General features: G+C 45.0%; 1 protein-coding gene across 1 annotated transcript; it reads left to right on the forward strand.

The window, feature by feature from the left end:
- Nucleotides 1-10,027: 10,027 nt before the first annotated feature.
- Nucleotides 10,028-242,628, forward strand: LOC114647645 (L-gulonolactone oxidase-like). The gene is made up of 12 exons (XM_051925415.1): nt 10,028-10,112; nt 21,649-21,750; nt 38,123-38,248; nt 38,390-38,484; nt 65,063-65,153; nt 68,516-68,701; nt 167,723-167,830; nt 169,478-169,554; nt 230,313-230,462; nt 233,194-233,358; nt 239,499-239,589; nt 242,312-242,628. Exons 1-12 carry the CDS (start codon nt 10,110-10,112, stop codon nt 242,438-242,440), a joined length of 1,323 nt encoding a protein of 440 aa, XP_051781375.1. The 5' UTR covers nt 10,028-10,109; the 3' UTR covers nt 242,441-242,628.
- The last annotated feature ends 12,833 nt before the right edge of the window (nt 242,629-255,461 follow it).

The following is a 255,461-nucleotide window of genomic DNA, read 5'->3' on the forward strand; positions in this document are numbered from 1 at the left end:
ACGACACCTGGATAGGGCGCCAGTCCATCACAGAGTACACACACACACACACACACATTACAGTGTATGTTTATAGCAAGAGGTTTCTTTCTTGATTTCTTCCTTTCATAGTGCCTTACACTGACATTCCAAATAAATACGCGTCATTCCTTCACTTATACTGCCTTTCATCATACTAAACACATACATTTTGCAGGCTTTCTTTCTTTCTTTCTTTCTTTCTTTCTTTCTTTCTTTCTTTCTTTCTTTCTTTCTCTCTCTATAACACTTTTCACTTTAGACACACAATGGCTCTTTCTTTCTTTCTTTCTTTCTTTCTTTCTTTCTTTCTTTCTTTCTTTCTTTCTTTCTTTTTTAATATAACTTCACTTTAGACACAATGGTTATTCTTTCTTTCTTTCTTTCTTTCTTTCTTTCTTTCTTTCTTTCTTTCTTTCTTTTTCTCTCTCTCTCTTTTAATATAACACTTCACTTTAGACACACAATGGCTCTTTCTTTCTTTCTTTTAATATAACGCTTTTCACTTTAGACACACTGGCTTCTTTCTTTCTTTCTTTCTTTCTTTCTTTCTTTCTTTCTTTCTTTCTTTCTTTCTTTCTTTCTTTCTCTATAACACTTTTCACTTTAGACACACAATGGCTCTTTCTTTCTTTCTTTCTTTCTTTCTTTCTTTCTTTCTTTCTTTCTTTTTCTCTCTCTCTTTTAATATAACACTTCACTTTAGACACATAATGGCTCTTTCTTTCTTTCTTTCTTTTTTTCTTTCTTTCTTTCTTTCTTTCTTTCTTTCTTTCTTTCTTTCTTTCTTTCTTTCTTTCTTTCTTTCTTTCTTTCTGTCTCTTTTAATATAACGCTTTTCACTTTGACACTTACACAATGGCTATTCTTTCTTTTTGTTCTTTTCTTTCTTCCTGTTTCATATAACACCTTTCATACTGGACACTATTGCAAACACTTGATGATATTTAATGATCCGTACACTATTATTCAGTCATCCCTTCATTGTATTATTTGAAAACGTTTCTAATTGTTCTACTTATATATTTTTTTTTAGGTATGAGTGCCCCAGCCGAGTCTATAAAATACCAAGAGAGAGGGCACCATCCCAGAACACAATGGCATCACCTACAGGAATGATTGGCGTTTCCTGTGGTTTCCAGCCAGAAGCCTTGGACCCTCGCGCCACGAGACAGACTCCAAGAGGTGAGCAGCGTCTCCTACCGGAACTTTAGTGTTACTCTTTTGGCCTCATTTTAAATTCTCGTACCAAGGCTGAGGTGAGCCAGTTTGTCAGAGGCTCAGTCCAAGTAAGATGATTTGACGCCTTTGGATTTCCCCATCCATCCATCCTCTTCCACTTATCCGAGGTCGTGTCGCGGGGGCAGCAGCTTGAGCAGAGATGCCCATACTTCCCTCTCCCCGGCCACTTCTTCTAGCTCTTCCGGGAGAATCCCAAGGCGTTCCCAGGCCAGCCGGGAGACATAGTCCCTCCAGCGTGTCCTGGGTCTTCCCCGGGGCCTCCTCCCGGTTAGACGTGCCCGGAACACCTCACCAGGGAGGCGTCCAAGAGGCATCCTGATCAGATGCCCGAGCCACCTCATCTGACACCTCTCGATGCGGAGGAGCAGCAGCTCTACTCTGAGCCCCTCCCGGATGACTGAGCTTCTCACCCTATCTTTAAGGGAGAGCCCAGACACCCTGCGGAGGAAACTCATTTCAGCCGCTTGTATTCGCAATCTCGTTCTTTCGGTCACTACCCATAGCTCATGACCATAGGTGAGGGTAGGAACATAGATCGACTGGTAAATTGAGAGCTTTGCCTTGCGGCTCAGCTCCTTCTTCACCACGACAGACCGATGCAAAGCCCACATCACTGTGGACACCGCACCAATCCGCCTGTCGATCTCACGCTCCATTCTTCCCTCACTCGTGAACAAGACCCCGAGATACTTGAACTCCTCCACTTGGGGCAGGATCTCGCTCCCAACCCTGAGAGGGCACTCCACCCTTTTCCGGCTGAGGACCACGGTCTCGGATTTGGAGGTGCTGATTCTCATCCCAGCCGCTTCACACTCAGCTGCGAACCGATCCAGAGAGAGCTGAAGATCACGGCCTGATGAAGCAAACAGGACAACATCATCTGCAAAAAGCAGTGACCCAATCCTGAGTCCACCAAACCGGACCCCCTCAACGCCCTGGCTGCGCCTAGAAATTCTGTCCATAAAAGTTATGAACAGAATCGGTGACAAAGGGCAGCCCTGGCGGAGTCCAACTCTCACTGGAAACGGGTTCGACTTACTGCCAGCAATGCGGACCAAGCTCTGGCACGATCGTACAGGGACCGAACAGCCCTTATCAGGGGGTCCGGTACCCCATACTCCCGGAGTCTGGTTGGGCGAACTCCCATGCACCCTCCAGGACCCTGCTAAGGGTATAGAGGTGGTCCACTGTTCCGCGACCAGGACGAAAACCACACTGAATCCGAGGCTCGACTATCCGACGGACCCTCCTCTCCAGAACCCCCGAATAGACTTTTCCAGGGAGGCTGAGGAGTGTGATCCCTCTGTAGTTGGAACACACCCTCCGATCCCCCTTTCTTAAAGAGGGGGACCACCACCCCGGTCTGCCAATCCAGAGGCACTGTCCCTGATGTCCATGCGATGTTGCAGAGACGTGTCAACCAAGACAGCCCTACAACATCCAGAGCCTTGAGGAACTCCGGGCGTATCTCATCCACTCCCGGGGCCCTGCCACCAAGGAGTTTTTTGACCACCTCGGTGACCTCAGTCCCAGAGATGGGGGAGCCCACCTCTGAGTCCCCAGGCTCTGCTTCCTCATTGGAAGGCATGTTAATGAAATTGAGGAGGTCTTCGAAGTACTCCCCCCACCGACCCACAACGTCCCGAGTCGAGGTCAGCAGCGCACCATCCCCACCATATTCAGTGTTGACACTGCACTGCTTCCCCCTCCTGAGACGCTGGACGGTGGACCAGAATCTCCTCAAAGCCGTCTGAAAGTCATTCTCCATGGCCTCCTCAAACTCCTCCCATGCCCGAGTTTTTGCCTCAGCAACCACCAAAGCCGCATTCTGCTTGGCCTGCCGGTACTTATCAGCTGCCTCCAGGGTCCCACAGGACAAAAGGGTCCTGTAGGACTCCTTCTTCAGCTTGATGGCATCCTTCACTGCCGGTGTCCACCAACGGGTTCGGGGATTGCCGCCACGACAGACACCGACCACCTTACGGCCACAGCTCCGGTCAGCTGCCTCAACAATAGAGGCACGGAACATGGCCCATTCGGACTCAATGTCCCCCACCTCCCTCGGGATGTGGTCGAAGTTCTGCCGGAGGTGGGAGTTGAAGCTACTTCTGACAGGGGGCTCTGCCAGACGTTCCCAGCAGACCCTCACAACACGTTTGGGCCTACCACGCCTGACCGGCATCCTCCCCCACCATCGAAGCCAACTCACCACCAGGTGGTGATCCGTTGACAGCTCCGCCCCTCTCTTCACCCGAGTGTCCAAGACATGTGGCCGCAAGTCCAACGACACGACCACAAAGTCGATCATCGAACTGAGGCCTAGGGTGTCCTGGTGCCAAGTGCACATATGAACACCCCTATGCTTGAACATGGTGTTCGTTATGGACAATCCGTGACGAGCACAGAAGTCCAATAACAAAACACCACTCTGGTTCAGATCGGGGGGGCCATTCCTCCCAATCACGCCCTTCCAGGTCTCACTGTCATTGCCCATGTGAGCATTGAAGTCTCCCAGCAGAACGAGGGAGTCCCCAGAAGGTATGCCCTCTAGCACCCCCTCCAGGGACTCCAAAAAGGGTGGGTACTCCGAACTGCTGTTCAGTGCATACGCACAAACAACAGTTAGGGCCCGTCCCCCCACCCGAAGGCGGAGGGAGGCTACCCTCTCGTCTACTGGGGTAAACCCCAATGTACAGGCTCCAAGTCGGGGGGCAATAAGTATACCCAAACCCACTCGGCGCCTCTCACCAGGGGCAACTCCAGAGTGGTACAGAGTCCAGCCCCTCTCAAGGAGATTGGTTCCAGAGTCCAGGCTGTGCGTCGAGGTGAGCCCGACTATATCTAGCCGGAACCTCTCAACTTCACACACTAGCTCAGGCTCCTTCCCCTTCAGAGAGGTGACATTCCACGTCCCAAGAGCCAGCTTCTGTAGCCGAGGATCGGACCGCCAAGGTCACCACCCAACTCACACTGCGCCCGACCTCCTTGGCCCCTCCCATAGGTGGTGAGCCCATGGGAAGGGGGACCCACGTTGCCTCTTCGGGCTGTGCCCGGCCGAGCCCCATGGGTGCAGGCCCGGCCACCAGGCGCTCGCCATCGAGCCCCACCTCCAGGCCTGGCTCCAGAGGGGGGCCCCAGTGACCCGCGTCTGGGCAAGGGAAAACGCCGTCCAAAGTTTTCTTTCATCATAGGAGGTTTGAACCGCTCTTTGTCTCATCCCTCACCTAGGACCAGTTTGCCTTGGGTGACCCTACCAGGGGCATAAAGCCCCGGACAACAGAGCTCCTAGGATCACTGGGACACGCAAACCCCTCCACCACGATAAGGTGACGGTTAAAGGAGGGGTTGGATTTCCCCCCAGAGTTTAAAACCCAGATCTGTGTGGCTGGCGCAGTAAAGAGGGAATCGGAGGGTCAGACTTGGCCGGCTGCCATCTCCACCGAGTGGGCCGCTCTGCTTCTGTCTGCTCCACTTTCCTAATTGCGTGTAATGATCATTAATCAGGCTGTTCAGTTCCATTAACATTCCTCTCATGGCCGCTTGTAATTATCACTTGAAATCAGTGACCTATTCTGCTGAGCTAACTGATGGCAGAGCTTTACAGGTCACTGAAACGCCATCCTTAGCTGGCCAAGGATCAGGATCAACTTCCAAATGGGAGACGCTGGTCGATGATTAGACAGGAGGCAAACACAGCAGATCAGGTGAGAGATCAGGGAGAGAAAAACAATGGCGCAGAAAGACAACCGCTGGAGAAAGAGTGGCTGTAATCAGGAGCAAAGTCGGCAGCATGGTGGGCGGTAGGGGGTACTGGCCTGACTGAACATGTGACTCAGACACACATTATGCATGTCATGTTATTAAAATATGTCTTTATAGTTTTATGTGTGTGAAGGGGGTTTGTGGAGTATGGAGTCCGTATGTGGGACAGGCGGCCAGCCCTTTCTCCCCCATTTAAAGATGGCTCTAGGAATACTGAGCTCAGTCTAGTCATATTATTAAGGATATACTGTAAATTATATTTGACACAGGAAGGGAGTACACAGTGATCAGCCCCCCCATTAACACTACCTGCCTAATACTGTGCAAGCCCCCTTGTGTTGGCACAACAGCTCCTACCCATCAAGGCCTCTGAAGGTGTCTAAGACATTAGCAGCAGGTTTGTCAGTCAGATTGAGGTTTGGGCAACTTGGAGGCCAAGTCAACTCCTTGAACTCTTTGTCATGTTCCTCAAACCATTCTTGAAGGATTTGGGTAGTGTGGCAGGGTGTGTTATCTTGCAGAAAGAGGGCACTGCCAATGGAACACCATTGCCATGAATGGGTATATCGTCTTTAGGTCGGTGGTACGTCTCAAGGTAACATCCACATGAAAATGAGGACCTTAGCTTCACGCTGGCTTTCCTTCTTCCCATAGTGCACCCTGCTGCCATCTCTTCCCAGGTAAATGATGCGCACACACAACTAGCCATCCACATGATCTAAAAGAAGATGTGATCCATCAGGCCAGACCACCTTCTTTCACTGCTGCATGGTCCAGTTTTGACACTCATGTGCCCATTGTTGGCACTTTTGGTGGTGGACAGGGGTCAGCATGGGCACTCTGTGGCTATGCAGCATGCTGGGATGCACTGTGTGTCCTGACTCCTTTCTCTCGTGGCCAGCATTAAGTGGACTCCATTAGTGCTTCTGTGGGATCAGATGAGATGGGCTTGACTTTACTCCCCATGCACATCAGCCCGTGGCCCTGCTGTCACTTAGTGGTTGTCCTTCCTTGGACTACGCTTGGTGGATACTAACCACTATATACCAGAACCAACAAAGAAGATCTCCCATTTTTGAGATGCACTGACCCAGTCATCCAGACATCGCTTCTCAAAGCCTCGCAGATTCCAACACATCATCTTTAAGAACGGACCGCTCACTTGCTGTCTGATTTCTCCCACCACTTGACAGGTGCCATTGCAGTGAGGTAATGGATGGTATTCACGTCACCTCTCAGTGGTTTAAATATTGTGGCTGATCCGTGTAGATTCTTAACATTCTGTTTGCAGTGTAATTAATGTGTTCTGAAAATGGAGGAAGACAGAAGTTTTCAGGTAAGGCTGTCGTACTCACTTATCATGGCACCAGAGAGTAGAGCTTCAATGAAGTAGCAGTATGAGCCAAATGACTTTAAAGAAATTACTAGAATATTCCCAAGAATTCTAACCAGAGACAAAGAAAGCAGGGGTGGGGTGAAGAATCTGCCAAGTCATTAGCACCCAGGAGAGAGCACAGCACCGCTAGAGTGGCTGTCAGCACCCCAGTGGGCCGACTGGCATGGCGTACTGTTGATAAGCACCATGGCCAGGGCTGCATGTTGAGCCTCATTGACTCTCTGTCTTTAATATTTAAGCAAGTCACTTCCCTCGGCATTACTAGCACTCAAGTTATGAGGTAATTGTATTAAAACGGCGGAGTGGTGGCACTGAGGCTAGGGATCTGCACTGGTAGTCTGAAGGTTGCCGGTCCAAATCCTGTAAATGCCAGTAGGGACTCTGCTCTGTTGGGCCCTTGAGCAAGGAAGGCCCTTAACCTGCAATTGCTGAGCGCTTTGAGTAGTGAGAAAAGTGCTATATAAATGCAAAAATTATTATTATTGTTAAAGTTATTATAACACTATGAGGTGTCTTAGAGTGGCACTCAGTATGAAAGGAGCTTTATAGAAATACAGGGTTAAAGGTTGGTCCGCAGCCCCACTGACCCCCTGTGTAATACCTATGGGGGTCACTTGGCATTATTCACACTTTAATGTCAATCAAACAATTTGTACTGAAAATACAAAGTGCCTTAGAATGATGTTCACCGTGAAAGGCGCTATATAAACTGCAGGGGAAACTCAAACTGACTCCCCGTATAATTTGGAACAAGTCACTTCACTTGTCAACGCTAACACAGAAATTGTGAGATGATTGCACTAAATCTATGAGGTGCCTTAGAATGGTGCTTACAGTAAAAGGCGCTATATAAAATGAGAGTTATAGGAGTCAACAGCTACTAGCACCGCGCATCTTTTGGTGAGATCCTGAACTATTATTCATGTGAAAATTTCATTTCTTAATTAACATGGATTAATTGATCAATTAGTGGAACTGATTCATGTATTGTCATCGGAAGTGAGGAAGTGTGCAAAATCTCAAGTCATGTGGACAATAGGAAGTGGGTTACAAGATTTGAACAGGTGAAGTTAATATAAAGCGTGGAAATAATAATAATAATAAAAAGTCATTGTTTTGCATTTTTAAATTTTTCCCTTTTAAGCTGAAAATCAAATAAGTGTCTCTTTTTCTTTTATAAGTGATATTTTCTGAAACAAAATTTAAAATACCAAAAAGTACACGGACCGGGTCTGTGTTTTCATTTTTAATTTTTATTTGCACTGTGGACCCCGAGCTTCGCAATTTTGTCTATCTGTATACTTGTATGGCGGCACGGTGGCGCAGTGGGTAGCGCTGCTGCCTCGCAGTTAGGAGACCCGGGTTCGCTTCCCGGGTCCTCCCTGCGTGGAGTTTGCATGTTCTCCCCGTGTCTGCGTGGGTTTCCTCCGGGCGCTCCGGTTTCCTCCCACAGTCCAAAGACATGCAGGTTAGGTGGATTGGTGATTCTAAATTGGCCCTAGTGTGTGCTTGGTGTGTGGGTGTGTTTGTGTGTGTCCTGTGGTGGGTTGGCACACTGCCCGGGATTGGTTCCCTGCCTTGTGCCCTGTGCTGGCTGGGATTGGCTCCAGCAGACCCCCGTGACCCTGTATTCGGATTCAGCGGGTTGGATAATGGATGGATGGATGGATGTATACTTGTATATGGTTGAGATGACAATAACTTAAATAATTGACTTTGCAATTTTAGGGATTGCACTGAACATATGATGTGCCTTGGGGTGGTCCTCTCAATTAAAGGCGCTACACAAGCTCCAGGCCCGGCCTCATTGACTCCCTGTATAATATTTAAGCAAGTCACTTCGCTTGCCAGTAATAATACTGCAATTATGAAACAGTTGTATGGAGTCTATGAGGTGCTTCAGAATGGTGGTTGCTATCAAAGGCGCTATATAAAATTACAGGATAATAGGTTCAGCCTGAGCTCTGTTGACTCTCTGTGAACTCTCAAAGGGGTCAATTCACTTGTCACGACTCACAATGTAACACTAAAAATATGAAATACCTTAGAATGGTGTTCATTAGAAAAGGCGCTATATTAAAGAGTGGGTCAGCCCCATTGACTCCCTGTGTAAAATGTAAGCAGGTCACTAACAGAGGCATTAGAGACAATTGTACTGAATTTTCAAGGTGTCTCAGAGTGGTGTTCACTATGAAAGACGCTATATAAACTTAACTCTTTGAGGGCTGAATATTTATATTTATTAATCTTTGTGTGGCTTGGACAAAGTTGCGGCGCATTGCAATCTGGTTTCTACCACTTATCATTGTTAAGTGGCAGTCCTCCCTGGCGAACGTTGTCAGTACAACGATTAGCTGGGGACCAATCAGCTGAAGCTGGAACCTCACAGTCGTTTTCAATCACTTGTATCAGAATCTGAGTCTGACAAGTCATAGTCCAGTTCAGAGATAATAGACCAAAACATAGTCCACGGAGTATTTTGCTTTACACATTCACTTTGATCTGTCGCCAAACGTCAGTGCCATTTTTGCCGTTGTTTGTGCCTTGCTACTCACATGAGTGCAGTTAATCTCGGTCAAACCAATGAATCCAACTTTCCTTCTAGCAACAAGAGTCCAACTAAAACATAACGGTTGGTTTTGTCACAGTTTACAGTCGATTTACCATCGTCAACTCCTCCTTTTGACAAAAGTCAACATCGGCCCTGAAAGAGTTAGTAGAAGCACAAGTTGAACTTCAGCTCCACTGACTCTCTTTAAAATATCAAAGGGGGTCACTTAACTTGTCATTACTAACAAGAGACTTTTTGAGATAACTCTGCTTAATCTTCACAGTGTCGTTGAATGGCGTTAACTATGAAAGGCGCCATATAATTGTACAGGTTCACAGTTTTGACTTCAGCTCCATTGAGTCTCTGTATAATACTAAAGGCGGTCACTTTACGTCTCATTGCTCAGACTCCAATTTTAAGGAAGCAATTGAACTGAACCTATGAAGTGCCTTGGAGTGGCTCTCACCATTAAAGGCGCTATATTAAATTACGAGGTGTGCCCTATTGACTGCTTGTATGATGTTTTAAGGGGATAACTCATCCCTTGTCATAACTCGTGCTGTAATTATGAGGTGAAAGTTTCGCCTAAAGTCTGAAGCGCCTTAGGGCGGTGCTCATATTTAAAGGCGCTATATAAGAATCGCAAAGCCACAGGTTTAATTCTCGCTATGAATACCTAAAACAACCCTAAGTGAGTCAGTCCACTCCAGCCTAACAGTGCAAAAAATATTTAAATCAATTCCTATGAGGAGTCTTGTGATATTTTTTAGTATTCAAGGCGCTATATAGTTTGTTTTTCATCCTTTTCCATTCTCCTGGTGTCCCACAGAGATCACCTGGCAGTGTTTTTGCAGTCCTCATTGGTCACAGCTGTCCTTATAGCCTTGAGGATCCTGTTGGGGTCCTTTTTTTTTTTATTTATTAGACCCTCGGCCCCTGCACGTCGTCACTCCGTGCGCCACGCTTCATTAGTGCCTGCTGCTTTATACATCATCCTTTCATTAATAGCTAAACGCTCGGGCAGGGCTGACTCATCGACTTTCACCCCTTGAAGTTACGGGCCTGCTGGTCAGACACTTCATTCCCCTGAACGGCATCTCGGACTGAAGACCTGCGCACGACACAACGAGAACTCCGACAATGGTGAGTAAACACACTGAGGGGCCTGAAAGTCCACTGGTGGTCATCTGGGTAGAGCATCACTGAGCATGAGTGCCATCCACCTTGCGGCACTTGTGGTTTGGTCTGGAAGTAGAATCTCATGTTGTGCTTTAGTAAAGTGTTTTTTTATAGCGCCTTTCTTCAAATGAACTGTAGAGCTAGCTGATGGCAGCTTTTATCGAGTCTCTTGTAATGTGAGGACACTTTCTTCTGAGGAGTCCAGGGTTAGGTTGTCTTGGCACTCTGGGCAGAATGATGAACACCCCCATTTATAGTGCCTACACTTTTCTCTCCACAGTTACAAGCAAGCTGGCTCTCGTGCCATTTGGCCTCAGTGTTAGACGTTGGTGAAGGTGGGCCTTGCAGCACAGACCCCCCAATAAAGACTTTTGCGAGTGCAGAGTGCAAACCCCTAGATATGTGGTATGTTCAAATACTGGGGTCCAACCCCAATGGGTGACATTGAGAAGAGATTTTTTTATAGCCCAGTGCCCTTTCTGATGCCAGCCTCTTTTTATGACACGCTGGAGGACCCTCATGTTGCAGGTGTACTGGGGTGCACATCAAAATGAGTGCAGGCCCCCTCAGTCCGATCCAGGGGTTCACCCTCACAAAACTCTTAGTTTAACAGCCAAGGGAAGGGGAGAAGTAGAGCAGATCCCTATGGTGCCCCCAACCTTAGTGCAGACCACCTTGTGCACATTCCTGCTTACTGCAAACTAAGATATTGTGCAGACGCCTTATTGTCCCCTTTGTACAAACATTGAGAGTGCAGAATCAAGACCCCTAATTCATAATGAGCACAATCCCCCTCAACAAGAAACCGGGGTCTACAACCTCTTAGTTTAATAACCATTTTTTTTACAGCAGAGCGTACAGCGCAGAACCCCACTGGTCTCTGCTGACTGCAAATGAAGTTACTGTACAGGTCTCCTCATCGAGCCCCCCTTAGTACAGACTTCAAGAGTGCAGATTCCAGACCCTCAGATACATAATGAGTAAAGATACTGGGGTCCACGGGGCATTTTAAGTGCTTAATGCCACCCTCCTTTTATGGCACATGGGAGGACCCTCATGTCGCAGGGGTCCTCGTGTCACACTCCTGTTGACTATAAATGAAGATACTGTGCAGAACCCCTTATTGTCCCCTTAATACAAACTTTGTGAGGGTAAAGTCAAGACCCTCCAATACCAGGGTTCACCCCCCAACCTCCTCCTTTAACAGCCATGGGTAGGTGTAGAACAGACTCTGCAGGGCAGATCCTCATTGGTTCCCACCCCGAAGGGAGACCACTTTGGTGTACTATCCTGGTGACTGCAAATGAAGATACTGTGTAGAACCCTTTTATAGTCCCCTTTGTACTAACTTTTGAGAGTACGGACTCCAGACCCTCGGGTGCATTGCGAGTACACATACTGGGGTCCACAGACATTTTTACAGCCTGATTCCAGCCTCCTTTTGTGGCCTTCTGAGTGACCCTCGTATTACAGGGGTACCTGGGTGCAAACTCCAAATGCAGACGGTAGAATTTAGACACCCAAGTGCAGATAATGGAGACCCCACTCTGCACAAATCACAGGAGGCAGACCCTCCAGAGACAGAGGTGGTCTGCCACACAACCTACTTCAGAGTGCAGGCAGATACTGGGGTGCTACAGTGCAGATCTCCTGAAGTGGGCACCCCCTTAGTGCCGACCACCTTGCTTAACTGCAAATGGAGGTACTGTGCAGACCCCATCCCATCCTTGTACTATTCTCTCATTGACAACTCTTGAACCTGGGTGTCTAACTTGAGACCTATGGGTGGGATTCAGTCCCTGGACCCTTTTAAAGCACCCTTTATCCATATTCCAAATTGGTAGCTTTTCCATAGATCCCCCAACTTTAACGGGCATTTCAGGCATTGATTGCATCCACATGGCATCCACATGGAATTTAGCAGATTACGTTTACTGTGGCATTAAAATACGACTCCAGTGCCCACTCCCATTTCCTTCAGACTGACCACTGGCACAGGGCTAACCTGTGTAGGCCGAAGCCCGCCTGTGGAGTTTGTGGGCATGCTACCTGGAGTGAGGCCTATTCTGGGCAGGCTAGGGAAGGCCATGACCTGCCTTAGGGGGTCTTTCAGAGGCTACACGCTGCTTTGCTATGTCTAGTGTGCTCAAATCCTAACATTTATTAATGTGACTTTGGATGATGGGGCATGACAGTGGCGCAGTGGTAACGCTGCTGCCTCCCACGAAGGAGACCGGGGTTCAGGTGTCTGGTGCTGCCTGTGTGGAGTTGGGAAGATGGATGAATAGGTGGACTGTTGTGACCCCTTCTTATCTGGGACCTTCCCATCTGGGCGCTTTCTGTTAACCTGGGGTTCCATCTACAGACCCGTTCTCTTTTCCTACTGCTGGGTCAAGTCACACAGCAGTTTCATTGTTTTGGTTTACAGATTTTGGTGCCCCGTTCTGACCTAAGGGGGGTCTGTTGACTTTCCAAAATGCAGATGTGAGTTTGTGTGTGGGTCTTAACATATTATGGCTGCTGATTTGGAGTTTTGTGTGTGGATTCTGGTGACCTGTGCAGATCTGAAGTCCCCTCCTTCCATAAATGACAACAATAACACACGGCATTCCTGCTTGTGTTGTCTGCGCCCACTTCTCAATTACAGACTTAAACCAACATGATAGGCTTTGCTGCCCCGTGCTGACCTGGGGAAACCTCTTCATTACAGATGTGTTTTTGTGTCTGGCTAATGACAACCCCTGTTGACTTGGGCCGTCTGTCTGTCTGTCCATCCATCAATGTCTTTTTTGAACCCACTTTACTACTGCAAAGTCAAGTCACAAAATACTCTGCAAGTTGAGGCACTACAAACATTTCTTTATCGAAGTTGTCATTTTTTTGTGTGGCATATGGTACTCTTTTTTGATGTGGGACTTTGGTACACACACACCCTTCCATCATTGTATCATCTGAGCCCACTTTTAAATCATAAAGACAAACCCCATTACAGATTTTAGCGCCCCCTGTTGGCCTGGGCAAATTTCCTTGTCACAGAGAAGTGTAGTTTGTTGTGTTTTCAGACTGTAGTGTTTGTGTGTAGTTATTTACAGTTTGGGACCCCCTCTCAGCCTGCATAATAATTGACTTTCAACAAAAAGATAACAGTGGTCTGTCTTTCATTACCTAGGAACATCTGCGTACTGCGGTGTTTTCCAAACAAAGATTTTTAGTGACGAAGTATTTAGTTGTATGAAATTAAATCAAATGTGAAAAACTGGCTGTGCACAAATATGGGTCCCCTTGTCATTTTACTGATTTGAATGCCTGTCACTGCTCAATGCTGATTGGTTGGATGAGCTCGTTAAGCCTTGAACTTCATAGACAGGTGTGTCCAATCATGAGATATAAAGGGATTTAAGGTGGTCAATCGCAAGTTGTGCTTCCCTTTGACTCTCCTCTGAAGAGTGACAGCATGGGATCCTCAAAGCAACTCTCCAAAGATCTGAAAACAAAGATTGTTGAGTCTCCTGGATTAGGACAGCGTTTCTCAACCTTTAAGTATTTGTGACCCGAGTTTCCATAACAGTTTTAATCGCGCCCCCCTAACGTTTTTTTGAAACCCCTAATAAAATTTATTCCTATATTTTTTGCTGCTGATACACCGCTACAAGTTTAAAATTTCCCTACGAAAAGCGAAATTACACCACATATGGCAACATTCGCACCCCCTTTTTTGTTACAGTTTGAGAACCGCTGGTTTAGGGGAAGGCTACAAAAAGCCATCTCAGAGGTCTAAACTGTCAGTTTCAACTGTAAGGAATGGAATCAGGAAATGGAAGGCCACAGGCACAGTTGCTGTTAAACCCAGCAGGTCTGGCAGGCCAAGAAAAATACAGGAGCGGCATATGAGCAGGATTGTGAGAATGGTGACAGACAACCCACAGATCACCTCCAAAGACCTGCAAGAACATCTGGCTGCAGATGGTGTATCTGTACATCGTTCTACAATTCAGCGCATCTGTATGGCAGGGTGATAAGAAAGAAGCCCTTTCTGCACTCACGCCACAAACAGGGTCGCTTGTTGTATGCCAATGCTCATTTAGACAAGCCAGGTTCATTCTGGAACAAAACACTTTGGACTGATGAGACAAAAATGGAGTTATTTAGTCATAACAAAAAGCGCTTTGCATGGCGGAAGAAGAACACCACATTCCAAGAAAAAAACCTGCTACCTAATGTCAAATTTGGTGGAGGTTCCATCATGCTGTGGGGTGGGCTGTGTGGCTAGTTCAGGGACTGGGGCCCTTGTTAAAGTCGAGGGTCGTTTGAATTCAACACAATATCAACAAATTCTTCAGGATAATGTTCAAGCATCAGTCACAAAGTTAAAGTTATGCAGGGGTTGGATATTCCAACAAGACAATGACCCAAAACACAGTTGGAAATCTACAAAGGCATTCATGCAGAGGCAGAAGTAGAATGTTCTGGAATGGCCGTCACAGTCCCCTGACTTGAATATCATCGACAATCTATGGGATGATTTGAAGCAGGCTGTCCATCAAATTGAACTGAACTGGAGAGATTTGGTATGAAGAATGGTCAGAAATACCTCCATCCAGAATCAGACGCTCATCAAAGGCTATAGGAGGACAGTGTCTAGAGGATAAAAGGAGGCTCAACTAAGTATTGATGTCATATCTCTGTTGGGGTACCCACATTTATGCACCTGTCTAATTTGGTTATGATGCATATTGCATATTTTCTGTTAATCCAATAAACTTAATGTCACTGCTGAAACCCTACTGTGTCCATAAGGCATGTCAGATATTCAAAGGAAGTTCAGCCAATGAGAAACAAAAATCCAAAGAATTAAGAGGGGTTCCAAACTTTTTCATATGACTTTATTTAATAAACTTCTGCAAAACACAAATTTCTGTCTATTTATCTGTCTGTCTATTGTGCCATTCCTGTCTGCCTTATCTATTACGCTATTGTCTCTTTCCTGTCTCTATGCAGTTGTGCTCATAAGTTTACATACCCTGGCAGAGTCTGTGCCATGTTGGCCATTGGTTTGAAAATCTCAGTAATCCTGCAGAAAGCTTTCCTTTTAATTAGGGAGTGTGCTCAGGCGCAGTGTTGTGTGTGAACGAGTTCACAAGAGCGCCTTCATTGAACAAGCTCATTTTTCTATGAACGGTAAACTTAACGTAACGTGAAGAACTTGAGTGTGAGGGAGTTCTGTGTTAGGTGACATTCTGGATCTGCTTTAGGTCCACATCAAACATTCTGTCTTACCCTGTAATGTAGGGGTGGAGCCGAATACGCCATTCCGATAAGCACAACTAGTGGATTTTTACGAATGTTTATTTCGTATGAATTTTTTCCAAGTAATTGTATTTGGGAAAAATAACGTCAAATCAAATTGGTGCTGTCGGTTGTCTACCTGCTTGTGCTTAAGCTACACCCCTGCTGACACGAGGATGTGGTGAAGCTCCGCTTTCATTTTTAGGAAAACGTCAGACTTCGCGAGGCCAGTTTATATTTTTCCCTGATGGACATGCAATATGTGACGTGATTTTTTACTGGCAGCGTAATCGATTAGTTCAGCTATACGCTGGCTCCACAATCACCATTTGTGTCACACGGTTTGTGGTCATTTAGATGTCTGCTTGCGTCTATTTAATTTTGTTTTTGACCAGGAGGATATTAGCATATATGGTTCTACGTGTTTGTTGCAGGGTAGAACTCAATAAAGTGTATTTAAATAAAAAAGCTTTCATAATTATTGTATTTTATTCAAGAACACTGTAATAGCGTAATCATTAGGTATGCAAAATACCGGTGCTTCGCAGAGGAGAAGTAGGTAGGGTGTTAAAGAAGTTATGAAAAAGAAAAGGAAACATTTGAAAAATAACGTCACATGATTGTCAATATAATAGTCGTAGGCTCATTTTAGTATTGAGAGTGAATTTGATGATTGTAAAGAGTTTAATTTATGATTGTAAATGTCGTGTATGAGAAAAGCCCATTTTTAGGATGTAAGGATTCCTTTTGTAAACGATGTTTGCAGATCTGCCCTCAGGATGTAAAATGACCAAGATGCTGGTCTGCTGAGCTCAGTCTCGAGTATGCAATGTACAGCTAGCCATGTGAGAAGCCATCTTGTGTCAAGTCAATGGCGACCTTTTTTAGAGTCTGGCCCTGTGACTTATTTATTGTCATAGCAAAGCAGACCCTTACCGGAAATTGGAGGCATTTGAATTGGAATTGGAGCTCAAAGGGTATGAGAGGGATGCGTGGAATAAATCCAGTCTCACATGAGCCAGTGCCAGTGAAGACAGTGGCCTCAATGAGGTTCTTGTGCAGAGATTTGCTCTGAAGCCTGGTGCTGTTCAGTTTTGATGGCTGTAAGTTTCGTAGTAACATCATTGGTACGCCGACCTTCAAAAGTAGAGAATGTGGAGGCTGCCCGGAGGATTAAGAGTGTGAAGAAACTAAACGAAAAGGCAGGAAGACGTGAAGCAAGGCCAAAAATAACAGGCTTGAAACGGTGGAGTAAAGAAGAAGAAGGGAGCGGTGAGCACGATGAACAGCTGAGGAAAGTAAGGAACCGAGTGAGGAGGCACAAGAGCACGGGATGCCGTTAATGTATACAGGCAGGGAGCCAAGCACGTGGTAGGTGGGCGGACAGGAAGGCAGCCCTTGTGCTCTTCAGTGAAGGTGCTGGAGTGGCCATCGGTGTCATTGAGCCACTTCACTGGGGAAAACTCAAACGTGCAGTTGACGCAAGGCAACCCAAGAATATACGGGACATGGAGGCTTTATGCCAGGAAGAATTGGCAGCTCTACCACCTGAGAAAACCAAGGGCCTCATCCACAACTCTCATAAAAGACTGATATTAAAGGGGGCAATACAGAGTACTAACACTTTAGAACAGGGACCTTCTTCTTATTTCCATTATTACTGTGTTTTGTTTAATGGTTGTGCTGTTCTGTGATGCCTTAAAGTTTCATTTTGGATTCCATTAAAATTCAATGAAATGTGTTTTGCCCAATCAGTCATCTTTTCTTTAAAGTGTCGTACACAGCTTACAGATTCTGCCAACGTATGTAAACTTACTAGCATCTTTAATAAAGTGTTGTAGCGCTGCCACATAAAGATAATATGCTTTCTGCTGTCGATTGGGTGTTGTGGGGAACATTCCTACAGCCAGAGACTGACAGCGGTGCCCCAGAGGTGGAACTTGCGGTTTTACGATTTTTTCGGGGAGTGATTTGCATAAAGTGCGCCGTTTTAAAGAGAGAAGGAAAGGAGGAGGAAAAAGTAAAAAAAGAGCATCGGATAATTAAAAAAACAGATCAGCTACTGCACTGGCCATGTAAGAAGTCCAGGAGCTCCTACAGTCCTCTCTGAAGGTGGAAGGTCTTCTTTTGATCGGGGAATCGAACGTTCCGCTAATTCCTACGGACTCGGGTGAGCTATTTCAAAGGACTTACTATATTGTATCATGGCGCAAGACTGACTGTATGTCTTTTATGACGAAGACGTGATTGTGCTTGTAGTCCGCAATTTTCAGGACTCCTCGTTTGCCTGCCGGCAGTTGCGGGGCAGAACAGTGGACAACTGTGGATCTATTTATCATCTCTGGAAGGGGAACTGGGGGAATGAATATTGTTATTGTGTATATATGTGTATATATGTGTGGCGCTGCAATATAAGGGTTATTTTAGGGTGGCGGGGTGCATGTGTAAGGGATTGTATTTTTTTTTGTTTATTTGATGTAATGTGAGGATAGATATTGACTATGGTTTTTGTGGGCTATAAATGCATTGGTATTAAGGGACTGTTTTGTGTAGAATAAAGGATATACGGGAAATTTATTGGGGTGTGATATTGGCCTATCCTTTTATCATCTGGCGTCACCTAGGACAGATTAGTGGTAGCAATCGTCTCATGTTAGCGCTCGAGACGAATCGTTACAGTGTTATATATATTTCTATATATTTAATATACAGTGGAACCTCGGTTTGCGAGTACAGTGATCCCTCGCTATATCACGCTTCATCTTTCGCGGCTTCACTCCATCACGGATTTTAAATGTAAGCATATGTGAATATATATCGCGGATTTTTCACTGCTTCGCGGATGTCTGCGGACTACGGTACGTGTGCTTCCTCAGTTAATTTGCCCATTTGAATTCAAACAAGGGGCACTATTGGCGGATGGCTGAGAAGCTACCCAATCAGAGCACGCGGTTAAGCTCCTGGGTGCTGTGCTAACTCTCGAGCGTCTCGCGACCATTCTACGAATGGCAAAAGATCTCCAGACATCAGTTGAAGAATGGGACCCGCAAATGATTCGTTCTTTGCAATTTAAAAATACTCTTGACGGCGCCACGGAAGTGTAAAGGAACCTCTTTACACAAATGAAAAAGCAGCGCCAGCAACTGCCCATCACGATGTTCCTTACATGCAAAACACTACCTAGTACGCCTTCAGTGGAAGAAGACGACGGCGGTGCTACACAGTCGCCTGAAGAGGCTCCTTTAGAACAGCTGTGACAGTGCAGTAAATGTCATCGTTATCGGACAAGTTGGTGAGTACCCAAAACTATTTTTCTACGTACTTAGTACATTTATGTACGTTTATTGTAACTGTGCACACATTTTATACAATTTTTTCCTTGCATTGTTGGTATTTATTGCTGGTGGCCTGTCTATCGTAATGGCTGTAACAAATGTGATATCGGAGATGCTGTACAGTATCTTTAAAATAACATTTTGGTTTTATGTACAGCATTTACATGTTATAGATTTTTCACATATTTTAATATTACCTACTCAATTACAATATGTTTAAAACTGTATTACGTATTAAATAAAACTCCTCAATGATATACGATACGTATGTTTGTGAATAGTATATAAACTGTGTTTACATACATAATTTCAACGAATCTTACCTAATAACTGAGAGAATATAAAGGGTTTATGCTGTATAACTGTACGGGGAATATTTATAAACCATGTGGGAGAGTGTATAAGGACTTAAAATATATAAAAATAACCATATAAACATATGGTTTCTACTTCGCGGATTTTCTTATTTCGCGGGTGGCTCTGGAACGCAACCCCTGCGATGGAGGAGGGATTACTGTAACTTGGTTTGCGAGTGTTTTGCAAGACAAGCTAAAATTTTTAATAAATTTTGACTTGATAAACGAGCGAGGTCTTGCAATACAAGTAGTATGTACTGTATACGCTTTGTCTGCTGAGTGTCATGTGATCACAACTGAGCTGATGGTTCTTCTCTCTCTCTCTCTCGCTACGGGATTGTGGGCAATCGTCTCCTATTCTCCATCTGAGTTGGCGTGCCTCACTCATATAGTCAACATCCATACGAGCGTATACTATTTACTACAGCATTGTGACTGTGTGTGTGCGCGCGCGTACGCGTGTGTGTGCTGTGACGTGCGAGTCCCCGTCTTGCACCCCAAAACACGAAGCTGAGTCTCAGTACTTTAGCAACACCAGCTTTATTCAGCTTGAAACAGCAACAGCGTGGTTATTTATTGTAGCGGGATCTGCCACTCTCCTATACACAGACACAGCAGTCAGGCAGGGTCGTGGCCAAGTAGTACTGTGCCCTGCGCATTTATAATGTTCCTTGTTCCTTGTATCACTCATTGACGGCAGGCGCTTATAGCATGTCTGCGATCTTTTCGGATTCTCTTTTACGGCGAACTGCTACAGCGCTGGGAGACTGCGATTGCTGTGTGATGCTCTTCTGCATGTTGTTCCGTTGGGTGGAATCCCACAAGAGTTTAGAAACTCATTTGCACCAGCCATGATTCTTTTCAAAGGTAAAGTGCAGGTTAATTTGTTTTATGTATTTTTACTTTATATTTTGTATTAATCATTTTTATATGAATAGTTTTGGGTTGTGGAACAAATCATCTGAGTTTCCATTATTTCTTACGGGGAAATTCACTTTGATATACGAGTGCTTTGGACTGCGAGGTTCCACTGTAGTGTTAATCGTATTTATTGAAGTCTTAATTATTTAGTGCCATTCACATCTATCTGTATAATGCCATTTTCTTCCATTTAGCAATAGTGTCTATAATATAGTGTTATTCATATGCAGTGAGGTTTCAATTAGATGAATAAAAAGGCACTTTACTGTACTGTATATCTAGCGATCTGGCTTTTTATTTTCTAGCCCCTGGAGTTTTTTTTTTTTTGTTTGTTTTTTCTGTCCTCCCGGCCATCAGACGTTACTTTATTCTTTATTTAGTATTGCCTGATCTTATTTTTATACTTCTATTTTCTATAAACTTTTCTTCCTTTATCTTGTAAAGCACTTTGAGTTACATCATTTGAATGAAAATCCATCCATTCATCTATTTTCCAACCCGCTGAATCCAAACACAGGGTCACGGGGGTCTGCTGGTCCCAATCCCAACCAACACAGGGCACAAGGCAGGAACCTATCCCGGGCAAGGCACCAACCCACTGCAGGACACACACACACACACACACACACACACTCTGGACAATTTAGGATCGCCAATCCACCTAACCTGCCTGTCCTTGGACTGTGGGGGAAAACCGGAGCACCCGGAGGAAACCCACGCAGACACGGGGAGAACATGCAAACTCCACGCAGGGAGGACCCGGGAAGTGAACCCAGGTCTCCTAACTGTGAGGCAGCAGCGCTACCCAGTGTGCCACCCTTGAATGAAAATGTGCTACATAAATCCTGTCTGTCTGTCTGTCTGTCTGTCTGTCTGTCTGTCTGTCTGTCTATCTGTCTATCTATCTATCTATCTCTCTATCTATCTATCTATCTATCTATCTATCTATCTATCTATCTATCTATCTATCTATCTATCTATCTATCTATCTATCTATCTATCTATCTATCTATCTATCTATCTATCTATCTATCGTTCCCTAGGTGGCACTTGGTTCAGATCATCTCACGTTGTTGCCATTCGTTTAGCCCTGCCATGATGTCTGATCATCCTTTCCAGCGTGGTGTGTTGCTGCTGTCTTTTCCATGTTGCTGTTATTTGATTCTCTCCCTCACAAACCTTTGCCTGCGTTTTTGTGGTAGGCAGCGACCCATGAGACTTTGTGCCAGGTCTCTGCCGATCAGACCTCTGGCCTTGCCCACCTTCAGCGTAACTGGCCCAGCACAACTCAGGTTTAATTGAATATGTTGATATTAAAAGTGTGTGACTGCAGTGCAGAGGCATGCAGGTTTGAAATACAATAAATGCTTGTTTGTTTTGGAATTGGTGCCCAAGCTCTGCTGCCGTGCTGGCCCTACTAAGTTGGCACTCCACCAGTGGCCTTGATTCACTTGTGCCTTACTGCTTAGCCATTCCCTTGGGCGCTCTGGAGGCTGACAGGCAGATCGGATTTAATCAGGACCATCTGTGATAGAAATGACCGTAACAAAAGAGCTGGTCTCGGTTTAATTCGTTTCTTCTTCTTCTTCTTTTTGATTTCAGATGCAAGGAATTGCAGGTTACCAGTTCAACAACTGGGCCCAGACGTACAGCTCCAGCCCTGAACTCTTCTTTCAGCCAGCCAATGCTGAGGAGGTCAAACAGGTAGGAAGGCAATGGGGACGGCCGAGACCCTCGGTTACACACTTTACATTTATTTACATTACATTACATCTTGCCTGAAGAAGGGTCCCGAGTTGCCTTGAAAGCTTGCATATTGTAATCTTTTAAGGTGTCATTTTGCTTGATTTTTCACTACATTTATTTACATTAAATTTAATTTCCAGGTCCCTCTGTATTGACTGAATTAATTGTAGATTATCTTGGATTGCACCTAATTTAGTATTCTCTATAAACGTGACTTTTGTATTTTCTTGTCCAGGTCATTTATATAGATTATAGAGAGCAGCAGCACTTACCCCTGATGGATGCCACTTCTAATATTACTTAATTCCATAACCTTTAGCTTCCAGTGTTTAAGGGAATTTTCCACCCATCTCCATGCTACAACATGGACTCCCACTTGTTGAAAATGTCACAAATGTAACAAATAGTATTTAAAGCCTCCTTAAAGTCTGGAAGAAGCAGGCCAAGACCTTCACTTGTCAGCTCAGATATGGCATTAACCTCGGGCAGCCTGCCCCCAACTACTACCTGCAGACGTCGGCCTAAGCAAGCCCAAAATAGGCAACTTGCTTTTAAAATCCATCATACGAGGAAAGTCACAAAATATACCAAAATGTCTTAAAAGGGAGAGGGGAAACTGCAAACCTCTGTTTGTTGACACAGGCCAAACAATGTATGTTTATTAACAAAAATTAGGAAAGAGCAAAAATAAATTTCCATACAAGGGGCAAAATGGATTTACGTGAAAGGCGATCTAAGGTGAATACATCCCAATACACAGTCCCAAGAACAAGTAGAAAAATCCAATAAACCAGAAATAATAACAAAAGTAACAGTCATCAAGGACTCCCAACAGCATTCAATGGAGTTGTTAAGTGAACTGAAACAAGATGGCTGATTTCTGGGTTATGAGTTCACGAAGCAGGGCAGGGTGGGTCCAAGGGGACAGACACAGAAGTGAAGTGATGTCAAAGATGGAGTGGCTGTCAATCTTGTGTTCTACAGAGGGAGGAGAAGAGAGAAGGTATTAGTTCACAGCACCCACCCCTGGTCTGGAGGGTGATTACCATCACCAAAGCCCTTAAGCTGTCTCCCATACGTATGCATGTGATGCCATAAGACCAGGTGCTCTTGCATGACCGTTATAAAATCACCTTTCCATTAAAACCGCACAGTAATTGGGCTTCTCTTTCTCATCTAGTCCAGTGCATCTTCCACTCGATCTCCTCAGTGCGGGTCTTGCAGCCCAAGGACCTCCATGTCTCAAACCGACTGCTCCGACTCTGAACCATCGGTCTTCCCCACACCCTTTTGGTGTTTACTGGATCTCTAGGGTGTCTCCTGTTTAGTCACCTAGTCCTTCTTGTACTCCATAGGTAATGGTGCACCCCTGGCACCTCGAACGCTCACTTCTCCTACACGGGGGCCACCGACCACCTGCTTCAGACTCCCTTATTCTGCCACCTTTTTCTCTTCTTTCATGTATTTACTTTTTTCTTTCATTCTTCTCAGGCCCTTCCCTTAAACATCTGTGGGTACGATGCCCTAAAAGCAATCCATGGAGTGCTGCTGTGGGGGCAGCTGACCTCACTAGATTAGATTAGATTAAATAAACTTTATTAATTCCCTGGGTGTAGTGAGAAGTTAAGCAAAATGACCCCTTTAATTGGCTAACTGAAAAGATTATAATATGTGAGCTTTTGATGGCAACTCAGGCCCCTTCTTCAGGCAAGAAGTAATACGGAGACTGGAATTCCCTGTGCTTATATAGATAGCGGGACAAATAACAACAACATTGGAAAACCTTTAAGTGAGACATCTTAGATGTAAAAAAACTAATAGACCTCTCCAGGCTAAGAGGAGAACAATGTACTGTCTAGTTAAGATCTTCTGATGAGGTGACTGTCCAACAAAGTCTTTGGAAGTTTCTGATGAATTTTTCAACACAATGTGGATCTGTAGACAGGCTGTCTGTTGGAGAGATGCAAACAATCCTCATATATCTGAGTAAAAGTACCTATTGGTAAACATTAACATTATACAAAGGTACTGTCTGTTATACCTGCATTGTTATCACTCTTTAATTTAATATTGTTTTTATCAGTATGCTGCTGCTGGAGTATGGGAATTTCCCCTTGGGATTAGTAAAGTATCTATCTATCTATCTATCTATCTATCTATCTATCTATCTATCTATCTATCTATCTATCTATCTATCTATCTATCTATCTATCTATCTATCTATCTATCTATCTATCTATCTATCTATCTATCTATCTATCTATCTATCTATCTATTTTTCTATCTATCTATCTATCTATCTATCTATCTATCTATCTATCTATCTATCTATCTATCTATCTATCTATCTATCTATCTATCTATCTATCTATCTATCTATCTATCTATCTATCTATCTATCTATCTATCTATCTATCTATCTATCTATCTATCTATCTATCTATCTATCTATCTATCTATTATTTTTGCAGTGTTAGATGTTGTCGCCATTGTAGCTGAAGACCCATTTAGGTCTGGTTTTAAAACACAAGGCTCCGGCCATTGTAATTTTATGAGTGTTCACATTAGAAATGGATGCAAATACGTTTTGAATGAAGTCTCTGCAATCCTTATTTGGTGTGTATTTATCAGGATCACAAATTGTCCATCAATATCACATATTGCCCTTCAGAATCAGATTCTACATCTAGTTCAGGGGTCTTCAGATCCGGTCCTGGAGGGCCACCGTGGCTGCAGGTTTTCATTCTAACCCTTTTCTTAATCAGTGACATGTTTTTGCTGATAATTAACTTCTTTTGAATTCATTTTAATTGACTTGTTTTTTTTAAGATTTGTTTCCCTGAATTTCTTCATTGTTCCTCAGAATTGCTTCATTTCTTTCCTTAAATCACGGGTGTCGAACTCCAGTCCTGGAGGGCCGCAGTGGCTGCAGGTTTTCATTCTAACCCTTTTCTTAATTAGTGGCCAGTTTTTGCTGCTAATGAACTTCTTTGGCCTTAATTTTAATTCACTTGACTCGGGCCCCGTTGTTGTTTCTTTTTCCCTAATTAGCAGCCAAACAATAATGAGACGCCAAACAAACCGCCACGTGACCAGCTCACCTGTGCCCATCACACAATATCTGAAAATAAAGAAAGGTGAAGGTCTCGGTAAGGCTGATCTGTCAGGTCACCAACACACTGACGGTGTTATTAGAAAAATCTGAAAATCAACAGTTTTGGAAATGTCTGCTGTGGCAGAATGAGAGCAGCAACAAGCCACGGAATTAAATAACGAGTTTAATTAACAGCAAGAATTGGTTTCTCATTAAGAAAGTGAAGTGAAACTGGTTGGAGTTTGAAGCCCCAATTTAGGTGGTTATTTGTTGGCTTGTTTCACGTTTCATTTCTGTTTGGTTGTCATTTAATGAAGAAAAGAATCAATCCAGAGCACGAATCCTTAAAAACAGGGCTATTACAATGATGGGAAAAATAATTTAATTAGCAGTGAAAACTGGTCACTAATTAGGAAAAGGATGAGAATGAAAACCTGCAGGCCCAGAGTTTGACACCTCTGCCCTGCTTGAAGTGTGAAGTGAGTGAGCCAACAGGAGACCAGTGAAGTCAGGACTCTCAAACTCCAACCCAGTTTCACTCCAACCAGTTGCTTCATCAGGCGCCGAGTCTTGTTGTTAATTAAACTCGTTCTTTAATCCCACTGCTTGATGCTGCTCTCGTTGTGCAATAGCAGACATTTCCAAAATTGACGATTTTCTAAGAGATCTGGTAAAACGTTGTGTGGACCTGAGCAGATCAGCATTCCTGAGACCTTCATCTTTCTTTCTTTATTTTCCGACTAGACAAAGAACCCGTTTTGACAATGTAAGATGAAATGGGCACGAGTGGAATAGTAATAAGTATAAGCACCACAAACCTGATAGAGGTGTATTGAATCAGAATGCATAATTAGGCCTGGAGCTGTAGTCGAAATCGCCTTTCAGGCCTCTAGAGCTTTAATCAAAGTCGCCTTTCTCTTTGAATTTTCGCGGCAGTAAATCCGCCACCTGACATGATGTCGGTCTCGTAAGATTTTTCGGGCAGCTGTGCAGAAGGCGACTGCTCATTCAGCTTCAGACAGACGTGAGTGAGTGTGTGAGTGAGTGAGTAGGCTGGCGAATTATATATAAGATATTGTATGATGGACGCAGTTTGCTGGTCCTGTTTTGCCTCATTTTGTATCTCATTATTGTTTGGCAGCTAATTAAGGAAAAAGAAACAATGAAGGGGTCTGAGTCTTCAAGAGCAAGTCAATGAAAATGAATTCAAAAGAAATTAATTAGCAGCAAATCAGGTCACTAATCAAGAAAAGGGTGAGAATGAAAACCTGCAGCCATTGTGGCCCTCCAGGACCGGAGTTGGGGACCCCTGTCCTCATTCATAGCACTTACTGCTAGTTGGGGTTTGATAGTGATACCCCCCTCTATACAATACAATTTATTTTTGTATAGCCCAAAATCACACAAGGAGTGCTACAATGGCCCTGCCTCTTGACAGCCCCCCAGCTTTGACTATCTAAGAAGACAAGAAAAACTCACAAAAACACCCTTGTATGGGAATAAAATGGAAGACACCTCAGGAAAGGCAGTTCAAAGAGAGACCCCTTTCCAGGTAGGTTGGGTGTGCAGTGGATGTCAAAAAGAAGGGGGCAATAAAATATAATAGACAGAAGAGAGCACAAGTCATCCTCAATAAATATGACAAGTAGAGAGGAGAATTCAACAGGAGATGATCTGTTCAGTGTCCCCGGGACCTTTGGCCATCAAGCTGCCTCCCCCTATTGGCCATTCCACAGCTGAGTCAGTGCTGGGCCAGCCAGTCTGATGAGAGGACCCCTCTACCCCACGATTCCTGTGATCCTACATCAGAGATGACTTTACTTGAGGCAGGCAAAACAACTTGGCAGGTGGGCAGTGGCACCAAGTACCACCTTTGAGTACTGAGAAGAGAAACAGAATAGGTGAGGGTCAGTATCAAATTAGAACTGTCATGTTTACTGATTGGGCGGCACGGTGGCGCAGTGGTAGCGCTGCTGCCTCACAGTTAGGAGACCTGGGTTCACTTCCCGGGTCCTCCCTGCGTGGAGTTTGCATGTTCTCCCCGTGTCTGCTTGGGTTTCCTCCCACAGTCCAAAGACATGCAGGTTAGGTGGATTGGTGATTCTAAATTGGCCCTAGTGTGTGCTTGGTGTGTTTGTGTGTCCTGCGGTGGGTTGGCACCCTGCCGCTTGATTGGTTCCTGCCTTGTGCCCTGTGTTGGCTGGGATTGGCTCCAGCAGACCCCCGTGACCCTGTGTTCGGATTCAGCGGGTTGCAAAATGGATGGATGTTTACTGATTGCCTCGCTGTTAGGAGACCCGGGTTTGCTTCCCAGGTCCTCCCTGCGTGGAGTTTGCATGTTCTCCCCGTGTCTGCGTGGGTTTCCTCCCACAGTCCAAAGACATGCAGGTTAAGTGCATTGGAGATTCTAAATTGTCCCTAGTGTGTGATTGGTGTGTGTGTGCGTGCCCTGCGGTGGGCTGGCACCCTGCCCAGGGTTTGTTTCCTGCCCTGTGTTGGCTGGGAATGGCTCCAGCAGACTTTTATTAGGATAGAGCGGGTTAGATGATGGATGGATGGATGGATGTTACTGATGTTTTAGCGCTAATGACTAACACCAGAGATGGAGTCTGCAGAATTAATCAGCAGCTCTAGTCAGGGTGTGCTAAACTGAAGTTGTGAGTCTTCAGCCTGAGAGTGACGGGGCATCTCTTATAGTAGCAGGCAGACCAGTCCACAGTTTAGGGGCCCTGTAACTAAAAGCTCGACCTCCCACTGTTATTTTATTAATCCTTGAAATCATAAGCAGACCGGCATCTTGAGATCTTAATGTGCGCTGAGGTTTGTAAGTCATGTTAAGTTCAGATAAGTAAGCCGGACCTCAACCATTGAATGCTTTATATGTTAAAAGGAGGATTTTGAAATCTGCCCTAAACTTACCTGGGTGCCAGTGTAAGGAAGTGAAAGTGTTTTTGGAACTTATTAGGATTTATGTGTTTTGGGACTCCTAGTTGACGACACAGCTTCAAAGTGTCTTGTCAGCATGCAAATACAAAATCCCAAAGCTTTCGAAGGTAGAGGATTCCTCCCTGATGGTGCTGCTTAGAGGTGTGCAAGAAACGAGCTACTTAAGAAAGAAAAATGGACTGAACACAATGGTGTCGGTCCGTAAACTCCATTCCGTCCATTCTGAAATGCATCTAATCCAGTTCAGGGTTGTGGAGGAGTAGACACGAAGCTGGACACAGTCAATGTTTGGAGATGCAGAACCCTCAGCAAGTCTTCATACCCCTTCAGGCCTTGTGCTTAAGTCGTTTAAACTCATTTTGTCCCTCATCAAGGATCACTCAATACACCAGAATGACAAAGCAAACACAAGATATTAGTGATATTGGGGGAAACTGAGCCAAAGCTAAAAACTGAACTATTCCATTGACAGAAGTCTTCCTTTTGCTCAGGTGTGCCATCGTGATGTTTCTAGACCTTGTTTGAAGCCCACCTGTGGGCTGGTAAAGAAAGGCACACTCACAGCTGTCTATAGAGGGTCCTACAGGTGACCAAGGATCAAACCACCTGGTCAAAGGAATTGCACTGTCAGTGCACGGATCTGGAGAAGGTTGAAGTATTGATGGTGGTGAAAAATGCAGTGAACTCCATAATTCTTAAATGGAAGAAGTTTGAAACAACTACAACTGTTCCAAAAGCTGGCCCAAATGAGTAATGGTGGGAGAAGAATCTGGGGGTCACTGTGGTTGATTTTCAGAGTTGTAGAGATGAGAGAAACTTCCAGAATGACAGCCAGCAGAGTCGCCAGACAGTCAGAGACACATGGAAGCTCACATGGAGTCTGCAGAAACTCTCGAACTGTGAGAAACAAGATTTTCTGGTCTTGTGAAACTAAGATTGGCGTCACATCTGGAGGAAAGAAGTCCTCACTCATCCCCTGTGCAGTGCCATTCCAATGATGAAGCATGGTGGTGGCGGCATGAAGGACAGGGCTGAGAGAAAGCTCAGTGGAGTAAAGTGCAGAGACATCCGATATATGAGATCACACTCTGGGCTGATGGTTCACCTTCCAGCACAAGACCATCACCTGCTCATGATCACGTTGAGGGGGCGCTGGGAGACTAGTCAGGGTTAAGATAAAAACTGAGTGGAGAAAAGTAGGCAGATGTGCTTAGTGATAATCGGCTCAGAGAGCTGTGCACCTCACACGGAGCTGACGGGTCACAAAGACAACACAGGAGTGACTTAAGGACAACTCTCATCACTGTCAATGTTCTTGAGTGGCCCAGTGGAAGCCTGGACTTGAACCAATCGAGTATCTCTGGATAGACCTGTCAGTAGCTGCTGCCCACCGATGGTCTCCATCCAACCAGACTGAACTTGAGAGGATCTGAAGAGGACAGAAAGTCCCGGTTTGCAAACCCAAGAAGACTCCATGGCTGACAAAGTGGCTTGAACTACGTACTGAGTAAATAAAGGGGCTACACACCTGTGTCCATGGGATATTTCCATTTTTTACTTAGAATAAATTAGCTGTGCCCTGCGGTGGGCTGGCGCCCTGCCCGGGTTTTGTTTCCTGCCTTGGGCCCTGTGTTGGCTGGGATTGGCTCCAGCAGACCCCCGTGACCCTGTAGTTAAGGATATAGCGGGTTGGAAAATGGATGGATGGATGGATAAATTAGCTGTCCCCCCAGTGGCTTCGCCCATGTAGTAGAGAAACGGGACAAACTTTAAGAATCAATAAAAAAAATTAAAACAATGTAATTCTGGCCAAGTGGAAGGTGGGTACGCTCCAATGTCGAGCGCTGGCACTGTGTCTGATCGTGTTCAGCTTGGACGGGAGAGTGTCCCCCGCCTGGGGAGAAGAGCAGCTGGCCGTGATATCTCTGCCAATCAGCAGCTACCCTCTAAAACACGTAGCTCTGATCTCTCTCTCAAAAACGTCAAACGTTACTCCTTAACAATCTCAAGCTGAACAAACAGGTGTTGCTAGCTAAGCAGAGGAAAGGTGCGCTCCAACAAGTGGTGCGAGGCAGAGCGACTCGAACAGAGGCTGGCACGTGAATGAGGAGGGCTATGCCCACGTCCCCCACCCCTCATCCCGCTGCGTGTTTCTCTCAGATTCGCGCAAATAAATCAGTACTGCAAGCGAACTCTGATGCTTAGCGTGATGAGAGAAATTGCAAACTGGAATGTTCAAGCAAATTCTAGAAAACACCTGATCGAAATCGTGAAAAGCGGACAGACAAACATTGGATTTTATATATTTATATAGCAGATTTTTCACACACTTCTAAAAGTTTGTCATTCTGGAGTATTGAGTGTTGCTTGATGATTGACACAATGAACATAAGGATCTTAGCAGAAGGCTGCAAGATAAGGACAAGTGTAAGAAGAGACGATTGCTTACTGAAGGCGCTGTATGTGCCAGTGTCAGATGGCATTCGAGACCCGAGTTCAATCCCACACTGGCTTTTTATTAGTTTTTTATATCATAAAAGATGTGGAGTCCAGTTCCGTAAAAGAGCAAATTGTAGGTGCACACAGGATTGTGTCCTGTGATGGACTGGCATCTCTTCCATGTGCCCACTGCTGATGGTCTAAGCTCTGCCTACTTGAATGAGCTTGAAATGAAAATTTAAATGCAGTGTCAGAAATTGGTGCCAATGTGCAGGGACCTTCTTTTCAGCTCCAGCTCGGTCACTTTGTGTGTCCTCTTCACGTACTCTTCCTGCAACCGTGTGTACTTTGTCTGGATTTTTCCATTTTTCCCTTTTCCAATCCAAAGGTCGCTGTGATTCTTTCATTGGTGACACAAAGCTGGCCCAATGGCTGTGTCTGTGTGTGCCCTAAGAAGGACTGACATCTCATCCAGACTTGGCTCCTTCCTGCCTTTCACATGGCACTGCTGGCATATCCTGGACCCTCCACTTGGTCCTGACATGGAAAAAAATAATTATGTCTGGATGTTATCACAAACCGTGGTGGTGTTCTCATTACATAAACGTGTCTGACTTGAAAGTTAAATAGTCTCATTAAGAGACATGGCCGTCCAGGAGAAGGCTGGCATGAGAAAATGAAAGCTGCTGCTAAATGAGGCATTTCTTGGGAGATCCATCTAGTCATTGGTTTTCAATCCTGCCTGACCGTGGAGTTTCAGGAATGAAGATTCTGATGAGGTCATGGGGGGGCCTGTGGGAGCGAGCAAGAGAGAGAGAGACTGAAGAAGGGGTGGAGTCTGAAGGAGAGTGGGGTTGTCAGAAAGGGAGGAGCCTGAAAGAAAGAGACAGAGAGACACAGTCCAAAGAGGTGGGAGTATGGAAGAGGGGGAGAGAGACACTGAAGAAGGAGTTGTGCCTTGGAGAAGGGGGGGATAAGAAGGAGTGAAGCTTAATAAATGAAATAAATCGTCACAGGTGGCGCAGTGGTAGTGCTGCTGCTTTGTAGTAAGGAGACTGTGGAAGATTGTGGGTTCGCTTCCTGGTTCCTCCCTGTGTGGATAGCGCTTTGAGTACTGAGAAAAGCGCTATATAAATGGAATGAATTATTATTAATAGAGTGAGATGGTGCAAAAAGTGAGGAACCTGGGAGAGAGAGGAAGATGCTGTCACAAGGGGTGGATTCTGAGAGAGATATTGTTAAAAAGGGTGGAGCCTTACAGAAGGGCGGGGTAAGAAGTGGTGAAGCTTAGTAGAGTGAAATGGTGCAAAAACAGAGGAGCCTGGGAGAGAGAGGGAGATGCTGTCAGAAGGGGTGGAGCTTTAAAGATGAGGCAGAAGTGTGGAGCCTGAGAGAGATGAAGAGATATTGTCAGAAGAAGTGGGGCCTTGGGATAAAGGGATTCTGTCAGAAGGGGATGAGAAAGAGAGAGAGAGAGAGACTGAAGGGGTGGAGCCTGAGAGAGAAAGAGAGGGGGTGGTTAGAAGGGGTAAAGCTTATTAGAGTGAGATGGGAGGAGCCTGGGAGAGAGTTTGAGAGAGAGAGAGATGGTGCAGAAAAAGGAGGAGTCAGATAGAGAAAGAGAGACGAAGGGGTGGGGCCTGTGAGAAAGCAATGCTTTCAGAAGGGACAAAGCATTGCAAGCAACCTGGAGTGCCAGACACAAAGATTATTACCTACTCCAAAAACAAATTCTAGATAAGAAACTGCATTAAAAATATCATGGATAAAAAATTGAAAAAAAAGGTTATAATTGCTAATTTCAGATTGCTATAAATAACAATACGTTAAGTTACTGCACGTCTACTGAGGCTGGTCTAGTCCTGTGTTTAAATGCTGCCGAACAGCGCCATCTGCTGGTAATGAGTAGAAGTGACTCACTCTCCCTACATGCGGAGAGGCCACTGCTGCTAATCAAGCTCATTGCTTGGGACATAAAGATAATGGCAACATAAATCAAAAAGTCCTTCACAGGGAACTGCGTCCAACTGCCTGGAAATATTCTTTTCTTGGCACTTTCATGTAACGCCTTTTATTTTGTGTCCAGTTTTATTGAAAATTTTACTTTATAACATGAAACGTTCATACTTTATATACAATCCCTTTATTTCCTTCTTTATTTTGTATATAAGACTTTTCGTTTTAGTCACAGAAGCAAAGGCTTGTTTTTTATCTTTAAACAAGTTACATGTTTCTTTCTTTCTTTCTTTCTTTCTTTCTTTCTTTCTTTCTTTCTTTCTTTCTTTAATATGGTGCTTTTCATGTATATGTGTCTATAAATGATAGATTTTTATACAGTGCCTTTCATGTCTATCTATATATTATTATATAGTGCCTATCATCATTTCTATCTTCTACATATAGCACCTTTTATTGTAATCACACATGCTTATAACTATTGTAATAAATGATTGTAACAATGCATTCCTTTCCTTCTTTATATCATATGTAGCTTATTTTACTGTGATAATACATACAAATAATGTAATTGTAACCCTTTCTTTCTTTCTTTCTTTCTTTCTTTCTTTCTTTCTTTCTTTCTTTCTTTCTCTCAAGCTGAACTGACACTGTCCCTAAAACTGATTTGCGCCGCTGTCCAGATGCCACCTGTCTAACCCCACTTGTCAAACTCAAGGAGCCGGTCCTTTCTATTGACATGTTTGTCTTTATTTCTTCTGGCGCCTTCCCCTCTGGTTGCCCACTGGCACCGTCTGTCGTTCTTACCCATGGTAGCTAACGCTCGCTGTGTCTTTCCGGTCATTCCAGAGATGCCCACTTGAGCCGCCTGTCCGCTGACGTGAAGGCAGACATGACCGTGGCTGTCGTTTTGATGGCCGGGATGTGTCCTGTCCCACGGTGGAGGCCGGGCTGTCCACTGGAGAGCGGCTTTATGGAGGGGTCTTATCTTTGGTTTCTAATCCCCCCCCCTACTCTGACCTTGTCCGTCTATAAATCTGACATGACACGGAGAGCCATTCGCTGACAGGGATGATGAATCCCGGAGGAGCTCCAGCGCTCCCTCTCGTCTGTCCCTCCTGCCGTGATGGATGCTTCGCTTATTCCCGCGGCTCATCTGCTTCAGTGCAGCTGTGTTTTGTGATCTGTCATCTTGAACAGGCTGGCATGGCTCCAGTATTTAATTGTGTTTCAGTGCCTTTCTTATAACGAATGTCTTCCTCTGTCTATGTGACTGCTGACATGCAGGAGCGCAGACGACAACTGTTTGTCATGGAAAGCGACAGAGGCAATGAAAGTCGGGGCGGAATCCCTTCAGCCGACTCGTTTCACTCTTTCACGGTTCCATTTCAAATTCTCCTTTGGCTCGTTCATTCGCTGCTTGATTTGAAGGGTGCTGCGCGGTGGTGGCTGCCTCTCCACCTCATGCCACAGCCTTGTGCTTTGTGCTCATGCACAGTATAGCGCCTTTACATCTGCACAGTGAATGCAGGGGTCACCCCTGATATGTAACCTTTGTAAGGTCGCCTTTCATAGTGCGTACTTTATGACATCATGTTTGCAGTCGGGGGCCGGCTGGCACAGTGCTTAGCGCCACTGCCTCATGGATTTTCTGGCCCGTCGTTGTCTGTGTGGAGTCAGCACCACCTCTTTGCCTCATTGTGGACTTTTCTTTGGTCGGTCCTGGATGGGAAGGTTAAGTTAAATTAATAGTAGATAGTGCTTGGACCGCCCAACGAAAACTCCACAAAGATGCAAGTAGCATATAGAAACTACTTTGGCTTAAATTCCAACTTCAAGACAGGTCTCTACAAGCTTTGCACACCAGGATTTGACCAGTTGATCCCATTCTTCCTGGCAGATCCTCCCAAACTTTATTAGCTTGGATGGGAAGCCTCTGTAAGCGACCATCTTCAGGTCTCTTCACACATCATGTACTACGGGGTTGAAGTCTGAGTCACACTAGGACAGTCGGACACTTGTCCTGACGCCACTCCGGGGTTGTCTTGGCCGTGTGCTTCGTGTCATTGAACTGTCGCCCCAGTCTGAGGTGGAGCAGGTTTTCCTCAAGGACAATACAATACATGTTTGTAGAGCCCAAAATCACACAAGAAGGGCCGCAATGGGCTTTAACAGGCCCACCTGACTTGACTCTCTAAGAAGACAATTGAAAAGCTCCCAAAAAAGAAAATAATCCCTAGTAGGGAAAAAATGGAAGACACTTCAAGAAAGGCACTTCAAAGAGAGACCCCTTTCCAGGTAGGCTGGGTGTGCAGTGGGCGTCAAAAAGAAAAGGCGGTCAATACAATACAATAGAGAGAACAGAACACAAGTCATCCTCAATACAATAGAAATATTACAAGTGCATAGCAGAATTCAACAGGAGATGATATCCCATAATAAGATTTGGATTTGTTTAGAGTCCTGGAGACCTCGGCCATCAAGCTGCCTCCCCCATTGGCCGTCCCACAGCTGAGTCAGTACTGGGCCAGCTAATCCGATGAAAGGACCCCTCTACTCCACGATTCCTGCGATCCTCCATCAGGGATGACTTTACTTTAGGCAGGCAAAACAATTTGGCAGGTGGGCCGTGTCACCAAGTGCCACCTTAGAGTACAGGGAAGAGAAACAGAATACGTGAGGGTTAGTAAAAATTATAACTATAATTGTTACTTATGCCCTGCGGTGGGCTGGCGCCCTGCCTGGGGTTTGTTTCCTGCCTCGCGCCCTGTGTTGGCTGGGATTAGCTCCAGCAGACCCCCCCGAGACCCTGTAGTTAGGATATAGCGGGTTGGATAATGGATGGAGTGTTACTTATGTTTCAGTGCTAATGACAGTCTGTACAGTTAATCAGCAGCTCTAGTCAGGGTGTCGTGAGTCTTCAGCCTGAGACCGAAGGGACATCTCTTATACTAGCAGGCAGACCACCCCACAGGTTAGGACCTCTCTGAATTTGGCTGCATTCATCCTTCCCTCGGTTGTGACCACTGGCATACTTCATCACGGGGATGTTATTAGGAAGGTGATGAGCAGTTCCTGGTCTTCATGTGATGCACATAATAATAATTCTTTACATTTATTTAGTGCTCTTCTCACGACTCAAAGCTCTCGCCACGCAATGAGGACCTGGGAAGCAAACCCACAATCTCCTTAGTGCTTGGAGTTTGTCTCCTCAGATCAGAGAATCTTCACTCGTAGTCCCAGAGTTCTTTAAACTGCCGGATGCCTTTTACTCAGGAATGGCGTCCATCTGGCTCCTCTCTACTGTAAATGGAGTGCTGCTTAGATGTTTCTCCTTCCCTCTCAGCAGAGGACTCTCGATGCTCTACTAGAGGGGCCGTTGGGGTCTCGGTCACCTCCCTGATCACAGGCCATCTTACCTGGTTATTCAGTTAGGCCAGATGACCAACTCTAGTCAGACTGTTCCCAGTCATTGGATTTTCAGACTCAGTAATTACCAACAAATCCTTCACACGATTCTCGTTCATCTTATTCTCAAACAGAAACTTTACCCGAAAATGAGTCGGACTGTTCCCATTCATTGGATTCTTAACCTGATTCATTACCAACAACTCAGTCAAACAGTTTTTGATCCTTGTATTTGTCAATCTGAATCATTACCCGCAAACACGTCACATTATTCCCATTCTTGTGTTTCTTGAACTGAATCATTGCCTGCAAACAAAGTCGCCCGATTCTCATTCATTTGACTCGCAAACTGAATCATTCCCAACAAGGGAGTCGCACTGTTCCCATTCAGAATCTAATCTCCTGGGCCCTTGAGGAAGGCCGTTACCCTGAAATTGCTCCGGGGGCTCTGACCCCAAGGGGTGTGAGAAAAATAACAAATTCCTAATACAAGAAATGTTCCCATTTATTGAATTCTCACACTGAATTATTGCCTGTAAACAAGTCTCCCGATTTGACTCTCATTCTGAATCATTTCCCAACAAGGGAGTCGCACTGTTCCCATTCATTGCATTTTCAAACCGAATCGTTACCCCCCAAATTGGTCACATGACTCTTATTCGTCGAGTTCTCAGATTGAGTCATTACTGCACATGAGTGTTACTGCTCCCATTGATTTGATTCTCGACCTTAATCATTTCCTGCAAGCGAGCCAAGACTTTACCCATTCGTTGGATTTTCAAAATTGAACCAACGAGTCGCACTCTTCTTGTTCATACGATCCTCAGGCTGAATCCTTACCAAACAAGTTACTCCCATGATTCTCGTTTATTTGAATTGCTACCCGTGAATGATCATGAAAGACACTATATGATAGACAGTCAGTCCTTCAGATAAATGTGTGCCAGACTGTTTGTGCCGTCCCTCCACACGTGGCCCCGCCCCCTGCCTGTTTTCTTTCAGGTCTGAGTTGCTCCAGTTTGTTATGATGAGGCTGTTGAAGCCTCTTAAGGTGGGTGTGTGTAGGAGAAAGTCAAAGATACAAAGTGACTACTATGTTTGTGAGCAGAGGTTATTAATAACATAGGCCTGCGTTTCTCAACCGTTAAGTATTTGCAACCCGAGTTCTCATAACAGTTTTAATCGCGCCCCCCTAACATTTTTTTGAAAGGAGCCCACTAATACCAATTTGTTCGTTTTTAATTAATGCATATTTTATTATACCTATTTAACCTTTATGGACATTTATGTAACTCTATATTTATTTTTCTAGTGTCAGAATGTAGTTTAAGTTAATTAGTTTTGGTTTCAATAGATGTATTTTTCATATTTTTCGATTCTTGTTTTCTTTTTTTCACATCTTCGCACCCCCCTAGGGGGGCCCACCCCACATGTTGAAACTGACATAGAATTTTTAATTAATTAAATAAAACTCTGGTGTGAAAGTATGCCAGCAGGAACTGGACTAACTTCGGGTTTTGGCCGTAACACATATATAAAGTAGTGGTGTGTGTGTGTGTGTGTGTGCGTGTAGAGCCTTTGACGTGTATCTATAAACACCATAGTTTGTTTCATTCAGGGTCTGCTGTTTCTACTGCGTTATATAAATGTGTGGTGCACCACCTGTTAGAATGACAAATACAATGCGTTTGTATCCTTTATATTCCATTTGGTATTGGAATATTAAAAGCAGTGTTAATGTTTGTGATGTGCCATCTGTTGGAATGAAAAATGCAACACGTTTTATCTCTACAAATGTTTGTAATGTGCCACAACGCACACCTCTATGTGGAGGCCTGCTGTTTCTGGTCACTTGTCCTGGTGGCGTGTTGCATGTTGTTTTGCACAGACAAGTCCGTTTTCTTGAGCTCCTTCCATAGGACTCGATAAGCCCGGAATTTTCTCTTTGCAAAGAGCAGTGAGCTCTTTACATGTGAGATGCAAGAGCCAGCGAGTGTTCAAACGGCAGTGCGATTCATAGAACGTGTTTGAACATTTAAAAGCCTGCACAGCAGCTGTCTGTGTCATCTACTCTTTGTATTTTATTTCCGTGGTTAAATCTCTCTGCACAAAGTCTCATCTTGCGGGACGTGAGTTCTTGATATTTTTTAGTTTATAATTTAAAAACGGAATGAGAATCTGAAGATATAACAACATCACATTTAAGTTCGATAAATTCTGAAAAGAATGATACTAAACGTGTATATGCACGTTTTAAAATAAGCCTGATTTAAAGTGTGAAAAAAACGTGACATAAAATCGGTGCACTTTCAGGCTTAGGATTTTATATACAGAGAGTAGATCAAAGTAAATTTCCACTTGCTCTGCCCCCTTCTGAATTTCAGATGCCCCCCACCCCACCCTGTTGCCAGTCCTATGAGAGGCCAAGAAGGTCCACACATCCAATGGACATTCACTCTCTTGTTTTTCTCATCCATTTTCTCTCAGATTCTTGACTTGGCCCGCCAGAGGGGGAAGAGGGTGAAGGTCATTGGGGGAGGCCACTCGCCCTCAGACATCGCATGTACCGGAGACTTCATGATTCAACTGGACAAGATGAACAGGATTTTAGAGGTAAAGCACCCGCCCGTGTTCACCTGCCCCCCGGACAACAGTCTGCAGCCCACTCTTGAGACAGACATTGTAGATGGGGCTCGGGCTCTCCTTCCATGGACAGTAATTAGGAGGACAATTCTTTCTTTTTTTTTGTGGCAGGTTGATGCAGAGAAGCGGCAGGTGACGGTGGAGGCTGGCATCTTTTTGGGTGATCTAAATGAAGAACTAGCCCAGCATGGCCTGGCCCTATCCAAGTAAGAGTTTTTCTGCTCTCCTCTTAAAGAGCCCCTCTTAGAGCTTTAAGGTGGTGAATGGGGTGGCAAGTTCAGATATGATGTATGCCATTGAGTTCGGGTTCAACTAAACCAAAGACAGACAGCCTGCTGTGTCATCGGGGTGGTCTCACATGTCATATGCTTGGTGAATAAGGTGCTGCATGATGGAGGCCTGGTGGGATGGCCATTCAGCCTTCAGCATTGACCAACCACTGGCCCCTCAGTCAGTCTTTTCAGCTGAAAGTTTTCTTATTAAAAACAAACCAAAGTAGCGGCCAGCAATCTCTCTGCTCAATTTTATGTAAGCATGCTGATAACAAAGAGAAAGGCCAAAGGTCAACACTCGTGGATGTGACCAGCAAGAAGCACACGGTGGCCGACTGGTCCGCTAGCTAAGGGTGGGCAAACCAAGAAAGTGAACAACAGAGAAGCAAGTGGGACTTGAACCTTAAACTCATCCTTTGGCCTCACATTTGAAAAGCTGTAAATATACGGCAGAAAGAACAGCGTGTGCCTGTGTGTGTGCAGGGCGCTATACCGTAGATATGAACAGCCATGAATCCTACATATAAGATACAAATCCCATCTTGGACTGATGACTGCTTCTCAGGGCCCAATGCGGACAGTGACTGAGCATTTAAAGCATTTTAGGATGGTGATGGCACTGCAGAAAGGCGCTACATGGAATGACATTTGAGATCATTAAGGAGCATCCAGGGCAGGACAGAAGGTATGTTGTGCCACAGAGGCCATGGCTTGATAAACAGAGCAATAGATTAGAAAGGCATTATATATATATATATTCTCTCCCCTCTTTCACTCCATTTATCTTTATTAATTTATTATTTTATCTGTTCATTTGTCTTTACTAGCATAAAGTCTTACTCTGCTGGCCCAGCTCTCTTTCTCAGGGGTGGGGTTGATTTGTTTCGAAACTCGAGTTATGTGTATGGAGTGTTATTTGATTTTATAAAATTCAAAAAATTAAAATATATTAAAAAAAGAAAGGCATTATATAAAAAAATAGAATATGAATATGAAAAGCAGTATATACAAGAAACAGAAAGGAAAGGCACCATATAGTAGGCAGATAGATATGACAGGTACAGTATGGGAGAGAGAGAGACAGAACATTTCATAAGTTCTAACAGTAAATAGATAGCAAGGTAGAAAGAACAATACATGTGAAAGGTGCTATATAACAGAAAAAACAAAGGCACTATATAAAATAGAAATCTATAGAAATGAAAAGTGCTGCGTACAATAGATAGATTAAAATGAAAGGCACCATATAAACAGATACATCTATAGATATGAAAAGTGTAAAATAGATACTGGAGATTTAGAAGCTGAGAGAAGTTAATACATGTGTCACATGTTGTCATATAAAACATAAATCAAACCTCCATGTCAAGTGTGGAGTAGATAGGAAAGGCGCTATATAAGACAGTTAATTAGACAAAGAGATGTGAAAGGCACTTTATAATAAAAAACAAAGGCAGCATATGACAGATGGATAGGGATGCCACTGCATAATAGACTAATCTAACTATCTGTTATATAGCGCCTTTCACATCTCTGTCTAATTAACTGTCTTATATAGTGCCTTTTCTATCTACTACTATTATCTATTGCCCTTCCTATCTTTCTGTCTATTACTATAATGTGCTGCCTTTCCTATTTATCTGTTACTAGCAAAATACCCGCGCTTCGCAGCGGAGAAGTAGTGTGTTAAAGAGGTTATGAAAAAAAAGGAAACATTTTAAAAATAACGTAACATGATTGTCAATGTAATTGTGTTGTCATTGTTATAACTGTTGCTGTCTTTTATATATATATATATATATATATATATATATACACACACACATAAACATTTATATACATATACATATATATACATATCTACATATACACATCTACATATATATACACACATACATAAACACACACATAAGACTTACTGAGTGAAACGGGCTTTCATTGACAATCATGTTACGTTATTTTTAAAATGTTTCCTTTTTTTTTCATAACCTCTTTAACACACTACTTCTCCGCTGCGCAGCGCGGGTATTTTGCTAGTATATATATATATATATATATATATATATATATATATATATATATATATACATATACACACATACATGCAGTTTTAATAACACAGAAATCAATATAAACATTAACATCATTATCATATGAGAATATGAAGTAATATATAAGAAGCACATTTCATATAAATATAAATTATTAAACAGTAAAATCTTCTTCTGTAATTTGCTACAGTGGCAATTTGTGTGTCTGTCCAGGATTTTAAATGACCTGTAGCTCGCAAACCGTTTCACCTATACACTTGAAATGTGGTACACATATAGTACGTCACGTCTACTATCCGCTTTATGGGTGATGATTGTTTTAGTCTTTTTATCTTTATTTTATTTTATTGTAGAATCAACTCCTATCTGCGCACAGCAGGGCAGCCGTGGGCGGATGCGTATGGTGTATTCACTCCATGTTATCATGCATTGCGCTGTCAGTGGTATTTTGATAAAAGAATTTGAACAACATATAAGAAGCGTATAAATTATTAAACAGTAAAACATTAACATTTAAGAAGTAAAGTTACATTAAGTACTACTGCAGTGCCTTCGGGTATACCTCATTTTTTGTTTGCCCATTACATGCTTAAATGTATACATTTTTTGGTGCACCTACCCGAGAACACGCGACATACAGTGGTGTGAAAAACTATTTGCCCCCTTCCTGATTTCTTATTCTTTTGCATGTTTGTCACACAAAATGTTTCTGATCATCAAACACATTTAACCATTAGTCAAATATAACACAAGTAAACACAAAATGCAGTTTTTAAATGATGGTTTTTATTATTTAGGGAGAAAAAAAATCCAAACCTACATGGCCCTGTGTGAAAAAGTAATTGCCCCCTTGTTAAAAAATAACCTAACTGTGGTGTATCACACCTGAGTTCAATTTCCGTAGCCACCCCCAGGCCTGATTACTGCCACACCTGTTTCAATCAAGAAATCACTTAAATAGGAGCTGCCTGACACAGAGAAGTAGACCAAAAGCACCTCAAAAGCTAGACATCATGCCAAGATCCAAAGAAATTCAGGAACAAATGAGAACAGAAGTAATTGAGATCTATCAGTCTGGTAAAGGTTATAAAGCCATTTCTAAAGCTTTGGGACTCCAGCGAACCACAGTGAGAGCCATTATCCACAAATGGCAAAAACATGGAACAGTGGTGAACCTTCCCAGGAGTGGCCGGCCGACCAAAATTACCCCAAGAGCGCAGAGACGACTCATCCGAGAGGTCACAAAAGACCCCAGGACAACGTCTAAAGAACTGCAGGCCTCACTTGCCTCAATTAAGGTCAGTGTTCACGACTCCACCATAAGAAAGAGACTGGGCAAAAACGGCCTGCATGGCAGATTTCCAAGACGCAAACCACTGTTAAGCAAAAAGAACATTAGGGCTCGTCTCAATTTTGCTAAGAAACATCTCAATGATTGCCAAGACTTTTGGGAAAATACCTTGTGGACTGATGAGTCAAAAGTTGAACTTTTTGGAAGGCAAATGTCCCGTTACATCTGGCGTAAAAGGAACACAGCATTTCAGAAAAAGAACATCATACCAACAGTAAAATATGGTGGTGGTAGTGTGATGGTCTGGGGTTGTTTTGCTGCTTCAGGACCTGGAAGGCTTGCTGTGATAGATGGAACCATGAATTCTACTGTCTACCAAAAAATCCTGAAGGAGAATGTCCGGCCATCTGTTCGTCAACTCAAGCTGAAGCGATCTTGGGTGCTGCAACAGGACAATGACCCAAAACACACCAGCAAATCCACCTCTGAATGGCTGAAGAAAAACAAAATGAAGACTTTGGAGTGGCCTAGTCAAAGTCCTGACCTGAATCCAATTGAGATGCTATGGCATGACCTTAAAAAGGCGGTTCATGCTAGAAAACCCTCAAATAAAGCTGAATTACAACAATTTTGCAAAGATGAGTGGGCCAAAATTCCTTCAGAGCGCTGTAAAAGACTCATTGCAAGTTATCGCAAACGCTTGATTGCAGTTACTGCTACTAAGGGTGGCCCAACCAGTTATTAGGTTCAGGGGGCAATTACTTTTTCACACAGGGCCATGTAGGTTTGGATTTTTTTTTCTCCCTAAATAATAAAACCCACCATTTACAAACTGCATTTTGTGTTTACTTGTGTTATATTTGACTAATGGTTAAATGTGTTTGATGATCAGAAACATTTTGTGTGACAAACATGCAAAAGAATAAGAAATCAGGAAGGGGGCAAATAGTTTTTCACACCACTGTATAACCGAGCGTGGGAGAAGCATGGATTTTAAACACGCGTTGAGTTGATCTGCTGGTCTCCCTCATGGAATAACTGGTAATGTTTGACTAAAATCTACAGCGAGTAAAACGACATTACCTCCTATTTTTTTTTTTACGATCTCTGAGATCTTGCTTTTTTCGGTTCAAGGCTTCATAAGCTCTTTTATGTTGTATGGTGTACTTATCCCAAACCATCATCTTTGAATGTTGCAAGACTTTCGCCTTGTATGTAGATCGGGGTAATTACATTCATTGCATTCCTAGTCTGAATCACAATGTGATTGTATGGGTGGTTACCTGGCACTGTAGGGTTGCCACCCGTCCTTTAAAATACGGAATCGTGCCGCGTTTCAGAATGAAATTGCGCGTCCCGTTTTGAATCAATACTGGACGGGATTTATCCCGTATTTTTTTTATCATTTTTTTTTTAAAGCAGCGTCTCATGCAAATCATCCCACACGCATTTTATGAAGATGCCTCCTTTCCTACTTTTGATTGGGTAATACTTGATGTCATCGTTAGTTTGATTGGTGTTTTTAAGTATCCAGTGAGGAGGGCGTGTCTTTGAAGTACAGTCTGCAAAGTGTTGGCACTGAGATGTGGCGTCAGCGCCATACTTGAAGCCCCTAACGTCGCGGTCAGCAAGTCGGCTAACATCCGCCATGTGCCGTCTTTCAGTTGCGAGAAGCAGATCATAGAATGGTTGAAACTGTTGCCCCTAACGTTGCGCCACGGCGTGTGGTTCATTTATACCTCGTGTGTTCTCATTAAACTTTTATCTGGCGAATATGTTATTGCAATCCGCAGCGGGAGCGTTTCTATAAACTTAATTTAAACTTACGTTTTACACCGTGCTTTCTTTCCCTTATGAACATGCTTGTATGCTTAACTCGCTCCGTTCTCAATTGTTTAATTAATTTTTTGCTCTTAGCTGTTCGCGTCTCTTCCTCCATTTCCCCCTACTTCGTTCTTTTATCTTGCGAATATGTTATTGCAATCCTTAATGGGAGCGTTTCAATAAACTGATTGAAAATAGTTTTGCATTTACCTTTTTAGTAAAAGGCGAGCTTTTAAGCCTGAGAAATCACCCCGTAAATGCACACGTTTAATTGCACATGTGTTAATATGTATGCTTACACAGTATTAAAAGACAGTCAAAAATTAACGTCATTTACCTTCGTTCCCGCGTGTGACTCGTGCTGTAAATCTCTTCCTTGTTTTTAGTTCACGTGATTACGTAGGAGGCGTGATGACGCGATACATGACTCCGCCTCCTCCATTACAGTGTATGGACAAAAAATATGTTCCAGTTATGACCATTACGCTTTGAATTTCGAAATGAAACCTGCCTAACTTTTGTAAGTAAGCTGTAAGGAATGAGCCTGCCAAATTTCAGCCTTCCACCTACACGGGAAGTTGGAGAATTAGTGATGAGTGAGTCAGTGAGTCAGTCAGTCAGTCAGTGAGGGCTTTGCCTTTTATTATTATAGATACAGTGCCTTATATCTATCTATTACTATTATGTATTTCCTTTCATATCTATTGATTATATAATGCCTTTCCTATCTATCTGTCTCAGTACTATACTATAGAAAAATGCCCCCTATATCTATCTAATATGTAGACACAGTACTCTAGATGTGAATTAACAGAACAATATCAAAATAATTTGTAACAGAAATACAATTTTATATCAAGTGCCTTTCAAAAGGCACTATTAAACATGTATGAAGTGCACTTTAGATTAGATAATAGACAGATGTATAAATTACTGTTTAAAACTGGTAGACATGAAAGCATAATAAAGATATTTTATAACACAGATTAAAATGAAAGGTTTTCTATAAACAATAAATTGATAGATATTAAAGGTGCTAAAGAGCTAATTCTGAAATTCTGCAGCAGGCTGTGATTTATATAGTGCCTTTTACATTAGCTGATTAGACAGTCAGAATTACTGTCCAGACAAGATAGATAGATAGATAGATAGATAGATAGATAGATAGATAGATAGATATAGATAAACTTTATTAATCCCAAGGGGAAATTCACATACTCCAGCAGCAGCAGCATACTGATAAAAACAATATTAATTAAAGAGTGATAAAAATGAAGTGCAAGTTAAAAAATGCAAGGTGGAGAGTGCGAGGCAGGTATAACAGACAATAACTTTTTTATAATGTTAACGTTTACCCCCCCAGGTGGAATTGAAGAGTCGCATAGTGTTGGGGAGGAACGATCTCCTCAGTCAGTCAGTGGAGCAGGACGGTGACAGCAGTCTGTCGCTGAAGCTGCTCCTCTGTCTGGAGATGATCCTGTTCAGTGGATGCAGGGGATTCTCCATGATTGACAGGAGTCTGCTCAGCGCTCGTCGCTCTGCCACGGATGTCAAACTGTTCAGCTCCGTGCCTACAATAGAGCCTGCCTTCCTCACTAGTTTGTCCAGGCGTAAGGCGTCCCTCTTATTTATGCTGCCTCCCCAGCACACCACCGCGTAGAACAGGGCGCTCTCCACAACCGTCTGATAGAACATCTGCAGCATCTTATTATTAACTAGGCAACTTGAGGCACACACATCCCACAAAGCACTTCCAAAAATGCCCACTCGAGAAGGAAAACCCACCAAACCCTGGCTAGTAGTAAAGTGTTATGAACCAGGAGGAGTCTCAAGGTATGGAAATCCCACAAAGCACTTTCATAAAAGCAGACTAGAAGGGGAATACCACGAAACCCTGGTAAATCTTTTCTTTTTACAAATGCTCTGTCACACAGTGAAGCTCCCTGGAGCCCAATAAACAAAGGAATTGCCATAAAACGCCGAGGTAATTTTATGCAAACAAAGTCCCACAACACAATCCAACAGCCAAGGTCAAAAACAGAGCAAAGGTTCAAAAATCTAGAAAATAGCAAGAGAAGCTCAAGGCCCAGCAAAATGCAATAAGTCGCCAAATCCAGAGCGCATTTGAAATGAAGCATCAGGAACTGTGGGAGACCCTGCAGATTTATTGCCAGCACACCAACCACGTAGAAGAGGGCACTCGCCACTGTGCTGACAGTAGAATAAAGTGAACACTGTGCTGTCTCACTGCCCTGAGACTCGGCTTCACAGTCTTTGACAGATATCACAGGGCCGCTTCCACCATTTTGGTGAACTGGGGAGTTTGCCTAGTTGGCGGGGTGGGCAAAGTTTGGGGGTCATTTTTGTAAACAGTGCAGACTCTGACTTGCAGACACTCGGACTCAATGCAGCTGTTTGATTCCTTTGTTTTAAATTATGATCTTTAGTCTTAATGTCTGACAGCTTCGATGAGCCGGCACTATTACAGGTCATCTGGACATCCTGGGGGTAAGGGTGGGGAGTCTAAAAATCAGAATACAACACAGATTGTAATAAATAATGCACTATATAAATACAGTGTATTATTATTATTATAATCCTCAAACTGGTATAGCGCAGGACACACAGCTACGGCAAACTACAATTACACGGCCAGAACGGCGGCTCTTGACTGCATTGCTGAAGGCTCATTTCATTCCAACTCTAATCCTCTCCCAAATGGGCTTACATGAACACTGGGGTGCAAATCTCGCTCTCAGTTGTTCCCCACCATCTATGAGATTTGCCCTTGGCACCCTAAATCGGTCCTCTGTTGTTAGTCCGTCTCCCTGGGGGGAAAAAACCTCTTTGGAGGCGTGCACTGATTGGATAGTTACATTGAATTATTTGCATATGTGAGCGAAGGCGGGGTAAATAAGAATCATGGGTAAATGTTTAGAGAGAATGACTTCTGCCCTCATACAGGATGAGCCAAGATGAAGTACCACATTTCTCAAGGTCATCGCATTAGGTAGAGGCAGCTGAGTGAGTTGCGCTTTGATAGGCGACCCCTTGTAGCTTTCAGTCGGCCACACGCCTTGGTCTGGTGCACACCGTTGCTTTCGCTCTCAAAGCATTCGTCAAAAACAAAGGATCCATCATCACTACGTAACGCGCCTTCCAAACACACTTCAGCATTCCTCCTAACGGTCCATCCATTCATCCATCTATCCAACCCGCTATATCCTAACTACAGGGTCATGGGGGTCTGCTGGAGCCAATCCCAGTCAGCACAGGGCGCAAGGCAGGAGTCAAACCCCGGGCAGGGCGCCAGCCCACTGCAGGGCAACACACACACACACACACACACACAATAGGAACAATTTAGAATTTCCAATGCACCTAACCTGCATGTCTTTGGACTTTGGGAGGAAACCCACGCAGATGCGGGGAGAACATGCAAACTCCACGCAGGGAGGACCTAGGTTTCCTAATTGCGAGGCAGCAGCACTACCCACTGCGCCACCGTGCCGCCCTCCTCCTAACTGTGGCGTCCCAAATTGGAAAAGAATTCTCAATTTAGGCAGACAGATATGCAACATGGAACAGAAAATCTCCAGGCTCTCCTCGGACTATACGAATGCCTGAAAACATCTAAGCTGTAAGGGTGTCCATTTTGCAGTCTGCTAGACGTTCAGCATGCTTCTGCCTTCGGCATTTCCAACACGTCTTTGATTTTGCATTTCCATCCATACACAATGATGGCACTGCAGGAAGTCACCGAGAGAGACTAGGAGAGCTGTAGAGAGTTGGGCGCTGACATTCTGCATTCCATTCATCGAGATGTCATTGTCATGTGACGTCAGCAACAAGGCACATTTCCATTTGAATGGTTAAGTAAATAAGCAAAACTTCTGCTATTGGGCTGAAACCAACCCTGGTGAACTTCATCAAACACCTCCGCACAGTGAGCACACGTGCTACAGTTTGGTGCGCCATTGCAAAATTTGGCATTGTAGGCCCTTAGGGAGCAACAACCTTCACCGTCACTTCAGAATGTCACATTGAAATGCTAGAGAAGTGGAAGAAATGGATGAGGTGGATGCCTGGAGCAACAGCGCATACTGCCGGCGCACAGATCCATGTAACTTTTGTGGGAGATGTTTCTGGGGGAGCTGATCTCCCAGCGCGGCGATGTCGGGTGGCCTTCACGTTCACCTGATCTCGCTCTGTGTGATTTCTTCTCAAGTCGAAGGTCTACACACACCGACCTGAAAACCTATTGGGTTGAAACCAACCCTGGTGAACTTCATCAGAGATCTCCTCACAGTGAGCACACGTGCTACAGTTTGGTGCGCCATTGAAAAATTTGGCATTGTAGGCCCTTAGGGAGCAACAACGTTCACCGTCACTTCAGAATGTCACATTGAAATGCTAGAGAAGTGGAAGAAATGGATGAGGTGCGCCATTGCAGAATTTGGCATTGTAGGCCCTTACTTTTTTGAGGAGCAACGGTCACCGTCATTTCAGAATGTCACTAGTTTTCGTTAACTATAATAACCTTGATCATCAGTGCCATCCAGGTAAAGACGTGGAAGTGGAGCGGACAACAGCAACAACAACACGTATTTCTGTTGCACGTTTTCATACAAATGATGGAGCTTAAAGTGCTTTACAAGATGAACAACAACATTTATTTCTATAGCACATTTTCATACAAAAAGTAGCTCAAAGTGCTTTACATAATGAAGAAAAGAAAAATAAAAGACAAAATACAAAATTAAAATAAGATAACATTAGTTAACATAGAAAAGGAGTAAGGTCCGATGGTCAGGGTGGACAGAAAAAACAAAAAAAAACTCCAGATGGATGGAGAAAAAAATAAAATCTGCAGGGGTTCCAGGCCACGAGACCACCCAGTCCCCTCTGGGCATTCTACCTAACATAAATGAAATAGTCCTCGTTGTAGTTAGGGTTCTCACGGAGTCACTTGATGCTGATGGTCATACAGACTTCTGGCTTTTAATCCATCCATCATTGTTGGAACATCATGGAGTTTTGGGTAGATGCGCCACCACCAAAAGGACACCGGAAAAGGAAACAGAAGAGAGAGTAGGGGTTAGTACAGATTTTGAATGAATAGTTATTATAATGAATTGGATATACAGAGTATCAGGATTAAATTACATGTGAAGTTATGAGAAGGCCATGTTAAAATAATGTGTTTTCAGTAGTTTTTTAAAGTGCTCCACTGTATTAGCCTGGCGAATTCCTACTGGCAGGCTATTCCAGATTTTAGGTGCATAACAGCAGAAGGCCGCCCGCCTCACCACTTCTTTTAAATTTTGCTCTTGGAATTCTAAGGAGAAACTCAGTTGAGGATCTGAGGTTATGATTTGGAATATAAGACGTCAGACATTCCGATATATAAGACGGGGCGAGATTATTTAAGGCTTTATAGACCATGAGCAGAATTTTAAAGTCAATTCTGAATGACACAGGTAACCAGTGTAGTGACATCAAAACTGGAGAAATGTGTTCGGATTTTCTTTTCCTGGTAAGGATTCTAGCAGCTGCATTCTGCACTAGTTGCAAATGATTGATGTCTTTTTTGGGTAGTCCTGAGAGGAGTGCATTACAGTAATCTAGCCGACTGAAAACAAACGCGTGAACTAATTTCTCTGCATCTTTCGATGATATAAGAGGTCTAACTTTTGCTATGTTTCTTAAGTGAAAAAATGCTGTCCTAGTGATCTGATTAATATGTGATTTAAAATTCAGATTACAGTCAATGGTTACCCCTAAGCTTTTTACCTCCGTTTTGACTTTTAATCCTAATGCAACCAGTTTATTTCTAATAGCCTCATTGTATCCATTATTGCCAATCACTAAGATTTCGGTTTTCTCTTTATTTAATTTGAGAAAGTTACTATTCATTCATTCTGAGATACAGGTTAGACATTGTGTTAGCAAATCAAGAGATATGGGGTCATCAGGTGCTATTGATAAATACAGCTGTGTGTCATCAGCATAGCTGTGGTAACTCACGTTGTGCCCTGAGATAATCTGACCTAATGGAAGCATGTAGATTGAGAAGAGCAGCGGACCCAGGATAGAGCCTTGTGGAACACCATATAGAATATCATGTGTCTTTGAGTTATAATTACCACAACTAGCAAAGAATTTTCTCCCTGCCAGGTAGGATTCAAACCAATTTAAGACACTGCCAGAGAGGCCCACCCATTGACTAAGGCGATTCTTAAGAATATTATGATCAATGGTGTCAAATGCGGCACTCAGATCTAAGAGGATGAGAACAGATCAATGGCCTCTGTCTGCATTTACCCGCAAGTCATTTACTACTTTAACGAGTGCAGTTTCTGTGCTGTGATTTGTTCTAAAACCTGACTGAAATTTATCAAGAATAGCAAGTTTATTGAGGTGCTCATTTAACTGCATAATGACTGCCTTCTCTAGAATTTTACTTAAGAAAGGCAGGTTAGAGATGGGTCTATAATTTTCAAGAGCAGAGGGGTCGAGATTATTTTTCTTAAGTAGGGGTTTAACTACCGCAGTCTTAAGACAGTCTGGGAAGACCCCCGTATCTAATGACGAATTTACTATGTCAAGAACATTATCAATAAGCACGCCCGATACTTCTTTGAAAAAATTTGTTGGTATTGGGTCAAGGGCACAGGTAGAGGGTTTAATTTGAGAAACTATTTTATGTAAATCAGGTAAATCTATCCTAGTGAAAGACTTTAATTTGTTTATTACGGAATACTGGGGTTTAGGAGGATCCTTAGTGTTGGGGAGATATACTGTGTTATTTCTAATATCATTAATTTTTTGATTGAAAAATACATCGATAGCCTCGCAGGTTTTACTGGAAGTACTTAGGAGGCATTCCTTTGAGTTACCTGGGTTTAACAGATGATCAATCGTTGAAAATAAGACTCTGGGATTACTAGCATTGTTATTTATAATCTTAGAGAAATAGCAGCGCCTCTCAAGACGGACTGTGTTATTGTATTCTGTTATTTTAACTTTTAATATTTAATAGTCAATAGTTAGTTTAGTCTTCCTCCATTTACGCTCAGCTCTACGGCATGTTCTCTTTAAATCAGACACTCTTTGGGTCTTCCATGGTATAACAATGCTAGAAAATTTTTTGACTGTCTTTTCAGGTGCAACTAAGTCAACAGCAGCCCTCACTTTAGTATTAAATCTTTCCACCTTACTATTTACATTCTCCTCGCTATTATAGTTGGCACTATAAACGGACTGATTGCTTAGAATGTTTGTAAGTTTTAAAGATGAGTCAAAGAAGCGTTTTTTAACAATATGCTTCTCATGAGTGTTTTCTATCATCATTTCTATATTAAAAAGTAGAAGAAAATGGTCTGATAGACCCGTATCAATGACCTGCTTTATATCAACTTTTAGTCCTTTAGTAATTACTAAGTCTAACGTATGACCTGCTTTATGTGTAGGCTGATTAACGAGCTGTCTCAAATCAAAAGAGTCCAGGAGGAGACAAGAGAGAAGAGAAGACAACTATAAAAATTAAAAGAAGTGACACTAATTAACAAGGAATAAAGTGAGGTCTAATGGCCAGAAGGACAGAAAAAAAAGAAACTCCAGAGGGTTTAAGTAAAAAACAAAATCTGCAGGGGGTCCACGAGACACCCTACCAGGACAAACATTCCACAGCGTGCTTTGGCCTGTCACACCCCTCCCCCCAACCCCAGGGAAAAGGGGGGACAAACAGGGGGGGACCAGCCCTGACATAAAGAAGAACCCTACAGTCAAAACACGAGACCCTCCTGGGAAGAGGCGAAGCAGAAACAGTGAAGACCCTCCGCTCTGACCAGACAGGACAGCAAAACTCTAGAGCCATTGTTGCTGATACGCCTGACCGTCTTGTGCCTGGGGCGCCACATACTAATGGGCATTGGGAAATGAAAGTACAATGAGGTGGCACTCCCCATGAAATTCTCATTTCCTTTATGAAATAACAGCAGGCATTGTTAGCAGAGACCCCCGGCCCCTCACGTGAGGCTGAGCTTTCCTTTCCTTTTTCAGCTGCATGGCTTTTTAACGTTCTGGTCCAGAGGTTGTTGCTCTCTGAGTCTGATGCTTGCCAGGTTAGGCTCCGGGTGCCCTGTGACCCTGCCCTGGATAAGTGGGTTTACATGATGGATGGACGGCTTCTATTTATTCTGCCTCAATTGCAGTCCCCTGCCCTTATGACGTCACGTGTGACACGCCCACAACGTCACTGGCGACCCATCCTAACACTACATCCGCCGTAGCGATGCCGTCCTTTATGTAATTGAGGTCAGTGTCCTCACTTTGTCTCGTCGATCATTGAGTTCACCGAGTTTACATTACAATCACGAGTGACGTCCATCTCGGTCTCGAGACTGCAGTCATTGGCTGCCATTTGACTCTTTTGCTGCTGACCATTCCCTGATTTCAGCGCAGTCCCCCCCAATTCCAGCCCTTCACCCCCTCATGCCAGCCAATCCCAAACTCCCAAAAATAAATGCCCTCCTTTTGTAAGATGCAGCCCTGAACACTCGGGTCATCAGTTAGTCTTCTGGATTGGCCGAGTGATTTTAGTTGGAAGGCAGTGTTAGAATCAAAGCCTCACAAAATCAATTTTTATTCCCACTGCCGCTCTGCGCGGAGAAGTGCGGGATTACGTTTCGCATTTGATTAACGAGGAGAATTAGAGCCTGCTGGGTTTTGAGTTATGTCAGCGTCAGACCCGAGCTGATGAATTTTATTTATCATAAAATTATGAACAGGGCCGGACGAGCCTGGCAGAGAAGCCCAAGGACGCTGGCCACCCCCCTCGCCAGTGACTGACTCACCACTGAGTGGTTTATCTCTTAGAACTCTATTTGCAAGTTGTGCCCCCACAGTTGCTGGGTAACCCTTTGACAAATGTGCCACCACCGTAAACCCGGGACCTCGATGTGGCCCAACTGACATGTTCAGGGTGGCTGGGGTGCTTTGATTGTTTTTGACGATGACGATGAACGTCACCTCCTGCTCTCTTGTGCATCGACTGCACTTCAGGGATCAAATATTGACTGTCGGCTGGGGCTGGCCATCATGTTCAGGCAACTTGGGACATCTGACAAGTGAATCTCACAGTTGACGTGACCCTCGCAAGACAAGCTGATTAAGATTAGAAATGGGTAATGGGAAGGTGGAAAGGACGGATGGCCAACCTCCTGATAGGAAGGTATGAAAGGCACTATATAACACAGAGACTTAGATATCAAGTCAAGTCAAGTTGGGGAGTATGCATTGGTACAGCATGCTGCCGTACCCACCACACGACAAAACAGCTTGGGATCCCGGTTGGCAACCCCCCCAACCCCAGGCAAGTCCCACCCTCTAGAAAAGACCCTCTGCCTGCTGTAGCCAGGTGTTACGTGGGTCCAGCAACTCGGGTCCTCAACAATGAGGATCACCCTCGGGTAATCGCGCCACATGGCCGTAGTGCCGTAACTGACGCCCCTTCACAATGAGGGTCCAAGGATTCTCTGGAGAGACACACGTGAAGGAGTCCAGTCTTCGTCTCAGGCCACTGGATAGCGTCCATGAGTAGATATGAAAGGTGCTATAAAGCATGGATACTGTCAGAAAGTCCTTTGCCAGGTCAAATGGTGACCTCTAATGGCAGAATATTAGAAAACACTTGTAGAACTTTTTCTTACACACTTCCAGGTGAAAGTTCAGGCTTTGTTGCTTTATCCGTTCCTTTGTTTACTTGCTGCACACTGTAAGATCAGTTTGTCCTTTTCCCATATGACTTGAGCCATTAGTGCTGGGCATCCTTATGGAAAAGTAAGTTTATTCTAGATAATTTGATCTAAAGAGGTTCAAATGTTTGTTAAACTTACACGTTGTAGCAGTAGAGCGTATTAGTGCTCCCTTGAACCTTCAGGTACCACTCCAAACACCAGGTAAAAATACGATTATTATTTATTATATAACAATAACGTGCACTAAGCACCCTCCACTCCACACTCCACACTACTCATATAATCAATACACACTTTTCTCTACAATCACAATACCAATCCTCCTCTCCCAGACACTTTGCCACCCTTCCTCCCAGCTCAGCTCACTGTCTGGGCTCTCCCATAGTCCTTTTATACTCCCCGACCCGGAAGTGGCTCCAGCCCAGCAGTCCATGAGTCCTTATCACTTCCGGGTCAGATTAAAAGTCCTTTTCTTCAACCCGGAAACACGTCGTTCCTTCTGGTCATATGATCATGACGTGCTTCCGGGTTATAGGGCCGGCATAAGTCCTTGAGCCTCCCTGCAGCGTCCTCTGGTGGGCCCCACGGTGTCCAGCAGGGTTGGGAATAAAAACTCCACTGTCCATAATTCCCTGCTGGTCTTTGGGGCACTCCCATGCTACAGGGAGGGCTCCATCTAGCGGCCTGGGGGTGCTGGCCGGGATAAACAGCCGGCCGTCTCCCACAACGTGCAGAGTAGTTAAAATGTGTACTTGCATGTAACGTTGTGACTTAGCGTATGTATTTAATTTGGTTGACAGACACTGCAACAGGAATTAAAGTCCTTTCTAAGTTCAGACTGCGTGTAAAGTGAATCCTTACATCGATATCCTCTGGAAAGTGGGGGCTTTACAACAACAAACTGTGGAGTTAATAGCAGACATCTCATCGTGTCCCTTGCCGTCTGGACTTCATCTCACCAGCCTGCCGTACTGAGGCCAGCCCTCATTGTCAGATACATAGTGAAGGTATTACAGTACATAACACAGATACATACATACAGCCAGATATGTAGTAGAGACATATGAAAACACTGCTAGACATGAAAGGTGCCACACAACAAATGGACAGACAGCAAGATAAAGGCTTTAAGTAAGAAAGAAAGAAAGAAAGAAAGAAAGAAAGAAAGAAAGAAAGAAAGAAAGAAAAGGCGCTATATGGGAGATATGAGAGGTATTTGGTAATTAATAACTATATACAGCAAAGACCCTGTGTAACAGGTACATACAGTAGATAGCTATATAGTTAGATATAGAAGGCACTATATAATCAACAGATAGACAGGAAAGCACTATATTAGACAAATATGAAGGGAACTATGCAATAGATGTGAAAGGCACTATATTACATAGACAAGTAAATAAAGTAATTGAAAGGCACTATATCATAGATAGATAGATAGATAGATAGATAGATAGATAGATAAGGCACTATATGATAGATAGATAGATGTGAGAGGCACTATATAATAGATAGATAGATAGATAGATAGATACTTTATTAATCCCAAGTGATAAAAATGCAGATATATTGATATGAATTCATAATAGATGGCTATATAAAGGCACTATATTACTGATATATAGACATGAAAGGTCCTATTTAATGGATAGATTGATGATATTAAAGGCATTATATAGAATAAATAGAAATTAAATTCTGCAGCAAACAGTGTTTTATATAGCACCTTATAAAACTGGATAGACAAAGGCACTATATAATAGATAGATAGATAGACATTAAAGGCACTATATGATAGATAGATAGATATGAAAGGCACTATATGATAGATAGATAGATAGATAGATAGATAGATAGATAGATAGATAGATAGATAGATAGATAGTGAAGGTTCTATATTACCACTCTATATGAAGGTCCTACACAATACTCAGTTCAGGAGTTCCCGGTGTGCCCACTCCATGTCTCCCATGCCAGCCATCCTCGTTTCTTAGCCGCAGTTGACTTTGTGTTGCTGTCCACTCTCACAAGAGCCTGACCTGCTGGGTCCTCGCCTCCTATTGTGTTCCACTTTGAGACAAAGGTGTGCTGTGTGTGGACATCTTGTTAGGGGCACCTCTGCTCATCAACGTGGTTGCCACTGATCCAGCTGATGGTTGGAGTGCTAAACATGACACTTTTGCCAGTGTGTGTTTGTGTATGTGTGTGTGCAGGTCTGTGTCATGCCAGGTCATCCTGTCTGGCAGAAGAGCAGATTTGTAGTCCAGTCTACCTGGTAATCTTCGCGTTATCCCTCGGAGAGGGGCTCTGCACATCATTCAGTGGAGCCATCAAGCCAGGAAAGGCCTTGTAGCTTCGGCAGCAGGTTTTTGTTTGAAAAGTCAGATTTTAAAAAGCAGGAGTCAAACTTGAAAAGGCCTTTTCATGTGTCTTTGTTTCTCAGCCCCTGGCACATTCACACATTTGGGCTCAGATCCAGACGGGCGCCTTGCTTGCCTCACACCTGGCCTTTACGCTCTTCTTTCTTGCTCACAGTCATTCAGCTAATTTTGTTTCCTTGTTCTCTGTTTTCTGTTTGGCTTCCTTGCATTCAAATCCCTGGATGTTTGGGATTACTGAGCGCTCAGAAGTGAATGAGGTGGCACACAAAACAAACACTGAATAAATAAAGGCAAACAGAGGCAGCACAGCAGCCATACTGGTTACAGCCGCTGCTTGACGTCTCTGGGGACCCGAGTTCAACTCTTGTCCTGATCGGTGTGTGCAGTGTACATATTCTAGTGGGCTAGCATATGGGACACTTACCACAAAAGTGGGGTACAAACCAGCGGTAATTGCCCACTAGTCCATGAAAGATATGTACTTGCCTCCTACTTCGCAGCCAGTGCCAGTTCTGTATGGCAGAAACCATTGCAGTTTGACTGTCCCGGGCCCACGACATAACCCAGATACTTGCTATTTGATAGCCTAAATAAGTATTTTTTCATCTCTTTTTGGAGTCTTGTTGATAGATGATCCACAGTACATTCAAGAAGTGCTGCATGTGTTCCCACCAGGCACTGGAACTGATGACTGCATTATTTGGGCTCTAGGCATTGTGAGGCCATGGCAGTTTGTCCACTAGATGCTGGAATGTCGCCAGAACCTCATGTAGCCCAAAGGGATGAACGCATTACTGGTAGAATCCACTAGGGGGTCTTCTCCTTAGCCGAAGGAATTAATCTGCCCAAATCCTTGGGTCATCTCGAGGGTGGTCCGGTATCGAGACTTACCCAAGTGCTCAAGTAATTCATCTACTCCAGGTGTCCTCAGTCACGGACCTGGAGGGCTACTGTGGCTGCAGGTTTTTGCTCCAACCCAATTGGCCTAATAAGAAGCCCTTATTGCTCAAATGACACTTCTGCTTCACTTTAGTGGTCTCGCTCGTTAAGATTTTGAACCCTTATTTCTTATTTGAGTCTTAAGCAGCTGTATTCTCTGTTTTCAATGGATCCTTATTAGCAATAAGATACAAATGACAAAAGAGACCAGCATTTCTCCATTTAGCTTGTTACCATTGACACCCCCGTGTGTATTTATCATGCACTATTGGGTTTAATGAAATACTTGGAAGGAAAGTAAAGAGAGAAAAGTGAAGGACTGAGAATTACTCCTCCATTTTAGCCTTCAAATCCTTTGGATGATATCCTTAGAAAGGGGAAGAAAGTCCAGAATATGAGAATGACCTGACATGGCAGAGTTAAAGCACTAACAAGCCATGAAATTAAATTATTAGCAAGAATTGCTTTCTAATTAAGCAACCGGTTTAGAACAAAATCCTGAAGCCCACTGTGGCCCTCCCAGACTGGGATTGAGGAACCCTGTTCTACTCAAAGCATGGGGTATACGTGAAAATCACCACAATCTGTCTGGTTTTGGGACCAACACAATAGGACTTGACCAAGGGCTGTCACGGTCTTCAGTCATGCCAAAGTTGATCATTTTCTCGATTTTGAGTCCCATCTACATAGAGTGTCCTCCATAATGTTTGGGACAAAGACACATTTCTCCTTGATGTCCCCTTCTGCTCTACTGTTACACCTAAGACATTGTAATTAAAGTGCACATTGCAGACTATCCCTTAAGAGGATTTTGCAGAAATTTCGGTCTTATGACAATTTCTCTGCATGGTTTCCTCTCATAATGTTTGGGACAGTTGGTGTCACAGGTGTTTGTGATCACTCAGGTGAGTTTCATGGCTTCACAGGATACCTCGGGTTGCTTCTACCCTTTGTAGTCTGTGGCTGCCAATGAAAATCAAAGAGGCCATTATGAGGCTGAAAAATCAGAACAAAACCATTGGAGACATCAGTAGAACCTTAGGATGACCTCAATGAACTGTCTGGAATATCGAGAAGAAGAAAGAAGACACTGGTGGGCTCAGGAATCGCAAAGGGACTGGTAGGCCAAGGAAGACCTCCATTGCTGATGACTGAAGAATCCTCATTATGGTAGAGAAAAAGCCCCAAACGCCTGTCTGACAGACCAGAAACAGTCTTCAGGGGGCCGATGTGTGTGTGTCAGAGACGACTATCTGCAGAAGACTTCATGAACAGAAGTGCAGAGACCACACTGCAAGATGCAGACCACTAGTTAGCCTCAAAAACAGGATGGCCAGATTACAATTGGTGAAAAAAGACATGGAAGAGCCTGCAGAATTCTGGGAAAAAGGTCTTGTGGGCAGACGAGACCACCTCATCTGTCAAACATGGAGACGCTGGAGGTGTTATGGCTTGGTCATGTATGGCTGCCACAGGTCCTGGCACACTCCTCTTCATTGATGATGGAACTGCTGATGGCAGACAACGAATTCTGAGGTGTGTAGAAACATCTGATCTGCTCAAGTTCCAGTAAATTCCTCAAACTCACTGGACGGCACTTCATCCTACAACAAGATAATGAGCCAAACAGACTGCTGAGGAGTATCTCAAATATGGAAAATTCTTGAATGGCCAAGCCAGTCACCCGATTCCAATCCAACTGAGCATGCCTTCAATATGCTGATGAGAAAACTTGAGGGGACAAGCCCCCCTGAAACAAGCAGGACCTGAAGATGGCTGCATGTGAGGCTTGGCAGAGAAGTTCCTCCGCACCTGCTGACATCTGTGAACAGCAAACTTCAAGCAGTTGTTGCATGTCAGGAATATACGACATAGAGCTAAATATGACAACGGCTTTAATAGACCTGCCACTGCTGTGTGCCAAACATGATGGTGCCCTGAAATGAACAAGTGCTCTGTGACCGAAATGTCTGCAAATCCCCTTAAATGAAAGCCTGCCACATGAACTTTACAGTCTGAAGTGTTTGTGGAGCAGAGTAAGAAATCAAGGAAAACATGTGTGTTTGTCCCAGACATCATGGCGGGCAGTACATATACGATACAATACAATTTATATGTGTGTAGCCCAAAATCACAGAAGAAGTGCCACAAAGGGCTTTAACAGGCCCTGCCTCTTGACAGCCCCCCAGCCTTGACTCTCTAAGAAGACAAGGAAAGACCCTTGTAGGGAAAAAAAATGGAAGACACCTTGGAAAAGGCAGTTCAAAGAGAGACCCCTTTCCAGGTAGGCTGGGCGTGCAGTGGGTGTCAATACAATACAATACAATACAATACACAGAACAGAACACAAGTCATCCTCAATACAGTATAAAAATATTACAAGTATGGAGCAGGATTGAACAGGAGATGATATCCCATAATAGGATTTGGATTTGTTTAGAGTCCTGGAGACCTCGGCCATCAAGCTGCCTCCCCCCATTTCGCCATTCCACAGCTGAGTCAGCGCTGGGCCAGCCAATCCGATGAAAGGACCCCTCTACCTGACGATTCCTGCGATCCTCCATCAGGGATGACTTTACCTTAGGCAGGCAAAACAACTTGGCAGGTGGGCAGTGGGCACCAAGTGCCGCATTTGAGTGCCGAGAAAAGAAAGGGTTAGTAACAAATTATAACTATCATGTTACTTATGTTTTAGTGCTAATGACTGACAACAGAGATGCAGTCTGTACAGTTAATCAGCAGCTCTAGTCAGGGTGTGCTAAACTGAAGTCGTGAGTCTTCAGCCTGAGAGTGAAGGGGCATCTCATATAGTAGCAGGCAGACCAGTCCACAGTTTAGGGGGGCCCTGTAACTAAAAGCTCAACCTCCCACCGTTATTTTAGTAATCATTGGAATCAAAAGCAGGCCGGCATCTTGAGATCTTAATGTGCGCTCAGGTTTGTAAGTCATGATAAGTTCAGACAAGTAAGCTGGACCTCGGCCATTTAATGTTTTATATGTTAAAAGGAGGATTTTGAAATATGCCCTAAACTTAACCGGGTGCCAGTGTAACGACTCTAGACCTGGTGTTATGTGTTCGTATTTTCTTGTTCTTGTAATAGGTAAATTACATAATTACATAATTAAATAGGGGGGTAAACGTTAAAATTATACAAAGTTATTGTCTGTCTGTATACCTGCATTGTTATCGGCATTGTTATCACTCTTTAATTTAATATTGTTCTTTATCAGTATGCTGCTGCTGGAGTATGTGAATTTCCCCTTCGGAATAATAAAGTATCTATCTATCTATCTATCTATCTATCTATCTATCTATCTATCTATCTATCTATCTATCTATCTATCTATCTATCTATCTATCTAATAATTCTTGCAGCAACATTTTGGATTAACATGAGGCTGTATAAAGAGCAGTTTGAACATCCAGTGAGCACCGCATTGCAGTAGTCAATCCTACTAGAAATAAATACCTGAATGAATTTCTCAGAATCCTGTTTATTTAGAAAACGCCTTAATTTCCCAACATTTCTAAGATGGAAGAAACCTGATTTGGGGCGGCACAGTGGTGCAGTGGTTAGGAGACTTGGGTTCGCTCCCCGTGTCCTCCCTGCGTGGAGTTTGCATGTTCTCCCGTGTCTGCGTGGGTTTCCTCCCACAGTCCAAAGACATGCCGGTTAGGTGCATTGGTGATCCTAAACTGTCTCTAGTGTGTGCTTAGTGTGTGTGTCCTGCTGTGGGCTGGCGCCCTGCCCGGAGTTTGTTTCCTGCCTTGTGCCCTGTGTTGGCTGGGATTGGCTCCAGCAGACCCCCGTGACCCTGTAGTTAGGATATAGCGGGTTGGATAATGGATGGATGGATGGATGGAAACCTGATTTGGACAGCTTTGTAATGTGTGCTTTAAATGACCTGCTAGAGTCAAAGAGAACTCTGAGATTGCGAGCTGATTCAGTAAAATTAATGGTTACTCCAACAGAATATTGTTGTGATCAGTGTCCAGGTATGCAGCATATGCAGGTACACACACCATATAAAAACTTTATGTACACACACACACACACTGTTCATGTTCCATGCTATGTATACCTTGTGCGTGAAAGTGTTTTTTCTTGATATTGTATTATTGTCAACTGTTTCATGGTACTGATGACACCTGCACATAGACTCCAGTAGTTACACCACTACTTGCACTTTGCCCAGCACACCAGCCATGCCAGCGCACCCATGAAGGTTAACAGTCAGCTATCTGCCCTTATCTGGAGCCCTCATTTAAGTGCCCCACAGCCCAAAGACCTCCCGGAATGAGATGAGGCACTAAGAATACACATCTTCATAGTCCGCTGTTCATCCACGCCATCTCAGCGAGCCATGCAGATCAGCTGTTGTTTTTAAATCCTTGAAGTCTGGGAACGAGTTGGCCGCCTGCTGATTGACACCCAGACACCGACGGCTGCTTCTGATTTACAAGTCGAGCGTCTCCAGTCACATCTCCATATTCATGATCCCACAGATGTCCTCTTGGGTCACGCCAGGCCTGTCGGTAAGTGAGACATGAATATTTACATGAGTCGGATCCGATATTGTCAGGCAAACAAGCTCATGCGGTGTGCTGTCCATCCTGATGCGTTCGGGAGAATCTCAAAGGCCAAGCAGGCCACCCGTCTGCCACTTGGTTTACGACGCTCACTTCCAACCTGGCGGCCTGTGACCCGCATGTCAGCTTCCTGTCATTTGTCTTCATCAGACTCCGCTACACTCATGCGTGACGTGTGTGCCATTCCCCTGTGTGTGTCCGTCATCGCCGCTCCCCGTTCTCAACTTCATTTTAACTCCCTAGCCACCATTCAGGACTCCTCACATGAAAGGGGTGGGGGTGGCAGCAGAGGAAGCTACTTGAGCTGATCCTCTCGTGAAGATGGGACTGTGATGCTCCATGCCTGCAGCTAATGGGCACCGACCTCTTTTGGAAAATCTAGATGGGCTTGGGCAAGGGAGAAGACGACACGTTTTCAGTGCAGAAAGTGCATGTTGACTTAAATAAAAATGTCATTGTGCAGTCAAGTCTCTATAATACCCTTGCTGTGGGGTAGCTAATAAAACGATAAAACACAAGTTCACCTTCTAACCAGCGTTTCTCACGACTCCCCAGCCGAAACGAGACGCCACTGCTCTCGGTTTGCTCAGCTGCCACCTCCGTCGGTACCCGCTGGGGGTCCTCTGGAGCCCTCCATCTCCCCTGATTCAAACTGCTACTCAACAAGTGGGTGGTAGTAATGACCGTTGCCCTTTGGGTGACCTAAAACCTTTAGGAGAAAACAGGCAGAAGGAAGTTTAAATTGTAGTTTAAATTGAAGTTTAAATTGTAAACTGCTTATTCTCGTCATAGAGGGAGCGCACCTATTACAGGATGCTGTAGCAAGATGGACCCAGCATTCTGCTAGATGAGCTCTTGTTATAATAACATTTACCCTCAAGTTCTTAAGGAGGCCAGCAAGTGCAGATAGAAACCCTTGACACATATTGTTTGGAAGTCACTGCGCACCGGAGAGATCCTGAAGGACTGGAAAATGGCAAATATCATCCCATTATATAAAAAGGGTGACCAGACAGATCAGAGCAACTACAGGCCAGTAAGCTTAACGGGCATCACAGGAAAATTAATGGAAGAAATTATTAAGGATAAGATTGAGCAACACCTGGCAAGGACAGGAGTCATTAGGAACAGTCAGCGTGGGGTCAGAAGACGGAGGTCGTGTTTTACTAACAGGCTGGAATTCCATAAGGAGGCAACAAAAGGATACGATCAAAGTGGAGCAGATGATGATATTGATGTGGACTTTCAGAAAGCATTTGATAAGGTGCCACATGAGAGGGTGGGCATCAAATTAAAAGAAATGGCAGTTCAGGGTGAGATTTTTAGATGGGTGCAGAATTGGCTCAGACACAGGAAGCAGAGGGTAATGGTGTGAGGAACCTCATCAGAACTGGCCGATGTTAAGAGTGGTGACCAGCAGGGGGCAGTGCTGAGGTTGAATGGAGTTATAGTCTGCGTGGTCTTGATGAGCCACATGAATAATATACACGTCCGCAGACCACCCCAAGTGAAAAGTGGGTGGGAACAATTAAGACGCTCACTGAGTGTCACATTTCTCAACCAATCTGACGCCTCAGGGCAGTGACTTAGAAATGCAAGGAGTGCTACTGCTCTCGTTAACCTGATCCAACAGAGAACGAGCTGGTTATGATAAACCTTCTAGAGCCAAAAAGTCTACCAAAAAGAGCCCTAATAAACATACATACAGATGAGAGGGTGGGCATCAAACTCAAAGAAGTGGCAGTTCAGGGTGATGTTTTTAGATTGGTGCAGAATTGGCTCAGACACAGGAAGCAGAAGGTGATGGTGTGAGGAACCTCATCAGAACTGGCTGATGTTAAGAGTGGTGACCAGCAGGGGGCAGTGCAGGGGGCTGATCCTATGTTTAATATCTATAAATGATTTAGATAGGAATATAAGGAACAAGCTGGTTAAGTTTGCAGATGATACCAAGATAGGTGGATTAGCAGATAATTTGGAGTCCGTTATATCATCACAGAAGGACTTGGGCAGATTTGTGGAGGATGACATTTAATGTCAGTAAATGTAAAGAATTACACATAGGAAGTAAAAATGTGAGGCTTGAATACACAATGGGGGTCTGAAAATCGAGAGTCCACCTTATGAGAAGGATTCAAGAGTCGGGAGCATTGGGTATAACGAGGATGTACAGGATTAGAAATGAGGACATTAGAGGGTCAGCTCAAGTTGGGCAGTTGAGAGACAAAGTCAGAGAAGTGAGATTGCATTGGTTTGGACACGTGCAGAGGAGAGATGCTGGGTATATTGGGAGAAGGATGCTAAGGATAGAGATGCCAGGTAAGAGAAAAATAGAAAGGCCTAAGAGAAGTTTATGGATGTGGTGAGAGAGGACATGCAGGTGATGGGTGTAACAGAACAAGATAACGAGGACAGAAAGATATGGAAGAAGATGATCCAGGAGCAGCCAAAAGAAAAAGAAGAAGAGTGGACTCTAAGCTATCGACTTGCAGACATTACGGCAACTAATGCAATGTCAGGTTATATAGCTCCTTGATGTGTGGAGTACAAGTCACAGGAGGTTCTGCTCAAGCTTCATAACACACTGGTGAGGCCTTATGTGGAGTCCTGGGTGCAGTTTGGATCTCCAGGCTACAAAAAAGACATAGCAGCACAAGAGAAGGTCCAGAGAAGAGCCACTTGGCTGATTATGGGGGGCTACAGGGGATGAGTTAGGAGGAAAGATTAAATTTTGCACAAACATTATGAAGTTTTTCTTAAAGAACGACAGACACTTGTAATAAGCGACTAAGTCGTGTGGTGGACAGTAGGACTTTAGGGACTTTCAAAACTCGACTTGATGTTAATAAGTGGACAGGACTGGCGAGCTTTGTTGGGCTGAATGGCCTGTCATCGTCTAGAGTGCTCTAATTTTCTATACATAAGTAAAGGTACAAAATTCGATTATGTACATCATACAACATTTTTTCATCATCATTGGGTGCTTCCAGTTGCTACCCGGACACGAGGCAAAAGAAACCATATGCTATTCTAAGTAAGCACGTGGTCCGCAAACACGCACACAGTTGTCCTGTGGACAGATCATTCATTTCCGGCTCGTTTCTTTGTCCGCACAGAAGCTGAAGGCAGCTTCTTTGCTCATACAGTACATAAAACATATTGTCACAGACGGCCGGGATCAAGATTCACTAAAATGTTCCATTACAGTCAAAGTTCGATCTCGTGATACACTTGACGGTCGATTCAGGAGTGGGAGGATCACCTGTAAGTTTTCACAAAAAGGTTGCAGTTTGGTGAAACGTCCTTTTTCATGGTGCGGTGACAACCAATCAAAGACTGAACCCTTGAGCACAGAGAAACGTCAGCATTTGATCCAGGAGCATGGGGTAAGGGGGTCCCCAGTGAAGATTAATGAAAAGGTGCCGCTGGTACGGTGAACCTTCGATCACTGTGACACAGAAACAGTCGACTGAAGGGTGAGGATGGTGAGATCCCCCTTTGAAGCTTTGTGACCCTGGATACTTCAACACTCGATCAAAGAGTCGAGATTCACAGAAAGGTGCCAGTGCTCTGTGTGGCAGTACTGCGTATCGACCAGATGGTACAACATTTTGGGGGAGAATTGGCTTAAAAAAGTTTGGGTTCTACTGACCTAACTCCCTTTTTTTTTCCAGCCTGGGAGCTGTGGGTGAAGTGTCGGCTGCTGGGATTCTTGGGACTGGCACTCACAACACTGGCATAGAACATGGCATCCTGCCAACCCAGGTAAGAGTGTCTATGAGGTTTCATTTTTAAGGTTATTCTAATTATGGTGGTCAGACTGGTGAAGTATTACATGTCAATTAATACACGTGTGTGAGACCCATCACTGACCCTCCACCAAAAGCGGTCACACTGAACGATGTTACAGGCAGCAGAACGTTCTCCACGGCTTCTCCAGACCCTTTCACGTCTGTCACCTGTGCACAGGGTCAACCTGCTCTCATTTGTGTAAAGCACAGGGCGCCCTCCAGTGGTGGACCTGCCAATTCTGGTATTCTATGGCAAATGCCAATCAAGCTCCACGGTGCCCACTAGAGGATGTCGGGCTCTCAGGGCCTGCTCATGAAGTCTGTTTCTGATTGTTTGCTCAGAGACATTCACACCAGTGACCTGCCTGCCTGCCTGCCTCCCTGCTGGAGGTCATTTTGTAGGCTCTGCCAGTGCTCATCCTGCTCCTCCTTGCCCAAAGTCCTGCTGATGGGTTAAGGACCTTCTACGAGGGGCCCAGTCCAGCTTTCCTAGAGGAACTAACTGCCTGTCTGTCTCCTGGAATCTGCTCCATGCCCTTGAGAGACAAAGCAAACCTTCTGGCAATGCCACGTATTGATGTGCCTGCCATCCTGGAGAAGTTGGACTACCTGTGCCAGCTCTGTATGGTCCAGGTATGGCCTCATACTACCAGTAGTGACACTGGCCGTAGCCAAATGTAAAACGAGTGACAAAACAGATGAGGAGGGAAAAATGTCCGTGGCCTCCACCACCTGTTAACCCATTCATTCCTGTTTTGGGGGTTGCCACATTGTTGCCCCCCCCCCTCTAGTGCACCAAAGCAGCTGAAACTGATGAACAAGCCCCTCTGCTACTTCATTGAGCAGATCAATAGCCCAGAAGGCTCATTGACTTGATGCTGTACTCTCATTTAAAAGGGATCCTTTCATTTTTTCCTGGTAAGTTGGACAGAAGTTTCAGGTCCGATTCGCTTATCATGGCGTCTCGAGACTGGCACTGGTGACATTTTGCATGCTGACCGGCAGTGTTTTCTATGCGTGGGACAGTATGGACCCTGTAACCTATAAAATGAGATATTTTAAGAATCCTCGTGATAATCGTATTGTAATCAAATCAAGTCCTCAGGTGTCCGGTGATTCGTCCTCAGCCCTTTGAATGCCAGCCAGTTTATACGTTTTGGCCTTAATTTTCCCTGCGCCCCGAGCTCTGGATGTCTGTTTCCAGCCCTGCACCTCAGGCTCCCCCATGTGTGCCTGAAGGCGTCTTTTTAAGTTGACAAATGAAGAACGCCGCTCCTTCATTGTGTATGCGCCTCAGCAAAGTGACGAGTGGATGAAACAGGCGCGGCCGTCACTTGGAACACGGAGTCTAATTTCCCATTTCTGTCGACATTGAACTGAAGGTGACAGACGAATGGCACCTCTGCCCTCTGCGCAGACGGTGATTTCTACCAGCCCTGGCATTTCATTGTCACTTCTCCAAATGCAATAAACCAGTGGACTACAAATTGTCTGGATGGCTCGCCTTCAACTTCCTCTGTTTGAACTCGATTTTATTTGCCGTGGTCAGCGTTATTCCTGCTCAGACTTCAGTTTCAGTCAGCTTCTCAATTAGAGCAGCAGCACACGTTCAGACAGGGCATGGGGACAATTAAACGACTTTGAGATGTGACAGTAACGCCACTGGAAACACACAAAGCAGGGAGCCAGGGAGGTGTGAGGCACTGAGCCGCTGGGCTGTCTTCATAAGGAGCTTTCATTTTATATAGTGCCTTTCCACAGTAAATGACATTACAGTTGTTCACCGAAAGAAGCTTCCGGAAACTAACAGTGACTTTGCCTCACGGTTACCATTTCACTTTCAATGCGTTTTGTTGTTTTGTTCTCCAAAATTAATAAAATATAACTTGGGTGCACAGGAGGGCGGAGCCTACGCTGACAGGAGCCAATCATTCACACCGGACCTAACTGGCACGTCTTGTCAATGGCTAAAAAACAGAAATATTGTTTTGATCTTTTACTGTATATAAACTTTATTACTCATTAATAATCATTACAAAATCACAATTGTACAGCGACAAGTGTTTATTGTGAATGCTTTCATTCTGGTATGTGTGCTACTGCTTCACACAAGGCGCTATATAAGCCTCTGGGTTCTTTGTTAACGGCTGGATTAGAAGTTCCTTAGCTGGTTCACTTTCTGTTTGCTTCACAACCCTGCAATTCTCACTCCTGGGGACACCCACGCTTTTTTGGCCACAGCTTGTCTTCTGCCATTTTGTCTTTGGCACTGTGAGGGCCCTTTGTGAGCTGAGCAGACCAGGAGTGGGTGAGGAACGTCACGTGACCTCCACCCTTCAGTGACTGCTGATGCCAGTGACCACCAGCTTGTTTTCAGTGGGGTGCCATGAATCTAGAAAGTGTTCAGACCCCTTCACATTCTGCATGCTTCATTGTGCTGCATGTTTCATTTCAATTTTTGCTCCTCAGGCGAGACTCAATGACCCGTATTGCCAAAGTGAAAACGTCTTCAGAAAGGGTTACAAATGTTTGAAAAGTCAAAACGTGAAAGGTGGCAGCCACCCTGGATGGCAGAGATGCCTTTGATACAGTCCTGTTGGGATCCCCGGAGCGCAGAACTTCCAGAAGTTCATCACTGAGCACCGGGAGCATTTCTGGGTGCCTTATATAAGGGGTGTAAGAAGTGGACGCTAGGGGTCGCTGTTTGTCCCCCTTTAACCCCGACAGACAGACACAGGAGCCCCATAGAAGTTACTTTTTATTGTTCTTTCTTCGTGTTCAGTGCCCCACAAATACACAATTCTAATCACTTCCCAGCAAGCTCTGTCCTACTCCTCCCGACTCCGGCTCGCCTGCCGGGTCTTCAGCAGTCCTTTAGAAAGTCTTTGACCCGGAAGGGCTTCTCCTCTCCTGTTCGTGTGACTTGCCAGTTCTTTGATCAGCCCGGAAGTACTTCAGATGCCTTCCCCCATCCTTCCATTTCAGGGGCGTCCCGGCCGGGTTGAGCTGCTTGGCCGAGCAGACACTACTCGGAGAGCCAGAGTCAGGAGGAGGAGTGGAGATGAAGAAAACCAAGAGAATTGTGGGACTGTGTGGTGGCTTGTGGGGAACGGGGAAGAAAAAACAAAATAAAATCAGGTGTGCTTTGAACTCGTGTCGGGCTGAGGTGGCCGCTACACCCCCTAGTCACGTTCCTACATAACAGGGTCTGGCCCCTCTGTGACGTCAGTCAAGTGAATTACACCTGTAGCCAGCCATTCAATGTCCCTACAGACCTTCCACCATTGCTGGCTTTGCTGGCCTCTCTTCTCACTTCCACTTGTTGCATTTTTACAGGTGGTGGCCTTGACTCTGATGACCGCCAGCGGTGAGATTTTGCTCTGCTCCCACTCCGTGAATGAGGAGATCTTTCAGGCGGCCAGACTTCATCTGGGGTGTCTGGGTGTCATCCTGACTGTCACCTTCCAGTGCCAGGCGGCCTTTCGGCTTCTCGAGCAGCAGTTTCCATCCACGCTGTCCGAGGTGAGTTCACCCAGAGGGGCGATGTGGCTGGGCTTGCTCCATTCTCTTCTTAAATGAAATGACGATGACTCCCTGCTCAGATGTGGCTGGAGGTTCCAGAGAAACGTTTGTTTGACATGACTTTTATTAAGCAGTCCTTGTTACTTACCCCACGTGTTTTCTTAGAGAAAGGACATAAGAGAGATTGACGTAAATGAGATCAATAGGTGACCAACGATGGGCAGTGGAAAACGCTGTGGAGAAACATCCTTGGAAAAATGAAAAAAGAAAAAACAACTAGGGGTGGCACGGTGGCGCAGTGGGTAGCGCTGCTGCCTCGCAGTCAGGAGACTCGTCTGGGTTCGCTTTCCGGGTCCTGCTTGCGTGGAGTTTGCATGTTCTCCCCGTGCCCTCCCACAGTCCAAAGACATACAGGTTAATTGCATTGGCGATCCTAAACTGTCCCTAGTGGGTGTGTGTGCCCTGCGGTGGGCTGGCACCCTGCCCGGGACTGGTTCCTGCCTTGCGCCCTGTGTTGGATGGGATTGGCTCCAGCAGACCCCCGTGACCCTGTAATTTGGAATATAGCGGGTTGGATAATGGATGGATGGGACTAGGGCTAGGGTTAGGGTTTAAGTTGGATTTTTCGCTTTACTCGTCTCGCATAATCCTCAAGCCTTTTATACAATTGCTAGCTCAAAACATGCAAAACAAAATGGTGTTAAATACAGTAGAGGTAATGTGGACTGATACTACTTGTAACTTCCATCCATCCATTATCCAACCCGCTATACCCTAACTACAGGGTCACGGGGGTCTGCTGGAGCCAATCCCAGCCAGCACAGGGCGCAAGGCAGGAAACAAACTCTGGGCAGGGTGCCAGCCCACCGCAACAAGGGCACACACACCCACCCACTAGGGACAATTTAGGATCGCCAATGCACCTAACCTGCATGTCTTTGGACTGTGGAAGGACACGGGGAGAACATGCAAACTCCACACAGGGTGGACCCGGGAAGCGAACCCAGACGGGTCTCCTTACTGCGAGGCAGCAGCGCTACACACTACGCCACCGTGCCACCTTACTTGTAACTTGTACTTGTAAAATTTTTATTTTTATACTGTATCGAGGATTTGTTCTCTTCTGTGTATTGTATCGTATTGTATTGTATCGACACCTTTTGTATTGACGCCTATTGTGTTGTATTGGCACCCCCTTCTCTTTGACACCCACTGCACACCCAACCTACCTGGCAGGGGGTCTCTCTTTGAGTTGCCTTTCCTGAGGTTTCTTCCATTTTTTCCCTACAAGGTTTTTTTGGGAGTTTTTCTTTATCTTCTTAGAGAGTCAAGGGGCTGGGGGGCTGTCAAGAGGCCGGACCTGTTAAAGCCCATTGTGGCACTTCTTGTGTGATTGTGGGCTACACAAAAATAAATTGTATTGTATTGTATTACCCTCAGACAGCTGAAAACACCGATAAAACGGATGGTCACAGTCATTTCGGATTAAAAATTCATTTGTAAGGACATCATAACGTACGTGAAAACTTCATGAGCTACGGCTGTGGTTCTTACATCTTTGTCTTCTCGTGACTCAGTTTTGTCTTTTTTGTGACTTCATGACCCACAGTCTCCTCACAGGTGGCATTGCAGTGGCAGTGCTGCTGCTGCTTTGCAATAAGGAGATTGTGGGTTCGCTTCCCTGGTCCTCCCTGTGTGGAGAGCGCTTTGAGTAGTGAGAAAAGCTCTATAGAAATGTAAAGAATTATTACAGTCGCCATGGAGCTTCATCCTGGGGTGATTTTCACTTGAAGAATATCCGTCGATTGTCTTCCCCTTGGAGAACATCTGCAGAGCGTCATCCTGGGCTCATAGCGTGTGTAGCAGATAAGGCTTTGATCCACCTCTTGAACCCTCAGGTACCACTCCAAACACCGCAAAAAAGTGTAATTATTACTTATTAAATAATAATACTGTGCACCAAGCACTCTACACTCCTCACTACACATACAAATCACTAATCAATAAACACCACAATAATCACAATTCCTCCTCGCCCAGACACTTCGCCACCCTACCTCCCAGCTCAGCTCAGTGTCTGGGCTTTCCCCGGAGTCCTTTATACCCCCTGACCTGGAAGTGGTTCCTGTTCAAACCCCACAAGTCCTTATTCCTTCCGGGTCAGGGTAATCAGTCCTTTTCTTCACCCCGGGAGCACGTCGTTTCTTCCCGTCATGTGACCATGACGTACTCCCGGGTTATAGGGCACATACGAGCCTCCGAGTCCCTCTATAACGACTCCTGGTGGCCCCCAAGGTATCCAGCAGGGCTGCGTATAAAAACTACATAGTACTTGAGGCCCTGCTGGAACTCGGGGCACGTTCACGCTGTTGGGAGAGCTCCTCCTGGCGGCCTGGGGGTGAGGGCCGGAATATGTAGCCGGCCATTCATCACACGTGACAATGGCATTTGTCACAAGGCTTACTGCCACCTTATCCCATTCAGGACTCTGCACAACCCAAATTCAGACTACAGGGGTCACGACCCGTAGATAAAGAACCCATTTACTAGAGAACTGTATGAACACCAAATTAGGCTGGATTAGGACCTTCACAGATTCCCTGGTGAGTAATAGAAGAGAGCTCCTCAACAGAGAGGTGGTCTTACGTTTAAGGGTTTATTTCAGCGTGTGGCCGTGTGGTCATTTTATCGAGTGAGCCTGACATGGAGGACGTAGTGGAGGGGGCAGTAGTTGGGGTTGCTCACGATTGCCTGGTATACCTTGGTCCCACAGATCATTCCATCAGTCTTTGGGGGTGTGGAGTGTGGTGGACAAACACGATGATTTTAACGAACATAAGCTTCTCAGTCACAATAACGCTGCAACAAGAACACCCTAATGGTAGATCTGCCGATGTCCTAAGCAGAGCAGGTGTACACAGTGACAATAGCCGAGGGGTGCAGTTGGGGATGGCGGACATTCCCACAGTCACCAGCTCCTCGACTGCTCGCTCGGTACGGTTGAGTTCAATGGCTTAGTGTTGACACACTTGGCACGGTGTTCACGACAGAGCAGTTATGAATTACAGCAATTACAAGAAAAGTTCTGCAGTGGGCTGGCGCCCTGCCTGGGGTTTGATTCCTGCCTTGTGCCCTGTGCTGGCTGGGAGTGGCTCCAGCAGACCCCCATGACCCTGTAGCTAGGATATAGTGGGTTGGATAATGGATGGATGGATAGTCAAGAAAAGTTGTGTATTTCCATGTTTCTGTTACACCAGTGGTTCTCAACCTGTGGGGCGCAAAGTAACAAAAAGGGGGCGCGAAAATGTGAAAAAAAAACCAAATGAACTTAAACTACATTCTGATACTAGAAAAATAAATATAGAGTTAGATAAATATCGATAAAAGTTAAGTAGGTATAATAAAATATGCATCTATGATATATCATTAATTAAAAAAGAACAAATTGGTATTAGTGGGCTCCTTTCAAAAAAACATTAGGGGAGCACAATTAAAACTGTTATGAAAACTCGGGTTGCAAATACTTAAAGGCTGAGAAACGCTGTGTTACATGTTATAACAAGTTTTCTTGTCAAAAAACGTTTTTGACTCATTTTTCAGTGGTAAACATAATGCTACGGAGGCTGCTGAGTTTTCTTTTGTTTTAATTATTATTATTATTATTATAATTTTTTGAATTTCTGTTTAGTCTGCCCCTTGTCTTGTGTTCTTGTCCCCTGTATGTTGAGCCCAGGAGGGCGGGGCCCCCGACACTTCAGCTCATATTAGACAGGAGTTTCCTCAGCGCCATTGCTGATGCAGTAGTTTCACACTTGTGTTGTTCCCCAGTTTTTGTCATTATTATTATTATTATTATTATTATTATTTTTTTTTTTTTGTGCATTTTTGTTTACATTTTTGCTTTTGTTTTAATAATACGGACAAGTTCTGTTTCGGTTTGTGTTACTCTCTAATCAGCGTTTCATTACTGGCTCAAGAGTCTTTGCCTTCCTTTTGTTTTCTTTTCATTGTTTCTTTTCTTTGTTTTATGCTTCCGTTATGTTTGTGCTTCATTCCTTTCTTTTGTAAACTGTTTTTAAAGAGAAAAGGAGGAACAACCAGAAAAGCCGACCCCAGTCTTTATTAGTTCTTAATGAATGTGGTTTTGGCTTATTACTTCATTGTATTTCTATCGTATTGGTCCTTCTAGGTATTTATTAGTCCTTTGTTCTGTCTGTTGGTCCTTTTTGTGATTTTTTTTTTTTTTTGTATTTTGAACTCAATTCCTGTTTCTGATTTTTTTTAAATGCTTTTCCCGTCTTTCAACTTGGGGTTCAAATCCTTGGTTTATGTTCTTTTTGTTCATTTTTGAGGTCAGTTATTTCTGTCAACATTTCTTTTGCTCATTATCTGCATTGTGTACTAGGCCATGGTTTTATGTTCCATGTGTTTTGTGGGTGGTCCCACCCCCCCCAAACCCCCCCCCTCCCCCCAATCACCACCAGGGAGCTCCCTGTAAATCTGGAGAGTCTCCCATAGTTTCTGTCGGTTCATTTCAGATGCACATGGGAGGTTTCTTTTTGGCAAGTTTCTGTATTTTTGCTACGCTTTGGACTTTTTTGTGAATTGTTAACATTTTTGACATTTAAAATGTTTGTTTGACTGCACCTTAGGATTTTGTTTTCACGTACTTTGCCTCTCAGTCATTTCCATTTTGCCTTTGTGCTCCACAGAGCTTAATAGTGAGGGGAATACCTCATTGTGAAGAAGAAATCTTTTTATTTCATAAAAACTTGCCAGGGTTTGAGGGTGATATCCCCCTCTAGTTGGCATTTTTAGAACTGATTTGTATTTATCTGTTTTTGGACTCCCAAGCTGATGACAGGTAGCCATGTCTGTCCATCTGCCTGTCTGCATGAAGCCCAGTGGACCGACGGTGTGGACATTTTGCACGCCCACTCTTTGAAGACACTTCAGTTTGCTTTGAGGTTTTTATTCAGGTATCTCCAATAGCGTATGCCTCACAAAGGTTTGACATTTCTGAAACACCCATCGAAAGCATTGGCGAATTTGAACACTCGTCAGCTTTAAAACAGAGAAACATCCCGCATGCCATGAATTATGGATTAGTTTACTGTTTCAAATTTGCCTCGAGCTTTGGCATCTTCAGCGTGTGCATTTTGTAGATTTTCCCCATCTGATGGCCGCTCAGGACCCTCATTACAAGTCCATCAAAGCTCCGGGGAAGGCGAGCAGGCAGACGCCACTCACACAGCAGTTTACGGCTCCCGACATTTCGATTCATTTTACTGATGTGATGCTTTTGAACTATTCGTTTAAAGTGAATCGACTCTTTTGATTAATTTAGAGGTTGGTGTTTGTGGAAAGTCCAGGAATCCCTTTGGTGTTTCCCATCTGATCACATCCCAGATAGAATATAATTGAATAATTCATACTGTGAACCACCAGGGGGCGTACAACTCCCCAGCCCCTACACAGACAGACGCAGAGCACAGGCCTATCACACAGCACGCCTTTATTTAACTGGGGAAGCGCTTTACTTTTGTTCCCCCAACACAATATAACACAGTCCTCCTCTCTTCACCTCCACTCTTCACCTCCACTCTTCCTCACAAACTTTGTCCTCCACCTCCCAACTCTGGCTCCTCGACTGGGGTGAGGCGGCCCCTTCTATCTATCTATCTATCTATCTATCTATCTATCTATCTATCTATCTATCTATCTATCTATCTATCTATCTATCTATGATTATATAGTGCTTTTCTATCTATCTATCTATCTATTATATGATGCTTTCTGTATTATATAGTACCTCTCACGTCAATCTAACTAGATAGATGCCTTATCAATAGATACAGTGCATCCAGAAAGTATTCCCAGCGCTTCATCACTTTTTCCACATTTTGTTATGTTACAGCATTATTCCAAAATGGATTAAATTCATTTTTTTCCTCAGAATTCTACACACAACACCCCATAATGACAACGTGAAAAAAGTATACTTGAGATTTTTGCAAATTTATTAAAAATAAAAAAACTGAGAAATCCCATGTCCATAAGTATTCACAGCCTTTGCTCAATACTTTGTCGATGCTCCTTTGGCAGCAATTCCAGCCTCAAGTCTTGTTGAATATGATGCCACAAGCTTGGCACACCTATCCTTGGCCAGTTTGGCCCATTCCTCTTTGCAGCACCTCTCAAGCTCCATCAGGTTGGATGGGAAGCGTCGGTGCACAGCCATTTTAAGATCTCTCCAGAGATGTTCAATCACATTCAAGTCTGGGCTCTGGCTGGGCCACTCAAGGACATTCACAGAGTTGTCCTGAAGCCACTCCTTTGATATCTTGGCTGTGTGCTTAGGGTCGTTGTCCTGCTGAAAGATGAACGGTCGCCCCAGTCTGAGGTCAAGAGCGCTCTGGAGCAGGTTTTCATCCAGGATGTCTCTGTACATTGCTGCAGTCATCTTTCCCTTTATCCTGACTAGTCTCCCAGTCCCTGCCGCTGTAAAACATCCCCACAGCATGATGCTGCCACCGCCATGCTTCACTGTAGGGATGGTATTGGCCTGGTGATGAGCGGTGCCTGGTTTCCTCCAAACGTAACACCTGGCATTCACACCAAAGAGTTCAATCTTTGTCTCCTCAGACCAGAGAATTTTCTTTCTCATGGTCTGAGAGTCCTTCAGGTGCCTTTTGGCAAACTCCAGGCGGGCTGCCATGTGCCTTTTACTAAGGAGTGGCTTCCGTCTGGCCACTCTACCATACAGGCCTGATTGGTGGATTGCTGCAGAGATGGTTGTCCTTCTGGAATGTTCTCCTCTCTCCACAGAGGACCTCTGGAGCTCTGACAGAGTGACCATCGGGTTCTTGGTCACCTCCCTGACTAAGGCCCTTCTCTCTCGATCACTCAGTTTAGATGGCCGGCCAGCTCTAGGAAGAGTCCTGGTGGTTTCGAACTTCTTCCACTTACGGATGATGGAGGCCACTGTGCTCATTGGGACCTTCAAAGCAGCAGAAATTTTTCTGTAACCTTCCCCAGATTTGTGCCTCGAGACAATCCTGTCTCGGAGGTCTACAGACAATTCCATTGACTTCATGCTTGGTTTGTGCTCTGACATGAACTGTCAACTGTGGGACCTTCTATAGACAGGTGTGTGCCTTTCCAAATCATGTCCAGTCAACTGAATTTACCACAGGTGGACTCCAGTGAAGCTTCAGAAACATCTCAAGGATGATCAGGGGAAACTAGATAGATAGATAGATAGATAGATAGATAGATAGATAGATAGATTGTATAATTGATCAGATTTTTTATTAATCCAAGGGGAAATGCACCTGAGCTCTGTTTCGAGCTTCATGGCAAAGGCTGTGAATACTTATGTACATGTGCTTTCTCAATTTTTTTTATTTTTAATAAAGTCTCGTCCCAGGATTTCCTTTTATAATAGAGAGATATTGTTGGAGTTTGAGGTTCGTTTATATATTAAGACGATGGTTAGATCGTTAATTATTTCGTTCTAATGGAGTTTTGCCACTTTAAGAAGGGAGGCTGGGTAGTGGGAGTTATGGGAGCTGTAAGTTTGTGTGTGGATTAATTGGGCTTCGGGCACATACAGTTTTCTTACTGTGTCTGTCTTGACTTTCATTTTGGCTGTGGACATATGTAACAATATAAGCCTTGTTTTTTCGAAACAACGGAGTGGATTCATGTGAAACGCCAAGCACTGGACACGCAGACCTTCCTGCTGTAGCCCACATTGTGTTTTTGCACCTTCAGCTCGGTGTTTTGTGTTTTTTAAGGAGACTTTTCGACTGTTCGTCGTAATCTGAAGCTTGCTGTGTGTCGCACTTCTGATCTTTGTTGTCTGATGTCGCTGCCCCGCCCCTTACTTTGAGCTCCGCCTTCACGAGCCATTGGATTGGTTTAGAAATGCGATGCTCTGTGAGCCGTCTGCTTGTTCCCACCTCCATTTTAGCACAGTTCACTTGTGGTGGTCTCCAGACCCGCTCAGGCTTCACTGAGTCTACCCTGCCACATCCTGTGGTCCAGTATGTCTGGCGCTTTGCGTATTTAGGACCAAAGGCCAAATCGGAGACACACGTCTGCGGTCGTGTGGAGTGAGGAGCCTCGATGCCTCATTTGAGTTCAGAGAGGCCAGCAGCTCATAGCAGTTCGCCCCTCTCAGGTCACCATTTTGTTAATTTTGTACTTCACTTTTTGTTTTTTTTATATTTTATTAACCGTTATTTTGCTGATCCTCGGCCTGCCTGCCTGCTCTCCCACCGTGCTGTGACCCTTCATCAGGTTTGGCCCCTGTGCTCAAAGGCAGAAAGCTTTAGCTGGGATTTGTGTTTCCAGGCAGTGTGACACGGTGGCCCACATGACGTCTTACCCCGGCTTTCCTTCATTTTAGTTTCCCTCTTTTGCAGACGCACAACTTTTTCTCTGATATCTCAACCTTCCAAATCCACAGCGGGGCTGACTTGTGTATTAGAGCTTGTTCTTTTGTGATGCCTGCGGATTTCTGGGAAATCCCTGAATGGTTTAAATGTGCTGAAGAAATCAAATTCCAGCCTCATCCTCGCCTCCCTCAGCCGGCTTTCACTAAGTAGGACTTAGCTGTGCAAGCAGTGAAGGCGTTAGAAAGACGGCCGGCTGAGGACAAGCCGCTCTGCATATGGAACAGCAGCAGGGGAGCAAAATGTTGGCACCAGCAAATGGAAGGAAAATGTCACCATGTCTTTGGCGCCCTAACTGAGAGACAAAGCTCATCGCCTCTTCTCAAGTCCCACTAATGCGATTTCCATAATCAGTAACGCGGTGCTGCCTCGCCACTCCAAACTCTGAGGACGGTCGGGACGGAGCGAGTGTGTGTCAGACATCTGGGTTAGGCTGGCATGATGAAGGTGAGTGTGTGCCCGGCAATGGACTGACATCCCAGCTAGGATTGATATGCAGGCATGGGAGCTTGAAATGGAAAAAGCGGGTTCACAGAATAAATGAAAGGCACTATATAAACTCCTATACAGTACATATATACTGTGATCAGGCCGATGGATCAGCAGAATTACTTTCAGGTTTTGGGGCAGAATCTGAGTGACCCCATTTAATAAAAAAACAAATAGATGACAAAAGGGAGAAAATGGCTGAAGTAGCCCAACAAATGAACTTTCTCAGACTCGGGAAGGATCAGGAATCACGCAGAAGCTAACAGGAAGGAATCTGGGAACAGACTGAGATGTCGGCATTAGAAAAGAGACCTGACTGGGTGGGCGGGGCCAGCTCTGGGCACCATGGGTGGGGCCAATTTACCTTATTTGGTGTCTTCTTGGTGCTGCTGAGCGCCCCCACTTGACTCACCTCAGCAGTGCCAGGACGGTGAACCCCAGGGGTGCAATATATGGCGGCTAAGGCTTGGGACTTCAAACCCTGAGGTTGTGGGCTTGAATCCCACCACTGGCACTGTGTGAACCTGAGCGAGTCACTTCACCTGCCTGCCTGCGCAATCCAATTGGAAAAAACAAAAAGAAATGGAACCAGTCGTCTCTCAGATGTTGTAAGTGGCTTTGGATAAAAGCGTTGGCCAAATAAATAAATAAATATATACAGTGGGTATAGAAGAGAATCCATCCATCCATTATCCAACCCGCTATATCCTAACTACAGGGTCACGGGGGTCTGCTGGAGCCAATCCCAGCCAACACAGGGCACAAGGCAGGAACCAATCCCGGGCAGGGTGCCAACCCACCGCAGGACACACACAAACACACCCACACACCAAGCACACACTAAAGCTAATTTTGAATTGTCAATCCACCTAACCTGCATGTCTTTGGACTGTGGGAGGAAACCCACACAGACACGGGGAGAACATGCAAACTCCACGCAGGGAGGACCCGGGAAGCGAACCCGGGTCTCTTAACTGCAAGGCGGCAGCATTACAACTGTGCCACCGTGCCACCCTCCATCCATTATCCAACCCACTATATCCTAACTACAGGGTCACGGGGTCTGCGGGAGCCAATCCCAGCCAACACAGGGCACAAGGCAGGAACCAATCTCAGGCAGGGTGCCAACCCACCGCAGGGACACACACAAACACACCCACACACCAAGCACACACTAAAGCCAATTTTGAATTGTCAATCCACCTAACCTGCATGTCTTTGGACTGTGGGAGGAAACCCACACAGACACGGGGAGAACATGCTAACTCCACGCAGGGAGGACCCGGGAAGCGAACCCGGGTCTCTTAACTGCAAGGCAGCAGCATTACAACTGTGCCACCGTGCCACCCTCCATCCATTATCCAACCCACTATATCCTAACTACAGGGTCACGGGGTCTGCGGGAGCCAATCCCAGCCAACACAGGGCACAAGGCAGGAACCAATCTCAGGCAGGGTGCCAACCCACCGCAGGACACACACAAACACACCCACACACCAAGCACACACTAAAGCCAATTTTGAATTGTCAATCCACCTAACCTGCATGTCTTTGGACTGTGGGAGGAAACCCACACAGACACGGGGAGAACATGCTAACTCCACGCAGGGAGGACCCGGGAAGCGAACCCGGGTCTCTTAACTGCAAGGCAGCAGCATTACAACTGTGCCACCGTGCCACCCACCATCCATTATCCAACCCACTATATCCTAACTACAGGGTCACGGGGTCTGCGGGAGCCAATCCCAGCCAACACAGGGCACAAGGCAGGAACCAATCCCAGGCAGGGTGCCAACCCACCGCAGGACACACACAAACACACCCACACACCAAGCACACACTAGGGCCAATTTAGAATTGCCAATCCACCTAACCTGCATGTCTTTGGACTGTGAGAGGAATCCAGAGTACCTGGAGGAAACCCACGCAGACACGGGGAGAACATGCAAACTCCACACAGGGAGGACCCAGGAAGCGAAACCGGGTCTCTTAACTGCAAGGCAGCAGCATTACCACTGTGCCACCGTGCCACCCTCCATCCATTATCCAACCCACTATATCCTAACTACAGGGTCATGTGGGTCTGCTGGAGCCAATCCCAGCCAACACAGGGCACAAGGCAGGAACCAATCCCAGGCAGGGCGCCAGCCCACCGCAGGGCATAGAAGAGAACCCCCCCCCCCTTCAAAATATTCCCTTTTTTTTTTTTGCATTCCAGCCTTAAATATAAACACACACACTAATATTTCTTCCCAGCTTTACTTACTCAGTGCCACCTCTAACATCCAAGTGAAAGATAATTAAGAAAATGATAAACAAAATCAAAAACAAGACCTACTGAGATTAGTAAAGGACCACCCCCCCCATGTCAATGTCATTTTGTTGACCCCCCTTTTTCCTTTAATGACAGCCATGAGTCTGTTGATTCTTCTCTATCAGCTTTGCACACCTAGATTGAGTAATGTCTGCCCGCTCTTCTTTACAGTTTACCTGTTCAGGTTCGGTCACATTAGATGGCGAGTGTTGGTGGTCTGCTATCTTGAGATCTTTCCCCAGATCTTCACTGTGATTTAGGTCTGGGCTCTGACTGGCCACACCAGGACATTCCCTTTGTTCTCCTTCAGCCACTGGGTGGTCAGTTTTGCTGTGTGCTTCGGGTCGTCTTCGTGTTGACAGGTGAACATTCTGCCCATCTTCAACTTTCTGGCATTGAGTAGCAGGTTTTCCTCAAGTATTTTGCCCCATCCATTTATCCTTCTACCCTAACGAGAGCCCCAGGCCCCCCACGACAGGATGCTGCCCCCTCCATGCTTTATTGTAAGTGTGGTGTGTTGTGGATGGTGAGCTGCATTGGTGGACCGTTTGATGTTGAGGCCAAATAGTTTGGGTTTGGTCTCCTCTGACCAGAAGACCTTTTTCCACTTGACATCAGAATCTTCAAGGTGCATTCTGGGAAAGCTCAAACGAGCCTTCATGTGGCCTTTCTTGAGAAGTGTGAAACCTTCTGAACAAGCCACCATTGTGGAGAAGCGCTTGTGAAATTGTTGTCACAGGCACACCATTAATGACCGCTCTGTGCCATCAAATCCTGTGACTCCTTCAGAGTGGCCATTGGCCTCTTGGTAGCCTCTCTTACCAGTTTCCTCCTTACTCTTCTGTACAGTTTGGAGGGTCCATGGAGGGTCCTAGTCGTACCAAACACTTCTTTATGATGGACTTCACTGTACTCCTTGGGACTGATAAAGCCTTTGAGATCTCCTGCCTTATGTCCATCACAACTCTGTCCCTGAGATCTTTTGAAAGTGGCCTGCCACTCGTAGTCAGTTGTTTGCGGTCAGTGGCACTGCCAAGGAAGGGAATGAATGGACCAGGAACAGCTTCACTAATCACACTCATTACAACTGATCACAGGGGGAAGGAAACCAGTAACCGCAATGGAAATGGGGGGCACTGACACCTGAGTGAGTTTAGAAGGGGGGGGGGGGGGGGGGGTCCTTTATTCATCTCAGAAGGTCTTGTTTTTGATTTTTAAAAATTTTTCTGAACTGTAGCTGTGATATCTTTCACTTGGATGTCATAGATTGCATTGAGGAAGTAAAGCTAGGAAGAAATATTAATTTGTGTGTTTTCATTTAAGTCTGTAAAGCAAAAAAATTGGGAATATTTCGAAGGGGGGGATTCTTCTCTATACCCAGTGTGTATATAGTATGCATGCCTCACAGGTGGCGCAGTGGTAGTGCTGCTGCTTTGCAGTAAGGAGACTGTGGAAGATTGTGGGTTCGCTTCCCGGTTCCTCCCTGTGTGGAGAGCGCTTTGAGTACTGAGAAAAACGCTATATAAATGTAATGAATTATTATGTATGTATAAGTATGTGTATATATATATATATATATACAGTATGTATACACACTAGACTTGTAAGCCCGTGAAGTAAAAAGTCCAGGCTCCTAAAAACTATTGAAATCGTCAGAAAAACATTGACCTGCAGAGTGGGCCGTGTTGTTTTGCCGACCTGCTCGCCCCCCTTGTCTGTCATCAGCTATACGAGTTTCTCTCTCCCACTGAGGTTTTGATTTGCCGATGTGCTCGCCCTCCTTGTGTATCAGCGGCTAAGCGAGTTTGTCTTTCCTCGGCGGTTTTACTTTGGCGACAGAGTTGCTTTCTTTCAGCTTCATTCCATACCCTCGCACTTCTTTCTTCTTCCCGACTCGTTGGCTTGTGCCGCCTTGCCGGCTCTTTGAGCTTCACGCTGTAGCCTCGCACATCCAGGCTGGACAGAGAGACAGACAGACACACTTCCACGCATTGACGTTTATATATTGTGGAGCATGGCCCGGACACAGATGGGCGGACACTGACAGTTCACCCAACACGCGTTTATTATACATAATACTAGACAAAGAGCCCGTTTCCGACAACATAAGATGAAACGGGCACGAGTTTGTGTCAGCAGTGTATGAAGAACAAATGATAAGTAACGAAGAAGTTGTTTTGTAATGATTGTAGTCCGCTTTACTTATTACTGTACAGGCTTGTACTGTTAGTTGATGAATTTTCCAGGCCTATAGTGTAATATTGAATGATGAATGTTTCAGTACAATATGGAATAGTAATACGTATAAGCACCACAAACCTGATATAGGTGTATTGAATGAATGCGTAATTGAATCAGAATGTGTAAGTAGGCCTCAAGATGTAGTCGAAATTGCCTTTCAGGCCTCTAGAGCTTTAATCGAAGTCGCCTTTCTCTTTGAATTTTTGCGGCCGTAAATCCACTGCCTGCCGCGATGTTGGGGTTGGATGTCGGTCTCGTAAGGTTTTTCAGGCAGCTGCACAGAAGGCGACTGCGCATTTGGCTTCGGACGGACGTGAGTGAGTGAGTGAGTGAGTGAGGAGGCAGGTGAATTATGTATTAAGATTTACAATTTGTGCTCACACACAACCCCAGTACTTCCCCAAAGTCCAGGCCTTCCTTCACTTTGCCTTGCTCAGGTCCACCTCCATTCCTCCCCACCAAGACCTTGTCCTCTCCACTCCCAACTCCAGCCATCGAATGGAGGGAGGCAGCCACTATTATATCCACCCGGATGTGCTCCAGTAGCCTCCCAATGAGTGACTGCCAGCATTTCCCGGTGTGGCGGGAGTTCCAGCTGTGTACCCAGAAGCTCTCCGGGTGTCCCTGGTCTTCTTTCCCCCAGCACTTCTGGGTGTGGCGGAAGTGCTGAGGGCCAGGGCTCCACAGGCATCGGGGCGCCCCCTGGCTGTGACCACGAGCCCTTATAGGGTTGAGCGTCTAAGCTCTGTTCCCATGGTCCCCAAAGCCACCAGGGCGGTCGCCCCCTCATGGTCTTGGGCATCCCGGCTGGGTAACTACCCCCAGCCACAATAAATATATATATTTATATTAGTGACTCAGCTATGATTACCACGTATGCAACAGTGCAGTGCTGAGGTAGGGTATAAAGGTGACAGTGCAAACTGGCTTAAGAAATGAGGACCACCAGCAACAACAACATTTATTTATTTAGCACATTTTTATACAAATGATGAGCTCAAAGTGCTTTACATGATGAAGAAAGAAAAAAAAGACAAAATAAATAAGAATTAAAATAATGGAACACTAATTAACATAGAATAAAAGTAAGGTCCGATTGCCAGGGAGGACAGAAAAAACAATAAAAACTCCAGACGGCTAGAGAAAAAAAAAATCTGCAGGGGGGTCTGAGGCCGCGAGACCACCCAGCCCCCTCTAGGCATTCTACCTAACATAAATGAGCAGGAGGGATGAGTGCAAGCTATGAAATGAAAGTAATGAATGTAGACCTCAGCATGAACATATGCAGTGCACCATATATGAGAGTGTGTTTTGTAATACGTTTAGTAATAAAATGCATTGCATGTGTCATTCCAACCGATGGTGCATCAAAACACCTGTCGTAATAAAATGCATTATCATGACATGTTATCTGTTGGAATGACAAATGCAATTCATTGTATTACTACAAATATGTCATGATTTGGTTTTATGTAGTATTTATCTACCACTTGAGTTGGGCATTTTGGAGTTCAAGGATTCTGCTTCTGTCATTTTTCACTCAGAGTTCTTTATGGTTTAAGTGTATTGCATTTATAATTTCAACAGATGGCGCATCACAAATATTTGTAGTTATTAAACATTATTGCATTTGTCATTCTAACAGATGGTGCACCACCAACAATCATAATAATAAAATGCATTGCTACAAATATTTGTGATGTGTTGAAATGACAAATATGATTTTATTTATTATTATATTTATTATTGTTTATTATTTATTATTTTATTTTATTTCTTATTGTATTATCTAGCACTGCTTTTTTTTATAGTTCAAGGATTCTGTTTCTGTCATTTTTCACTCCGAATTCTTTATGGTTTAAGTGCTTTTTTTTATTGTTCAATATCTTGGATGCCATTTTAGGGCCTTATTTCCGCCATTTTGAGTTCCCATCGTTAGGCCCACTTCCCCACATTTCTAGGGGCCAAATCGTATTACGAGATATCATCTCCTGTTGAATTCTGCTCCGTACTTGTAGTATTGTATTGTATTGAGGATGACTTGTGTTCTGTTCTGTGTGTTGTAATAATAATAATGATATATTTTATTTATTTGTAGGCGACACCGAACAATAGATTAAACACAGATTATAAGCAAACCTAAAATACAAAAATTAAAATCAGACAGAGCAATTATAATTAAAGAGATAAAGCCGTCTTAAACAAATGAGTTTTAAGTTTAGATGTGAAAAGTGAGAATGATTCAATGTTTCTAAGCTCAGATGGTAGTGAGTTCCAGAGCTGGTGGTAAGACGGGCGAAGGGGACAATGAAGTGGATGGAGGAAGAGGAGGGTGCAGGAGGGAATGGCAACATGGAGGAGGTCAGACAGAAATGGAGGGCGAGGGTGTGGAGAGCCTTAAAAGGTAACAGAAGAATTTTGAATTGAATGAGGAACTGAACTGGAAGCCAATGAAGCTGCGGCAAGACGGGAGTGATATGGTGAACAGAGGGGGTCTAGTAATGATGTGGGTGGGCAGCTGAATTCTGGACCAGTTGAAGCTTATAAAGAGATTTGTGAGAAAGACCAAAGAAAAGGGAATTGCAATAATTGAGACGAGAAGTGACAAGGCTATGAACGAGGAGAGCAGTGGTGTGGGGCGAATACGATTAAGGTACACGCAAGTGGAAATATGGGGACCAGGAGATGTTACTGATGTGGGACTGAAAAGGATAAAGTCCTGTCAAGGAGGACACCTGTGGGGAAGGGGAGACAGAGGAATTATCAATGACAAATGACAAAGGATCAGATTTGGATAATATTGATTTTGTACCAATGAGGAGAACCTCTGTTGTGTCACTTTATTTCTTTTAAGAAAATTTGAAGAAAACCAGGATTTGATTTCTGCTATGCAATCAGTAAGTGAGGAGGGTGGAAAGGAAGCAGTAGGTTTGCTGGTGAGATAGAGCTGGGGGTCATCAGCATGACAGTGGAAGATAATGTTAAATTTATGGAAGGGGAAGGAGGTCAATAATGAAAAAGGGGGGGTCCCAGGACAGAGCCCACCTGAAGTAACAGCGGGGGGTTGGGATGTGAAAGTTTTAAGCTGAGCAAGCTGAGTGCGGCCTGAGAGGTGGGATCTGAACCAGTCTAGTGGAGTGGAGTGTGGGTAATGCCAATGGAGATCATCTATTGAGAAGAGTCGTGTGACAAATAGTGTCAAAGGGCACACTCTAATGACAATAGGAATTAAACCAGAATCAGCGGCCATAAGGAGGTCGTTAGTCATTTCGATAAGTGCCGTTTCTGTACTGTACTGTTGTGTTGTATTGACCCCCTTACCCCCACTGCACGCCCAACCTACCTGGAAAGGGGGTCTCTCTTTGAACTGCCATTCCGGAAGGTTTCTTCCCCACAAGTGTTTTATGTCTTGTCCTCTTAGAGAGTGAAGGCTGGGGGGCTGTCAAAGAAGCAGGGCCTGTTAAAGCCCACTGCGGCACTTCTTGTGTGATTTTGGGCTCTTCAAAAATAAATTGTATTCTATTGTTTCGTTTTGGCATGGCATCTGGAGCCGTGACCAGTTTGTAACTGAAGTAACAGATTAAAAGGACGGCTGGGGCTTTGTTTCCTTATCCGATCTGCAGATACCTCAGCCCTGTCAAAAAGCCTCGCTCGAATTATTCTCCATTATTCCGTTTGGACCTCGTGCTCGTCCTTTTGAGTTTGACGTCATGGCTTTGTGTCCTAGTTGTGGTTTTCCCTTTTTTTGTTTTCTTATGTGCATCTCTTGGTGCTACTCAAAAAGTTTACTTGTCAGGACCAAATACAGTCATATGAAAAAGTTTGGGAGCCCCTCTTCATTCTTTGGATTTTTGTTTCTCATTAGCTGAGCTTTCAAAGCAGCAACTTCCTTTTAATATCTGACATGCCTTATGGACACAGTAGGATTTCAGCAGTGACATTAAGGATTAGCAGAAAATATGCAACATGCATCATAACAAAATTAGACAGGTGCTTACATGTGGGCACCCCAACAGAGATATGACATCAATACTTAGTTGAGCCTCCTTTTGTCCTCTAGACGCTGTCCTCCTATAGCCTCTGATGAGTGTCTGATTCTGGATGGACGTATTGTTTTTTTTTTTTTTATTTTATATTTTATTAATTTTTATTGTAATCATTCCATACAAATAGATCAATTTATAACCCAACAAAACTGAAGACAAATCAATTGTGAATTTCCCCCTGGGATTAATAAAGTATCTATCTATCTATCTATCTATCTATCTATCTATCTATCTATCTATCTATCTATCTATCTATCTATCTGTCTGTCTGTCTGTCTATCTGTCTATCTATCTGTCTATCTATCTGTCTATCGATCTATCTATCTATCTATCTATCTATCAATCTATCTATCTATCCACCTATCTATCTATCTATCTATCTATCTATCTATCTATCTATCTATCTATCTATCTATCTATCTATCTATCAAACCCCACCCCTGAGAAGGAGAGCTTAGCCAAAGGAGAGTTGATGAGGGCTTTTTAATAAGGCAACATTAAACAAAAGAAAGGGAGAAATAAATATATATGTAAATAAGAGATGGAGAAGGGAATTAAACGCGGTAATAGTTATTTCTCTTATTCTAAAATAATATTGATTAAATCCTGCCAGGTTTTGAAAAAATTTTGTACAGATCCTCTTAACTGGATGGAGGTCTTGTTGACCATTCTTCATACCAAATCTCTCCAGTTCAGTTCAATGTGATGGACAGCCTGCTTCAAATCATCCCATAGATTTTCTAGTCGGTGGAGGGTCGGGCGGTGGGTTGGCACCCTGCCCGGGATTGGTTCCTGCCTTGCGCCCTGTGTTGGCTGGGATTGGCTCCTGCAGACCCCCGTGACCCTGTGTTCAGATTCAGCGAGTTGGAAAATGGATGGATATAAATAACAAGCTGGTGAAGTTTGCAGATGATGCCAAGAGAGGTGGATTAGCAGATAATTTGGAATCCGTTATATCATCACAGAAGGACTTGGACAGCAGACAGGCTTGGGCAGATTTGTGGACGATGAAATTTAATGTCTGTAAATGTAAAGAATTACACATAGGAAGTAAAAATGTGAGGTTTGAATACACAGTGGGGGGGTCTGAAAATCGAGAGTCCACCTTATGAGAAGGAGTTAGGAGTCACAGTGAACTCTAAGCTATCAACTTCCCGACAGTGTTCAGAAGCCATTAAGAAGGCTAACAGAATGTCAGGTCATATAGCGCCTTGATGTGTGGAGTACAAGTCACAGGAGGTTCTGCTCAGGCTTTATAACACACTGGTGAGGCCTCATCTGGAGTCCTGTGTGCAGTTTGGGTCTCCTTAAGGACATAGCAGCACTAGAAAAGGTCCAGAGAAGAGCGATTGGGCTGATTCAGGGCTACAGGGGATGAGTGATGAGGAAAGATTAAAAGAGCTGAGCCTTTACAGTTTAAGCAAAAGAAGATGAAGAGGAGACCTGACTGAAGTGTTTAAAATGATGAAGGGAATTAGTCCAGTGGATCGAGACTGTGAGTTTAAAATGAGTTCATCAAGAACATGGGGACACAGTTGGAAACTTGTGAAGGGAAAATTTCACACAAACATTAGGACGTTTTTCTTTACAGAAAGAACGACAGACACTTGGAATAAGCGACCAAGTAGTGTGGTAGACAGTAAGACTTTAGGAACTTTGAAAACGTGACTTGATGTTAATAAGTGGACAGGACTGGTAGACTTTGTTGGATTGAATGGCCTGTTCTCGTCTAGAATGTTCTAATGTGCTAATTGCATTTGAAATTCAGCCAAAAGCCTGTCTCAGAGGTGCCTAATTGTAATAAATAATTTCTTTAAACCCAGGACTTGTATTTGTGACGTTGTGTCTGGGGTTTGGGGTGCTGTTATGCCCCCTAGTGGTCCCACCATCTCACGCCCTCATTCTCATTCATCATGGAGGCGACAGAGTGACGAGGATATCTGCGTGTTGGCCGGACTGTACTGTGTTCACGTGGCAATGCAACTCCTCCTCCTCTCCTTTAGGGGGCGCAAGAGTTTGGATAAATAAGATGTGGGAGGAAAACTAAAGATGAGCTCACACTGACAGAAAGTGGCAGGAGGCAGGATTTGAACCCGGGACTCCAGGCCTCTAACACAATGCCAGTTCTACTCAGATGTGTACGACGACGATGACAGTAAGTGAGCGATGTCAAGCTGACCCTTCAGTCTTCATCATCCGGCCACTCTTAACACTTGACTCCTAATTGTTTTTTTTTTAATCCACTTGGTTTGAGCCCATTTAAGTGCGTTTGATGTTACGGGGTCTCCATCAAAGTGAATTTTTTGACGCCCTTTACGCGGGCCATGATTTATTTAGCGACCAGTGAGGAGGCAGCCATGACTTCAGTGGACTCGAGAATGCGAGGCGATTGTGAAGAGCCCACCTTACTACCTGACAGCCCTTAATATTTTATGTCCATTTTGTATTCCGTGCCCACGTCACATGGCAGCCTGCGGTCAGATCTCCCAGAGGTCTTCACATCACGGCTTTGATCGCCTTATGACAGAGAAATGTTATCTAAGGAGAGAGGATGTGACGCTTTGCAAACCGAAGCTCCTGTTCAGTCTTCCTGTTCAGATATTGGGGGCTTCCAGCATGGAGGTCAGACGAGCCACACATTTATTTCATTAGATGGTTTTGTTTTGTGAGGAGGAATCAACCCTGAATGGGAGAACACGGTCCATAAAGCCCCCAATTTGATATGTGTGGGGACTAACCCTGGACAGGACACCCCAAAGACTAAAAGGCAAAAGGGGGCTGCATCTCCAAGCTCAGACCCAATCTCGAAGCCTACAGGGCCTGAGGAAAGCCTGGAATATGAGGGTCCTCAAACTCCATTGTCCAGTCTCAAGCCCACAAGGGCCAGCTTGAGACTGAGAGCCACACGAGCCCCTAACTCTGAGGTCTTTCCCACAATCCTCAGTAAGATATCATCTCTCCAAATAGCAGTACAATACAAGCAGGGAAACGGAGGGGGGCTGGCGTTGTCTGAAGGACCATGCCAGCCACCTCCCTCTGGGTCCCCTGTGCATTCCGGAGAACCTTTATGTCCGGGGTCTCCCTAACCTTCGAGATATGGCAGGAATCAGCCTTGAATTGGACTCCAGTCTTTAAAGCTGAAACTATGGGACGCCAATTAGACAGCATATAGCGCCTTTCAGACCATTCTCAGACCCTTTACTTGTTTTGTTATGGTGCCCTCTTCTGCTGAAGTCATTGCCATTCATTTTAGGCGGAGCTCAGTACCCCAGAATGACAACGCAAAAATAGAATCTTAGGAATTGTTCCAAATTTAGTACCAAATTAGGTGTGATGCCCGTTGTGATGGACGGCGGGCATGGGGTGGCATCCCGACCAGAATGGTGCATTTGTTCTTACTTGGCTGTGAAGCTGCAGTGGTAAATCGCCAGGTTGCTTCTTGCCTTAACCAGAAGGTTGGCTGAAGGTGCCAGCTTGGGCGTGAATATGCTGGTGGTCCGTTAGGGATGAACCAAAGACCCTTACCCAGCTGAGAGGTCAATGTAATGGAGATACAGGGGCTAACAACTTGTTCAGACTGCTTGCCTAACGTCCACTAGGTGGAGCTACCCCTGGGCTATGATACAAATATGGAAACCTGTCGGGCATTCTGGGAACTGTAGTCCCATGGGGCAGTCCTGCTGGGTTCAGGGAGTGCTGCAGGGAGTAGCAGCCCCTACTCTGTGGGACTTCTGCCTGAGCCATAAGGCCTTAGTATGGATGACATCTTAGCGCTGGAGGAATTCCGGGGTTAAATCTAAAGGTACACACAGGTAAGTTGAGTGGAAAAGGAAAGAACTTACCTGCGGGGAGAGGTGGAGAGCAAGTTGAGAAGAGAATTGTGTTTGATGTTGGACTGAGATAGAAGCTTTTGTGAAGATATTTTGGTAAATAAAATACTTAATTTGAACCCCAGAACTTGTATCTTCAAGGTTATTTCTGGAATTTGAGACTATGTAGTGCCCCCTAGAAGTAACACCATCTAAGATGGATTGAAATCTAAATAATTTATACAGACATAGTTAGCGTTTGCAGTGTATTATCTATTGGAATGTTCTTCTTAATGTATTTAATGATGCAATGCATTGCATGTGTCATTCCAACAGATGGCGCATCACAAACATTTGTTGTAATAAAATGCATTACTGCAAAGGTTTGTGATGTACCATCTACTGGAATTACAAATGCAATGCATATGTGTGCTAATTTGGTTGGCTTGAAGTTCGTAAGAGCGGTGTTAATGTTTGTGATGCGCCATCTGTAGGAATGAAAAATGCAATGCATTTTGTTACTACAAATGTTTATGATGCATCATCAAGTTGTCGTTCTGCAAGGTTAGTAAATCGTGGGGTACACTTACTCTTTCACAGCCGACTTCTGCCCGTTGGCTTTAATTTGTTTTATTAAGTGATGACAAAAGTGTGTCTTGTCATGTTGTCACCTTAGATTAGAACTAGAGGATTGTCAGTTATGTTATCAAGTTGGGTGCACTTACTTTTTCATGATACTAATGAAACATTCTTTCTTCGCTGCTTTACAAACTTCCATTTGCTCTCAGTTGAAATAAATGGGAGGAAAAAACACAATCCTGTTCAGCAAGAGCGGCTGGAAGTTTGCTGTGCCCGCTTGTGCCCGGCCGGCTGTAAGTGGGCCAACACAGTCATAGAAGGTGTGCCGAGGCCACGGGAGCTGCAGGCTGTGAATAAATCAATTCACGTTCATTTGGATGGCGTTTGTAAAGCTCAAAAGGTTGTAAGAATGAATATTTTATAAGTCTTATATTAATTCATAATTTGAAATACACCTTAAATACTTAATGCCAGCTTAATCAATGAAACCAGAAGTGTAAAATCTTCAAGGTTGTTAACTTTATTAATAAATAAAGACCCCCTCCATGATGATTTTCTGGCCTGAAAATGTGTACAGTGTGTAGAAACCTTAATACTCGTATTGACTCAACTCCACATAAGCACTGAGTGGTCTGGGAATTTGAACCCAGGACTCCAAACCAGTCGGGCAGAGCACCGCTGACCCCTGCAGGACGGCGACAGCCTCGCTGGTGTGAAGCTCATTTGTATCCTGCGGTGGCTCCTGCCTTGCTGTTGCCTTCACATTCCTGAACTAAATACAGGTTTGGTGATGGATGGATGGACAGACAGATAGATGACTGGACTATAAATGAACATGTCGAATTGTTACAGAACATATGATAGACAGAATGACATTCATTGGCACAGCGCGAGTACATAAATGGACATTAACATATGATGGATGGGTGGATATTAAAATTTGAATGAGGGATAGATGAGTGGGTGGACAATTATTACCATATGATAGATGGATGAATGAACGATAAATGGAAATATGTGGGTACAACACGGATAGGGGAGTAGACATTTATTACAATATGATAGGCAGACTGACATTAACATATCATTAATGTATGGAAGGACGAGTGGATTGACCTTCATTAAAATATGAAGAATGAATTAGAAATGGTTAGTTGTGGATGGATGGATGGCGGGATGGACATCAATTATGACAGATAGGATAGACTGATGAATGGATAATAAAAGAACATTTATGGTCAGAGAATAGCTACATAAACTATCCATCCATCCATCCATTTTCCAATCCGTTGAATCCGAACACAGGGTCACGGGGGTCTGCTTGAGCCAATCCCAGCCAACACAGGGCACAAGGCAGGAACCAATCCCGGGCAGGTTGCCAACCCACCGCAGTACATAAACTAACATATTCTAATTAATATACTGTATGATAGACAGAAGGGCATTCATTAACATATGACGACTATATAGATATTAGACATTAATATGTGATCAGTAGATGGATGGATGGACATTTTTAGCATATGATGAAGAAGTAGGGCTGAAATAATTGATGGATAAATGGACGTGTATTAACATACAATAGGTGGATCAACATGATGAATCAGTGGATAGACATTTATTAGATAGATAGATAGATAGATAGATAGATACTTTATTAATCCCAGGGGGAAATTCACATACATACGATGGAGGAATTGATGGATGAGTATGTATTCATAAATGATGGATGAATGGACGACAAATGAACATTTGTGGGTGCAGAGTGGACCGATAAATAAGCATATGATAGATTGACTGTCATTCACTAATATATGATGGGTACATTGATGGACATTAACATATTATGATTGCTGGAAGAACAAGTGGATAGGCATTTATTAAAATGTGATGCATGGATAGATATTTGATATTTACTAGCTGTCCCCTGCAGCTCCACCCGCGTAGTTCTGAAACAGGACGAAGTATAAAAATCAATAAACAAACCGGTATCTCTAGCTAAGCAGAGGCGAGGTGCGCTCCAACATGTGGTGACAGGTAGAGCGACTGTGTGAGTAAGGAGGCCCCACCCCACCCAGCTCCCCCCTCCTGACGTCCCGTTTCCCCCTCCCCTCGGCCCGCAGCCTCTCTCTCAGATTCGTGCAAATAAATCGCTCCTGCAAGAGAACTCGGATGCTTAGCACGATGAGAGAAGTCGCAAAATCAACCGGAATGTTCAAGCAAATTCTAGAACAAAACTCGATCTGAATCCATGAAGTAGTCCTCTCGTTCGCAAGCTAAGTGGAGGTCAGGTTACGAACCCGAGGCAGATGCGTGAGTGAGAGGGGGGGCCCCGGATCCTCCCCCCCCCCCCCATCCCACTTCGTTTCTCTCGGATTCACGCAAATTCAGCGGTACTGCAAGCGAACTATGATGCATAGTGTGATGAGAGAAGTCGCAAAATCAACCAGAATGTTCAAGCAAATTCTAGAACAAAACCCGATGGGATTAATAAAGTATCTATCTATCTATCTATCTATCTATCTATCTATCTATCTATCTATCTATCTATCTATCTATCTATCTATCTATCTATCTATCTATCAGTTAGTCCTCTCGTGAAAAGTGGACAGACAGACAGATTTTATATATATATATATATATATAGAGATGTGTGGATGGACAGGTGGACGGACATTAATTACCATGTGATAGACATAAATACAGTATATGACAGGTAAATAGATGGACGTTAACATACGATGGATGGGTGGACAGACATTTACTAAAATATGATGAATGGATTAGAAATGGTTATCTGTGGATGGATGGATAGCTGGGTGGACATTAATTACCATGTGATATACTGGGGAATGGACAACAAATGAACATTTGTGAATGGAGAGCGGATGGTTAAATAGATAGATAATCTTCGATTGGCATTACCCACACTAAACTTGATTGGTTCAGATCCCACTTCTCAGCCCGCACTTAGTTCATTCAGGTTAAAACCTTCACATCCCATCTCACCGCTGTTACTTCAGGTGGGCCCTGTCCTGGGGCCTCTTCTTTTTATTATTTACCTTCTTCCCCTTGGCAATATTTTTCGTAAATATAACATTAATATCGGGAGGCACAGTGTCGCAGTGGTAGCGCTACTGCCTCGCAGTTAGGAGACCCATCTGGGTTCGCTTCCCGGGTCCTCCCTGCGTGGAGTTTGCATGTTCTCCCCGTGTCTGCGTGGGTTTCCTCCAACAGTCCAAAGACATGCAGGTTAGGTGAATTAGCGATCCTAAATTGTCCCGGGTGGGTGGGTGTGTGTGCCCTGCGGTGGGCTGGCACCCTGCCCTGGGGTTTGTTTCCTGCCTTGTGCCCTGGGATTGGCTCCGGCAGACCCCCATGACCCTGTACTTAGGATATAGTGGGTTGGGTAATGGATGGATGGATAACATTAGTTTTCACTGTTATGCTGATGACCCCCAGCTCTACCTTGCTAGTAAACCCACTTCTTCCTTTCCATCATCTTTGCTTGTTGACTGCACTGCTGAAATTAAATCCTGGTTTTCTTTGAATTTTCTTAAATTAATTGGTGACGGCAAAACTGAGGTTCTCCTCATTGGCTGAAAATCATCATTATCCAAAGCCAATAATCTTTCTCTTGCTATTGATAACTCCTTTGTTTCCTCTTCACCTCAGGTCAAGAGTCTGGGTGTCATCCAATCTGACATTAACAACATCACCCGGTCTGCTTACTTCCACCTACGTAATATTGAATCGCATTCGCCCCTCCCTCACTCCCCATACCACTGCCATTCTTGTTCACAGTCTTGTTACTTCTCGTCTGGACTCCTCTCTAATAAATCTCTCCATAAACTTCAGCTCGTCCAGAATTCTGCAGCTCGCATCATCACTCGAACCTCATCTGTTCATCATATTACTCCGGTCTGGCAGCAGCTTCATTGGCTCCCGATTAAGTTTCAAATTGATTTTAAAATTCTGCTATTAATGTCTGTGGTGGGTTGGCACCCTGCCCGGGGTTTGTTCCCTGCCTTGCGCCATGTGTCGGGTGGGATTGGCTCCAGCAGACCCCCGTGACCCTGTCGTTAGGATATAGCGGGTTGGGTAATGGATGGATGGATGCTATTAACATTTAAGGCCATTCATAACCTCGCCCCTCCATATCTGTCCAATCTTCTTCATGTTGCCATTCCCTCCCGTAACCTTAGATCCTCTTCCTCCATCCATCTGACCGTCTAACCACCATGGGGAGCGAAGCATTCAGCCGTTCTGCTCCCAAGCTCTGGAATTCATGACCTACTGAGCTTAGAAATATCAAATCATTTTCATCCTTCAAATGTAAACTTAAAACGCATCTGTTTAAAATGGCTTTTTCTTTATGATTGCTTTGTTTGGTTTTCCATCCATCCATCCATCCTCTTCTGCTTATCCGAGGTCGGGTCGTGGGGGCAGCAGCTTGAGCAGAGATGCCCAGACTTCCCTCTCCCCGGCCACTTCTTCTAGCTCTTCCGGGAGAATCCCAAGGCGTTCCCAGGCCAGTCGAGAGACATAGTCCCTCCAGCGTGTCCTGGGTCTTCCCCAGGGCCTCCTCCCAGTTGGACGTGCCCGGAACACCTCACCAGGGAGGCGTCCAGGAGGCATCCTGATCAGATGCCCGAGCCACCTCATCTGACTCCTCTCGATGCGGAGGAGCAGCGGCTCTACTCTGAGCCCCTCCCAGATGACTGAGCTTCTCACCCTATCTTTAAGGGAGAGCCCTGACACCCTGCAGAGAAAACTCATTTCGGCCGCTTGTATTCGCGATCTCGTTCTTTCGGTCACTACCCATAGCTCATGACCATAGGTGAGGGTAGGAACATAGATCGACTGGTAAATTGAGATCTTTGCCTTACAGCTCAGCTCCTTTTTCACCACGACAGACCGATGCAGAGCCGTCATCACTGCGGATGCCGCACCGATCCGCCTGTCGATCTCACGCTCCATTCTTCCCTCACTCGTGAACAAGACCCCGAGATACTTGAACTCCTCCACTTGAGGCAGGATCTCGCTACTAACACTGAGAGGGCACTCCACCGTTTTACGGCTGAGGACCATGGTCTCGGATTTGGAGGTGCTGATTCCCATCCCAGCCACTTCACACTCGGCTGCGAACCGATCCAGAGAGAGCTGAAGATCACAGCCTGATGAAGCAAACAGGACAACATCATCTGCAAAAAGCAGTGACCCAATCCTGAGCCCACCAAACCGGACCCCCTCAACACCCTGGCTGTGCCTAGAAATTCTGTCCATAAAAGTTATGAACAGAATCGGTGACAAAGGGCAGCCCTGGCGGAGTCCAACTCTCACTGGAAACGGGTTCGACTTACTGCCGGCAATGCGGACCAAGCTCTGACACCGATCGTACAGGGACCGAACAGCCCTTATCAGGGGGTCCGGTACCCCATACTCCCGGAGTACCCCCCACAGGATTCCCCGAGGGACACGGTCGAATGCCTTTTCCAAGTCCACAAAACACATGTAGACTGGTTGGGCGAACTCCCATGCACCCTCTAGGACCCTGCTAAGGGTGTAGAGCTGGTCCACTGTTCTGCGACCAGGACCAAAACCACACTGTTCCTCCTGAATCCGAGGTTCGACTATCCGACGGACCCTCCTCTCCAGGACCCCCGAATAGACTTTTCCAGGGATGCTGAGGAGTGTGATCCCTCTGTAGTTGGAACACACCCTCCGGTCCCCTTTCTTAAAGAGGGGGACCACCACCCCAGTCTGCCAATCCAGAGGCACTGTCCCTGATGTCCATGCGATGTTGCAGAGGCGTGTCAGCCAAGACAGTCCTACAACATCCAGAGCCTTGAGGAAATCCGGGCGTATCTCATCCACCCCCGGGGCCCTGCCACCAAGGAGTTTTTTGACCACCTCGGTGACCTCAGTCCCAGAGATGGGGGAGCCCACCTCCGAGTCCCCAGGCTCTGCTTCCTCATTGGAAGGCATGTTACTGGGATTGAGGAGGTCTTCGAGGTACTCCCCCCACCGACCCACAACGTCCCAAGTCGAGGTCAGCAGCGCACCATCCCCACCATATACAGTGTTGACACTGCACTGCTTCCCCTTCCTGAGACGCCGGACGGTGGACCAGAATCTCCTCGAAGCCGTCCGAAAGTCGTTCTCCATGGCCTCCCCAAACTCCTCCCACGCCCGAGTTTTTGCTTCAGCAACCACCAAAGCCGCATTCCGCTTGGCCTGCCGGTACCTATCAGCTGCCTCCAGGGTCCCACAGGACAAAAGGGGCCGGTAGGACTCCTTCTTCAGCTTGACGGCATCCTTCACCGCCGGTGTCCACCAATGGGTTTGGTTTTAATTTTTGTATTTTCTGATGTTTTCAGTTGTTTATAATGTGTCTTTTATTTAATTTATTTATCCATTCATCTATTTTCCAACCCGCTGAATCCGAACACAGGGTCACGGGGGTCTGCTGGAGCCAATCCCAGCCAACACAGTGCACAAGGCAGGAACCAGTCCCGGGCAGGGTGCCAACCCACCGAAGGACACACACAAACACACCCACACACCCAGCACACACTAGGGCCAATTTAGAATTTATTTATTTATTTATTTATTGTTTGTTCGGTGTCCTTGAGTTCTCAGAAAGGCGCCTTGTATAAATAAAATGTATTATTAAATAGACATTTGAAGGGTTTATGCATGAACATTTGTGGCTGGAGAATGGCAGAGAAATGGATATTTATGACCATGTGGTACATTGACTGACCTTCATTATCATGGGATGAATAGATGGCTGGACATTTTATTAGCATGTCATGGAGGGATAGATGGATGAACAGAAGGAAGTACATGTAGAGATGAATAAGGGGATGGATAAGCTGACATTTATTGACATATGATAGATGGATCGACATTTTTAGCATATTATGGATGGATGATATATTGATATGTGATATAACCCCGTGGACTATGATGTTTGCTGATGACATTGTGATCTGTAGAGAGAGTAGGGAGCAGGTTGAGGAGACTCTGGAGAGGTGGAGATATGAGAGGGGAGGAGAGGAATGAAGGTCAGTAGGACCACCAAGACAGAATACATGTGTGTGAATGAGAGGGAGGTCAGTGGAATGGTGAGGATGAGGGGAGTAGAGTTGGTGAAGGTGGATGAGTTTAAATACTTGGGATCAACAGTGCAGAGTAACGGGGAATGAGGTGAACAAGAGAGTGCAGGCAGGGTGGAGAAGAGTGTCAGGAGTGATTTGTGACAGACGAGTATCAGCAAGAGTGAAAGGGAAGGTCTACAGGACGGCACTGAGAGCAGCTATGTTATATGGGTTGGAGACGGTGGCACAGGAGACACAGCTGGAGGTGGCAGAGTTAAAGATGCTAAGATTTGCATTGGGTGTGATGAGGATGGACAGGATTAGAAATGAGGACATTAGAGGGTCAGCTCAGGTGGGACGGTTGAGAGACAAAGTCAGAGAGGTGAGATTGCGTTGGTTTGGACATGTGCAGAGGAGAGATCCATCCATCCATTTTCCAACCCGCTGAATCCGAACACAGGGTCACGGTGGTCTGCTGGAGCCAATCCCAGCCAACACAGGGCGCAAGGCAGGGAACCAATCCCGGGCAGGGCGCCAACCCACCGCAGGCAGAGGAGAGATGCTGAGTATAATGAGAGAAGGGTGCTAAGGATAGAGCTGCCATGCAAGAGGAGAAGAGGAAGGCCTAAGAGAAGGTTTATGGATGTGGTGAGAGAGGACATGCAGGTGATGGGATGACGAGGACAGGAAGATATGGAAGAAGATGATCCACTGTGGCGACCCCTAACGGGAGCAGCCAAAAGAAGAAGAAGGATGGATGATATATTAACTTTTGTGGATGTAGTATGGATAGATAAATCAATATTTATTAAAATTGATAGATAGATTGATGTTCATTAGCATATCATGGGTGATTACCTTATGACTGGAAGGACAAATGGATAGACATTTATTAAACTATGATGGATAGATTAAAATTGGCATTTGGGGAGGGATGATGGGATGGAAGGATGGATGGAGAGATCAGTGGATGGATGGACATTTATTATCACATGCACTGACTGAGCAAATTCTTAGCAGCGCCACCCTAGCACTGAGCAGAGCCTCCTTTGGCTCTCAGTTCTTCTTCATGGCACAGATTCCTTAAAATGCTAGCAGCGTATCATTCCTTTACCATTCCGGTCCAAGTTGAGGTGATGACCTTCTCCAGATTTTTCAGCTGTACTTTTCATCTCCTGTTGTTTGACATCCCTAAAGTGCTCTGAGGACTGGGAAGGCCACTGAAGAGCACTGAGCTTCTTGTCATCTCATGAAAGCAGTCGGCTTGGTGACTTGGTGCTTAATCGTACTTGGGGTAGCCATTAGAAGATGGGGACATTGTGGCCATGAAAGGGATGCACGTGGTCAACAACAACAGCAACACTCAGATAGGCCATGGCATTCAAGTGATAAAAAGTGTGCCAGGGAAACATACCCACAACATTACACCAGCACCATCCTGGCACGTCGAATGCATGGATTCCTGTGGTTGGTGCCTGCTGTCTGTGTGCCTCAGCAGACTCATCTGACCAGGTTACGTTTCTCCAGTCTTCAGCTGTCCAGTTTTGGTGGGCCTGCGCCCACTGCAGCCTCAGCGTTCTGTTCTTGGCTGACAGGAGAGGAAACCTGACATGGTCTTCTGCTTGTCGTAGCCCGTCTGCCTCACCGTCTGACGCTTTTCTGCTCTTCACAGTTGCACAGAGTGCTCATCTGAGGTACCTTAGCCATTCTAATTGAGACTGAGACTTTAAAATGAGTTCATCGAGAACACGGGGACACAGTTGGAAACTTGTGAAGGGGAAATGTCACACAAACATGAGGACGTTTTTCTTTACACAAAGAACGATAGACACATGGAATAAGTGACCAAGTAGTGTGGTGGACAGTAAGACTTGATGTTAATAAGTGGACAGGACTGGTGGGCTTTGTTGGTGCTGAATGGCCTGTTCTCATCTAGAGTGTTCTAATGGCAGTCCTGTGGTGCCCACCGTTGTCTAGCCTGTAGAGGTCTGTGTGTCCCTCCATGGATGTGCCTTCCTGGACTGACCATCACTGACCCACCACCAAACCGGTGACACGATGTCACAAGCAGCAGAATGTTCTCCACGGCTTCTCCAGACCCTTTTACGTCTGTCACATGCACTTTCATCTGTGAAAGCACAGGGCACCTGCCAGTGGTGGACCTGCCAATTCTGGTATTCTATGGCAAATGCCAGTCAAGCTCAACTGTGCCCACTACAGGACATTGTCGGGCCCTAAGGTCACCCACATAGATAGATAGATACTTTATTAATCCCAAGGGGAAATTCACATACTCCGGCAGCAGCATACTGATAAAGAACAATATTAAATTAAAGAGTAATAAAAATGTAGGTATACAGACAGACAGTAACTTTGTATAATGTTAACGTTTACCCCCCAGGTGGAATTGAAGAGTCGCATAGTGTGGTGGAGGAATGATCTCCTCAGTCTATCAGCGGAGCAGGACGGTGACAGCAGTCTGTCGCTGAAGCTGCTCCTCTGTCTGGAGATGATACTGTTTAGTGGATGCAGTGGATTCTCCATGATTGACAGGAGTCTGCTCAGCGCCCGTCACTCTGCCACAGATGTCAAACTGTCCAGCTCCGTGCCTACAATAGAGCTTGCCAGGCGTGAGGCGTCCCTCTTCTTTATACTGCCTCCCCAGCACACCACTGCGTAGAAGAGGGCGCTCGCCACAACCGTCTAGTAGAACATCTGCAGCATCTTATTGCAGATGTTGAAGGACGCCAGCCTTCTAATGAAGTATAGTCAGCTCTGTCCTTTCTTACACAGAGCATCAGTATTGGCAGGCCAGTCTAATTTATCATCCAGCTGCACTCCCAGGTATTTATAGGTCTGTACCCTCTGCACACAGTCACCTCTGATGATCACAGGGTCCATGAGGGTCCTGGTCCTCCTAAAATCCACCACCAGCTCTTTGGTTTTGCTGGTGTTCAGTTGTAGGTGGTTTGAGTCGCACCATTTAACAAAGTCCTTGATGAGGTCCCTATACTCCTCCTCCTGCCCACTCCTGATGCAGCCCACCATAGCAGTGTCGTCAGCGAACTTTTGCACGTGGCAGGACTCCGAGTTGTATTGGAAGTCTGATGTATGTTGGCTGAACAGGACCAGAGAAAGTACAGTCCCCTGTGGTGCTCCTGTGTTGCTGACCACAATGACAGTGAAGTCTGTTTCTGATTGTTTGGTCAGAGACATTCATACCAGTGGCCTGCCTGCCTGCTGGAGGTCATTTTGTAGGCTCTGCCAGTTCTCATCCGGTTTCTCCTTGCCCAAAGTCCTGCTGATGGGTTAAGGACCTTCTGTGATGGGCCCTGTCCAGCTCTCCTAGAGTAACTGCCTGTCTCTTGGGATCTCCTCCATGCCCTTGAGACTGTGCTGGGAGACACAGCAAACCTTCTGGCAATGCCATGTATTGATGTGCCTGCCATCCTGGAGAAGTTGGACTACCTGTGCCACCAGACTCTGTAGAGTCCAGGTTTGTTTGTTTGTTTGTTTGTTTTCTTGTATTAGGAATTTGTTAGTTTTTGCACACCCCTAGGGGTCAGAGCGCAGGGTCAGCCATTGTACAGCGCCCCTGGAGCAGTTACAGATTAAAGGTCTTGCTCAAGGGCCCAGCAGAGTAGGATCTGTTTTGACAGTGATTGGGTTTCAAACTGGCAACCTTCTGGGTACCAGCACAGATCCTTAGGCTCAGAGGTATGGCTAGTAGTGACATTGACTGTAGCCAAATGCAAAACTAGTGAAAACAGATGAGGAGGGAAAAATGTCCGTGGCCTCCCTCGACGTGTTAACCCATTCATTCCTGTTTTGGGGGTCGCCTCATTGTTGCCCCCCCTCTAGTGCACCAAAGCCGCTGAAAGTGATGACTAAGCCCCTCTGCTACTTCACTGAGCAGATCAACAGCCCACAAGGCTCATTGACTTGATGTTATATTCTCATTCAAAAGGTTGCCTTTCATTTTGATTCAATACTAGCTATTAAATGAAAAGCCAATACACAACAACCACAATCAGACAAATGACGATAACAATGAACCACAACAATAAAAGCGCACCACAACATTCTTATACAGTCCAATACAGCAAAAGCGGATGAAATGGTTCGGTTTGAATCCCAAGAATGGCTCCCCGTAGTAAATGAGTGAGGCAGTCCTAGCAGTAGTCCTGAGCGGCGAGGGGTGAGATTTGCAGGAGCGCTCCTTTTGAAGACGCACGACGATGAATCCACCACTATAACAGACGACAGGCAGGCACGAGATGGTCCATTCATCCTGACAGGAAACGATCCGGGGGCACAAGTGACTTTTCAGGATACACAAAAACACCGATCTCTCGTCACTCTGCTAGGTCCCCCCTTTTCAACTTTCCCACTGGCCTCCTTTGTCCCCAGCAGCCCCTGCTTCCGTTTCAGTTATCCTATGCAGGTAATTCCCCCTTAGGCTGCTGGGAAATGGAGTTCTTCCCACGGTAGCACTGCTATAACACCGTTGTGCATCAAAAATCCCAGGAGCTCAAAAATACTCCAGACAGCCCATCTGGCACCGACAATTCACGCCTAAATCACGGACATCACAATTTTTCCCTCCCATTCTGCTGTTTGATGTGTCCATTAACTGAAGCCCCTGACCTCGTTTTATGCTTTGCACTGTCGCACACATGATTGATGGCTGACTACATTATCATTGCATGGATAAGCAGGTGGTCCCTAAGAAGTTGCTCAGTGAGTGTAGGGTCTTATTTGAAGTGCCCCCCCCCCCATCACATTTGCCTGTATGTTTGTTATTTTCTGTCTCCCATGTTTCCTAAATCCCGCCCCCCAGATAGTAAAGGGTATGTCTGCATTTGAACCCGGACTCCAAAATGCACATTAATGAACCCACAGAGCTCCTGACATGGAAGGTGGCATCGAGTGAATAAAGTCCTGAATGACGTTAGGGCAGAGAAATGTCTGAAAATTGAAATCCTAAAAATGATTTGACTTTACTTAGCTGCGGTGGGTTGGCACCCTGCCTAGGATTGGTTCCTGCCTTGTGCCCTGTGTTGGCTGGGATTGGCTCCAGCAGACCCCTGTGACCCTGTGTTCGGATTCAGCGGGTTGGAAAATGGATGGATGGCTGGACTTTACTTAGCTGATGATTTTAATCTATTCAATCTACAAAATACAAAGCAGTGTGTGTGCAACGTCAGAGAGAAGGCAAAGTTAACAAAAGGAGAGCACGCCACCAATGGCCTGCCAGCGGCGCTATAAACAGCAGGAGACCACCTCGAGTGAGGGTCCACCCCAGGACAGCCGCACACACTTTGTTGTTCTTCTCGGCGCAGCCCCCCCGACGTGATGTTCACGAGGAGACGTCCGAGCCACCTGGCGCACCCGCGTCCCTTTGTCATGCTTATCGACTCGTCCGGCTCTCCCCGCTTCTGCCGTCTTTGTAACAGAGACTTCGCTCTCGGCGACTTCTTTTTTCTTTTTCAGCAGTAATTGGAGGAGACTCGGCGAGAAGATGAGTTTACCGTTTTCAATACGCACCCTGAACAAAAGGCGCATTCAGCCCCGTTGTCACCCTGTTGATTCATTTCGATAACGTCACAAGGCGGGCGGCCGTCCTGATGTGCCAAGTGAAGCGCCGCTGTCAACTAATTAGGTGGCCACGATGAGATTCTTCTCCTTATTATTACGGGCTCGATGCCAGTTGAATTTAACAGCCTGTCTTCATTACAATACAATTTTCGCTGAAGAGGCTGTGACATCTAGGGTCTTCAAAAAAAAAAAAAACATCAACAACTTTAAAATGCGCACAAATTAAAAAATAAAATGAAAGCCATCGATCTTCAGAACCCGTGACAGCAATAGGCTGTGCCATCACGGGGTACACATTCTCAGAGGTGCCACCCAATCCACCGAATCTGCTCATCCCAGCACATCTGGCATAAGGGAAGGACCCACCATGGACGGGACGCCTAGCCCTCCCAAGGTTATGTGGTCAATAAGCATGAAGGTGCCACTGCCATCTGTTCTTCAGTTTAGTGAACCTGCTGATAAGTTACAGGGGCATGGAGTGCTGGGCAGGACGCTAGTCCGTCAGTGGGCACACTCATTCAAACTGATGTCTTTTAGAGGTGCCATCCATCTGTCCATCCTTTACTAAATTATAAGATCACAGAGGGCAAAGCATAGGACACCAGTCAGGTACCAATCACAGGGCACACATTCACTCACTGGGACACAATTTAGGGGTGCCAACCATAGGATAACCGAGAACTAAGCAAACAGAACAAGACATATGCCACAGTGAATAGGATACTAGTCCAAAACGGGGCACACATTCACTCACTGGGACAAAATGTAGGGGTGCCATCCATCACAGGCAAACCCTGTACAGTTAGGATGAAAAATAAATGGTGTTGAGAAAACGACGTCTTTTCAGACTCTAGTCTAAATCTTGACGGCCCAAGATGGTGGATCTTTCGTCTCTAAGGAGTTCTGGCAGGAAGAAGCGGATTCAGGTGGACAGACACCGGACGTGACGTCACTGGTGTTAAAGCCATCAGAGGGAGGAAGAGATAAGGATGCAGGACACAGTGCCAACCTGTAGAGCGGAGTCGAATGCCCATTTCCAGAGCCCTTAAGCTGTCCCCTATGCACACACGCGTGACGCCATCTGTCATTAAATTATAGGATCATCCATCCATCCATTATCCAACCTGCTGTATCCTAACTACAGGGTCACGGGGGTATGCCGGAGCCAATCCCAGCCAACACAGGGCACAAGGCAGGAGGCAAACCCCTGGCAGGGTGCCAACCCACCGCAATTATAGGATCACCGAGAGCTTAACAAAAGGAACAAGACATGCGCCAATATGAACAGGGTGCTAGGCCATCTTAGGGCCCACACGCACACATTGTGACACAACATATAGGTGGCACCCATACACTGAGTGTGCTCAGCTCAGTTACTGAGCATCAGGCATAAGGGAAGGACTCGCCATAGACTGGACGCCTGTCCTCCTTAGGGTATCTTATTAACATGTGGATAATGTTGATACCATCCCTTCATCAATTTAGGGAGCCTTCTTATTCAAGTTGTGAGTGTGTGAGAGACTGATCTGGAACTAAAACTGGACAGGATGCCAGTCCATCATGTAGAGGTGCCATCCATCCATCAGTCCATCACAGGGTACACATTCACTCACCCGTGACCCAATGGAGAGGTGACATCTTTTCATCCAGCCATTTACTCAATTTGAATATTCCAGCTATGGTGTTATAGTATACTGTCGGGCACAAACTGGCCATGGATGGTGCGCCAGCTTATCTTAGGATATTTTGTTAACATGGGGACAATTTACAGATAATATTCATTTATTAAGTTACTGAAGATGCCAATTCCAGTTATAAAGTAGAAGTGTGCGGTGCAGAAAGTATGAATAGGGGACCATCTTCATCAAATTATAAGACTACAGTGAACTAATCATTAGGCACACGGTAGGCACCAACCCAGGATGGGGTACCAGTCCATGCCAGGGCACACTCATTCACGCTGACCCATCTTAAAGGTTTCATTTTCCATCCATTAACCAGTCTATCTATCTATCATATAGTGCCTTTCACATCTATCTATCTGATTTATCCTGCCTACTACACTAAATTAACATCTATTACTTATATAGTATCTATTTATCTGTGATATAGTCCCTTTCACATCTATCTATCTATCTATCTATCTGTCTGTCTATCTATCTATCTATCTATCTATCTATCTATCTATCTATCTATCTATCTATCATATAGTGCCTTTCACATCTATCTATCTATTAATTATATAGTATCTATTATATAGTGCCTTTCACATCTATCTATCTATTAATAATATGGTATCTATCTATCTATCTATCTATCTATCTATCTATTATATAGTGCCTTTCACATCTATCGAATTATATAGTATATCTATCTATCTATCTATCTATCTATCTATTAATTATATAGTATCTATCTATCTATCTATTATATAATGCCTTTCACATCTATCTATCTATCTTATCTATTAGTTATATGGTATCTATCTATTAATTATATAGTATATCTATCTATCTATCTATTATATAGTGCCATTCACATCTATCTATCTATCTATCTATCTATCTATCTATCTATCTATCTATCTATCTATCTATCTATCTATCTATTAATTATATAGTATCTATCTATCTATTATATAGTGCCTTTCACATCTATCGAATTATATAGTATATTTATCTATCTCTATCTATCTATCATATAGTGCCTTTCACATCTATCTATCTATCTATCTATCTATTATATAGTGCCTTTCACATCTATCGAATTATATAGTATATCTATCTATCTCTATCTATCTATCATATAGTGCCTTTCACATCTATCTATCTATCTATCTATCTATTATATAATGCCTTTCACATCTATCTATCTATCTATCTATTAATTATATAGTATATCTATCTATCTATTAATTATATAGTATATCTATCTATCTATCTATTATATAGTGCCTTTCACATCTATCTATCTATCTATCTATTATATAATGCCTTTCACATCTATCTATCTATCTTTCATCTATCTATCTATCTATTATATAGTATATCTATCTATCTAATTAATTATATAGTGCCTTTCCTTATCTATCTATCTATCCTATCTATCTATCTATTTATCTATCCTTCTATCTACTATCTATCTATCTATCTATCTATCTATCTATCTATCTATCTATCTTTTAATGGTGGTCCCCATTATGGTCAGGCACTATATGACTTAACAAGGTCACTCTTTGCACTTTAGCTCATAATGAGCCCCTGAGTTCTTTTTGCTTTTTAGGATCCTCAGTGCCCCGTGTAATTCTTACTCGCCTGTGTTCATCAACATGTAGCCACTGACAACTAAAGCAGACACCAGAACACTTAACATGGTGTAACCACAACCTCATTTGTCACACCAAGCTAAGTTAGTGCCATGCAGAATGGTGCCCACAATGGAGTGACATAACTGGGGTGAAGGACAAGTACACGTGGCACGGGACAGGACTTCCAGCATTGGTTATTAGTATATGTGCTGCCCCCTACTGGCGGTCAGGTGACAATTCAAGATGAGGGGGTTTTCAGTTCTCAGGCTGTATCCCCCCCCCCCCCCCACCTGACGTTGTTCCATGAGAATAATCAGGAACACAAAACTCATCTTCCTAAGACAGCGAAATCATAAAGGGGCTGCTGAATTAAAGGGAAACATGAATGTGATGGTGCAGTCGCAGACCACCAGTGCGAGTGAGACGGTGAGCGCCGGCCGTGTGGAATGTGTGAGAGAGCAATTAAAACAAGAACAGCAACTGCACGCACGCCCGCTTGCTCCTAATTGTCTTAATTATCGTGAAAGCTTTCTTCATTTTTCGTCGCCTCCTGTCTCCGTGATTGCGAGTGATAAATGATGAAGGGAGGCGCCGCTCGCTCAATCATGCCTTTTGGATTGGAGGGCTGTCAGTACCACTGAGTGTTATGCAGAGCTTTATGAACACTGGAGTCCTTAGCCCGGGGAAGGTGTGGGTGGGGGTGTGCACGGTGAAAATGCCCACAAGGCCCAACTGGATGGTTTTGCAAAACTTGGGTTTCAATTTGAAGCCGCATTTACACTACCAGTCTCACACATTAGCCAACTCCGATAACGGGTACCTGCATTTACATTACAGTTATACCCAGAGACGTCTGGGCCAATTAAGGTTTTTGTGCGCTAAAATCAAGTGTTTTACACGGCTTTGAAAATCGAGCAACTCTTCGATGTACATCTCATTGAGCTTTGTTCTCTCCTGTCCTCCCGAGTGCTTCTGTTAAATCCAAATCACTTCACATAACAATGCATTTTTCATTTCAACAGATGGTGCATCACTAACATTAAAACTGCTTTTATGAATTCCGTGCTAGATGGTGTATAATGGAGACATATGCAATGTATTTTTCATTTCCAGAAATGGTGCATCACAAACATTTGTAATCATACAATGCATTAAATTTTACATTCCAACAGGTGGTGCATCACAAACATTAAGATTGCTTTTACGAATCCAGTACCCAGTGGCATATAACAGAGATATATGCAATGCATTTGTCATTTCAAAAGATTGCACATCCTAAAAGTCTGTACTAACACATTTTATTATTACAAATGTTTGTGATGCGCCATCTGTTGGAATGAAAAATGCAATGGATTTTATTACTACATGCATTACAAAATATGTTCCAATGGATGATGCACTGCAAACGTTCATGTTGAGGTCTGCGTTGATTACTTAGATTTCAGCGAATCATTGACAAGTAGCACAGATATTTTAAACAGGTTATTGCAGTGACTTTAGGTACCGGGACAATGGTGAACATTTTGAAGCATGCAGTAACAACCAACAAAGAGCGGGAGTAGTCGAAAATGCACATTCTCCGAGAGCACGACCAGGAACGTCGTCAGATCCAACAGCACTTTGAGTGTTCCCTTGCATCAAAGACGCGCGTAGATCGTGAACAGAGATCGGAGGGTAACGCTACCCCAAAGATGAGACTACTTGGACGTGTGCGCCGCCAGGCTAATAATAGAAGTGATGTGCATGGCTGCCTGACAGCTGTCTGAAGTGCAGTAAAACGGAGAGAGAAAGAAAGAACGAGAGGAGCACAGGGAGTCAATCCTCAAAGCATACTTGGAAATGAGCCAATGATCTGCGAGCCTGCTGCAGGCACCCATGGGAGCTCGCTTGGGGGGTCAGCGGCTGAAGACGTGAAGGCAGGGATGACAGCCACAATCTCAATCAAAGGGGGGCGGTGGTGGTAAACAACAGCAATGAGGTGCCCATCTTAGTTGGCATGAAATGGCTCCCACTTGACTGGGACACTTACTGCCAGATGAGGGTACTTTCATCAAGGTGCCCGCTGCTCTTCTCTAACTTCACTTGTCTGAGTGGCCTACAGAATGGTGGCAGTGCAGGTGTGAAGCTGGTGTGCCGTCGATTTGTGCTGCCTTATCAAGTCATACTACCGTAGCACAAGTCAGTAATTATGTCCGAGTGTTAAACCCTGAGTTAGTTTATTATGTTTTATTTTAGTGAACATTCTCAAAACTATTGTTTTTTTAATACTGATTTTTTTTTTGTTTTGTATATTGTGATTTTTGTTTAATATGAATGCAATCAGTGTATCTTTTGTATAATAGTTCCTGTTTGCCTGTTGTAGCAGGGGGGGCTTTAATTAATGAAACACTCATAGGACGCACATGTAGCGTAACAGCCATAGACATAGAATACTACAACAACAACATTTATTTATATAGCGCATTTTCATACAAAAGGGGCGGCACGGTGGCGCAGTGGGTAGCGCTGCTGCCTCGCAGTTGGGAGACCTGGGGACCTGGGTTCGATTCCCGGGTCCTCCCTGCGTGGAGTTTGCATGTTCTCCCCGTGTCTGCGTGGGTTTCCTCCGGGCGCTCCGGTTTCCTCCCCACAGTCCAAAGACATGCAGGTTAGGTGGATTGGCAATTCTAAATTGGCCCTAGTGTGTGCTTGGTGTGTGGGTGTGTTTGTGTGTGTCCTGCGGTGGGTTGGCACCCTGCCCAGGATTGGTTCCTGCCTTGTGCCCTGTGTTGGCTGGGATTGGCTCCAGCAGACCCCCGTGACCCTGTTTGGATTCAGCGGGTTGGAAAATGGATGGATGGATTTTCATACAAAAAGTAGCTCAAAGTGCTTTACATAATGAAGAAAAGAAAAATAAAAGACAAAGTAAGAAATTACAATAAGACGACATTAGTTAACATAGAAAAGGAGTAACATCCGATGGCCAGGGTGGATAGAAAAAACAAAAAAAAACTCTAGAAGGCTGGAGAAAAAAATAAAATCTGTAGGAGTTCCAGGCCACGAGACCACCCAGTCCCCTCTGGGCATTCTACCTAACATAAATGAAATAGTCCTCTTTGTAGTTAGGGAGTCACTTGATGCTGATGGTCATACAGACTTCTGGCTTTTAAAATGCCGCATGACCAGCAGCATTGTACGTCAACGTCGCCGCCATATTGCGAGTGGTACCGCTGTGGCGTGAAGTAATAGATAAAGACGCCTCATGTACTGTATGTGCTGCCTGGGCTTGTACAAACCGCTGTACGCTCCAAACCAGATCACAGGGATTACATTTCATAAATAAAGATGAACAATTGTTTTGGTTATATTTGGCCATTAGAAAATCCCGTTTTATAATCTTAACTTTAGCTACGCCAGGCTAAGCTAGCAAAGCTACACATTTATGTGCTCAAGTGAGCCTCCAAACAATGTTTTTGGCTAAACGTATTTTAGTCATTAACTATGTAGATTGTTGTTAGCTGTTAACATTTCTCAAACTTTGAAGGTTTCACAAAGAAATCCACCTCAGGAAGCAGTGGGAGGTCAGGTAGCCCTTAGACGGGATCTGGAGAAAGCTGTCCTGTGACGTCTGCCGTGCCAGTTTGGTAACAGATGCTGTAACGGCATCATATGATCAAAGCTACCACTCGCTCACATTAAAAAACAAAGGAGGTCTGATGATTCCTTCTGAGGGTCCAGTCAAGGTGGTCAAGGTAGCTGAGCGTGTTATCTGACAGTGGACATGAGGGCAAGCTGTCAGTGTATCTTTGACCAGTCAGTTTGTTTGGGCTGAGATTGGTTCAGATGAAGGAGCTAATCGAGGAAACACAGTTTGAAATTGACGACCATCATTTCATGCTCATGTCTTTAGGTGTGTCTGTCTTCCACAAACTAAGGCTGCCCCATATTGCCAGACTGAATACTCTCAAATTACAGAGTGGCAACACATGGAAAAAGCTATGGAAGACAGTTCTGTGTCATGGATTTGAGATCCTATCCTGTAAATATTTAAGTAACCACATTGTGTGTGTGTGTGAGAGAGAAAGAGAGAGACTGAGAGAGGAAGCAGTGAAATGTTTTCAGAAATTATTAAGCCAATATGTATACAATACAATTGTTTCTTTTTGTCATTGAGTGGATCATTTCACTGTTAAAAGAAAGACCAGACTGCCAGTTGCAGTCTTACTATTTTGACTTTCAGACATTGGTGAAGTTTTCATCTCAATAATTAATAATAATAATACATCTAGGGCGGCACGGTGGCGCAGTGGGTAGCGCTGCTGCCTCGCAGTTGGGACACCTGGGGACCTGGGTTCAATTCCCGGGTCCTCCCTGCGTAGAGTTTGCATGTTCTCCCCGTGTCTGCGTGGGTTTCCTGCGGGCGCTCCGGTTTCCTCCCACAGTCCAAAGACATGCAGGTTAGGTGGATTGGCGATTCTAAATTGGCCCTAGTATGTGTGGGTGTGTTTGTGTGTGTCCTGCGGTGGGTTGGCACCCTGCCCGGGATTGGTTCCTGCCTTGCGCCATGTGTCAGGTGGGATTGGCTCCAGCAGACCCCCGTGACCCTGTCGTTAGGATATAGCGGGTTGGGTAATGGATGGATGGATAATACATCTATATATATAATTCACTAAGTCCAAGGCAAGCAAGATGCACACAAGACAGCCATGCCCGCCAACTCACAGAGCCCCGCCCACCAACAATTCACTAAGCAGCCAACCATGGCACACGCACGTCAGAGCCCTGCCCACCAACAATTCGCGCGAGAGCGAAAGCATTTGCCAAGAATGTTTTCATTAATCTTCATTAATCAAGAACACAAGTCGGAGGTTCAAAGACGATCACATACCGTCGTAGTTCCGGCGGCATTATTCCCATGATCCGCTGGGCAACCAAAGTCTTTGGGTTCTGGGGGGAGTATGGTTGCAAAGCTGAAACTTAAAGGAATTGACGGAAGGGCACCACCAGGTGTGGAACCTTTGGCTTAATTAGACTCAACATGGGAAACCTCACCCGGCCTGGACAAACAGAACAATGAAAAGTCAATGTGGCTCAGAGGTGCATGTGGACTGTAGCAGATGCGAAAGCAATTCAGGTGAGGAGTTGGAGGCTGGGCACATGAGCAGGCAGTGCGTACTGAACGATGACTAAGAGATGACTGTTCACCCATCAATACATCGTCCTCTCTGGGCGTCCTTCCCCTCACATCCCGTTCCGCCCTCCACGTAACCCCGCCGTCCAGCCCCGTCCCTCGCTCTGAGAGGTGGGGGCGCGGCGGCGGTCCTCCAGTTTTCAGTCACGGACAATTGTATGTTTCTTTCTCCAGAGTTCCCTTACAGTCGTATCCTCAAACCCACCCCATAAGAACAAGCATGTTTGTCGCAGATGTGAATCGCTGTATGCGGCGTGTAGAACAGTTTGCGAGGGGTATCCCATGGTCTTACAGTTGGTGGGCGGGACTCTGTTAGTTGCTCTTGGGAGCGGGCACATGACCAGGCAGTGTGTATGCTGGAGAGCGAGGGTGGACGCGACAGCACCATCTAAGAAGAATCATATTTTTCACGGATGTGAATCGCTGTATGCAGCGTGTAAAATGCTGTATTGTATGTTGCCCTCTCCAGAGTTCCATCTTTTCATTCACCTACAGTCGTATCCTCAAAACCAAACCCATTTGGACAACTGTGTCTTTCAGGGAGTGTTCACCCATCAATACATAATTATGTGGCGTATGCTATGCCATGGGTTGGCTAGTTTTATTTAATAGGTGTCTTTCTTAGCACTCAAGGACACCTTACAATAAAATTAAACAGTAAAATTAAAACAAGAGAATGATAAATCAAAAAGCAATAATTAGCAAACAAACAAAGATAACTGGCAGTAACAGTGCAAAATTCACAATTGGTATGCCAGTTTGAAAAGATAAGTTTTGAGGGCAGTTTTAAAATGTGTTATTGAGTTGAGCTGACGGATATGAGAGGGAAGAGAATTCCCGAGTTGAGGAGCACAATGAGAGACACTGGAGCTCACATAGCACTGAGTCTGATGTGCGGTACAGAAAGTCGAACTGAGGATGAGGATCTGAGTGAGTGAGAGGAGTGTAAGTCTGGAGGAGATCAGCAAGGTTGTGGAGAGCATTAAATGTTAAGAGCGGTATTTAGTATTGTAATCGGTAGTTAACAGGGAGCCAGTGAAGTCGAGAGAGAATCGGTGTGATATGTTCAGTGGATTTAGAACAGCAGGTTATGATCCTGGCAGCAGAATTATGAAGACGTTGTAAGCGATGGATACGTTTTTGTGGGATGCCAGATAGAATACCATTACAATAATCTATACGTGAGGTGACTCACGCATCCTCTTTAATAAAATCCCTGTGTGCGTCCATGTGTCCGTGTGTGTGTGTCTTCTGGTGAAGTGCGCATGCGCGGGGCACGGTGCGATGCTTCAAAGGCCGCCTGACGCGTCACACAAGACAGAGAGGGTGGGACCTGTAAAATATCACGCGGCCGATCCAATCGGATTTCGGTAAATGAGGTAAGACCTAAAACATAACGCACGAAAAATCCAATCAGGTACTGAGACACGGAGACCAGCTTCCCCAAAGAGGTAAGATTAGTGTTTGTTGTTCACTCTGAGGATGTCAGATTTGCGATTAACAAACTTGGCCCGGTAAAGTGTTTTCCTAAATATACAAATTTTCATGATATTACAATAGGATGACTTTTAAAAGTAGATTTATTTTTGCGCTCATAAAATCCGTTGCTGGGGAGACACCATAAATACAATAATCAGCTGCACGCCAGCACAGATTAAAATACTTGCTGGAGAGACATATTACTGTGAGAGAAAATTAAAGGCACACAATACAGTGACGCATATTACAGCCACATACAAGTCAGTATTATTGTAACAGAAAATAGACGGTCCTTTGCCATTTAATATAGACTGTTCCTACTAATGTTTACGCACTACTATTCTAGCACCTGTTATTGTAACGGGCTTAATGTCTAGTTAACCAATACTTCAGTACTGTGTTGTGTAAGAACAGGACAAAGTCTAGAAATGTTTTAGAGATGGAAGAAGGCAGTCCGAGAAATGTTACTTATATGGGAAGAATTATTTAATAATAATAATTATTATTATTTAATAATTGTCATTATTAGTGTATAAATGGATATAATTTCATTTAAACGATTTGCCAAAATCTGTTGTATGTAAACGATACTGTTTTAAACGTTGTTTTTTCAGCAGAAAACCCGGTTTCCACGTCTACCTGTATTAGTTTAAACTAGACAGAGAGCCCGTTTCGACAACGTAAGATGAAACGGGCACGAGTGGAATAGTAATAAGTGTAAGCACCACAAACCTGATATAGGTGTATTGAATGAATGCGTAATTAGGCCTGGAGCTGTAGTCGAAATCGCCTTTCAGGCCTCTAGAAATCGAAGTCGCCTTTTTCTTTGAATTTTCGCGGCCGTAAATCCGCCGCCTGCCGCAATGTCAGTCTCGTAAGGTTTTTCGGGCAGCTGCGCAGAAGGCGACTGCGCATTCGGCTTCGGACGTGCGCAGAAGGCGACTGCGCATCACGGGACGGAAGGACAATCCCGACCGCTTTTATATAGTGAAATGGCACTTTTGCCACTCGCAAAATGGCGGATGCGCTGACAAAACAGAGGGCAACACAGTGAATGTGGCGTCTTAGCTATACAGGGTGGTCCAGATCTAATTATGCAATTATTGCATTGCATTAAAAGTTGCATAGTTAGATCTGGGCCACCCTATATATGTCTATGGTAACAGCAGACTCCTGGCAAAAGCGGGATGACGCTGCTGCAGGTAAGGCGCTTCTCAATACTCTCCGTCTCACGTGTAAGCGGACAAGTTTTGAAATAGTGTGTTCTGTCTGAAACTGCATAGAAACATCGCGTCATGTGGTTATTGATGTGTCTTGAGGTTCTGTTGTCACTTTTGGTCGGCAGAAATGGATTTTAAAAGTATCTACATTACTAATCCGCAGTTTTAATTTATGCACGGAGGCACCGACATGCATGCACACTGCGCCACGGCGCCCCAGAGTCAAACGCAGCGGCTTCCCAGAGTCAGTAGGTGGCGCCCAAACACCACAACCCACAGTCAAACGCCGCGGCCTCCCAGAGTCAGTAGTATGTATGTGCCAGCGGTCTGTGTAGCATGTTTGAATCACATAACGGACTTTACCATGCCTATGACCTGTGAACTAAACCTGAGGTAAAGCGTGCACGCCAGGTTCTACAGCCGCCCGGACCCGACCGCCCACACCACCTCATGCGCACTGCGGCCTTGGCGCCCGCCCCAGAGTCCAGAGTCAAACGCAGCGGCTTCCCAGAGTCAGTAGGTGTTTCCCAAATAACACAACGTGCTGGGCCGTGTCGCCCGCCTCAGAGTCAAATGCAGCGGCTTCCAAGAGTCAGTAAGTGGCACCCAGACAACACAACCTGTACAGTCATGGATACAAACAATGAACGAAGGTGCCCACACAAAGAAACAGCTTTAGTTCAAATAGGGTTAGTGAATTAAATGGAAACTTTACCATGCGTACGACCTGTGAACTACACCTGAGGTAAAGCGTGCACGCCACGTTGTACAGCCGCCCGGACACGATCTGCCTACACCACCGCATATACCCTCCATGATATTTCAACACGCAGAAACTGATTGCCATTCTTGGATTTCCGATTCGCTGGCGAATCGCGGGCTTACTTGTTTAATTTAACGGAGATCCAGCCTCATTAGCATATCGTTTAGCTTGCTGCAGGAGACTGAGAGAGCGAGCGCCTGTCGCTGCGTCTGTTGACTGTGCCCCTTACTGCTCGTCTTTTAGTTGGATGACATTGTTGCAGAATAAATGGCAGAATCCAGATGTTGGTGTGAACTATTTTAAAGCCGCTACACCCGCCCTAAAACATCATGGCGCTGCGGCTCTGCAAACAGATCACTTTTGGCGATAGCACCAGCAGCACAGACGTGGAGGCATCAAGGAGCGACGACAGCTCGGCCACAAAGTGGTCAACCATGCAAACTGACAGAGCAGAACTGTCGAGTGGTGAAACACGTAAGAATCGCCCGTCGTCGGTGGCATCGCTCACAACAGAAGCAGCGTGAGCTCAAGACCTGTGCGTCAAGAGCCTCATGAAGTGGGTTTCCATGGCCAGGCCTGAGATCGCTGTGCACAATGCCAGGCGTTGGCACAAACAGGCCGCCCGTCATTGGACTCACTCGTGGAGTGATGGATTGTACTTCACTGTCTGCCTGATGGTCAAATCCGGGTTTGGCAGATGCCAGGAGGGCACTAACTTCTGGACTGCATAGTGCCTACTGGAAGGTTGACTGAAGTGTTTACATTGCCCCGTGATAAACTGGCACCTTCTTTCAGGTGTGGGTGCTGCCCGGACAAAGAGGTTTCTCTGTGGGTTTTCTATTCCAACTCTCCAGTTTCTCCTCACATTATAAACACATGAAGATTGTCATCTGGTGACTCTGAATTGGCCTGGTGTGCTCTGTGATGTGCCAGCTTGTGCCCAGGGGTGCTGGGGTCTGCCTGCCGGTTCCTTATGTTCATGTCAGTTTTTTTCTAGACCCTCATATCCCAAACACAAGAATATTGACTGCTGGATCTACATTTGCCTGCTGTGCCCTCAGACAAACTGGCACTTCCTTCCAGTTTTAGGTCTTGCCAGATGTCCAGTAGTTCTGGGCTCCAACTCTATGCCCACATCTTCCTGGTGTCCTTGTGGGTTTTTCTTTTCATATCCCAAACAACATGGAGGTTGACAGATGACTTTAAATTAGGCTGGTGTGGGTTGTGGTAAACTGGCATCCTGTCCAGAATGAGGCTCTGCCTTTGTGCCCAGGGCTGCTGGTTTCTGACTGCCTTCCCGCATTGTCTTTGTGTCCATGTGGGTTTTTTTTCCAAACCTTCCAGCCCAATTACATCCCAGGCGCAGTATGTGAAGGTTGACCGTTTGCTCTCAATCGTCCTGATGTGCCCTCCGATAAAGCCATGCCCCATCCAAGGTTTGGGTCCCACCTTCTGCCCAGCGCTGCTGGCCTCTGAATGCCTGTCTGTGTGGATTTTTTGCCAACTGTCCAGCTTCTCCTCACATTAGAAACACATGAAGGTTATCATCTGGTGACTCTTAAACTGACCGGGAGGGCTCTGTGATGTGCCATCATGTGCCCAGGGCTTCCAGTCCACATTTTCCTTATGTCCATGTGAGTTTTTCTCCAGACTCTCATATCTCAAAACACAAGAACGTTGACTGGTAGATATACATTTGCCTGCTGTGCCCTCTGACAAACTGGCACCTCCTTCCAGTTTTAGGTCTTGCCTGATGTCATGAAGGTTGACGGGTCACTCTAAATTGGGCTGGTGTGGCTTGTGACAAACTGGCATCCTGTCCAGAATGAGGCTTTGCCTTGTGCCCAGGGTTGCTGGGTTCTTATGGCCTGTCTACTTTTTCCTTATGTCCGTATGAGTTTTTCTTCAGACTCCCGAGTCCTGAACATTCAGAATATCGACTGGTGGATCCACATTTGCCTGGTGTGCCTTCTGACAAACTGGCACTGCCTTCCAGGTTTAGCTCTTCCCTGGTGTCCGGTACTCCTTGTCCGTGTTTTCCAGGTGTTCACTTTCTCCTCGTATCCCAAACACATGAAGATGGTCTGGCGAGTCTAAATTGGCCTGCTGTGCTCTTTGATGAGCTGGTATCCCATCCAGCATCTGGCACTGCCTTGTGCCCAGGGTTTCTGGATTCTGTCTGTCTGTCTCTCTCTTGGGTTTCAATCCAAACCATCCAGTCCTCTGTTATATCCCCAAATTGTGGCCTGGTGTGCCTTCTGATAAACCCGTGCCGTGCCCCGTCCAGAGTTGGGCCCTCTGTTGTGCCCAGTACTGCTGGGCCGTGGCAGCCTGCCTGTCTCCATTCTCCATACTTTCCCAGTAGGTCCTTCTTCAGACAATTTGGTTTCCTCTCATTTTGAAGGTTGACTGGTGACCCCGATAAACTGGCACCTTGTCCAAGTGTGGGCACTGCTTTGTGCCCGGTGCTGCTGGGGACTGATAGCCTCTCTATGTAGATATTTTCCCCATGTGGTTCTTCCTCCAAACTGCCCAGTTTCTCCTCATATCCCAAACATGAGTTTGGCTGCTTCACCCTTCCAGACTCATGCCCTGCCTTGTGCCCACTGCCCGTCCACATTTTTCTTGTGTTCCTGAGGTTGTTTTTCTTCCAACACCATCCTGCTTCATCTCATATCTCAAACACATGAAGGTTAACTGATGACTGGTCTGGTGTGCCCTCTGCTAAACTGGCATTCCTTCCAGGTTTGGGTGCTACCCCTTTTAAATGGACTTAGTGGGTTCGCATTTAATGTTAGCATGGCATCAACTTGGCTTTAATATCCATCATTTTCATTCCTACCAGATGTTTCAACTTCATCACCTGTCCATCGTTCTTGACATGCCATCCTCAGGGCAGTGTGACCTTTGACTGTGTGTGCCAGTCCCATCAGTGAATAAGTTGGCCACACTGTGTTTTTTTTTTTTTTTTGTTTATCCATCCCCACAAGATGTAAATGCCCCCCTCCAAAGAGTTCCAGTGCCCACGGGAAGATTAGTGGTGGCCATTAGACAGCTGTGACACGAGGGAAGGCTCCTTGGCACAGGCAATAAATCACAGCAGTCACAACGTGCAAATATTAAAAGCTGCGGCGCTGGCACCTGGCTTTGTCCCGGCACCGCAGCTCGGCAGGCTCTGCCATCCAGCTGCCTGTCACATTTAATTGCATTCCATTTTTGAACTCCAATCCCTCGCCTGTTTTTATTTCTCCTTCGTATTTGTTCTGACAAATGGGCTTTTCAGACGCCTGGCTGGTTGTTTGCCATCACTTATGAAAAGGCCATTCTGAAAAACGCTGTTAGCCATTTGTGCTGTGGAGGCCGAGGTTTGTAAAGCAGCTGCTGTGTGCGTGATGGTGCCAACACACCACACCTAAAGACAAGTAAAGACCCCGCATTGTGGGGGGGGGGGGGCGGCTTAGTGATATTCCTACCTAACCTGCCAGCCTAATTACCTTTCACCTCATGTGTGTTTCTATGTTTATGATGCCAATGCTCATACCCAGCTGGCATTGGTTTACATTTTTGGCACAGGCCTGCGTATGAGTCGCTCCTCCTGACTTGATTAGTTGCGGTGGCTTTTTGTTTTCCAGGTTTTGGTGTGACGGACCTCGCTGATGCCCTGATAGGTCAGCCTTTGCCCTGTTTGCTTGTCCTTCACTGTTGAGGAGTGCCACCTTGGCGTAGGTGTGCTGTTGTCTGCCGCTTTTCTGATGTATGCTGCCTTCCTCCAGATCTGAGTACATGTCACATGTGAATTACGGGATTTTGTACCCCAAAATTAATGATTTTTATATTCAGAATACTTGTGTGTTTAATTTTGATCACATCTTATTGCAATGCCAGTGTCGTGTGTGTGTGAGTGTGTGTGTGGTAGAGCCTCACCCATTGCCATGTGATGCAGCGCCCAGTCTACAGTGTGTGATGTCATTCACTGTGCCAACACATAGGCCGCTGTTTTCTACTTCTCAGTAGCTCAGTTAGGTGCTTAGCATTTCAAACTTGATGACTGGTCAGCTGTCATTTGTGGTTTCGACTCTTCCCTGTTTTCTCAACCGCATCTCCTCTCCTAACAGCTGTGTTACCCGTCTGTTGATGCGTTGAAATCCAAATAGTCAACGTAGACCTCAGTGTTCATGTTTGCAGTGCGTCATCTGTTGGAGTGTATTTTGTAATGCATGTAAGTAATAAAATGCATTGCATTTGTCATTCCAACCGATGGCACATCACAAACATTTGTACTAATGGAACGCATTACTACAAATGTTTATGATGCACTGTCCATTAGAATGACAAATGCAATGCCGTGTCTCTTTTATCTGCCATTTGGTATGGGACTTGTAAAAGCAGGGATAATATTTGTGATGTGCCATTTTTTCGAATGACAAATGTGCTACGTATGTCTCGGTTTTATGCGATTTGGTATGGGATTTGTAAAAGCAGTGAAAATGTTTGTAATGTGCCATCTATTGGAATGAAAAAGGTAATGCATTTTATTATTACAAATATTTGTGATGCACCATCTGTTGGAATGACAAATGTGTATGCGTTTGTCTGTTATCTGCCAATTGGAAAGAATTCATAAAAGTAGTGTTATTGTTAGTGATGTATTATGGGTTAGAATTACTACCGTTGATGTGCCATTTGTTGGAATGACACATATAGTGCATACTGTATGTCTCTGTTATTTTCCATTTGGTATGGGACGTTTAAAAGCAGTGTTAATGCTTGTGCTGCACCTTTTCTTTTTTGGAATGACAAATGCAATGCATTTTTTTACTACAGATGCTTGTGATGTGCCATCTGTTGGAATTACTACAATTATCTGCAATGCGCCATCTTTTGGAATGTCAAATGCAATGCATATGCCATTTGATATGGGATTTTTAAAAGCAGTGTTAATGCTTGTGGTACACTCTTTGTTGGAATGACAAATGCAATGTATTTTATTACTACAAATGTTTGTGATGTGCCATCTGTTGGAATTACTATAAATACAGTATATGTAATGCACCATCTGTTGGAATGACAAATGCAATGCATATGTCTCTGTTATATGCCATTTGGTATGGGACTTGTAAAGTTAGTGTTAATGTTTGTGATGCACCATCTGTTGGAATGACAAATCCATCCATCCATTTTCCAACCCGCTGAATCTGAACACAGGGTCACGGGGGTCTGCTGGAGCCAATCCCAGCCAACACAGGGCACAAGGCAGGAAACAATCCTGGGCAGGGTGCCAACCCACCGCATGACACACACAAACACACCCACACACCAAGCACACACTAGGGCCAATTTAGAGTCGCCAATCCACCTAGCCAGCATGTCTTTGGACTGTGGGAGGAAACCGGAGCGCCCGGAGGAAACCCACGCAGACACGGGGAGAACATGCAAACTCCACGCAGGGAGGACCCGGGAAGCGAACCCGGGTCCCCAGGTCACCCAACTGCGAGGCAGCAGCGCTACCCACTGCGCCACCGTGCCGCCCGGAATGACAAATGCAAAGCATTTTATTACTACAAATGTTTGTGATGTGCCATCTGTTGGAATTACTATAAATACAGTATATGTAATGCACCATCTGTTGGAATGACAAATGCAATGCATATGTCTCTGTTATATGCCATTTGGTATGGGACTCGTAAAGGCAGTGTTAATGTTTGTGATGCACCATCTGTTGGAATGACAAATGCAAAGCATTTTATTACTACAAATGTTTGTGATGTGCCATCTGTTGGAATGACAAATGCTATGCATATGTCTCTGTTATATGCCAGTTGGCATGGGATTCATAAAAGTAGATGTAATGTTTGTGATGTGCCATCTGTTGGTATTACTACAAATATATGTAATGCACCATCTGTTCGAATGACAAATGCAATGCATACAGTATGTCTCTGTTATATGCCATTTGGTATGGTACTCGTAAAGGCAGTGTTAATGTTTGTTATGCACCATCTCTTCGAATGAAAAATACAATACATTTTATTACTACAAATGTTTGTGATGCGCCACCTGTTGGAATGACAAATTTAATGCATATGTCTCTGTTATATGCCATTTGGTATGGGACTCGTAAAGGCATTGTTAATGTTTGTGATGCGTCATATTTTGGAATGAAAAATGCAATACATTTTATTACTACAAATGTTTGTGATGCACTATGTGTTGGAATAACAAATACAGTTTGTCTTGTTACTACAAATGTTTGTGATGTGCCATCTGTTGGAATGACAAATTTAATGCATATGCCTCTGTTATATGCCATTTGGTATGGGACTCGTAAAGGCATTGTTAATGTTTGTGATGCACCATGTGTTGGAATGACAAATGCAGTTCGTCTTGTTACAACAAATGTTTGTGATGCGCCATCTGTTGAAATGACAAATTTAATGCATATGCCTCTGTTATATGCCATTTGGTATGGGACTCGTAAAGGCATTGTTAATGTTTGTGATGTGTCATCTTTTGGAATGAAAACTGTAATACATTTTATTACTACCAATGTTTGTGATGCACTATGTGTTGGAATAACAAATGCAGTTTGTCTTGTTACTATAAATGTTTGTGAGTTGCCATCTGTTGGAAACAGAAACATAGCAATCAGACAGACATACAGACACAGAGACACTTGTCCCATTATGATTATATGGTAGCAGCCTGCTGACTGTCACGAAGACTAAATGCTGGGTTCACTGTGATCTGTCAGTTACATGAAGTGCTGAATTTCACAAATCTTGGAGATGTTTGTGTTTCATTCTCTGAGACTGGAAAGATTCAAGAATGCAGGCTGAGACTTTCAGAGTGGAGAATAAAAAGCCTCATGCAGAAGATGACCAGCATCTGACGATCATTTCTTAATCCCGTGCTTAGAGAATATTAGCAACCTTAACAAACACTGTGTGACGGACACATCCCAGTTTATGTATTGAATCGGGGCAGCCCGGCGGTGCAGTGCTCGTGCTGGTTCACATCTCGGGGTTCACTCCCTGCATGGAGTCTGTGGCCACATGAGTTTCTTCCCACAGTCCAAAGACCAGCAGGTGAGATGGTAGACTGGTGAAGATAATGGGCCCCTCTGATGTGTGTGTGTGTGTGTGTGTGTGTGTGTGTGTGTATGTTCACCTTGAGATGGGCTGCAGCCCTGTCCAGGGATTGTTCCTCTCTGTGCTTGCTGGGATAAACATCAGCTGCCCTACGGCCCTGCTCAGGGTAAAGTGAGTTTAGAACCTGGATGGAGTGTGTGGCTTCTTTTCATAGTAAGTCCTCTCCATCCTAAGATCAGATAGAACTGAAGTAAAGTAAAAATGTTTGTGAGTTGCCATCTGTTGGAATGACAGAAACATAGCAATTGGACAGACATACAGACAGATGTGAAGTGATTCAGTCTATGCTCTTGATGGGAGGCTTTGGTGCAGACCTAATCTTGGGATTGTATATAGTGCCTTTCATAGTCTGCCAAATCGTTGGGTGCATTAGAGATACTGTTGAATTGTACCCGCATTTCTAAAACTGGATTGCTGGGCCAAGAACCCCCAATGAGTCCCTGTGGGACACAGAAGAAGTCTGAAATGCAGATCAGATCTAACCTTGTGGTTTATATAGTGCCTTTCATAGTGCTATCCTAAGACGCACAATAGACAGAACTGAAGTTATTCACTCAGAGCCATTGAGTGAGTCTTTGGAGCAAAGCTAGTGTTCAGATTTTATATAGTGCCTTTCATAGTGCACGCTATCCTAGGGCGCATTACAGAATTGTAATTGTAATTGTAATTGAATTGTGGCCAGAGACCCCCAGAGACTCACTCAGGAACACAGCGCCTTTCATTATGATCAATACCCTGAGGTGCATTACAGATAGAGGGGCGTTGTACCCAAACGTCTAAAGCTGGAGTGCTGGCATGTGAAGTGAGCGAGTCAGGGGCACAGAGGGAGTCTGAGGTGCAGATGTAACCCTGAGCGTTTATATAGCGCCTTTCTGTAAAAAACAGCGGTCCATGATTGTTCAATTTCCCCAGCTGGCTCAGCTTTGCTCAGAAGACCCCAAGCAGCAATGACTGCCTTTTCCAAATGACTTCTGTTGGGAGAAAAGCTGCAGCTGGCAGCGCAGAGCAGAAACATGGCATGTAGTCAGTACTGGCTGGCAAACCCTGCGCTTGGCCCGGTGTCAGTTTTCAGATGTTCTCTATGTGGTAAATGGGTTGTGAAAACAGAACTCACAGTGTCCTGCTTCAGTGCTGTGTGCCCGAGTTGAACAGGAGGAGGTGCCATCTTGACATTGGCACTTGAGTTCAAAACTTTATTGTGCCCACCGATGAAGTGATGCATGATGGGAAGCAGGGCCAATGAATATTTGACCTCCTTTTGGGCTTTGAGCTCCAAGCTACAGTGAAGACCTCAATGTGTGGTCGGGCACCTCTGACACTGCAGGGACACTTTGACCGCAGCGCTCATTGGCACCCTGTTGGACTCAACCCGCCCAGCGATGAGGTGATATCCTTGTTGTAAGTTTATTGTTTCATAGGAACATAAGGACTTTGAAAAGTGAGAGGAGGTCATTCGGTCCACTTGTCACTCGTTTCTTTATCTTATTAGCGAGGCTGTCCCAACCTCTCATCCTGATCCTCCTTCAAGGTCCTCCAGGTTTCTGCTTGAACTCCTGTGTCTCGGCAGTTTGTCCAGATTCCCACCATTCTTTGTTTAAGGAGTTCTTCCTGGCTTCAGGAGAAGAACAGGCACCCGGGGCGGGGAAGGAAAAGCGTGTCCTACCTAGATGGGAGGCCAAAACAGAAGGACAGACAGATTGGCCAGCTGGTGGAAGAATTAACTTGGTGCCCGGCTGGACTAGTATGTGGCCTGTAGCAGCAGAAGCCAGGAGTTGGGAGTAATTTCATCCCCTTGTATGGCAGCCCAGTTGGGACACCTGCAGGGGTGTATGGGAGTTGGAGTCCACAAATACAACCCTGCCAGGTGCCAGTGGGGGGCGCTGTAGGCAGAGGGCCTCTTTAATTTCTGTATGTCCTGGAAGTCTTTACAGGAAGACACGGTGTGTCCCCAGAAGCAGTCCTGGGTCTGGCTTATAAAGAAGCCCACCACCTCACATTGGGGGGGTCAGAGGGCAACACTCAAAGGAGAGAGAGAGACGCCAGCTTGACTGACTGGTTGGTCGCTGTTGCTTATTGGGTGACTTGTTCATAATAAATGAGTTTATTTTCACCTGGGAGTGTGTAGAGAGCTGATGTGTCCGGGACTTGGGGCTCAGAGGCGCGCCAGTGTGCTTGAGGGTCCCATTTAATTGCCAGTGTTGTCCTCGAGAGTGTGATCTGCTGGATTTCCTTTATCAGTGCATTCTGAGGACTTTGAAGACCTACCTGAGGTCCTCATGTGACCATCTTGGCTCAGTTACCTAATGGGTCACATTAGGACATGTCCTTGTGTCCTGGGATGGTGTGTCCAGCAGGGGACGTTAGTGGTGTGTCACATAACCCGAAAACTCTATAGATCTGCTCTCTCTATGTATAAAATCCTAAGCCTAAAAGTGCCATGAGTGTATGTGACGTTTTTATGTCACGCTTATTTTATAACCTACATGTTTGGTATCATTCTTTTCAGAATTTATCAAACTTTACTGTGATGTTGTTAGATGTTCAGATTCTTATTCCATTTCTAAATGATAAACTAAAATATCAAGAAAGTCGTGGGGTGGCCTGCTAGGCCACAACTGGAGGTTGAGTGCCAAAGGTGCCAGGGGGGTTTGTACCAAATCTTTAATTACAATCGGTTCCTCTGCGGAAAAGATGGGGGCCCAGTGCCCACCCCCGGTATTGGTGAGCGAAGCGAGCAGTGGGCGGAGCCTCCTAGTACGATATTAAAAGGTGATGCCCCTCCCTTAGTGGTACGGCGGTAAGAAACCACATAGGAGAATTAACATGGCTATCTTTAATGACGGCTTACACTGCATAACAGGCAAAGGAAGCCGATGACAAGGACCCAGTTTGGGACTGGGGGCCCGATGTGTAGAGTCTGCCATTTTCACCGCTGCGTTGGAAGGATTTTCAGGATCGGATGACGTGATCTCCCATCTGCCCGTCGGCTTCAAAGGTGTGCCAGGCAATGTGCCAAGGCTTTATAATCTTTCTTCACACACAGGACCCCCACTTAGGTGACTTAGGCCGTTCCAGACAAGGCAAAGAGAGGATAGAGTTTCATGCTGACTTTAACACACAGCAATAGTACAATGGCCCTCAGTCTGACTGCCTGTTTCCAGTTGTGTCTCTAAGTGTCTTGTCTTCTAATGCTTGTCTAGCAGTTCTTACAGTCATATGAAAAAGTTTGGGACCCCCTCTCAGCCTGCACTGACTTAACTGACTCTCCTGTCAACAATAAAGATATCAGTGGTCTGTCTGTCATTTCCTAGGAACATCTGAGCACTGCGGTGTTTTCTGAACGAAGATTTTTGGTGACGCAGTATTTAGTTGTATGAAATGAAATCAAATGTGAAAAACTGGCTGTGCACAAATGTGGGTCCCCTTGTCATTGTGCTGATTTGAATGCCTGTCACTGCTCAATGCTGATTGGTTGGATGAGCTCGTTATGCCTTGAACTTCATAGACAAGTGTGTCCAATCAGGAGATATAAAGGGATTTAAGGTGGTCAATCGCAAGTTGTGCTTCCTTCCCTTTGACTCTCCTCTGAAGAGTGACAGCATGGGATCCTCAAAGCAACTCTCCAAAGATCTGAAAACAAAGATTGTTGAGTCTCCTGGTTTAGGGGAAGGCTACAAAAAGCCATCTCAGAGGTTTAAACTGTCAGTTTCAACACAGTTGCTGTTAAACCAGCAGGTCTGGCAGGCCAAGAAAAATCCAGGAGCGGCATATGAGCAGGATTGTGAGAATGGTGACAGACAACCACAGATCACCTCCAAAGACCTGTAAGAACATCTGGCTGCAGATGGTGTATCTGTACATCGTTCTACAATTCAGCGCAATCTGCACAAAGAACATCTGTATGGCAGGGTGATGAGAGAGAAGCCCTTTCTGCACTCACACCACAAACAGAGTCGCTTGTTGTATGCCAATGCTCATTTAGACAAGCCAGATTCATTTATGAACAAAGTGCTTTGGACTGATGAAACACAAATGGAGTTATTTGGTCAGAACAAAAAGTGCTTTGCATGGTGGAAGAAGAACACCGCATTCCAAGAAAAACACCTGCTACCTACTGTCAAATTTGGTGGAGGTTCCATCATGCCGTGGGGCTGTGTGGCTAGTTCAAGGACTGGGGCCCTTGTTAAAGTTGAGGATCGGATGAATTCAACCCAATATCAACAAATTCTTCAGGATAATGTTCAAACATCAGTCACAAAGTTGAAGTTACTTACGCAGGGGTTGGATATTCCAACAAGACAATGACCCAAAACATAGTTGGACATCTACAAAGGCATTCATGCAGAGGGAGAAGTACAATGTTCTGGAATGGCCGTCACAGTCCCCTGACTTGAATATCATCAAAAATCTATGGGATGATCTGAAGCAGGCTGTCCATCAAATTGAACTGAACTGGAGAGATTTGTATGAAGAATGGTGAACAAGACCTCCATCCAGAATCAGACACTCATCAGAGGCTATAGGAGGACAGCGTCGAGAGGACAAAAGGAGGCTCAACTAAGTATTGATGTCATATCTCTGTTTGGGGGCCCACATTTATGCACCTGTCTAATTTTGTTATGATGCACATTACATATTTTCTGTTAATCCACTAAACTTAATGTCACTGCTCAAATCCTACTGTGTCCATAAGGCATGTCAGATATTAAAAGGAAGTTCAGCTAATGAGAAACAAAAATCCAAAGAATTAAGAGGGGGGTCCCAAACTTTTTCATATGACTGTACAGTTAGGTCCATAAATATTTGGACAGAGACAACTTTTTTCTCATTTTGGTTCTGTACATTACCACAATGAATTTGAAATGAAACAACTCCGATGCAGTTGAAGTGCAGACTTTCACCTTTAATTCAGTGGGTGAACAAAACGATTGCATAAAAATGTGAGGCAACTAAAGCATTTTTTGAACACAATCCCTTAAAGAACTGGAAATCAAATGTTCATTTCTAATAGTTGGTTGAAAACCCGTTGCTGGCAATGACAGCCTGAAGTCTTGAACTCCTGGACGTCACCAGATGTTGGGTTTCCTCCTTTTTAATGCTCTGCCAGGCCTTTACTTTCAGTTGCTGTTTGTTTGTGGGCCTTTCTGCCTGAAGTTTAGTCTTCAACAAGTGAAATGCCTGCTCAGTTGGGTTAAGATCAGGTGACTGACTTGGCCATTCAAGAATTTTCCACTTCTTTGCTTTAATAAACTCCTGGGTTGCTTTGGCTGTATGTTTTGGCTCATTGTCCATCTGTATCATGAATCAATTTGTCTGCTGTATTTAGCTGGATTTGAGCAGACAGTATGTCTCTGAACACCTCAGAATTCTGTCCTGTGTCACATCATCAATAAACACGAGTGTCCCAGTGCCACTGGCAGCCATGCACGCCCAAGCCATCACACTGCCTCCATCCACCGTGTTTTACAGATGACGTGCTATGCTTTGGATAATGAGCTGTTCCACGCCTTCTCCCTACTTTTTTCTTACCATCATTCTGGTTGAGGTTGATCTTGGTTTCATCTGTCCAAAGAATGTTTTTCCAGAACTGTGCTGGCTTTTTTAGATGTTCTTTAGCAAAGTCCAATCTAGCCTTTCTATTCTTGAGGCTTATGAGTGGCTTGCACCTTGCAGTGCACCCTCTGGATTTACTGTCATGCAGTCTTCTCTTTATGGTAGACTTGGATATCAATACGCCTGCCCCCTGGAGAGTGTTGTTCACTTGGTTGGCTGTTGTGAAGGGGTTTCTCTTCACCATGGAAATGATTCTGCGATCGTCCACCACTGTTGTCTTCCGTGTACGTCCAGGTCTTTTTGCGTTGCTGAGTTCACCAGTACTTGCTTTCTTTCTCAGGATGTACCAAACTGTAGATTTTGCCACTCGTAATATTGGAGCAATTTCTCCGATGGGTTTTTTTCTGATGGCTTCTTTGACCTGCATGGAGAGCTCCTTTGACCGCATGTTGTCTGTTCACAGCAAAATCACCCACATGTAAGCATCACACCTCAAATCAACTCCAGGCCTTTTATCTGCTTAATTGATAAGGACATAACGACGGACTTGACCACACCTGCCCATGAAATAGACAAAGAGTCAATTGTCCAATTACTTTTGAGCCCCTGAAATGAAGGGATTGTGTTCAAAAAATGCTTTAGTTGCCTCACATTTTTATGCAATCATTTTGTTCACCTCGCTGAATTAAAGCTGAAAGTCTGCACTTCAACTGCATCTGAGTTGTTTCATTTAAAATTCATTGTGGTAATGTACAGAAACAAAATGAGAAAAAAGTTGTCTCTGTCCAAATATTTATGGACCTAACTGTAGATGGTGAACTCCTGTGTGCAAAATGTGGCTCTGTGTCAACTGTGCATGTGTGGAGGAATAGGCCGATTTATAAAATTCAGTACATTTACGCAGAGCTCAGTGACATATTAAACTTATACTCTTATTACAGATGGTCCTGGTTGCTCTCGTCTGCACAGCTTCAAGTGCTGCCCTGTCTTTCTTGTAATATTTAGGGGGCCTGGGGTTTCTTTTATAAAACATGAATCCAAGTCCGAAAATATGTGTAGGCCAAAAAACAGGAAAATGTTTACATCAAAAAAAATCAGATTTATAAACCACATTTACCCAATTTGTTCTTTCTAAATTACAATTCCCCTCGCAGTTGTGCGTATGTGAATACACCTCAAGCACCGCCCTCAAACATCCATATATGGAGCATGCTAATCAACCTCATACATATGCATAGCGTACTGACGTACTGAGACCCCGCCTCCTGCACTCAGGAGTTCAGGCTGTGCTGAGAGCACAAGGGCATGTGCGGCATTAGAGCGCCTCCCCTCTGCACTCTGTGGGCTGGCAAAGACGTAAGGTGCCAGCCTCTGAGCAGGTAGCCACTATTGCCTGGCACAAGTAATGGGTGATTGCTGTTTCAATGACTCAGAGAATTTCAAAAACGGGGTTTACCTCACATGCATTTATTGGTTACTTTGCAAAAATCAACGATTAACTGCTGATGATGTCGATCATTTTGTCTGTGCTGAAATTCCAAACAGAGAAACTTATCCTGAATTAGGGTACAAAGTCATTAAACACACGTCACATGGAGCTCATTTAAAAGATTCAGCACGTTGGGACTCGAAAGATTCCAAATATTGTTTTTACAGAAGTTCTGAAATAAAAGTGAAAGTAATGAAATAGCAACAATTCAAAGAAAAAAAAATCTTAAAAGTGTGTATCTGGAAAACCAAACACGGGGGCTGGCGAGCGAAGCCCCCTATATATATATATATATATATATATATAATAAAAAGTAGCAAGCAGTTCTATGGGAATAATGTATTTTTTTTCTTTTTAACAATATTTTCATCTTGATTTCCATTGTACTTTTCTAGGTGTTCTAATTGTTTTATTAATCCATTATTTGCTAATTAGTGGGTCTGACGCTAAAGTAGTTGCAGCCTTTGATTATTCCGTGTGCTGTTAGCCAGCGTGTCCGCTCTGCTCGTGTTTGTCAATAAGATAAAACGAAGGGGGAACACTGCAGAGAGAGAAAAGGCAAGAGAATGAAATCGACAAAAGAGAGTTCAGCATTTACTGTAAATCTCTAGCAAAAGCAGAAATACTTCTAAATGTGTTATAAATGTAACAATCACGCTGCTGTGCTTTTCTGAATGTCGAATAAAAGAAAAATAATCCCAGCTAATTAAATGAGATGAGTGTTATCAGGTGTTGTCACTGATTAGGAATCTGGGGGCCACAGGACCGAGTTTGGGAAACTCCGAGGTAAATCCTAAATCCTTTTCAGAGGTCGATTCTAGTAGGACGGTTTTAACAGGTGAGGTTGAACTAAATACTGAGTGACACACGCAATGACAACAAGCAAAGAAGACAGGCAGATGTTTACAGGAACAAGTCATGAAATGACACCCCGGCCCACCACTTATAGTTCACAGCTGAATTGAGAATCCTTTGGAGAATCTTGAGCTCAACTCAGATTAGAACATTAGAACAATCTAAGAAGAGGACAGGTCATCCAGCCCAATAAAGCTCACCAGTCCTGTTCAAATAACATCAAGTTTTGAAAGTCCCTAAATTCCTCCTGTCCACCACACTACTTGATCTCTTATTCCAAGTGTCTATCGTTCTTTGAGTAAAGGAAAACTTCCTCATGTTTGTGTGTAATTTCCCCTTCATAAGTTTCCAGCTGTGTCCCCGTGTTCTTGATGAACTCATTTTAAAATAACAGCCTCGATCCATTGGACTCATTTCCTTCATAATTTTAAACACTTCAATCATGTCACCTCTTAATCTTCTATTGTTTTAACTGTAAAGGCTCAGCTGTTTCATTTTTTCCTCATAACTTATCAGTTGTAGCCCTGAATCAGCCCAGTGGACCTTCTTTTGTGCTGTTATGTCTTTATGGAGACCCAAACTGCATACAGGACTCCAGATGAGGCCTCACCAATGTGTTATAAAGCTTGAGCAGAACCTTCTGTGACTTGTACTCCACACGTCAAGGCGCTATATAACCTGACATTCTGTTTTGAGATGATTTGAGCTTTGTGACGTGGCCCCTTATCCTGCTGGAAGGAACCATTAGAGGATTGGAGGTCATAAAGGGACGGACATTGGCGGCAGCAATACTCAGTTGGTACTAAGGGGCCCAAAGTGTGACAAGAAAATATCCTCCACACCATTACACCCTCACCAGCAGCACCATGAACTGTTGATACAAAGCAGGATGGATCCACAGGAATGGCACCCAGTGGGGTCTCCTGATGCTGTAGCCCCCCCACCTGCTTCAAGGTTGAACATGTTGTGTGTTCAGAGCTGCTCTTTTACTTACCTCAGTTGTAACAAGTGCTTATTTGAGTTCCTGCCGCCTTTCTGTCAGCTCAGACCAGTCTGGCCATTCACCTCTGACCTGTGGTATCAACGAGGGCTTTTTGCCCAGAGAACTGCCACTCACTGATATTTTCCTTTTTTCAGACCATTCTCTGTAAACCTTAGAGATGGTTGTGCGTGAAAATCCCAGTAGATGAGCAGTTTCTGAAATACTCAGAGCAGCTCTTCTGGCACCAACAACCACGCCATCACATTCAAAGTCACTTCAGTCACCTCTCTGAACCTGAGCATGTCGTCATGACAACATCTACAGGCACAAATGCACTGAAGTGCTGCCACATGATTGGCTGATTAGGTGTTTGTGTTAACGAGCAGGTGAACAGGTGGACCTAATAAAGTGGCCACTGAGTGTATATACTATATTCCCAGCGCATCACTTTTTCCACATTTTCTTATGTTACAGCCTTATTCCAAAATGGATTCAATTCATTTTTTTTCCTCAGAATTCTACACACAACACCCCATAATGACAACGTGAAAAAAGTTTACTTGAGGTTTTTGCAAATTTATTAAAAATAAAAAAATTGAGAAATCCCATGTCCATAATTATTCACAGCCTTTGCCGTGAAGCTCCAAATTGAGCTCAGGTGCATCCTGTTTCCCCTGATCATCCTTGAGATGTTTCTGCAGCTTCATTGGAGTCCACCTGTGGTCAATTCAGTTGACTGGACATGATTTAGAAAGGCACACACCTGTCTATAGAAGGTCCCACAGTTGACAGTTCATGTCAGAGCACAAACCAAGCATGAAGTCAAAGGAATTGTCTGTAGACCTCCGAGACAGGATTGTCTCGAGGCACACATCTGGGGAAGGTTACAGAAAAAGTTCTGCTGCTTTGAAGGTCCCAATGAGCACAGTGGCCTCCATCATCTGTAAGTGGAAGAAGTTCGAAACCACCAGGACTCTTCCTAGAGCTGGCCGGCCATCTAAACTGAGAGATTGGGGGAGAAGGGCCTTAGTCAGGGAGGTGACCAAGAACCCAATGGTCACTCAGTCAGAGCTCCAGAGGTCCTCTGTAGAGAGAGGAGAACCTTCCAGAAGGACAACCATCTCTGCAGCAATCCACCAATCAGGCCTGTATGGTAGAGTGGCCAGACGGAAGCCACTCCTTAGTAAAAAGCACATGGCAGCCCGCCTGGACTTTGCCAAAAGGCACCTGAAGGACTCTCAGACCATGAGAAAGAAAATTCTCTGGTCTGATGAGACAAAGATTGAACTCTTTGGTGTGAATGCCAGGCGTCACGTTTGGAGGAAACCAGGCACCGCTCATCACCAGGCCAATACCATCCCTACAGTGAAGCATGGTGGTGGCAGCATCATGCTGTGGGGACTTGGAGACTAGTCAGGATAAAGGGAAAGATGACTGCAGCAATGTACAGAGACATCCTGGATGAAAACCTGCTCCAGAGCGCTCTTGACCTCAGACTGGGGCGACGGTTCATCTTTCAGCAGGACAACGACCCTAAGCACACAGCCAAGATATCAAAGGAGTGGCTTCAGGACAACTCTGTGAATGTCCTTGAGTGGCCCAGCCAGAGCCCAGACTTGAATCCGATTGAACATCTCTGGAGAGATCTTAAAATGGCTGTGCACCGACGCTTCCCATCCAACCTGATGGAGCTTGAGAGGTGCTGCAAAGAGGAATGGGCCAAACTGGCCAAGGATAGGTGTGCCAAGCTTGTGGCATCATATTCAAAAAGACTTGAGGCTGGAATTGCTGCCAAAGGGGCATCGACAAAGTATTGAGCAAAGGCTGTGAATACTTATGGACATGGGATTTCTCAGTTTTTTTTTATTTTTAATAAATTTGCAAAAATCTCAAGTAAACTTTTTTCACGTTGTCATTATAGGATGTTGTGTGTAGAATTCTGAGGAAAAAAATGAATTTAATCCATTTTGGAATAAGGCTGTGACATAACAAAATGCGGAAAAAGTGATGCGCTGTGAATACTTTCCGGATGCACTGTAGATAGATATATATATAGATATGTAGATATATATATATAAATATATATATATATATTAGCAGCTGGAGATCCACAAAGGGAGAAAAAAATTAATCACATATCATAAAGTAGTTTTATTCCTGAGCTTTCAGCCCCTACCAGGAGCCTTCATCAGAGGATAATGCTTAGACTTACAAGAATCAAAGGTAATATATAGCACAATTCGTTTTACAGGGGCTTACAGGTCGTAACGTTTTATTTATTATGAACATGTTCTACTTAACTTTGCATATGCTGTGTTTATGTCCAAATGTCTGTTAATGGCATTTTTGTCTTGGACATAAACACAGCATATGCAAACTTGGCAGGCCACTTTTAAAAGATCTCAGGGACAGAGTTGTGACAGACATAAGGCAGGAGATCTCAAAGGCTTTATCAATCCCAAGGAGCACAGTAAAGTCCATCATAAAGAAGTGTTTGGTATGACTAGGACCCTCCCTGGATCCTCCAAACTGGATGGAAGAGTTAAGGAGGAAACTGGTAAGAGAGGCTACCAAGAGGCCAATGGCCACTCTGAAGGAGTCACAGGATTTGATGGCACAGAGTGTTCATTACTGGTGTGCCTGTGACAACAATTTGACAAGTGCTCCACCATTGTGGCTTGTTCAGGATGGTCACACCTCTCAAGAAAGGCCACATGAAGGCTCATTTGAGCTTTCCCAGAATGCACCTTGTAGAATCTGATGCCAAGTGGAAAAACGTCTTCTGGTCAGATGAGCCCAAAATCAAACTATTTGGCCACAACACCAAACGGTCCACCAATGCAGCTCACCATCCATGACACACCACACCTACAGTAAAGCATGGAGGGGCAGCATCCTGTTGTGGGGGGCCTGGGGCTCTCGTTACGGTAGAAGGAAAAATGGATGGGGCAAAATACTTGAGGAAAACCTGCTACCCTCTGCCAGAAAGTTGAAGATGGGCAGAATGTTCACCTTTCAACACGACAACGACCCGAAGCACACAGCAAAACTGACCAGCCAGTGGCTGAAGGAGAACAAAGGGAATGTCCTGGTGTGGCCAGTCAGAGCCCAAACCTAAATCTCAGTGAAGATCTGGGGAAAGATCTGAAGATGGCAGACCACCAACACTCACCATCTAATGTGACCGAACTTGAACAGTTAAACTGTAAAGAAGAGTGGGGGGCAAATATTGAGTGGGCTCAATCTAGGAGTGCAAAGCTGATAGAGAAGAATCAACAGACTGAGGGCTGTCATTAAATACAATACAGTCCAATTTATTTTTGTGTAGCCCATAATCACACAAGAAGTGCCGCAATGGGCTTTAACAGATCCTGCCTCTTGACAGCCCCCCAGCCTTGACTCTCTAGGAAGACAAGGAAAAACTCCCAAAAAAAACCTTGTAGGGAAAAAATGGAAGAAACCTTGGGAAAGGCAGTTCAAAGAGAGACCCCTTTCCAGGTATGTTGGGCGTGCAGTGGGGGGTCAATACAATACAATACACAGAAGAGAACACAAGTCATCCTCAATACAATATAATATTACAAGTACAGAGCAGAAATCAACAGGGGATAACATCACATAATAGAATTTGGATTTGTTTAAAGTCCTGGAGACCTCGGCCATCAAGCTGCCTCCCCCTATTGGCCACTCCACAGATGAGTCAGCCAATCCGATGAAGGGACCCTTCTACCTGACAATTCCTGCAATCCTCCATCAGGGATGACTTTACCTTAGGCAGGGAAAACAACTTGGCAGGTGGGCCGTGTCACCAAGTGCCACATTTGAGTACCAAGAAGAGAAACAGAATAGGTGAGGGTTAGTAATAAATTCTAACTATCATGTTCCTTATGTTTTAGTGCTAATGACTAACAACAGAGATGCAGCCTGTACAGTTAATCAGCAGCTCTAGTCAGGGTGTGCTAAACTGAAGTAGTGAGCCTTCAGCCTGAGAGTGAAGGGGCATCTCATATACTGTAGTAGCAGGCAGACCAGTCCACAGTTTAGGGGTCCTGTAACTAAAAGCTTGACCTCCCACCGTTATTTTATTAATCCTTGGAATCATAAGCTGACCAGCATCTTGAGATCTTAATGTGCGCTCAGGTTTGTAAGTCATGATAAGTTCAGACAAGTAAGCCGGACCTCGGCCATTTAATGCTTTATATGTTAAAAGGAGGATTTTGAAATCTGCCCTAAACCTAACCGGGAGCCAGTGTAACGACTCTAGAACTGGAGTTATATGTTCGTATTTTCTTGTTCTTATAATAATTCTCACAGCAGGATTTTTGGATTAACTGGAGACTGAGAACAATTTGAACATCCAGTGAACACCGCATTGCAGTAGTCAATCATACTAGAAATAAATGCAGGAATTAATTTCTCAGAATCCTGTTTATTTAGAAAATATTTTTGTGTGTAAAGCAAACAAATTTAGGAATATTTCTAAGTTGGGGATCCTTTTCTATACCTAATGTGTCACAAGAACAAGCCAAAGACACCAAGAAGGTTTGGGGCAGCCACCCATATAATATTCCCTGGTAGTTCTTATGAGTTGTTTACAGGTCTGAGTCCAACGCAGAACTGAGGCAGGTTGTCAAAGATGGCTGAGACAGGAAGTGACATCATCGGGCCCAGAATCGGAAGTGACGTCATCAGAGGTGCCGGAACCCTGTGGGATTTCCCGTGGATGATCTGCAAGAGATTGAGATAGAAAGTCCGTTCTCCTTGCCGCCCCCTGGTCTGGCGTGAAATCACTATCAGTCAGGCCCTGTCGCCCGTATGTTGAATATGTATAAACGGTGCACTTACATTGCAATTATATTAACAAACTCTTGCCAACTTCTGTAAAAATGATGTTCAGATCCTTGTAAGGAGACTTGTCATTCTACAGACACTCTAAGTGTCACAATGGCTTCAGGGAGCAGAGAAACGTGAAGGTGACGAGACTCCAACAGCACAAGGAGGGTCAGCTGTAATTCCCACGTGGGCCAAGATGGCCACTGAGCTTGGAGTTCACGGGAGTAGGAAGATGCGGCCCAGCCATTACCATTTATGTGGGGCAGCACCAACCTGTCGGTCGAGTCTCAAAGGGACAAACTGGGGTGCCATGTCACGGCAGCGTGTCTTTTTGTCACATCTCCTCCACATTTATTTCTCCTGTGATGGCCTCATTTTGAAGTCCCGGCAGTGCTGCTCAGGTTGTTGGCCTGTTCTTCTGAATGTTACTTCCACTTTTTAATTACCGTTTTTCTTCTTCACTCTTCTCTGGCTCTGACCCCTCAATGCATAAAGAATCTGAGTTCAGAGCCGTTAATTACGCCTGCACCTCAATGCTGCAGCGCCCGCCATCCACAGAGATGCATCACAAAGCAATTTTCCTGCCTCTGACCTTTACTGCCTGCTTCGCCATTAAAAGCCCATTAATTCCCGGCATTTCTATGTTTTTGACCAGCCTACAGATTTCTGAGCATGGCGATACATAATTGAGAGCCTCACATCGTTCCCGTGGAGCACGCGGCGCCTGCATTGGAAGGACTGACTGTTAGTGCTGGACGTTGGCTTTTAAGCCGTTAACGACTTCTCAAATTATTCCGCAGGCGGATCATTATTTATTGTGCGAGACACGGCGTGGGCGGCTCTGTGGGGTGTGTTGTGATGGATTTGTGGTCCAATGTTATTATTAAACGTGGGTTACAGTAATGAGCTGGACCCTCGTATTTCACATCTTCACCCAAAGTCACCACAAATTTATTCTGAGGGTCAATCACTGGAAGACCTTCCGGACCTTGACCCTCGTTCTAACATCCTGCCTTGAGTCTCTCATCCTTCTGCTAAGTTTGCTTCTCTTACATTGTTTTTTGACCTCAGCCTTTGAGTTCCTCATTGAATTTCTTGTCTCTCCCCCTCTGTATGCTGTGATTTACTTGACACAAAATGGCAGAAAAAAGGAGGTTCAGGCTTCAGAAAATCCTAAACTAGAGCAGCACTCCCCTGGTGTGGAACCCACAAAAGCAGACTTCTCCCCAGGCAGCCTGACCCCTAACCTCCCAGGCAGGCTTTAATAAGCCCTGTGCAGGCCTCAATGGGTGGGGGGGGGGGGGTTCAGACTTTTAAAGTTATGTAAATTTTGGGTTGGTGGACAATTCGTTGCCAGGCCTTGATCCCATGGTGGAAGTTTAGCATGCATGAAGGTGCACCATGACTGGGATGTCTTTTAAGGACAGTGGGTGGGCTCTAGGACACATGCTATCCACCTCAATTCATCCTCCCAGTGCGTGAGGTGGCAGTGTTCTCCTGGAGTGGTTCTAGCTTGGACTCCCATGGGGTTGCCTGGGATTTGCAGTATGGAATGGGGTGACGCTGGGGAGTGACCCTCTCAGGTTTGTGACACCCTCATGTGGCCCAGAAGTGTAACACTATGGCACCCGAAGTACTTGTAGATCCCAAATAAAAGGAGCCGCTCTGCATCCTCCAGGGTGGTCAGAGTTGGGTGGCAGCAGACCACACTCAGCTGGGTGGCGATGAAGAGGAGTCATCAGGTGACACTGTGGGGTTACCTCTCAGACCTTATTTGTGTAATTCGTATCTTGATCTTTACCCAGAACTGTGCTCTGTGAAGTTCGGGACTGAGTGGTGCCACATGGTGGTATATATACTGTATGTGTGTGTGTTGTAACACTAGAGGGCACTGTTGCTCCTCTAACCCGACACACAGACACTGACAACACGAGTTTTCATTTCTTCTTTCCGTCCAGGGCTCCTCAACCACCACCCCTACCAATCAACAGGCAAAGCGTAATCACAATTACATCACAGTTCTCCTCCACACCTCCCAGCAAGCTCTGTCCACTACCTCCCGACTCCGGCTCGCTTGCTGGGTCTCCAGCAGTCCATTATATTGTTCCTGACCCGGAAGTGCTTCTCTCCTTCCTCCCATGTGACTTGCCGGCACTTCCGGATCAGCTGGAGAATTCAGCTTCTTTAGTCAGGCTGCAAGTACTTTGGGGCTTCCGTCCTCGTGGCTGTAATGGAAGCAGGAGTCCCCAGATCCTTTGACAAGTCCCCCTGGTGGCACCCAACAGGGCTGAGAATCCGAACTCCAAGTCCCAGAATGCCCTGCAGGAGTACGGGGTGCCACCTATACTACAGGAAAGCTGCCATCTAGTGTCTTGGGGGGAGGCAGTGTCCATCCTTCCATTTTCTGGGCATCCCGGCTGTGTCTTCCACAGTATGTGTGTGTGTGTGTGTGTGTTGTGGAGATCAGCCCGGACCCAGATAGACACTGAGACACACAAGTCTCAAAAACACACGTTTAGTACAGCACCGGGCACAACAATTACAGCTCAGTCCTTTTCCATCTTTGTTCTTCTCTTTGTCTTTTCTTCTTCTTCTTCTGTGCCGCCCTCATTCCTTCACTCACAAGCTCTGTCCCCTGCCTCTCGGAGTGAGGTGGCCCCTCTTATGATGTGCTCCAGGTGCTCCTTGATGATCTTCTTGGTGTGGCGGAAGTGCTGTAGTCCAGGGTGTAAGAGACGGCCGTGACGCCCCTGCGATGGCAGGATGGGGGAAGACCGATTTTCCTCCCCCAAAATGCTAGATGGCAGCTCCCCTAGGAGTGTAACGGTGCCTGCAGGGCATCTTGGGACTTGGTGTTCGGTTGCTGAGCCCTGTTGGGTACCGTGGGTGCCGCCAGGAGGAGCTGTGACAGGACCGGAGGAGCCATGCCTCATCCATAGCCCGGAAGTACTGCATGTGGATGGGAGCCCTGAAGTCCCTGCGGACTGATTGAAGAACTGGAATTCTCCGTCTGACCCGGAAGTGCTGGCACATCACATGGACAGAAGAACAGAAGCACTTCCGGGTCAGGAGCTATATAAAGGACTGCTGAAGACCCAGCAAGCGAGCCGGAGTTGGGTGGTGTAGGACAGAGCTTGCTGGGAGGTGTGGAGGAGAAAGAGAATTGTGGTGATTTGTGTTGTATAGTATTATTATTATTATTATTATTATTTATTAATAGTATTATTGAATTGCCCGTCCATTGTGGCTGTGGTGCTTCAGGCACTATTAAGGAGAAGAAAAGCATTCAAATCCTTCTCATTGCTTTTACCCTGTGTCCTGGGCATCTGTCTGTTGGGTTGAAAGGGGCAACAGGGACCCCCTAACGTGCACGAGGGTTTAGCAAATGTCCAGGTGCCCCCTGGTGGTGGGCACGGGTCCCCAATAAAGGTTCAGCTTCCAAGCTGTGTTCCCGTGGCTCCGACATCCACCAGGGCGGCTGCCCACTCGTGTTCAGGGCTAGGCAAGGGTCCCAGCTGACTGTTAACTTAAATGTCCCAAATCTACAAAGATGCTATTCAAGAGAGAGGAAAGGCAGAATGGCAGAAAGGATTTGCCTCCAAATTGTGGAAGAAAATCTGAAACATCAGACACCCCAAACTGGACTGGCCCAATTGTAAGCAGTAAAACACAGGCAGGAGAAAATGTCAATCGTTATTCTTTACCTAAATTTCGCCAGAGGCAACAACTTGTCATATTAGGAAAATGTTTCCATATAGCGCCTTTTGCAGTAAGCCTGTACTAAATGTATTGCCTGGTTGCTGGAGCGTTGGTATTTGTCATTCAAATCTCATCAAGCTCCCTCCTCAGTGAGCACAGATTCCATCAGTGGTCTCTTCCCATTTCTCAGTAATGTTTCCATACTGTATAGCGCCTTTCCCAGTGAGCATGGATTACCTGTGTTTCCTCGATGACAGACCATTGGCATTTGCCATTCATGCCTCTTTTCTCAGTGAGCACAGATTCAAAGTGTGGCCCAGTTTCTCTCCTTCCATTTGTCACTTTGGATTTCATATAGTGCCTTTTGCAGTAAGCTTCATTAAATGTGATTATTAGCCGAGAGAGCGTTTGCATTTGTCTTTCATAATTCCATAAACTCCTTTCTCGGTGAAGCCACATTCAGTGTGCGGCCAGACACCAACACTGTTCCTTTTTTCTCTTTATCAGTCTGGATTTTATATAGCGCCTTTCCCAGTAAGCATTATTACAGTATTTGTCATTTGAATCTCATCGAATTCCTTTCTCAGTGAGTAACGATTCCATGAGTGGTCTAATACTCTGAGCTCAGTCTGGATTCTATATAGCGCCTTTCCCAGTCAGCATGGATTAAATATGTTGCCCGGCAAATCTGCAGTCATCATTTGAACTTCACGTCGCTCCTGTCCCAGTGAATGTGTCATTAAGGTCCAGTGTGGCCTTATCCGTGCAGCATTTCCATATTAGCTCCTTTCCCAGTGAGGGTCTGCGGCCCGGGTGGTCTTTAAGGAGCGGGGCTGCTGGTGTTGTGCAGTTCGAGAAGACTCCGCTGTCTCTGATGCCTCTGGACTCTCTATAGTGCCTTTCTTAACAAGTTTATCAGGTGGTCAGGCCCAAGGTAGCCATCCCCAAGTGGAGAAGTTTTTGCTCTGCAACATGCTGGACTTCAGGTGTCACCCATCCGTTTTCTACACCTGCTTTTCCAGGGCAGGGTCACCAGGGATGCCAACAAGCACTGGGCACAAGGCGTTGACAATCCCTGGAGTCCAAGTTAGCTTTGCTGTGTGTCGCAGGGGACACGGGGAGAACATGCAAACTCCACGCTGGGGGAATGTGAGCTCCTTGTAGTGAGGCAGCAGCTCTGCCACTGCGTCAGTGTGCCACCACTTCAAACTTCAGTCATGTCTTTATTTTATAAAGTGCCTTTTATTGAGTAAACCGTCACCTTACACCTTTACAAAGTAGTTTTTAGTACAAATATCAGCATTCCAAGATGAAGTGAACTGCCAGCAGGTCCATTGGTGCCACCTAGTCGGGGTGCCATCTGAGACAGAATGTGCTTGGGGTCGATTGAGTTCAGACAGGGAAGCTCAGGACCCCCTCTTCTCTGCCACTTCTCCACAACACCCCCAGGTGCCCACCGCCAGGGTACTCCTCTGTGTCAAAGCAGGCGCCAATCATATTCCTAATCCCTCGAGCTTCAGTTTTTACTAAAGCTTATAATTGATGATAATTATGCTTCTTCTTCTTCTTCTTCAGCGCGCCAACTAATGAATCTTCAGGCCTCTGATTAAGTGACTCGTCTTAATTTGTGCAGATGCACATTGCGGGTGGTGGAAATTAAAAATGAAAAATAAAAAAACGAGAAATGGCGTCGTCTGAATTGGTGCCCTCTTAGTGACTGCATTAATTCTTTAACATCAGACTTGGCTGTTACTGCCATATTGAAGCAATGAAGATGGACTTTTATAGAACTTCCTTTATTGAATTCTTTTCTAATGAACGCCGTTGTTCCTGCTGCACTTGTGCTGACCTCCCTGTTCCATCAGTTGAGTCCGATTGTCAAATGACTCCCAACAGCAAACTCGGCTTTAGGTAATTCTGTTATATGATGAGAATTCATTGCTGTATGCTAACCCTGCTGTGCAATCGACTGATCTGTACAGTCAGCTCTGTAGCGCCCCCTACCTGCGGGTCTCTCTCTATTCAGTCTTTAGTAATGGACTCGACTGTTAATACCAAGAGGAGAAATGGCACCAAAATAGATAACATTTTAGGACGTGAATTGGAGTTTAGGAGACCAAGAAAAGGATTCCAAATAATGACAAGATAAAAGAACTATAAAAACAAAAAGAAAAAGAAGAAGAAGAGGTCACCAGCCAAAAAGAAAAAGAATACCAGCGAGTACAGTGAGCAAAATCTCAAACTCAAACTTGGAGTCTTAACTGAAACAAAACAGATAACCTTAAATCATCATCATTCATTTTATTATGCACCAGCTGTACCCCACAGCTTCACCCGTGTAGTACTGAAACTTTAAAAATCAATAAACAAACAGGCATTGCTAGCTAAGCGGAGGCGAGGTGCGCTCCAACATGTGGCGCGAGGTAGAACAGAGGTTGGCGTGTGAATGAAGAGGGCCCACCCAGCTGCCCGCTCCTGAGGTCCCGCCTCCCCTCGGCCCACAGCCTCTGTCTCTCTCAGATTAATGCGAATACATCACTCCTGATTCTTAGCGTGATGAGAGAAGTCGCAAAATCAACCGGAATGTTCAAGCAAATTCTAGAAAAAAAACCCAGTCTAAGTCCGTGAAGTAGTCCTCTCGTTTGCTAGCTAAGCGGAGGTCAGGTTACACCCCAAGGCTGGCGCATGAGTGAGGAGGGTCTTTCCTGCCCCCCACTCCTCTCGGGCCTGCCTGCGTCTCTCTCGGATTCACGCAAATAAATCGATACCGCAAGTGAATTGTGATACATAGCGTGATGAGAGAAGTCGCAAAATCAACCAGAATGTTCAAGCAAATTCTAGAAAAAAAAACCCGATCTAAATCCGTGAAGTAGTGAAAGCGGACAGAGAGGCCTTGGATTTTATATATACAGAGATGTTCCTATTGCCCACAGGTGGCACTTTTTCTCCATTAAACTCCATTTTGCAGCTGTTTGCCCAGGTCTGAAGCTTTTCCAGGTGTAGCTGCCTCCTCCGTGTCTGCCGTCCATCCACTTGTAGTATCAACCTGAAAATATCCATCCATCCATTCATTATCCAGCCCGCTATACCCTAACTACAGGGTCACAGGGGTCTGCTGGAGCCAATCCCAGCCAACACAGGGCACAAGGCAGGAAACAAACCCCGGGCAGGGCGCCAGCCCACCGCAGCCTGAAAATATCTCTCTATTATAATAAAATAATCCTGCGACGAGACGAGACTTTTTGGAAGATTTTTTTCAAGTCCTGCTAGTTGAGACTTTGGCCATGAGATGTTTTCAAGTCCCGCCCTCCTCTCAAACCACGCCCTCTCACGGTCCTCTCACCTCTCATTGGTGTGAATTCTTTTGACAGACACACTTCCTAATGCATTTTATTTATAGGGCACTTCACATTAGCAGTAAATCTCGAAGTGCAACATAAAAAGATTAAACAAAGGCAAGGCAAGATAAAAACAGAGATAAAACAACAGTAACTTCCTGCTCTCACAGCTCTTATACATTTTAACGTTTTCCTCACTTTAAGTTCCCAATTAAAGAAGACGTATTATGTCCAAATCTTATTGAAGAATTTCATCCCGAAGGATTATCAACAGAAAAAATGAGTACACGGGCAAACCTAGCAGCGAGAAACGAGGAAGTCAAACGAATTAACGTGAAAAATGACAATCGGTTACACAGCAAATTGGTTAAACGCGTATTATCAGAGTCTGCTGAGACAGTTGGTGGTGATGGTGTGGAAAATGGAAACATCAACTTAAAATATCATGAAGAATATCTACAACCATTAACACCATCGGGTCTTCCAGCACACAAATTACTGTAGAAAGAAGGATGAATCCAAGAAAAGTCATGTAGTCCATCTTCACTAATGACATTAGACACCAAAGGAGATCTTCATATGCCATTCGTATTAAAACGTTTACCGTTTCCCATTAGAATAGCTTTAGCAAAGACAATTAACAATTCACAGGGACAAACATTTGAAAAAGTCGTTTAATTTATTAGAGAGAAAGAAATGAAATTCACTAACGGGCAGTTATGTGGCGTTGTCATGGAATCAAAATTCAATGTGATATTGACGAAAAGTTAATTCAAAAAATAGTTTTAACTGAAGTGTTACAGTAAAAGTGTAAGTTTAAAAAGTATTTGTGTGTTAATTTCAAAGCCAAACAGAACAAAATCGTATTACGCAACGAATACGTCTCACGCCACATGGAACATCATTTTCTTTAAGTTTTACTATTTTATAATATGGTTAATTTCTCGCTGTAATGTTAAATAGTTAGCTCTATTATGCATATGTAACAATTCCCATGAAAACAAAAATCTGTTTAAATTTTACAACCGCATCCTCATACGCGAGCAGCAGAACCATAAATAGGCTAGCGTGTAGTGCCCGCCCGGGGGTTGGCAAGCCCCCTGGTGTCGTTAATAAAAATGAGAAGAGGTAACAGTCCAAGGATGGACCCCTGAGGGACTCCAGTGAGGACCCCCACTCTATTCTCCTCGTGTCTGCCCCCTTTTTCTCCTGCCGGTTGACCAACTAGAGATCCAGTTTTGTCATTTCCCTCTGATGCCAGCTGCGTGTGTGGGGACGGCTGAGTCAAAGGCCAATTTAATTGAATTTTCTTGTATGCTTGACTTTTGTCATTTGTTGTAGTTGCCTGTTCAAAAAACAAATCTAAAAGTTTGGTTTATCGCCGTCTTCTTCTCACAAACCCGTGCTGGCTCTCATTTAGTATATTTTTGTTTAGGTGCTTTTCTAATTTGTTTCTTACGGCTGTACCCCTGCGGCTCTGCCCACGTAGTACTGAAACAGGACAAACTTTAAAAATCAATCAAAAATGTCATTCTGGCCAAGTGGAAGCTAGGTGCACCCCAACGTCAAACATCTGCACTGTGTCTGATCTGATCTGACAGGGAGAAGAGCGCGTGGCCGTGATATCTCTGCCAATCAGCAGATACCCTCTAAGACACATAGAGCTCTGATCTCCCTCTCAAAAACGTCAAACGTTACTCCTTAACAATCTCTAAATGGTAATGTGTGCTGAACAAACGGGTATCACTAGCTAAATAGAGGGAATCTGCGCTCCAACACGTGGCGCGAGGGAGAGCGACTCAAACAGAGGCTGGCATGTGAGTGAGGAGGGGTCTGACTGGCTCCCCACTCATGAGGTCCTGCCTCCCCTTCCCCTTGGCCCACAGCCTGTCTCTTGGATTCACACAAATAAATCGGTGCCAGAACCAAACCATCAGAGAAGATGAGAGAAGTCACAAAATCAACCGGAATGTTCAAGCAAATTCTAGAAAAAAATCCGATCTAAATCCGTTAAGTAGTCCTCTCGTGAAAAACAGACAGACAGACAGACGTTGGATTTTCTATATAGAGAGATACTTACAAGTCAACTTCCTAATCTTCCAACAGATGGCGCTTCACTAAACGTCCCGCGCGTCAGCTGGATGATCACAAACATCCAAAACCGCAAAATTGTTACAGTTGGCTTTATATATGAGATGTACACTCAGCGGCCACTTCAACTGCTTGTTAACACAAATACCTGATCAGCCAATCACGTGGCAGCACCTCAGTGCATTTCAGCCTGTAGACGTTGTCATGACAACCTGCTGAGGTTCAAACCGGGCATCAGAGAGGTGACTGAAGTGACTTTGATTGTGATGGTGTGGTTGTTGGTGCCAGAAGAGCTGCTCTGAGTATTTCACAAACTGCTCATCTACTGAGGTTTTCACACACCGCCATCTCTAGGGTTTACAGAGAATGGTCTGAAAAAGGGAAAATATAAGTGAGTGGCAGTGCCATGTTGATGCCAGAGGTCAGAGGAGAATACCCAGACTGGTTTGAGCAGATAGAAAGGTGACAGGAACTGAAATAAGCTCTCATGACAACCGAGGTAAGCAGAAGAGTAGCTCTGAACGCACAACACGTCATAGCGTACAGCAGGTGGGCTACAGCAGCAGGAGACCATGGCGGGTGACACTCCTGTCAGCTGACCACAGGCAACTGAGGCTGCAGTTCACACCTGGGGCTCACCCTAATTGGACAATAGAAGACTGGAAGAACGTCACCTGGTCTCTGATGAGTCTCGATTTCTGCTGTGACATTTGGATGGTGGGGTCCAAGTCTGGCGTCAACAACATGAAAGCAGAGGTCCATCCTTCTGTGTATCAACAGTCCAGTCTGGTGGTGGAGGTCTAATGGTGTGGGGGATATATTCTTGGCACACCTTTGGCCCCTTAGTACCAACTGAGCATCATTTAAGTGAGTATCACTGCTGCCCATGTCCATCCCTTTATGACCTCCCATCTTTTGATGGCTCCTTCCAGCAGGATAATGCGCCACGTCACAGCGCCCCCAAATCATCTCAAACATGACAAGGAGTTCACCTCACTGGACTCAAATGGCCTCCACAATCCATCCATCCATCCTCTTCTGCTTATCCGAGGTCGGGTCGCGGGGGCAGCAGCTTGAGCAGAGATGCCCAGACTTCCCTCTCCCCGGCCACTTCTTCTAGCTCTTTCAGGAGAATCCCAAGGCGTTCCCAGGCCAGTCGAGAGACATAGTCCCTCCAGCGTGTCCTGGGTCTTCCCCGGGGCCTCCTCCCGGTTAGACGTGCCTGGAACACCTCACCAGGGAGGCGTCCAGGAGGCATCCTGATCAGATGCCCGAGCCACCTCATCTGACTCCTCTCGATGCGGAGGAGCAGCGGCTCTACTCTGAGCCCCTCCCGGATGACTGACCTTCTCACCCTATCTTTAAGGGAGAGCCCAGACACCCTGCGGAGGAAACTCATTTCAGCCGCTTGTATTCGTGATCTCGTTCTTTCGGTCACTACCCATAGCTCATGACTATAGGTGAGGGTAGGAACATAGATCGACTGGTAAATTGAGAGCTTCGCCTTGCGGCTCAGCTCCTTTTTCACCACGACAGACCGATGCAGAGCCTGCATCACTGATGACGCCGCACCGATCCGCCTGTCGATCTCACGCTCCATTCTTCCCTCACTCGTGAACAAGACCCCGAGATACTTGAACTCCTCCACTTGAGACAGGATCTCGCTCCCAACCCTGAGAGGGCACTCCACCCTTTTCCGGCTGAGGACCATGGTCTCAGATTTGGAGGTGCTGATTCCCATCCCAGCCGCTTCACACTCAGCTGCGAACCGATCCAGAGAGAGCTGAAGATCACGGCCTGATGAAGCAAACAGGACAACATCATCTGCAAAAAGCAGTGACTCAATCGTGAGCCCACCAAACCGGACCCCCTCAACGCCCTGGCTGCGCCTAGAAATTCCGTCCATAAAAGTTATGAACAGAATCGATGACAAAGGGCAGCCCTGGTGGAGTCCAACTCTCACTGGAAACGGGTTCGACTTACTGCCGGCAATGCGGACCAAGCTCTGGCACCGATCGTACAGGGACCGAACAGCCCTTATCAGGGGGTCCGGTACCCCATACTCCCGGAGTACCCCCCACAGGATTCCCCGAGGGACACTGTCGAATGCCTTTTTCAAGTCCACAAAACACATGTAGACTGGTTGTGCACCTTCCAGGACCCTGCTAAGGGTGTAGAGCTGGTCCACTGTTCCGCGACCAGGACGAAAACCACACTGTTCCTCCTGAATCCGAGGTTCGAATATCCGACGGACCCTCCTCTCCAGGACCCCTGAATAGACTTTTCCAGGGAGGCTGAGGAGTGTGATCCCTCTGTAGTTGGAACACACCCTCCGGTGTGAACATTGCCTCCACAATCACCAGATCTCAATCCAGTAGACCACCTTTGGGATGTGCTGGAATGAGAGATTCACATCATGGGAGTGCAGTAACGGCATGAGGCTATCATGCCCAGGGCCGTGGAAAGATCTTGGGGCGGGGGGGGGGGGCAGCAGGCTAACCTCCTTAAACCGTGGATGATGATGTCCCATCAATCCCCGTGCTTGATTTAATTCTCTTCTGATGCCACCCTTGAGCCAAGCCCACCTTATTATTTAGTCATTTGTTCTGTTATTGGACCTCTGATGCCCCCTAGCTGCTTCCTCTTTCAACATGGATTGTTTAGCCCCTGCCATCTTGACGGAATGTTCCGTTTTTCCGAGCGTGTTCAGGTCCAGTGACCACTGGCTATGTCGGCAGACTCCCTTCATTCAGGTTTACTGAATCACATAACGGGGGGCAACACAAAGGAGCAGGACCCCAGAGTAGTAAACGTGAGGCAGGCAGGCAGAGAGTAATTAGAGCAGGAGCGAGACGCCATGTTGATAAATGGGTCACCAGTGCTGTTTACACAGAAGAGTAAATACAAAGGCTGAACCAGCTGCTCGGCGGATCAGAACATCTGTCACGGGAGGCGAGTTTATTGGGCACTTTACGCGTTATGAGATTTCAGTCTATCACTCGTCAACAATCCAATGGCGGATTCCAGCAAATATTAGCTGAAAGCCTGGCAGAAGCGGCGCTGCCAACACGCCACTCTTTAGCGTGACTTTAATCTGACAAAATACACAGCTGTCAAAAAGATTCCAAAGAGATATCCGTCTACCCGGGTCACTTGGCTTTATGTATTTCTTCTTATCTAAATTCAACTTGGCATTTTTTTTTTGGGCATGTGAGAGGACCCAGTTCTGGAGCGGGCAACTGCGGGGGGCACACTTGCCAGTCTTTGGAATGCAGAATGAAATTAACATTAATGACAGCTGGAAGTTCATTGAAATAAGGTGGAGTGAGCAGACTTGGGGGCGCGTGGTGGGCAGATATTCCCAGGGGGGTGTTTTGGGGGTCCGGCTCCCTGAATGGAGTGAGGCGGCCCCTTGTACAAGTATACTGCACCCAGAAGTGCTCCAGGTGATCTCTGATTGGCTTCTGGCAGCGCTCCCGGTTGTGGTGGAAGTGTGGCATGGGCACCCGGAAGTACTCCCGGTGCCCCCGGACCTTATTCTGGCAGCATTTCCGAGTGTGGCAGAAGTGCCATCGTCCAGGCGCTCCCTGGCGGTGACCACGGTCCCTTCCAAGCTCCAAGCCCGTGGTCCCAATGAATTCCGGGGGGGATCACCCTCTCATGTTTCGGGGAGGGGGTATTGTCCCCAATATGTCCTTTTTAACCGGTCCTTCCGACATATTGGTGGGTGTCCTAGTTGGGAACCTTCCCCTGTCATCTACCACAGCGTTTATGGCAAATAAATTGTGAGATTATTCAGGCGAGGAAGACGTCAGGATTAACACACACAAGTAAGACTTCCACTGGACTCTCGTAGCGGCTGATGGACCCTCGTGATGTGTTTGTTTCATTTTGGGGACTCCAGGAGCACACAGAGCCTCGATTAGCGGCTCACACACTCACACCTGGTAACACGTAATGAAGTGATAATCAGCGACCTATTATTATGACCAACAACCACAGCATCCCACCTCATTAGTATATTTGCCCCCCACCCATCCACCTCCCCTCCTTATCTATATATATATAAAATCCAATGTCTGTCTGTCTGTCTGTCCGCTTTTCACAAGAGAACTAAGTGGATTTAGATCGGGTTTTTTTTCTAGAATTTGCTTGAACATTCCGGTTGATTTTGCGACTTCTCTCATCACGCTAAGAATCAGAGTTCGCTTGTAGAAGCGACACATTCACGCTAATCCAAGAGGGAGGCTGCAGGCCGAGGGGAGGGGGAAGCGTGACGTCAGGAGTGGGGAGCCCAGTGGGGGTCCTCCTTACTGTCCTGTTTCGCTACTACGCGGGCGAAGCCGTGGGGATTGCCCAGTTTGCCGTATATTGCCTTGGATTCCTGCCTGTCTAATTGTTTTCCTCCGATGATGACTCCTGTTAGGAGTTGAAGGCTTAAGAATAAAAAAAACATTTTAAGGTACGTCGATTCATTTTCTCTCCCTTGTGGATTACCGGGTACTAATCTGCAAAACTTAAATGATCACAAGAAATGAAACAAAAGGAAAGGAACTCTTCTAAAAGACAAAGCACTCCTGCAAAATTAACCATCACTGTCTTTATTTCTAAATAATATCGATGAATTGAATTGTAGACCAAGCTAACATTAGCATCAGAGCAGGGCCTTTGGTATCAAATGCTGATGAGAAGCACCAGGGACCTTCTCAATTCAAACACCAGCTAACAGGGAGGGAGAGTCGTTAGAGGAACGCTTCCACTAATCTCCACTAGAGGGGGAAATCCCATCAAAAACCCCAGCTAGATACAAAAAGGGGCCCCATAGAATCTTTATAAAAAATATATATATATATATATATATATATATATATATATATAAATATTGTGACAGATTGAGGTTGCTGTTGTCCTCTTGAACCCTCGGACAATACGCCAAACACCAGGTAAAAGTCCAAATACTATTTTTATTTGAACAATAACGTGCACAAAGCACCCTCCACTCCACAATACTCATAAATCAATACACAGTACACTAATCAATCCTCCACACTCCCAGACACTTTGCCACCCTTCCTCCCTGCTCAGCTCAGTGTACTGGTTTCCCAGAGTCCTTTATATAGTCCATGACCCGGAAGCGTTTCTCTCTTCTGTCCATGTGATCATGAACACTTCCGGGTTATAGGGCACGTAAGAGTCCGATAGCCCCCTTCCAGTGACTCCTGGTGGTCCCCAGGGCTGTGCATATAAACTACAAAGTCCATGAAGCCCTGCTGGAATCCGGGGAACGTCCATGTCGTCATGAGAGCTCCACCTGGCGGCCTGCGGGTGAGGGCCGGAATATTTAGCCGGCCAACCACCACAATATATATATTTATATATATATATATATATATATATATACAGTGGGTAGCGCTGCTGCCTCGCAGTAAGGAGACGCGTCAAGGTTCGCTTCCCGGGTCCTCCCTGCGTGGAGTTTGCATGTTCTCCCCATGTCTGTGTGGGTTTCCTCCCACAGTCCAAAGACATGCAGGTTAGGTGCATTGGCGATCCTAAATTGTCCCTAATGTGTGCTTGGTGTGTGTGTGCCCTGTGGTGGGCTGGCGCCCTGCCTTGCGCCTCTGTGTTGGCTGGGATTGGCTCCAGCAGACACCCGTGACCCCTGTAGTTAGGATATAGCAGACTGACTGCCTGACTATCATAAAAATGCTCTGTAAATAAATGAAGCTCTATAAAGCACACAAAGCAAAAATAAGTGGGCAGCAAGGACCATCCAAAGTGAACCCATCCCAATCTACACGATCCAACGGCAAAGTCAAGAAAAACAGAGCAAAATAACCCCAAAAAAAATCAAACGAATCAAAAAACAGCAAACACACAAGTCACCCTCACCAACTCCTAGGCACAATCGAAATGAACTGCCAGGAATTTTGGAAGATCTCTGAATTGTTGGGGCGGTGATTGGCAGGTGGCCATGCCCACAATGCACACAGGCATAGAAAGCAAAGAAGACAATAAACCAAAGCGACTCATAAAGGACATGAAACAAGGCCTTGAACTCCAGCCAGGTGAGGAACCCTAACTGAGATATAACGCGGGGGGTGACAGTTCATGGTGTTAGAATACAACTGAGCAGACATTACGGAGAGATACTAAAAGTGATCAGATGAGGGTCATTCCTATTGAGCAATCCGTGTGGCGTCTCGTGTGGACCCCTGCATATGGACGAGTGCCCGCCTCTAGAGATGCAAGTACCTGCCTTAAATGTTGGTTAGAGCGATGCTTCTGAAACAGGATGACTTCAATCCTGGATTAATTTAGTGTTTCGGATTCAGCTCGAGAGTGGTCCTGTTACATGTGCCCCCTTGGCTTAACCCTTTAATGTTAAGTGTGTGCAATTTCTGTATTGTTATATTTCTAAGTGTGATATTCTGTTCTCCTATATCATTTGTATTTTATGGGTGTAGCCCTAGGAGGCGGGGCCACCCTGACATCACCACTCCTGAGCTCCTTCCTCTGGTTTGCTGTACACATGAGTGGGGGCCAGTGGTCAGAGCAGAGACATCCCATACATACGCTAGGGGGAGCCACTCCAAAATGGCAGAGCTGCCTTTGCTTGTCCTTCTGTGCTGAGGTCCTACTTGATCCAAAGGTTACGTTGTATCACGAGGGACTCAACAGTTCGGCTCTGGACGTGAGGTGTGTCAGTCTGTGAGTCTTCAAGGGGTCCACTTGTAGAAATGCAAGGCGCTTATTATTATTAACCTTAATTATCCCTAAGCCTGATTATTATTTTTATTATTATTAATATCCATGGCGTCGCCTTTCTCCTTCCTGCCTCTCAGTTGAGGGTCTTGGTGAAAACGCTCTCCTGAATTTGTGAGCCGTCCCCGAGGAACGCCGTGCTTTCTCGCGCCAGTTAAACGTTATTTACTGCAATCAGCTCTCTGACTAATTAATTCCCGGCTTTCTCCACAGTTGCTGGAGTGAAAAATGAGAAACATCTGCTTGGGCTTGGCGTGTGCTCGCTCCCCCCTTCATGTTGAGTTTTTACTGAATTTTAATGTGAGCGATGAGGAGAATTGAAGAACCCAGCACAATATTTGAGTGGGGGGGGGGATCATCAGATTGTCTCTTCCCATGGGTTTGTGGGATAGTCGTACCATTTCTGTGGTCAACGTCTGAATGATAGATCACTTTTCCAACATTGAAGGGAACAATTCATGAAATCCAACACCTCTATTAGAACGGGATGGTCTGAAGGATCAGGAGCTTTCTAGATCTGCACCAACCAACCCTGGTTGGGATGCCAGTCCACCAAATGCCCTTTGGGAGCTGACATCTATCCACAAGTGCCAAGTCTGGATGGAGAATCAATCCATCAGAGGGCCTTCAACAGCTGGAGGTACACCAGTAAGACAGGAGCCATCTCTGGACAGGACGGCCATTATGAGCTGGAGTCTATCTTAGGAGCCATCCTGGGTGGGGGCACAAACCCATCTCAGCACCTTTAGAAGCTGCAGCCTATCTAAATAAGGCAGGAATCGACCCTGTAAAGGGTGCCAGTTCATCAGAGAGCATTGATGACTGGTGGAGTCTGTCCATACTACACTTACAGGGGATGCCAATTCATCCCAGGACCTTTAGTCTATCTAAACAAGGCAGGAATCGACTGTGGATAGTATCAGGGGGGGCTTAAGAGTCTGGTGGAGCCCATCCATATTACACAGAAGCCAACTCTAAATGGGATGCCAATCCATCACAGGACTTGTGGGAGCTCAAGTCTTTCCTAATAAGGCGAGAACCAACCCTCCGTATGATGCCAGTTAATCATAAAGCCTTTTCTAGTTGGCATCTACCTCAGTCAGACAGGAGCCAACAATGGAGTTGTCACCAGTCCATCACAAGGCCTTTGGGTGTTTGTGTCATTCCTGTTAGGTAGAAACCCACCCAAGATCAGACCCAGTGAAGTACGTGACCATGAGGAGCAGGGGTCTGTCCAAATCACACAGAACCCAAATTTGGATGGCGTGATACTAACTGAGCAGTCCTTGAAATGGGGTAGGGCCAACGCTGGGTGGGATGCCAGTTCATCACCTGACCTTTGGGAGCTGAAATCAATCCAAATCCCACAAGTGCTAAACCTCACCGGAATGCCAATCCATCTGAGGACCTTTAGGAGCTGAAGTGTACCCCACTTAGGCAGGAACCAACTCTGGACAGGATGACAGTTCATCACATGACCATTATGAGCTGGAGTCTATCCAAATAACTTAGGAACAAACCATTGGGGGGCTCACGTCCATTACAGGGTCTTTGGGAGCTGCAGTCTATCTAAACAAAGCAGGAACCAACCTTGGAGAGAATGGAAGCTCATCAAAGGGCCTTTAGGACTGGTGGAGTCCATCCATATTACACAGAAACCAACTCTAAATGGGATGCGAATCCATCACAGGACTTGTGTAGCTCCATAATAAGGCAAAACCCAACCCTATGCATGTGATACCAGTTAATTATAAGGCCATTTGTAGCTGGCATCTACCTCAGTCAGACAGGAGCCAACAATGGAGTTGTCTCCGGTCCATCACAAGGCCTTTGGGTGTTTGTGTCATTCCAATTAGGTAGAAACCCACCCATGATCAGACCCAGTGAAGTATGTGACCATGAGGAGCTGGGGTCTGTCCAATCACACAGAACCCAACCCTGTATGGCATGATCTTAAATGACCAGGCCTTTAAAAGGTGAAGTCTTTCTGAAATGGGGTGCGCCAACGCTGGGTGGGATGCCAGTTCATCACCTGACCATGAGGAGCTGGAGTCTATTCAAATCACACAAGTGCTGACCCCTCATTCCATTTGAGGACCTTTAGGACCTGAAGTTTACCTCACTTAGGTAGAAACCAACTCTGGACAGGATGGCAGTTCATCACAGGGCCATTATGAGCTGGAGTCTATCCAGGTAACTTAGGGACCAATCATTGGGGGGCACACATCCATCACAGGCCCGTTAGGAGCTGGAGTCATTCCAAATAATGGAGGGGCCAACCCTGGATGGGATGCCACTCCATCAAATGGCCTTTAGGAGTCACCCCACTCAGGTAGGGACCAACTGTGGTGAATTACGTGACCGTGAGGAACATTCAACCCTGGATGGTGTGATATTAAGCGACCAGCAGGCCTTTACAAGGTGGAGTCCAGGCAGGGACCACCCCTAGTGGGGGGTGCAAGTTCATCACCAGGGTTTTTGAGAGCCTGTCCAGATAACCTAATCTATTGGATGGCCTTTAGGAGTGGGGGGTCCACGTCTCTAAGCCCTGTGTGCAATTCCTTTGACTTCATGGCTTGGTTTTTGCTCCCCTGTTGGACCTTCTGACTGCCAATCCTAATGTGATGTGGGAGACCTCTGAGAAGACCTTGAAGGCTGATGAGAGTCATGTTGGTGCTGCTGGTGTTCCCAGAAGGAGTGTTCCCAGAAGGAGGTGTTTCATCTCGCAGGGCACCCTGGATATCATCGAGAGGAGTCGTGGCACACGGCTTGATGGCAACTGAGAAGGACAGCTGCGAGGGCTCGGAGGGCAGATAAGGAGACGTTTGTTAGAGGAATCTGTGAGCGAGTGACACACCATCACCATCTGTGGTGTGGTGACCCACGTCCTGCTTTACACAGATCTGAATCTGTCCCTCAGAGAATCACAGTCAGGACGAGTGATGGGGTGGTCCTTACGGATGACACTGCAGTTCTGACCCGCTGGGCCGGCTGTGTAAAGCTTATCCTCCGGCTGGGACGTTGGATATCTCAGGGTCCACGGTTCTTGCGGCTGATCCTCCAATTAGCTGTGAACCCCCCAGTCTCACTGAGATGGCACAGGTGGTGAACCAGCTGAGGGGAGGGAAGGCTGCAGGGATCTCTGGTATCTGGTGGTAAGGCTGTCCTCCTGGCATTGCAAGCCTTTGCTTCCATTTGGGAGATGGGCGTCATGCCAACTGATGGGGAAACGGGACTTGTCGTCCCTATCTGGAAAGGGAAGGGTACAGGGGGATCACGCTGCTCTCAGTGCCGGGTAAGGTCTTCGCTACGGTTGTCCTCAATAGGATCCGTGATCACTTGTTCACCTACCAGCGACTGGAACAGTCTGGTTTTACGCCTAAGAAGTCTACCATCGACCGCATCCTGGCACTGAGGGTTCTCATAGACTGCAAACGTGAATATCGGCAGAGTTTCTTTGCAGCCTTTGTCGAGTTTCGTAAAGCATTCGACTCAGTTGATCGAGGTGCCCTGTGGGACATCCTGAGGGTTCATGGGATCCCCTCAGAGTCTCTAGATATCATGGCCGGCCTGTACACTGGTACTGTGGGTGCTGTGTAGAGTGCAGGCAGGACCGCTGTGTTGATTCGGGGGTCTGTTCTGCTCCTATAATACTTGTATGGACTGCGTGGTGAGTAAGGTTGTGGTTGTCCAGCAGCTGGGGGGCATCTGTTGGTGAAGAAAGATTCACGGATCTTGACTTTGCTGATGATGCTGTGATCTTCACGGAGTCAATGAAGGTTCTGATCGGGGGTCACGAGAGACTGAGTGAGGGGTCTGAGTGTCTGGGCTTGCGAGTGTCCCGATAAAAACCAACAATCCAGGCCTTTAATGACACCCTGGGCACGGCCATCAGCAGTGTGTCTGTCTGCGGAGAGAATGTCGACCTCGTCATTGAGAGGTTTACTTACCTGGGTAGTGACATTCGTGTCTCTGGTGACTCTTCCTATGAAGTCAGTAGACGGGGGGTCATGATGTCATTGGAAAGGGGTGTGTGGCGCACCTGATATCTATGCAAAAGGACGAAGGTCCAAGTCTTTAGGGTCCTGGTGCTTCTTGTCTTGCTATATGGTTGCCAGACATGGAAGCTATCCAGTGACCTAAGATGAAGACTGGACTCCTTCATGTGTGTCTCTTTGGAGAGTCCTTGGGTCCCGTTGGTTTAACTTTGTGTTGCTTATGGAGTCCCAAATGAGGCACATGACCTGCGTTGTGAGGGAGCGTCAGTTACGGCAATACAGCCATGTGGCGTGATCACCTGAGGGTGACCCTCATTGTTGGGGACCCGAGTGGCTGGACCAGGCCAAGGGGATGTCACGTAACACCTGGCTGTGGCAGATACAGGGTCATTTCCAGATGGTGGGACTGGACCGCGTGTCTGCCTGGGGATCGCCAACCAGGATCCTGAGCTGTTTCGTCGTGTAGTGGGTTTGTCAACGTGCTATACCAGTGTGTGTACCCAACCTGACCTGACCTGACCTGACCTTTTGGACCTTCCATAGACAGCTGTGTGCCATTCTTGACAGTCCAGTCAATTGAGTTGTGCTGACCATAAATGGACTCCCGACAAGGTGGACAAACAGCTCAGTGAAGATCAATAGAATGGGACGCACCAGAGCCAAAAAGGTCATAGCAGAATATTGGAATGTGTGGGCCAATGGGATGTTTCATTTTTTTAAAAAATATTTTTAGCAAATATGCAAAAATCCTCTTTTCATTTTGTTATTTTGGGGTATTGAGTGTTGTTGCAAATGATTCTAGCATAAGGCTGCAACATTAAAATGTGAAAAAAGTGAATGCTTGCTGAAGGAGCTCCATACGGTGAGTTTGGTTTGAATGAAAGCCTCCAGCCCCTCCATGTTTGGGGTCTTTTCTCTGTCATTTTTCAAGCTGTCACCTTTGAGATGTGAGCCCTCACTGCACACCAAGGCTGCATTTCTTAGTTTATAGCACCACCTTGTGCACAACAAGAGAAAAAGCCTGGCAATGCAAAGCCTACTGCCATATGGCCGGCTTGGCATTTCAAATGAAGGGCACTGCCCTACAGGTGACGCAGGGGGTATAATGAGAAGTGGAGGAGAGACAGAAGGCTGGACGGCCTTGTCAAAGGCAAAGAACAAGCGAGGAGGATGGATGCTCCATTTAGGGTTGAAAGGAAAACCGTCATTAGATCTGTCTTTCCTGGTTAGGACCACCTCAGTGATCTTGTAGCACTACAAACGCCACACTGTCTTAAAAGTTGATCTGAAATAATTAGTCTGCTTACTGGGATGGATGCCACGACAGTGGGTGGATTCAGTGGGTTGGACGCAGGGATGACTAGTGTGGCACAATGGGCATAAAAGAGGCCTCTCAGATCCAGGGAGTTGGGTTATGTCCTGTTCTGTTAGAGTGGCATTCACACCAAGTCTCCAAGTCTTTGTGGGGGGGAGTTGTCCTTCTACATTCCTAGCAAGCACCGTTTAGGGGTGTGTGTGATGAACTGGCAACCCATGGAAAGTTGATGCCTACCCAGGTGGGCAACCCTGAAGTGGAAAACAAATTGACAGATAGAGTGAAAGGGACTATATAATAAATAGATAGATAGATAGGAAAGGCACTATATAATAGATAGATAGATAGATAGATAGATAGGAAAGGCACTATATGATAGATAGACTGAAAGGCACTATATAATAAATAGATAGATAGATAGGAAAGGCACTATATGATAGATAGAGTGAAAGGCACTATATAATAAATAGATAGGAAAGGCACTATATGATAGATAGAGTGAAAGGCACTATATAATAAATAGATAGATAGATAGGAAAGGCACTATATAATAGATAGATAGATAGGAAAGGCACTATATGACAGATAGATAGATAAGAAAGGCACTTTATGATAGAGTGAAAAGGAACTAAATAATAGATAGATAGATAGATAGATAAGAAAGGCACTTTATGATAGAGTGAAAAGGAACTAAATAATAGATAGATAGATAGATAGATAGATAGATAGATAGATAGATAGATAGATAGATAGATAGATAGATAGATAGATAGATAGATAGATAGATAGATAGATAGATAGATAGATAGATAGATAGGAAAGGCACTATATGATAGATAGATAGGAAAGGCAGTATATGATAGATAGATAGATAGATAGATAGATAGATAGATAGATAGATAGATAGATAGATAGAGTGAAAGGCACTATATGATAGATAGATAGATAGATAGATAGATAGATAGATAGATAGATAGATAGATAGATAGATAGATAGATAGAGTGAAAGGCACTATATGATAGATAGATAGATAGATAGATAGATAGATAGATAGATAGATAGATAGATAGATAGATAGGAAAGGCACTATATAATGGATAGATAGATAGATAGATAGATAGATAGATAGATAGATAGATAGATAGATAGATAGATAGATAGATAGGAAAGGCACTATATGATAGATAGATAGATAGATAGATAGGAAAGGCACTATATGATAGATAGATAGGAAGGGCAGTATAGATAGATAGATAGATAGATAGATAGATAGATAGATAGATAAGAAAGACACTATATGAGAGATAGAGTGAAAGGCACTATATAATAGATAGATAGATAGGAAAGGCACTATATGACATAGATAGATAAGAAAGGCACTTTATGATAGAGTGAAAAGGAACTAAATAATAGATAGATAGATAGATAGATAGGAAAGGCACTATATGATAGAGTGAAAGGCACTATATAATAGATAGATAGATAGATAGATAGGAAAGGCACTATATAATGGATAGATAGATAGATAGGAAAGGCACTATATAATAGATAGATAGATAGATAGATAGATAGATAGATAGGAAAGGCACTATATGATAGATAGATAGGAAAGGCAGTATATGATAGATAGATAGATAGGAAAGACACTATATGAGAGATAGACAGAGTGAAAGGCACTATATAATAGATAGATAGATAGGAAAGGCACTATATGACATAGATAGATAAGAAAGGCACTTTATGATAGAGTGAAAAGGAACTAAATAATAGATAGATAGATAGATAGATAGATAGATAGATAGATAGATAGATAGATAGATAGATAGATAGATAGATAGATAGAAAGGCACTATATGATAGAGTGAAAGGCACTATATAATAAATAGATAGATAGATAGGAAAGGCACTATATGATAGAGTGAAAGGCACTATATAATAAATAGATAGATAGATAGATAGGAAAGGCACTATATGATAGATAGATAGATAGATAGATAGATAGATAGATAGATAGATAGATAGATAGATAGGAAAGGCACTATATGATAGAGTGAAAGGCACTATATAATAAATAGATAGATAGGAAAGGCACTATATGATAGAGTGAAAGGCACTATATAATAAATAGATAGATAGATAGGAAAGGCACTATATGATAGATAGATAGATAGGAAAGGCACTATATGATAGATAGAGTGAAAGGCACTATATAATAAATAGATAGATAGATAGATAGATAGATAGATAGATAGGAAAGGCACTATATGATAGATAGATAGATAGAGTGAAAGGCGCTATATAATAAATAGATAGATAGATTAGATAGATAGGAAAGGCACTATATGATAGATAGATAGATAGATAGATAGATAGATAGATAGATAGATAGATAGATAGGAACGGCACTATATGATAGATAGATAGAGTGAAAGGCGCTATATAATAAATAGATAGATAGATAGGAAAGGCACTATATAATGGATAGATAGATAGATAGGAAAGGCACTATATAGATAGATAGATAGATAGATAGATAGGAAAGGCACTATATGATTGATAGATAGATAGATAGATAGATAGATAGATAGAAAGGAAAGGCACTATATGATAGGAAAGGCACTATATGATAGATAGATAAATAGGAAAGGCACTATATGATAGATAGATAGATAGATAGATAGATAGATAGATAGATAGATAGATAGAGTGAAAGGCACTATATAATAGATGGATGGATAGATAGAGTGAAAGGCACTATATAATAGATAGATACATAGAGTGAAAGGCACTATATAATAGATAGATAGATAGAACTTTATTCATTCCCGGGGTACATTAGCTATCTTGGTCCAATGCTGAGCTGACTAGCTTGTGGTTCATTTCTTCAACCACCAGTGCCCACCACTCAGACGGGCGACCCACCCCTAAGCTCACTGAGTGGAGGTGTGTTTGTAGACACCAAAGCCCCATCACCTGCTGCTGATGTGCCAACTCCCACAGGTGAGGAGCATCAGTCTGGCATTTATCTCCTGTCCACTGGATGATTGTGGCTCATCAGATATCGCAGGGTTGATTGGCACCACAATGGCTGAGGAGATCATGGAGGATCCCTCTGAAGGAGCTCCAGGCCGCCGTGTTCTTCACTAGCTGGCCTCTCGGCTTTTTCTCGTTGGCTTCCCAAACAGATCATTAGGAAGTTCATTGGTATGCGCCTGGCGACCCTGGGCAGCCTGTTGCATTAATGCAACTCCTCATCTGCCGACCTGCTGAGAACGCTTGAAAAGAGACAAACAAGCAGCTGTCAGCCTGAGACACTGACGATCAGGAGAAAAAGTGACAAGTGATGGCAGCCTGTCTGATCTCATTTTCTTTTTTCTTTTGTTTGTTTCCTGCGTCCATTCGTCCATAATCGTGTGACATGGCCACGCTATGCCAGCCTTCATTCCCTCACTTTATGATTGTGCTCGTTCTAATGTGGGTCCCATGGATAGTTGGAGCCCATTTTGGAATCATCAGGCACTGGACATGATGCAGTCCATGAAAGGTCATTGTGAGACACACGGCTACAGTGCCTGTTAAAGTCTTCAGCCCCTTTGAAGTTTTCCCATTTTCTTGATATACAACATGGAATCCCAGTTGATGTCATTTGTTTTTGTTATGCTGATCAACAGAAAAAGACCCTTTAATGACAAAAAGAAAATGGCTCCCTGCAGAGTGGTCTAAATTAGCTACAAATCCATCCATCCTTCCATTCATTTTCTATACCTGAGTTATCCTGATCAGGGCCGTGGTGCCCATCCCAGCAACAGATATAAAGCACCAAGTACTTGATAGTGTCAGCAGTCAGGCCTCTCTGGTGCCATCATTAGATCAATGGAGGTCACCAGTCTGAGATTTCAGATGGTATCTGGCAGGTCCAACCTGTGACGTGTGAATATGGTGGCCCAACCTACACCATGAAGACCAAGCAACACCACAAGGAACTCCATGAAACACTCAAGTCTGGGGAGGGAGCCAAGAAAATATCTGAGTCTCTGAAATTGAAATCAATCGTCAAGAAATGGAAAGAGCTGGAAATCTGCTAGAGAGAGCAGGCTGTCCACAAAAAAACTGAAGACGAGGAGCGAGGAAGGCCATCAAGAGAACCTCTGAAGGAGTCACAAGCTACAGTGACTAACAGTCGTGCCAGGGTGCGTCACCAGTCACAGGTTTATGGAAGAAGAGATGAAACACACAGGACCTTAGAAAGATCTAATGATGAAGAGGCCATTCAGCCCAGCAGAGCTCACCAGTCCTGATCACTTAAATCCTCCATAAAACATCCACTCGAGTTCTGAAGGTCCCTAAAGTCCTGCTGTCCACCACATGACTTGGTCACTAATTCTGTGTGTCTGTGGTTCTCTACATGAAGTAAAACTTCCTAATGTTTGTGTGAAATTTACCCTCAACGTGTCTCCAAAGGTGTCCCCGTGTTCTTGATGAACTCATTTTAAAGTCACCATCTCGACCCACTGGACTAATCCTCTTCGTCATTTTAAACACTTCAGTCAGGTCTCCTCTTCATCTCTACAAAGATTCCTTTCTTCATTAACTCATCCCCTTCAGTCCCGGAGTCAGCCGACATGCTGTTCTCTGGACTTCCTCTGGTGCTGCTCTGTCATTTATGTAGTCAGGATGGGAGACGGTGCTGGGACTTGAGAAATCCTCGTGAACACCACATACGACACGGAGGGGAGACAACGAGATCGACATAATAACACGGTGACAGACGTTACGTGAAAATTCTTAACAAGTGACGAAAAGATTCAATCAAAAGAGAACATCTTGAGCCAGGAGAGAGAAAAATAACAATCAGATACGCAGAGGGGGAAGCAAAATCAAAACCCCAGCTGGCAAAAGACCACTCAGCCCCTACAGCCATTCTGCAATATCTATCTATCTATCTATCTATCTATCTATCTATCTATCTATCTATCTATCTATCTATCTATCTATCTATCTATCTATCTATCTATACTGCCCTTCCTATCTATCTATCATATAGTGCCTTTCCTATCTATCTATCTATCTATCTATCTATCTATCTATCTATCTATCTATCTATCTATCTATCTATCTATCTATCTATCTATCTATCAATCATATAGTGCCTTTCCTATCTATCTATCTATCTATCTATCTATCTATCTATCTATCTATCTATCTATCATATAGTGCCTTTCACTCTATCTATCTATCTATCTATCTATCTATCTATCTATCTATCTATCTATCTATCTATATTTTAATTAATTATATAGTGCCTATCTATCTATCTATCTATCTATCTATCTATCTATCTATCTATCTATCTATATTTTAATTAATTATATAGTGCCTATCTATCTATCTATCTATCTATCTATCTATCTATCTATCTATCTATCTATCTATCATATAGTGCCTTTCTATCTATCTATCTATCTATCTATCTATCTATCTATCTATCTATCTATCTATCTATCTATCTATCTATCATATAGTGCCTTTCTATCTATCTATCTATCTATCTATCTATCTATCTATCTATATTTTAATTAATTATATAGTGCCTTTCTTTCTATCTATCTATCTATCTATCTATCTATCTATCTATCTATCTATCTATCTATCTATCTATCTGTCTATCTATATTTTAAATAATTATATAGTGCCTTTCTATCTATCTATCTATCTATCTATCTATCTATCTATCTATCTATCTATCTATCTATCTATCTATCTGTCTATCTATATTTTAATTAATTATATAGTGCCTTTCTATCTATCTATCTATCTATCTATCTATCTATCTATCTATCTATCTATCTATCTATCTATCTATATTTTAATTAATTATATAGTGCCTTTCTATCTATCTATCTATCTATCTATCTATCTATCTATCTATCTATCTATATTTTAATTAATTATATAGTGCCTTTTTATCTATCTATCTATCTATCTATCTATCTATCTATCTATCTATCTATCTATCTATCTATCTATCTATCTATCTATATTTTAATTAATTATATAGTGCCTTTCTATCTATCTATCTATCTATCTATCTATCTATCTATCTATCTATCTATCTATCTATCTATCTATCTATCTATATTTTAATTAATTATATAGTGCCTTTCTATCTATCTATCTATCTATCTATCTATCTATCTATCTATCTATCTATCTATCTATATTTTAATTAATTATATAGTGCCTTTCTATCTATCTATCTATCTATCTATCTATCTATCTATCTATCTATCTATCTATCTATCTATCTATCTATCTATATTTTAATCAATTATATAGTGCCTTTCTATCTATCTATCTATCTATCTATCTATCTATCTATATTTTAATTAATTATATAGTGCCTTTCTATCTATCTATCTATCTATCTATCTATCTATCTATCTATTATATAGTGCCTTTCATATCTATCTATCTATCTATCTATCTATCTATCTATCTATATTTTAATTAATTATATAGTGCCTTTCTATCTATCTATCTATCTATCTATCTATCTATCTATCTATATTTTAATTAATTATATAGTGCCTTTCTATCTATCTATCTATCTATCTATCTATCTATCTATCTATCTATCTATCTATCTATCTATCTATCTATCTATCTATCTATACATACACTGGGCTATTCAAATAGAAAGAGCAGATTTCAAAAATCTATTTCATCCAAACTGTATAAGACAGAAACGCGCTCCACACATCACTGGACAGAGGAAAGTTCAAAGTTTTAAAGCCCACCTACCAGTACCAGTGAATATCTCCGAGTTCCGTTTCTCGCTTGTGCTAAAATGGCGACAGCACCACAAGAGAAGTCATTTTCCGCGCTGCAGTTTGCGACGTGTGAGTCCATTGGACTGGAGGAGGTCGTTATCGAGATCTCGCTCTTCATCTATTGGCCTCCCAGGTCACCCCTGCCTTTTTTTTCTACGGAGGTACATTAAAGACAGCGTTTGTTCCACCTGTGCCCTCTAATCTTGAAGATTTGCGACATCGAATTGAGGAAGCTGTGAATCAGTAACTGGGGACCAGTGGAGTGGTGTGTGGTCTACCGTTGAGATGTTTGTCGTGTTACACGTGAGGCTCAATTAGTATGATATAGATTTTTGAAATCTGCTCTTTCATTTTGAGTAGCCCTGTATCTCTCTCTCTATATACCGTATACACACACAGGGCCCACTCAGTCACACTGGCCAAATGTTAACGTCAGACCACTGAACCGCTCTGAGGTACCCAATGCACATCTTACTAAATCTTGACGTAAAGTAAAAAATACAAAGTTCATGGAGGAGTCCGACGTGAGCACAGGGAGAACACGCAGAGTCCACCACAGACAGTGGCAGAGCTGGGAGTGAAAGCCTCGTTCAGTCAGTATAAGAGCACTGGGGACGGCGCACAGCTCACTTTCTGTACCTCACATACTCCACACTGAAGCGTCGCTCGTTTTGAGGTCTCCTTTCCTTCACTAATTGACACTCCTGCTCTTCTCAGTCTGGACTGCACCTCCAGGCAGGTCTTGTGTTTACGTGAAGATCTTTTCATTTTTCTGTCTTGTGGGACTTGTTCTGCCCGGGGGCTACAAAACAAAATGAGAGGAAGGACGAGGTTCGCCTTGAGGGCTTCTCATCAGTGCTGGAATGTGGAAAACAGAAGAAAGTTAGTAAAGGGGGGGATGGGGGTTAGGGGGGTGGTGGGTTTGGTCTGGGCTTGGACAAGGCATCAGACTGACGGACTGAGTGACCTGTCTGATTCAGGACTGGAGCCCATAGAGAGAGAGAGAGAGACATGGGGAAAGGCACTATATAAAATATACAGAGATAGAGAGAGAAATATGAAGGACACTGCACTGTGGACACAGAGATGGGAAGGAGACTCCAAAAGTCAGAGAGATGTGTAGAAGTACAAGTGCACAACAGACAAGAAGTATGTGAAAGGTACTCCATAAAGACACATGTGAAGCACTAGATGATAGAGAGGAATACACAGACAGAGAGGAAAAACACACATTAGTACATTTATATGGAAGACACGATATGAGACAGACAGACAAATAGATCATCATGAAAGGCACCATAAACTAGATAGATATGATAGACATCATATCACAGATAGATGGAATGACGAAGAGGAAAGAAGTACTATATTTAATAGACATGAAAGGCACTATATAATACATATACTATATATATAGAAGGTAAAGGTATAAGATATTGAAATATAGCCATGAAAGGCGCTATATAATAGATTTTATATGAAATGCATGATAGATAGATAGATAGATAGATAGATAGAAAAGACAGTATATAATAAAGAGAAATGTGAAAAACATTACACAGGGCACAATATAAGATTGTTTAAGTTAGATTTGAAGAACACTATATACAGTAATTGTTTATTAAATGACAGACAAATATAAAATGAAATGAAGGACATGATATAGCTCGATAGATATATAGAAAGACATGAAAGGCACTATATAATAGATAAATACATGAACTGCTAGATAGGTTTATAAGCAGGCTGTGGCACAAGTGCTAAGGGCAAGCCCACCCTTAAGCACAAATTCCCCTGCATTACCTTCATATAACAGAGAAAGCCCATTCTGACTCCCCTCATGAGTTAGGATACTAATGCACACTTTATTCTGTGCTAGACAAAGAGCCCGTTTCGACAACGTAAGATGAAACGGGCATGAGTTTGTGTCAGCAGTGTATGAAGAACAAATGATAAGTAACGAAGAAGTTGTTTTGTAATGATTGTAGTCCGCTTTACTTATTACTGTACAGGCTTGTACTGTTAGTTGATGAATTTTCCAGGCCTATAGTATAACATTGAATGATGAATGTTCCAGTACAATATGGAATAGTAATAAGTATAAGCACCACAAACCTGATATCGGTGTATTGAATGAATGTGTAATTGAATCAGAATGCGTAATTAGGCCTCAAGCTGTAGTCGAAATCACCTTTCAGGCCTCTAGAGCTTTAATCGAAGTCGCCTTTCTCTTTGAATTTTTGCGGCCGTAAATCCGTCGCCTGCCGCGATGTTGGGGTTGGATGTCAGTCTCGTAAGGTTTTTTGGGCAGCTGCACAGAAGGCTTCGGACAGACGTGAGTGAGTAAGGAGGCAGGCGAATTATGTATTAAGATATAGTGAAGATTCTTGACCAGTGTATTTCAGTTGCCCGGGCCTTTTAGCTTCATATTGGGCTCACACAGAAACACTGGCAAGCAGACTGGAGTGATGCCAGTGGCCCAGTCTACAGAGGGTGGTCTTGTTCTTCATCCCATCCTACCGAGTCACTTGGTGGTCCAGCCCCAGTCCTCAGCAATGCTGAACACCTTAATGTTTGGCTACATTGTTTTTAATTTCTTATATCTATCTATCTATCTATCTATCTATCTATCTATCTATCTATCTATCTATCTATCTATCTATCTATCTATCTATCTATCTATCTATCTATCTATCTATCTATTATATAGTGCCTTTCATATCTATCTATCTATCTATCTATCTATCTATCTATCTATCTATCTATCTATCTATCTATCTATCTATCTATCTATGAGTGGGGATTGAGCCAGCACTCCACAGTGCAATGCTTTGGCCACTAGGGGGCCACAGACCAACATTAACTTTCCTTCAAGTCTCCTCTTCCCTTTTCCTGACTGCACTCTTTCTTTTAAAGCTGGCATTTCCTTTTATATAGCGCCTTTAAGCTGGATGCACTGCTGAGGCCGTCTATACAACACATGAGAGCAGCAACACACAGTGAGGAGTAAAGAATAAGAAAGGAACTGCAATGGCAGAATGAGGAGAGCAGAGCCACCAATGTGATCAGGCAGGCGAAGTCAGCGGCTATGATACACACATATAACGTAAGACCATGTGAGCATGATAGGGCCATGTTTGGGGGGGGGGGGGTTCAGTGTAATATAACCTGTCAAGTGTGGCACAGGACATTCTAACTGATGTTGCCCAAGGGAGAAGTTCAATCTCCTCTGGCACCTCCGTTATCTCAGCCTACATTTTCCATTTCAGTGTTATGGAAGGCAGCAGTTTGCCGCTGTAACATCAAGATAGCCCCCGGGTGGGGGGCCAGTGGATCTCAGGGTGCCAGCACACCCGCTTGACCAGTGTAGAGTTGCAATCTAATGACTGAACCCAGCCAGGTCCCTTGAGGTGTGTGGCAGTGGCAGTAATAGATGTGTCACCCAGCCATGCCATCTGACTCTTTCAGGGTAGCACATGGCACCTCATGCTGCTCTCCAATCTCAAGATCGCGTTTGGTGAGCTTTTGGTTTTTTTTTTTCTTTTCCCAGGTTTTGGACAATTTGGATCTCCATCTGAAGAAGTCCGAGTATTTCCGCTTTCTTTGGTTCCCACACACTGAATACGTGAGGATCATCTATCAAGACCGCACAGACAAGGTAATGTTTATTGTTAATGACACCGTAGGACATGAAAATGAGACACTCGTCACTGCCCATGTGTGGAGCACTCTGGGGTGCCAGCCACAGTGCACTCCACACCCTCTTAATGCCAACCTGTTTGTCAGACCATTTTCATTTTTGGCTAATAATTCCCAGACATATTAAGCTGTGCCCTTCTAATCTGACTGTTAAGTAATTTGATGTAAAAGATGCTCTTGGGGTGTGCCTGGCACAGCTGGTATCAAAATGTTTCTGTCATTATGTCAGAATGTCTTTCTTCATTGTGAAACCTGAACTGATGACCACAGAACACTGTGAAAATATTGAACATAAAGAGAGACCTTCTGACCACTACGGGCATCACAAGCAAGTCTGCCAGTCTACTGCACTACACTCATCCCGGCCCAAGGCTGACATCTTCTAAGTCACTGAGTCTGCTTTCAAGCGTCATGTACCATATATGTCAAAATCTACAAGTATAACTTGCTGGGCACAAACTTGTGCCAATTATGGGCATCACTGACACTTCCTGATTCCAAGTTAGAAACCCACTTTCCATTGACCCCCGCGCCATGGTTGGCATTAGTGGCTCACTGTGTTCCCGTGCAAAACTGTGGATTAGTCGTCAGGCAGTAAATCACAGTGGCATATGAGGCAGAAAAAAATGAAAGGCACTATATGATGGAAATATGACAGGTGCAACATGTGACAGATAGAAATATGAAAGGTATACTGTAAATACATAAAGCATTTATATTAGGAGTGAAAGGCACTATATAATAGAAAGATGAAAACTGTCAAACTTGATAAACAGAAATATGAAAGGTGCTACATCATATAGTTAAATAAGAAATGAAAGGCACTATATAATAAAGATGAGTGGCACTAAATTTGATAGAAAAAAATGAAAGCACTATATGATAGAAATATGAAAAGTTCTACATAATATAAATAGATAAAACATGAATGGCACTATATAATAGAAATATGAAAACTGTTAAACTTGATGAACAGAAATATGAAAGGTCCTACATAATGTAGATAGATAAGGAATGAAAGGCACTATATAGTAGAAAGGTGAAAAGTTGCTAAATTTCAAAGATAGAAATGAAAGGTGCTATATGATAGAATTATGTAAGTCCAAAGTAATATTGTTAAATAAGAAATGAAGGACACTATATAATAGAAATATGAAAGGAGTTAAATTTCATAGAGAGAAATTAAAGGCTTTATATGATAGAAATATGAAAGCTGCTAAACCTGACAGAAATATATGATAGAAAGTCCTACATAATATAATTAAATAAGAAATGAAAGGCACTAAATAATAGAAAAATGAAAGATGCCAAATTTAATATATAGAAATGAAAGGTGCTATATGACAAAAATATGAAAATTTCTACATGATATAAATAAATAAGAAATGAAAGGCACTATATGATAGAAATATGAATGGCACTGTATAACAGAAATGTGAAAGGCATCATATGACAAAAATATGAAGGGCAGCATATAATAGAAATATGAAAGGTACTAAAGTAGATCGAAATAAAATGTGAATAAATAGAAAGGTCCCACCAGGTTCCAGATGTGCCGTGATTGCTCTTCCTCACTACTCATGATCTTCTTCTTTTTCCGTTGCAGCCAGTCATGAACAAGTCCAGCTGGCTTTGGAGCTATGGCATCGGCTACCACCTGCTGGAGTTTCTTCTGTGGATCAGGTAAGATGCTAATGGCAGTGTTTGGGGGATCGAGGGGGTCAAGTATCCACTAAATGGCAAACCCTAAAGGACATACATCCTGAAGTTCCACAAACCAGAAAACAGAACCTGAGTGCAGATTATCAAGAACACGGGGACACAGTTGGGAACTTATTAAGGGTGTTTTAAAGATTTAAAGCTTTGTAAAACTGCAGCGACCCAGAATTGAACAAAAAAAGACCTTGAACCCCAACCGCGGCAGTAGGGGGTCCCAGGCTGACATATAACACAGGGGTCTTCATGGTTTGGGCCTGCTTTGCTGCTTCAGAGTCTGGATGTGATTCGATTTCAAAAAGACATTTTCCAGGTGAGGTCAGCCAGTCCATGACCACAAGCTTAAGAGAGGCTAGGTGACCCCAAAAACACACAAGTCAGTTGACCAAAGAACAGTCAAATCAATGTCCTGATGTTAACCCGATTGAGATGTTGTGCCTTGACCCAAGAAGGCTGTGCAGTCGGGACAAGTCAGACATATTGTAGGAAGGGGTGGTCCGAAATTCATCCTCAGCGTTGGGCAGGTCATCTAAGCAGCCACAGGAAACGTCTGGTGTTGTCACTGCTAAAGGAGGTCTTGCATGTGATTTAAATTAGGGGTGTCCAGCCTGCATTGTGAGCGATGGCTCGATACACTCAGTAAAGATATGACGAGTCCAACGCCTTGTGTGCTGCCAGTTTATGTTTGAATTGTGACTTAGATGAAGATCAGACTGCACCTTAGAAATCCAGGGACCTCCAAAGGGTTCACTTACTCTTTTCACTCAATTGTCAGAAGGGGTTTCACTTTCGAGGTCCTGATTGAGCGCTGTCAGTGAAGCCGGCGAGAGTGACAGTGACGATGATGTGAAAGGAGGCCGTTGAGCGGCTGATTTATTGGCGTATGGCGTGGTGCCAGCTAATTAGCTCTGTGGGACCACCTGAGCCCCTGTGTTGGTGACACGATGGTGGATGGCAGCCCATGTCTTTCCAAGTATTTTTGTGTTCTCTTAAATTTCCCATCCACCTTGGATAACCTGATTATTTCTGTCACATGCGTGGAGTCGGCGACACTTTAGTTTATATTAGTTTTGTCACTATGAGGCTGTGCAGAGATGTTACAATACATTTCAATACAATACATCCATTATCCTACATTATCCATTACCTGCTATATCCTAACTACAGGGTCACAGGGGTCTGCTGGAGCCAATCCCAGCCAACACTGGGCACAAGGCAGGAACAATACAATACAATTTATTTTTGTGTAGCCCAAAATCACACAAGAACTTCCACAATGGGCTTTAACAGGCCCTTGACTCTCTAAGAAGGCAAGGAAAAAAAATGGTAGACACCTTGGGAAAGGCCATTCAGAGAGAGACCCCTTTCCAGGTAGGTTGGGCATCGGAAGCAGAAATGAGGGAAACACGGCGGTGTTAGCACCAGGCTCAAAGCTAACCCCACCAGACCTGCGATAGCGTCCATTCTGCTCGCGAACGTCCAGTCACTGGATTACATAAAGCCTGCAGCGGGCCAAGCAGTCGGAAAGGAGAGACTGCTGCATCTTTATTTTCACTGAGACATGGCTTCAGGAAAACATTGCAGACTCGGCCATCCAACTAGACGGACTGACCATCTTCCGAGCGGACCAGAGACGCCTCTTTGTCGGTAAGACCCCGCTGTGAAGAGGGGGACTGTGTGTTTATGTGAACAGAGAGTCGGGTACGAACGCTGCCCACTGATATCGGTTTTATCCTTAAGGTGTCGGCCTTTTTACCTGCCGAGGGAGTACAGCTGCATGCTGGTGGTTGCCGTCTACGAACACATAACTCCAGGTCTAGAGTCGTTACACTGGCTGCCGGTTAAGTTTAGGGCAGATTTCAAAATCCCTCCTTTTAACATATAAAGCCTTAAATGGCGGAGGTCCGGCTTACTTGTCTGAACTTATCACGACTTACAAACCACAGTGCACATGAAGATCTCAAGATGCGGTCTGCTTCTGATTCCAAGGATTAATAAAATAACGGTGAGAGGTCGAGCTTTTAATTACAGGACCCTAAACTGTGGAGTGGTCTGCCTGCTACTATAAGAGATGCCCCTTCACTCTCAGGCTGAAGATTCACTAGATAGATAGATAGCTAGCTAGATAGATAGATAGATAGATAGATAAATAGATAGATAGATAGATAGATAGATAGATAGATAGATAGATAGATAGATAGATAGATAGATAGATAGATAGATAGATAGATAGATAGATAGATAGATAGATAGATAGATAGATAGATAGATAGATAGATAGATAGATACTTTATTAATCCCAAGGGGAAATTCACATACTCCAGTTTAGCACACCCTGACTAGAGCTGCTGATTAGCTGTACAGACTGCATCTCTGTTGTTAATCATTAGCACTAAAACATAAGTAACATCCATCCATCCATCCATTGTCCAACCCGCTGAATCCGAACACAGGGTCACGGGGGTCTGCCGAAGCCAATCCCAGCCAACACAGGGCACAAGGCAGGGAACCAATCCCGGGCAGGGTGCCAACCCACCGCAGGACACACACAAACACACCCACACACCAAGCACACACTAGGGCCAATTTAGAATCACCAATCCACCTAACCTGCATGTCTTTGGACTGTGGGAGGAAACCATGATAGTTCTAATTTGTTACTAACTCTCACCTATTCTGTTTCTCTTCTCGGTACTCAAATGTGGCACTTGGTGCCACGGCCCACCTGCCAAGTTGTTTTGCCTGCCTAAGGTTAAGTCATCCCTGATGGAGGATCACAGGAATCGTGGGAAAGAGGGGTCCTTTGATCGGATTGGGTGGCCCAGCTCTGGCCAAATGGGGGAGGCAGCTTGATGGCCGAGGTCTCCAGCACTCTGAACAAATCCAAATCATATTATGGGGTATCATCTACTGTTAAATTCTGCTCCGTACTTGTAAAATTTTTATTTTTATTCTGTTTTGAGGATTTGTTCTCTTCTGTGTATTGTATTGTATTGACCCCCTTTTCTTTTTGACACCCACTGCACGCCAACCTACCTAGAAGGGGGTCTCTCTTTGAACTGCCTTTCCAGAGGTTTCTTCCATTTTTTTACCCTACAAGGGTTGTTTTGGGAGTTTTTCCTTCTCTTCTTAGAGAGTCAAGGGGCTGGGGGGCTGTCAAGAGGCAGGGCCTGTTAAAGCCCATTGCGCCTCTTCTTGTGTGATTTTGGGCTATACAGAAATAAATTGTAATTGTGTTTTATTGTCTACCACCCGCCTAGCGCAAATGCTAACCAGGCGCTAGCGGAACTCTACAAGACCATCGGCAAACTGCAAATGAGGCATCTTGAGGTATTTTTCATTATTGCTGGAGACTTCAATCATGCCAACTTGAAGTCAGTTCTCCCCAAATTCTTCCAGAATGTGAACTTTGCTACTAGAGCAGACTGTCTGGACAATGTTTACACGAGCGCTCCTGATGCCTACAAGGCCCTAACCTGCCCTCACCTCGGCTACTCAGACCATATCAGTGTGTTTATGGTTCCTGTGTATAAGTCCCTGCTGAAGCGCACTAAACCAGCTCGCATGAACATCAGAGTGTGGCAGGTCGGTGCTGATTCAGCTCTCCAAGACTGCTTTGAATTGACAGACTGGGACATTTTCTGGGAGGCTGCTATGGATGGTGACTCCATCGATCTGGAGGAGTACACAGACTGTACATAGAGGATGTTACTGTTACCAAGGATGTTACCACAAGAGCCAACAAGAAGCCCTGGATGATGAGAGAAGGGCACACCACTGCTCAAGATCAGAAATGCAGCCTTCGGATCTGGAGACAAGGCCACCCTCAGGGTGACCAGAGCCAACCTGTCTCGTGCTGTAAGGAGAGCTAAGTGGGCCTACGCACAGAGGATTAACAAACACTTCAGCAGCACCAGAGACACACGTCATATGTGGCCTGGCGTTCAGACAATTTAACAAACTACAAGCCAAATCCACACAGCAGCGATGGTGATGCCTCCCCTACCGGATGAACTGAACAACCTTCTTCGCACGGTTTGAGGCGCAAAACAAAGAGCCTGCGAGAAAAGCAACACCTCCCTCCGCTGACCAGGTACTCTGTCTCTCCATAACTGACGTGAGGAGGACTCTATCCAGAGTCAATCCACGCAAATCGTCCTCACAGGTGGTGCGGTGGTAGTGCTGCTGCTTTGCAATAAGAAGATTGTGGGTTCGCTTCCCGGTTCCTCCCTGTGTGGATAGCGCTTTGAGAACTGAAAAAAGCGCTATATAAATGTAATGAATTATTTTATTATTAAGGCTGCAGGACCTGACGACGTACCTGGCTGTGTGCTCAAAGAATGTGCCAGTCAACTGGCTGGGGTCCTCACAGACATCTTCAACACATCTCTGAGCCAGTCGTCAGTGCCAGCATGCTGCAAGTCGACCACCATCATACCAGTGCTGAAGAAGTCATCAGTGACATGCTTGAATGACTGCCGACCAGTTGTACTCACGCCAATCATCATGAAGTTTTTCGAAAGGTTAATCATGTCACACATAAAGATGAATCTCCCTGCCTCCCTTGACCCTCTTCAGTTTGCAAACCGCTCAAAGAGGTCAACTGAGGATGCCATATGCTCTGCCCTTCACCTCTCCCTGACACATCTGGATAAAAGAGACACATATGTCAGGATGCTATTCATAGACTTCAACACAATCATCCCTCCAAAGCTGGCTGTAAAACTGAGCAGGTTGGGCCCTGAAACACCACCCTCTGCAATTGGATCCTGGACTTCTTGACCGAGAGGCCCCAGTCAGTTCAGATGGGCTGCAACACTTCCAGCATCATCACACTGAGCACTGGAGCACCCGCAGGGGCCTGGGTGCTTAGTCCACTGCTGTTCACCCTGCTGACTCACGATTGCACAGCCACAACAACACCAACCACATCATCAAGTCTGCGGATGATACGACGGTGCTGGGATTGATAAGCAGGGATACAATACAATACAATTACAACTTATTTTTTTGTATAGCCCAGAATCACACAAGAAGTGCTGCAATGGTCTTTAACAGGCCCTGCCTCTTGTCAGCCCCCCAGCCTTGACTCTCTAAGAAGACAAAGAAAAACTCCCAAAACAACTCTTATAGGGAAAAAAATGGAAGAAACATTCGGGAAAGTTCATAGAGAGACCCCATTCCAGGTAGGCTGGGTGTGCAGTGGGTGTCAAAAGAAGGGGGGGGGGGTCAATAACAATACAATACAATACACAGAACACAAGTCACCCTCAATACAATATAACAGTGCAATAGAAATATTACAAGTACAGAACAGAATTCACAGTAGATGATATCCCATAATATGATTTGCATTTGTTTAGAGTCCTGGAGACCTCGGCCATCAAGCTGCCTCCCCCATTGGCCATTTCACAGCTGAGTCAGTGCTGGGCCAGCCAATCTGATGACAGGACCCCTCTACCCAGTGATTCTGTGATCCTCCATCAGGGATGACTTTACCTTTGCAGGAAAACAACCTGGCAGGTGGGCCGTGGCACCAAGTACCACCTTAGAGTACCGAGAAGAGAAACCAAATAGGTGAGGGTTAGTAACAAATTTCTAACTATCATGTTACTTATGTTTTAGTGCTAATGACTGACAAGAGAGATGCAGTCTGTACAGTTAATCAGCAGCTCTAGTCAGGGGTGTGCTAAACTGAAGTAGTGAGTCTTCAGCCTGAGAGTGAAGGGGCATCTCTTATAGTAGCAGGCAGACCACTCCACAGTTTAGGGGGTCCTGTAACTAAAAGCTCGACCTCCCACCGTTATTTTGTTAATTTTTAGAGTTCTAAGCAGACCGCCTTCTTGAGATCTTAATGTGCGCTCTGGTTTGAAGTTCATAATAAGTTCAGACAAGTAAGCCAGAGGGGCGGCACGGTGGCGCAGTGAGTAGTGCTGCTGCCTCGCAGTTAGGAGACCCAGGTTCGCTTCCCGGGTCCTCCCCTGCGTGGAGTTTGCATGTTCTCCCCGTATCTGCGTGGGTTTCCTCCCACAGTCCAAAGACATGCAGGTTAGGTGGATTGGCGATTCTAAATTGGCCCTAGTGTGTGCTTAGTGTGTGGGTGTGTTGTGTGTGTGTCCTGTGGTGGGTTGGCACCCTGCCTGGGATTGGTTCCTGCCTTGTGCCCTGTGTTGGCTGGGATTGGCTCCAGCAGACCCCCGTGATCCTGTGTTCAGATTCAGTGGGTTGGATAATGGATGGATGAAGTAAGCCGGACCTTGGCCATTTAATGCTTTTATAAGTTAAAGGAGGATTTTGAAATCTGCCCTAAACTTAACCGGGAGCCAGTGTAAGGATTTAAGAACTGGAGTTATGTGTTCGTATTTTCTTGTTCTTGTAATAATTCTTAAAGCAGCATTTTGGATTAACTGGAGGCTGTAAAAAGTACAGTTTGAACATCCACTGAACACTGCATTGCAGTAGTTAGTCCTTGGTCCCCTTTAGCTTTAGTTTGTTTTATCCCATGTCTTGTTTTTAAAACTTATTTTCATCAAGATGGTTTGAAGAGTTCACCCTCCAAATCAGTTGGTGTCATTAGGGGTGGGCACCTGGGCTTTTAGCCATGTTGCCCCTGATCTTCGGAGAGCCCACCTCACCACTTGTTCAGTGCCCCCTCATCTCCTGTAGGCCTGTCTTAGTTTCTCCTGTGACCACGGACATCACAAAAACCCCAAGGGGGACCCCACCCCAGACCTTGCAGCACTGCCACATAAGACGTATGTTGTGATGATAAGATTTTACTTACTGTATGTGCTTTGTATTGTACGTTGTATGTTTTTTGTGTGCTGCTTGTCACTGCCTGAGATTCCAGATGTGGTGGTGGTGGTGGGGGGTATCTTTAAGGATAGGACAGTGAAACCGCAAGGCGGTGATTGACAGCATCACCCTTGGTGGATGGGATCTAGAAGGGTCCTTCTGAAACTGTTCCAGTCATTAGCCACAATTAAGCTGGGCAGAAGGAAGTAATCTGGAGGGAATAGCTGATCTGCGTAGCAGTTCATGATTAAGGCAAAGGCAGAAAAGTTGGACGCCATCAATGCCAAACCGAAAAAAAAAAAAGGTAGAAATGACCCACCGCAAGGTTAGTGAGGTGGTCACCTGTATGCCTTTTTAATGCTGTCCTTACTGATTGAGGGTTATCACTGTCAGGATAACAAGTGCCGCTTCCACCATCCAACATTTCCCCTCTCCTCTTGGACAATACAACATTGGGCTCTTGTGTCGGGATTCTTGTGGGTTTTCTTCACCCTGGCCAGTCATGGCTGTGTCACAGTGACCCCCTTGAGCTGACACAAGTGCCACTTACAGTCACTGGTCATGCACTGAATATGCAGAACAAGAAAACAAAAGCTGGGCCAGATAAGCGAGTGGACCACCATCACTGAGCTGATATATGAAACTGCTGGTCTGCACTGAAGCTCAGAGGAGGACTTGTCATGTGCCGCCTGACAGAGCACCACTCGCTTGAATGGCCTCCTCTGTCAGCTCAAGGCGTCCTCGGGCTTAGTGCTTGACAGGTGAGCAGTGAGCCGGGGAGACGCCATGTCAGTCACAAATGAGCCGCCGTCTGCCAGAGTCACCTGGGGAGATAAAGATGTGCAGGTGTCATTAGAGGGGGGAGACAAGGGAGCCACGCTCTGCTTTTATAGTAGAAATAAAAAAGATAAAAACATGATATGCCTGACCTCTGTGTGTGTCACAACCCCGTTGGTCATGGCCTCTGCCCCTGGCACCTCCACTTTTTAAGTTCTTTCTTTTTATGTTTTTAAGATGGCTGCTCTTTATTTGGTGATTTTATTAGCTGTTTTTTAGATAATTTCCATAATGATAGATAGATAGATAGATAGATAGATAGATAGATAGATAGATAGATAGATAGATAAGACACTCTATATAATAAATAGATAAATAGGTAAATAGATAGTTATGAAAGGCACTATATAACAAATACGTATGAAAGGAACTATGTAATAGACAAATAGACGTGAAAGGCACTATACAATATGTAGATATAGATGTACTCATTAAATTTTGTTATTTATTTATCTATCAATTGATTGATTGATTGATTGATTGGCTGTATTATCTCTCCTGTATTCTTGATTTTTTGTTTTCTGCTGCTGCATGCATGTGAATTCTCCATGGGATTAATAAAGTTTTATCTAATCTAATCTAATGAAAAGCACTATATAATAGATATATATGAAAGGCAATACAGAAGAGACAGACAGGTAGGTAGATAGATAAATACATATACTGTATATAATAGATAGATAGATAGAGTGAAAGGCAGTATATTATAGATAGATAGATAGATAGATAGATAGATAGATAGATAGATAGATAGATAGATAGATAGATAGATACTTTATTAATCCCAAGGGGAAATTCACATACTCCAGCTGCAGCATACTAATAAAAACAATATTAAATTAAAGAGTAATAAAAATGTAGGTAAAAACAGACAATAACTTTGAATAATGTTAACGTTTACCCCCCGGGTGGACATTTGAAAGGCACTTTATGATAGTGTAGGCCAGTGTTTCTCAACCTTTAAGTATTTGCGGCCCGAGTTTTCATAACAGTTTTAATCACGCCCCCCCCTAATGTTTTTTTGAAAGGAGCCCACTAATACCAATTTATTCTTTTTAATTAATGATGTATCATAGACGCATATTTTATTATACCTATTTAACTTTTATGGACATTTATGTAACTCTATATTTATTTTTCTAGTATCAGAATGTAGTTTAAGTTCATTTGTTTTGGTTTCAATAGATTTATTTTTCATATTTTTGATTCTTGTTTTCTTTTTTTCACATCTTCGCACCCACCCTTTTTGTTATTTCGCGCCCCCCTTGGGGGGCCCCGCCCCACAGATTGAGAACCACTGGTGTAGTACTCAAAAGATTGCCAAAGTCCTAGAAGTAGTTGGGGTGCCAACCTGGCCACTTAGTTTAATGGCACAGTAAAGCAAAATAAACTTCAAATAAACAGGCACTCGATGATGCAAAAGTAACACATGGCCACAAAGTTTTAGCCAGGCTCAATATAGGATGGAGTGGTGGCTCTGAGGCTAGGGATATGCACTGGCAATCGGAAGGTTGCCGGTTCGAATCCTGTAAATGCCAAAGGGGATTCTGCTCTGTTGGGCCTTCAGCAAGGCCCTTAACCTGCAATTGCTGAACGCTTTGAGTAGTGAGAAAAGCGCTATATAAATGCAAATAATTATTATTATTATTAATATTATGAAGGGTTCTGTCAATAGGAGGGCAGCACAGTGGCACATTGGTAGCACTGCTGCCTCTCAGTAAGGAGACCTGGGTTCGCTTCCTGGGTCTTCCCTATGTGGAGTTTGCATTTTCTCCCTGTGTCTGCATGGGTTTCCTCCCACAGTCCAAAGACATGGTGATCCTAAATTGTCCCTAGTGTGTGCTTGGTGTGTGTGTGTGTGCGCCCTGCCTGGGGATTTTGTTCCTGCCTGTGCTGGCTGGGATTGGCTCGAGCAAACCCCCCAGGTTGGGAAATGACTGACTGTCAATTGGAGGTCTGTCCCATAGCAGGATTGGGTCAAGACTGAGACTCCTCCTATCAGGCATGGCTGCCCTTATATGGTTGGTGATGGAAGGGGCGGGGCATCTCAGAACAAAGGGGGTGTGGTCAGGAAAATATTTGGGATGCGCCATCTGTTGGAATGACAAATGCATTGCATATGTCTCTGTCATATGCCATTTGGTATGAGACTTGCTAAAGCTGGGTCATTGTTTCCGAGATGCCATCTGTTGGAGTGTCAGAGACCTGGCAACTGGACGAACATTCAGATACCCAGACACGCAGACTCTTATTGTTTTATTAAGGGGGTGGGGGGGGGGGGGGTGAAGAGAGATGTCTTCTTGTTTGGGACTTGAAAGTGTTTGTGTAAATAAGGATCTAGAATGTAAAAACTGGTATTGGCTGGAAGTTGGTCATTGAAGGGATGTCGATAATCAATACAATGATAACCCTGATAATGAACTCTGAACACAAAGGCACCGTGTCCTGGGGGATTATCATTAGAGTCTAACGTGGATGGTACAGATAGAGTAAGGAGCCATTGACACTACAGTTGTGTTGTAAACAGTTCTTTTGAAAGCTGTAATGTGTTTTAGTAGCTAAGTTGAGGTCAGTCACCCGTTGCTTACATGTCAGCCCTAAGTGTGTGGCTGCCATCCTAACCCTAACTGTAACCGTAACCGAAGCCCACTTTTACTGTTGAGCCTGACCCGAGGCATGATCAATCGCTGGTGTTTTTCATGTCAGCCTGAAGCGTGCGACCGATTTCTTTTCCGTCATGGTGCGTGCATCATCTAATCAGCCACTGTTTGCAATTAGAAGGAACGGCGGGCTGTGCAGCGTGCTTGACAGAAGTGTGAATGTCCAGGAATTTCTGATGAGCCGATGAATGACGCTGCATTCAGCACTGCCGCATCCTCACTAGCTGTGAGAAGGAGTCAAAATCTAATTTCAGGGACATCCTGGACCAGACATAGAAATTATGGCTCACGTTACGCGTATCAAAGCACAAACTGTCGATTGAGACCAAGATCAAGCTTCGGTGGCCAGGGGGTCACAAATCTTTACGTGACAGAGACAGACAGCTCTTACCGTTTTACATATACAATGTAATCACCCAAAGGGTATGAGGAGTCCACAAAAACTGATGGGGGAGCCCGGTGGGGGGGGGGGGGGTCCCTCCTGTTTAATTGCCATAAAAAATAAAAACATTCGCTTGCACAAAAGTAAAAGAGCAGTTGGGTCAATCCAACCTCCAACAATGAAAAATAACCAATTGAAGCTCTGGATCAGTCAGGAGCTCCGCCCTCTCACAAGTTTGGGTCTGAAATGCGACGCCTCCCTCTGGGCACACCACACCCCCTTACTGGAAGGGGGCGGGGCTGTCTTCTGGGCTGTGTGGGCAGGTCAGATACTCTCACTACGGTTAGTGACGGCACCTCCTCTCAGTTCGGGGTGGCATTGCTGACCTCTATTAAGCCCTGACGGTGCTCCTCAGGCACCCATGCATGACAGTAGATTTATTTTTCACTTAGTGGAGAATGTAACTGAAGAAATTTCATTAACGTGCAGAGTAAGATATAACTGGCAGTCCATCCTTTTTCCAAACCCGCTTTATCCAAGGCAGGGTGGAGGAGAAGCTGCAGCCTATCCCAGGAAGCACGGAGCACAAGGCAGGAACAACACCTGGACGGGCCGACAGTCCATGATGAAAAATCCCAACCTTCTACTGCTACAAACAAATTTCCCCCTGAGATAATAAAGTCTACCTAAACTGAAATGCCCACCTCAGGCCTATGGAACCCCCCTTTGCTGCCATTACCTAAACGTTTCTTTTCATTATATGGCTGACTCCATCGTTCTTTCTGAATCCTTTGAAAAGATGGCCAGGGCCAGCCAGTTTTACATCTTTACGAAGCGCCAAATGATGAATATCCCTGTCAAAGCTTTTAATGCATGGCGTCAGTCCGTCTCTCTTTGCTTTTCTTTGTTTTTCTTTTCTTTTTCTTTGCTCTCAGATTCCCAGTAATTTTTTTTTTCTTATAATTGGCTTTCAATTTAAAAATGACATGCAAATAAAACGCAAGCCCCGTAGCTAACCTGACACCATCTGCAAATGTGAATATTCAACATAAAGCAGCCCATCTTTTAATAAAATAATCTGAATGTAGCAAGAGCGGAGAGAAAAAAGAAATGTAAAGAACCGAAAGGTGTAAGACCCCCCCACCCCAATACTGGAGTTCCTGACATTAGCAGGACTGAATACCTGCAGCACCCTGCCCGGATTGGTTCCTGCCTGTGCCCTGTGTTGGCTGGGATTGGCTCCAGCAGACCCCCGTGACCCTGTGTTCAGATTCAGCAGGTTGGATAATGGATGGATGGAATACCTGCAGGCCCTTTGGAATCCTGGCCAAGACTGGTGACCCCTCAGTGCTGCTCAGCATCATCATCTCGTTCCATGATCTGACGGTTAAGCATCAGAGACCTTCAACATACTCAGTGAGGTAAGGCAATGGACACTGGAACCATGGAGAGGCCATGGAGAGCATCAGCTTCTGTAGCAGATCAGACAGGGGACCCTCTTCATATGCCAGTCAGCCACAACATTCAAAGCACTGCCAAGTGAAGTGAACCACATTGAACATTGAACCCATGGACCCCTTTTGAAGAAAAAACTGATGGGGGAGCCAGGGGGGGGGGGGTCCCTCCTGTTTAATTGCCATAAAAAATAAAAACATTCGCTTGCACAAAAGCAAAAGAGCATTTGGGTCAATCCAACCTCCAACAATGAAAAACAACCAATTGAAGCTCTGGATCACACAGGAGCTCCGCCCTCTCTCAAGTTTGGGTCTGAAATGAGACGCCTCCCTCTGGGCACACCACACCCCCTGACTGGAAGGGGCGGGGCTCTCTTCTGGGCTGGGCTGTTCTGGGTTAGCAGACCCCCGTGACCCTGTGTTCGGATTCAGCGGGTTGGAAAATGGATGGATGGAATTCCTGCAGGCCCTTTGGAATCCTGGCCAAGACTGGCGACCCCTCAGTGCTGCTCAGCATCATCAACTCATTCCATGAACTGACGGTTAAGCATCAGAGACCTTCAACATACTCCGTGAGGTAAGGCAATGGACACTGGAACCATGGAGAGGCCATGGAGAGCATCAGCCTCTGTAGCAGATCAGACAGGACCCTCTTCATATGCCAGTCAGCCACAACATTCAAAGCACTGCCAAGTAAAGTGAACCACATTGAACATTGAACCCATGGACCCCTTATGAAGAAAAAAAAGAACATGCAATAAAATAAAAGCAGGCATGTGAAAGACCCTCCCTGACCAGTCAGGTCAGGTTTGGGAGCAGCAGGCACTGGTACAGCACGGACTACGAAACAGCTCAAGATCCCTGTTGGCAAACCTCCAGGCAGACACTCCGTCCTGTCCCATCCCTCGGAAATGACCCTATATCTGTTGCAGTCAGGTGTTACGTGGGCGTCCCCTTGGCCTGGTCCGGCCACTCGGGTCCCCAACAAAGAGGGTCACCCTCGGGTAATCGCGCCACATGGCCGTAGTGCCGTAACTGACGCTCCCTCACAAAACAGGTCATGTGCCTTATTCGGGACTCCATGAGCAACACAAAGTCAAACCAGTGGGACCCAAGGATTCTCCGAAGAGACACAGGAGTCCAGTTTTCATCTCAGGTCACTGGATAGCATCCATGTCTAGCAAACAGGAAGCACCAGGACTTTCCCCTTTCCAGCGACCTCATGACCCCCCATTCCATCTTCTGACTTAATAGGAAGTCACATGAATGTCACTGCTGAGGTAAGTAAACCTCTCAACGGTACCCAAGGAGAGACACAGTACCAAAGGAGTCCAGTCTTCATCTCAGGCCACTGGATAGCGTCCATGACTCACAACCATATAGCAAGACAGGAAGCACCAGGACCCTAAAGACTTGGACCTTCGTCCTTTTGCATAGATATTGGGAGCACCACACACCCCTTTCCAGTGACCCCAATCCATCTACTGACTTCATAGGAAGAGTCACCAGAGTCACATGAATGTCACTGCTGAGGTAAGTAAACCTCTCAATGACGAGGTTGCCACTCTCTCCGCAGACAGACACACTGCTGATGGCCATGCCCAGGAGGTCATTAAAGGCCTGGATGTTGGTTTTTATCCGGACACTCACAAGCCCAGACACTCAGACTCCTCATTCAGTCTCTCGAGACCACCGATTAGAGCCTCCATTGACACTGCGAAGATCACAGCATCGTCAGAACAGTCGAGATCAGTGAGTCTCTCTTCACCAACAGATGCCCCCCAGCCGCTGGGACCCCATGACTCTGCCCACCACTCAGTCCATGCAAGCATTGTAAATTGGAGGAGTGAAACAGACCGCTGACAGACCTCAGAATCAACTGGGAAGAACGCAGAGGGTCTACACAGCACTTACAATACCAGTGTACAGGCCAGTAACTTGGTGGGGGGGGGGGGGGAATCCCACAAAGTCTCAGGATGTCCCCACAGGGCAGCTCGATCAACTGAGTCAAACGCTTTACGAAAATTGACAAAGGCTGCAAAGAAACTCTGGCGCTACTCGCGTTTGCGCTCCATGAGAACCCTCAGTGCTGGGATGTGGTCAACGGTGAGCATAAAATGTAAAACAACTCAGCAAACAATAAACACTTAAAAATCAAAAAACGCCGATGTCCACACCACACTCCAGTGTAGCAGAGGCAGTTGGCAATGGATGGGCGAGTGAAAAAGCCTGTGAACTGTAAGCAATGTAAAGTTTGTCCTACCAGTTTCCTGATGCGGTGTGGTGATCGGCAGCGCTCCCTCTGATGACAATGTCTCCGGTCCGTACAAACGCACACAAATGGGTGGGCACAAGACACACCACACATCTGCAGAAGAACATTAACTCATTGAGGGCTGAATATTTTTTACAAAAAAACATAGTTTTCTGAAAAGCAATAGTTTAACATAGAAATCAACATTAAACGTCTGTTGCTGCATGCTGTGGCTGCCAGGCTGTCTTTGTGTGGCTGGGGCAGCAGCAGTGGTCACTGTCGCAGTTTATTGCAATCTGGTTTCTACCTCTTATCATTGTTAAGTGGCAGTCCTCCCAGGTGAACAAGTGCCGTAGGCGTGTCAGCTACTTGAACCTGCTCAGCACCACGATTAGCTGGGGACCAGTCAGCTGAAGCTGGAACCTCACATTCATTTTCGATCGCTTGTATCAAAATCAGTCTGACAAGTCATAGTCCAGTTCAGAGAGAATAGGCGAAACGTTGTCCACGGAGTATTTTGCTTTACACGTCCGTTTTGATCTCTTGCCTGGTGTCAGGGCCATTTTTGCCGTTGTTTGTGTCTGGCTACTCACGGGGGCGCAGGAAATCTCGGTCAAAACCAATGAAGCTAAGTTTCCTTCTAGCAACGAGAGTCCAACTAAAGCATAACAGTTGGTTTTGTCACCATTTACAGTTGATTCTCATCGTCAACTCCTCCTTTTGACAAAAGTCGACATCAGACCTGAAAGAGTTAATCCAAGATCATCCAAATGGGCGCGAACAGCAAAGGAAAAGACAGGCGGAATGTCGCAACGGAATGTTTCCCTTTTTAGGAGGCCCTCTGGCTCATTCTTCATCCCAGCAGCCCCTGCCCCCTCCAGAACTGTCCAATAACATTACACTGCCGGGGCTGCTGGGATATGTAGTACCTTATTATGAGGGGACGTATTTTATCCAACAGTCATATTTTTAAATGACGTATTGAACAGCGGTCATTTTAGGTGCGTTCAGTTAAAGCTAAGTAACTGCAGGTAGTTGTCAACTTACGAGCGCATTCAGTTCTGACAGAGCAGTCGTAAGCCGAGCTGGACGTAAGGTGGACCAGCATTTGTATTCAAACCTGACCGTCTGTCTAGTACTGGGTAACAAGTCCCTTTAGTCATCTTGTTTGTTTCATATCCTCTTCTATCTCAGTTATTAGCACATTGTGTAGATTTATCATTTTGTTTCATTATTACCGTTGTTCGTGTAGATGCCGAACCTTCAACAGCTTCACGATTCCTTTCTTTGTCTGTGTTATGTTATGTCATCGGTGTGCACCTCGCCCCGTGAGAGGATGAATTGAACTGGCAGAGTCTGAGCACTCGTGGGTTTCTTATTTTAATATTTCAGCCTGTTAATAATAAACACTAACAGATTAAGGAGTTCAGTGTGGTTTCGTTACCCAATCGTGGCGATTCACACGTACCGGCACATCAACGCAGAAGCTTTGGAGATTCAAAGACAAGAGAGCAGCAGTACAGCGCGTGCAGTGAACTCGGGTTACAATGAGATAACTTTAGAACATTAGAACACTCGAGATGAGGACAGGCCATTCAGTCCTGTCCACTTATTAACATCAAGTCGAGTTTTGAAAGTCCCTAAAGTCCTCCTGTCCACCACACTACTTGGTCACTTATTCCAAGTGTCTGTCGTCCTTTGTGTAAAGTAAACTTTCTAATGTTTGTGCGAAATTTCCCCTTCGCACAAGGGGAACTCCTGTCCCCGTTGTCTTGATGAACTCATTTTAAAGTCACCGTCTTGATCCACTGGACTAATTCTCTTCATCATTTTAAAACACTTCTCTCAGGTCTCCTCTTCATCTCTGGAAAGGCTCAGCTCTTTTAATCTTTCCTCATAATTCATTCCCTGTAGCCCCCCGTAATCAGCCTTGTTGCTCTTCTCTGGACCTTTTCTAGTGCTGCTATGTCCTTATGGAGACCCAAACTGCACCCAGGACTCCAGATGAGGCCTCACCAGTGTGTTATAAAGGTTGAGCAGAACCTCCTGTGACTTGTACTCCACACATCAAGGCGTTATATAACCTGACAGTCTGTTAGCCTTCTTAATGGCTTCTGAACATTGTTGGGAAGTCGATAGCTTAGAGTCCACCATGACTCCTAAATCCTTCTCATAAGGTGGACTCTCGATTTTTCAGACCACCCATTGTGTATTCAAACCTCACATTTTTACTTCCTATGTGTAATTCTTTACATTTACTGACATTAAATTTCATCTGCCACAAATCTGCCCAAGCCTGTCTGCTGTCCAAGTCCTTCTGTGATGATATAACAGACTCCAAATTATCTGCTAATCCACCTATCTTGGTATCATCTGCAAACTTAACCAGCTTGTTACTTACATTCCTATATAAATCATTTATATATATTAAAAATAGCAGCAGCCCCTGCACTGCCCCCTGCTGGCCACCACTCTTAACAATTCTGATGAGGTTCCTCACACCCTCATCACCCTCTGCTTCCTGTGTCTGAGCCAATTCTGCACCCACCTAAAAACATCACCCTGAACTGCCACTTCTTTTAGTTTGCTGCCCAACCTCTCATGTGGCACCTTATCAAATGCTTTCTGAAAGTCCAGATAAATAATATCATAAGCTCCACTTTGATCGTATCCTTTTGTTGCTCCTCATAGAATTCCAGCCTGTTAGTAAAACACGACCTCCCTCTTGTGACCCCATGCTGACTGTCCAGAAACTCCTCTCCTTGCCAGGTGTTGCTCAATCTGATCCTTAATAATTCCTTCCATTAATTTTCCTGTGATGCCCGTTAAGCTTACTGGCCTATAGTGACTTGGATCTGCCCTGTCACCCTTTTTATATAACGGGATGATATTTGTCATTTTCCAGTTCTCTCCAGTGCGCAGTGACTTCCTAAAAATATGTGTAGCCCTAGGCTCATATAATATTCCCCTTAATAGTGTTTACTGGTTGCTTAAAATAACTAAATAATAATTTATATATATATACGTCAGTGTTTCTGTAATGTGATTGAGTGGGCGAGAGGACAGGCGGGTCTCGTACTCGGATAAGAGAATGACTACACGGAGACTTTGGGTTTTATGTGGTTTTCGGAGGCTTTTGAGCTCCGGGTGATGTACACGCGAGAACCTGTTGGACGCAAAGACGGGAAGAAGCAGTCGTCAAAAAAAAAGGCCTTGTGGAGTTGAGCGACACAGGCGAACTAGCTGAGGGCAAAGGGCAACTCCATCATTTTTCCACAGTGTTGAAGTGCTGTGTTTGGACCATGGACACTGATATTCACTCCGCTTATTTGTGAGTGCTGTGACCCTTTATGTTGGCTCGTTAGAATGAATGGGCCTTAATGTTTTTGGTCACCACGTTCCCGAGCATCGACCAGGCCTGCAACGAGGGAGGTTTGTGTTAATATTATTTTTATTTTGGTGGCCACTGGCTTGTGTGTGTGTGTGTGTGTGTGTCTGTGGGCCCCTACAGTTGTTAAGTTAAAGCGAGGTTTTAGTTATTAAGTTTGCTCATGTTATAGATTTGGTTATTGTGTTTTTCTTTAACAGTGGGATATTTTAAGTGCTGGTAAAAGCGAACAGTTAAAAGTTCATTTGTAAGGTTTAAGTACCTGTAGGTATTTGTTGTGAAGGGTACACATACTGCAATTTGCATGAGTTTTCTCATTTCTGTAATCTATGATGTGTGGGAATTTTTTTTTTGTTTTATTTTTTTTTTTTAGATATTTTTTGTTATATCTTGTTATATAACAAAATTTTTGTTATTTTTTGTTATATTTTGTTATATTTTGGGAACATATTTGCATTGTGAATTGCGTTACAAGTTACTAATTTTGAAACAGCTGGCAGCTTATTACTAGGGAGTAGGTATTAGTTAAGCAATTCTAACTTATCCTCTAAAAACACATATTTAAAATTAAAGGGGTTTTCATAAATCATCTTAGGGAAATTAAATTTACGAACTTAGGGTGCTATCCGATGGCTAAAGGGTAAAGAAAGTGCTACACGTGTCAAGGGTTTATATCTGCATTCATTAGCCTTCTTAAGAACTCGAGGATAGTAAATCTTATCTGGTCCTTGTGATTTGTTTGATTTCAGCTTATTTAATCTCAGCAGCACTTCTCTCTTTCCAATTTCCAAATCCCTCTGTGCCTCCTTAGTAGTCCCTGTTACCACTCTGAGGTTATCCACTTGCTCACTTGTGAGCACCTCAGATAAATGTGAGTTTAGCTCATCCGCTATTTCACTGTCTGTATCTTTTAATTCTCCTTTACTATTTCTGATGCACTTGACCTCCTCCTTGACTGTTTGTTTACTACTAAAATACTGAAATACTTAAAGTTGCATTCGCTTTCTTTCTTTCTTCTCTCATACAGCTTGATCACCTTCATTTTTATTTTTAAGACAAATGTAACTGAATGTGGTCCAAACCGCTGCAGGTAATAAACTGAGACCCAGATCAATGAGTCGGAGCAAACGGAGCTGACGTGGGAAAAACTGTCATGCAACGCCATAGCAGTTGTAAATCAAATGGTCGTAAGATGTGCAGGCCGTGAGTCGGTGACTACCTGTACTGTTAGTTAATTCATCACTGTGGGACCCGTGTCCTTGTACAAACTCTATTTATACTTATGCCATTAAAGGGATGCTCCATCCAAAAATTATATTTTTTATATGTTACTTACTCTGTGCAGGTGTAGTGATGGCCAAGCGATGTTTTTAGTCTCACCTTTTGTGGTGAACAGATGTAACAAAGCGTCTGATGGAACAGGACCCAATGGAAACCAACGCCAGACAACTGCAAACCACATCAGAAACATCTCCAAGTGCCACATCAGGGTATCAAGAAGAGAAACAGAATAGATGAGGGTTAGTAACCATTTGTCATTATTGTACAAATGACAAGAGGTGTAATAAGCACAGCTAATCAGCAGCTCTAGTCGGGGTATGCTGGACTCATCTCTCATCATCTTAATCAAGTGACTTTATCGTCAAGCCGTCATTACACCGTATTGCAGCATGCAGTCGCATGAAATAATGTTTCCCACGACCACAGGGCAACATACTGTGACTGGTGGTAGGGAAACAGTTCAGATCAGTGTGAATCCCCTGTAAACGCTAGGTGACACTGTTGCCCCTTTAAACCCAACACACAGACACACAGGAGAAGATTTTTAATTCCTTTCTCTTCCTGTTACAGTGCCTCCAAGCACCACAGCCACAATAAACACAAGTAAATACAATAATAGTTGAAATTCTCTCTCTCTATATCTCGCTATAACTTCGTCCACCTCCACCCGACTCTGGCTCCCCTCCTGGGTCCTTTAAATAGTCCTCAACTTCTTGCTTCTGTTCTTCCTACCACACATGACTTACCAGTACTTCTGGGTCTTTAATCAGCCTGGAAATACTTTGGGTCTTCCGTCCTCATGACTTCCTAGTATTTCAGGGTTATAAGGGAAGCATGACTCCCCTGGTCCTTTAACAGCACCCCCTGGATGCCCTGTGGCAATCCGGGGCACCACTACACTCCAGGGGAGCTGCCATCTAGCATTTTGGGGGAGGCAGTGTCTACAAGTAGCTGTCTTCCCCCGTCCTTCCATTTCAGGAACATCCCCACCGGGCTGAGCCGCCAGCTGTCTCTCTCACACCCTGTATAACTGGTACCAAAGAGAAACAAAAAGGGTACACAGTGGCACCGTAACAAAAAGTCACTGACTAAAAAAATCAGCCAAAACAAAGTTCTCTGTTGTTTTTTGTATTCTCTTGGTTTTCACCTGTGAGCTCATTCACACTCCAGTCTTGGTCACAAGTGAGGCGTCACCCTCCTGGAAGGAGTGGGGCCTGCTCAGGGCATCCTAGACCGGTTTGTGTGCCCTTCTTAGAAGATACCATTGGTGACAGCACCCCCTCCTGCTCCGCAGTGGTATTGCTTAGCTCAGACAAGCCTAGAAGAGGATCCCAGGTGTCATGAACTTGGAGTCCCAAAGCACCAAAAGCATGCTGACTAGAGGGGGATATCGCCATCAAACCCCGGCTAGTAATAAGAGCAAGCACAGAGTCTTTATAAATAAAAAGATTTATGAACACAAAAATGCTCTGTCTCACTAAGACTAAGAGCACAAATGGCTAAAGGGTAAAGAAAGTGCTACACATGTGTCAAGGGTTTATATCTGCACTCGCTAGCCTCCTTAAGAACTCGAGGACAGTTAATATTATCTGGTCCTGGTGATTTGTTTGATTTCAGCTTATTTAATCTCAGTAGCTCTTCTCTCTCTCTACGATTTCCAAATCCCTCAGTACCTCCTTAGTAGTCCCTGTTACCACTCTGAGGTTATCCACTTGCTCACTTGTGAACACCTCAGATAAATGTAAGTTTAGGGCGTCCGCTATTTCACTGTCCATATCTTTTAATTCCCCTTTACTATTTATGAGCAAGGCAATCCCTTGCCTTGCATGGCAATCCCAGGAGAACAAAAACACAATCCAAAGGCAAAGCTGAAACCAGAGAAAGAAGTCAAAAAACCCGTAATCACAGTAAACACAGCAAAACACGAAGAAACTCATCACTGCCGGTCATGTACGAAATGAGCCGCCTGCAGCTGTGGGAGACCCTCTGGATTTACAGGGCGGAGGGCAGTACCTGACAGTGATTGGCAGGTGGTCCCGCCTCTTGGGGGACCACCCACAAAACACTTGGGACAAGGCACAGGCAGCTTAGGTGCATAATCAAAATCAAAGAACAATGAGCACAATCGGCAAAAACCAAAGAATCAAAAATGAACAAAAGAGACGCAAAACATGAGCCTGAACCCCAGCCGGAGAGATGACGTGTAGAAAAAGTGGTGTCGTTTCTACCTGGTGGCACTGAAATGTATGCAGATCCCCTTCCGTGAAAGCCTGCAGTGTGCACTTTAATCCCAATGTCTGAATTGTTTGATTGGTAATTTCAAAGTGTGGAGCAGAGGGGCTAAACCAAGGAGAAGACGTGCCCTCGTCCTAAACATCATGGTGGGCTCCATTCTGCAGGCTGCACTAGGGGATGTCGAGTTCTTGCACTTTGGCTTTTCTGCACTGCTTTTCTGATTCTCTTTTTGGACTTCATGCTCTGTTTTCTGACTTCTTTGGTTGCTATGGACTGCTGAATTGTTTTGGGCAAATCCTTTTGCCTGTGTGCTCCATAGAGCTTCATTGTTATTGAAGACCACCTTTATTATATTAAACTTTTATTTTACAAGGCCCGTCGAGCCGGGGCACTTGACTGGATTTTCCCCCTCTAGTGGGCATTTTTGGCACATGGAAATAAGAATTTCACTCGACTCTGTATACATGACAGTAGAATGAGCTCTTATAATTTCACATACTAAAAGATGGAGCTGTTCTGTAATCCGTTTTAGCAGAAAATATTCAAAAAAGCCTGGAGTCATCATTATACGAACTCCAAATATTGACGTTGTGATGCCCGGGGTGTGTACAGCCCCCCTAACCCTGACACAGACAGGCAGGACGCCTGCCAGGTTTTGCCACACAGCGCACAGTAAAGCGCAGAACGCAGTCCCTTCTTTGGCGCCAGTCCTTCCACCTCCACTCCTCCTCAGACGTTGTCCTCTTCCTCCCAGACTTCTGGCAACTGGCCCCTTTTTTATAGGACACCCGGAAAGTTTCCAGGTGCCCAACAAGCTTCTTGGAAGTGCAGCCAAATAGGGCCCTGAAAACGTCCATGCGCCCCCTGGTGGTGGCCCCAGCAGGGTAGAGTTGACATGAGGCCCCGCTGGAAACCAAAGGAGATGACCTCTGTCTGTTCCTGGAAATACTTCCTCATCCCAGTCCTTCCGTAATCTGGACGTCCCGGCCGGGTAAAGGCCTCAGGCCGTCATTACACTGACAGGTGGAGTCCCACGTGCTCCTGTCATTGCAGCCTGGCAGACTGAAGAAATCTTCTAGAAAAGTTCTTTTAATCAGAAGGGTTCATTTCCATATAAGGAATACAAAGCATTTCAAATGCACCAATCAGCATACAGATAAATGGAGTGGTCCAGAAATACTCCTTTGCATTTAAGTATTACTAGGGGGCTCCACCCCCTGTTCGCTTCGCTCACCCACCCGGTGTTTGGTTTAACGGATATACCATTTAAAGAAATTGTTAGTTTCATTGGAATTGTTACATATGCTTTATTTTCACTTTTGTTTTAAAATATTTGTAAAAACAATACTTTATTTCCGGCCCCGGGTGTGGTTACATCTCTTTCTCGCAGGACGTGTAACGCTGCTCGCGTTGTGAAGGGGGTGTGACTGAACGCACGCTAAGCAGATGCCGTCGGATCATCTGCCTGTTCTACTTGTCTTGCTGCCCGATCATTTCAAAGCCTGTACAGCGGCTGTCCTTTTGCCACTTCGCATCTCTGTCGCTCGCGTTGTGAAGGGGGGTGGCGAGGGTTAGGTTGGCTGAACGCACGCTAAGGAGAAGCATTCTGATCATCTGCAGGCTTTCTGCTGCTGGCGAGCTGCGTGTTTTGCTTGTCGCATGTCGTTGTTTAAAGAGCTGGAAGCACGTGATGCGTGTCTGCCAACAGCAATCCAACAACTGCTAGGTTAGATGACCGTAGACTTGTTTTAAATGATGGCTCACTGCCTTGTCTCATGTGACGTTGTAAAAACAATACTTGTCCTTTATTTCTGGTTAAATCTCTTTCTCAGGACGTGTAACGCTGCTTGCGTTCTGAAGGGGGTGCAGCTGAATGCACGCTAAGGAGATGCCGTCGGATCATCTGCTGGCTTTCTGCTGCTGTCGCGCTGCTATCAGTCTTCCGTGCTGTACTCCGCCCTCCCTCAATCGGACCTAACAGTCACTTAAAACAACCCGGCTGGGACGCTACAATACTTTTGAATTTTACTGCTTTCATATTCTTTACCTTTCTCTGCATGTGTATCGCGCCATCGTTCGTTTGGGCCTTTCGAATTCCACTGCTTTCATAAAATCTTATTTGCCTTTTTTTCTCTCCAACGCTTTTGGGTCTCTTTACTCCACGCTGCTCGTTCTTCTTTGCTTAGTCGTTGACGTTTCATCTAGAACGTATTGTCCTTATACGCTTTATATGTGCTGAGAGCACAGGATCTGTGTGTGCTACGTTCCTTTACACGACTCGTTCCATCCATCCATCATCCAACCCGCTGAATCCGAACACAGGGTCACGGGGGTCTGCTGGAGCCAATCCCAGCCAACAAGGCAGGAAGCAATCCCGGGCAGGGTGCCAACCCACCGCAGGACACACACAAACACACCCACACACCAAGCACACACACGGGCCAATTTAGGATCACCAATGCACCTAACCTGCATGTCTTTGGACTGTGGAAGGAAACCCACGCAGACACGGGGAGAACATGCAAACTCCACGCAGGGAGGACCCAGGAAGCGAACCCAGGTCCCCAGGTCTCCCAACTGCGAGGCAGCAGCGCTACCCCCTGTGCCACCGTGCCGCCCACACAACGTTATTTGATATTGTTTACGTCTCGTGGGTCTTTTAAGTGTCTTCCGAGAAGATCACGTATCGTCGCCCTGCTTTTCCTATCCAGGATTGTTTTTTTTATAATAGAGAGATGTAAAAATCTCAGAACAGTTGATTATTAAACGTTATGGGTGATGAGTGAGTAAAATTAATAAGACGTCTTATTTAACAGAACACAATATGAAGTTCTGCGGTGGGCTGGCGCCCTGCCCGGGGTTTGTTTCCTGCCTTGCGCCCTGTGTTGGCTCCAGCAGACCCCCGTGACCCTGTAGCTAGGACGTAGCGGGTTGGATAATGGATGGATGGAATATGAAGTTAAATGTTATATGCAGTATGATCCATCCATCCATCCATTTTCCAACTCGCTGAATCTGAACACAGGGTCACGGGGGTCTGCTGGAGCCAATCCCAGCCAACACAGGGCACAAGGCAGGAACCAATCCCAGGCAGGGTGCCAACAGTATGATCTTATCTTCTAATTTGAATGTGCTGGTGCGCACGTCGGGGTCTCCTCGTTAAACAGCCAGGCAGTTTCGAGAACTTTTCCAAGTCCAATATTAATGGAAGGCTCTGATTTCTAATAAGAAATGAAAAGTGCAGCAAATGGACCACAAGAGGCTGCAGGATGGAGCTTAGCTGCCTATGAAGAAGAAGAGGAGGAAGAAGAAGAAGAGTCTGTTCATTACTAGCGGTGATGAAGACCATGACAGTAAAGTAAAACCTAAACCACTGGCCATTTTAAAAACTGCAAGCCAGGCGCGGCACAAAGCCCCCTCGATAAACGAGAACGTCCGTGAGCCGCAGGGACTGCTGACCTCACATTTAGAAATTAATTGGAGGAATAAACTCTGCAGCCGAAGGCTCTGTTGATAATTCCAATTACGATTCTCGCAGAAAAGGAAAACCTGCACATTTGGTCGTTTTAAAGGCCGCAGGCTGAGCATTGCAGAAAGACCTCTAAATAAATGAGACGCTCCATTAGCAGTGGGCACTGAGCTCAAGTTACAGAATTAATTGGAAAGAAAAACCCGCAGCCTGATAGGACCAGAATGCTGCGGAGCAGTTAAGCCGCGGAATCAACTTCAGGACATCAAAGGCTGTGATGATAACCAGAACTGTGAATTTCACCAAAAAAGTAAAACCCGCACTATCAGGTAAAGCAGACTCTGATTCGGGTCCTGGACAATGAAGACCGTGGTGAGGACCATCATTCTGATTTTCACAAAAACCTTGACGACTGAAGGTCTCTTTTAACTCTTTCAGGGCGGACGTAGACTTTTGTCAAGAGGCGGTGTTGAGGGTGCTAATCAGTCTGTAAGCAGCGACTAAACCTGTCGTTATGTTTTAGATCAACTCTCTTGGCTCATTGAAGGAAAGTTTGCTTCGTTAGTCTGACCGAGAGTCCCTGCACGCGCGTGAGTAGCGAAGAGCAAACAACGGCAAAAATGGCATTGAGATATCGGCGCGAATGTGCAAAGCAAAAATTCTCCTTGGACAACTTTGCTGAATTTGACTCTGATTTGGATGCAAGTAACCGAAAGCGAATGTGAGGCACCAGCATCAGTCAATCGTGGTGCAGAACGCTTAGCTGATGCAGCTATGCCAATGTTTCCCTGGGACGACTGCCACTTACAATGACAGGAGGTACAAACCAGACTGCTATGCGCTGCGACCGCCACTGCCACCGCTTCCCACACTCCACGAAGACAGCATGGCAGCCATTCCTGCCAGCCATCGTGCCGCCCACAAGAGACTGCAAACTGGCAGCCACAGCATGCGGCAACGGGTGATTTATGTTGATTTCTGTGTGAAACAATTGCTTGGTGTGCTCCTCAGAAAACTGTGTGTAGCGCTTTCTTTACCCTTTAGCCACAGGGTGGCGCCCTAAGTTCGTAAACTCAATTACCCCGAGTTGATTTATGAAAACCCCTTTAGTTTTAAATACGTGTTTTTAGAGGATAAATTAGAATCCCTTAACTAATACCTAATCTCCAGTGATAAGCTGTTTCACGATTAGTAACCTGTCACACAAATCACAATGCAAGTATGTCCCCAAAATATAACAAAATTTATTAACTAAATTGGAAAAATAGCTAAAATAAATAAATAAAACTATTTGTTGTTTAAGTCCAATCAACATCCATCCATCCATTATCCAACCCGCTGAATCTGAACACAGAGTCACGGGGGTCTGCTGGAGCCAATCCCAGCCAACACAGGGCACAAGGCAGGGAACCAATCCTGGGCAGGGTGCCAACACACCGCAGGTCACACACAAACACACCCACACACCAAGCACACACTAGGGCCAATTTAGAATCGCCAATCCACCTAACCTGCATGTCTTTGGACTGTGGGAGGAAACCGGAGCGCCCGGAGGAAACCCACGCAGACACGGGGAGAACATGCAAACTCCACGCAGGGAGGACCCGAACCCAGGTCCCCAGATCTCCCAACTGCGAGGCAGCAGCGCTACCCACTGCGCCACCGTGCCGCCTCTCCAATCAATCAACATCCCCCACAAATTACAGATCACAGAAATTAGAAAACTCACAAAACATGGCAGTAAATTCACCCTTCACTACAAACACATAACATAACACGAGACACACACACTTAAACCTTATACATGCACTTAAAACATCCCACTGTTAAATAAAACACAATAAGAAATCTATAATATGAGCAAAATGAATTTCTGATCTCTCGTGTGATAATAAAGCCACACAAACATCATAAAGATTTGGGGCAGCCACCCATATGTTGTTTTCCCAGCTGCAAAAGTTGAATTTTAGAAGCACGACGTGCATAGAACTGTCCAAAAACAGAACTGATTGTGAAAGACAAAGAAGGAGGAGGCTTTAAAGGTCCGTAAAGGAAGTGACATCATCAAAAAGGGCCGGAATCAGAAGTAATGTTTTCTGGACCGGATGTGACGTCAGCAAAAGGGCCCGGCACTGGAAGTGATGTCTTGTGAGGCGCCGGGACCTTGCAGGATTTCCCGGGAAAGGTCCGTTGGGAACTGAGAAAGACAGTCAGCGCACTCCGCCACCCCCTGGTCAGATGTTTTATTACAATTACTCGGGCCCTTTAGCTGCCTCCTATTCGCATATGTGTGACTCTCTATTATAAAAACAAAATCTCGGAAGGAGACGAGACGTGATTTTCTCAGAGAGAACACTTTCACATCCCGTGAGATGAGTCCACACCCAGGGCCGACAATAAAGGACAAAGAGTAGATGACAAAGTAGAATGTCGTAAAGAATTCAAAAACGTTGGCGCAGTACACATGCAGGGCAGGTTAGAGATAATGGAAGTACGAAAATTCGAAAGTCTCAAAAAACTGATAGTAAAGATCGCATTAGTGCAAAAAAATGGAAATTATTACTCGGTGAACAGCGAAAAGGGATCGAATATATTGCTCGGTGACTTGTAGATCGTCCAACTTGTGTTGTCAGCGAGAATTAAAAGATTCCAAAAACGTTGGCGCAGTATTTAGTCCTGTGACACGGAGACTTTTAACATGAGATTCTTTCAAGTCACGCCATACTTACAACCATTTTTAAACAAGACCGCGGTCATCTAACCTCTCAGTCGTGTGAATGTTTTTGTCAGACACACTTCCTGCGCTCTCAGCTCTTATACATTTTATCAGGACAATAATTTTATACGTTCAAGATGACATGTCAACGACTAAATGAAGAAGAAAGAGCATGGACAAACATTCAAAAAGTCGTTTTATTTATTAGAGAGAAAGAAACGATATTCATTCACGGGCAGTAATACGTTGCATTGTCACGATGTCAGTCCAAACGTGGAATCAAAATTCAATGCGATCTTGAAGAAAAGTTAATTCCAAATATTGTTTTAACTAAAGTTTTAAAGTAAAAGTGAAAATAATGCATACGTAACAATTCCCATGAAAATAACAGTCTCTTAAATTTGTATATCTGGTTAACCAAACCCGGGGTTGGCGAGCGAAGCGAGTAGGGGGTAAATAATAATAATACATTTTATTAGGCGCCTTTCTTCACACTCAAGGACACCTTACAATGAAATTAAACAACATTAATAAAATTAAAACAAAGAGAATGATAAATCAAAAAGCAATAATTAGCAGACATACAAAGATAACCGGCAGTAACCGTGTAAAATTCACAATTGGTACACCAGTTTGAAAACATTTTGAAGGCTGTTTTAAAATGTGTTATTGAGTTGAGGGAAGAGAATTCCCGAGTTTATGGGCACAATGACAGAATGCTCGAGCTCCCATAGCACAGAGTTTGATGTGCGGTACAGAAAGTCGAGCTGCAGATGAGGGTCAGTCTGTAGGAGATCAGCAAGGTAGTGGAGAGCTTTAAATATTAAGAGCGGTATTTAGTAGTGTATTCGGTAGTTAACAGGGAGCCAGTGAAGTTGGGAGAGAATCTGTGTGATATGTTCAGTTGTAGCGGGGCTATAGTATGTTCTATGTTTGTGCTAAGTGCGTTTTGTTTTCATCATCCCGTTTACTGTCCGTAATACGTGCATCAGTAAATGTTGTCCCTGTAAGGAGCGAAGGCAAAAGAGAGAGGCGAGAAAAGAGAGAAGACAAATCAAGGAGCAAAAAGAAGACAATTTAACCATCCATTTATCAACTCATCACTGCCGATCATTGCTTTAGTCCACTGCTTGCTTTTTTCTACAGCTGACATCAACATCACAACAGCCGGAGGAATCCCGGGGTTTGAATTCATTCCAGCCATTGCCAGGACTTTTCACGGTGAGGTCGTTTTGTTTTCAAGAAGGAGCACAATAACACCACAGCCATTTTCATATTTTGGACTAGTTTTTTCACCACACCACACACTAAATTCCGAATCAAAGCATTAACAGACTGTGTCAGGTCTGCGTTATTCTTTTACAGGAAAGCAAAGAAAAGGAACGTTAATCTGTTCAAACACATAGCAGTGTCAACGTTATTCTCTTCAGACTGTGACGGGCCGCCATGGCCATTACCCAGCCGGGACACCAACCTAATGGAAGAACCCGGGGAAAGAGAATCAGTGAGGCAATACCTCCCCTGGGACACTAGAGGGCAGCAACAGCAACAACACCATGTATTTCTACAGCACGTTTTCATACAAATGGAGTAGCTCAAAGTGTTTTACAAGACGAAGAGGGAAAACAAAGATATAAAAATTAGGCAACACTAATTAACAAAGAATAAAAGTAAGGTCTGATGGCCAGGAGTACAAAAAAAAAAAAAAAAACTCCAGGGGGCTGCATAAAAAAAAAAATCTGCAGGGGCTGTGAGGCCACGAGACCACCCGGACCCCCCTAACATCAATGATCTCAATCAGTCGTCATGGTTTTCAAACTTCACATGTAAGAATTAGATGACAATATCGGTCATGTGGACCTGTGGCCTTTAATCCATCAATGTAAGGACATCACGGTGCTTGGATCAGGTGGTGGTGGCGCCACAGAAAACCAGAAAGAGAACAGCCGAGAAAGTAGGGGCTAGTATAGATTATGGAGCCATTGAAAAAATGATAAATCAATGCATATACAGAATATCAGGGTTACACTAAGATGAAGCTCTGAGAAAGTCTTGTTAAAGTGCTCCACCGTATTAGCCAGGCGACTTTCTATCGGTCAGCTATTCCAAATTTTAGGTGCATAACAGCAGAAGGCCGTACTCCTCACCACTTCTTTTGAGTTTAGTTCTTGGAATTCTAAGCAGACCCTCATTTGAAGATCTAAGGTTACGATTTGGAGAGTAAGGTGTAAGACATTCTGAAATATAAGATGGAGCAGATGAAGGCTTTGTAAACTATTAGCAGGATTTTAAAGTCAATTTAACACTAGAATTACCAGAGCCTACGAAAAAACTCGTAAATCCGTCCCACCTTAAATCGCGTCTTAAATCCGTTTGCACCTCTCCGCCAGAGTCCTTTGTCATCTAAATGTGCTGATAAAGCTACTAGCAGCCAGCTATTCCATCCCCCCACCGACTTAGAATGAACTTCTCTCCTAGCTCAAGCCTTGCCTTGATTTGATTACCTGGGATTGAAGTGGAGTTTTACAGTGGAAATAATTCTAGCGTTATTTGGAATACACGCATTTCATGTGTGTTCCATTTCTATAGTTGGCTGTGCAAACACATTTTTAAAACAGAAACGTTTTTCATATTCTAATAGTAAATGACAAAATGTAGGCATAAACTATATAACGTATGAAGCCTGAAGTCCATATATCAAAGAAACACTTTCACAAAAGGTACAAATAAAAGAACACGTGCGCCTTCATGCAAAAAAAAAAAAGCCGCGTTAGCATGCCACATTGACACTCTTACTACAACCGCCGTGGTGGCGTAATGGTATCAGCCCCTGACTGGGAATCAGAGGGTGGCGAGTTCGATTCCGCACGGCTCCACTTCGAAAAATTAACTGCTCTTATTCTTACAATTTTAGAATAACAATATAAATTTGATTTCAGTCTGTAACAGCCGGTGTAACTTATGATACTGGTAAAGGTTAGCTTTTTTTTTTTTTTTTTTTATTCACTTTTCATTCTCGCAGTCACATTCAGAATCAATCCATACAACCCCATCTGACACAGCTGGTTTCACATAAATAAAAGTGCACTTTTATTCAAGACTATAACCGAAGAATAAAGAAAGCAAGTTACAGTTGGTGGTTGATACAACAGCTTGCGTGGTGCAATGTTAAGAACTGCTGATTTCCGATCCGTGCTATATAAAATCATCACATTCAAATATTAACAGTTCCCACACACCCAAGGTCCGCCATTCCTACATTTACAACATGTGTACTTGTTGCAGTGTACACACCTCTCTGTGCTATGGTTCCTATTACAGTGAATGAGCACCTGACACTGTACTTTCTTCCCTGGGGGAAGCTGAGGTCTTAGAACGGAAGTTTGTTGACGCTGTGTCATCTTTTCTTTTTCCATCGCCTTTTCCTGTAAGAAGCGACGACGAAGTTCCTCTGCAAGGTGAGCCATGAACACTCTTCTTTTCTCAGCGGACCCCGTGCATGCCTTATACAGTACGTGTGCGTTCATCGCTGCTAGGTCAAGGATGTTGTAGAACACAGCAACCGGCCACCTGCGTGTTCCTGTGCGCACTGAACAAGCACGCACCGTCTGGTCCATGATGTCAACGCCACGCTGGGGAAAAAAGAAAGACAAATATATGTGACATTTTGAAGAAATCATTTTATCACCAGAAGAGCACCAGAATACTTCGTCACACTAATATGTTTTTCATTAGCATACCTTCATGTGGTTGTAGTCTGTGACCGTGTTTGTTTTTTTTTTTTTTTATCTTGCCCAATCTCCACATCATGGTGCATTGTGCTGAGAATGCAGACAGACTTCATCTTTTTGGGCACATACACTGTCAGCATGGCACTGGGAGATCTAAACACCAGCGTGGAGAATTGTTCGTGTACTGAACTGACTTTAGCTGCAGGTGGAAGTTCCCGTCGCACTTTATTCATGGTGCCAAGCAGAGCTGTATTGCGGTGCAGCAGTCTATTAGCCAGCGAAAGTGACGTGAAGAAGTTGTCTGTTGTTACGGTTCTGCCTTTGTCCAGAAATGGCTCCATAAGCTTTATGACCACAGACTCGGAAAGTCTTTCTCCCGTGGGACGACGGTGATCTTTTCCTAAATAAGGAGTGGCATTGCACATGTACTTTGTCTCCAAATCTGCCGCAATCCAAAAAGGCAGAACCGTAACAGCAGACAACTTCTTCACGTCACTATCGCTGGCTAATAGACTGCTGCACCGCAATACAACTCTGCTTGGCACCATGAATAAAGTGCGACGGGAACTTCCACCTGCAGCTAAAGTCAGTTCAGTACACGAACAATTCTCCACGCTGGTGTTTAGATCTCCCAGTGCCATGCTGACAGTGTATGTGCCCAAAAAGATGAAGTCTGGCTGCATTCTCAGCACAATGCACCATGATGTGGAGATTGGGCAAGATAAAAAAAAAAAAAAACAAACACGGTCACAGACTACAACCACATGAAGGTATGCTAATGAAAAAAATATTAGTGTGACGAAGTATTCTGGTGCTCTTCTGGTGATAAAATGATTTCTTCAAAATGTCACATATATTTGTCTTTCTTTTTTCCCCAGTGTGGCGTTGACATCATGGACCAGAAGGCGCGTGCTTGTTCAGTGCGAACAGGAACACGCAGGTGGCCGGTTGCTGTGTTCTACAACATCCTTGACCTAGCAGCGATGAACGCACACGTACTGTATAAGGCATGCACGGGGTCCGCTGAGAAAAGAAGAGTGTTCATGGCTCACCTTGCAGAGGAACTTCGTCGTCGCTTCTTACAGGAAAAGGCGATGGAAAAAGAAAAGATGATACAGCGTCAACAAACTTCCGTTCTAAGACCTCAGCTTCCCCCAGGGAAGAAAGTACAGTGTCAGGTGCTCATTCACTGTAATAGGAACCATAGCACAGAGAGGTGTGTACACTGCAACAAGTACACATGTTGTAAATGTAGGAATGGCGGACCTTGGGTGTGTGGGAACTGTTAATATTTGAATGTGATGATTTTATATAGCACGGATCGGAAATCAGCAGTTCTTAACATTGCACCACGCAAGCTGTTGTATCAACCACCAACTGTAACTTGCTTTCTTTATTCTTCGGTTATAGTCTTGAATAAAAGTGCACTTTTATTTATGTGAAACCAGCTGTGTCAGATGGGGTTGTATGGATTGATTCTGAATGTGACTGCGAGAATGAAAAGTGAATTAAAAAAAAAAAAAAAAAAAGCTAACCTTTACCAGTATCATAAGTTACACCGCCTGTTACAGACTGAAATCAAATTTATATTGTTATTCTAAAATTGTAAGAATAAGAGCAGTTAATTTTTCGAAGTGAAGCCGTGCGGAATCGAACTCGCCACCCTCTGATTCCCAGTCAGGGGCTGATACCATTACGCCACCACGGCGGTTGTAGTAAGAGAGTCAATGTGGCATGCTAACGCGGCTTTTTTTTTTTTTTTTTTTGCATGAAGGCGCACGTGTTCTTTTATTTGTACCTTTTGTGAAAGTGTTTCTTTGATATATGGACTTCAGGCTTCATACGTTATATAGTTTATGCCTACATTTTGTCATTTACTATTAGAATATGAAAAACGTTTCTGTTTTAAAAATGTGTTTGCACAGCCAACTATAGAAATGGAACACACATGAAATGCGTGTATTCCAAATAACGCTAGAATTATTTCCACTGTAAAACTCCACTTCAATCCCAGGTAATCAAATCAAGGCAAGGCTTGAGCTAGGAGAGAAGTTCATTCTAAGTCGGTGGGGGGATGGAATAGCTGGCTGCTAGTAGCTTTATCAGCACATTTAGATGACAAAGGATTCTGGCGGAGAGGTGCAAACGGATTTAAGACGCGATTTAAGGTGGGACGGATTTACGAGTTTTTTCGTAGGCTCTGGTAATTCTAGTGTTAAATGGCACTGATAACCATTGTAGTGACGCTCAGACTGGTGTGATGTGCTTGAATTTTCGTTTCCAAGTTAAGATTCTGGCAGCTCCATTCTGCACTCGTTGTAACTGATTGATGTCTTTTTTTGGGTGGTCCTGAGAGGAGTGTGTTACAGTAATCTAGTCGACTAAAAACAAAAGCGTAAACTCATTTTTCAACAGAGGTCTAACTTTTGTTATATTTCTTAAGTGAAAAAATGCTGTCCTAGTGATCTGATTGATATGCGATTTAAAATTCAGGTCAGAGTCAATAGTTACCCCTAAATTCTTTACCTCTGTCTTGACTTTTAATCCTAATGGGTCAAATTTATTTCTAATACCCTCATTATATCAATTTTTGCCACAATCACTAAGATTTTTGTTTTCTCCTTATTTAGTTTGAGAAAATGACTACTCATCCATTCAGAAACACAAGTAAGACATTGTGTCAGTGAATCAAGAGAGTTGGGGTCATCAGGCGCTATTGATAAATACAGCTGCGTATCATCAGCAGAGCTGTGGTGGCTCACGTTAAGCCCTGAGATAATGTGACCTCATGGAAGCATGGAGATCGAAAAGAGCAGCGGACCCAGGATAGAGCCTTGTGGACCACCATATAGAATATCAGGGGTCTTTGAAGTATAATTACCACAACTAACAAAGAATTTTCTACCTGTCACGTCAGACTCAAACCAATGTAAGACCCTACTAGAGAGACCCACCCACTGACTAAGGTGATTCATAAGTGGCAGGGCATGCTGGGAGCTGGAGTTTGGTGCAGCCTTATTGGGTTCTGTGGGGGCCGCCAGGGGGAGCTGCAGAGCCTTATGGTGGACTGATTGAAACACCTGGAACACTCCCATGTCCTGAATAAAAGGAGCTGCCATTTGGAGAGTCCGAGTCGGGAGGAAGTGGGTGAAGCTTTTCAGAGAGGGAGTGGAGGTGGAAGGACGGAACGAGAGAGAGAGAAGGAATAGAGGATTGTGCTGTGTGGAACAGAGCTGTAAATAAAGTGTGCGTCTTGGACTGGAACTCGTGTCTGCCGTTTTGTGTCGGGTTAGGACGGCTGTATGCGCCCCAGTGGTCCACAAAACTCAAACTGAACTAATATTTAGCTATTCTCCTCTGTGGCATACGCCTACTTCTTTTCTTTGAGTGTTTTGACGTATTGAGGCTGATCCCTCCATCCATCCATCCATTGTCTCCCGCTTATCCGAGGTCGGGTCGCGGGGGCAGCAGCTTGAGCAGAGATGCCCAGACTTCCCTCTCCCCGGCCACTTCTTCTAGCTCTTCCGGGAGAATCCCAAGGCGTTCCCAGGCCAGTCGAGAGACATAGTCCCTCCAGCGTGTCCTGGGTCTTCCCTGGGGCCTCCTCCCGGTTGGACATGCCCGGAACACCTCACCAGGGAGGCGTCCAGGAGGCATCCTGATCAGATGCCCGAGCCACCTCATCTGACTCCTCTCGATGCGGAGGAGCAGCGGCTCTACTCTGAGCCCCTCCCGGATGACTGAGCTTCTCACCCTATCTTTAAGGGAAAGCCCAGACACCCTGCGGAGGAAACTCATTTCAGCCGCTTGTATTCGCGATCTCGTTCTTTCGGTCACTACCCATAGCTCATGACCATAGGTGAAGGTAGGAACATAGATCGACTGGTAAATTGAGAGCTTCGCCTTGCGGCTCAGCTCCTTTTTCACCACGACAGACCGATGCAATGCCCGCATTACTGCGGATGCCGCACCGATCCGCCTGTCGATCTCACGCTCCATTCTTCCCTCACTCGTGAACAAGACCCCGAGATACTTGAACTCCTCCACTTGGGGCAGGATCTCGCTACCAACCCTGAGAGGGCACTCCACCCTTTTCCGGCTGAGGACCATGGTCTCGGATTTGGAGGTGCTGATTCTCATCCCAGCCGCTTCACACTCGGCTGCGAACCGATCCAGAGAGAGCTGAAGATCACGGCCTGATGAAGCAAACAGGACAACATCATCTGCAAAAAGCAGTGACCCAATCCTGAGCCCACCAAACCGGACCCCCTCAACACCCTGGCTGCGCCTAGAAATTCTGTCCATAAAAGTTATGAACAGAATCGGTGACAAAGGGCAGCCCTGGCGGAGTCCAACTCTCACTGGAAACGGGTTCGACTTACTGCCGGCAATGCGGACCAAGCTGTGGCACCGATCGTACAGGGACCGAACAGCCCTTATCAGGGGGGCCGGTACCCCATACTCCCGGAGTACCCCCCACAGGATTCCCCGAGGGACACGGTCGAATGCCTTTTCTAAGTCCACAAAACACATGTAGACTGGTTGGGCAAACTCCCATGCACCCTCCAGGACCCTGCTAAGGGTATAGAGCTGGTCCACTGTTCCGCGACCAGGACGAAAACCACACTGTTCCTCCTGAATCCGAGGCTCGACTATCCGACGGACCCTCCTCTCCAGGACCCCTGAATAGACTTTTCCAGGGAGGCTGAGGAGTGTGATCCCTCTGTAGTTGGAACACACCCTCCGATCCCCCTTCTTAAAGAGGGGGACCACCACCCCGGTCTGCCAATCTAGAGGCACTGTCCCTGATGTCCATGCGATGTTGCAGAGGCGTGTCAACCAAGACAGTCCTACAACATCCAGAGCCTTGAGGAACTCCGGGCGTATCTCATCCACCCCCGGGGCCCTGCCACCAAGGAGTTTTTTGACCACCTCGGTGACCTCAGTCCCAGAGATGGGGGAGCCCACCTCTGAGTCCCCAGGCTCTGCTTCCTCATTGGAAGGCATGTTAATGGGATTGAGGAGGTCTTCGAAGTACTCCCCCCACCGACCCACAACGTCCCGAGCCGAGGTCAGCAGCGCACCATCCCCACCATATACAGTGTTGACACTGCACTGCTTCCCCTTCCTAAGACGCCGGATGGTGGACCAGAATCTCCTCGAAGCTGTCCGAAAGTCATTCTCCATGGCCTCCCCAAACTCCTCCCACGCCCGAGTTTTTGCCTCAGCAACCACCAAAGCCGCATTCCGCTTGGCCTGCCGGTACCTATCAGCTGCCTCCGGGGTCCCACAGGACAAAAGGGTCCTGTAGGACTCCTTCTTCAGCTTGACGGCATCCTTCACCGCCGGTGTCCACCAACGGGTTCGGGGATTGCCGCCACGACAGGCACCGACCACCTTACGGCCACAGCTCCGGTCAGCTGCCTCAACAATAGAGGCACGGAACATGGCCCATTCGGACTCAATGTCCCCCACCTCCCTCGGGATGTGGTCGAAGTTCTGCCGGAGGTGGGAGTTGAAGCTATTTCTGACAGGGGGCTCTGCCAGACGTTCCCAGCAGACCCTCACAACACGTTTGGGCCTACCACGCCTGACCGGCATCCTCCCCCACCATCGAAGCCAACTCACCACCAGGTGGTGATCAGTTGACAGCTCCGCCCCTCTCTTCACCCGAGTGTCCAAGACATGTGGCCGCAAGTCCGACGACACGACCACAAAGTCAATCATCGAGGCCTAGGGTGTCCTGGTGCCAAGTGCACATATGAACACCCCTATGCTTGAACATGGTGTTCGTTATGGACAATCCGTGATGAGCACAAAAGTCCAATAACAAAACACCACTCGGGTTCAGATCGGGGGGGCCATTCCTCCCAATCACGCCCTTCCAGGTCTCACTGTCATTGCTCACGTGAGCATTGAAGTCTCCCAGCAGAACAAGGGAGTCCCCAGAAGGTATGCCCTCCAGCACCCCCTCCAGGGACTCCAAAAAGGGTGGGTACTCCGAACTGCTGTTCGGTGCATACGCACAAACAACAGTTAGGACCCGTCCCCCCACCCGAAGGCGAAGGGAGGCTACCCTCTCGTCCACCGGGGTAAACCCCAATGTACAGGCTCCAAGTCGGGGGGCAATAAGTATACCCACACCCGCTCGGCGCCTCTCACCGGGGGCAACTCCAGAGTGGTAGAGAGTCCAGCCCCTCTCAAGGAGATTGGTTCCAGAGTCCAAGCTGTGCGTCGAGGTGAGTCTGACTATATCTAGCCGGAACCTCTCAACTTCGCGCACTAGCTCAGGCTCCTTCCCCTTCAGAGAGGTGACATTCCACGTCCCAAGAGCCAGCTTCTGTAGCCGAGGATCGGACCGCCAAGGTCCCCGCCTTCGGCCACCACCCAACTCACACTGCACCCGACCTCCTTGGCCCCTCCCATAGGTGGTGAGCCCATATTGAGGCTGATCCCTGGAGTACGATAAACAGGCCCAATGCCGCAGTACGAGAAGCGCCCCCATGCAGTGATTATGGTGCCGCCAGGCTTCACGGCCCTCTCTGCGGACTGTGGCTTGAATTTGGTACCCGGGGGTCATGTGATGTTCTGTCGATGATCTCTACGTTCAGAATGAACAGTTTGACTCTCTCTCATCAGCCCACATTTCTCTCTTTGGGCCAGTCGATGTGTTGCTTTATGGGGGGCTTCTTGCTGATAGTTTAGCTTTGATCAAACGTCTTCCTACTGTAGCAGTGCTTTACAGGCTCATGTGAAATCAGCTTTGATCTTTCTGGAGGCAATGATTGGCCGAGTCTTTGTCATTGCGACTGTTCCTCGATCCGTTTTAACAAGTCGTTGCTCGTTTTCTTCCCCGTGTTTTTTTTTTTCTTTATTGTTGCCATTTTAAAGCCTTTGAGGTCATTTTAGCTGAGCGTCCAGTAATCGGACGCACTTCTTTATACGTTTTTTCTCCTCTCCAAGCTTACGTTGTTCACCCCAAAATATTTTTAGAACGGCCCATTTTGCTTAGCAAATTCAGAGGCAAATTTAGATTTATAACAGCGTGTGAAACGTTTGCTTCCCTTCTCCCTTAATAAAGGACAATTAATGACACTGGTTTTTTTTTTCACAAAATGAATGAATTCTCGCATTAAACTCCACACTCCAATTATTCTGAACACAAATGAGTCAATTACTCAAAACAAGCCGCGTGCCTCACGTGACACTTGGCTCCGCTGTTTATCTGTTACGCCTCTGAATCTACAAGGAGATGACTTGCCAAGCAGAAAAATCACTAATGTCGCTAGTAACAGGGCTTGATAAGGCTACAGGTGGACAAGTCATACCGACTACCAGACAGTGTTCAGAAGCCATTAACAGACTGTCAGGTTATATAGCGCCTTGACGTGTGCAGTACAAGTCACAGGAGGTTCTGCTCAAGCTTTATAACACACTGGTGAGGCCTTATCTGGAGTCCTGGGTGCAGTTTTGGTCTTCATAAAGACATAGCAGCACTAGAAAAGGTCCAGAGAAGAGCAACTAGGCTGATTATGGGGGGCTAAAGGGGGTGAGTTATGAGGAAAGATGAAAAGAGCTGAGATTAACACTTGCATTAAGTTTTGGTTTTGTTAGGTTTGAATACACAATGGGAGGTCTGAAAATCGAGAGTACACCTTATGAGAAGGATTTAGGAGTCATGGTGGACTCTAAGCTATCAACTTCCAGACAGTGTTCAGAAGCCATTAAGAAGGCTAACAGAATGTCAGGTTATATAGCGCCTTGATGTGTGGAGTACAAGTCAAAGAAGGCTATGCTGAAGCTTTATAACACACTGATGAGGCCTCATCTGGAGTCCTGGGTGAAGTTTGGGTCTCCAGGCTACACAAAAAGACATAGCAGCGCAGGAGAAGGTCCAGAGAAGACGAAAAGTGGTTACAAGACAGCTTGGAAGGAGTCTGACATGAACAAATTTGACTAAACAGCAGGTATTTGGACACAAGTCTCACTGTGTTGATATTAGGAACGAAATACACGCAAGAGCAGCTCTAAGTGCCATACGGGATGGACGGGCATCCCAACTGAGGGAGAAGAAGGTTCGTTGCCCAAATGGGAAACCCCAGGTGGGTGGACAGGCGTCCCGACAGGATATACTGTACTTACAACACCTTCCCAGGATTAACGGGAAGGACTGTCTCGAAGGGCTGCTTAGACCCCCAGGAAGCTAGATGGCAGCAGCCCTGAATTTTGATACTCATTCGGACAACAGCAGGGGATGCTGGGAATTGTAGTCCAATAGCACAACCCTGCTGGGGTCTCTGGGTGCCACAAGAGGGCACTGCAGGGAGTTACACTCCCTACTATTTGGGTCTTCTGTATGACCTGAAAGGGCTTCCAACGGGTGAAGCCCTGGCACCTCAATAAGAGGCACGTCAACTCTCGACTGGAGGATTGGCAGCGTGGAGGTAGAAACACAGAGACAGAGAGAGGCAGTGTAGGCATTTTTTGTTCAAAGGGTTTTTGTAGTAAACACCCTTTGATTTGAACCCAGGACTTGTTTGAGTTTTTGTGTTTGGGACTCTGTGGTGCCCCCTAGCCTTCACACGTCCCCGGTACCCCGTATTACTGCAGCACCTCCTGAGTAACACGGTCGGATGTTCTTCTTAAATCTATAAAACACGTGTAGACTGGGCTGCCATACTTCCATTACCCCTCCATGTTCATGGCTGGCTTTGTGGAGATCTGATGGCGGGACCCCTTTAGGTCTGGGGGCTCACGGTGAAGGATGAAGACGTCCTGGTCTTTACCGTACTACGGCTACTGAAGCAGACACGGTATCGGGAAGAAGCAAATTAACGGAGACGCCTGCAGTCGGGATCCCGAGGAATATTACCAGGAATCCATTTGTCGGACAAAAATAAAAAGCCCCGGAGCGTTCCTAATCCCTCATATTCTCCCCCTAATTTAGCGATTCGCTAACTCCTGCCGTTATCGCGACGAGCCGCTCGACGAATTCTAAGCCGAAATGTTCAAAGCGCCGGTGCCCCAACTCAAGCTGGCGTTTCCCCGTTGCTTTATGGCATCGGCGTGAAATGAAATCGGCCGAGGGCACTGCGGTTAATTGTAAAGTGCAATTAATTCCGTAAAACGTCTTTCTTGTTTAAAACAATGCATGCGCTTGCATGTCAGCGCCGAGAGGTTTGCTTTGACTAACTGCTCTGCAATTAGACGCCCTCCTGACGCGATTGTGAAATTCATTGTTCTCGCCATAAATCATATTAAATGGAAATATTTGTCACGGATAGAGTTCTTCTCACACCTCAGCGCCTTTGACACAAATTGATTGGGGTGATTTAGTTAACAGGGGAACAAAAAAAAGCCTTTGCGGCAGGTTTTGAGAACATTTGCCTCATTTTATTTTAAAGTCATCTTTTGGAGAGTTATAATTGCCCTTTTTATGTTCTGTTCAGCTTCAGGAATCGTGAAGGGAAGGGAGAAAGCAGTGCGTCCCTCAGGAGGTGCGGCGCGTGGCGCAGTTTAATAAGGTGACTGGCGCCCCCTGCAGGGCTCATCACTGACTTGTACCTAATGCTGCCACAAGTGTCCCGCAGGTCAGAAACAGTAAGTGGAAGGATGGAGCGAGCATTAAAATACTGGGACCAAGTGGCGCCCCCTACGGGGCTATTTACTGCTGCGAGTGTGTTGTGTGGGCTTATGATTGGAAGCAGTAAGTGGGTGGATGGGTCATAATATACTGTGGCACACAGGTGCCCCCACCGCCCAGCGCTGCCTAGATTGCCGTCTGGTCCATAATTGGATTAAGCAGGGGCCCAAAGTGAATGGAAGGAGTATTACACTACAGTGGCATAACAGCGCCCCCTGCAGGGCTGTTTAATAAATTCATTCAAATGCTGCTTGCTATCTTTAGAGTTCTATATTTGAATTAAACAGGCACAGTGGATGAAAATTGTGGCCAAATGGCACCCCCTGCAGGGCTACTTACCCTCTACCAAGTTTACCTGGATTTTTCATCTTGGTCTATACTCAGATTTAGCATAAGGAATAAATCGATGAGTGGATAATGTTGTACAATGGCGCCCCCTATAGGACCATCCATCCATCCATTTTCCAACCCGCTGAATCCGAACACAGGGGTCTGCTGGAGCCAATCCCAGCCAACACAGGGCACAAGGCAGGAACCAATCCCAGGCAGGGTGCCAACCCACCGCAGGACACACACAAACACAGCCACACACCAAGCACACACTAGGGCCAATTTAGAATCGCCAATCCACCTAACCTGCATGTTTTTGGACTGTGGGAGGAAACCGGAGCCCCCGGAGGAAACCCACGCAGACACGGGGAGAACATGCAAACTCCACGCAGGGAGGACCCGGGAATCGAACCCAGGTCCCCAGATCTCCCAACTGCGAGGCAGCAGCGCTACCCACTGCGCCACCGTGCCACCCCCCTATAGGACAGTTTCCTAAAATCATTCAAATGCTGCCCACTATCTTTAGAGTTTATAATTGAATTAAACTGCTGCAGCAAGTGAGTGGATTAGTCATTAAAATGCTTTGGCTGACTGGCGCCCCCTACAGAGCTGTTTAATAAATTCATTCAAATGCTGCCTGCTATCTTGAAGAGTCTATAATGGATTTAAACAGGCACAGTAAGTGAGTGGATGAAAATTGTGGCCAAATGGCACCCCCTACAGGGCTACTTTCTAACTACCAATTTGCCTGGATTGGCCATCTTGGTTTATACCTGGATTTAGCATAAGGAATAAATCGATGAGTGGATAATGTTGTCCAATGGTGCCCCCTATAGGACAGTTTCCTAAAATCATTCAAATGCCAACACAGGGCACAAGGCAGGAAACAATCCTGGGCAGGGTGCCAACCCACCGCAGGACACACACAAACACACCCACACACCAAGCACAAAAATCAATGTTGTCCAATGGCGCACCCCCCCCCCCACACACCCACCCACGGACTAGTTACTGACTTCTACCCAGTTTTCTGACTGGATTAAGCAGGAGCAATAAATCGATGAGTGAATAATGTGGCCAAATGGCGCCCCCTCCAGTTCTTCCTGCATTGTCCTGTCAGCCTATAAGTGGATTTAGGATGTTCAGTTACAAGATGGATGTATCATTAGATCATTGAGGCTGGTTGGCATCCCCTACAGGGCTGACTGCCTGAATTGCCAGATGGGTGCATAATTAAATTATGCAGGGGCATTACGTGAGTGGAAGTTGAAATATTCTTAGGTTGCCCATTGCTGCCTGGATTGTCCTGAGGGTCCATAAGTGGATTGAAGGATTGTTAGACTAAAGTGGTGCACTGGCGCCACCTACTGGACTCTTTACTGTCTTCTCCTAAATGCGGCCTGCTGTCTTTAGAGCCTAAAGTTGGATCAAATGGGTGCAGCAAGTGGACAGATGAGCCATTAAAAGACTGTGGCCAGTGAGTACATCCTGCAGACTCCTGCTCAGTGCATTGTGGGTTATCATCTGAGCCTATAATTGGATTAAGGAAGAGCAGCAGATGGATGTGAATGAATAATCTGGCTGAATGGCGCCCTCTAGAGGATTGATTGCTAATTCTTTCACCCAAGTGCTTTCTGGATTTTCCCCTTGCCCAAAAATTGGATTAAAAAGGGGGGGGGGGGGGGGTTAAGTGGACAGAAAAGAGAGATTAGACAGCAGAGGCAGACTGGCATTCCCCACAGGACCCTTGACCAAAGAATGAGGGGGCAACATGGGTCTTCAATTCAAACGGGTGGCCACCGTGTGAAAGGGCTTACTGTTTGTGGACTACTTTCATTTTCCAGCTGTAAGTATTGGCAAAAATGCATTTTGATCGTTGTGAGCATCTGACTGGCTAATGTTAACGTGTAGATTACACCACATGGGTAACGTGACATTTTTTTCATGGACGTTGTTGATATTGCTTGCTGTTGCCCAGCATTGGTCACCAGTGTGTCCTGCTCTGTCACAAACTTTTTTACTGTTCTCGACCAAAATATAAGGTTGAAAAATTTTTTTTTTCCAAACATCACTATAGAAATATCATTTTTTCAGTAGAGTACTCCTTCAGATACTTGGGCCAGAGCTTTGGTCATGTGGTCTCTAATGTGAAACTCTCATTGGCTGGAGTGCTACACTGTGTGTGGTGACGTTTGGCTTCTTGAATGTTCAACTCTTCAGCTAGTGTGCTTTCTGTAGTAAAGCTTTGCTTCTCGTTCTTCTTCCAACTTTAATGATTCTTATCTCTCTCTATATATAAAATCCAATGTCCGTCTGTCCGTCTGTCTGTCTGTCCGCTTTTCATGATAGAACTACTTCACGGACTTAGATTGGGTTTCTTATATATAAATGTCTACGTGTGGAAGTGTGTGTGTGTCTGTCCGGCCCGGAAGTAAGAGGTGGAATCGGGCTAACGGCACGCAAGCGAGGCCGGCATGTCGGCAAAACGAAACCTCCGAGGAAAGAGCCACTTGCTTAGCGGCGAATGCAGAAGTGAGGCAAGCACATTGGCAAAATGGTGTCCCTTTAACTTTTCCTCCCGCTGCTAAGTGAGGCGAGAACGCTGGCAACACGAAACCTCCAAGGAGAGAGAGAGATGCCCAGAGGAGTTCCTTCCAATTACCTGACATCTCTACATTTCAATTTGTATTTCTGACGATTTCAATAGTTTCTAGGACTTCGGGCTTTTTACAGCACGGACTTTCATAGCTACTTTAACTGTAATTTGCTTGAACATTCCGGTTGAATTTGCAACTTCTCTCATTCTATCAGAGTTTGCTTGTGGCACCAATTTATTCACGCAAATCCAAGAAACACGCAGCGGGCCGAGGGGAGGGGAAGGCGGGACCTCAGGAGTAGGGAGTGGGGCGGGGCCTGAGGAGTTGGAACCTGGGTGGGGCTACAGGAGTAGGGAGTGGGGCGGGGCCTGATGAGTTGGAACCCGGGTGGGGCCTCAGGAGTAGGGAGTGGGGCGGGGCCTGATGAGTTGGAACCTGGGTGGGGCCTCAGGAGTAGGGAGTGGGGCGGGGCCTGATGAGTTGGAACCTGGGTGGGGCCTCAGGAGTAGGGAGTGGGGCGGGGCCTGATGAGTTGGGAGGTGGTGCCTCAGGAGTAGAAAGTCGGGTGGGGCTTCAGGAGTAGGGAGCAGGGCGGGGCCTGAAGAGTTGGGAGGTGGTGCCTCAGGAGTAGGAAGTCGGGTGGGGCCTCAGGAGTTGGAACCTGGGTGGGGCTTCAGGAGTAGGGAGCAGGGTGGGGCCTGTGGAGTTGGGGAGTGGGGCGGGGCCTTAGGAGTTGGGAGGTGGTGCCTCAGGAGTAGAAAGTCGGGTGGGGCCTCAGGAGTAGGGAGCAGGGCGGGGCCTCAGGAGTTGGGAGGTGGTGCCTCAGGAGTAGGAAGTTGGGTGGGGCCTCAGGAATAGGGAGTGGGGCGGGGCCTCAGGAGTTGGGAGGTGGTGCCTCAGGAGTAGAAAGTCGGGTGAGGCCTCAGGAGTAGGGAGTGGGGCGGGGCCTCAGGAGTTGGGAGGTGGTGCCTTAGGAGTAGGAAGTTGGGTGGGGCCTAAGGAGTTGGAACCTGGGTGGGGCCTCAGGAGTAGGGAGCAGGGCGGGGCCTCTGGAGTTGGGAGGTGGGGCCTAAAGAGTTGAAAGTTGGGTGGGGCTTCAGAAGTAGGGAGCAGGGTGGGGCCTCTGGAGTTGGGAGCGGGGCGTCAGGAGTAGGAAGTCGGGTGGGGCCTCAGGTGTAGGGAGCTGGGCGGGGCCTTAAGGAGTTGGGAGCGGGGTGGGGTCCTCCTCACTCACATGCCAGCCTCCATTCAATTCCCTCTATCTAGCTCTCGCCACGTGTTGGAGCGCACCTTACCTCCACTTAGCTAGCGATACCTGTTTCTGAGCAGACACGATCATCTAGAGATTGTTAAAGATTAACGTTTGCCGATTTGAGAGAGATATCAGAGCTACATGTGTTTTAGAGGGTAGCTGCTGATTGCCAGAGATATCGCGGCCACGTCCTTTTCTCCCCATGTGGGTGATGCTCTCCCGTCAGAGCTAAACACGATCAGATACAGTCTCATTCCCTGATAGAAAAACCAAAAATGTTGGATATCAAGAGGCCCTCGGATACGAACACTATCAATAGAAATTCTTCTCAATACAAATTATTACATTTTTTTTTCATTTTTTGATTGATTTTTAAAGTTTGTCCTGTTTCACTACTACGTGGGCAGAGCCGCAGGGGACAGATAATATATATTGTGATAAATAAATTCGACTCCAAATTGTAAAAAAGGTTTGGGGAATCGCCCCGTATAATGTCCAACGGACAGGTTAAAATGACAGCTGAAACAAAAAGGGTTCAGCCAAAACATTCGACCATCAAATAATAAACAGGGGCGGTATTTATACAATATGAAACAAAGATGGCTGCAGGAAGTGGCGTCATGTCCGTGGGCTCGGAAAGTGACGTCATTGTGTAAGGGACGGAAGCTGTGAGTCGGCCATTTTGACTCCTGGACTGCGGTGAGTGGGTTTTATTTCACAAGAGAGAGACATTAGTACCCTTCCGTAACCCTCACCGTAGGGTTTGTTGGCTGCATGCGTGCGTGACAATATATACAAATACAACGTCTGTCTGAACTACTTCACGGATTTAGATCGGGTTTTTTTTTTTCTATGATATACTTGAACATTCCGGTTGATTTTGCAACTTCTCTCATCGTGTTAAATATCAGAGTTTGCTTGCAGCAGCGATTTATTTGCACGAATCTGAGAGAGAGGCTGCGGGCCGATGGGAGGGAGAAGCAGGCGGGGCCCTCCTTACTCACAGGGTGGGCGGGGTTACTCACAGGGCGGGCTGGGCCCTCATCCTTACAGGGTGGGTGGGGCCCTCCTTACTCAGAGGGTGGGCGAGGTTACTCAGAGGGTGGGCGGGGCCCTCCTTTCTCGCAGGGTGGGCGGGGCCGTCCTTACTCACAGGGTGGGTGGGACCCTCCTTACTGTGTGGGCGGGGCCCTCCTCACTCACTCACGCACCAGCTTCTGTTCGAGTGGCGTTTGGTGAGAGGGTTTTAATCCCTCGCATTCCACTAATCGTGATGGATGTGCCCTTTCAATTCAAGAGATTACAGTTCCCGGTGAAGCTTTGCTTTGCAATTCCAATTAGCGAGACCCTCGGACAGACCCTCAAGTTGGCAGGCGTTGATCTTAGCTCACCCGGCTTCTCGCATGGTCAGCTTTATGTCTCTTTCTCCCGGGTTAGTCCCTCAAGAAACCTCTATGTCCTCACACAGCAAAAATATTGTAAGTATTGGTGCCGTGAGGGACGGCACGTAACGTATAAAATGCTTTGACCGGTTGCTGTCCGTGGTCCTGTTTTTCTTGTTCTGCTGCTGCTCCGTTCATTGCTGTGTTTCTCGGCCTGTTTGGTGTTGTGACCCCCACATTCTTACACATCGACTTATTTGGCTGACCCCTTTATCCAAGGCGACTTACAACATTTATGATACACAAATGGTTTCCATTTATTTTGTTTTTCCAGTTGGAGCAGAGGCAGGTCAGGTGACTTGCTGATGGTGTCAGTAGTAGGATTTGAACCCACAAAGTCAGGTTCTGAAGTCCAAAACCTTAACCACACCACCTGCCTCTGTGTGATTTGCGCGCAGTCGTCAGAGCCGGTCGAGTCCCCCTTCACGATTTGGGGGCGATCATCGGAGTAGAGACCCCCCCACAACCCTCTACCACTACAGACAACAGAGGCTGAGAAGCGCTGATTTAATGGCTCCTCTGCTATGAACCCTTTCATCAGTTGCTGTCCGTGGTCCTGTTTTCCTTCTTCCTTATTTTATTTTTTCCCCCCATCTTCTTCTTTTCCCAGTTCCTCTAATTTATCAAAGTCGCTGGCCAGTGTGCCGTCTACTGCAGGCTTTACTTCTCATTCTGCTCCTTTCAACGATTCTTCTCATTCATCAAACTCTTTTTTTTTCTGCCCCATGCCATCTACTTTAATGTGCAACAACAAATTGCCAACTTGTGCGTTTTTCCGTCTGACCTTCTAAAATGCTTTTTCTCTCCTCTCTTCCCCCTTTTCCTTAACTGTTCTGCTGCAGCCGCGCCGCATTTTGGCCGAAACACACAGCTCTCAGCAATAATGAGACGACGGTGCATTAGCTTTTGTGCTGATTGATGAGGAGAACAATGCACCTGAGATGAGCCTGGCACGCCGATGCAGGACAAGTGTCATCGTACATCTCGGCCGAGGAGTCGGACTCGTCTTATTGATGGCATTCACTCCGCTTTATTTATTTCCTCCCGTCACGCGCCCCTCAGCTCTTGTTTGTGCCTGACTGATAGCTATTTGGCTTGCAACTCTGGAAAGAATCAGCAGCGGAGAAGGTGGTGGCGTCGTTATTAATGGCAGAGACGAGTTTGCAGGAACACAAATGAAATGCGTTATTTGTTAACTGTTTCCAGTCCTCATCTTAAAACTGGACAGTGCTGTGGGGGGCTCATGTGTCACAGCTGGAGGGGACTTGCTCTGAATATCTGTGCTGTGTCTACGAACACACCATTAGAAATCCTTCAAAATCCCAAAGGTGTGCCTGATTACACACCAGCAGTCCAACAGTGTGAACTTCACAGCTTCACTCAAATGTCCTGGGAAAACCGCATCCCACCTCTCGGATACGAGCACAGCGGGGATCATGTGGGCACAAACAGCACCGTGCCTGCTGCACACTGACTGGCGACTCCACAGTCCTCAGCACACAGAATCCCACTGCTGACACCACTGCAACCAGCATCATGTTTACATGTAGTCCTCCCCGATACGTACTGTCACACATGTATGTCAGTGGGACACCATCTGTGGTAAAGCAACATCACCCTGGGACGAGAGGGGGCGCTGTTGTTAACGACATCATCTCCATCTCTACTCACAGCTCCGAGAAAACTCCCAGTGAGGGCAACCAACTCCACCGCTTCTGGTCAGAGGACTGCAAGTCTGAGGCTCTCCCAGTAGGTGGCGTCCCATTTTGTCATTGATTCAGTGTAGGACACACCTGCCAGCTCAGGAGGGGCACTGCAGCCTGATGTTTGGGTTGGCTTATTACACCACTGAGTGCCATTCCTGTTGTTGCTGGCACCTTTATTAAATGGCGCAACCCAGCTGGCACCCCAACATTTACACTGAAACTCATGACACACTTCAATTAACATCTATCTATCTATCTATCTATCTATCTATCTATCTATCTATCTATCTATCTATCTATCTATCTATCTATCTATCTTGTATATAGTGCCTTTCACTCACTCACTCACTCTATCTATCTATCTATCTATCTATCTATCTATTGTAAAGTGCCTTTCACTCTATCTATCTATCTATCTATCTATCTATCTATCTATCTATCTATCTATCTATCTATCTATCTATCTATCTATCTGTCTTGTATATAGTGCCTTTCACTCACTCACTCTATCTATCTATCTATCTATCTATTGTAAAGTGCCTTTCACTCTATCTATCTATCTATCTATCTATCTATCTATCTATCTATCTATCTATCTATCTATCTTGTATATAGTGCCTTTCACTCACTCTATCTATCTATCTATCTATCTATCTATCTATCTATTGTAAAGTGCCTTTCACATCTATCTATCTATCTATCTATCTTGTATATAGTGCCTTTCACTCACTCATTCTATCTATCTATCTATCTATTGTATAGTGCCTTTCACTCTATCTATCTATCTATCTATCTATCTATCTTGTATATAGTGCCTTTCACTCTATCTATCTATCTATCTATCTTGTATATAGTGCCTTTCACTCACTCACTCTATCTATCTATCTATCTATCTATTGTAAAGTGCCTTTCACTCTATCTATCTATCTATCTATCTATCTATCTATCTATCTATCTATCTATCTATCTTGTATATAGTGCCTTTCACTCACTCACTCTATCTATCTATCTATCTATTGTAAAGTGCCTTTCACTCTATCTATCTATCTATCTATCTATCTATCTATCTATCTATCTATCTATCTATCTATCTATCTATCTATCTATCTATCTTGTATATAGTGCCTTTCACTCACTCACTCTATCTATCTATCTATCTATCTCTATCTATCTATCTATTGTAAAGTGCCTTTCACATCTATCTATCTATCTATCTATCTATCTATCTTGTATATAGTGCCTTTCACTCACTCATTCTATCTATCTATCTATCTATCTATCTATCTATCTATCTATCTATCTATCTATTGTATAGTGCCTTTCACTCTATCTATCTATCTATCTATCTATCTATCTTGTATATAGTGCCTTTCACTCTATCTATCTATCTATCTATCTATCTATCTATCTATCTATCTATCTATCTATCTATCTATCTATCTATCTATCTATCTTGTATATAGTGCCTTTCACTCACTCTATCTATCTATCTATCATATAGTGCCTTTCACATCTATCTGTCATATAGCGCTTTTCCTATCTATCTATCTATCTATCTATCTATCTATCTATCTATCTATCTATCTATCTATCTATCTATCTATCTATCTATCTATCTTGTATATAGTGCCTTTCACTCACTCATTCTACCTATCTATCTATCTATCTATCTATCTATCTATCTATCTATCTATCTATCTATCTATCTATCTATCTATCTATCTACTGTATAGTGCCTTTCACTCTATCTATCTATCTATCTATCTATCTATCTATCTATCTATCTATCTATCTATCTATCTATCTATCTTGTATGTAGTGCCTTTCACTCACTCTATCTATCTATCTATCTATCTATCTATTTATGTGTATATAAGGTGTGCTACTCATCTAAGATAGGGTGAAATCTTAGTAATGAAGGTAGATCTCAGTCAGTGTTAACATTTGCAGTGCACCATCCATTGAAATGACTTTTGTAAATTTGTATTTAGCCTTAAATTGCATTGCATGCATTTGTCTTTCCAACAGACGGTGCATCACAGTCATTAGACGTGCCCTTACAAATCTCACACTAAATTGCAGAACACCACAGCAGGACGGACACACAGCTGTTCTTCCCACTCCTCCATGCAGCTGTGAAATTTGGGGGTGGGGGGGTGGGGGTCTTGCAAGCACAGCCTTCTTTGGTAACAGAGACTCCAGTTTGTGATTTTTAATAAATGTGCAGACCTTTCGGAGATCCCGTTTTCACTTTGTCATTATAGATTGTTGGTCCGAGTAGGGACATTTATCCACTGCAGAAGTGACGAGGACTGAGTGCTTTTCATGCCACTATAAGTAATTAAAATGAGCATTGGATTGACATTTTGAAAAAGCGCTGAGGAAGCCAAAGCTGAGGGTTGTGTTGTGCTAAGACAGAAAGACTCCATGCAGTGCGAGATGAGGAGAGGAGACGCAGGCAGGAGACAAGCAAAGACCATAAACCAAAGACCACCGCCGCGCATCACAAGGGGAGCCAAATTTCAATACCGAAGTATAAAGAAAAATTTTTCAAAATCCACAGCAAGCATCGAAGGTTGTTTTCCCCAAATTAGGACAGAGAGGTGCCCTAAAGGATGCCCCCGTATTCCGTCATCTCAAAGACCCGCATAAAGAAATGACGGCGAGCACCAAATCGATATAAATGGAAACACACAAATCTTGCCGAAGTGTCAAAAGCAAAGACCAGCGTAATAAACTGATTTCTTGTAATCAAAACCCCAGAGAGGGGGAGAAAAACTGTGTGGAAAGGACAGAATGAATTAGATAAGCCACGCCAAAAGAGCAGCTTGTTCTAAACATTTTAGTAAGAAGTGAATTTACTTGAGGCAGCCTTACGTGTGTTACACGGCACGACGACCCGCTGGCCTTTAGTGCAGAAACGCCGCTGGGGTGGGCAGCAAACCCGACTGAAAGCATGCATTGTGGCGTAGTGGTGAGCGGGGGTTCAAATCCAACTACTGACATGCTGAGACCCTGAGCAAGTCACTTCACCTGCATGTGCTCCAGTTGGTTAAAGGGATGTAACTAAGCGCTGTGTCTCGCCTTGGATAGAAGCGTCAGTCATATACTGTAAGTAAAGCCACTTTTGTCACATATACCGCCCCGCGTTATTCAGACCGAGGGCAGCACACGTTCGAACACCGACACCGCCGTGCCTCGCTCCGCCAGGTTTGGGTTTCGGACTCTCACACAACGCTTCAACTCCGCCGCTCTTCGAGTCCTCTTAGTTTTCGGCTCGGCCGCCGCGGCGCACTGATGGTCTTCGCGTCTGCTGAGCGGGAAGCGCGCATGCGGTTATTGAGCGCACCCTCCGGCCGTTATTGATTTGGCTGTAGCGCTTATGAAAATTAATTCCATCACAATGAATTTATGCTTTATGACGGACATCAATCACACATATTGCGGATGGGTTTGCCGGCTGTCCGCACAATTTATGCCGCTTATTGATGAGTCAGCCGTAAAGGAAATGGCGGGGGCTCCGAGGCTTTAGCGCTGCGACTCCCGTGTGAAGATGTGGCGCTTTTAACGGTGGGGTTTGGACTTCTCACCTTTCCCAAAGTCAGCAACCTGGGTCCCTTTGCAGTTCTTTTACTTTAATGTGCCCTCATAGACACAAATATCAGGAGAAGTATGGACAGCTGTCAAGTCCAGCAATGGCTAAAGAATGGAACTGCAACTGCGCCGGCATCCTGAAAAAAGAAATCAGTCCGCCTTATTCAATGTTAAACTTTACAGAATGTTAAATTGTATATAACTCATAAGCCTATGGAAGAATATTTCAGACAATCCACCTTAATAAAAGGACAAGAGTCTGTGTATATTTTGAGTCGGTCTAGTTGCTATGTCTCTGTCATTCCAACAGATGGCGCATCACACACTTAACACATTAACACTACTTTTATGAATCCCATACCAAAAGGCATATAACATAGGTCAATGCATTGCATATGTTGTTTCAAGAGATGATGCATCACAAACATTTGTAGTGATGCATTTTATTACCACAAAGGCTGGCATCCGTTGGAATGACAAATGCAAATTATTTTATTATTGCATGCGTTACAGTCGATGGTGCAGTGCAAATGTTAACACTGAGGCCTACATTGATTATTTACATTTCAACCAATCTTAGGTAGCACAGGCAGTCCACCTAATTAAAGGACAACTGTCTGCCTGTCTATTTGTGTGTCTGTCTCTGTCATTCCATTTTTTGTTTGTAGTAAAATGCATTGCATGTGTCATTCCAACAGATGGCCCATCACAAACATTAACACTACTTGTATAAATCCTATACCAAATAGCATTTAAATGAGTACATGGTAATGTTGACACTACATTTCACCCTACCTTAGACAGGTAGCACAGCTAGTCCAACTTAATAAAAGGATAAGTGTCTGTCCAGTTGCTATGTCTCTGCCATTCCAACAGATGGCCCATCACAAACATTAACACTACTTGTATAAATCCCATACCAAATAGCATTTAAAAGAGTACATGTTATTGCCAACACTACATTTCATCCTACCTTAGACGGGTAGCACAGCTAGTCCATCTTAATAAAAGGATAAGTGTCTGTCCAGTTGCTATGTTTCTGCCATTCCAACAGATGGCCCATCACAAACATTAACACTACTTGTATAAATCTCATACCAAATAGCATTTAAAAGAGTACATGGTAATGCCAACACTACATTTCATCCTACCTTAGACGCGTAGCACAGCTAGTCCAACTTAATAAAAGGATAAGTGTCTGTCCATTTGCTATGTCTCTGCCATTCCAACAGATGACCCATCACAAACATTAACACTACTTGTATAAATCCCATACCAAATAGCATTTAAAAGAGTACATGGTAATGCCAACACTACATTTCATCCTACCTTAGACGCGTAGCACAGCTAGTCCAACTTAATAAAAGGATAAGTGAATGTGTGTCTGTCCAGATGGTGCATCTCAGACATTAACACAATTTTTACAAATCCCATACCAAGTGGCACATAACAGAATCATATTATCATTCCATAAGATGGCACATTGCAAACGTGATTGCATTTTGTTACTACAAAGAATTACGTGTGTGTGTCTGTGTATCTCTGTGCCCATCCAGTTGCCATGTCTCTGTCTTTCCAACAGATAGATAGATAGATAGATAGATAGATAGATAGATAGATAGATAGATAGATGGCACATCATATACAATTTAGTAATCAAATGCATTGCACTTGTCTTTCCAACAGGTGGTACATCACAAGCATTAACACGGCCCTTCATGAATTCCATACCAAATGGCACATGACAGACACTTATACATTGCATGGTGCACTGCAAACATAAACGCTGAGGTCTTTGTTGATTACTTAGATTTCAACAGGTATTAGCACAGCTCATATTTGATAAATACAGTAAATACACAAAATAATATATTGTGAATTGTTTTAAGTAATGACAATCTGGTTGGCACTTTACATACTTGTGGGCAGGAAAGTTTATTGTAATTACAGAACGGTCCCAACAAGCCCCTCTGTTGATTATCCCCCCTGGACTCGTCACATACAGCACGGGTTCAGAACACATTAAAAATGGTTTGCTTTTGATTTTAAAACCACGGGGCTCACTGGGATACTAAAGACTCACTAAAGGATACTTGAGCATAACGAGGTGTCGGGAATTTTAATTTGGTTGCTTATTTTTAACATTTTTTAAAAACAATTATTTCTTTGATTGTTTATGTTAATGAATGCCGCGCTCTGTTTGGGGCAATTTTTCTTTCTTGCCTTCGGGACCCTTTGATCTTGTGCGGGATTCAGCGCGTTTTTAAATGTTAGATTGTCTTATGATTACATTTTTTATTATTTTCTCCAGTGCAAGGTGCTCTTAGATTGAGGAGCCCAACGCATTGGGACCACCCCGGCTAACATTGCGGCCCGCGTATGCTGAGTGGGAAGTTGACGAAACGGAGGGGCTGCCACTCTAATACAATGGGGGGGCTCCATAGTTAGATGAATATGGAACGGCTCTGAAGAGTGAGATGAAACGTTTAAAGCTCCGCCGGTTCAGTTTCACGGGAGAACAACACGATGCGCTCGAGTCCATTGCATCGCAAAGTCACAGCCCTTAGCCCCCTCATTGAGATGCACCATTTTGTGAAAAGTAGAATAAAGGATTCGCAAATTAAAGAAGCTCTCGGAACGCAAGAATTCGCCCTGCTTGGGATCCCGAGTGGAATTACACGGATGTGTCAAAGCTGCAGAGTTTCCTTTGTTTGTCCACTCCTCACTGCCCACTTCACGTATGGCATACTGGTATGCAGTGCTGGTCGTAGCCCATATGGAGTCCAGCACTGGGGGACTTCAGTGATGGTTGGGCAGTTTGGTTTGGGATCTCCTCAGTGTCCGCAGCATGCACACCCCTTCAGTGTCCAAAACGGCGCCCCTCGGTGTCCACAGCCATCATTAGACTTGGAGGACCCCTGGTGTCTGGGGCACACGCCCACTGAGTTACTAAAGTGGCACCTCTCGGTGTCTATAGCACATCGGTGGGAAGAGGGACTCGGGATTTTGGAGCGGGTGCCGTCTACTGTTTAATAAACCCTTCAGCAGCTCAACCCCTTAACCTTCCTAAAGTGGCCAACTTAGATATGGGTGACATGGACCGTCGGGTGTGGCAGAGAGTGCCCCGAACCAAAACTCTGTAAAGTGCGCGGTACGTACACAGAAGGGGCTCCGGACTGTCATCAAAGTGTGATAATGCTGTCTGCGCGCTGTCACCTGAGGGGGGAAAAATGTGAATCTTATTGATTTTGACGCAATTTTTATTTTACGGAATGTCAAATGAATGTCCCAGACACGTCCAGCCCACTCTGTCCCGACCACCGGCTCTGAAGTTCTCGGGCGCTCCAAGTCAATCAGATGGCAGCTGTCGCTCGATTACCGGACGCGGTTGTCCCCGCCAGCCCCCAGCCCCTAACCCTTCTGTCCTGGCTTTGTTTCATTTACACCTTAACTGGTTTGATGGTCGCTCCGAAAATCCCAACCTCATCTCGCCTCTGCGCAATTCATTTCACTAAATAACAGCAATCGAGCTTCACTGACCTCTGACCCCGTACATGCAGGGTGGCACAAATCAAATGCCAATTATGTTGTTTCTGCCAATAAACAGCGGGATTCAATCGAGCGCCTTTGAAATGAACTCCTCCGTCCCAACGATCCGTCCCTTCATTGGCTTTATTGAAATGGTGCGTCCTATTGATTTGATATCCTCGGAGGTCTCGGAGGGCTGCTCGTGTCACCAGACTCGATGGCGATGTGACTGTTCAACGAGCTAAAGCCTCTTTGGACATCGAGATCATGGCAGGGGCATTAGTGACGCTCAGGTCATTTCCATTAAGGACGTGCGGCCTTGTTGTCCGGTTTAAAAACGCGACCTTTTTCTGTAACCCTTTCCATGCTGATGCCACTTAAGTTGCCATCACCGAACTTTGTATTTCATGAAAATGACAAATCTTTACTACGCACATAACGACGGAGCGTTTCACAAAATCCTTGTTAACTCCGCCTCATTTTTATTATTATTATTATTTATTTATTTAGCGGACATTGTCCGTTTTCTGCTACTTTGATGTAACAGGCTATGCACCAGGTGAAGTGAATCCCATCGATCGTCTCGTTCCGGTGGCACCAGTCACATGGTGGGCCGTGTTAGGCAGCGCGTGCACAGGCCATTCTTGAAGGTGATGGGTTGGAAAGCAGGAAGAATGGCAAGCGAAAGGATTTGAGTGACGGTGACAAGGGACAAATTGTGGTGGCCAGACAACCGAGTCAGAGCGTCTCCAAACCAGCAGGTCTTGTGGGTGGTCCTGGTGTGGTTAAAACCTACTAAAAAAAGTCCAAGGAAGGACCACCGGTGACAGGCTGCCCAAGGCTCATTGATGTATGCATGTGGGAATCAAAGGCTAGCCCGTCTGGTCCGATCCCACAGAAGAGCTGCTCTGTTCCCATAGCAACTTCCAAAACTCGACTTGATGTTTCTTTCAAAGAATTAAGTGCATGGGCTGGCAAACACCTTTGGGCTAAATGGCCTCCTCTCATCCAGACTGTCGTAATGTTTTAGTGGAACACAACCTGCTGAAAAACATCATGCTGGCCATGAGAGAAAGTTGTGAGAACACACAGCGTATCACAGACCCCTCAGAGTGCCCATGGTGACCCCCGCCAACTGCTGAAAGCACCTACAGTGGACCACAAACTGAACCATGGAGCAGAGGATGAAGGTGGCCTGGTCTGATGACTCACATTTTATTTAATTTTTTTGGATCAGGTGGGTGGGTGTGCGTGCGTCGTTTATCGGGGGAAGAGATGGCAGCAGGATGCACTAAGGGAAGAAGGCAAGCGGGCAGACGCGTGTGATGCTCTGAGCAACATTCTGCTGGGAATAAAATACATTGCTGCAAATGTTTGTGATGCGCCATCTGTTGGAATGACAAACACAATGCAAATATCACTGTCAAATGGCATTTGGTATGGGATTCATAAAGGCACTGGTAATGTTTGTGATGCGCCATCTGTTGGAACAATGGAGACATAACAACTAGGCAACTACACACACATAGACACACACAGACACTTATCCTTTTATTAAGGTGGACAGTAATGGTGGAGCTCATTTGACAAGGATTTAAGTTTTATTGAAGACAAGATAAGTAAATGGCATCAGTTATTATTAAGTAATTAATGAATTCCTTATTCAGTGCCACAAGTCAAGTGACTAAGTTAAGAGACCACTCATACTAGTTCTTTCAAAAATAATCACATACCCATTTATTTATTTATTGTTGTCATATTTACCCAATCTTACTCTAAACAGTTACGGTGGCAGTGTTAGACCACGGAAATCCATTCCCTGATTTTAATGACAATTGTTTTATTAACAGTATGTTTACTTTCGGTTTTATCTTTCAGTAATAATCACGTGACAGAGACACTTGACAAGAAACATTAAATGGCCATTGTTGTTTGTTTATGTGCAGCTCCACTGTCATTAGGATCAGAATCTGCTTCTTTGGTCCCAATATGGTACTGATTTTCTTTTTTGGGTCCTCAAACTGAAAATATTAGGAACCCCTGAGCCTCAAATGTGGCGGACGCCCCATCACGAGGCTCATGCCTTGAAACAAATAGCATTTTGGCAGACAGAAAATATTTGCTTTAATACATAGACATGCAAGGCACTTTATGGATGGTAGACAGAAAATAAATCATTTTATACACTGACTTGCAATGCAATATATAATTGATAGGTAGATGAAAAAATATATATAACAAAGTACTATATGATAGATAGATAGATAGATAGATAGATAGATAGATAGATAGATAGAAAGGCACATAAAATAGATAGATATAGAAGGTGCTAAATAATAGCTAAATAGATATTAATAATAATATATAAAGATAGACAGATTGAAAGGCACTATAAAATATAAACTGTATGCCTAGTTTTTTAGCATACCTGGGAATGTCGCTACACAAAGGTACAGTAGATTGTGCTGTACACAGACACGCAAGACTCTTTATGATAGACGATGTGTTTTATATAGCAAAAAATGATCAGTCCGGACCCCCAGTATCATCTCCCATGTCTCACTCGTGGGCTGATTCTTTCTAAAGGGCATCACCAAGACGTCGTGTCTCCCGTCGTGTCTGCCGCTGTCGTCTTAGGTTTCTCGGACTCTCAGTCTGTAAAACCCCCAGTGTGTTTTCCAGAGAACTGAGAAAACTTCTACACTCCAACACACACACACACCTGCCTGCCGCCATGCAGATAAGTATAATAATAACATATGTATTGTTTCTCCCTAAAATCCAAACGTAAGCAGCGTCGACAAATCAAAAGGAAAAAAACACAAATACACAAACGCACACTGCGGCTGCGCTCATCGGAGTCCCGGCTCAGGTCGCTTTCAAGATTTCTTATGCTATACTGACACCTAGTGGACGTACTTTGAAATTAAACATTTTGAAATAAGTTCACCATCAACTTATCTCAAACTACGTCGCGGAGACCGGGGAGGCTGCAGAGATAGGCAGGAAACGGCCCTGCAGGGGGCGCCAGTCCATCATAGGATGGAGGAGGAAAATCTATCTATCTATCTATCTATTATATAGTGCCTTTCACTCTATCTATCTATTATATAGTGCCTTTCACTCTATCTATCTATCTATCATATAGTGCCTTTCACTCTATCTATCTATCTATTATATAGTGCCTTTCACTCTATCTATCTATCTATCTATCATATAGTGCCTTTCTATCTATCTATCTATCTATCTATCTATTATATAGTGCCTTTCACTCTATCTATCTATCTATCTATCTATCTATCTATCTATCTATCTATCTATCTATCTATCATATAGTGCCTTTCTATCTATCTATCTATCTATCTATCTATTATATAGTGCCTTTCACTCTATCTATCTATCTATCAATCTATCTATCTATTTATCTATCTATCTATCTATTATATAGTGCCTTTCACTCTATCTATCTATCTATCATATAGTGCCTTTCATATTTATTTTGTTTATTTGTGATCTCCTTAAATATAACGTAATTGTATTTTATAGTGCCTTTCGTTTGTATCTACTGTCTGTATTTTTGTGTGACATTCTCAGTAAACTCCGATATCTTTATCAGGTGTGTTGCAAATGACATTTCCAGCTCTCCCTATACTGTACATATCTGTGTTTTATAGTGCCTCTCATCTCTGTTTTGGTATAACATTCTCAGTTAGCTCCACTATTTTTAAGCTCTCCTTAGATATTACGCATATGTATTTTATGGTGCCATTCGTTTCTTTTGATCTTTTTATGTGCAGTTTTCTGACCGTTGGTTTTTCAGGTGTGCTGTAGTCTCCCTGCATACGTCACACAGGTGTTTTATAGCGTCTTTTCAGATCTGTCTACTTAGATATGACATTCCCAGTTAGTTTTGGACACACATAAGATATTCAGATGAAGGTCTGGGGCTGCGACCTGCAGTGTTCCGTTTAACGAGTGAAAGCACAAAGTCAAGTAGACTTGAAGGACCCCCAACAGCACCGTCGGCTTGAACACGCTGAAGGATAGAATGTTGGTGCCCATCAAATGACACCGTGCTGAGAGGGCGTGGCTTTGTCCTTTTTAAACTTGATCGAGTAGCAGAAGAGGCGGGACTTGAGGATGAAGTGATGTCAGGCGTCTTCTGATTGGTCTTCTTCCACTCTAAGGAGGAAAACAAATATTGTGAAGAAAATGTACCCCCCGTCCGGCAGACCTCAGTGTTACCTTACGTAGGATGATCCCTCTGCCTGTGTATGTATGTGTCACAGTGTAAGTGACATTTCCAAATTTTTATAGCGCCTTTATTCCTGTCTATTTCAACATTACATTCTTAGTTAACTCCATTTTTTTCTGATAGCAGGTCCATTGGGTGTTCTGTAATCACATTTCCAAATCTCGCTCCACAGTACGAGTTTGTATTTTCTAGTGCCTTTCATAGCTTTCAGATTTGGTGTGACATTCTCACGTAACTCTACTGCTCTACTGTCATTACATTTCCAAATCTCCCCACATACTACATGTGTGTGTTTTATAGCGCCTTTCACAAATGTCTATTTCAATATGATGTTCTCCGTGAGCTCCAGTTTGTGTGGGTGACGTTTCCTGCTCTCTCCTCATACTACGTGTCTGTATTTTATAGCGCCTTTCATAGCCCTCTCATTCACTGTGAAGTCTCCGTTATCTCCGGTGTTTTCTAAGTGCTACTCCAGATCTTCTCACGTCGTATTCGGGGGACTTTAATCATTTTATTCATTTTTCCTACTTTACATATGGAGCACAAATCAGTCAGTTCTGACCTCCTCAGGTGAGTTTCAGGTGGCCCAGTGGACATTTCCTAAGAGTCCAAACTCTCGAAGAATCGCACCTTTAAGAATTTCATTTCATTTTATCAGTAAATTAAGAACAGAAAGAGCAGCAGGACTCACGACGCCCAGACTGTGTCCACAGACTCACACCTTCTATATGTGAGGTGGGCTGGGGGGGCTCTGGACACTGAGCTCAAGTGTTGGTCCGTCTGGACTTTGCGTTTTCTCCCCGTGTTCACCTGGCGTCCACCGACCCCCCCCCCCCCCCCCCGTACTCCCCAGGTGGGTGGTGGGGTGTGCTGTGTCTGTGACTGAGCAGCACCACGTCCAGGGTGGGTTCCTGCTTTGCCCATTTTGCTGCTGGGAGAGGCTCCACCATAACTGGTTAGAATATGAGTCAGTAAAGAAAGAAAAAATGAAGATGGCGTACTAAAGAGCAGAGCTGATTGTTGTCATCTCTGACGGACATCGTCACCCCAGGAACTTCAAAGCTGACCTCCCTGTTTATATCCCACCTAAATTGTAGACCTCCCATTGAAGTTGTCCTGCCCCCTAAACCCCAGTGATCCCACACTGACCTTTCCCTTCTGCTCTCCCTTTTCCAGCACATTCCTGCCACGTCTGCTTCCTTGGATCAACTGGACCTTCTTCAAACTTCTCTTCAGCGACCGAGTGAGCCGCGTGGACCGCAGTGACAAGATCTTCACGTACGAATGTCTCTTCAAGCAGCACGTCCAGGACTGGTCCATACCCATGTGAGTTGGGGGCATTGGGGGTGCCAATGGGCTCTCTGAGGACTGGGCTGGCGTGACCACTAATGGTCAGCTCTGCCACTCGGCAAGTCTCACTTAGTCTTCTGTCACCTGACTAGCAACACATACCACGTGCAGTCATCAGACACTCAGCCATGAAGCTCAGCAGGTAGACGCTATGGCAGGTGGGGAACGAGATCATTACAAAGCTTTAAAACACCTGACTTCACGTTGTCACAAATCCCTACACTGGAGACCCTCAAAGCAGAGCCCCACTCTGGACTCCACAAATGACTCGTGGCTGGAAAAGCTCATGAAGTGTAATCCAGCCATCCATTCATTATTGAATCCTCCTCATCCTCCAGAGCCTGACCAGACAGCAGAGAGGACAAGGCTGGAGTGACACCAAGACACAAAAAATATCAAACAAGAAAAGAGCAGTCAGAGAGCCGTGGGGGGCTTAGAGTCTGACGAGAGAAGAGCCACGTTAACCATTGAGTTGAGTCTGCCTGTTGTATAGCGCCTTTCACATCAATCTGTCTACTACACAGAGCCTTTCAAATCCATTTCCTATCCTTTTACATTTTACTTTTCATATCTAGTGATGTATTATATAGTGCCTTTCAAATCTATCAATCTGTTACACATTTCATTTCTATTTTCTCTTCTTTTATATAGTGCCTTTCCAACATATCTATGTATGACGTAGTTCCTTTCAAATCTCTTGTACAGGAATTTTCAAATCTATTGCCCTACTTTTTATACAGTGCCTTTCATATCTGTTTTATTATTTAGTAGCTTTCAGATCTCTCTACCTGTCTGTTATCCATCCGTCCATCCATTATCCAACCCGCTATATCTTAACACAGGGTCATGGGGGTCTGCTGGAGCCAATCCCAGCCGGTGACTTTCAAATCTAGCTATGTATCAAATTGTGCCTTTGATATCTCTTGTTTAAGGACTTTCAAATCTGTTTCCATCATTCTGTATACTGCTTTTCATATCAGTTTCTTTAGTAGTGCCTTTCAAACCTCTCTGTCTATAGTCATAGTGTCTTATATAGTGCCTTTAAAATCTATTTATTAAATATTTATATCTGTCTCTCTGTAGTGATGTCAGCTGTGACTCTTTCTCTCTCCTTCCCTCTCTCTCTTTATCTCCCTCTCTTTCTTTCTCCTCTCTTTCTCTCTTTCCCTCTATCTCTGCCTCCCTCTCTCTCTTTCTTTTCCCCCTCTCTCTCTCTCTCCCTCCATCTCTCTCACTCTCTTTCTTTATCTCTCCCTCTTTCTCCTCTTTCTCTCTCTCCCTCTCTCTTTCTCTCTCTCTGAGTCTGCACTCACTCTCTCTCTTTTTCTCCTTCTATTTCTCTCTCCCTCTCTCTCTTTCTCTCTCTCTCTTTCCCTCTCTCTCCCTCCCTCTCTCCTTCCCTCTTTCTCTATCCATCCCTCTCTCTCTCTTTCTGTCCATCCCTCTCTCTCTTTCCCTCTCTTTCTCTCTCTTTCTCTCCCTCCCTCTCTCATTCCATCTCTTTCTCTCTCTCTCTTTCCCTCTCTCTCTCTCTCCATCCCTCCCTCTCTCTTTCTCTCACTCACTCACTCTCTTCCTTTCCTCCTCTCTTTCTCACTCACTCACTCTCTCTCCCTCCATCTCTCTCACTCTCTTTCTTCATCTCTCCCTCTTTCTCCTCTTTCTCTCCTCTCTTTCTTTTTCTCTCTGTCTCCCTCTCTCCCTCTCTCTTTCCCTCTCTTTCTCTCCTTCTCTCTCTTTCCCTCCCTCTCTCTCCCTCTCTCTTTCCCTCTCTCTCTCTATCCATCCCTCTCTCTCTCTTTCCCCCTCTTTCTCTCCATCCCTCCCTCTCTCTTTCCCTCTCTTTCTCTCTCTCTTTCTCTCTCTCTCTCCCTCTCTCTTTCTCTGAGTCTGCACTCACTCACTCTCTCTTTCTCTCTCTTTTTCTCCCTCTATTTCTCTCTCTCTCTCCCCTCTCCCTCTCTCTCTCACTTTCTCTCTTTCCCTCTCTCTCTCCATCCCTCTCTCTCTCTTTCTCTCCCTTCCTCTCTCTTTCTCTCACTCACTCTCTTCCTCTTTCCTCCTCTCTTTCTGACTCACTCACTCTCTCTCCCTCCATCTCTCTCACTCTCTTTCTTCATCTCTCCATCTTTCTCCTCTTTCTCTCCTCTCTTTCTGTCTCTCTGTCTTTCTCTCCCTCTCTCTTTCTCTCTCTATTTCCCTCTCTCCATCCCTCTCTATCTCTCTTTCTCTCCCTCCCTCTCTCTCTCCCTCGGCCCCCCCACCATACTGAGCAGCACCACCGCCATGATGGCTCACACACTCGTGGTGGTGTCAGAGAGAGTGTCACTGGACTCTGTAGATGTGACAATGAGGACACACTTGCACATTTCACTTCTTCTCCGGCTTTTCCTGCTTTGTTCTTTTCTGTCCAGTGTGAATACAAACAGCTGGATTCTCCAGAATATTCTCGTTAGTGCAGATGTTGCCTGCTTGTTAGTTGACCTCATTTGTCCCAAGCTGTCATCTCTGGGTCTCCAGTGTGGTCCAATGGCCTGAGTTCCGGTCAGACATCAGGGCTGTCTTCTTGTTTGTTGACATGTGTGCTCATTGAGCTTTGCAGATGAAGATGGAGACTTGAACCCCCTGATTAATCCACTCGCTACGTCGCCTCGTCCATGAAGTGCCCTGAGTGGTTTTAATCGCACTGCACCTTTGCACATTTCAGAGGCCAGACGAAGGAGGCCCTCCTGCAGCTCAAGTCCTGGTTGGAGGGGAACCCAGCAGTAGTCGCCCACTACCCCGTGGAGGTGCGCTTCACCCAGGCGGACGCCATCCTCTTGAGCCCATGTTACCAGAGAGACAGCTGCTATATGAACATCATCATGTACAGGTGAGTGGTGGCACCAGTCCGTTAGGCTAGCTAAATATCTCTGGGTCAGGTATTGCCTTGCAGGGCAGAGTCTGTTCTGAGCAAAGGAAGGTGAGAACTGTCATCTTACCCAACATCATTACATACAGATGGGCACAGGGGGTGTGTGCCACCAAACTGAAGCACTTAGTCCATTAAGATAGCTATGTGCAAGTAATAACACCTGGGCATGGTGCAGCAGGGCATTGAAAACTGGCAATGCCCATTATACCTAAAAGTACAATCAGACATAATAGGAGTGCCCACATTGTAATAAAACTTAACATTATGCCCACTAAGTGAGCTCCCATGTGCAGATCATTTAGTGTAGGCAGGAACTCCTGGCAAAGCAGAGTGGTGGCACCAGACTTGAGGACCAAGTCTATTAGGTCAGCTAATCATCTCTGGGCAGGGGTAGCCAGGCTTGGCTACAGAACACCGAAGATAAATGGTAATGCCTTGCAATGCACAGTTTGAACTGCAGGTGGCACTGTTCTGATCCTGTTAAGGTGATAACTGTGACCTTCACCAACATCACTACATTCTGATGAGCACAGGAGGGTGTGCCACCAAAGTCACATGCCAGGCCTGTTTTAGATAGCTTTGTGTAACTACCCATTCCTGGCTATGGTGCTGCAGGGCATTGAAAATTGGCAATGCTCATTATACCTGAAAATATAATCAGACGTAATAGGAGTGCCCACACTGCAATTAAACAAATTGTTCCCATCAAGTGGGCTCCCATATGCAAATCTTTTATGACAAATAATGTTTTCTTGCAATGCAAAGTTTGATTCTGATCCTTTTAACACTAGAATTACCAAAGCTTACGGAAAAACTCGTAAATCCGTCCCACCTTAAATCCCTTCGCACCTCTCCATTCAGCGTCTTTTGTCTTGTAAACATGTCGATGAGCCCAAGCAGCAAGCAGCCTGCCATCCTGTCCTCCCACCGCCACAGAAACTGCAAACACCTCTCCCAACTGAAGCCTTGTCTATCAGGGAGTCCGGTACATAACAGGCTAAAAAATATCTCGTTATTTGGAACACATGCAGTTCAGGTGTGCTCCGGGTCCACAAAGATCTACGTAAGTGTAGTGTGTCAGAAATGTTGAACACATACCTAAAAGACAAACGTTTTCTATGTTTTAGTACTAACGACAACATTTCGACATGAAGTGTATAAAGTGTGAAGGTTCACAAAAGGTATAAGTATAACAGAACAAGTGCGCTTTTATTCAAGAATATAACTGGAGAAAAAGAAATTTAGTGTGGTTCATTGTAGCGACTTCTTTGGTAGTACAGCAGTAAGAGATGCTGACTCCTATTCAAAGGGTCGCCGGTTTGAGCCTCCCCGCGTCTCAAAATAAACGTTTTACGTAGTGAGCTTCCCTTTTTCTTGCTATTATACAATAGAAACATACATTTGATTTGAGTCTGTAACAGCCGGTGTAGATGTATGGGACTTGTAAAGGTTGCCATTTTTCGTTTTTATTCAGTTTTATTCTCTCAGTCCCGTTCACGCTCGCCCCGATCTGACACTGTTAGTTTTCAAATTAAGACGAACTACAACAGAGGTGAACTCGGATCGGAGAAAGAGAACAGAAGCCCTCTCCACAAGAAACGTCCACTCACATATAAGAACAACGCAGCTGCACCAGGCGTAAAGGCGAAAGTTGGCACCGCTGGGATGCTGGACGAGGTCCGGCGTCATCTGTGTGGACGCAGAAAGTCGGAAACAACGGAAGACAAACACCAATTTAAAGTAAAAAGCAATTTCTGTATTCTTGGTGAGTCAAAGAAACTGCAGAACCCCCCAGGTCAGTGCCACTGACTGGTCAGATCAGACCACCTGCCTAAAAGAAAGAAATCCATCCATTTTCCAACCCGCTGAATCCGAACACAGGGTCACGGGGGTCTGCTGGAGCCAATCCCAGCCAACACAGGGCACAAGGCAGGAACCAATTGCGGGCAGGGTGCCAACCCACCGCAGGACACACACACAAACACACCCACCACACACTAGGGCCAATTTAGAATCGCCAATCCACCTAACCTGCATGTCTTTGGACTGTGGGAGGAAACCGGAGCGCCCGGAGGAAACCCACGCAGACACTGGGAGAACATGCAAACTCCACGCAGGGAGGACCCGGGAATCGAACCCAGGTCCCCAGATCTCCTAACTGCGAGGCAGCAGCGCTACCCACTGCGCCACCGTGCCGCCCAAGAAAGAAATCCTCTCTTTTTATTACTTAACATTCATTAACCAAAGAGAGAAAAACATGGCAGTTCATTTTGAGGTCATACATAGGGAATCCATTCCCGGACGGTTTTATCCGTTCCCAGGAATTCGGGAATCCCGCATTTCATTCCCGGGCTCCCAGGGATGACACAGTGCACGGGCATCTCACATGTGAACGGTTTTAGAACAACCGGCACTTATTTTTAATAAAACTACTGCAATATGTTGACACAAATAAAAGACTAACCCTTATCTACAAGCTATTCATGCTGTCTTATAAGTACGTGTATCTTTAGTTGTGGTAATAAGAGCATAGAAAGCACAACGTCCTCACAGGTGGCGCAGTGATAGAGCCGCTGCTTTGCAGTAAGAAGAGTGTGGGTTCGCTTCCCGGTTCCTCCCTGTGTGGATGGTGCTTTGAGTACTGAGAAAACCGCTTATAAATGTAATGAATTATTATTATTAACGTGTCCATCGTGTGGTCGTCCAGGCTAGAGTGCACCTTCATGCAGAAGTACGCCAGCCGCTGAGAAAGCACGCTCTTCCTCTACTGAAGTAGGCGGCACAATCATCAGATACTGATACACTTGTTCTGAACAACACCCGCGCTTTCCGTTGTGCTGAAACACCGCCATTTCAGCTTTTACTGATGCATCCAGTTTCTTGTCATCATTCTGTGAAGTTTCTTGGCACAGATAATGCGGATGCAACAGACTGACGCATTGTGATTTCAAGTTGCTGTTCAAAGCTGTTGTCAGATGAAGTGTAAGCTACAGCAATGGCGCCACCTTCGTTATTTTCAACTATAACTCTGTTATTTCTTGATTGTTTTTGCACTTTTACATGCTATATATGTGAGCTTGGCTGTTCCCACTTCCCCGGGAATTACAGAAGTTTGGATGGATTCCCTAGTCATACATAAATTACTGTAAGTTATGTTTACATCCTGATTTATTACGTACAGGAGTGCATAACAAAATAAAGAGTCATCAGGGCACTCACATTCCTAAGAAATACGCCCTTATCAGCTCACACACACAACAGCAGTTTAAAGCAGTTTCTTATAGTTCAGTACAGTAGTTATAAAGAAATTACATTCTTATAGCTTTAATATCTTCATTAGATTTTGTTTGTTTAGATTAATAAATCCTTATTTATTTATTAAACCACTAGATATTAAGCCTGTTACAATAATGGGCGCTAGAACAGTAGTGCATTCTCTCTGAGAATTTTCTTTACGCTCATTTTCCTGTTCTTCTATAAATCTATTTGCTCTTCTGAGTCTTTCTCTTTTAGCATTTTTCTGACGCTCATTATCTTTTTTTGGGTGGCATGTTGTTAGTAGATAGTCACAGTAATATAGGCTTGTACGTACGTAATATTTTCTGTTACAGTAATACTGGCTTGTATGTGGCTGTAGATAGATAGATAGATAGATAGATAGATAGATAGATAGATAGATAGATAGATAGATAGATAGATAGATAGATAGATAGATAGATAGATAGATAGATAGATAAACTGATGTAATGTGCGGCGTGTAGTTGATAATCGTGCCTGTGACGTCTCTCCAGTAGGTACTGTGCAGTTCCCCAGCAAGTATTTTAATCTGTGCTGGCGTGCAGCTGATTATTATATGTGTGGTGTCTCCCCAGCAACGAATTTTATGTGCGCAAAAATAAATCTACTTTTAAAAGTCATCCTATTGTAATATCATGATTATTCGTATATTTAGGAAAACCCCTTCGACGACTGACACTTTACACTTTACTGGGCCAGGTTTCTTAACCGCAAATCTGACATCCTCAGAGTGAACACTTGCACAACAACAAACACTAATCCCACCTCTTTGGGGAAGCTGGTCTCCACGTCTCAGTACCCGATTGGATTTTTCGTGCCATTTGTTTTACCTCATTTCCAGAAATCCGATTGGATCGTCCGCGCGATATTTTATAGGTCCCGCCCTCTCTGTCTTGTGTGACGCGTCAGGCGGCCTTTGAAGCATCGCACCGTGCCCTGCGCATGAGCACTTCACCAGAAGACACACACACAGGGGTTTTATTAAAGAGGATAAGTGATATGTTTCTTATAGTTTTAAGCAAGAATTCAGAAAACAATCACAACTGGTTTATAATATCACAGGGTGTTCTGTTAATAGATAGATAGATAGATAGATAGATAGATAGATAGATAGATAGATAGATAGATAGATAGATAGATAGATAGATAGATAGATAGATAGATAGATAGATAGATAGATAGATAGATAGATAGATAGATACTTTATTAATCCCAAGAGGTCAGCATTTTCTCATAAAAGAATGCAAGCCATTCTCATAATTCTGTGCACAAGGTTAATTCTTTTTCTACCTAAATGAAGAACAAATAATATAGAAGTAAAAATCATATAGCTCTCTGCAGCATGAATTAATACAAAATACAGTCCTTGGTATTGTGAGTTAAATACTTATAATCATTACAGTTAATAATGTTTTTTTCTTTCTCACCTGCCAGTCAGTCTGCCCCACACCTGTCCTCCAACAAAGCAGCACGGCTTACAGAGCTCGCCAACGTATCGTGCAAACTCCTGTTTGTGATGGTCTTTATATAAGAAACATTTATATGTTACTTATATAAAAGCCAGATCAAATGTTATTTACCTTGATTTATTTACTTATCTTCCTACAGCGTAAAGTCACAAGTAGACTGCAGAGCTTCCTCAGTTTGATCGACACGGGCATGCGTGTAATGCCACGAAAAATGCCTGCAGACACTTCAGTACGAGAAAGCAGTCAGACTTCTTTTTTTGGGCACATACACCATCCAGATCTAAACTCTTGTCTTTTTATTTATTTGTTCAACATTTCTTGCATTTCCTGTCATGCTACAGTTACATAGATCGTTGTAGACACGAAACACACGTGAAATGCATGTGTTCAAAATCCATCCATCCATCCATTTTCCAAGCAGCTGAATCCGAACACAGGGTCACAGGGGTCTGCTGGAGCCAATCCCAGCCAACACAGGGCACAAGGCAGGAACCAATCCTGGGCAGGGTGCCAACCCACTGCAGGACACACACAAACACACCCACACACCAAGCACACACTAGGGCCAATTTAGAATCGCCAATCCACCTAACCTGCATGTCTTTGGACTGTGGGAGGAAACCGGAGCGCCCGGAGGAAACCCACACAGACACGGGGAGATCATGCAAACTCCACGCAGGGAGGACCCGGGAAGCGAACCCGGGTCTCCTAACTGCGAGGCAGCAGCGCTACCCACTGCGCCACCGTGCCGCCTGTGTTCAAAATAACGAGATATTTTTTAGCCTATTAGGTACCTGACTCCCTGATAAACAAGGCTTGAGCTGGGAGAGGTTTTTGCCGTTTCTGTGGCGGTGGGAGGATGTGATAGCAGGCTGCTTGCTGCTTGGGCTTATCGACATGTTTACAAGACAAAAGACGCTGATGGAAAGGTGCGAGTGGATTTAAGGTGGGCCGGATTTACAAGGTTTTTCGTAAACTTTGGAAAGTCCAGTGTTAAGTGTGATTTTGTCCAACATCATTACGTAGAGGTGAGTGCAGGAGACGGTGGGCACCAAAGTCAAATGCCACATCCGTTAGGCCAGTTTTGTGTAACTAATCATCTCTAGACGCGGTGTAGCACGGCATCAATAACCGGCATTGTCTATTATACCCAAAAATAATCCCACAAGATTAAAAGCAGTGCTCACAGTGCTGTAAAAATTAAAAAATGATACCCGCCAAATGGGTTCACAAACTGCTGACCATGGTATGACTGACGGTGTGCAGATTATTAAGAAAGCAGTCAGACCAAAGAGACAGAGCGTCCTAACCTTTGGGTTTTTGCTCTCACAGGCCGTATGGAAAGGACGTCCAGCGGGATGAATACTGGAGCGCCTATGAAGACATCATGAAGAAGGTTGGGGGAAGACCACACTGGGCAAAGGTAAAACCATCTGCCAGCCATGTCTGTTGTTTTGTTCACTTGTAGTGCCCCTGTGCTCTGTGGTGAGTATGGGGGGTGGGGGTTGAAGCCCATCTCAGAGATTCTTGTTGAGCGTCACGGCCGGTTCACTCTTTTATAAAAGTTGCCCACTGTCTCTAGAGTGAGGTGAACATGTTTTAAGAATATCAGTCAGGCCAGAGGAGGAGTCGACGCAGAAACGTCGAAGAAGATCAGGAACTAAAACAGATGTAGCAGGTGAGCATGAAGTACCACAGAGCATGACAAAGTGAAAACACATTTTCAGAAAGGTTTGCAAATTTCTTATTATTATTATTTTGGCTGCTCCCATTAGGGTTTGCCACAGTGGATGATCTTTTTCCATATCTTTCTGTCCTCATCATCTTGGTCTGTCACACCCATCACCTGCATGTCCTCTCTCACCACATCCATAAACCTTCAATTAGGCCTTCCTGTTTTCCTCTTATCTGGCAGCTCTATCCTTAGCATCCTTCTCCCAATATACCCAGCATCTCTCCTCTGCTCATGTCCAAATCAACACCATCTCGCCTCTCTGACTTTGTCTCCTAACCGTCCAAACTGAGCTGAACCTCTAATGTCCTCATTTCTAATCCTGTCCATCCTCGTCACACTCAATGCAAATCTTAGCATCTTTAACTCTGCCACCTCCAGCTCTGTCTCCTACTTTCTGGTCAGTGCCACCATCTCCAGTCCATATAACATAGCTGGTCTCACTACTGTCCTGTTGACCATCCCTTTCACTCTTGCTGATACCCATCTGTCACAAATCACTCCTGACACTCTTCTCCACCCACTCCACCCTGCCTGCACTCTCTTTTTCACTTCTCTTCCACAATCCCCATTACTCTGTACTGTTGATCCCAAGTATTTAAACTCATCCACCTTCACCAACTCTACTCCCCTCATCCTCACCATTCTACTGACCTCCCTCTCATTTACACACATGCATTCTGTCTTGGTGGTCCTACTGACCTTCATTCCTCTCCTCTCATATCTCCATCTCTCCAGGGTCTCCTCACCCTGCTCCTTACTATCGCTACAGATCACAATGTCGTCAGCAAACATTACAGTCCACAGGGACTCCTATCTAATCTCCTCTGTCAACCTGTCCATCACCATTGTAAATTAGAAATGGCTCAGAGCCGATCCCTGATGTAATCCCCCCTCCGTCACTCCTACTGCAGACCTCACCACGGTCACACTTCCCTCGTACATATCTGTACAACTCTTACATACTTCTCTGCCACTCCCGACTTCCTCATACAATACCACAGCTCCTCTCAGTCACCCTGTCATTTGCTTTCTCCAAGTCCACAAAGACGCAATGCAACTTCTTCTGGCCTTCTCTAAACTTCTCCATCAACATCCTCAGAGCAAACATCGCATCTGTGGTGCTCTTTCTTGGCATGAAACCATCCTGCTGCTCACTAATCATCACCTCACTTCTTATCTGAGCTTCCACTACTCTTTCTCATAACTTCATGCTGTGGCTCATCAATTTTATCCCCCTGTAGTTACTTCAGTCCTGCACATCTCCCTTATTCTTAAATATCAGCCCACCAGTACACTTCTTCTCCACTCCTCAGGCATCCTCTCACTTTCCAAGATTCCATTAAACAATCTGGTTAAAAACTCCACTGCCATCTCTCCTAAACACTTCCATGCTTCCACAGGTATGTCATCTGGACCAACAGCCTTTCCATTTTTCATCCTCTTCATCGCCGTCCTTACTTCCTCCTTGCTAATATGTTGCACTTCCTGATTCACTATCTCCACATCATCCAACCTTCTCTCTCTCTCATTCTCTTCATTCATCAGCCTCTTGAAGTCCTCTTTCCTTCTGCTCAACACACTCTCCTCACTTGTGAGTTTGTTTCCATCTGTGACTCCATTGAGAGGAGCAACAAGCTGTGGAATTAAATAATGAGTTGAATTAACAGCAAGAATCGGTTTCTCATTAAGAACCTGGTTGGCCTTTGAAGCCCCAACTTGGCTGCTCATCTCTTGGCTCGTTTCACATCTCAGTTCTGTTTGGCTGCCATTTATTGAAGAACAGAATCCATTCAGAAACAGAGAAGGGAAAAGGAGTTAATTAGGAGTGAAAACTGGTCACTGATTAGGAAATGGGTTTGAATGAAGACCTGCGGCCACTGCAGCCCCCCAGGATCAGAGATGGACACCCCTGTACTCTGTGGGGCAGGTTAAGAGCAGTGAGTGTATAAAAAGACCCTCGATCAGCTGTGTGCAATGCTTCTTTAAAGGAGGGGGTTGACGTTTTCCCATTGGGGCACACAAGCTTAACCTTTTAGTTGACCAAAGATTTTGGTCCCTCTGTCCCTGATCAGGTGTCTAGATGGTGCATTGAGTTGCCACCTCCGGGCTGTCACTTTGGGGTCATTTTATCAGACAAAGCTGCCAACCAAAGAGGCCTGGTGGGGAGGACGCTGGCACTCTTGCTGCAAGCGTGTTTGACAGTTTGCTTTTTTACCAAAGGCTTGTGTGCCAGAGCATAACAAAATGGGCAGTGCCAGCCTGCCTTTCCTGCCAATCATTTCTTTCTGTTGCTCAGTTGCTGAACACATTTTGGTCTTCTAGAACTCCTCATTCTCATCACAATCCCGTCTCCTTGCCCATCTTTCCCATTTTCCAGCCTTCTTCACTGCTCCCAATTTGTCTCACGCAGGCTCACCGATGTTCCCGTGAAGATTTCCAGCGGATGTACCCGAGCTTCCAGAAGTTCTGCTCCATCCGAGAGACGCTCGATCCAGCGGGGATGTTCCTCAATCCATACCTGGAGAAAGTGTTCTTCTAAATGAGCACAGAAATGTCCGCAGTTATCCAAAGTGCCAGGCGTTTTCTTTTTTACAAGGGTCTGACCAAAGTGCAAAGTGAAGCAAATCCAAAGGTCAGACCCCTCCATTGATCCCGCTGAATTTGGGGGCCTGAGGCTGTCGGCCCTCATTCCAGGGTGTCCCGGCTGATTGTTTAAAAGTTTGGTCACTCAGGCTTTCTTTCATCCATATCACCTCTTAGGTTGGCTTCCTCTTGTGACTTGTGGCATTTGGAGTCACCGCCGTGTTTTGATTTCTCTTTATCCGTCAATAAAGAAGTGCTGTGTGAATCAAAGCGATGTGTCTGTCCATTTGTGAAGCTGACATCTGACTGACACTGCTGATTTCTTGTCCCACTTCTGCCATTGTGGCTTCCTCCAAATGCCCACACTGCTGGTGACCTGACACACCCGACGTATGCCAAGGTGGTGGCGTCCAAAGGACGTGAGGATGTTTTGTGCACTTCGTCTACTTCTGTCAGCACTCTGAAACATATCCCAACAGGGCAACATTTACTAAAGGTTACTCCAGGTGTAAATTACTCCAGGTGACCTCCGTCATGGGCAGTCAACGGTTGCTTCAAAAGTTAAATGAAAGATGGCACTGAGCATAACGTAACAAGAGAGACTAAGAGACCTTAAAAGGGCACACAATACATGGAGGGTACTGAACCCCCCCAGGCACGGCAGTAATGTCACAGTCGTGAAGGTGACCTTCTCATTTTAGGCTCCGTTTTCTGGTGGGCCTCAAACGTGTGCTAGAAATTGAATCGATTTAAATAATCACCCCAAAGCACCAGGCAGGAGGAAGCTTGTCATCCACTTTTATCTCTTTTGGTGAAAATGGAGATCAGCAGAAGGGGAAGACACAGAACCGAAGATGCAGCCCTTATTTATACACCCGGCTTACGTATGTGCGGCAACTCAGTCACGCAGTATAAGGCTTCACGGATTGGTTAAAGCACAAAATCCCGCACTGTACGCTTAAGCTACCGTATTCTAATTGGTTACAGTCCATCGCCTATACGGGGCCCTCAGACCTTTGCAGTTTCCTGCGTGTGTGCGTGCGGTGGAGCCGCACTTTCCTTACATTCCTGTTTCTTGTTCTGCGTCGAGTACTCGCTGACCTGCCCTTCGCTCAGCCTGTTAAAAGTAAAGACCCTTCACTCGCACAAACGTCCACAGGCCACGGTGCCCTCTAGTGGTTCTTTTTATATCGACTGGCCCTCGCGGTAAGATCAGAATTTTTATTTCAGTCCTGCACATCTCCCTTATTCTTAAATATCAGCCCACCAGTATACTTCTTCTCCACTCCTCTGGCATCCTCTCACTTTCCAAGATTCCATTAAACAATCTGGTTAAAAACTCCACTGTCTGTCTGTCTGTTTATTCACATTCAATAAAGTTATTATAACCCTTTTTAAAAATAACATTTCTAAACGTATGAAACAACAGCATTAAGCATTAATCAAAAATCTTCAATGCTACTCTTATCATATCTCAAACACTATCATAACTACCCATCTCATAATTATACATGTATAACAACATAACAACATTTCAGCCATTCTATAACTTATTTAGACCTAATGAAGTTTACAAAATATACATTTAGATAGATAGATAGATAGATAGATAGATAGATAGATAGATAGATAGATAGATAGATAGATAGATAGATAGATAGATAGATAGATAGATAGATAGATAGATAGATAGACTTTATTAATCCCAAGGGGAAATTCCCATACTCCAGCAGCAGCATACTGATAATAACAATATTAAATTAAAGAGTGATAACAATGCAGGTATACAGACAATAACTTTGTATAATGTTAACGTTTACCCCCCAAGGTGGAATTGAAGAGTCACATAGTGTGGCGGAGGAATGATCTCCTCAGTCTGTCAGTGGAGCAGGACGGTGACAGCAGTCTGTCGCTGAAACTGCTCCTCTGTCTGGAGATGATCCTGTTCAGTGGATGCAGTGGATTCTCCATGATTGATAGGAGTCTGCTCAGCGCCCGTTGCTCTGCCACAGATGTTAAACTGTCCAGCTCCGTGCCTACAATAGTGCCTGCCTTCCTCACCAGTTTGTCCAGGCGTGAGGCATCTTTCTTCTTAATGCTGCCTCCCCAGCACACCACTGCGTAGAAGAGGGCACTCGCCACAACTGTCTGATAGAACATCTGCAGCATCTTACTGCAGATGTTGAAGGATGTCAGCCTTCTAAGGAAGTATAGTCCTCTCTTGCACAGAGAATCAGTATTGTCAGTCCAGTCCAATTTATCATCCAGCTGCACTCCCAGGTATTTATAGGTCTGCACCCTCTGCACACAGTCACCTCTGATGATCACGGGGTCCATGAGGGGTCTGGTCCTCCTAAAATCCACCACCAGCTCCTTGGTTTTGCTGGTGTTCAGTTGTAGGTGGTTTGAGTCGCACCATTTAACAAAGTCCTTGATGAGGTCCCTATACTCCTCCTGCCCACTCCTGATGCAGCCCACCATTGCAGTGTCGTCAGTGAACTTTTGCACGTGGCAGGACTCCGAGTTGTATTGGAAGTCCGATGTATATAGTCTGAACAGGACCGGAGAAAGTACAGTCCCCTGTGGCGCTCCTGTGTTGCTGACCACAATGTCAGACGTGCAGTTCCCAAGATGCACATACTGAGTTCTGTCTGTAAGATAGTCCAAGATCCAGGCCACCAGGTATGAATCTACTCCCATCTCTGTCAGCTTGTCCCTAAGGAGCAGAGGTTGGATGGTGTTGAAGGCGCTAGAGAAGTCTAGAAACATAATTCTTACAGCACCATTGCCTCTGTCCAAGTGGGAGAGGGATCGGTGTAGCATGTAGATGATGGCATCCTCCGCTCCCACCTTCTGCAGAGGCCCTCGTGGCAGACCTGTGGCCTCAGGTGGTGAAGCAGCAGCCGCTCCATGGTCTTCATCACATGTGACGTCATAGCAACAGGCCGGAAGTTGTTCAGCTCACCAGGATGTGATACCTTTAGGACTGGGGTGATGTAAGATGTTTCCAAAGCCTCGGGACTCTCCCCTGTTCCAGGCTCAGGTTGAAGATGCGCTGTAGAAGACCCCCAGCTCCAATGTACAGGCCTTCAGCCATAGTAACGAGAGTCCCAAGTGTTTAGGAGCCGAGCAACTATTTAAAAAGCCGCACTCTTGTCTGGTTAGTGATCCACAGCACTGCCGTCTATCTACAGCGCAGCAGCGGTCTTTGCAAACAAGCAGCTCGCCGCCTGCATTTAGTGAGTGTGAATAAGGCGCTATATAAGCGTCCGACCCGGCACAGATTCACACTGAGGCACGTATAAATTGTACACAAATCTTTTTATTTTCTCTTCAGCCGTGGGGCACGTCTTCCCCGTGTCCCACAGGCCCAACACAGTCCCACAAGCACTTAACACAATCAACACAAATGATTTTTTTTCTTCACCTGTGGGGCATGTCTTCCCCGTGACAAAACTGTCCCAAAAGTACCTCTTTATAATGACAGCAATCCTTCCATTGGCGGTGGCGGCACCACCACCACCACTACTACTACTACTACTACTACTCCTCCTCCTCCTCCTCCCGATTCTGGCCCTGAGTGGTGGTTGCTGGCTTCTTTTATGGCCTGCCCGAGAGTGCTCCTGTTGTTTGCTCACCTGTTCCCAATTGCACTCCCATGTGGGCCCAATGATTAGACCAGCTGGGCTTAACTATCTCCGCCTCGCCCCCTGGTGGCCATCCCAGGTCCCCACAGGGTTGGAAAGAACTCTCATCTCCCATGAATCCCTGTGGGAAACTGAGGCATCATCATTATCCAGGGAGGCTGCCACTAAGCATCCCGGAGGAGGTATTGAGGAGTCCATGGCTGCTCCCCCTGAATACAAGTAGAAGGGACATCCTGGCCGGGCATGGACCCTGGCCGTCCTCCACACGAGTTTTAATGTAGTAATACATATCAGCATACCACTGTAACGTTCGCAGTATACTTGGCTCTCAGTTAAAAGGTAAAATACACCAATTTATTGTACACTAACCTGTGAAATTGGTAAAGTGCAGCAGCAATGAGAGCGCAGTGCTTTCAAGTTTGTTGTCCAAGTTGCGTCTGAGGGGCAGGCCGAGGTTCATCTCTTTACTGCATCCCCGACGGGACCACTTCAGTGTGAAACACGTTCCTACCGATTACTGCTCACGGCACAGTCCGTTTTCATGGTCCAATCCATAACAGGGGCCCTTTGTGTACCAAATAGCATTCACTTTTGGCGATTTATTACATTAATAAGAAAAACTATTGCGGCCACATATATCACCATGTGTCCTCTGATGCTTAGAACTCACAAGGGACGTTCAAAAAGTTTCCGCACTTTTATATTTTCATTGGGAGGAGCAGTGATTGGTCGTGTCTGAGCGTGTCATTGTCATAAGAATGTTTAATGTCACTGTGCTCTGTACAAGAAATGATTTTATAAAATCCATTGACATGTACAGGCCAGGCCAGCATTTAGAAGTGCTTAGCCAAGATGGACGGAGACAGCGTGAGGAATGTGTAGTCAGCCTACAGACAGGTGTTTGCTATTTTGTCCTCTGTTGGAAGTGAGCATGGGATCTTCTTTCCTTGTTTGTAAATGGACTATTAGCCGACATGAGGGCCTGCACGTGGAGGAACCAGTATGAAAGACTGGGACATCACCCAAACACTTTGAAGCCAATGGACAGAAGGGTGATAACGTCATCCGTCCTGAAAAGCCTTTCAGCGTAGTGACGAAAGATGGCAGACTGTATAGATCAAGATCCCACCTTGGTATTGTCGTCTGTAATGCCGCGTAAATCGTCAGTAAAGAAGTTATTTTCTCTTATGGGAGTGATATCGCCTTTTAATATCATATCTATATAGTTTTCGGTTACTTAAAATGATTACAATTACAAAAGAACTTATTCCAACTAGGGCGCTATATCGCCCCCTAAAGGAAACAGTCATGTGACCAGTTCTGTCTGGCCCTTGCAGTTTAGTATCAGAGTCATCACTGACCCTGCGGTGAAGATGGCTGCAAAACTAATAAAGAGGATCAACGTTCTGTCGTACACTTTTTGTGGGCAGAAGGTGAGCAGACATTCATCCCCGCATGTGTGCTCAGTATGGGGATCAAGTTCTCTCTCTTGGAGTCGTCTATGAGTGGATTGAAATGTTGTTAAATGGTCGTCTTCGTGGGACAGATGCGGAGAGCACTCCGGACGTCCAGCTACAGCCACGACCTCGAGGAATGAAGAAAGAACTCTGGAACCAATTTGCAAAAGCAGAAATATTTTAGCTGATGGCGTTAAAAAGTTGGAACAACGCTGGGAAAATCGCATCGCAGAAAGGAAGGCGACTGTGTAGAAAAGTGACGTCAATTGTTTTTGAAATTCTTAATAAGTAGACTGCAAAAACGTTTTGAGTGTCCCTCATATTAATTTGCCACGTAGAATTGTTTTGTAAAGCAAAACGTTTTTTAATAAGTGTAAAAATCCCTCGGCTGTTCTTGCGGTTTACAGTGCGGCTGGAGGTCCAACCATGACGTAAAAAGAGTTTAATGTGTCCATTTGTCAAGGTAAGAGTGTTATATTAGTGTCAGTAATCTGTGTCTTGACTGCATATCACAAAAAAAAAACAAAAAAACAGTGAAGAGGCGGTTGGTGAGATTCGGCCATTTTATTCATTTCCCTGATGGTCTCTCCTTCGACGTGAAAAATCGAGAAACGGGTGCCAGTCCATCAATCCCACACACACACTGACCGGGACTTGCCACTTCAGATTCGCTTTATGGTTTTGAGCCTCTCTGTGTGGTCACACGTGTGCGACTAGAGACCATCTTCAGGACTCTGTTCAGGTGAGCAGTGCCACCCCTCCGAGACAACAGGGGGCGCTGGCGCTGACAATCACCCTTTTATATCTCAGCCGGGGCTCCTCAGATTTGTGCCTTATGTCGTCTTTGTAGATTTTCGATTCTTTTGTATGTATTCACTGCGGTGGGCTGGCACCCTGCCCGGGGTTTGTTTCCTGCCTTGCGCCCTGTGTTGGCTGGGATTGGCTCCGGCAGACCACCCGTGACCCTGTAGTTAGGATATAGCGGGTTGGATAATGGATGGATGGATGTATTCATTTTATTGATGCTTATTTACGTGTGTGTTGCAATGCCTTGGTGACATTCCATGTATGTTGTGGGTGGTCCCTCAAGCGGTAAGGGCCCCTGCTGATCACCACTGCCATCCGCCTATTAATCTGGAGGGTCTCCCATGGTTCCTGGTGTTTCATTGTGATGTGTGCTGGAGTTGGTGAGTTTGTGTGCTTTTTGTAACATTCTGGATTTATCTCGACCTGCTGCTCTTTATTTCGACCCTGCTGTTGAGACTCGTGTTGCCTTTGTGTGTTACAGGCAATTCAGTTTTGTCATTTGTGCTTCTGGGATGCCCAGAAGGACCAGAGGAGGGATTACGTCTCCACCAGACCATGAGGGGACGACCACCCTGGTGGCTTTGGGGACCACGGGAACTGAGCTTGGAAGCTCAACCCTGTAGGGGCCAGTGGTCACCACCAGGGGGTGCCCCAATGCCTGAGGAGCCCTGTCCCTCAGCACTTCCACTGGGGGGAAGAAGACCAGGGACACCCAGAGTGCTTCCGGATGCGCAGCCGGTGCTTCCGCCACACTTGGGAGTGCCGGTGGAAGATCATCGGGAGATACCTGGAGCACATCCGGGTGGGTTTAAAAGGGGCCGCCTCCCTCCATTGGAGGGCTGGAGTCAGGGGTGTAGAAGACGAAGTCTTGGAGGAGAGGAGTGGAGGCGGACCTGAATAGGCAAAGGCATTGTGAGGCCTGGACTTCAGGGGAGTTTTGGGGTTGTGTGTGCACTTTATTGTTATAAATTATGTATAATAAACGTGTCGTGGGTGAACTATCGGTGTCCGCCTGTCTGTGTCCGGGCCATGTTCCACACACCCTTTCATTTTATGAAGAATATACAGAGCCCTGTTTGTATCTGGCCAGTGTCTGTGATGGGATCTCCCCCTCTAGTTGTCATTTTCATCTTGGGACTCCCAGTCCATGACACTCCTGTTCTTATGAGTCATATTTGCCATAAACAATTATTTTACACAAATATGAGTTACACATGTAGAAACACAACCTTCTGAATATCAATGATTAGCATCTCATCACTTCTTCTTCTTCTTCTTTCAGCTGCTCCTGTTAGGGGTTGCCACAGCATCTAATCTGTTTCCATATCTTCCTGCCATGTTTGCCCCTCATTCTACACTTAATAAGCTATAATGACAAAGTGAAAACACATTTTCAGAAAGGTTTACAATTTTCTTCTTCTTCTATCTGCTGCTCCCGTTAGGGTTCACCACAGCAGATCATCTTCTTGCATATCTTCCTGTCCTCTACATCTTGTTCTGTTACCTCCATCACCTGCATGTCCTCTCTCACCACATCCATAAACCTTCTCTTAGGCCTTCCTCTTCTCCTCTTCCCTGGCAGCTCTTTCCTTAGCACCCTTCACCCAATATAACAACAACATTTATTTCTGTCGCACATTTTCATACAAATGATGGAGCTCAAAGTGCTTTACAGGATGAAGAAAAGAGAAAAAAAGACAAAGTAAGAATTAAAATAAGACAACACTAATTAACATAGAATAAGAGTAACGTCCGATGGCCAGGGAGGACAGAAAAAACGAAAAAACTCCAGACGGCTGGAGAAAAAAAAATCTGCAGGGGTACCAGACCACGAGACCACCCGGCCCCCTCTGGGCATTCTACCTAACATAAATGACCTCAATCAGTCCTCTTTGTATTTAGGGTTCTCATGGAAGGACTTGATGATGACGGTCATGTAGACTTCTGGATTTTAATCCATCAATGTAGGAACATCATGGTGCTTTGATTAGGTGGTGGTGGCTCAGATCGCCACCACAGAAAACCGGGAAAAGAAACAGAAGAGAGAGTAGGTGTTAGTACGGATTTTAGAGCCACCATGAATAGTAATGATAATTAATTGAATATACAGAACATCAGGATTAAACTAAAATGAAGTTATGAGAATGCCATGTTACTATTGGCAGGCTATTCCAGATTTTAGGTGCATAACAGCAGAAGGCCGCCCGCCTCACCACTTCTTTTAAGTTTAGCTCTTACCCAACATCTCTCCTCTGCACATGTCCTAACCAACGCAATCTCGCCTCTCTGACTTTGTCTCCCAACCATCCTACTTGAGATGACCCTCTAATGTCCTTATTTCTAATCCTCTAATGTCCATCCTCGTCACACCCAATGCAAATCTTAGCGTCTTTAACTCTGCCACCTCCAGCTCTCTATCTTGCTTTCTGGTCAGTGCCACCGTCTCCAACCCATATAGCATAGCTGGTCTCACTACTGTCCTGTAGACCTTCCCTTTCACTCTTAATGATACCCGTCTGTCATAAATCACTCCGGACACTACAGATTTCAAAATGAAAGTGTGAAACCTGCTTTCAAAGAATTGTGTAAGACCTAACCACACCCGTGTTATTAAGCAAGCGCCGCTCATAACGAATTTTCTGTTTCATGCATCAACTATGACATACAGCGGATCCAGAAAGTATTCACAGCGCTTCATCCCTTTTTCCACATTTTGTTATGTTACGGCCTTATTCCAAAATGGATTAAATTCATTTTTTCCTCAGAATTCTACACACAACACCCCATAATGACAACGTGAAAAAAGTTTACTTGAGGTTTTTGCAAATTTATTAAAAATAAAAAAACTGAGAAATCCCATGTCCATAAGTATTCACAGCCTTTGCTCAATACTTTGTCGATGCACCTTTGGCAGCAATTCCAGCCTCAAGTCTTTTTGAATATGATGCCACAAGCTTGGCACACCTATCCTTGGCCAGTTTTGCCCATTCCTCATTGCAGCACCTCTCAAGCTCCATCAGGTTGGATGGGAAGCGTCGGTGCACAGCCATTTTAAGATCTCTCCAGAGATGTTCAATCGGATTCAAGTCTGGGCTCTGGCTGGGCCACTCAAGGACATTCACAGAGTTGTCCTGAAGCCACTCCTTTGATATCTTGGCTGTGTGCTTAGGGTCGTTGTCCTGCTGAAAGATGAACCGTCGCCCCAGTCTGAGGTCAAGAGCGCTCTGGAGCAGGTTTTCATCCAGGATGTCTCTGTACATTGCTGCAGTCATCTTTCTCTTTATCCTGACTAGTCTCCCAGTCCCCACAGCATGATGCTGCCACCACCATGCTTCACTGTAGGGATGGTATTGGCCTGGTGATGAGCGGTGCCTGGTTTCCTCCAAACGTGACGCCTGGCATTCACACCAAAGAGTTCAATCTTTGTCTCATCAGACCAGAGAATTTTCTTTGTCATGGTCTGAGAGTCCTTCAGGTGCCTTTTGGCAAACTCCAGGCGGGCTGCCATGTGCCTTTTACTAAGGAGTGGCTTCCGTCTGGCCACTCTACCATACAGGTCTGATTGGTGGATTGCTGCAGAGATGGTTGTCCTTCTGGAAGGTTCTCCTCTCTCCACAGAGGACCTCTGGAGCTCTGACAGAGTGACCATCGGGTTCTTGGTCACCTCCCTGACTAAGGCCCTTCTCCCCTGATCACTCAGTTTAGATGGCCGGCCAGCTCTAGGAAGGGTCCTGGTGATTTCGAACTTCTTCCACTTACAGATGATGGAGGCCACTGTGCTCATTGGGACCTTCAAAGCAGCAGAAATTTTTCTGTAACCTTCCCCAGATTTGTGCCTTGAGACAATCCTGTCTCTGAGGTCTACAGACAATTCCTTTGACTTCATGCTTGGTTTGTGCTCTGACATGAACTGTCAACTGTGGGACCTTCTATAGATAGGTGTGTGCCTTTCCAAATCATGTCCAGTCAACTGAATTTACACAGGTGGACTCCATTAAGCTGTAGAAACATCTCAAGGATGATCAGGGGAAACAGGATGCACCTGAGCTCAATTTTGAGCTTCATGGCAAAGGCTGTGAATACTTATGGACATGTGCTTTCTCAATTTTTTTATTTTTAATAAATTTGCAAAAATCTCAAGTAAACATTTTTCACGTTGTCATTATGGGGTGTTGTGTGTAGAATTCCGAGGAAAAAAATGAATTTAATCCATTTTGGAATAAGGCTGTAACATAACAAAATGTGGAAAAAGTGATGAAGCGCTGTGAATACTTTCTGGATGCACTGTATGTCTTGTGACATTTTAATTCCTAGAACAGCTGTGTTTGTGCCTTGAGTCTTGGCAAACGAACAGAAACAGTGGTGGCTTGAACTGATTTTCTGCAAACAAACAGATGTTTAACAGGGTTATTACAGGTAACTCGATTTTTTGTTCCCATTATGAACCAGGAACAAAATGGCAAAGCATGCAGTGGAAAACACTGAGTTCTGCTCTGTGCTCTAATGGACAGCTTCACTCTGTACATCTCATTAAAACAGGCTATCCCAAATACTACTCGGGCTTAACCATTTTTACATAGAAATCGGAGGCCAAGAGACGCATAGTGTTAAGCGAATATGAGATTTATTACCTCTTTCAGGGCGGATGTCGACTTTTATCAAAATTCAGGAGTAGAGGACAGGAATCAGCTGTAAACTGCGACAAAACTCGCTGTTATGTTTTAGTTTGACTCTCTTTGCTAGAAGGAAAGTTAGCTTCAGTGATGTGACCACGATTCCCTGTGCGTGCATGAGTAGCGAAGAGATCTGGCGAGAGACCAAAGCGAATGGGCAAAGCAAAATTCTCCGTGGATGATGTTTTGCGCCCTATCGTTGAATTGGACTTCTCAGACTCTGATTTTGATGCAAGTGATCTGGAGTTGGAGATCGAAAACGAAAGTGAGGTGCCAGCATCAGCTGATCGTGGCGCTGAACACGTTCATATAACTTGATGCATCTACAGCAATGTTCACCTGGTAGGACCGCCACTTCCGATGACACGAGGTACAAACCAGATTGCGTTGCACTGCGACTGCCACCACTGGCCCCACACAGCCGTGAACAGGCACCGATATCAACTACAGTATTCATAGCAAGAGACGTTTATGTATGAAACGATTTCAGAAAATTGAGAGCTTCAGAAAAAATATTCAACCCTCAAAGATTTAAGCAATTTGGCATGGCATGTGGCACACATATGGCTTTATAAATCTGATTTTTTATTCTGTATAACCATTTTTGCCTAATTTTAGTATGGAATCAAGTGAAAAGTTTATACATGAGGCCCCACGTCTATTTTCCACAATAATTCTCGAGTACCTTAGCGTGTTAGAATTCAGGTGCTGGTCATAAAATTAGAATATCATGACAAAGTTGATTTATTTCAGTAATTCCATTCAAAAAGTGAAACTTGTATATTAGATTCATTCATTACACACAGACTGATGTATTTCAAATGTTTATTTCTTTTAATGTTGATGATTATAACTGACAACTAATGAAAGTCCCAAATTCAGTATCTCGGAAAATTAGAATATTGTGAAAAGGTTCAATATTGAAGACACCTGGTGCCACACTCTAATCAGCTAATTAACTCAAAACACCTGCAAAAGCCTTTAAATGGTCTCTCAGTCGAGTTCTGCAGGCTACACAATCATGGGGAAGACTGCTGACTTGACAGTTGTCCAAAAGATGACCATTGACACCTCGCACAAGGAGGGCAAGACACAAAAGGTCATTGCTAAAGAGGCTGGCTGTTCACAGAGCACATTAATAGAGAGGCGAAGGGAAGGACAAGATGTGGTAGAAAAAAGTGGACAAGCAATAGGGATAACCGCACCCTGGAGAGGATTGTGAAACAAAACCCATTCAAAAATGTGGAGGAGATTCACAAAGAGTGGACTGCAGCTGGAGTCAGTGCTTCAGGAACCACCAGGCACAGACGTATGCAAGACATGGGTGTCAGCTGTCGCATTCCTTGTGTAAAGCCACTCTTGAACAAGAGACAGCGTCAGAGGCGTCTCGCCTGGGCTAAAGACAAAAAGGACTGGACTGCTGCTTTCTGATGAAAGTAAATTTTGCATTTCCTTTGGAAATCAAGGTCCCAGAGTCTGGAGGAAGAGAGGAGAGGCACAGAATCCACGTTGTGTGAGGTCCAGTGTAAAGTTTCCACAGTCAGTGATGGTTTGGGGTGCCATGTCATCTGCTGGTGTTGGTCCATTGTGTTTTGTGAGGTCCAAGGTCAACGCAGCCGTCTACCAGGAAGTTTTAGAGCACTTCATGCTTCCTGCTGCTGACGAACTTTATGGAGATGCAGATTTCATTTTCCAACAGGACCTGGCACCTGCACACAGTGCCAAAGCTACCAGTACCTGGTTTAAGGACCATGGTATCCCTGATCTTGATTGGCCAGCAAACTCGCCTGACCTTAACCCCACAGAAAATCTATGGGGTATTGTGAAGAGGAAGATGCAATACGCCAGACCCAACAATTCAGAAGAGCTGAAGGCCACTATCAGAGCAACATGGGCTCTCATAACACCTGAGCAGTGCCACAGACTGATCGACTTCATGCCACGCCGCATTGCTGCAGTAATCCAGGCCAAAGGAGCCCCAACTAAATATTGAGTGCTGTACATGCTCATACTTTTCATGGTCATACCTTTCAGTTGGCCAACATTTCTAAAAATCCTTTTTTTGCATTGGTCTTAATTGATATTCTAATTATCCGAGATACTGAATTTGGGACTTTCATTAGTTGTCAGTTATAATCATCAACATTAAAAGAAATAAACATTTGAAATACGTCAGTCTGTGTGTAATGAATGAATCTAATATACAAGTTTCACTTTTTGAATGGAATTACTGAAATAAATCAACTTTGTCATGATATTCTAATTTTATGACCAGTACCTGTACATATTTAGTGAATAAAGAATAAAGAAAAGCATGTAGGGTTGTAGTTCCGGCTGGAGATCCCCTTATAGCTGGTGGGGAAAAAAAAGCCCAAAAACAACAGGTTTAACAA

The sequence above is a fragment of the Erpetoichthys calabaricus genome, chromosome 3 (genome assembly GCF_900747795.2).
Source record: "Erpetoichthys calabaricus chromosome 3, fErpCal1.3, whole genome shotgun sequence".
Taxonomy (NCBI): Eukaryota; Metazoa; Chordata; class Cladistia; order Polypteriformes; family Polypteridae; genus Erpetoichthys; species Erpetoichthys calabaricus.

Excerpts from the sequence above, each read along its gene's own strand:
- LOC114647645 (XM_051925415.1), top strand. Across the intron at positions 38,485-65,062 it reads CATGGCCTGGCCCTATCCAA|CCTGGGAGCTGTGGGTGAAG; the intron begins GTAAGAGTTTTT and ends TTTTTTTTCCAG. Across the intron at positions 68,702-167,722 it reads TTCCATCCACGCTGTCCGAG|GTTTTGGACAATTTGGATCT; the intron begins GTGAGTTCACCC and ends TTCTTTTCCCAG.